This window comes from Zonotrichia leucophrys, chromosome 12 (genome assembly GCF_028769735.1).
Source record: "Zonotrichia leucophrys gambelii isolate GWCS_2022_RI chromosome 12, RI_Zleu_2.0, whole genome shotgun sequence".
Classification (NCBI taxonomy): Eukaryota; Metazoa; Chordata; class Aves; order Passeriformes; family Passerellidae; genus Zonotrichia; species Zonotrichia leucophrys.
In genome coordinates this window covers 654,640-937,770 of record NC_088182.1, presented here as the reverse complement: position 1 = coordinate 937,770, position 283,131 = coordinate 654,640, and the positions used below count along the sequence as shown (strand labels likewise).

Sequence of the window (283,131 nt, the reverse complement as noted above, 5' to 3'; positions counted from 1 at the left end):
ACTGGGGATTGGGGAGCATTTGGATTTGGGAGCATTGGGATTTGGGGGCACTGGGGTCTGTGATAAGGGCACAGCAGCAGGATTACCTTGACCTCAGCATTTGGGCTCTCAGTTAAGCCAGGTGCCCATGCAAAGCAGTCTCTGAGTTATTTCCCTGAGAGACCCCAAATACCAGATAATTCATAACCTATTCCACATTTTCATGCACCTTCAAGCAGGACACAAATATTTCCTTTTGCCTCCACCATTATTGCCACTCAGAGGGCTGCAGGGATACAGAATTATACAACTATTTGCTTCTCCAGTCGAGCTGTGTTTTTGCAGGGTGATTTATGGAGCTGTGACCAGGAGACCTTTCCCTAATAACGGATTTTTCCCAATGAATTTGCATCGTTTTCATAGGTCATACTCCTCACTTCAGTTCCTTTGCCTGCCATTTGCTCTGGCTGTTAAACAGCTTTAAAACTCCAGTGTGATTATTCAGAAATCACTCCATATAAAGCGTGATCTGCCAGGAGGCACCGGGCTCTCCCTCTGCCTCGCTCGAGGAAGGAGAAGCTGCCGAGTTTCAATGAGCACTGGAAAGTTCATTAGGGATAATTGTTGATTAGATAGGGAAGTGAATTATAGAAATGAGATCAGAAACATGTAATTGTCTCCACCGTGGGCAGGATGCTGTGCAGAGGGAGGGATGGGAGCAGGGAGGGATTGCAGCTAATGCAGCCTGACAGACCCTGAACGTTCCCTGCAGCCCAGCATTGCCTGGGCTCAGCTCCTGGCACGGGGAACTGGGCAGAAACTGGGGTGGGAAAGGCACAGAGGGATGGGGAACTGAGATGGGAGAGGCACAGAGTGTGGGGAACACATCCCAGATTGGGGTGGTTTGTGGGAAATGCCTTTATGGAGCAGAAAATTGGAGTTGCCAGTGTCTGTTTTCCTTGGAATAATGAAATGCTAAAATAACACCACCAGTCCTGGCTCCCAGTGTCACTGTTATTTGTTTTGCTTTGAGCACAAATACTGGAGCACAAGATGGCATTTTCTTATCTGAGGGGAGTCCAAGAGTGCAAAAGGGATCTGGGAAGGGATTTGTAAAATTTGAGGTTGGATGGTAATGGATGGAAGAAAAAAAGGACTTTAAAACAAAACTTGCAGGTAGGGGAGAAGGAAAAACCCATTTCTGTGCCTTTATGTAACTGAGCTGCTGAAATGAAGCATTCAGTGAGAAATGATGAGGGATATTGGGAGCTGGAAAAGAGACCAGGTGCTCCAGAGCATGGAAATGGGGAAAGGGAGAGGCCAGCCAGAAAAAGAGTGGAAATATTGAAAAACTGAAGGTGTCAGTGGGGCTGCAGAGTTAACCTTGAGGAGAGAACGTTCTGCTGGAGCTCTGGGCAAGGTTAAACCTGGACATATTTCTCTCCCCTCAAACTCTGCTTTTTCCAAGCCTCATTAACTGTTTTGCTGAACATTACAATCATTTCTCTTCTGCCAGGTTAGACCACATTTTTCAACCTTTTAGGTACAAGACCTTAGAATTATTGATCCAATGAATCATACTGACTGAGGTGCTGGCTGCTGCTGCGAGCTCCTGGAGAACCAGGATGTTGGCTAAATACTGAGCAGATTTCTCTGAAATTCCCTAACTTGGGGGGTGTTTTGCTTTGTGGAAGAGGGAGCAGCATGGGAACATCACCTCTTTAGGGGTCTTAGGGTGCTGTGGGATGGTTGAGGCTTCAAATGATGCCCAAACACCAAATGAAACCCCACTCAGGGATATTTTCTTTGCTGTGGTGAGATCTGTGCACCACTGAGGCATTCTGGGCATGGGGAAATGAAAACCCCACTCAGGGATATTTTCTTTGTTATGGTGATATCTGTGCACCACCGAGGCATTCTGGGCATGGGGATGGTTTTGGGATGTTTTATTTGCCAGCTGGGTGTGCAATGAGCAGGAGCAGGTTTGGCTTTTGGGGTCTGCACCCTCCATGCCAGGGGGGTTTATAAGGATGGAATTGTTCCCTGGCAGGGTGGGCAGCCCTGGCACAGGTGCCCAGAGCAGCTGGGGCTGCCCCTGGATCCCTGGCAGTGCCCAAGGCCAGGCTGGACACTGGGGCTGGGACACCCTGGGACAGTGGGAGGGGTCCCTGCCATGGCAGGGGTGGCACTGGGTGGGATTTAGGGTCATTTCCCACCCAGACCATTCTGGGATTCTAACAATTTCCTTTCTATTGTTTGAGGAGCTGCAGGAATTGCAGCTCTTGGGGAGGAAGAAGTGTGGTGGTGCTCACAGGGGTCCCAGGACGAAGGAAGAGATGAGAATGTTGACTCCATGTTTCAGAAGGATGATTTATTATTTTAGTATGTATATAATATTAAAACTCTACTAAAAGAATAGAAGAAATGATTTTGTGGAGGGATAGAATGTAAGCGAATAAAGATAGTGCAGAAGGTAATCTCACCCCTGAGCAGTTGCAGCTGTACTAATCACCAAAGATTAGGAACAGGCCTGCCCTTAACAGGCCACAGCTGTGCCCAATAAGAAGAGGAGTGTACAAAAGAGGGGGTTAGGTGAGTGAGAAAGAGATGGAGTCTGTTGGCTGTGCTGTGAAGAGAGATGGAGTTTGTTGGCTGTGCTGTGAAGAAGGACTCAGTGCTGTGAGGAGATGCCCATGAGAAATCACTGAGAAGGTATGGAACTTATGTAATGTGATGACAACAGGATTTATTATTTTTTATTGTCATTCTATTTTTTTTCTATCCTTGCAAGCCTTTCATCAGAAGGCTTGCAAGGAATAGAAAAAAAATAGGATGATAATAAAATCTTGTGAAAGGAATGGAATGATAATAAAATCTTGTGACTGACCAGAGAGTCTGAGCCAGCTGACTGTGATTGGCCATTAATTAGAAACAACCACATGAGACCAATCCCAGATGCACCTGTTGCATTCCACAGCAGCAGATAATCATTGTTTACATTTTGTTCCTGAGGCCTCTCAGCTTCTCGGGAGAAAAAATCCTAAGGAAAAGATTTTCATAAAATGTGTGTGTGACAAAGAGGAGCCCCAAGGGCTGGGGGTGCTGCCTGCCCTGCTGGGCTGGAAATGCCCAGGGAGTTCTGCCAGGGGGGAACAGGACAGGGAGAGCCCCAGGCCTGGACATCAGGGTTTTATCTTCCACCCCAGTGTTTGTGTTTGCTTTTCTTTAAAAACCTCCTTAAAAGTACCAGGAAAATCCCACCTGGCATCCCGAGTGCTTCAGCATCAGACAGGAATCTGAGCATCCCCCAAATAATAGAAATGAAATATCCTCTTAATTAGCTGAAACGTGATGGTTTTAAATACCAAATAATGATGCCAATAGATATTGATAAAATCCCATTACTCATGGAGCTTCCTTGTGTGTTTGCAGAAGGAATGCATCATTCATGAGCTTCACACCAAAGGGGGACTGCAGAGCTGCACGTGGATGTTGGGGTGCCCAAAATACAAAATATTCACTGGCAAGGCAGCAGTCCTGGCAGCTCTGAGCTGCTCTCCAGAAGGGCCAGGAGAAATGAGCTGTGGGATTTAATTTTTGATAGAATTTGATAATCAAAGATGGACTTGGGGATTTTGAAGTCTTTTCCAGCCTTAATGATTCTGTAATATTGAACAGAAATTCCCAATTCACTTCTCTGATTTGTAGGAGTAAGGAGATGGAAATAGTTAATAATTTGGAATAAAATTAACTTTCCTTTAGCAAAACAAGCAGCAGCAAAAAGCTGTGGTAATTCTCTTGCAGCTTTCCAAAGCAATTAGGCTGTAATGACTGCTGAAGAGATTTTCATGTTGTTTCAAACACTGGTTGGAACAACTGGAAGCTACAAATTTTTTCTCATTGTGACTTTATTATCTGAAAGGAAATGACTAATTTGGAGTTGGTTATTATTGTTTTATAGCCCATGAAATATAAGTATCTAAGTAAACATTTCCACGAATTTAAATATTTCATACACAGAATGTGAAATACATAAGCCCTCAGCTTCTGAGCCAGATTTTACTGTATTACCGTGATTATATTCATGCCAGAAAATAAATGTTCTCTCTTCTTAGGCCTGTTTTCCACAGTCACTTCTGCCCTGAGGTCAAATGTGTGGCGAGCAGAGGAGAGCAGCACAGAGAATCTGGGAATCACAGAGCTGGGGTTGGGAGGGATGGGAGAGGGGAACTCAAAGGAGGCTTCAGTGGGCGTTAAAGGAGATCTCAGTGGATATTTGAGGAAGTTTCATTGGATGTTAAAGGAGATTTCATTGGATATTTAAGGAAGTTTCATTGGATGTTAAAGGAGATTTCATTGGATATTTAAGGAACTTTCAGTGGATATTAAAGGAATTTTCATTGAATGTGAAAGGAGATTTCATTGGTTATTTGAAGAGGTTCCATGGGATATTAAAGGAGGTCACACTGTATATTAAAGGAGGTTTCATTGGATATCAAAGGAAGTTTCAGTGGATATTTAAGGAGGTTTCAGTGGGTGTTAAAGGAAGTTTCATTGAATATTTGAAGAGGTTTTAGTGGATATTAAAGGAGGTCACACTGTATATTAACGGAGGTTTCATTGGATATTTAAGGAGGTTTCAGTGGGCATTAAAGGCGGTGTCATTGCAGCTCCCACCTCTGCATCCTCTGGCCAGAAGAGGTAAAGCTCCCCCTGAGGTGAAGCTGCTGGGACAGAAAGCTCTGGGCAGGTGCTGTGCAGGTAACACATTTTATAATCCAGCAGTGCTGGTTCCTCCTGGAAAACACCTCCAGAAAACACTAAAACATAAAACATACTAAAACTCATTTCCAGCATCACTCTGGGAACTTCCCATGCCTGGATAGCTGCAGCTCCTCCCTGCCCTGGGCAATGCCAGCTCCAGCTCCTGGTGCCTCTTTCCCCCTGTCCTGATTCTCACTCTTTGCTTTCCCCCTGTCCTGTCTCCCACTCTCTGCTTTCCTCTGTCCTGATTATCACTCTCTGCTTTCTCCTCCTGCCCATCCCAGGTTATTTGCTCTCCTCCCCTGCTCCATCCCAAGCAAAGCAAGGTCCTGACTCCTGATTTCCAGGCTGGGGCACAGAGAATCAGGATTATGATCATTGCTGCCGTTCTGATTTATTCTGTTACCGCGTCTCTTTATAACACACGAGCTTCGTGGTGTGGAACAATGGAGATAAATTTTGGCCCCTTATTTTTTCATAGCCCTTTTCCAGCTGTATATCATCAATTTGCCTCTCATTTAGATACTCACTCCTACTTCAGGAAAAATAAAGAAACCCCAGCAGTGTAGGTAATAAAGGCAGGGAAACAAACTTGGAAGTGCATTTTACAATGGGATTTGATTGTGATAATTTTTCATGTGGTAAAAAAGGAGCATGCTGCCTTTCTCTGGGAACTGTTTGGGTTTATGCTTTGTTGGGAATTTTTTTTTCCATCCTCAGCTTGTAGTCATGTGGAAGAGTTTTTGTGTTTCAAGGGAACAGAGAGGCATCTCTGCATTTATTAGCTGAGTTCATTGAAAAACTGTATTTGATAATTTACTGAGGCTGGAAGCTGCACAGGTAACAGCTGAAACAAGAACTCCAGGCAGTGTGAAGTCACATTTTGTAAGTCTGCAAGTCTGTTGTAAATATCTACAAAAATACTGCAGGTGAATGGCCTGGCTCTCTCTCATTCTTGTGCCACAGAAATTCCCTGGGTCCTTTGGCAGGTTGGGGCTCAGCAGAATCACAGAATGGTTTGGGTTGGAAGGACCTTAAAGCCCATCCCATTCCACCTCCACTGTCCCAGGTGCTCCAGCCCCATTGTCCAGCCTGGCCTTGGGCAGTGCCAGGGATGCAGGGCAGCCCCAGCTGCTCTGGGCACCTGTGCCAGGGAGGGATTCACCCCTAATATCTGACCTAAACCTGCTCTGTTCCCATTGTTGAAGCCATTCCCTTTGTCCTGTCATTCCCTTTCTTGTCAGTAGCCTCTCTGAGCTCTCCTTTCCCAGCCAGTTCACACCAATTTACCACAAAACGCTCTGGATTTCGTGTGCTGGGTGTGATGGGCAGGAATTGAAGATCTCGTGGTGCTGCACCAGCCCTGAGGGATCTGTGGTGCCTCTGGGATGCTGCTCCTCAGCTGCAGTCCTTGGGAGCTGGGCACGATTGTTCCACTCAAACAAAAGGAGCTAATGAAAGGGTTTTAATTTGCTGATCAGCTATTCAGAGGGAGGAAGGGCCCTGCTAGGTGTCCTTGGAGACTGGCAGTGAGTGCTGGGAATACAATATTCACATTTATTTGCTCTCCCCGGCCAGCTCCTGTGCGGGTAATGCTGCTGGAGGTGTCCTCAGGTTCACATTTCCTTGCCTCCACCTCCCATGGCCTTTCCCTGGGCTTTTTGAAGGTTCCAGGGGTGCTGCTGGTGCCCATGTCCCTGCCAGGAGCTCCCTGTGGGGAGATCTGCTGGAAACCCATTCCAAGAACTTTGTTGGAACTTTATTAGAAATTCATTATTCACTAGCCTGCTCTGCCAGCCTGAAAACCTTTCTGTGGCTGTAGCTTTTTAAAAAAAGGATTTGTTTGAAGAGCTGCATTTCTGATGGGAATCCAAATTTCAGGCGTTTATTTGGTAGGACCCTCAAGTGCTCAATGCCCAGCAGTTTTCTGTCAGGGCAGAAAAAACCAGGACAAAAACCCCTTTAGGAGTGGGAGCCTGGGGGCAAATCCTCCTTCCCGCCATGGGGTGAGGATGCCTTGGGTGTGGGGACCACGGGAAGGGACACGAGGAGTGGCTGTGGCTGCCTGAAGATAAGGAGAGGCTGGATGCAGCTCTGAGGTGGATTTCAGTGTGAATTCCAGCAGTAATCAGAGCTGTGTTAGTTAAGAGTGATTAGCTTCACCCACATGCTCATGGCAAAATAAGGAAAGAAGGTTTGGGGAGTAAGACAGAATATATTGAATTTCAGTTCCATGTTGTGTTTAGGAAGGTGAAATATTTTCCACTGCACTTATTTTCTCATCAGAATTATATATGTTTAAAAATTTAAAAAATGAATATGCAAACCAATTTCAGGTAAATTCCCGCCCTCACCTGTCAGGCTTTGAAGGTGATGCCAGAGGAACTGAGAGCTGCACCTTTTGCTGCTGTGATTTCATACCCATGTCAGAGTGCAGCAGAACTGGGCATTAGGACGGGCTGGGTCTTGCTGAGCACTTTCATTTCTGCCATTCCTCCCCCAGTGCCCCTCCTGCAGTGGCACCACATGCCTGCACAGCATCACTGCACCTGAGGAACACAGGTACTACAGGAGAGAAGATATTTTTCTTTGGCTGAAATAGATCCTTAAAAAATATATTCTGAAATAAGTGAGGAGAAAGGAGCCACGGTGCAAGAAAATGTCCACATTGAGGATGCAGATTCTGTTCTGCTTTGTCCCTGTTAAAGCCTGAAGTCCTTGTGCTGCTGTCCATGGTAAATTATGGATCGCCTCTTTTCTGACTCCTTTTATTATTATCTCCTGTTACCTATTCTTCCTTACCCTACTCATCATCTTCCCTCCTCTTCACAGAGTGTTATAAAAGAGAAAATTACCAAGTTGGAGGGTCAGATGAGTAGAAAATGACGAGCTGCTCATTGGTGTGCTCAGCCTTGGCTGTGATTGCATCTGCTGCAGGTGAGGCCAATCATTCTGGGAGCCCTGGAATGGCTGCACGGAGGGAATTAGCTCTGATGGATAGTAAATACTTTGCCAGTCATTTTGACATTATTTTCAAAATTCTGGGTCAATTAATACTCCTTGAATGGATCAGAAAAAGAGCCACAAAGCTCCTGGAGTTGTTTATTTTGTGTCTGTCTCTCTCTCTGTGTGCAGTGGAATACGGAGAGCTGGGTTTTGTTCCTTTTCTTTACCAAGGAAATGAGCTGGGCTGTGTTTCCCCAGTCTGGAGCTGCTGCTGTGCCTGTGGCTCTCCTCCTCCTCTTCCTCCTCAGGGCTGAATTCAGCAGTGCCCCCACTGCAGCCCCAGACCCACAGGGGCACACCCCGGAGCCCTGTGCTCACCTGGAGACTGAAACACCTGAGGGCAGGTGGCTCTGGAGCCCTGTGTGCTGAGCCCAGCGATGCTCCTGAGTCTGTGATTACAGCTTCTCCATGCCCAGGGCTGGGGGCTCTTGCTCCTCTTCCAGCACAGGCACCAACATTCCTGGCTGGGATGTGCAGGGTCTCCTTTCCCTGCCTTCCAGAGATATTCCCTGGCTGGGATGTGAAATGTCTCCTTTGCCTGCGTTTCAGAGACATTCCCTATCTGGAATGTGAAGGGGACCTTTCAGAGATTTTTCCTGTCTGGGATGTGCAGTGTCTCCTTTCCCTCCTATCAGAGATTTTCTCTATCTGGGATGTGGAGTGTCTCCTTTCCCTGCCTATCAGGGATATTCCCTATCTGGGATGTGAAGGGGACCTTTCAGAGATATTCCCTGGCTGAGATGTCCAATGTCTCCTTTCCCTCCTATCAGGGATATTTCCTGTCTGGGACATCAGTTTCCCCTTTCCCTGCCTTCCAGAGAGGCACCAAACATGCAGAAGGATTCTCATTGGGATGTGGAGTGTCTCTTTCCCTGCCTTTCAGAGATTTTCCCTCTCTGGGGTGTGAAATGTCTCCTTTCCCTGCCTTCCAGACACCTTCCCTGTCTGGATGTGAGGTCGTGGGATGGAGGGGGACAACCTTTCAGGAGATTTTTCCCCTAATGCTGGATGGTGGCAGTTTCTCTCCTTTCCCTGCCTTCCAGAGGCCACTCAAATCGGTGCAGGAAATGGTTTCCCATTGGGATGTGCAGTGTCTCCTCTCCTTTCCCTGCCTTCCAGAGGCACCAAACATGCAGAAGGGTTCCCATTGGGATGTGCAGTGTCTCCTCTCCTTTCCCTGCCTTCCAGAGGCACCAAACGTGCAGAAGGGCTCCCATCAGGACACCAGTGGGTGATGGAGGCCAGAGCCCATGGAGGGAGCCCTGGGCTGCACACCTTGAGCTCAGCAGGAGGAGCCAGCCCCAGCCCAGGGCTCCCCAGCACCCAGGCTGCCCTCCTGACCCCCTGTCAGATAACTGAGGGCTCTTTTGGGAGCTGCTGGGTGCTGGTGTGGCAGGCAGACCCTGCTGACTGAAAACTGACTGTGCAGAGGGGCTGGGGCTTGGTTTGACTCTCAATAGCACCAGTGGGCTGTGCCTTTCCTCAGAGCACCAAAGACTGCAAGGGTTAAGGGTGAATGATGTGCTTTTAAAGGGATGTTAACTTGAGATAATGTAACTTCATTGAGAATCCCTGGAATATCCTCTAAATGGATTTTGTGCTCGGGAGCAGTCTGACTGTATCTCATTACAAGTGGATTGCACAGAGAGCTCCTGATCCTCCTGCAGCAGCCCCTGGAGCCTGGCACAGCAGTGCTGCTGCCTGGGCAGCCTCTCCTGGGGCACTGCCATGGACTGGGCACAGCCCAGCCAGAGCCCTGCATGTCCCTGTGGCATCACCCTCTTTCCAGGGCTGGGCACCCCAAAAGCACCCAGAACGTTCTTTCCATGGTGGGTGCCTGAAACCCCTCTGTTTGTGGGGATCATTGGTTGTTGTGTGATTTGTAACCCCCCTGTTTGTGGGGATCATTGGTTGTTGTGTGATTTGTAACCCCCCTGTTTGTGGGGATCATTGGTTGTTGTGTGATTTGTAACTCCCCTGTTTGTGGGGATCATTGGGCTGTTGTGTGATTTGTAACCCCCTGTTTGTGGGGATCATTGGGCTGTTGTGTGATTTGTAACCCCCCTGTTTGTGGGGATCATTGGATTCAAGTGTGATTTGTAACCCCCCTGTTTGTGGGGATCACTGGGTTGTTGTGTGATTTGTAACTCCCCTGTTTGTGGGGATCATTGGGCTGTTGTGTGATTTGGGGTGTAGGGACCCTGAATCCCACCCAGTGCCATCCCTGCCATGGCAGGCACACCTTGCACTGTCCCAGGTGTCACATCCACAGGTCTGTTACATCCCCCCAGGGATGGGGGCTCCTGCATGGCCCTGGGCAGCCCTTTAGGTGCAGAAATGTTCCCAATGTCCAAGCTAAACCTCCCCTGGCACAGCTTAAAGCCATTTCCTCCTTTCCTTGTTCCCTGGAAGAACTGAAGGGGACCTCTGGCTGCACCCTCCTGCCAGGACCTGTGACAGTGAGAGGTGCCTGAGCCTCTCTTCTCCAGGTTAAACACCTCCTGTCCTCCCAGTTTAGTTCTGTTTTGTTCTAACGGGAATTTAAACAAATCTGGGGCTTTTCCATATCTCAGGCTCGAGCTGATCCCTGTTTAGGCTGAGCACAAAACAAATGGAGAGAAGTGACTTCATTACTTGCACTCTGGAAGTGCCTTGACAGCCATTTAGAAAAATCCTTAACACTCACCAGCTTGCCAGGCTGCTGCTGTCCCCCAGGAGCGGGCTGGGGACAGAGCCATCCATCTCCCTGCCCTGAGCCCCAGGCAGCTCTGGGGCTGGCATTGGATTGCTGCAGTCAATGATCCCGGGCTGTCCCTCCCTGCCAGCCTGAGTGCCCAGCAGTGGGGCTGGGGCTGTGTGAGCACTCTGTGCTGCCAGCAGAGTGCAAGCAGCTGATAAAGCCACTGCTGGTTTGCATTTCTTACATCTTTGCTTTCAGGCTGACCTTATTCTCAGTGGGGAATCCGGGCTGGTGCTGCGCGAACAGAAGTAGCAGTAGGTTTAAGCTGTGATTTATTTCGGTCTTTTTGCCTCCTTCAGAGAGAAGTTTGTGTTTATTGTTCATTCATTTCCTGGCTGTTGGCTGGTGCAGGGTCTTGTACAACCATGGGATCCTCCAGCCCTCCAGGGAGTCCCACTTGTGTGGCCCTAAAGAACCACAGGATGGTTTGGGTTGGAAGGACCTTAATATATTGTATATTATAATTTTAAATTTACATACATTTTGTGCTGGCCAATCCCATTTTCCAGCTCAAAGATAACACTGCAAGATGGTTTTGCACCACAATTTGAAGTCCTGGTAATTTTAAACATTTTTGCAACCATGTAGGCTACAGAAAAACAAATGGAGAGGTTTTTGCTGCCTCCCACTCTCTGTGCATGAGAGGTTTGAGTGGGCTCCAGACCCTGGTGCAGTGCTGGTGCCCAGGCTGAGCTCAGGGCTGCTGTCCCTGGTCTGGTCCTGGTGCAGTGCTGGTGCCAGGGCTGCTGTCCCTGCAGCCCCTGGGCTCTGTGGCTCAGGGAGGTGCTGACAGCCTGAATGCCTTCCTGGAAGCTGCTCTTGTGCTGCTCTCACAGACAGGCAGCCCTTGCATGCAGGGAGGTCCCTCACATTTCTATTTACACTTGGGGTGGCAGTGGAATGAATCACCTGTGGCTGCAGGCAGTGCCAGCAGTGAGGGATGCTCTGCGCTGGGCTCCAGCAGCGAGTCCAGGTGAGCTCCCTTGCTCTGATGGAGTTTCTGCCTGCCTGCCTGCAAGCCCAGGCTCCCAGAGGTCCTTTCCAACGTAAATCACTCTGTGATTCTGTGAATTCCACCCTCAGCTCCAGGAAAAGAGGTGATTTCCCCCTCTTGAGCAGCTGTACAAACCAAAGTGTTCAAACCCTGCCTCAGCTGAGACAGCTGGGATGGGGAAGGGGGAGATTGGAGCTGCATCCAGGGATGGGCTGTGAAAAGGGGAGATGGGCTCTGCATCCAGAGGTTGCATCTGCATCCAGAGCTGGGCTCTGCCCCGTTCCAGGAGCATCCCAGTGCTCCCAGTCCCTCCCTCCATGGTGGGGCTGTGCCCTCACTCCTCTTCTGCTGTGCTGTGAACGGATCAAATGGAGGGGTTGTTCTCATGTTAAAGATGGGGTTTCTGTTAGCCTCTGGCTGGTTTGGTTTTGCTTTATTTGCTGGCAGCAAAATCCTCAGCATCCCAAGCCCACCCTGGGGCAGGGCAGAGGGCAGGGGGTGTCCCAGGTTTGGTGAGTGTTCCTTTACCTGGCAGCAAAATCCTCAGCATCCTAAGCCCACCCTGGGGCAGGGCAGAGGGCAGGAGGTGTCCTAGGTTTGGTGGGTGTTCCTTTACCTGGCAGTAAAATCCCTGGGGCAGGGCAGAGGGCAGGAGGTGTCCCAGGTTTGGTGGGTGTTCCTTTACCTGGCAGTAAAATCCCTGGGGCAGGGCAGAGGGCAGGAGGTGTCCAAGGTCTCCTCAGTGTGGAGCACACAGGGCAGCACACACTCTGCCTTTCTGCTGCGAGCTCAAACAAAGGTTAATTGCCAGGTTTTTATGTTTCCCTTTGTAATTAAGTGTTGAGCCGTCGGTGCTTTTCTCTACAACTCCCGACGACTGAAGTTAATCTTTTTTTAATCACTGCAGGAGTGAGCAGGAGCTCCAGGACAGACCATGCACAGAACCCAGGGCTTTTCATCCCCGGGAATGTGTGTGAAGGCAGGAAAAGCTGCAGCAGGGTATTTGGGGGAGATGCATCCTAGAAACAGCAGTTTCTGTTTCGGTTTCCCTGAGATTTGGTTAAAAGTCCTGGGAATGGAAGGTGGTTCCAGCGGGGTCTGTCAGGGGGAAGCAGTGGTTGCAGCCCAAGCTGCTCAGAAATTGTATTGGCAGAGATTTTGGTATTATGACCTGCTCTCTTTTTCACATCTTTATTTTATTAAGAAATTTCCCAATTCATCCTTCATGCAGCAAATCTCAATCAGAGCTACATCAGTGAGAGAAATGGGTTTTTTCAGAGTCTCCAGGCTGCCCCTGCTCTGGGGAGCTGGGTGGGGAAAGCACCAACTCCTCTGAGAGCTGGGGCCAGAGGGGCACAGGGACAGCTCAGCAGCCCCACAGTGCCCAGACAGTGAGCAAACAATTGTCATGACTTCACTGGGGTGCATCACATTGGCTGGCACGGTGAGAACACGCTTTGTTGTGTTAATAAATAACTGTTAAGTTTAAGAAATGAATTCACACAGAAGGATTTATTGTGGTATACAATTAGAGCAAGAAAAATGACAAATTTGTTCCTTAGAGTGCCTTGAAATAATTTCTATCTCATCTGATTAGGAGAAAAGGCTGCTTTGTCTTCTTAAATTATTTTTTCTCTATTTAAATAAATCTGAACTGCTTGCATGCCTGCAAGAATTACAAACGGCTGCTCAGACCTAAATCAAGCGTTCCAGGGTTGCTGCATGAATCTTCCAAGGCAATAAACTTTGGGTACCTCTGACAAGTTTTATGATCCCAGATAGGTGCACTGTGCTAAGGGCCATATTTCACAGCAACGCCTCTGAATAGATCAGATCAGTTTTTATATGCTAATAATTTGTTTTGGTAGTTTAATACCAAGAGCTATAACTCATATCGATGGCTTGCCTTAGACTGTGGGTAATTTGAGGAACAGTTTGGGAAAAACCACTTTAGGAACACTTTCAGGGTTGCACTTTCCCATTGAGCAATTAGGGGAAGAATAAACCAGGCTGGAACTTAAAATTAAAAAAAAAAAATGGAATTGAAGCTCATCAGCTCCAGTTCAGGGTCATTCCCTCTGAAGTTTCCTCTCCCTCTGTCGCTGCATTGGCAGTTGGCTGAGTGTCTGGGTTCTTTTCCATTTCCTCCTGGGCTGGCAAATCAATCTTGTTATTTAGTCACTCTTTTTGCCTAGAACTAAAATCTAAATGGTTTTTTCCTTAAATTCCCCTCCAGCTCCCACTGCCATTGGTGGTGTGTTGCAAACTTTACCTGTTCTGGTCCCTGACGTGCTGTGGGAGCAGCTGAAACTCAATTTAGCTGTAGCACACCAAGCGATGCTGGGGCAGGGCAGGTGCAAAACCAGCTGGGAGCTGTTGGAGGGCAGCCCCTGCCCAAACCCATCTGATCCCTGGGGTTTTTGCCTTCTCAAAGTCTGTAAACACAAAGGGTGCACGTGGAGGGGCTGGGGCAGCAGGGACCCCCATCTCCTCCTGCATTTGTGCAGACTTCATGGGGCTGCTCTGCTTTGGGGTCAATGCTCCAGCCCTGCATTAGGGGCAGGCCATGAAATGGTGTAAATTTGCCATTATTTGGTTTTCTGCAGCTCGATAATTGAAACTAATAGAAGGAAATGGCTAATACTTTCTGGTGGGATGACCTTGGGAGCAGGAGAGCAGCTCCTTGTGTCTTCCTCCAGGGAAGAAAGTTAGAGGAATTACTGCCAAATAATAATAATAGCAGCAGCAGCAGCACGGGCTGTAATTCTCCACTCTCCTGCTCCAGCGACACCTGAGCAGCAGCAGGAGGAAAACAAATCATTTATCAGGGATAATTCCTTGGAGCAGGGCTGGGCAGGAGCGGGCACAGCAATCTGCCTCGTCCCAGCCATTAAGGATCTTGGATGCAATTTTCCCATTTGGGCAATTTGTGCCTGCTCAGGCCCGGTGTGGACTCGTGTGACTCTGCAGGGAAAGGTCCCCATTTCCTTTTGGGGCTCTGAGGTGTGGGATGTGCTCCACCTCCTCTTCCTCCTGGGGACCTGGCCAGTGGCTCCCCCAAATCACCCCCAGCCCCTCTCTGGCCTGATTTCCCTAAAAGCCAGGCTCCTGAGGTACCCACAGAGGTGCTGAGCGTTCTGCAGCTATTTTGGTCTCTGGAAAATCAAGGAGATTTCACAGAGATTTGACAGAGGGAGGGAAAGCTCCGAGATAATGAAATACTGAAACTCTCAGCAAAGTGGGGCTGGTTGGAGGAAAGCGCTGTCCTAAGGCAAAGCAGGAGAGAGCCTGGGCATCAGGAACTGCTGCTGTCCCTCTGAGCCCCTTTCCATGCAGGAGCTCCTGCTGCTGTCCCTGCTGAGCCTGTGTGCAGGGCTGTCCTGCCCTGGGCTGGCCTGGGCTGGATGTCCCCACTTCTCCCCTGTTACTCATCCCAGGACTTCTGTCCCAGTCCATTTCCCCAGCTGGGCGATTGGAATAAATAATTTATTTGGAGGATAAAGCTCCAGGAGCAGGGGAGGTAAATCAGCTGGCACTGAGCTGGTTGTCACCTCCCTCTGCCTCTCCTGAGGAAACACCAGATTCTCACCCTCACCAAGTCCTGTCTGTTAAAGTCTGGAGCTGAGTGATCACATGAAGGAGCGCAGGTCCTGCAAGGATGAAGTAAATGTCTGGAGAAGCCACCTGGTGACCTTTCCCTCCCAGCTTCCCTGGTGAGTCACAGGTTTTATTTTTTGCTAAGTACAAAAGCATTTTCCCTGGCAAACACTCCTTTGCTGAAGGTGAAAATGAATCAAACGAGCCCACAAAGCCCCGAGGGGAGGCTTGGGTCTTTTCACAGCTCTCAGCGTTTATCCCAGCCCAGCTGAGCTCTGGAGGAATGCAGGCATTCCCTGCTCCAGTTCCCCAGGTAATCCCTGCATTAACCATTGCTGGAGTTACAGCAGCGAACTTGGGCAGCATGAGAGAGCACCGTGATCCCTTCAAACCTCAGCTCTGCTGCTGGAGGGCATCTGGTGTTTGACTCTATTTAAAAATTCATCCAGAATTGATATACTGCATTTTTCATTTCAAAAATTGCGATCAGGTAGCAAAGTCTGAGAATTCAGACGAGAGTAATATCTTCCCAACGTTCATTAATCTGAGTCAGTAATGAACTGCAGGTGGAATGGAGGGCTAATTCAGAACAAGTCATTCATTTGGTTATTTTTCTTATCTTCCCTGTTATTAAATATCCATGGACAGCTTAATTGACCTTCCTGAATCTTTCATGTCGCATTGCAAGATGGTGTTGGTAGATGGTCTGCAGGGTGTTGGGGGCCAGTGGCAGCTCCTGAGAGGGCAGTGCAGGGTCCCAGTGTCCAGAGCAGTGTTGGTCACTCATAGCTGTGCTGGTCACTCCCAGCTGCCCTGATTGGTCACTCCCAGCCCTGCCCACAGCCAGGGTCTCTCTGGGATTTCTCCTCCATCCTCCTCCTCAGGCCGTGCCTGGGGGACAGCAGTTCATAGTTTGTCTCTGCTGTCACCTTGACTGTATTTGCAGTTTCTGAGCTCAGTCCCTGTCTGGTTCAAGGCTCCATTCCCCCACTTTCCCTCACCCACTGGGGATGGTTTCCAGCCCCCTGCCCTCCTCCCCTGCCCTCCCTTGGTTCCCTTGTTGTCACTCCCAGCCTCACCAGCACAGAGTGTGTGAAGCAGATGGCATTTCCCAGGCGGGACTTGGTGGGACTGAGCCCAGCAGAAGGATAATTTCCATATTTTGATGGCCACAGCTCTGTGTGCTGTCCCAGAGTGATGGCCTCTCATCCTCAGCTGCCTTCCCCACCTGGAATGCCAGCATTGATTATTTCTGCCCAGGTGTGGGGCTGCTTTGTCTCTCTTCAGTAACAGGTGTTCTTTGAAGGTGATTTCTGCAATGCCAGGACCTTTCTAGATTTCAGTACCGTGCTCTCAGTCCCTGTGCAGTGCCAGCAGCCAATTTCAGCAGCGCTCCCCTCCTCTGTCATGCAAGTCATTAACGAAGAAATTAATAATGCTCAGTTCAAGGTAGGTCTCTCAGCAACTTGATTCATCTCCTCATTTTCAGCAGGGCTGTTTCTGGAGCAGCCTCTGGTCCCTGTCACACAGGCCAGGGTGGCACAGAAGCTGAAACCAAGCTCTGAACCTTCAGTGTCTCATGGGAGGAGATGCACTGGGATGCTGCAGCCCAGCAATGCTGCTGCCACACCTTGGGTGGCTTTTACTTTTATTTAAAGGTTCTTTTTCTGGGAATGGACGTCTTGTGAGCTGGGAGGTAAAGCAATATCCTTCATCCTTCTGGAGAGAGACTGCTAACAATGGGATGGAGTGCCAGGGCAAGGGCACTTCAAAGTGGCAGAAGGAGGTTTGGATTAGAGATAAGGAAGGAATTGTTCCTGGGAGGGTGGGCAGGCCTGGCACAGGTGCCCAGAGCAGCTGTGGTGCCCCTGTATACCAAGGCCAGGTTGGAATTGGGGCTGGGACACCCTGGGGCAGTGGGAGGTGTCCCTGCCATGGCAGGGGAACAGGATGAGCTTTGAGGTCCCTTCCCACCCAACCACTGATGATTCTAAAGAAGTGGTTCCTCTTCCCCCTCTCTCCCTCTCCAGCCTTCCCCAAGAACAGTTAAAACTGTGATCTGGATTCACACAGCCCTTTAAGCATGCAAAGATAAAGTTCATCAGCATAACCAATTTGCAAACATCTAAATTAGCCAGGCACTCTCCCCGTTGCCTTTGTGGGGGATTATAAACTTCCCTCTTTGTTCCAGCATTATTGTGCCGACCATCTGCTCTCAGTTAGCCTTTTCATGAAGATTGAGGCAAGGAAAGCTTATTAAACACTCAACTTCCTTGGTTAATGGCCTTCCCGCTCCTCTTGCAGTTTCCCTTCATTACTGATGCACTTATGGAATGATCTCCTGTTAATTGCCCCCCTCTTTGTCCCTGACCTCTCTGCCCTGGGGAGGAAATCATCTCTGAGGGCTGAGATGCTGTGCCTGAAACTCCTGCATGGGAATCCATGGAGAGCCCAGTGTCCAGCTCCAGTGGCACTGCTGGGCCAGGTCTGCCTGTGCCAGAGCAGGGGTGGCAGGCAGGACCCTCACCCCATCCCAGCTGGGACCCACAGGTGAGAGAAGGGAAGGGAAGTTGTGGAGATTTAGGAATTCTTCCAAGATGCAATTTGTTCCAATTTCATTAACTTCCTTCCCAGGTTCTCCTCTCCTGACTCACCCCGTTCTCGGTGCATCACCTGCTTTATTTCTTAGTTCTTTACAGTTCCCTGGGGATCCCCCCTTCCTGATCCCCACAAATGATTGTTCTCCCTCCCTGATCCTTTTCAAGCAGCTGCCGCAGCAACCTTCACCTCTGGATGTGTGTGACCTCGAAGGCACAAGACAAATCCTCCCCAATTACCCTGGACAGGCTGCAAACCGATTTCCAAACGCTCCCAGCCCCGTGTGCACACCCCAGGGCTTGGAACAGTGCTGGTCCCCAGGCTGTAGATCAGGAGAGGCCCCTGGGCTGGATCTGCTCGTGGCACAGCAATTTGGATAATGAGATGGGGAATATAATAACACAACAGCTCAGCCTTGCAACTTCATTTTTCCTGCTCTCCCACCAGGGACCGAGGCAATGAAGAGAGCTCTGATTTGCAAAGCTGAATAAAACAAAAGCACAGAGGAACCTGGCTGGGCGTGCTGACCTTCTTTTCAGTTTTCAAGCAACTCCAAACTGAGTCTCACTCAGAACTGGCCGTGATCCTTGTTTTCTCATGCAGAGCCATTAACCTCTCACTCACTGAAGCAAGCAAACTGTTATTTGCTGGTATAAAAAACCACCTCTGGCCTCCCTCATTTTCTCCTGAGACATCTGAAAGTGGGTAAGCTTTGGCAGATCCTGATAGCTCCAACCTGCCTGGGTTGCTGGGAGAGAACAGAAATGCACAGGGGGGGGTTGCATAATGCAAAATGGCTGAAATGCAGCAGAAATGGGGAACCTGTGTAAGTCCTTGGGAGCTGGGAACAGGGGTGCTGCTTGCAGGGTGCTGCTTTTTTGGGGGGTGGGTTCTTGGCTTCATCCCAGCCCTCAGGTAACAACGTCTGGAGCAGCTCTGGGCAGTGCTGAGGGGGAAAACGGGGTTGTCATTGCTTCCACTAAACTGAATGGAAATAATTGTCACTGGCAAGCGTTTCCCTGGTGTCAGGCAGTTCCTCACTCCATGTAACCTTCAGACACAGGGTGGGTTTGGGGCTGCCCTGCAGAGCTGGGCTGGGCTCAGCCCTTGTGGGTCCCTTGTGCAGCAGGGCAGGGCAGAGCCCCCATCCTGCAGGCCTTTAAAGCCCTGTGGAGGTGGCACTTGGGGACAGGGGCAGTGGTGGCCCTGGCAGGGCTGGGCTGATGTCTCTGAGGGTTTCTCCAGCCTGAACCTCCTGTGGGGTCTCTCTAGAGCCCCATCCCAAGGGAGAACCATCCCAGTATCCAGATTGGAGCTGTGCAGAGATGGACAGCAGGAAAGGAGCAACCAGGCACCAAAGGTAACACTTCCAGCTGCAGCTGCCATCAGAACTCTTCCCTCCCAGCTCTCAGAGCCACTTGTAGCTTTTCCTTTTCTCTGGCTCTTTCTTTGTTGCTCTTTGGTGGAGGAGCAGAAATGCAAAGCTGGCTCTGGAATGCCAGGTGCAGGCAGAGTGCTCCTGCTCGATGCTGTGGGCATGAGTTTGGATGTGCCAGACTGCTCAGAGGGTGAGAACTGCAGCTGGTGCACAGCAAACTTCTGCCCAGGGGGAGCAGCATTTAGGGGCTCTGAGAGAGAGGAATGCATGGAGAAATCAGGTGGTGTTTTTCAGCAAGTGTTGTTTTTGACAGAGAATTGAAATATTGAGCCAATTAAAATGCCAAGGACTTTTCAAAACATAGACTTAACAGAGAAAATAGGACTTTAGCAGCAGATGATGTAAGCAAATACAGAGTCCTGCTCACTGGCATTAACTAAGAGTGGTTATAAATGAGCAGGGTGTTCTTCCCTTCTTTTCCATTGCTTCAAGCAGCCACTCAATAAAAATGTAACTCCCAGCTCAGTGCTGAAGGGTTTGAGGTCTGTGTGAGCTGTGGAGGGAGCAGCTCAATGCACCAGCTCCTCCTGGTATTCTCTCTGTATAAACTGAACAGCCAAAAGACAGATGGTGGTCTAAAGGTCAGCACAGTAAAACAGCAGGATTTACTGATTCCCCTCAGAGTTTATGATCCGAGGAAGATCTCTTGTTTCAATTGATAAGAGTTCCAAAAGGTGCACTGAGCTTTGGGGATGAGGATCGCTCGGGGTCAGGCTCCATCCTTGAGCTCCAGAGATCACCAACCCAGCCTGGGCTTGTCTGCCACAGCTCAGCCAGGGCCAGGGGGGAAAGGAGTTGTTCTCCTCCCCACAGCGTGTCTCTGGGGTGTTTGCAGGCAGTGCAGCTCCCACCTGCAGCCCAGCTGTGTGGCAATGCCGCCCTGGCTGTGCCAGACACATCCTGTGCCGCACAAACGGCACTGAGCCTCACAGCAGAAATGCTCCTGAGCTCTTTGCCCTTCCCACCCTAGAAACATAAATACCTTGCAGTTATATTAGTTAGTGGATTGTGTTAAATTGTGCTGAGGCATTGCTCAGAGCAGGAGGGAACAACTGTTTGCCGAGTGGTTTGCTCAGCAGTCAGCCAGGCTGGAGCTGCCTGGCTCTGCAGCCACTGTGGCCACCAGGCACACAGAGGTGTTTTCCTCCTGAAGGTCAATTAAAAACCCCTCACCTTTTTTCCAAGTTTTAGTTGTATGTGATATTAGAAAAGCTGAATCATGGTTTAGTTCCAAAGAATCTTATTTAACTTCTTTTGACAGGCACTGTAGGCGTCCTTGCCTCCACTGCTGCAGGCCCTGGGTTTTATCCCGTTGCTGCTGCCCTGTTACAGCCTTGCTCTCCAGGTGCAGGGCTGAAAAGCACAGTGAGCTTTGTTTTCTTGTTTCCCTCGCTGCCAATGTTTGTTCAGAGCTGTTGAGCTACACTTGCTGCGTTTTACCTTGACACTTTCATTTGGAGGCAATCTAATCTGTTCTGACTGCAGATCTGAAAGTGGAAGTCCCAGTGCACGGCAGAAACAAGGCATAAATTTCATCACTCGTGACCCATTATCAGGGTTTTTTTTTAATCTGCCACTTCAGAAAGCGTGTGTTGTTCCACTCCAGGTGCTTTAACAGCTCATTTTCCTTTGGCTGACACTGCTGTGTCACGGTTCATGTCTTTTCTGACATGAAGCTATCAGGTTCCTCCATTTACTCTTCCATTTTATCCCTGCTTACAAATGAGGTTTAGAGAAGCTGAAACCTCTCTGTGGCTGAGGTCTCTCATTTGAGCAGTGCTGCCCTTTGCATTTTATAATTGCTGCTGTACAGCTTCACTTGGAGGGCTGAACATCCTGTAAAATGCTCGGAACAATTACTGCTTTAGATAAATACTAGAAAGCCAAAGCTGTTCCAGATGCATCAGCGAGCCTTTCGTAGATTTATAAATGCCCAAAAAAGGAAAATATTTCAGAATTTCCCAGCGTTCCTGTTTTCCCACAGTGCTCTTTGCCAGATGGGCTTCAAAGCCAGAGCAGAATTTGGCCTGCCCGTGGTTTTTGGGGTGCTCCTGGTGTTTCCAGCGTGGTTCCAGGGCAGAGCCAGGTGCCCAAGGGCCAGGCTGGCATCTCTGCAGGCAGCACAAGAACTGGAGGTGTCACTGTGTGCATTAATATCCCCTCATCCCTGTGCGCAGTCATCTGGTGTTTTTCACCAAGCTCACACAGATTTTATTTTAAAATGTGGCAGGAGCATGTTTTTCTGTGCCTGCAGCCATAAATAGCGCGGGGGGCTGGAGCTGTGCCCCCTCGGTGCCCGCGCGCCGTGCCGGGAGCTGCGGCGCTTTGGCACCTCGCTGGTGGCACCAGGGTGACTCAGCGGGCCGGGCTCCCCTCCCGGGGGAGGTGTTGGGCAGCCCGGCCCACGGGGACAACTGGGACCACTGGCAGGGTGACGTCAGTGCAGGCACAGCCCTGCGCCGGGAAATGTCCCAGCTTTGTGTTTTATCAGTGTGGCCCTGCCTGTGGGAGAGAGGGGTGGATGTGAATGATCAGCTTGGCATGGATGGCACCCAGCAGGGCTGATCTGGGTCCATCAGAGCTGCCCTGGGTCCAGCACAGATGAGCTGGGTCCATGAGAGCTGACGTGGGTTGATCAGGACTGATCTGGGACCATCAGAGCTGACCTGGGTTCCTCAGGGCTGGTCTGGGTCCAGCACAGCTGATTTGGGTCCATCAGGCCTGATCTGAGTCCAGCAGGGCTGAATCTGGGTCCTGCAGGGCTGATGTGGGTCCATCAGAGCTGATCTGGGTCCCTCAGGGCTGATCTGGGCTCTGCAGAGCTGACCTGGGTCCATCAGGGCTGATCTGGGTCTATCACAGCTGAATTGGGTCCATCAGGGCTGGCCTGTGTCCATCAATGGCAATGAGGTGAGCTCATGCTACCATGAATTCTGAATATCCCAGCCATTGTCTCTCTGCTGTTCCCTGTCCCAGCCTGTGAATAATCCCGGTGCTGGCAGTGTTTGATGGCCCTGCGTGCCTGCAGCTGCCTGTGCTCTCAGAGCTGGGAGCCTTTCCCTGGGAATTAGATATCACTGAGATATACAGGTGCTGCTCCAGCCACTCCTGCCTCTGACAGAGGAACAGCAATGTAATGGAGTTTTTCAGTGTTCTATTACAACTCTGCCATATTTTACTTATACAGTACCTACCTGGGGATAATATATTTATTTTATTCTCTGGCAATTCGAAATTGCTGGGGGGAAAAAAGAAAAAGATTTGTTAAAAGCAAAAATGATAAAAATTTGTTATTTCATCCCAGAATCAACAAGGTAACCAATCTGACCTCACATTAGATGTTTCATTTTAGTTGCTAAGTGATTTACTATTTTTTAACATAGCCTAGCATCCAAAATGAAATATTTGACACCAAGTATTTTGATGAGAAAGAAATGTTAGTTAGGCACTAAAAAATTAAGAGAACTCGTGGCAATTGATGGACAGCTGCGCAGGATTTGTCAGCCTGCAGTGGGGTTTTTTCCAAAAGGAGAAGTTTTTTAACAAAGTTTTCCCCAGCTCAAGGTCAGGCCAGCCACACACATATACCATGCTGAGCGTTCAGTCAGACCTGCAGAGATTTATGGGCTTAAGAGAGGAAATTTATCCTCAGTGCCTGCACTCCCTAAAATGTAGTAAATAGTAACCCCTGAGGGGGAGCTGCTGGGGGAAGCTCCAGAGGTGGAGACGTGATTTCCATCCCACCTCCACCCCCAGCCAGAGCTGCTCTTCGTTTCATTTGTCATCAAAACACGGCTGTGTTTCCTTGGGCTTTTTGTGATCACAGAATCCCAGAATAGCTCAGCTCTTTAATTCATCCATCCCACCCTGCATGGCAGGGACACCTTCCCCTGTCCCAGGAGCTCCCATCAATGCCCAGCCTGGCCTTGGCACTGCCAGGACCCAGGGCAGCCCAGCTCCTCTGGGCTCATTGGCTCTCTCTCAGATAGACTTTTCTCCCTTTTTCTCTCTCTGCAGCGGAGCCCTGTCCCCACCACGATGCAGAGAACACCTTTGGGTGCCCTCATCCATCAGGAGAGCTGCCCCAGGTGAAACCAATGCATTTTTGTGGCTGGGAACCCTCACCCAACGTGGCAGGGAGGGATGTCCAGCCCCTGCATGGGATGCTTTGAGAGATCCATCATTAAACTGCATCCAGTTGTGTTTCTCTCACTGCTGGGACATGGTGGCACCTTTAGAGGGAATTACTGTTCAGTGCGTGGGTCTCTTAATCCTTTACATTTCCTTTTAGAGCCATGTTTATCATTTCAAGCCCACCTCTGTGTGCCTTAATCTGAGACTCTCATTTGATTTTATTTTCTATCTGTGATATAAATCTTTGGTCCTTATTTTAGCTTTGTCTGGAATGCAACCACCAAGGAACACGCTAAAGATGTCTCTGGTTTTCCGTCAGGATCAGGATTTTCACAGAATTCAGTGTAAGGTAATGCTTCTCCAGTCTGGTTCTCACATTTTAAGAATAAAAGTCAATGAAATGCCACTACAGATATATTTTTTTGGTGCTGTAAATTGCATTTTGATGAATCTTCACTCTGAACCAGCTCTCCTTCAGCAGTGCCAGCAAGCCTCTCTTGTTGCTTCTAGCGAGAATTGTCATGGTGATGCATTCTGTTGACCACATTTTTGAAACACAGATTGTTTCTAATTTTGTTTCTCCAATTGACTCTGGGTACTGCACCATCCCTGTTTCTGGCCTCACTCTCTGTTCTCTGGAGGGTTTTATCACGACACGCCGTGACAATCCACCCAGGAGATCTGCCCCATTCTGTGAGGGCACTGAGGGGCTGGCAGGGGCTCAGCCTGCACAAAAGGGGGATCAGGGGGACCTTGTGGCTCTGCCCAGCTCCTGCCAGGAGGGGACAGCCAGGGGGGACCTGTTCTGCCAGGGGACAGGAGGGGAGGAATGGACTCAGAATGTTGAGGTGGGACAGCAGCAGGAATTTCCCAATGGAAAGGGTGCTCAGGCCTTGGCACTGCCCAGAGAGCTCTGCAGTGCCCAGCCCTGGGGGTGGCACCTGGAGGTAGCACTCAGAGCAGGGGACAGGGTGGGCATGGGCACAGCTGGCACTGCTGGGCTGGCAGGGCTGTGCCAGCAGAGGGTCCCTGTGAGCCCCCCTGGCTGGAGGTGACTCTGCAGCACTCCAGATGTACTCGAGATGCTGAATTGCCCTCTGAAGGCAGGAGAAGGGCACAGGGCAGGCAGGGAGAGCTGAGAGCAGGGCAGGCCTGAAAGCTCCTCAGGCCTGCTGTGTCCCCGTGGCACAGGCCAGGCCGTGCCCTGAGGAGCTCTCAGCCCTCAGAGAGCCTGGCAAGCCTTAAGTGAGCTGAGAGCTCCACGAAGAAATTAAATTTGGCAGTGAAAGTGCAGTACTTAGGTTGCTCTCAAGTAGTCTTGAGATATAAAAGCGTTTCTGTGGGAGTTCTTGGCTGAGAGCGAGGGCTGGGAGAGCAGTCCAGCAGCCTGGGGAGCGCTGCTGCTTGCTTTGTGCCTTCAGCGTGGTGCCCAGGAGCAAGGGCTGGCCTGGATTTGAGTGGGGGGACTTTGTGTGCATCCAGGCAAGGGCAGGGGCTCTCCTGAGGGGCGGGAAGGGAGCCTGGAGCTGCCCACAGAGCCCTGAATGCTGAGGCAAAGCTGTGCTGAGTCAGCAGCACTGCTGTGGGTGCTTCTGGCTCCCTCCTGCACAGCCCTGAGATCTGGAATGGAGCATCCCATCCTGAGGGCTGGCACTGAGGGCACTGAGCCCTGGCATCTGGGCTGGCCCTGGGGGCACTAGGCCCTGGCATCTGGGCCGGGCTGGGAGGGACCTCAGAGCTCATTCACTGCATCCCTGCCATGGACAGGGACAGCTCAGCAGCTCTTCAAGGAATGGGGAACTCAGATATTCCAGGAATGGATAAATCAGACCCTGCAGGAATGGGGAAATCAGATTAATCCAGGAAGTGGTAAATCAGATCCTGCAAGAATGAGTAGATCAGATCCTCCAGGAATGGGGTAAGTCAGATTCATCCAGGAATGAGGAAATCAGATTCATGCAGGAATGGGGAAATCAGACCTTCCAGGAATGGGTAAGTCAGATCCTCTGAAATGGGGAGATCAGATCCTGCAGGAATGGGTAGATAGATCCTGCAGGCTCCAGGGTAGAGCTGCTGCAGCTCCCTGGGGATGGGAGCAGGGAGCAAGGTGAAATTTGGGCAGTTCCCCATGGCTCTGAACTGCTTCTCACAGCCACGTGCTGTGTCCAGCCACGGACAAGGAAACCCCCGGGACAGCATTTGTGGATGTTGCTGAGAAAAACAGATTTATTTCTGCATAGGGAATGTTATTTCTGCATAGGGATGTTATTTCTGCTCTCCCTTATCTCCACAGGCAAAGCTGTCTGGGTTTTTCAAATAATAAACCCAAGCATGTTTTGCATATTGTATTCCCAAGAATATTGCGTTTCCTTCTGTTGTTCAAGGAATAACAAATTGAATTTGAGGAATGCTGCTGGTTTTGGCACAGTCTCACAGAGAACATTCCAAAGGAAAGGAAATCCTTCAAGGAGAAGTGGAAGAGGATGGAAGCTGCTGGGTCCTTCCTCCCATTCCCACAGCCAGAGTGTCCTTGCTGAGGGACCTGCAGGGGACAAAGCCCAGGGAGTGGGGAAGCTCCACCTGCCCCACAGGTAATGCCAGGCTGGGTGCAAACAGAAATATTTTCTATATAATTTGATGGGAAATCTAAGAACGTGTGGGAGCAAAGGCTTGAAAGATGTCTCAGTGGAAACTCAGCTTGTCCCAAGGCTGAGGAACAAGGTCCCAGGATATGGAGGCAAATGTGTTAGTTTTCAACAAAAAATCTTGGTTTTTTGATGAAATCAACAAATTTCTTGATTTATAAGAGGTGGCAGTTGCCTATAGTTAATACAAACATCACCAAGTTGATTTTTTGAAGTTTTGAGGACATTTTGGCATCAGCTTGGCAGAAATGTAAATGATTCCATTATTAATGCCCAGCCTTGTTTGCCAGCAGAGAGGAGTCTGTGGCCCTGAACTCCTGGAGAGGTGACACCAATTCTGTGCATTTATTGCGGAGGGATAAATTGCAGGATTCACCTCAATGGGAATCCATGGGTTCTGGGGCTGCCTCCCTGTGTTCTCCATCCCAGGGACTGCTGTGCTTTTGTGTCCCCATTCTAGAGGAGCAATAAAAATTCCCAAAGCTCCCGAGGTGCCAGCAGAGTTGGTGCTTTTCTAGATAAATGCTGCCACTAGGTACTGCCTTAAAACCTGGTTTGGGAACATTTGTTGTGATTAAAATAATCCTGAATGACATTTTTTTATATATGGCACTGGTCAAGTTGTGGATGTGACAGCTTTTTTGTAAGAATGGCTTTTAAATTGAAAATATTGAAATATCTGAGCTGTTGAATTATGGTTGTAGTTTTCCACAGCTGGTTTTTGCTCTGATCTCACATTCTGTCCTCACTAAAGGGCTTAAGATATTTTATTTTCTTTTTAAATCTAAGTTGTTTTTGCTGAAGAGCGCATGTTAAATCCAGAGCAGCAATGGGGTGTGGGACCTCTGTTGCTGAGTGTGAGCACCCACACCCCCAAATCCCCAGCCTGGTTTCAGCTCCATTCTTTATTCAGTGCCAGAGCACGTCTGGATTTATGTGAGACCCTTGGAAAAATGGGTTTATAGTGAGCACAACCAGAGACTGGCCTGGAATTGATCCTTTCATCCAGAGCACTCAAACCCAGGCCCCCTCTCTGCCTGTTTGCTCAGGATGGAGGGAACAATCTAAGCAAGCCCAGATTGCCTCAGAACAAATGGCTTTTCTTGTCCAGAGTCCTCCAAACCCCATTTCTGAAGCTGGTTTTTAATTTAGTTTGAAGCTGTTTTCCCAAAAGATGTTTCAGGAAACTCCTGTAGGTATTGACAAAGGAGGATTTTCACAAAGGTGGATTTTCTGTCTGGATTGGATTTTATTGGCTGGCCACAGTTTTCCCTAGAAAACATCCCTCCCTTCTCCCTGCTCCTTGTTCCTGGCCTGGATTTCCTCACCTGCTGAGGAAGGAGTGCATGAAGAAATGTCAATATTTTAACTGTTAAAAGAGAGGAATCTGAGCTTTGCTGGGAGGCATTCAGCACTTGCTGGAGTGTTTTTTATTTGCTGGATGTTTCTATTGCTGTGTAAAGAAACTCCTGTTGGAGAGGTAACTCTGCAGAAGCGTGAGGAGCTAATTCACACAGTGATAACACAGTTATGGAAATGAGGTGGGGAGGGCTCATTTACCTGAAAGATTACTCAGGAACAGCATCAATCACCAGTACTGGATAATGAAACCCTCCTGGAGAGGAGTGCTGTGGCCCCTCATGTCTGAGCACAGAGGAGGGGATTTACCAGCTTCATGGGGGATTTTATACCTGCCATAAATAGATGGCACCAATATTATTTTGCAGTTAGCTTTGCCTTTGTGCAGCATGGGCAATGATTGGGTTTGCTGGCAAAGCTCAGTGCTCTGGAAAGGTCAGGATGACAACAAAAAAAAAACCCCAGAAATGTTGCACTTAATTAAAAATAATATAAAGAGAAGCACTATTTTAATGTTGAACATAATAGGTGTAATATGCAGGAAGTCAATTAGGAGCTCTGAGACTTAAATAGCAGAGAATCCCAGAATGGTTTGGGTGGGAAGGGACCTAAAGGCAGTGCCCAGGGCCAGGGTGGACACTGGGACACCCTGGGACAGTGGGAGGTGTCCCTGCCATGGCAGGGGTGGCACTGGAGGGGATTTAGGGCCCCTGCCCACCCAAACCATCCTGGGATTCTGAGAATCCTTTGTCAGGGACAGAACCATCGAGGGATGGGCAATAGACCCAGGCAGCCCTGTAAGGAATGGGGATGGGCAGCCCCAGCTGAGGCACAGGGGCTTCATGCACTGTCATTAAACATCTGCCCCAGATGTGCTCTGCAGCACATCCTTCCTCCACACTGACACACAGGATTACCTCAGATTGCCTCTGTCTATTAAGCAAATTAAACCCTTTAATTTCATATTGTTACAGCAGAATGATTGGTTTGATCAGTGAACGCTTCCCAGCTGTGGGGAGAAGGAGGTGTGTGATTTTTATTCCACACCAGGCCGTGCTCCCAGGACAGTGTGGGCACTGAGGGGAGGCTCCTCAGGGATGGAGCTCTGGTTTCAGCCCAGCTCTGAGCTCCCTCCCCAGCACTGAGCACTCTCCATGCAGGGAGCTGGGCTGGCTCTGATCCCTCTGCAGACAGCCCGGGCACCAAACAAGGCAGATGATCTAAATTGGAGGTAATAGGTGGGAATGTGGGATGCAAGAGGATTGCAGATGCACCCTGAACCTGCAGGATTAATGAGTTTGTGCATCTGCAGAATGCTGCCTGGCAGAGCTGCTGAGCCCCAGGCAATAACAGGCACAGGTACTCGACCCCTAGGACCCCCTGTAAGGTGGCAGCACGGCCTACAAGAGGGTTAAAAGGTTTATTTGTAGGATGGGGGAATCTTGGCCTGAGATCTGAGAGACTTAGGGAGGCCTGTGACAGCCTTCTCCTTTCTGCACTCTGCACAGAATCCTTGCTGAAGCTGTTAAATCATAGGCAGTCATGCCTTCCTCCTCAGCCCCTTCTTTTAAAGGTAGGTAAAGTTTAATATTTAAACTTTTACCTTGCAAAATTCAGACTTTTTTTATATTTTTTTTTTAGGGCAGGGAACACCAGAATCCCAGAGTGTGGGTGGCCACCAAGCAAACCCAGGCAGCGTCCTGCTGCAACCCCAAATCCCCACGTGCCCCTGCTCTGGTGCCTCCTGCCCTGCCTGGGAGCCTGTCCCTGTGCTGAGGGAGGTGGGGATGGTCCCTCTCAGGTTCCTGCAGCCCTCAGTGACACCTGCCTGCTTCAGCCCGTGATTTATGGCCAGCCCAACAGCACGCCGCTCCCCACGCTGTGCACACACACACACGAGCTAAGAACAGCCATAAAAGCTTCTGAGGCCTCCTAATTTCTCCCCTTTGCATCATCAGTCAGGGAGGCTGCTGGAGACGGGCTGTGCTCACTCAGAGCAGAGCTAATGTGCTCTTTGGTGCTGCTGTTTGCGGAATCTCTGACTTACGGGCAATAAATCCCACGGCTGTGCCTGGCCTGCAGCAAAGGAGAATTTGCCAGCCTGCACATTGCAGGTGGCACTTGATAAATGCAGGAACGCTCCAGAAGTGCTTGGGTGCTGGGCTGGAGGAGAGGAATCCCCAAAAACTGGGATTTTGGGAGTCTATCAAAACAGAGTGAGGAACGCGCTGCTGGCGTGCAGCTCCTGCCAAGTGGAAGCTGAAACCAAACTGGCAGAAACACCAGGGACAATTTTTATTTTCTAAAAAAGCTCCACTCTTTGGGTGTAAAAACCTAGGAAATGCGGTTTTCTCTTGCTGTTTGTGCTCACAGGACCTGCCAGGCTGCTCCTGAACGTGTGTGACACTGTGGCAGCCGTGGGCCAGGTGTGATCCCGAGCTCACCTGGGGCTGGACAGGGCCTCAGGATCTCCTCCCACACCATTCCTCTGGCCTTGGCTGCTCCTGAGTTCTCCCCAGCAGGATTCAACAGCTGTGCAACCTCCCTGGAACTACAGGGCTGGATCCTAAATGTGGGGGAGTCTTTTGGAGAGGGATGGGAGGGCTGGGCACCCCAGCAGGCTGAGGGCTCAGGACATGGAAATGAAGGATTTTCCTCCATTTGTGCCATCCAGGCAGACTCTGGCAGCTCTCAGCATCCCCTCAGAGCAGGGGAGGGTGACAGGGTGTCCTACCCCAGCACAGGATCTTTCTCCTTGTGCAAAATCCAGGAGAATTAACATTAGAACATCGTGCCTGCCACTAAAGGGACACTCATGATACACTCAGTGTTCCTGGAGGTCTCATCTGGGAATAAAAAGTTTAAATTGGCTGATAAATAGTGGTTCATCCTCAAAAAAACCCCAAACAAATCATACTTAATTCAACTCCTGGAATTTTTGGTTAATATCTGACTGCATGGTCTGATCCATCTCCAATTCATCCTCTCTTGTCTGGCTGGTTTTAATAACTGCAACACCCTCAGCTGTTGTTTTGTTTAGGTAATAGAGAACAATTCAGCCTGAAGAAAATTAATTTTCCTATTTCACGTGGTTTTGGGTTTCTTTCTTTTCTTTTTTTTGTTACTTGTATTTTTTAAAATGAATTCTAGAAAATAGCAATGAAAATATGGGAGGGAAGTCTGAAGTAAACATTGATTTTTACAGTGCAATAATTTATGGTACCAACTTAATAAGTGGTGTGACACGAGCAGCTCACCCCCCATTTATCATGCATTGATAGTTTGATTCCAGAACTTTTAACACCACTGCTCACTGTGACATAATAAAGGACCTGCCAACATTCCCATTAGAACCATGAGACTTTAGGAGTTGTGCTTCAGCTATAAATATCAGGGTTTGGAATCTGTGAATTATTTTGCAGAGTAACAGCCTGGAATGACGTGTTCCAGCCACCACAAAGAAATCAGACTTTGACACTTTTGAACTTGAGGAGGACATCTCCTTCCTTCCAAGAAGAAAGGGCTCAGGGATGCTTTTTGTTGTGTCCACCACCAAAAGTTCACCAAGTGGGAGACGGCTTCTGAGCTGAAATAAATCCCTGCAATTCCCCAGATGGCAGGAGGAGCCAGCAGTTCCCATGAGGAGGTTCTGGTGAGGCTGGTTGGAGTGGGGGTGGTGGGCTGCAGGCTCTCCCACCCTGCAGGGGCTGGGCAGGGGCTGTGCCAGGGCCACAGAGAGCAGCAGTGCCCAGCTCTGCGGTGCCCAGCTCCACCCTCCAGGTTTGTTGGTTCAGGAACTCCTAAAAAGAGATATACACAGGAAACAGAACTTGTGGGTAATGGGATAACAATGAAAAATAAGTGAAAATTGGTGAGCTAAATTCTATTGTTCCCCCAGTGTCCAAAGAACTGTAATGAAAAAGGTGTGTGATTATGTTTGCCTTAGCCTGGGTTGTAGGGATTTGATGTGCACTCTGTAAATCATTAAATAATTTTGTTGGGGCATTGGATCTCCATGTTGGGACTTTATTACCACAGATCACTTGGAAACAGGAAAGAGACCTATGGAATTGGAAAACAATTTACAGTTTGTTGTTTTTTTCAGTAACTAGCTCATTTTAAACCCCATTTTTAGCAAGAAATAATGACTTGCTTTATTTAGAGACTATTTTAAATGCTCTCGAGGTATCTACTGAATATCTTGACATCACAGATAAATCAGGAGCAGACTCAAAATTAGCCCTGCTCTGTTCTATATTACAATATGTTCTATATTACATTATCCAGCATTGTCCAGTGCACCCCAGAGATGGGAGGAGAGACAGGGTCTGTTCTCAGAGGTGTTTCTAACACCTGATGTCCTCACCCTGAAATCCTGCCAGGGTTTGTCCCTGAGAGCCGGGGGTGTGTGGGAGGCTCTGAGCAGCCCCTGGGTGTTGGGGTTTTTCTGGGTTGGTGTTCTCAGTGCTTTAGTTACACATCCAGCAGAGAGGTGGGTGCTCATCTGAAGGTTAAGGTAATTAAACTGACCTCATTCCTGTCCAAAATAATCAGGATAAAAGCTGCACTATCCCAAGATGGGCACCAGGGTCTGGCTGTGGGAGCTGCCCTGGGGGATGCTGCTGTGACCTGGGGCTGCTGCAGGGACAGGATTTGCTCTGTTTGCCAGAACCATTGAGCTGCTTCCTTAGCTAATTAAAATATGCATCATTGACAGTTAGATTCATGCCCTCCCAGACTTGGCAGGTCCTCACTGGGATGGATGAGGCCCTTACTGGGATGAACAGGAGCTTTCCATCAAAACCAGCAGCCTCTGGTCCCCCTTTCCTGCCGTGATCCCTCATCTCCTCCAGGCCCTGCTCAGCCCAGAGGACCCCTCAGCCTTTGGGGAGGCAGGAGCTTTGCAGGGCGGGTTTTATCCCTCCCCATGAGCACAGGGATGAGCAGGCACCAAACCCTCCCTGGGGCAGTGCTTGGCTGGGCTGGGGCTTGGCTGCCTGAGCAGTTCTGTTTGCAGATGGAGCCCAGCAGCTCCTGCTTGTGAACAGCTCTGTCGGGCAGGGATTGTGTCTCTGTGATTGCTGCTGCAGAACATGGACAGGGAGATGCTGAGCATGGAGGGACAGCAGCAGGGCAGGGATTGTCCAGCAGGGCAGGGCTGTCCCTGTGTTTGCTGCTGCAGAACATGGGCAGGGAGATGCTGAACACTGAGGCAGAGCAGCAGGACAGGGCAGGGATTCTCTAGCCAGGCAGGGCAGGGTTGTCCCTGTGTTTGCTGCTGCAGAACATGGGCAGGGAGATGCTGAACACAGGGGGCGAGCAGCAGGGCAGGACAAGGATTGTCCCCATGTTTGCTGCTGCGGGAGATGCTGAACACTGAGGCAGAGCAGCAGGGCAGGGCAGGGATTCTCTAGCCAGGCAGGGCAGGGTTGTCCCTGTGTTTGCTGCTGCAGAACATGGGCAGGGAGATGCTGAACACGGAGGGAGAGCAGCAGGGCAGGACAAGGATTGTCCCCGTGTTTGCTGCTGCAGGAGATGCTGAGCACAGAGCAGATCATCCAGGCTGCCCTGCGCACACCAGCCCCTCCTGCAGGCATTAACCCCAGCTCCAGGAATATTTCCTCTCCTCTGGCCTTGGACCTTGTTGTTGAGGAGAAGATATAATAATAATAAAGGAGCATTTGGAGTGATTTGGTTAGAAATCCATCAGACTGTCAGACAGTCTGGTGGCATCAATAATTCCCTATTAAGCCCTCTACACCCATTATGGTTTGTGCTTTTCCTCTTTTTTTTCTCGAAGTTAGTTTCCAGGCAACCAGTAAGAACTGAATTGCATTAAGCTATTAATTCAGCCTTGCACGCCAGCTCCAGCTCCTGCAGCCCAGCTCTTCCTCTCCTGTTCCAGCTTTCCTCAAAACCCCCTTTCATTGGTTTAACCCCCAGCCCAGAGAGCTGGTGTGGAGCTGGCAGGGTTGGCTTTGGTCCTTGTTTGGGTCTCAGCCTGGCTGTGGGGTGGGTTTGAGCAGAGCTCTGAGGAAGGTTGGTGTTGGTCACCAGGAGATGCACAGCGATCCCCTGGTGTGTTCTTCATCCCCACGCCAGAGATGGCCTCAGTAAGGCCTGCATTGAGAAGATTTTTGGGATTTGAGGGTGGGCAGCCCTGGCACAGGTGCCCAGAGCAGCTGTGGCTGCCCCTGGATCCCTGGCAGTGCCCAGGGCCAGGCTGGACAGGCCTGGGACAATGGGAGGTGTCCCTGCCAGGGCAGGGTGGGCTGGGATGAGCAGAGGCTCATTACTGTAATTTGTAATTTGAGCACAGGCAGATGCTGTGTCAGAGATCCCTTCCTTTCAGGGGAACACATGGATTTGGGAAGGTGACTGATTAGTGAGCCCTTGGATGGGCAGTGCCTCCATCAATAAGGGAGCAGTGAGGCACAGCAGTGATGAGCTGGAACACCCCGAGCATGGCAGGGAAAGCTCTGCAGGAGCTGCAAAGGAGTAATTTGGGTGTTGTGCTGCACAGCTAATGGCTGTAGTGCTGGAGAAGGAACTGCACTGGCAGTTGGGAATGAACTCCCCTGCTCCTTCCCTGCCAGCTTTGCTTCCAGGCTCAGCTGAGAGCAAGCTGGAGGAGCGGGACCCAGATCTGGGCTGAAGTGGCAGTTGTGGCTGATAACCACAATTATGGGGTGAGAAATCCAGCCTGCACTGTGCTGTGTCTCAGTACTCAGCAAGGTTACTCACCATTCCCCAGGCTGTGTTACTATTTACAATATATTTTATATGCACCTGTATATAAAAAGGTATATACATATAAAAGACTATAATAACATATAATAATATATAATAATATTATAATATATATTTTATATTATTTATATTATATCTATTATATATATCTATATATTATATTTATCTTTTATATTCTATATTATAATATAATATATATTATAAAAGACTATAATAATATATAATAATATTATATATATAAATAATAATTATATAAATAATATCATAATATAAAACCTGTATATATTGTATATATATATATAGCTGTATATATTATTTTGTTCTATTACTGGGAAAGGTTCATCCCCAGAGGGTGCTGGCACTGCCAGGGATGCCCAGGGTGGAATTTGGGGTGTCTGGGCAGGCCCAGGGCTGGGCTGGGGGACCCTGGTGGGTCCCTCCCATCCCAAAACATCCCATGATATTCACTGAGTCACACCCAGAGATCTCTCCCATGCAGGCACTTGGGTGAGCTCTGTCTCAGGCTGTGAACTGCAGTCAGGGAGTTGTGCAAGTCACTGGAGAAGCTCTGCTGGGGATTTTTGGTGAGGCTGCAATTAGAAAAATCAATCTTAAATGAAAGAATTTGTCTTTATCCACTGCCAAAACCACAACAAAATTATAATGAATAAATGTAATACTCAAAAAAACTGAAAGTGAAGCACAAAAATTAAGCCATTTCAGATCAAGCTGCCATGGCTTTTGTAGAATAGTTGGCTTGGGATAGAATTTTAAAAAGTGATTTGAAAAAAAGTATTAAAAAATAAACTACAGTTTTGAGCTTTTTCCAATTTCTGTCATTAGAGATCTATGACATAAGTCTGAATCACAGAGGTGACAAATCCAGGCCCCAAAAGGAAACCATATCTTCATCAAACTTCACTGGGGAAACAAAATTAATAATGGTCTGCTGATTATCAGCAGGGCTCATCATTAATGCTCTTCTCTGCTGCAGCCATAGGAACGTGGGTAGCTAAGAAGGGGTTTCATGCAAAACTGGTGGCTCAGATTTACTGGGACAATGGCAACCACCAGTTTTACTAATTATAGCCACCAGTTACACCAGTGATAACCACCACTTATAACCACCAGTTATATCAATGATAACCACCAGTTACACCAATTACAACCACCAGTTTTACTAATTATAACCACCAGTTATAATCACCAGCTATAACCACCAGTTTTACCAATTACAGCCACCAGTTTTACCAATGATAACCACCAGTTTTACTCATTATAACCACCAGTTTTACTCATTGTAACCACCCAACCAATTCTGTTTGTCCCTGGGACAGGGGTGTTCCATCCTCAGGGACTGTTCTGGTTCTTCCAGTAGATCCAGAAACCCCCCATGGTCAAGGTGCTGAATCTAATCACACTCTCCACTTCTGGGCCATATTTTATTAAACATTTTCATCACTTTGAGCTGTGCATTCATACCTCCCCAGATTTATATCTGTAATTAGGGGATCGTTATTTACCAGCTGGTAAAAGACACCTTTCAGCAGCATAATTCAAATGTCAGGAGTTACTGCCAGCTCCAGATTAATAGTACAGTTATTTCTTTGGCTACAGGTTAGGAACGTGGCTGCTGTCAGAAACCTTTGGAAACGGTTCAGAAATGCTGGGAAACAACTATTTGTGTTTTTCCAGCTGAAGAAAATCAGTTGTATGTGAAGGAAAGCCATCCTTCTCCCAGATCTAAGTTCAGTAATGAGTTGTTTTTATTTAACAAAGTCCCTAACAGATGGTGTTGCTAAATTTTGAATATTAGGGCTGGTTCTGCAAGAGGCCTCCACACAGGCTGATGGAGCTCAGGGGAGGTTTCACATTTCAGCTCGAGCTCGGGGCTGATCCTGTGGTCACTCCTGGGGCTGGAGCCACCCCTGGGTGACCTCCCTGTGTCTGCACCCAAAGCACTGCCCCTGGAGGGGATTCTGCATGAGAGTGCTCAAAAAATTTATTTATTTATTGTGTGTGCTCTGTAGGGGAATCACAGAGTGGGTTGGGTTGGGTTGGGTTGGGTTGGGTTGGAAGGGGCATTAAAGGCTGCCATGGCAGGGACCCCTCCCACTGCCCCAGGTTCTCCAGCCCCAATGTCCAGCCTGGCCTTGGGCACTGCCAGGATCCAGGGGCAGCCCCAGCTGCTCTGGGAATCCCTTCAGTGGATGATCTTGGAGGATCTCAGCAATTTCTTGGTTATCTGAGATTATTTTCCAGTTGGTTTCTGGAAGGTCTGCGCTCAACACCTCCTGTATGGTCAATTCTCTCATCCCACCAAAAATCCCATTAAATTGGGGAGCTGTGCTTGCCATAAATCAACATTTCCTGGGCAGTAAGAAGCAGACAGTGGTAACCAACATTCTCCTTGTTCCCTAGGGCTGAAATCCTGGAAACAACCAAAGTCTCCCCAAATCCAACAGCATCGGTGTCACCCCTGCATGGCCGCTTCACAGATGTCACCTCTTGGGTCACCTGCCTGTGCTCCAGCAGGAAGATTTGGGCTGATGATGGTGAGACACTTCCCATGGTTCTCCAAACCCAATTCATACCCTTTTTTTCTGGTTGCTACTGCTCAAACTCTTTGTTGTGCTTCTATAAACGCTCTGCTCCTTTTCAAATGGGGGTCAGACATTTGCTTGGTCTCATTCCTGCAAACCCTTCCCTGTGTCAGAGGCATCCCTGGCTTTTGAGTCATTCCAGGCACTCAGAGCTCACCTGGACAAAACCTTCATCACTGAAATTGTTTTCTCCATAAGCAACACAAGATGCTGAGGTTTTTCCATAAGCAACACAAGGTGCTGAGGTTTTTCCATAAACAACACAAGGTGCTGAGGTTTCTCCATAATGGTGAGGTTTTTCTAACGTGGGAATGCAGCTGATGGAAATGAAGGGTGACTGTGCACGTGTAACTCAAGGGAGTAGCTTTGGGGAAACATCAGCCAGGGAAAGGAGGAAAAGAAATTTGAATTCAATTGGATTTTAGTAACTTCAGCTTAGGTTTGAATCATATTTACGTGCTTCTCTCCCTCCCCTCTGTTTGCAAGTTTTATTGCTATGGCTCTGGTGTCTTGGAGCGGTGAGAATTAGTGGGTTTGTTATTGCTGAGAGGGAGGGAGGGAGCTGCAGCAGCAGGGAATGGAATCGTTCCCTGGAGCCCTGCACAGGAAAAGGGTGGAAAACCTGGAGCTGAACCCGGAGCCCAGGAGACACGAATGGCCCCAGAACGGATGCGAGCTGGGCCAGCAGCTGCCAACAGGAAGCTCCAGTGGAGGTTTAGAACTCAATTAGCATGAGGGATGGATGGAAATGGGGACATTTCGGGCAAAATCCTCTCTGCCTCGCACGGGGACCCAGGAGCTTTGCAGCTTTGCTGTTCTTGCTTCCAGCGCTGCCCAAATGTGAGAATTTTGTGCAGTTTCAGAGCCAGGATGAAAGTGAGAAATCATTTAAGAGCCCGAGCTCCAGTGGGAGCATCAGCAGGAGCTGGATTGATGGAAATGCCCCAAATTGAGGGTGGTTTCAGGTGATTGTTTTTATTGTTGGTTGCAAGCTTCTGGTGAAAGCTTTTCTGAGTGGGTATTTTGGGACGAGGCAAAGGCTTCTCACAGGGTGAACCAGAGATGAAATTACAGGTCTTTAACAAGAACTGCACTGCTAAATGAAAAATATGATGTGGCACAGTAAAAATAAGACCATTGTCCTGAAGTCTTTGGCTATGTCCTTTACAGTGTGCTTTGGGGATTAATCAGCAAATGATTGTGTCCCAGCAATTTGGCTCAAGTGGGTTTTTGCTTGTATTGCAGCCTTAGATTGCACGCTCACTGCCAATTAAATAATTTTAAATAATGCAGCTGTTATGGTGTGGCTCTTGGCTGGCCAGGGTTTGCTGTTCCTCCAGCACAGCCACGTTCTCTGGAGGCCTCTGCTCTACAAGAGAGGGTGCAGATTGCTCCTCTCTCTGTCAATCCATGGAATCCAGCCCATTTCCATCTCCCCAGACCCCAGACCCACACTCCCACTGGCTCTGGAGCTCTCCCAGCACACAGGAAAAGGGTGAAAGGACCAGGAGAAGGCTTTGACTAAAGAGAGACCCAATGTGGAGCCTTGGCCACAAGAGGAGCTGGGATGGGTCTGCTTCCCTCAGGAATGTTCTCATTGTCATTTTTTCCTTCAGAATTTTCAGACTGTGTTCACTGAATCACAGAATGATCACAGCTGAAAAAGAACATCAACTCCAACCTTAAATGTTCCTTAGATTTGAACAAATCCACAATTTCATTGGTATAGAGATGGACAATTAATTCCAAAACACTCCAATCTAAAGAATTCCAGCCTAGTTCTGGTGGGGATTAAGCAGAAGTTTCAATTAATTAATGGTTGAAATGCCTAGATAACTTTTGCCTCATAAACACAGAAGAGGACATAAAGTAATGAAGGAAGGGAAGATTCTCCTTCCTGGCAGTGAGGATAAAGGAAATTTGCTGTGTTTCAGGAGGATTGTCAGTGGTTACTTTGATTTCAAACATTAGCTCAGCACATCCCAATCCTGCCCACTCCCAAGCAGGGCTTCAATGGGAGTTGTGATTTATGGGACTGAACCTGAATTCCTGTTTGGAATTCCTGTGTTGGTTGGAAGCACTAAAAGCTCCTGAGGCTCCCCTGTGCCCTCAGCAGTGCTGGGGCTGCCTGGTGTGACCCCTGAGCTGGCGCCTTGGGTGTAAATGGAAAAGTTCCCGAGCAAACACAGGGACACAGGAGGGCTCTCTCCTCCCTAAGTGCTCTCATGGGTTTGCCTGTCTTTTACTTGCTCCTCTCTTCTCCAAAATGCCTTTTTTTTTTGTTTTGTTTTTTCCCTCTCAAAGAGCATGAAAAGGAAAATTGCTAATGAGTCAAACCAGCAGAAAATCCAGGGGATGTCTTGAGGACACGGATTTTCCCCATGGCTGTGGCAGAGCCAGCACTGCCCTGCCCTCATCAGCCACCCCTAATTAAATTAACTGGCTGCAATTAACACACAGCCCAGCACCACTCCTTTAATTCATGCTCTGGTTCTCCAAGCTGAATTGCTTTTAATAAAAACCTTATAAAAAGCAATTTTATTCTTGTCTGCTCACGCCAACCCTGAGCAACCATTGGTGTGTCTGAAATGTTCAGTTTGATTTAGGCAGGGTTGGGCCCTGAGCTGATGGAGGAACCAGAGGGGGAACACAAGACACCTTCCAAACCTGGAGAGAATGCAGAGCACCATCAAGGTGGGGAGTTAAAGAGAAAGGAGAGAAGCTCTCCAAGTTTAATGCAGAAATAAATGATGGGTTTAGCCCTGCTGCATGAACATTGCATTTCCCAGTAGTAAAAGCTTGTTGGTATCTGGGTCAGGAGAAAAAAAAAGCTGCTAAAATTAAGAAACACTTTTAAGTTTTGGGTTATTAGAAGTGAGAGAGGTTCAGTGAGAAACTCTGGATTGTCAGTGGTGCAAATGAGGCTTTCCTGACGGGAGGGTGAGTCTCTGTTTGACTTTTTCCTTAAATATTTGCAGGAAAATTAAGGGCAGCGCTTTGGCTGTGCAAATATTGACCCCAGGTTTTCCTGTGCCATTAGCAGCACCAATATTTGCTGAGCTGAACCTGTGACCCCCAGGGAGAGGGGCCAGGGACCCTCCCCTGCACTGGGGGTCAGGTGGGGAGAGCAGGGGCTCAGCTCTGGCTGCTCTCAGCAGAGTTAAATGGGGAAATTGGTTCATTACGGGCATTTTCTGGTAAAATACAGCAATCCTGGAGGGGGAGATGTGCTTTTCACCCAGGCATCTCCTGCTTGTGGCTTTCTGGCTGACATGGGGCTTGTTCCTTCTGTCTGCCTTTGCTTTGGTGGTGCTTCCAAGGGCTCTGGCTGCTTTTGCTGGCCAGGTCTGGTGCTGTGCCCCTTGCTGGCGTTCCTCAGCTTTATATTTGGAGTTTGATAGCCATGGAAATCTGTGGAAATCCTTGCAAGCCCTTGTTGAAATGACAGGTAATGAATTGTGCCCTGTGGCAAAGCTCAGCATCCCTTGCTGAGGTGCTGCATGTGAGGGACATTGCTCCTCTGAAATTCCAGATCCCTTAGGGATCCCTGCACCTGCATTTGGGGTTGGCTCTGGTTGGTCTGGGAGCTGTAATTTCCCATTAGATCTGCCCACAGCCTACATGAGGCCCTGGCCTGCCTTTTCCAGGAAATCCCATGTTTAACACCTGCTGGAAAGCAGGGACAGCAATACAGAGTGATTTCCAAAATGCATGGACCAGTCCCCTCGGTTTGGAATGGTTCTCTGTGATTTATTAGTCAGAAATTCCATCATATTTTGTGCCATCCTTCACGAATCTCAGCTCCAATTTTTTCCCCTTCTCAGAGCTGTCTTGTGAATAACAAACCCCACATTGTTCTTGTGTGTGTTCTTCTGAATTTATTTCATGTCATCTTACAGGAAAGTTAAAAAAAAGATGCAGCTCCTCTCACTTAGCCCCTTTGGGACAGCAGCCACAGATGAAGAGAGAGCAATCAACGTGTCAGGATAAAATTAGATTGCCAGGGAGCACAGGGTTTGATCCAGTATCTGTATCAGATCTGGGCATCAGCCCTGCCTATCACAATAAATATATACAGAAGCATTTTGACATCATTTTTTCAGGATGGGATGGGTGATGCAGCATGGCACTGCAGGACCCAGCGCTGGCTCCCCCAGGGATGAACCCCAGGATCCAGAGGCTCACCAGGTGAGTGCTGGGAGAGGTGAAGCCAGGGGAAAATTCATTTCATGGAGTATGGCAGGCCATGAAGGAAAGCCATGGTTAAGCACCAGGAAATGGGAATTTTCAGGATTGTCTGGTAGTCAGTGTATCAGAGCAGGAGAATAAAGGTAAAGATCTCTGCCCTGAGCCCACAGCAGCAGAAAGGAGCTGTTAGCAGTACCTGGGGACACCAGGCCGTCGATGGCTTTTGCCTGAGTTTGCTGTTGATGCACACAGGGTAAAGCCTTGCACAGCCCAGGCTTGCTACAACATGAATGAAGAAGGGCATTAAGGGAGTAAATAAAAGAGATGAGGAAAAGATCTCCACTTGTACAAAATGTGCACAGCCATGAAGGGCCCTTAAAGAAAAAAAGTTAAAACTTCATTTACAAAGAGCTCTCCTGACTTGTGTCATAAAATGTTCCAAAACAATCTCATGACTCAATTCCTGCAGCCATTGAAGTAGGAAGAATTACATAAGATCCTTGGAGTTTGCTTTATTTCATGCTTAACTCGTGTTCTCAATGATTCATTATCAGGGTTTGTCAGGGCTAATTAGCAGGGTGCCAGCTGTGGTGGGACTCCTGGCTGGGGACTCCCCTGGGATCATTCCTGGGGATGGGGAGCAGCAGCCAGGGCTCAGAGCCTGGGGCCGGGCTGGCCCAAGAGGGATGAGTTTGGTGCCCAAACACAGGAACTGCAGTTTTCTGTTACAGCAAACAACAAAATCCATCAAGGTGCCAGGATGTTCCTTTTCTCTGCTAAAGTGACCTCTCTTAGTTCAACAAAAAATCATTAAATTCCCAAAAGGACACACTGGAAAGCCAGGAAGGTGTGAGTGTGCAAATGTGTGGTTATGGAAGGTGTCCCTGCCATGGCACAGGGGTTGGGATGCTCTCTGAGGGTCCTTCCACCCCAAACCCCTCTGGGGCTCCTTGGTTCTGGGGCTCCCTGCCCAGGCTTTTCCTGCTGGTTGGTGTGAGATCAGCCCTGGGCTCACACACTGGGAGCAGATTCCAGACAAAGCCTTTCTGATCCAGGCAAAGTCATCCCTCAGAGAGTCCCTGTGCTGTTGTGCACACCCTGCTACTAAAAACAGAGTCAGTGAGAGTAATGAACTTCTGGGCAGCAATGGCAGAATATCAGGGACTCATCTGCAGGATTTGCAGGTGGGTGCTGCCAGTGCTGGGCTCTGCAGGGTGGGTGCTGGACTGGTTCAGGCTGGGTGCTCCCTGCCATGGAGATGTTTGAGCAGTTTCTGGGGCTGGCAGGAGCAGCACACCCCAAGCTTCACAATGGTGAGTGGTGTGTCCATCTCCCCTGAAAGGGACCAAGTGCCCTAACCAGGGGCTGGGACAGATGGCACTGGTTCAAGGTATTTTTCAGAAATGTATAAAGCATTTTCTGCCTGTGTTCTTTGGGGGGGGAAAAAAAATCTATCAAGTATCTTTAAAGTGTTTAAAATTTGGTGAAGCTGCAAAGGACAGAAAAGGGGCGCTGATGGCAGGGAGGGAAAAGCCTCTCAAGAGCATCCTGAGTGATTCCATCAGCTTTAATGCCACTTTGTCCCTTGGAAAAGTCCAGGCAGCACAGCCAGAAGGGGAGGAGGAGACCTGCCTGAGCTGGCTGGGTCCCTTTATTGTCTGACATTACAACACTATTATTATTGGGAGAAAGCTGTCTTATTTAATTATCCTGAATGTGCAATTCCATCATTTCTAATTCAGCAGTGCAGGAAGATGTTCCAAGCATTAAGCGAATCAAAATATTCTTAGTAAATAAGTAACAGAGAATAATAAGTGTTTGGAAAGAAGAAGTTATTGTTCCCTGTGAGTGGCAGCCAGTTTAATGATTTGGCTGAAGTGGCCATCTAATAGAGCTGCCTGCTTGGAAGATTTGTGATCTCCAAGGAGCACTTGGAAGGTGTCTCCTGTGCAATTGATTGATCCATTCCTCGGGAAGGGCTGCATGGCTCTCAGGGCTGGGCAGGGATGGATGGGGCTGCAGGGGGGGAGCTTCCCCTGGCGCTGGGAAATGCCACCAGCCTGCTGTCCCCGAGGCACTGAGCTCCTGCTCTGAAAGGGGAACTGCTGCAGAGTGCAGAATTTTTGGGTGCAAGACCACCCAAAAGCTCCTGGTAGGGGCAGGGCCTTCCTCCCCTGCCCTTCTGCTCCTTCCCTGATCCCTGCTACGGGACACTTTAACCACGTCCTGCACAAAGTCATTGAGATCCACCTTCAGATCTCCAACCCAGGGTGAGCCTGGCACTGCCAGGTCCAGCCTGGATGTCACCAGCTTGGCCTCAGCTCATGGCCAAGGGCTGCTGCTCCTCCTCCTCCTCCTCCTGTTGCTTCCTGGGCAGCGGAGGCACAGGGCCCCTGGGAGATGGGTTATTTTCAGATGGAAGATAACTCAGTGTGTGATGCTCAGGGCCCCTGAGAGCACCCAAGGATGGCTGAGCTTGGCTCTCAGAGCTGTTTGCTTTTCCACAGGGTCACACCAGTGCTGCTGCAGAGAATCAGGCCCAGATAGTTCATTTAGCACAACCTGTTCATTGCAGTTTTGTCCTGGAAACAATCCATAATGTCTTGTAGATTTAATAACTTCATATCTTTTATAAATTACAATCTATTTATAATTTTAATATATTTTAATATTTTATAATTCAATAAGCTACAGTTGTAAAAGTAATGTTTCCCTTACATAAATAAGGATCCAGGGAGGTATCTAAGCGACCATATCCTTGAGGAGAATTTGCTGTCCCCTGTCCTCCCTGGAAACCAGAGCCTCACTGACACCTTCTCTTTGTAAACAGCAGCAACAAAGCCCGAGTTAAGGATCTGAGCTTTCCACTGGCCTCTGCTCCAGAAATCCATTATTTTCTGAGCAGCAGATAAGCAGGAGCTCTGGCTGCCTTCCCGAGCCTGACTTCACCCAACAAATTAATTGCTTGTACCACGTCCATTACAGTTGTCCAGGCTGACCTCTGCCTGCGTGGCAGCCTCTGCCACATCACCAATATTTGAAGGATTGTTTTATTCCTCCTTCCTGCTGGCCCATCGCTCTTTGGGCTGCTTCCACCGGTTGGCTGTGATGAGATTTAGTGTCTGCTCTGCCAGCTGCCCAGAAAAAGGCAATGCTTAATTATACAGCAGCTCTGACAGTGGATCCTCCTGTGCTGGAGATCACACCACACCCTGGAGGGTGCCAGAAACGAGCCCCTTCCTTTCTGGCAAAGTCTTTGCTTATCCAGGAGAAATTTGGCTGAGTCTTATTTGACAGGCAAGGTAAGAAATGGTTTTGAATATTCTGTAAATAACTCATTGTTTTGCATTCTTTTATGGAAGAAGAGAAATTTGATGGACTGTTGGTTTGTCCAGTGTCATTGGAGAGGTGGCACTGTCACCCTCCAATCCACTGTCACTTTTGGAAATCTATAAATGTTAGAGTCACAAAATAAACTTCACTTTTCCTCCACCTTGAGAACAGCGGTGTGTGCTTGTGTTCTTTCATGTCCTATGGTGACAGTGGCCCTCGAGGTGGGCTCAGGGGAGGGGAGGCATCCTTTAGGTGCAGAGGGACAGGGGATGTTGCCCAGCACAGGTGTGACACACTCTCTGCTGGGTTTAGTCAGCGCTGCCTCACCCCAGGTGCTCAGCAAGGCCAAGGAAATCACAGCATGACAGAATCTGTGGGGTGGGAAAGGCCTTTCAGCTCTGAGGCTGGTATTTCTCCCAAGGAAAGCACAGCAGTGAGAGATGCACAGGCTGTTATTATATTTAGTTTCCTGTCTGAGAGGGCCAGATTGGGTGTGGGTAGCTCAGAGCAGAGGGGATGGGGCTCAGGTACAAGGAGAAGGGGAGTTCAGCTCCAAAGGCAGGAAACTGCAAAGTGACAAACAGGGTTTCCAGGAGATGCCCAGCGGTCCTTGTTAGCTCAGCAAGAGTGGGAGAGAGACCGGGCACTCTCATGGATATCAGGAGGATCCAGAGCAGTGATTGCTCTATCAATTTGTGTAATGTAATCAGAATAATCTTTGATGCTTCAGGGCTCCAACCAATAAAATCAGGAGGAGAATAAAGATATCTGCATACTGTAAAACTCTGTCCTTTTCTCCTGGTGCATCTGCTGCATCTTTCAAAATCATGAGGTGACTTCCAGCAAAACAATGGGATTTATTAGAAGAAGTGATTTATTTCCGCATCCTTCTGAACTGAGCACTCGAGGAAAACGTGAGGCTCCAATCACAAGACTCAGAAATAATAAGAATAAGAAGGAGAAGAAGAAGCAAGATTCTGACTGAGGAGCTTTAAGTGAGCAAGAGGTAAACAGGCACCAAAGAGCTCTCCCTGGGTGGAGATGCAAAAGGGGATGGAGCTGGTGGGAACAAGGGAGAACTGGGAAGGAAATTCCATGTGCAGTAGGTGATGTAAGGAGCTGGGATGTGTGTGCAGGTGATGGGGATGGGGATGGGGCTGGTTCAGCTCCAACCCCTGGCAGAGAGGGTGGGAGTCTGACAGCACTACAGAAAATCTCTGAGGAACTGGATGGTCCTTCAGCTCCCTTCCAACCCCACCCATTCTGTTGTTGGCAGTGTAAAGGGAGGCACTTTTCTAAGATGTGTGGGTGATCTGAGGGAGGTGAGACCCTGGCACAGGTGCTCAGAGCAGCTGTGGCTGCCCCTGGATCCCTGGCAGTGCCCAAGGCCAGGCTGGACATTGATGCTGGAGCACCTGGGACAGTGGGAGGTGTCCCTGCCATGGCAGGGGTGGGATGAGACAATCATTAAGGCCCCTCCAATGCAAACCACTCTGTGATCCTGTGACTGGGCAGGTTCCTGCACACGGGTTCTGCTGGTCCAGAGTGTGTTAGAGGCCATGGGATGAACAGCAGCTACCCCTGGTCTGGTATTTATGAAGGAGAGATTAAAGTTTGCCTCCAAAAAATGTGCTTGGTCTGGTGGGAGCATGTGAGAGATGCATTCTGCATTAGCTGCAATTGGGAATGTGCCAGGGCATGGATTTGCTGGTCAGGAGGGAATGGCAACAGGTGGTGGTGTCCCTTTGGGTGTCAGAGTTTTGGAGTAAAGGGAACAAAACCAGGATGTTCCAGCATCCTCGAGATCTGGGCGTGCAGAAGAAAAATGGGTCTGGAGATCTTAAAATAGAACGAGCTCAGCTGCATTTCTTCGGGTTTGGGAGTACGGGGTTACATCCAAACTCCTCCTCCTCCTCACCGCTCCATTGGTACCCACCTCGGCGGGCGGAGGCTCTGGTTCCCATGGCACAACCCGGATCGATGCTCTGGATGCCCTGGGCTGCCCGGGCGCTCCCGCTGTCCCCGGCTGTCCCCGGCGGCACTGCCGGGCCCCGCGAGCGGAGAGCCCGCGGCGCTGCGCTCCCCGCCGGAGAGCGAGGCGGAGGATGAGGCTGCTCCTGCCGCTGCCGCTGCCGCTGCTCCGGCGGGGCCGAGCGAGCATCCCCCGCGCAGCGCCTTTGGCGGGCGCTCCCGAGCCGCGCTGCCCGAGCCCGCTCCGGTTCTGGCTGCGGCCGCGGGGAGCGGGTGCGGGGAGCGGGGAACGGTGAGCGGGTACGGGGAGCTGGAGCGGAGTGCGGGGTGCGGAGCCGCCTCGTTCCTCCGCTTCCCCAGTCGGCAGCGCCGCGGGTCCGGTACAGCCGCCAGCCCCATCCCGGGCAGGGCCGGGACCCCGCGGCTCCATCCCCGTGCCCGTGCCCATTGCGATGCCGTGCCCATGCCGGTGCCCATGCCGGTGCCCGTGCCCATGCTGATGCCCACACTGATTTCACGCCGGTGCCCGTGCCCGCGGCCGGCCGGGGCGGTGCGGCGGGCGCTGCGCAGCGGCGGCGGGCGGGGCGGGGGGCGGGCGGGGGGCGGGCGGCCGGGCCCGTTTAAAGCGGCAGCGGCGCGGCGCGCTCCCAGTGCCGGTGCCGGAGCGCGGCGGGCAGGGCAGGGCAGGGCGGCCGAACCCGCAGCCCTCCCCCGGCCACCCCATCCCGGCCGGCCCGGCCCCCGGGGAGCGCGGGGCAGCGCCCGGGGGCGGCGGCGGCATCACCATGGGCCGGCCGGGCAGGGTGCTGCGGCTGCTGGCGCTGCTGGAGCTGCCCTGCTGCCTGCTGGAGCTGCTGCTCGGGGAGGCGGCCCGCGGGCAGGAGATGTACGCGCCCCACTCCATCCGCCTGGAGGGGGACATCACCCTGGGCGGCCTCTTCCCCGTGCACGCCAAGGGCCCCCCGAGCTCCCCCTGCGGGGACATCAAGAAGGAGAACGGCATCCACAGGCTGGAGGCGATGCTCTACGCCCTGGACCAGATCAACAGCGACCCGGACCTGCTGCCCAACGTCACGCTGGGCGCCCGCATCCTGGACACCTGCTCCCGGGACACCTACGCGCTGGAGCAGTCCCTCACCTTCGTGCAGGCGCTCATCCAGAAGGACACCTCCGACGTGAGGTGCACCAACGGCGAGCCGCCCGTCTTCGTCAAGCCGGAGAAAGTAGTTGGAGTGATCGGGGCGTCGGGAAGTTCCGTGTCCATTATGGTGGCCAACATCCTCCGGCTGTTCCAGGTAGGGCCGTGCCGCGGGGCTCCGCCGCTCCCGGCTCCCCTGTGCCTCTCCAGGTGCTCCATCCGCCTCCCTCCGGAGCAGCTGCTTCCCCTCCCCGCCGCCCTCTCCCTTCTCCACGGTGCGTGGCGCTTTCTGGATTTATCGCCCCATTTGCACGAAGCAATGCCTGAGGGAAAAGAGGAAAGGAAAAAAAAAAAAAAAAGGAAGAAAAGAAGCGCTGGTTGCGCTGGGTTTGCGTTAGCGAGAGCCATGGCTCGGCGGGGATGGATGCGGGCGCACGGATCCCAGCGGGGCACGGCCGGCACCGCTCCCGCACGGAATCGCGGCGGTGCGGGCACGGCCCGGGGGTCGCGGGGGGTCGGGACAGGGCCGGGAGGGGGTCAGGAGGGGCTTTCTCGGCAGAGCCGGGGCTGTGCGGGGCAGCCCCAGCACCCAGCGCCTGCCCGGCTCGGTGCCGGCTCCCTCCCGAGCCCGGAGCGGGGGCAGCGGGGGCGGCTCAGCCCCGGGCTCCGGGGCTCGGGAGGAGCGAGGGATGAGCAGAGCCGGGGGATTACCGAGCGTGTGTGTGTGTGCGTGTGTGTGTGTGCGGGGGAGATGCGCTGCAGCGCTGCCCGCTCTCCCCCTCCTCGCCTCTCCCCCGTTCGCGCTGCCATCGCGCCCGTCTCGCCCCCGGCGCCGCGCCTCGCTGGGTGTCGGGCACGGAGATTTGTCACCCCCGCTCTTCTCCTGCCCCGGGGCCGTGCGGGGCCATCTGGCCGGCTCTGGCAGGGGTTGGATCCCCCGGGATGAGGGGGTGTCCCCCTGGGATGTGGGGGTGTTCCCCTGAGGCTGGGATGTCCCCCCGGGATGAGGGGGTCGGGGATGTCCCCCCGGGATGACGGGGTGTTCCCCCGAGGCTGGGGTGTCCCCCCAGGGCCGGGATGTCCCCCCAGGATGAGGGGGTGTCCCCCTGGGACCGGGGTGTCCCCCCGGGGCCCCGCAGCAGCCGCCGGGCCCCAAGCGAGCGCCGGGTGCTGCTCGGCAGCGATCGCGGGTGCGGTGACAGTGACAGAAGCGCCACCAGATGCATCGTGAGCAGCGGAGTTCTTCGCTCTCTGTCCTACGCCTTCGCATGCGGAAGGTGGTGGAGGGATTTTTTTATTTTTGTGCAGCGGGCGGAGAGATCCCCCGCGTTTCCCAGCTGGAAACTTGTGAGGCTTTCGCGGCAGAGCCGCTCGGTGCTGGAGCAGCCGCCGAGCCTCCCGCTCCCATCTGCTGCCGGTGCCATCCATCCCCGGCCGAGCCCAGCGGGGCGATGCTGCCCTGAGCCGTGCCCGGGCATTCCCCTGGTATATTTATTTCATCATATCACACCCACGAGCCGCTCCTTTGCCGTGCTCGCTCCATCGTGGCGGATGGCAGCGCATGGCTGCAGTTCAGCGCTGGATCCCCGGGTGTGTGTGCCCTCACCGTGCCGTGCCTCCCGCTCCGGCTGCTCCCGCTCCCCTGTGCCCGGATCCACCTGAGCCCGGCTCACGTTGTGCCCGGTTCCCCTGTGCCCGGCTCACGTTGTGCCCCAGCAGGTTCAGCCGCTGCCAGGAGGGTGCAGGAGGCAGCTCTGCCACTCCAGCTCCCATCCCACCGCCAGCCCGGGGCACTCCCCACCGACATCCATTCTGAGGGAAACCGAGGCACCCTTAGGATAATGCCACAATACCTGCAAAGCCTCTGGTGGTACGTTACTTGTCAGAAAATAAGATATTTGGACAGTTTCTCCATGTAGAGATATTTATATAAACTAAATGTTTTAATGTATTGTGACTAAGCCTCTGTTCAAAATTGCAATTTAACCAGATCATCCAGAAAGCAGGAACTGGCCCATGCTGAGGGAATTTACTGAATATCTATTTTACAGCTTGGATGAGCCGCCTTGAAGCAGATCTTTCATGCTGTAAAGCTGTTCCCTGTTGTCCTCTCCTCCTTCAAAACACAATTTAGAACATGCTCAGCCACAGAGAAATAGAAAATAACTATTTTAGGAGGAGAAGTAGACCTGTTCAACAGCTAAGTGTCATTGTGTGTGGGTGGATGAGAAGAAGCTCTAAGTTAGCGGAAAGAAGAAAACCAAGTACCAGTCACAAAAAATCTTGTTAACCTCAGAACTCTCTGAAATTGCTGAGTGTGGCAGCCAGCTTGTTTCTCAGGGGTCACCGTGGGTTTTGCTGCCTGGGGCAGTGGGTGAGGGGAGGGTGGATGGCTCTTGAACACTTGCATGCCCAAACTGGCTTTTCCCTCACATCTGGTAGGTAAAGACTCTGTGGAGGCCCCTGCAAAGGAATCCTAATGGAGTTTGTGCCTCTCTGACAATATCTTGGGAGAGAGGTGTTTGTGCTGTGCCTTGCTGTAGGGAGCAAATGGGTGTAAATCCGTATCTATAGAAATACATAACCCATCCAGAGCACAGCAGGGCTTCCTCAGGCAGCTCCTGCTGCTTCAGGCGCTTCTCCCCAGCAGGGGCCAGGTCCGTGCAGGCTCTTCATCTTCCTCTCTGCATGGGAGGCAGTGCTGGCTGTGCCTGCAGCTCCCTCCCAGCGCAGGGGCTGCGAGCAGCCAAGCCAACAGGTGCAGCAGCAGGAGGGCCGGGGCTGGGCTCCTGGGGCTGCAGCTCATCCCTGCAGTCACTGCTGCAGCCGCTGTGGGGGCTTTGCTGGGGTGGGGAACGATGGGGGGAGCCCATGGCACTGGGGTTTGCTGTGATCTGCCCCTGCCCTGCTCTGCAGCTCTGCCCTCACCCAGCCCTGAGCTGCTCCTCGGGTAAAAGAGCTGGGAATAGCTGGGGTGGGAGGGTTCTCCAGGGATGGGGGCAGGCACAGAGCCCTGCTGCAGCCGCTGTGGGAGCTTTCCTGGGGTGGGGAACGATGGGGGTCTCCATGGCACTGGGGTTTTGCTGTGATCTGCCCTTGCCCTGCTCTGCAGCTCTGCCCTCACCCAGCCCTGAGCTGCTCCTTGGATAAAACAGCTGGGAATAGCTGGGGTGGGAGGGTTCTCCAGGGATGGGGCAGGCACAGGGCGCTGCTGGAAGCCAGCTGAAGGGCTGGTGCTGATGGAGCCAAATGAGACTTTGGGCTGGTCACTGCTCCTGCTGGCTCCCTAGGACGTGTGTCAAAGGCAGGGACTTCTTCCCAACACAATTCTATCAGTGCACACCAGTAAATAGCAGCCCGGTCATAAATTAAATATCCCTCCTAAAAATAACAGCAAAATAATTTGGAAAGCTGCTTCCAAATGCACCAGGGAGTTCAGGCAGGATGCTTTTAGGCTGCTGGTTTTGCTTTGGAGAAAATGCTGCTCCTTTGCAGGGCTGTAGCTTTCCCTACAAATGGAACTCCATGATAAAACCATGGCCAGGGTGCTTCATGGGAGTAGAACCATGCAATATGGGGAATATCAGCACCCTGACTCCTCTTTTAATGCTGCAAGACTTATTTTTGTGCTCCCTACACTTATTTTTGTGCTCCCTGCAGACTTCTCCTGACAGGTTTTAATAATGAGCAAATTACGGCTTCAGGTTTGTGTCCTCGGTGGATGCAATTTGAAAGAGTCAATCAAGAATAATTTTGTTCTTGTCTAAATCCCCGTGGGATTTCATCAGGGGTGGCTCTGGTGGCCCAGAGGGGGCTGTTCCCGAGCCCCTCCAGGGAACTTTGCAGCAGAGTGGGCTAAGGCAGTGCAGGGAGGCTGGGAGTGCAAATTGGAACATCCCTGATCTCCCTGGGGGTGTTGGCTGCCTTTCCTTCCTGCCGAAGGAGGAAGATGACAGTTGCAGTCCTGCCTTCTGCTCCAGACACAGTAATCACAAAAATGAGATTATTTGGAAAGGAAGGGAGCTTAAAAGTGCAGCTCTGAGTTGGATGCTGCTCTTTTCTTGCAAAATGCACACGCTGTTGCCAGGCTCTCTGGGGGAGGCTGTCGGGATAGGGATGGGGATGGGATGGATTGGATTGGGATGGAATGGATTGGGATGGAATGGGGATGGGGTTCAGCTGCTCCAGGGAGCGAGGGGAGCTCTGGAGCCTGTTCCTAATGGGAATGCTCCTCGGGCACAGGGAGGAAGGGCAGGGCTGTGTGAGAATTACAGAGCCATGTGTGATCCCATGGTTCCATCAGAACCCTCAGAAGTGTTTGCTTTCTGATGAGTTCCCCACTGCTGATCTGATCAGTGTCTAGAAACTCCTTGTGATTCCCAGGAAAATGTCTGCAATGGTTGTTCCTCCATCTCAGTTTCTTGCAGGAATGTGGGATCCCATTCCATGGGAGATAATTTCCGTTCCCAGCCCACGTTTGAGCCCCTCCTGCTGCCCTTGCCCTGAGGAGCTGCTGGGGAGGTTCCATTGCTGGAATGTACCTGGGATCCCACTGGGGCTTGGAGGAAAACTCCCACATTTCAGCAGGGTTTTTCCCTGGATGCTTATTTATTAATCCTGACCTGATTGTTGCGTTTTCCTCTCCTCACTTCAAACAGGACAACACTTTTTAGGCAGTGGAGTAATGATTCATTTTAGAGAGGATATTTCAGGAAACTCCACATTTTTTGGTTTCCTACACAGAGAATGCAACAAAAAGCTGAAAATAGGAAACAGCAACCTTTAATTCTTTGCCTCCTCTCAAAAAAGGGGTTTTGTGTTCTTTAATGAGCTTTCATTTCAGCAGCCCCTGAGTATTTGTCCTTGCTGGTAGTGAGGCCCTGACGTGTGTCAGACCCTGACCATGCAGGGCTGTGCCTCAGCTGGGAGGCTGCTCCAGAGAGGTGGGATCTGATTTTTCCTGTATAAACAAAAGGCCAGGAATATCCTCCCTTCAGGAATTCCACATGGGGAGTCACTAATGAGAGGCTGGAGGTGCTGGGAAGGTATTTTTCTGGAACGCTGTGTTTTGGAGGTAAAATTCATTTTCTCGACAAGGCAGAATTCAATTTGAGCAATAATCTTGGCTCTTAATCTGTTTTCAAGTGTCTCTCTCGAGGCAGGAGGGACTGCAAAGGGTCATTTGGAAGGAGAGTGGTTCTGCCAGGAGAGGGATGCTCATCCATGGAGAGGGACAGGGAGGGACATGGGCACAGGATTCAGGGATAACTGGGGCTGGCACAAGGGGTGCAGGAACAGGGAGAGCACATTTCCAGCAAGTTCACTTGTGCAATTCCCAATTTGCTCTTTGAAACAAAGTAAGGTGACCTCTCTGGAATGACAAATGGAGGGATCATTTCAAGGCATTAATTTTTATATAAGAATTATTGATCTGCTTTGGAATCTCATAACAGTAATACTACAAAACTACATGTACTCTGTTCCATATTTTATTCTATTAAATGAGTTTTGCTTGGAGGCATTAAAGCCATCCAGCACAATAGTGTTTCATAAGATCAGATGTTGTTATTTCTATTTATAGTGGTATTCAAATTAATCTCAATGAGTGACAAAGCTGACTGTCCCAGACACTGGACCATGATGAATTTTATCATAATTTTGGGAGATACCAAGCATGTAATGAAGGCTGTTTGGAGAGCATGGAATCCAATACAGCCAGGCCATTAGTGTGGTGAGAGGGTACCCAGGCAGAGAGAGCTAAAGGAGAACAAGGATTTCCAGAGCTTTGCTTTTTCCTGGTGATTCATGAGCTCCTCCCAGGCCCTTCTGCTGAGGCAGTGCAGTGGTTCTGAGCCACCACACTTCAATGGCAATAAAGCCTGCTCCTGTTCCTGGCCTGGGCCATGGACAGGGAAAGGTGGTGGCCCTGTCCCACCCAGGCCACAGCTCCCTCCTGTGCTGCCCTGGCTGCAGCGAGCCCAGCCCTGAGCCTGCAGAGCTCTGCAGCCCTGGCTGCTGCCCCACGAGCAGACACTGACACTTCTTGGGGTGGGCTGGAGCTCCTCAGTGTCCCCAGGGCCACCATGGGCTGGGTGTGCCCTGCTCTTTCAGGGGATGCAGGTGGGTGCTATGGGGCTGTCCCCCTCCATGGGCTGTGTTTGTCTCCTGTTCTTTGGCAGCTCAGGGGATGCTGGGTGGGTGCAGTGGGTGCTCAGGGCTGTCCCCCTCCATGGGCTGTGTGTGCCCTGTTCTTTTAGGGTATGCAGGGTGGGTGCTATGGGGCTGTCCCCCTCCATGGGCTGTGTTTTGGAGCAAAGCCTTTTGCAGCAGAGCGGTGTCAGGTGTAGGATGGAGCACACCTGAGGGCTCCCACCCCTTCAGGGGGCACAAAGTGCCCCTGGCTGACAGAGGGCACCCCAGGCCCCTGTGGTTGTGGGGCTGAGGACAATTTTGCTGTGTCATTTGGGATCTGGAGAGCATTAAGTTGCTGGGTGAGTGCTGGGCATTCTCCTCTCCCTCAGCTGTTGGGTGATGCTGGCTGTGCCTCCCTTCCCAGCCCTTTGAAATGAGCTTGGCAAATGTTCCCCAAGCCCTGGGACGTGCTCCTGGCTGGAGATCACCCCCGGGATCACTGAGGCACTTGGGCTGCCTGGCTCTGGCTGGCACTGGGAAGAGGAGAAGCCTGGAGAGCTCCCCTTGGCAGTGCCCTGTGCTCCTGAGGTGCTGCAGGTCCATGTTTGCACATTCAGGGCACATCCACCAGCTCTATTTTGGGCTGGGTTTTGGGAAAAGGATGGGCTGAGCTGTGGGGGTGGAGGGGAGGGCTTGGAGCAGTCACAGGTCACAAGATTTTGTCCTGATGATGGTTCTGCTCAATGCCTCTGAGCATGGTTGTATATGTGGATAGATAGATAGATAGATAGATAGATAGATAGATAGATAGATAGATAGATAGATAGACAGACAAAAATATCATTGTTGTGCATTCTTACACTGTAAATGTGAGCTGTTTCTTCAAGGTCTTGCTCAGGGCTGTGCTGGGAAGGAGAGGGCTGTGCTGGGTGAGCAGAGGATGGAGCACCTCTGGGTGAGCCCTGGCACCTGTCTGGCATTTTGGTCCTGCCTGTTTCACATTAAGATTATATCAGGGCCCAGAACAATCAATGATGGGTGACAAATAGAGAAAAGATGTGGTTTAGGGATGCTGAGCCACCTGAGAGGCTTCAGCAGCACCAGCACCAGGCTGTGCTGGGGCTTGGCTGCTCCTGGGTGGGGAGAGCAAAGGGAGGAGAGGCTGAAGCTGCTGGGAGCCAGGGAAGAACGTGGGGAGGTTGGTGTTGGCTCTGCAGGGTGAGAGGTGCTGGAGGGGGATGCTGTGCAGGAACAGCTGCCCTCCACTGCAACAGAGCCCCTGCAGCCATGCCAGGGGTGCCAGCAGGGCCAGGAGGGCACAGCCCAGGCAGCTGGCACCCTCCTTAGCCCAGGGCAGTGCCCTGCTGGGCCAATGCCAGCTCACAGGCTGGGCAATCTGGAGCTGCCTTGGTGTGTGATCCTGGAGCTGTGCTGGGTGGGATCCTGGAGCTGTCTGGATGTGATGCTGGATCTGCCCTGCTGGGTGTCAGAGCACAGCCCTTGTCCCCATGGGTGTCCTGGTGTCCTGGCACAGCATTTGCTGCTTTAGAAGCACCTCTGGCTATCCACAGCTTGGTGCTGAAATAATAACACCCAGGTAGATCTCATGGGTGGCTGGAACTGAACCCTGGGGTTTAATGGCAGCTCCCAGAGCACAGACAGCACTGAGTGCCTGGAGTTGTTTCCCATGTGGATCCCACCAAAACCCAGTCTTAATGGATAGGACCAAGGCCAAATTCCATTTAATAAAAAATGGCAGGAATAACTACAAAAATAAAGACAAAGTGTCAGCTCAGATTTGGCAGGAAGTTGTTATTTTTGCAGGAATAAAATTCAGCACTAATAGAGATGGTTTAGTGATTTTTAAAGCAGGTAATTTTGTGGCAGGGCTCGAATGCACAGAAATTATATTGACAATAAAAATTAATTAAATGACTTTTTGTGGGCTTGTAGTTTTTCTATCTGACAGCAGTACAGAAAATCTCCGAGTAACTGGATGACCCTTACGGTCCCTTCCATCCCAACCCCTTCCATGGATGATGACGCAAAGAAAATCATCTTTTTGAGATGTGTCTGCTGTGGCTACATGGAGGATTTGCAAAGGAGGAAGAGATGGTTTGATTCCCCAGCAAACCATAGACAACTGGGATGGACAACTGCGATAGACAACTGGCAGGGGCTGCCCAGGGAGGTCAGCAGTGCCCATCCCTGGAGGTGGCACTGAGTGCTCTGGGCTGGGGCCAAGGTGGGCATTGGGCACAGCTGGCACTGCCTGGGTTGGGAGGGCTGTGCCAGCCTCAGGACCCTGGGACTCTGCACTGGCAGCTCCCTGCCTGTTCCATCTCCCCCAGCAGAATGGTGGTGTCCCAGGTGAAGGGGTTTTGGCCTTCACAGGATTTTGGAAGCTGGCACAAAAGGATGAATTTTCCATCTGCCTGCAGTGCCCAGGGTGGCAGCAGCCCTGAGGGAGTGACAGCTCCTGTTTGGCCAAACTGGAAATGTGGGAATGAGCAATGGCCTGGCGTTTTCCAGCCCCGTGAGGATCCCAGGGCAGCTGCACAAGCCCTTCTGTAACCCACCAGGATCCCCAACGGCTCAGTGTGAAACAGGAGCACAGCAGAGGTAGTGGAGTCCCTGGAAAAGCCACTTTCCTTCTTCAGGAATATTTCCGTGATGTGATAAACTGTGAAGAGCACTAAATCCACGAAGAAATGAAATAAATCCCAAATACAATTTTTCCCACCTGTGAAAAATGTATTTTGCTGGGGAATCGAATTGTTGTTAAAAAATACCTCCCACCCCTGTGCTTATTTCCTCAGGAAGAATCTCCTTGCATTTCAGAAGAGAATGAAATAACTCTGAGCACAGAAGCAGGAATGGGAAGCACAGAATGAGGAATGGGGCTGAGAACTCATCTGTAAAATGTCGTGCCCGAGCCCAGCCCAGCCTGTGCTGCTCCCTGTGGCAGGGGAAGGCTGAGGTGCCTCCTGTGCTGTGCCTGCCATGGCTCTGCTGGCAAACCTGGGCATGGAATAGCCAGGGGTGGTTCTGGGTGTGCTCCTCAGCTGTGCCTGCCATGGCTCTGCTGGCAAACCTGGGCATGGAATAGCCAGGGGTGGTTCTGGGTGTGCTCCTCAGCTGGAGCAGTGAGTCTGCATCATTTTATTTTGTGTTCTATAGTGACAATAAGGCTGGAAAACACCTCCAGGGGGAAGTGCAGCCTTTGGAGTGGACCTGGGGTTCCTCTGAGCCCCAACACAGCAAGGCTGGACTGCAGGAGGAGCTGAGAGGTCCCATTCCTCAGGAAGCAGTAGTGGCAGTTCATTGCAATCCCAGCAGCTGCTGTGTGTCACTGTGTCCAGCAGTGATGGGCAGACTTCAGGCTGTCTTCATTGGTGAACACTGCTTTGCTTTGCCTTTGCTGCTTTCTCACAGGGAATTTTCAGCAATGAAATGTGTGTGCTGTGCTGTGTTGTGTGTGCTTCTCCCTCTTCCCAGAGCAGCTGGGGCTGCCCCTGGATCCCTGGCAGTGCCCAAGGCCAGGCTGGACACTGGGGCTGGAGCACCTGGGACAGTGGGAGGTGTCCCTGCCATGGCAGGGGTGGCTCTGGGTGGGTTTTGGGGTCCCTCCAGCCCAACCATTCCAGAACACCATGGCTCAGGAGGCAGTGGCTCTGTTTCAGAGCTCCTGGTGCCCTGCAGGGAGCCTGGCAGGGCAGTGCCTCAGTGCTGGTGAATTCCCTGGCACGCTGAGCACAGGGAAGGGCCGTGCTCAGGGAAGTGACAGCCTGTCACTGCACTGAACAAAACACTCTCAGGAGCTGGAGCAATTTAAAAATAGCAAGCAGGGAGCAAACGGCCTGGCAGGGAGAGCAGCCCTGGGAGAGCTGGAATTGGCCCTAATGGGCTCAGGCTGTGCTGGGGATGGAGGGCTGAGAGCTGCAGGGGAGCACAGGCACTGCTCCTCCTGGCCCTTGAGCAAAGCTATTTTTGTTCCTCATTTGGACTGAGAAATGCTCAGCCTTGTCTGGGTGCACGAGGGGCTGCTGGGGCTGGGCTGGAGCTGCTTCTCCTGGGGGTGGTGGGGAGCAACAGCAAACCCAGGGCTGCTCTGGGACCTGATTTACATTGCAAAACCCAGCAACTCTGGCAGGCCTGGGTCAGGCAATACCTGATTTCAGAAAGCAGTGCATCACCTGACTGCTGCCTGCAGCAGGTGAGTGCTTGCTATAAGCCCAGGGAAGCAGGGATGTGATTTTAGCTGATTTTTATCCCACTCTGGGGATAAAAGCAGCCCCAGGGACCTGCCAGTGCCCAGGGATGTGTGGCAGATCCACAGAGCAGGGTCTGCTGTGCCTGTGCTCAGCTGTGGGGGAGCTCCTGCAGCCTCAAACTTGGCAGGTTCACGGGCAGAACAGAAAAACAAGGTAAAAAATTATTTTTTTCTGCTTTGCAGGTTATTTTTTCCCCTTCATCTTTCTCCCAGTGCTCACATAAATCAAGCAAAATGTGGTACAACTGGAATCTGTTTTCCTTAACAGTTGGCAAAGTGGTGTCTGTGCTATTGAACCTGAATCCTTTGGCAGATGCCAAACCCACAAAGCCCTTCCCGTTTTATTTTAAAGCCATGCTGCTCATCCTCGTTCCAGGCATCACAGATATAACAGATATATTTGGAATTCATTGTTTGGGGTTTTTTGATCTATAAAATACAGCCTGTCATAGAAATGGGTGTGTAACACAGCAGAGCTTGTGTGGGATGTATAAATCCTTCCCAGTGAGGACTGTGCCAAGGATTTGTCTGGGGATAGATGACCAGGAAGGGTTTGACCTCCACCCTGCCCATGGAGCAGAAAATACACAAATTACTGCAGTGACAGTGCACAAAGGGCTGGGTTTTGCCTGGATTTGCCAGCACAGTGGCAGGCCCTTACCTTGGGGTTTGGCTCGTGCTTTTAGGGACAGACACAAACCTACCTGGGAATAACCAGCCCCGTTTCCTCCCAGAGCCTTGGCAAGGGAAGTTCTGCTGGGCTCTGGCAGTGCCGTGAGCTGTGTCCTGGTGCAGGAGGGAATGATCTCAGGGGCTGATCTCTGGCTGCCAGCCCTACAGGGTCCCAGTCCCACCCAGTGCCCCCAATTTTGGCACTCAGGTGCTGCTGGGATTGCTCAGGTGCACCTTCCCATCGAGGGATGGCACCTGGGAATGCTGCAGGTGAAATGTGGTTTGTGGCCTGGCAGAACAGAGCCTGTGCTGGGGCTGGCCCAGGCAGGACCCAAAGGAGGCAGAGCAGAGCTGTGACAATCCCACACCTGCCCGAGGATCAGAGCTGTCCCTGCAGCACAAAGGGATCCATGGATGTTTAATGTCTGCCTGACGAACCTGATCCAGCAGGAGAGCTCTGCTCTGCTCTGCCCTGCTCTGCTCCACAAACCTCTGCTGGAGCCTCTCAGGCCCAGCTCGCTGCTGGCAGCCTCAGCTGCTGAGCCAAACCCAGCCCAGGGATTTTGGGCATTGCTGGGATGGACCCCAGAGCACACAAATCCATCCTGGTATTATTGGTTTGTCCTTCTGTTACAATGGATTTGTCAGCTTAATGAGCTGGCTTTCCCCCCACTTTGCACTTTATCATTCTGTCTCTCCAGATGGGATTTTAAATTCACACCTTGCTGACAGGAACATGATTCTGGGGCTCAGAGATCACAGCCTGGCTGCTGACTGTGACCAGCAGCACCTCTGAGCTCCTGGGAGACAGCAGCCAAAAGCACAAATAGCAAACAGAGAGAGGAGTGGCACCATGTGCTTGGTTCAAGATGTGATCACACCCTTTGGGCTTCATGAGCTGGCAGTTTTTGTGAAAACATCCCCTGCCCCGATAGAAAAAATACTTAAAAATACAAATTTCTTAAAACCTCGCAGCACAGACCTGCCTCAAAGCCCAAACCACAAACCCATGGTTGAGCAGTTGTTTTAATGAGGGTGGTAACTCCTGGCTGCAGGAGCTGGGATGTTAAAAGTCACACCGATGCAATGGCTACAGCAGCACAGTGGGCTCTGAGATGCTCAGGACATTCCCATGCCTTCCTCCAGCCCAGGAAGGGGCCTCAGCTTGTGACCCATATATTTTATAGGCAATTTTAATATTTCCATTCATTTTGGAGCTTTGAGCAGTGAAAGGCAGGGAGTGCTGAGGGCCCAGGGGTGCAGCAGGGCCAGCTCTGGAGAGGGATCTGCACCCAGAATGACCCAGGAGGTGGCCCTGATGTCCCCTGGGGTGAAACCCAACCTTCCTGCCTCTCCCACATTAATGACTAATTGCCCTAATGAGACACTGCAGTTAAATTGTCTCCTCTCTCCTGCCCTTGATCTCTTTTTAAGCTTTTCTCAAAGTTGATTTTTTTTCCCCATGTGCTGTTCTCACGTGTGGTTCTGTACATGAACAATTGGGACACGACAGTTCTTCTGTATCTTTTCTAAAATGTTCCCTGGGGAATTATGCTTCAACCAGGGAAATTGTATGTTTCATTATCAAAAAGGTTTCAGGCTTTATCACAGTCTTTTTGTAATAGTTGTCATGGAGGTTTTTATTATTATTGTTAAATTGAATAATGGGGAGGAACCTGTTCTCAAGCCTTTGCACAAGAACTAAAATTTAAATCCAGATAAATCTGCTCTGTTTGTAAAAGTGACTTTTTAAGGTTAACTGCATTTAGTTCCAATCATTGGAAGTGCAGCTTTGTTACTTTATCTGAATTAGATAGCGAGGGGTTTTGCAGCTGTAATAAGGGAAGATTGAACTTGACTTTTAAATGCAGATGCAATGGCTGGGAGTTATTTTTCAGGGCCTGATTTCTTGGTAATCACAAGAAACCCTCCATGAGGCCTCACAGCACTGCTCCAGGAGCCCAGCAGGGCTGGAAGTGACAGGGAAAGAGACCTCAGGACCATGGGTTGGATTGGGAGGGACCTTAAATCCCAGCCAGTGCCACCCTGCCATGGCAGGGACACCTCCCACTGTCCCAGGTGCTCCCAGTGCCAGTGTCCTGCCTGGCCTTGGGCACTGCCAGGGATGCAGGGGCAGCCACAGCTGGATTTTGTTCCCAGTAAGCACCAAGAGCTCCCATTGGGGTGGGACTGAGGCATTCCCAGCAGGGCTGGGGCCATCCCTGCCTTGGGACAGCCCTGCCCTGGAGGGGACAGGCTGCTGGTTGTTATTCTGATACCCAGAGCCACCAAAGATCCCTGGGAGCCAGCAGCTCCCGGATTTTGGGGCTGGGATGGAACCTGAATGAGCAATGAGGAGATGAAAACCTGGCTGTGAGCGAGCTCCTGCAGCGGGGAGTCACCGCAGCAAGGAGTGGATGGAGCCTCTTTGAAATGTGGGTCAGATCCAGCAAAGGGGTTTCAAACAGTTTTGTATGAAGGGGAAAAAAAAAAAGGAGAGGAGTAGTTTGAAAATGTCAATAAAATAATAATTCATCTCAGCATATTGAGGCTGTCAGACTTCAGGGAGCTCCCAGTTCAGAGAAAGCATGAAATGCAAATACTTTATGTAATGTTGACTGTGACCAGCGGCCTCATTATGCCTCTGAAATTCATCATTTTTGCCTTCGGATGCTGAAATTTGTTGACAATCAGGAGGAAGAAGAGTCCCCCTGGATTGTTGTGGTGTGGTGCTGTGGGAACTTTCCCTCTAATTATGGCATGAAGGCAAATTGCAGGAGGCTTTTTAAAATAACAAGTGAAGATAGTGACCTTTTTTACAAAGGCTTTGATGAAAGATGTGAAAAAATGGAATTCATTAGAATATTTCTAATTTCCTGACATTCAAATAGGAGAGACTTTCTCAGTGTGCATCTTCTGAAACATTTATCCTTAAATGTCGTTGTTAACAAAGGTCCCTGGACTCTTTGCATGCCAATGAACCCCACAATTGAATTTAGAAATATAAACTCTAAAGGAGGAAAGAATTTCTTTCTGTGTCTACAGTGCTGTCCTACAATTCATTACTGTGGTGTAAATGCCTGAATGAGTTCAGTCTAAAGGTGCATAAATGCATTTCAATGATTTTAAAATTAGGACTATTAAAATAACTGTGCAAATCCCCTAAGAGCATATGGGGGCAAAATTAAATGCAGGGCATATATAAAATACATTAAAAATAAATATATATATATAAATGGATGATTAGATATGATTGCAACATTATCAGGTTTGGGGGTTTATTGAGATCCATAAGGAACCACAAAATAATTCTTGAGGTGTCTTGCAGGCGTGCAGGGGAGGTGAGCAGCAGCATCTGAGGGCTGCTGGTTTGGTGCCAGCTGGGTTGGGTTGTGGTGGTGTTTGGGGGGTTAGTTGGACTGGGAAAGCCCAGCCCCCCCCCACTGATCAGGGGACAATGAACGGTGTTGCCTTTTTGTGTTCCTTTGTTTGGGGACTCCATGGGCCCTCCCTGCGTGCAGAACTCCTGTGAAAGCAGGACAGACCTAGGGGTGGGCAGGATGGGTTATTATGTGCAGGTGGAGCTCAGAGGCAGAGGGACTCAGGGAATCACTCAGGGAATCATTCCAGATTGGGAATCCCTGTGAGGGAGCCACAGGCACCTTCCCCAGCTGGGGGTGTGGGACATGTCCCTGTGCCATATGCACATTCTCTGGAAAAATCCCTTTGCCCAGGGTTTTCTCCTGGGAAGATGAGAAGCCTCAGAGAAAAATGAAAACAATAATTATCTCATTTGCTTCTCCTGTGTTTTGCTGCTTTGGAATGTGTTTGGAAATTGTTTACCCACAGGTGATTGTTTCATTGGATTCTGGTGTGAAATGTTTTCACTCTTTGGTCAATCAGGCTGTGTCAGGACTCTGGAGAGTCACAAGTTTTCATTATTATCTTTTAACCTTCTGTAAGTGTCCTTCCTGTATTCTTTAGCATAGCTTAGTTTAGTATTCTTTAATATAATATAGTATCATAAAATAATAAATCAGCCTTCTGAGAACATGGAGTCAGATTCATCATTCCTTCCTGCCACGGGGCACCCCACAAGTACAACAGGACCTGGGCTTCCAGTGAAATGTCCCAAATGCCACCACGGGAGGGGTTTGGTGCTGCTGCCTTTAGGAAAGGCAAGGAAAGGGAGAGAAGAGGCAGGAGAGCATGGCCATGTGCCCAGTGGCATCCCCTGTGCCCTGGGAGGGAGCAGGAAAAGCAGCTGGGTGGGGAGATGGGGCTGAGTGGGGTCAGCTCCCTGCTGGGTAATCCCCCAATTAGAGGGGGCTAATGAGGGAGGGCATAAATGAGAGAGGAGCAGGGTGGGATGGGGAGTGGTTTAGAGGAAGAGCAGCTCAGGGGAAGGAGCCTTGGTGCAGGTAAGAGTGATTCCAGCTGCTTTGGGGTGGTTGGTGCTGGTGCAAGATGGCTTTTCAATTATTGTAATGTCTGTGCTTTTAGGGTTTGTGCTTTGAATTGAATCTCAGCATGCTGTCTCAAGAAAAAACCCTTTAGCTTTCCTTTCCTGGGGTATTTCAGTGCTTTTACATGGTTCAGAGTTCCCAAGGAATGTTTCTCTCCTGCTGTGGAGTGTCTGAGCCCTGACTTTGTCCCCAGTAATTCCCATCTTCACCCTCTGGCTCCTCACACCCCACAAATCCATTAAACAGCCCCTTGGACTGACAGAAGGAATTTTCAGTCATCTCCTGCTCACTGATGAGAGGCTTTGCCAGGACCTTGCTCTGGGATTTGGGAGCTGAATGGAACTTTTGCCATTAATGAGTGTAAATTTGCAGGAGCAACAGAAACTCAGGTGCTGCTTGTTTTATTAGTGGAGTATGGCGCGTATCACGCACACACTGGAAAAGGTTTTCACTTCAGAGGAGGGAAAGGAGCACTTTGGAGTTCATGCTGTGAATTTTCTACAGAGAATGACTCTAAATGCACATTTTGTAATGCATGACTTTATTTATTTTAAAAAAGGGCTGCATTATTAAATTTGGTTTTGTCTGTGCAAACAAATGTGAATTATTTTGCCAGCTCAAGTGTTTTCTCAGTCACCCATAAATAAGAAAGTGACTTGAAAGTACAATTGATCAGAAATGATGCATTGAGTGTTTTCCTACAAGGAGGGCATTGAGTTGGGAGCTCTGTCATGTTGTGGATTCCTCCCTCACCCACAGAACGCCTTTCTGCTTCACATCTGCATTTCATGACAGTATCTTTGTTTCCCGTGAATGATGTGATAACAGAGATAAAGCTGTGCTGGCTGAGCAAAGGGAGAGCTGGGTTGTTGTGATACAGGGTGGATGTTTGTGCTGAGGGAAGGGGTCAGCAGGGCTGAGGGGGCTGCTGTGCTGGACAGGTCACAAAGCTTTGCAAGGGATTAAAAATGAGCTGGGGTGGTCATGGAGAGGAACAGCTGGGAGATATATATATATATATTTTTATAATCTTGTATATTTTTGTGGAATATATGAGATGAACACCTCCCAGCCCTCCTGAGGGTTTGGTTGGTGCTCTCAGTGAGGACCCTGGGCTGGTGCTGAGCTGCTCCCACCACTCCAAGGGAGGGGCTGGGCTGGATCTGCTGCTCAGTTGCTGCTTGTCCAGGCTGAGAAATGGGATGGATGGATGGGTGGGTTGGTGGGTTCATGCCCAAGGACAGGGGAAGGCAGGGCTGGGCCTCCTTTGGGCCGTTGTCCTCAGAGAGAATTGGATGCAGACTTCATTGAAAACCACTTGTGTTTAAGCAGTGCTGGTGGGTTGCTGTTTCCCAGAATTTGTTTTCTTTCCAAGAATGGTGTGCAGAGAGTGGGCAGGGCCTGGCTGGGCCAGGCTTGGCCTAGCAGGCCTGGCATGGCCCTGTCAGCTCCCGCGGTGCCCAGGCCTGCAGGGTGCCCTCCTGCCCATCCCTGCTGCCTGCCAGGCTGCTGGAAATGCTTCAGCTCCAGCACCCTGGGCAGTGAGTTGCCCCAATATTGCTGTGGATCTGTTCCCCCAGGCACAGCAGCCTCCAGGCAGAGCTGCGCTGCCAAGGCTGCTGGTGCTCTGTGCCCCCGCTGCCATTGTCTGTCCCCGCCTGTGTCTGAGGGGCTGCAGCTGGGACTGGGGTCAGGGGTGCCGCTCTGAGGGGACTGAGAGATGCTGGCAGTGTTGGAGGAATGTGTCCTGTTGGGGAGCCCTGCCAGCTCACCTGGGCTGGGCCAGGTGCCCCCAGGGATGGGTCTGTGTGTGCCCCACATGGGCACCCCAGGTGCAAACACTGAGCAGCCAACAGCCAGATCAGCCCTCATTACAGCAAGCCCTACTTCTGTCCTATTTCTTCCCTGCCTGGAGAATATTAATGTACAAATCAAAGGAATCTACTTAAAAGTGTTTTAAATGAGCAGCCTTGTTAGGGGAAGGGGAGGGAAGGGTTTGTCATTATGCAATACAAAAGATTGAGGTGATCCTGACTCAGAGAAGGGGGGGATAAGGAGGAGAAGGTTGCAGTGATCTCCCCTTTCCTGGAGGAAGAACAAGCCCTTTGGATGGCTGCTCCAGCCCCAGAGCACCTGCACAGCAGGGAAATGGCCCCAGGCTGGCTCTGGGCTGGCACTGGAGGATGTGGTTGCCCATCTCAGCTGGGTTTCAGAATGGTGTGCAGGTGGAGTGGTTATCAGCAGGGGATGGTGAAAAACCTGAGATCATTTGCGGTGAGTCACTGTCCAGGGCTTGCGCTGCTGTGTGGGAAGGTCTCCCAGGCTGGAAGGACCTGTAGCGTCTGATTTACTGATCTGTCTCGCACTGAGGGAGAAGAGAGCTAAAAATGCAATTTCAGTGCTCACATGTGGGTTTATTTCTCAGCTCTCCGTGACTCCTCATGGCAGTTCTGTGCTGGGATGTGATGAGCTCCCTCCCTGCACCCCTTGGGTTTCCATTGCTGTGCCCAGAGGTGCTCCCTCCCTTTGCCATGTTTGTGCCACTTTCCCCCACCCCATCTCCCCTTCAGTCCAGTGCAAGGAGGAGGAATTCCAAAATGTTGCCCCTCAAGGGTCTCTGTTCATCCACTCTGCAGAAGATCTGGCTGATCTTCTAGAGACTTCAGCATTTCTGCCTTCACCATTTTCTCTGTACATGGAGAAGTTCACTGTAAGATCCTTCTAATCTCTCAGGTTTCAGAGCTAATGGCACCAGGCTAAAATTACCCCATTAAATATCAATTAACATAAATCATCACAAGATGCTGCTCAGATTAAATATGCTCCTACTGGGTCTTTCTGTCTGGAAATATAACTGAGTGAAGAAATGTTAAAATGAACTGACTTGGATGCTCCAAGGGGTTTTTTGGGTCTTGGCTGAGTTTGTGACTGTTTGCATTAAAACAAAATAACCCTGCAGTGTTGCATGTTCTTGGGCATGGCTGTGGCCTGTTCCAGGGGATGGGCTCGGACTAAAACACAATTTAAAGGTAATAATTAATCCTGGGTCAGATGATTAAATCACACTGGCTCTTTGTGTAGAACTAGCTGAGGTTTTGTGGAGTTTAGCTCACTCTGGATGTGGATTAAACCTGATCCAGCCTGATCCTGAGTGAGTGCTCATGTAAAAGGCTCAATTGGGGCTGCTTCATTTCTTAATTGACTGAATTAGGATTTGAATTTTTGCCATGTGGGCAAGTCCTGGATGGTTTTGGTGACTCCAGGAGCACAGCAGAAGAATGGCTGTTATGTTTGTGTGTGTGTTTAATTTTGCAAAACAAGGTACACTATCTTAAAATGTGAAAGAAACTCCTGTTAGGAGGTGAAGGAGAGCAATGGAGGGAGAAATTAATGTGGTTTTTTTTCTTCTCTGGTGGCTGCTTCACCCATGCCTGGCAGCAGCAGCAAGGATGAATACATGTCATGTTTTCCAGCTGATTTCTGGGTCACTTCTCCCATGGCTGCTGGAAGTGACTAAGCAGTATTTAATCTGGTTTAACAGATATGCAAAGCAGGGCTGCTGCTCTGCCTGAGCAGGGCTGGGCACACATCCCAGCTTTGCTGGGCTGCTCCTTCTCCACGCGTGTGCCCTGGGAGCCTGGGGCAGCTCGGGGAAAGCAGCTGTGCTGGAACCTGCAGGAACATCCTGTGTGGGGGGCAGAGACTGGGGGTGGTCTGCTCCATAATACTGTCAAAATTTATTGCCATGGTCATGGAATCATGGGGTGGTTTGGGTTGGGAGGACCTGAAATCTCCCCCAGTGCCACCCCTGCCATGGCAGGGACCCCTCCCACTGTCCCAGGCTGCTCCAGCCCCAGTGCCCAACCTGGCCTTGGGCACTGCCAGGGATCCAGGGGCAGCCACAGCTGTGCCAGGGCTTCCCACCCTTACAGGAACAATTCCTGCCCAGTGTCCCATCCATCCCTGCCCTCTGTACCAGTGTCTGTCAGGCTGTTTGGGAGGCCCTGCAGTGCCCTGGGCTCCTGGCACTGCCCAGGCTGGCAGCTGAGGCCCTGCTCACGTACCCTGTGCCTTTTAGGGGTGCTTTGTGTTCCAATAACAACATGCAGCTGCAGTGCAGGGGGGGCTCAGCCACATCTGCACCCCTGGCAGCTGCTCAGCCAGGTGTGCCCATGGCCCCTGCCCAGGCTGGGCACAAAGGCTGCCTGACCCTACTGGCACTGCTCGTGGCTGACTCATCTCTGGGGAACCAGTGCCAGGGGATGGGGAGCCCTGGCAGACCATGGAAACACAAACACAGCTGGGACAGGGTAACCAGTGCCAGTCCCAGGGGATGGGGAGCCCTGGCAGACCATGGAAACACAGCTGGGACAGGATAACCAGTGTCAGGGGATTGTGAGCCCCATCCCATGGCTGGGACAGGATAACCAGTGCCAGTCCCAGGAGATGGTGAGCCCTGTCAGGCCATGGGAACACGGCTGGGACAGGAGCAGGCCATGAGCAGGACCTGCTGCTGTTTGCACCCTGCAGGAGCTCTGTAGCTCTGGGGTACCTCAGCTGAAAGGCACACCTGAGACAAACGTTAGTGAGTGACTAGAAAACAACAGCAATTATCCAAATAAAGGGAGGTACAGGTTGTGTTTATTGTCCATGCATTAATAATGCAGGCTGTGCTTTGCAGAAGATGTGGCTCTGAGGTTCAGGTGGCTCCAGTGGCAGCAGCACAGACTTGGCACTGAGCAGGATGCAGACTCACACTTCAGATGGCAAAAAGGAGGGGACTGGACCTCTGTGGCTGGAAATTTCCTCTGCCTGAGTACTGTGGTCTCTATCTCTGCATTAGTGGCTTGCTGTGACTGTGCACAGCTGCCTTGGGCAGATCTGTCTGGCAGTGAGTAGGAGGTCAGGGCTTCCTCAGCTGGGATCTGTATCACTGCTTGGCTCTGGGCAATGCTGGGACAGGTACAGGGGGGAGATGCTCGTACCAAGGGTTTCTCCTGCCTGCAGCCAGTGAGCTGATAGCAGGCTGATGTGAACACAGGTGAAGGCAGGAAATGTCAGAATGCTCTGCTGCCCTGGGGCTCCTTCCCTGCCTGCCTGCTCCAGTAACACAGCAGGCACACTGGGAGCTGCAGAGCTGCATTTTGGGGATAATTCCTGTTCTCTGGGGCTCTGAGTGAGGCACAGCAGGTTTGGGTTGGAATTAGAGCCCACCAGTGCCACCCTGCCATGGCAAGGACACTTCCTGCTGTCTCGGGCTGCTCCAACCTGGCCTTGGGCACTGCCAGGGATCCAGGGGCAGCCACAGCTGTGCCAGGGCCTGTTCCACTATGAGGCACTTCTAATAGTTGCAGGTAATAAAATACAGGGGAAAAAAGACAGAGCAGGTGAATGAGGAGACATTGGAGCATGAGTCACTTCTCAAGACCTTCAGTCAGAGGGAGGGCCCATCCTGCTTTGAGCAGGTTTGATGAGAGAGAGCTGCTCTCATCTCCATTGATCCTGTGGTGATTGTTCAGGTCATGGATCAGTCATTACAGGCTCTGCCATTTCTGGAGGTGATAATTCAGACAAATGAACTGAACCCTGCTCCCCACTGTGTCAGGCGCAGGTGGGGCCAGGCTGGAGCTGGGAGCTTTGGGAGCAGCTTGCTGTGCAGCTTTGGTGCCTTTGGCTGGGTTTGCACATTGGTTCAGATAAGCTCAGGTCTCACCTGGGGCTTTGGGATGGACGTTTCTGCCTGTCCCTGCTGTGGGAGGGGGCAGTGCAGGGGCAGTGCAGGCCCAGGTGGGCAGGGGGCTCCTGGTGTGATCTCAGCAGTGCCCCAAGGAGCTGCAGCTGCCCAGGGGAGCACTGGGGATGGAGCATTGCTCCTGCTCTCATCCTGGAAAACAAACCTGCTTTATTTTTCCAAGGCAGAACTCTCCACTCAGCTGCTGTTCAGGTCGTTTCACACTCAAACTCCTTTTATTTCAGAGAAGCTGTAACTTTTATGAACTTCTGTGGGTGATGTAGAATATTATCACAGCTCAGTTATTTTCTCTCCTCGGTTACGTGGGAAAGCAGAGTTCAGCTGCTTTGGTGATGCATCCCTGTTATTTTGTGGGTTGGGGTTTTTTTCCTTCCAAATCCCATGAGATTTATGTTAAAAGACTTATTTGGTGAAATGTGCTGCATCACAGGCGTGATGCTCCTCAACAGGTCAGGCTGGCTGAGTGCAATGTCTGCTGGAACTTGGTTCCTTTGCCTGTGAATCTGTCCAGGGGTGTTTTCCTGCCCTGATAGCCATGTGTGGGGCTCAGACCCATAGCTGTGTGGGGCTCATTCCATGGCTGCTGCTGCTCTGGTTTCGTGTGTGAGTGGATTTTGTGGGGTGGATTTCTGGTGCCTGATGCGATGTCACGGAGGCACAACTGGGGCCCTTTGCATCCCAGCTTTCCCTCACATCTGAGCATTCAATTTCACAGCCATGGAAGATTAAGGCTGTCTCAGTAATACCCTTTAATTCTGCCTCATGATCGAGCTCATGCTCTACTGTGATACAGATGCTGACTAATTTGCAATATTGTCTGAAGGAAAGATGAGGCAGAACAGGATCTGCAGGCATTCAGGAGAGTGCACACACTGATTTTATTTTGGTTCCCTCTTTCACAGTGCTGGAGATGACTTAAGAAAAAAACCCCAAAAAACCAAGACGTGTATTTTGCTTGCTGTAAATGTAAATATAAATCCTCATCAGCAACTGTGTAATCCGGCAATGATCTCTCTTAAATTGAAACAAATAATAAATTTTGTGAATAGAGCCGAGGATTGATGGTGTCATCCTTGCAGGCAGTTTAGATGTAAAGAGTTTTATATTGACTATGCAAATCAATGTTGAAATAACACCAGAAGGGAGCCAAAGATAAAAGAGCTGTTAAACCTTCCTGTGAATTCTTGCAAATCAGCTCCTGAGCCTGCAGCAGCTCCTGGTGCTCTCCACCTTGCAGGGCTGGCTCTGCACGGAGCTTTTCCCTCTGCTGGGGCTCCTGGGGAGGCTCTGGAGCAGCTCCACCAGGATGGAATTTAGGTCAGTGTTGTCCTTCATGCAGTGCTTATTTATCCAGCATGTCCTGAAGGGCCTTCCCAGCCCCAGAGCAGAGCCAGGGAGCTCTGATAGCAGCTGTGCTCGTCTGCCAGAGCTGAGCAGCCCCAGCCCTGCCTGCAGCTCAGGGACCCTCTCCTGTCAGCCCCCAGCTCCTGTGCCCAGGAAACACACAGGGCTGCAGTTCAGCTCAGCTTTCCTTCACTGTGTCCCAGAGAGAGGGATCTCCTCATCCCCTGGGTGTGCAAGGAAAGGACCTGGGGGTCCTGGCTGCTGCCAAGTGCAACAGGAGCAGCAGTGCCCTGGCACCCAGGGGCGCATCCCTGTCCTGGGGGATTGGGAGCAGCAGCCAGGGGGGACTGTCCCCTCTGCTCTGCCTCAGTGGCCTCACCCCCAGCCCTCGGGCAGTTTTGTCTAAAAAAAGACATTAAAGCTATTGGAGAGTAGCCAAAGGAAGCCATGGAGATGGGGAGGGGTCTGCAGGGGCCAGAGGAGGACTGGGGCTGGAGACTGAGGAGATTCATGGGGCTGCAGCTCCCATTTCTGCTCTGGGACAGGAGGCAGGGAATGGCTTGGGCTGGGCCAGGGCAGGTCAGGCTGGATTTTGGGGAAGGTTCATCCCCAGAGGGTGCTGGCACTGCCCAGGGATGGTCACAGCCCCAGAGCTCCAGGAGCCTTTATAAAACCCTCGCAGGGATGGCCAGGGTGGGATTTGGGGCTGGGGGATCCCTTTGGGTCCCTTCCCACCAAGGATATTCCGTGGTTCCATGAGGAATTGGTGCAGGCTGTGCCTTGCAGATCCGTGGCTGACTTGGGATCCAGCCCTCGCCTGCTGCATCTGTTCATGTGGCTCAGCATAAAAACCCACTCAGTTCTGTTAAAAACCCTGCCTTTGGTTCAAAAGCAAAGGATACAGCATGAAATGCACACGTGGGCTGGTCCCCTGATGATCCTTCAAGTAAATCAATCTGAAAAATAAGGAACAAAACTTGAAAAGACCCTTAAAGCATCGACATCCCTGAGCACATTCTAATGAGTCCTGAGCACAAACAACGGGAGCCCAGCTCCACCCTCTGCTCTTTCCACAAGAGCAGCAGCATCAATCAGAGCTGGGATTGTCCCTAATTACGGTGCCAGGCTGGTGGCCGCGGTGGCAGCGTGCTCCTGGAGGAGGAGGAGGGTGGGTTTGGGAGCTGCAGCCTCGGGGGTTTGTGTGCCAGGGGCACCTCCCTGCTGTGCTCCCAAACTGCTGGGTCCCAGGCGGGTTAGAGCAGGACAGGGATGGATTTGGGGCCAGGATTTGTCCTTCCCTCCTTTGTAGGGCTGTACCCGAGCCTGCATTGCTGGCAGGAGCATCCTCACCATGAGCTGTTCCTTAGGGTGGTGCTGGAGTGAAATCCAAGGGGAAATGGAAATCCCAGCGCTCCCAGATGGGTTAGAGATGGGTTAGAGCAGGACAGGGATGATTTTTGGCCAGGATTTGTCCTTCCCTTCCTTGCCGGGCTGTCCCTGACCGGCATTGCTGGCAGTGAGCTGTTCTTTGGGGCGGTGCTGGAGTGAAATCCAAGGGGAAATGCTGCAAATCCCAGCGCTCCCGATGCCAGCATGGGGGTTGCTGCCCTCCCAGCGCTGGGGAGGGGTTTGATGCCCAGGAGCACACCTGATTCCAGGTCAGCACCATCAGGGGATGTTTTCTGGGTTCTGCTGGCTGCGGTGCAGTCCGGGGCAGTGGGTAGCAGATCCCAGGGCAATGGTGCAGTCCCCATCCCTGGGGGGATGTCAAAGCCCTCGGGGACATGGGGCAGTGCTGGGGTAATAGTTGTACTCGGTGATCTGGAAGGGCTTTTCTAGCCTCAGAGATTCCATGATGCTGGAATACAAGATGGTTTACCTGTGGTGTAGCAGGAAAGTGTTGTGTGCCAGGAGCACATCTGCCTCCTGCACAGCCCTGGCCCTCCTTGATAAGGAGGCAGGGAAGGGAATTTGCATCCTCTGTGCTGGAGCAGCCTCTGGCTTTGATGAGTTTTGGAATAGCCAAATTCTTGTGGAAGCACTCGGGCAGCCCATGGTGGGAAGGCAGGACTCAAAGCCCTGGGCTGTGTGTGCCAGGCTAGGAAAGGGATGCCCAGGGCACAGGGCTTGGACCCACTGAGCCCCCAGGCCTGGCCCTGGCACCCATCAGCCACTGGCACAGAAGAAATCCCAGAGCAGTTGGCAGGATTATTGGTAGGGTTAGCTGCTGCTGGGAGTAAATAACTTCTGAAATCTGGCCTGATGTTATCAGAGAGGATATTTCACAGGGGTATTTATAGATTCCAGTATTATCTGTCCTCTGCACCCCCTCCCACCGTGAGCCCTGCAGGCAGGAGGAGTAGCAGGCAGGAAATTCCCAGGTAAATGAGGATTTGCTAATGGAGGTGTGGGTTTTCAATCCCGTTTTTTGTGTGGTGGAAATGTGTGGCTAATGCTGGGATTGAAGTGACCCCCAGGGGGAAAAAGCTGATTTTAATGGGACAGAAATTACACGGTGAAACCTTTTCCTTGCCACGTTTCTGCGGTGCCCAGCAGCAGGATTCCTCTCATTTCAGTGCTCGTGGCCCTGCCCTCCTCTTCCTCGTGTGGAGAGCTCTTAACTGAAGCACAAGTGGCAGCACAGGGGTGGGTCACTCTCCCCAGAGTGAATAAATCAGGTGTTAGATCTTTGTTTCTCAGATGTTTTTGCTAAAGGAGCCTAATTAATCAGCCCAGCAGAATGGCTGAAAGGCAATTTCCCAAGCTGGATAACTGAATTTCTGTGGCACAGGCCTCCAAAGGCAAACACTGCCAAAGCTGGTGACTCTAAGTGAGACTGTCACACCAAGCACGGTGATATTTTAGCCTTAGTGCCTCTCCTGCCTGCGGAATAGAGATGCTTGTGCATCCTCATCCATCAGCTGACAGCCTCCTGCTTCCAGAAACGGTGATGATTTGACATCAGACCACTTAAATTTCCTTAGTGGCTGGGCTGCAAGCCTCTCACATTTTTCACCTCTCCTGCATCTTTCTCACTTCTTTTTTCCCTCGGCGAGGCTGATCCTGGATCTCAGTGCAGTGCTAAACGTGCTCCAAGCTGGACATCACATAGGTGAAAACGTGCACTGGTGCTTCCCAAATGGGGTGTGGGATGCAGGAGAGCTGCTGTGCTCAGGGAATGGCTCAGGTCTGGGGGTCTCTGTTCCAGACTGCTCAGGGATTTCCCCATTTCAGCCCCAAAACCTTCTCCCAGAAGGATGGTGTCTGGGAAAAGGCTTTGCTGAGTGGCCCTGTGGCTATGCCCATGAATTGCCCCACACCCAGCATTTCTGGGGCATGTTCTGTAGGCAGCTGCTCCCTCTGGGCTGGGGGAGCTGAGGGAAGGGCTCTGTTTGGGCTCAGATTTTTGCATCAAGCCTTTAGATCTGGGCAGTTTCTGTGCTGTGCCTGTCTGTGTGCCAGCAGCCAGGGGACAGGAGGGGCTGCAGGGCCACCAGACCACCCTGAGAGAGCTGGGGGAGGAGGGCTGGCAATTAAACCCTTACTGGCAGAGGGCTGGGCTGGGGCAACGCTGCATGGCTGTGGGAGACATAAAAGTTAATGGGAAGTAATTTGGCAACTTCATCTGCAGGTTGGCAGGGGCCCAAGTGGATCATAATTGGATTTCAGCGGCTTTTGTGTACTCAGACATTGAGATACCCTGCAGAAAGTCACCCTGGCTGCCAGGGAGGGAGCAGCTCTGGGCTGTGTGGGGCAGTGAGCAGGGGAACGAGGGAGGGCTGGTGCAGTTTGCAGTGCTGTGTGGGTATCAATGCTGCTTTTTGGGGATGTTGGGGTTCCTGCCAGCCCCTGGTGGGCACTGAGCTGTGTGCAGTAGGGTTTGGCAGAGCCCTGGGCTGGTCCCAGAGGCACAGCTTCCTCTGAGCACCGTCCCCATGAAGGCAAAGGTCTGACCCAGCCCTGACCATTCCTGCACAGAACACAAACCAAATCCAGCTCCCAGCCATGTCCAGCCTTGGGAACACTAAACTCTCTCTCAGTGTAATTAAATTCTGAGAGAGCAATTGTTGTGCCCTTTCTTTGAGCTCGAGTCAGCATCCCTGCCCCAGAGCTCGGTGCTGTGCCATGGCTCTGCCTTCCTGGTGCTGTCACATTGTCCCCAGGGATGGGGATTGCCTGGGTCAGGATGTGCTGAGATGTGAACATCACTGTGGTGTCCATCCCTTGTGCTGAGGTGCTTCTCTTGCCTGTTCACAAACACCAGTGTGGGACACTGGCACTGAAGGAAAACACCAATTTTAGATATAATTTTGTCTTTGAAAGTATTTCTCAGGCACTGTTGTAATTAAGGCTCGTCCCAGGTAATTTCAGGAGGTTCTTTACCATGTGTGGGCAGTTTGTGTCTGGATTCCTTTTCCTTGTGCAATTGTTCATTTGAGTGAGTCCTGTGTGTAGCCTGTAGTTAAATAAATGAATGGATGGAGATCCCTGTTCAGCTCCTAACACACTTTGCTGAGTCAGATTTAATGGAGAGCTTGGGAAGGAGCTCCTGAGGGAGGGTGGCTGCCCCTGGGTCCTGGCAGTGCCCAGGGCCAGGCTGGGCACTGGGGCTGGCACAGTGGCACAGGCACACTCCTCACGTTGCTGCAGCCTCCCAGCACAGCACTCCAGACAAATGGCTCAGAGAGGCTCTGGTGCTCCTAATTGTTTATGGGCTGTTTTATGGAGCCCTCTGCCTGCCCAATCTAATGTCATTGGGAGATAAGAAGGAAGGAAATATTAAGAAATAGTCTCTCCCTGCTCCTAATGTGCTTCTCTCTCCCTCCTGATTTCCTTGGCATCAAATTGCCCTTCACCGAGCTGAGTGATGCTGGGTGCTGAGGGAAATGTGGCTGTGGAGAGGGAAAATAAAGTGTCAGGAGTGAAATAGTGCCCTGCTGGTAATGGATTATCTAATTAGTGGGACTGGCTGCAAACCTGCCTGGCTGGGCTGCAGGAGGAGCCTCCCCTCATCACCCTTGTCTCAGATGGAGTTATTGAGTGGAGATCCAGCTGAGCCCTGGTATCAGTGCCAGCACCCTGAGGAGTCTCCCCTCATCACCCTTGTCTCAGATGGAGTTACTGAGTGGAGATACAGCAGGGGCTGAGCCCTGGCACCTGTGCCACCACCCTGGGCACTGGCAGGGCTCAGACTCCCCTTGGCCTTGGGAGGGGAAGTGTGTGCCAGAGTAATTCCTGCAGCTGGTTAATGCCAGGCCCCTCACTGCTGCTGTGTGTGGGTTCCTGCAGCATTGCCCAGGACACAGCTTGCCCCAGCAGCCAGGACCGTGCCAGGCTGCTCAGCCAGGTGCAGTTCCCTTATTTACCAGGGTTCCACCTTCTGGAGCAAGGCAGAGGGACCGTGGCACTGCCTTTCTCAGTGGGCTGGAGATTAAACCTTTCTCTAAGACCTGAGGCAGCTCTTGCAGAATGCAGGGCAGTGAAAAGCTCCCTGTAAGGAGCTTAGGCTGTAATTCCAGCTGGGGGCTGATAAGGGAAGCAGTGATCAAAGCACCACCACTCTTTCAGGCCTGGATTTGCCAAGCTCCTCTGGCACCAGGCACAGCTGCCCCTGTATCTTGTATTTCTGTGCAATGACCAAAAAAAGCAGGATATACCCTTTAATTGTGAAGCTTTATCGCCTCCCACACCATCAGAGGAACTTGAAATTCTAGTGAGGTATTTGTCCATCCCCAAATGGTTTTCCCTGCCCTTTAATGCAGCCACAGCAGCTGTGGTGGCACCCCTGGCACACCGAGGAGGGTGAGTGGGGCTCCAGCACTCCTCTGCCTTGGAGCCAACACAAACCACCCAGCAACTCCTGGGAACTTCTGTAATCCATTTCTCCAGGCCACAGAGGGAGCAAATCATTCAGATTAAACTGTTTCCTTCTCTCTTGCAGTCATTAGTGGCAGTACCACATTCCCAAGGTTAAGCAGAGAAAAAGAAATAAATTTAGTTGTCAGAACTCCTGCAGAGTGAGCGCACTTGGTTTTGCATCTTTTATAGCTCAATCTTGGAATGTCTCTCATTAAGAGAATACTGATCATCCATGTAGGTTGTCATTGCTTTGCTGGCCATAAAGCCTGTGAAAGTTTTGGAGACAGCAATAGAAATGCAGTCTCTGATGTGCCAAAAATAAAGATGTGACAGTGTTTGACATCAGTGTTTGAGGTGTTGGTCCTGCAGCCCCAGCGCTGCTGGGACTCAGCTCTGGCAGGAGCGCAAGTACCCTGGAGTCACAGCAATTTCTGGGAGGAAAAGCAGCCAAGAGCTCTGGTCAGATGTTGCTGCCAATATTATTTTTATAGATGGAGAAAAAAGCAATCCGTTACACTTCCAAACGAGGGGGAAGTCAGGTGGAGCAGGGACAAAGCAGAGCCGCAGCTCTTGCGGGCAGGGTTTGTGAGGAAGGCTGTTTGTGATCCAGAAATCAAAAAGAATGAGGAGCCATCCTTCCTTTGAGCTGAGGAGCTGCATGAGAGTCAATGAGCATCAGAAATCATTGTGCTCTCCCCGCTGCTCTGCCTCCTGGAGCGCTGCTGATGAATGGCAGATTATTTTTTGGCCATCCCCAGTTTCTGGCTCTGTGGAACCCATGCTGATGATGGAGTGTCACATAACTCTGCCCGTGCTGAGCGCTTGAGGCAACAGCTGTAGATTCAGCCCATCCATCACTGCTGGGCTGGGGAGGGCCAGGCACGCTCAGCCAGCAGCTGGGACACCGAGCCCTTCCCCTGCCCCCTCCCTGGGCATGGGGCTCCCATCCCATCCCAGCCCTGCCGCACCAGGGGTGCTGTGCTGGAGGGGTCTGTGCTCTGCCAGCTTTGCTGTGCTGAGAGGGGTTTGTGCTTTGTCAGCTGCTGTGCTTGGAGGGTCCCTCTGGGCACCCCAAGCCAGCCCAGACCAGCAGGGGTGTGTTTGACTTTGGGAGAGTGTCTGTCTGTCTGTCCCTGTCCCCAGCTGTGCTGCTCCCTCCAGTCCTGCACATCCACTGCCACCCTCCCTCCCTGCAGGGCTCTGCAGCCAGGCAGCTTCTGCTGCCCTGTATAGCCTGGCTGCTGTGGCTGGAGGATGGGAATGTTCCCAGCTCTGGTGCTGGTGACTGCTTAAGTCACATTTCCACTCAAACCAGCGCAGCCAGAGAGGTTTTGAGGGCCAGGCTGTGGCTGTGATCCCTCCCACCATGCCAGGAGTCACTCCAGGCTCTCTGAGGAGCAGGTGTGTGCTGCAGTCTCAGCCCAGGGGCTGCAGCTCTCTGCACAGCTTTCCCCTGGGTGCCGAGGTTCTGTGAGGGTGCTGGATGCTGTTCCCTCAGTCTGGGGGAGGCAGTCTGTCCCTGAGTGTCTCCTACCACCGGAGCTCTTTAGTGCTGGCAGAGCACTCGGAGGTGCCTCTGCTGCAGAGACTATTAGATCTGAAATGCATTATTGCTCGCTTCTGTAACCAACACAAATCCAAAGTGCTGCTTTGGCAGGAAGAGCGCTTGGAAATATTAGATTTATTGAGAATTGTGTCCTCCCAGTCAGTCAGTTGTAGCAATGAAGTCTGTTTGCATTATCCTTCCTGCGGGCTGAGTGCTAAATGGGGCTGAGCTGCCTGGAAAAGCAATTCCCTGGTGGAGGAGCCTGAGCCTGCTCTGGGCAGCTCTGAGGAAGGGTTGTTGTTGTTCTTGCTGATGATAAACCAAATTCAGGAGCTCAGTCCAGCACGGCAGTCTTTCTTCCTGTCCTTCCTCTTTCTGCCTTTTCCTTGCTTGCTGTGCCTCCAATCAGCCTCCCTGGATAAATCTGATTTTTCCAAGAGGGAATTACTGTCTCTGCTTAGGGTGGGCAGCCAGGGATGGGAGGTTGGCTCCTACCAGCTGGGTTTGGATCCTGGGAGCAATTTTAACACATGGAGCAATTTTGCTGTGATGCTGCCAGGATTTTGTGAGCAGGATTTAAGACAAGCAATTTTAATTTCAGGCAGGAAGTTTATCATTTCCATACTGTGCTGGAGTTACATCTAAGTGTCGTGGTATCAGATGCACAAAGCACTCGTGTTCTGCATTCATCAGATTTCAGAGCAGACAGCATTCAGACTCTCTGCCTTGGAAAGATCATTTTTGAGAAGAACTTTATTGATTTAGAGTAATGTTACGGAAAAGTGACTCGTCTGTTTCCAGAGTGACTTCCACTCTAACTGACTCCAGCCCTGGGTACTCCACAATCCCTGCTTTTCTCATGGAACAGAGACTGGGAGATCAGGAGTGCTGGGGAGAGAGCTGTGGCTGTGCCGCAGAGCCAGGCGGGTACCAGGGCACGTTCCTAATTCAGTTTTTGTCAATGAGCTGCTCTGGGAGCTGCAGGACAGGGCACAGAGCTGCCATGAGAGCTGCAGGACAGGACAGATGCTGTGGGAGCTGCAGGACAGGACAGGGCAGAGCTCACCCAGCAGAGCTGTTGTGTAACTCGTCCCAGGCTCTGCCGTGTCACCAGTCCATGTGTCAGCTCTGCTCAGTCTCAGGGCTCCTGCTTTCCAGGGGGAATTACCATGCACAGGGCTTTGGCTTCCCTGAAATCCCCTGCCCTGAGCTCCTGGTTCTGTTGGGAATGGGGATGGGGATGGCTGCTCTGTTTCTTGCAGGGTTTCAGGGTGGGCAGCCAGGGGGCTGTGGGAGCAGAGGGGACCTGGCTCAGGCTGTGTTTTGGGCAGCATTGCTCACACACACACATTCCTGGCCGGTTTCACAGGGTGTGAGGGCTGCAGAGCTGCCCCAGGGCTCCCTCAGCCCCTCCTGGCTCCTGTGCAGTGCTGCTTCTCCATGATGCCCAGCTGTGCTGGATCCTCTGAGAGCCTGGGCTGCCCCCAGTGCCCGCAGCTGCAGGTGTCCCCATGTCCCCAGCACCCCAGGGCTGCAGGGAGGGCTGTGGGACCCCAGCTGTGGGCACAAAGCTCCTGTGGAACCGCAGGAGTCACCCCAAACTGTGCCAGTATATTATGGGACAGTCATCCCAGCTCCTCCTGCTGGGGCTGTCAGTGGCTCTCCCGTCAGCTCCTCATGTTCCAGCTCAATTGCTGTCCTATATTTTGGTCTGTGCCTGGTTTGACAGTAAACTCCTCCTCAGGGTGGCCCATGAGTGTAAAGAGCTGTGCTGGAGGCTGGGCTGGCCCTGGGGAGCTCTGCAGTGCCATCCCTGGGGTGGCACTTGGGGCTGGGCACAGAGTGGGCACAGCTGGCACTCCCTGGGCTGGGAGGGCTGTGCCAGCCTCAGGAACCCCCTGGCTCTGTTCTGGGACCCAAAACCCACCGATGGTCACTGTGCTGAGCAGGCAGGCAGGGCTGGAGCAGGGCTTGCCTGGCTCAGGAGCTCCTTGCAGACTCTGGGATTTGTGTGTTTATTGGCTCCAGTGGGAGCAGGGCACACCTGATCTGCTCACGTGTGTTTGGTTCACTGATTCCATCTCCACACCTGGTACAGACCTTCCACCTTGCAGCTCATCCTGCTCTGGCCCTCAGGACTCGCGGCAGCTCCTTCTGCTAAAGTTGTGCTGAAGGAATAAAATGAAATTTACTGCACATTTAATTGGAATTTCACTGCTCCTGTCCACCTGATAATGAACTGGTTTTCAGCACAGGGACAAAGGAAAATTAGCAGAGGTTCCCCTGCAGAAAGCACCTATTGCTGGGGGTAATTACAGGCTGTATATCCAGCTAATGGGGGCTGGGGCTGTGTTGGGGTTCACAGCTTGAGAGAAGTGTTTTGCACACTCAGGGACATTTCTGAGCTCAAAGGCTCCTGGGTTTTAGCCAGACAATCGTGGTCAGTGCCTGGAGGTGCCACGGGCAGCTGTGGGCTGCAAACACTGAGTGCCAGAGGCTGGATGTTCCAGCAACATCAGGAATGAAAACCTGGGGGATATTAATGGGAATCCTGAATTCCCTGTGTGGCAGTGCCAGTGTGTGTCTCTGCAGAAATGACCTGACCATCTCACAGCTTCTGGGGGCTGCATTGTCTTCTTTTCCTGCTGGACATCCTGGCCAGCCCGTGGAATTCCTGTGGTAATTGCACTTGTGTTAAATGGATAGAGCCACCCCAAACCAGAGCCTGGCCAGAGGAGCTCTGAGGCACTTCAGGCCCTGTTCAGAGCTGAGTGTGGGTGTCTGTGCTGGCACTGCTGCACGGGCTGAGTCCACTCCCAGCACCAGAGAGTGGTAACTTCATGTGCTACTGACAACTCAATTATTTGCAACGGTCTCCTGGTTCTGTGAGAGAGATTTTTTGGGCTAAGCTGGTGGCTTTTCATCATCTTTTCTGAAATTCAGATCCTCTCTGGTCACAAAACAAGGACAAGAGTCATTATGATCGAGTCAGGGGTTAGTTTTGTTTATCCTTGTGTGAATTGTATCAGGCAAATGTCTCTTGGGAAGCAGCTGACCAGCAATAACCCAGAGCAGGAGAAAATCTCTTGGGATTATTGTGACAGAGTGGAGGATGTAGGAGCTGGGAAGTGCTTTCCTTCTGTGCCTGGTGCTGAGCCCTTCCCTTGAGGGTCAGCCTGAGCTGGATGAGATGCTCTGTGTGGGTCCTGGGGCTTCCCCAGGGGGATCTTTGTGGGGTCTCAGGGCTGCACGTTGTCCCTGGAGCGTGTGACAGGCACAGAGTGCTCTGAGGCCAGCACAGAGCCCCTGGCACCTGCAGAAGGGGAATTTCTGCCTCTGCCTTGCCCTCCCCATCCCTCTGAGCACAGAGAAATGAGTGTCAGGACAGGGCAGGCTAAAGGAGTGAAATCCCATTTGCTGTGGCAGCTGGGGAGCTGGATGCTGAGTGCTCAGGGTGGCAGAGGGATGAGCTGGGGCAGGCACAGGGCTGGAACTGAGATCGCTCCATCGCAGGCACCGTCTGCAGCCTGACAAATTCCCACCAATCCTGCCCTGTGACTCATCAATTTAAATCAATTTCCACAGGAACATCTATGAGAATTAAAGGATTATAAAAATGAATGAGTAATTTTTCTCCACCTTTTGTTGGTGTGACTGGAAAAGGGGGATGATTTACTCCCTGGCAATCTGTAATTCTGCAGGTTAATAGGCTGGGTGAAATCCTTCACATTTATGACAAGGGATTACAGGACTCTGCAGTGAATTAGCACAAACCCCAAATGAATCTATGGCAGCGCAGATGAGGATTTATAAGGATCTGATCAAGGAATTTTCTGTCGAGCCCTGCAGTGACGCACTTGAGTTTGTGTCTGTTCCCTAAACTTCTGTCTGATGCTGATATCAATGAATTGGCAGTGGTTGTGTTCATGGAAAAGGTGTGGAGATGCTGATACTGGGAATGGGGCAGTGCATTCATAAAAGCAGTGTGTTAATTAGGGCCAGCTTTAATTGCTGCTGTTTGTTGGGCACACTCAGAGCAGACAGAAGTTGGTGGAGGAGGAGCTGGCACCTGAGTTAATTGTGCACCAGGGCAGAGGGAGACATGGGGGATGGCAGGGACACCTCCCACTGTGCTCCAGCCCCAGTGCCCAGCCTGGCCTTGGGCACTGCCAGGGATCCAGGGGCAGCCCCAGCTGCTCTGGGCACCTGTGCCAGGGCTGCCCACCCTCCCTGCCAGGAATCCATCCCCAATATCCCAATGTCTGTTCAGAAATGTGCCTGTGGCTCCTGTGCACGTTGCCTGCAAAGGGTAATTGAATTTTCCAGCTGTAGAACATGGAGGATGGAGAGTCCCTTCATAAAATAACAATGGTTCTGGAAAGCAATTAGAGAATTTGCTGATGTCTTAAACTGCAGAAGCACAATTTAAGATTTTTTTATGAGTGGTAGGAAAAAGGAAAACAGATTAAATTGTACACTGCTCATATTTAATTTGGGACCCTTTAGCTTTAGTTACAATGCACTCAGCTTATTTGGGAGCTCCACTGCCATCTTTGTCATTGGGGGACAGGGATGAGCAGAATGCAGAGAGCTTTCAGTGCTGGGAGGAGTACAGCAAAGGCCACATATCAGCCTTGGTTTTGCTCAGAAATCGTTTGTAACAATTCTCCAGGATGGGACAATGTCCTGAACAGAATTTCAGTGTCTCACACAGGCTTTGGCTTTGTGAGGACCGAGGGAGGAGGTGGTGACATCTTGGGGGTTGAACACAGAGGAGTAAATGCAGGGAGGATTTAAATGCAGGGAAAGTTTAGGGTGGCCAGAGGGGAGGATTTCACCCCTGAGAGGGAGGGGAGGCCCTGGCCTGGGCTCTCAGTGCATTCACACCTGGCTGAGAGCAGGGAGGGCAGGGCAGCACCTGGCTCGTCCCTGCTCTCAGCGCCAGAACAACTTTGTTGTTGGTTTCCTGCCACTTGGTTTGGGGTCTGTGACCTGGTTTGCTTGTCAGCATCTCCAGCCTGGAGCATTCAAGACTCTTCCAAGGGTTTTAGCTGAAATGAAGTCTAAGGCATTTCATCACCTCGGGACTCTCCCAAATTGATAGAGCATCGCTTTGTATCCCGTTGGATGCTCCTGGAGGCTGAGGATGATGCCGAGTGCAGTTAATGCTTTCCCCAGGCCTGGCAGAGAGTGGGCTCCTTATCAGCAGAGAGACCCCGAGGGCTGCAGATGGGCACTGCAGCGGGATGCTCACTTGGGGAGAGCACACAAAGCAGTTCCCTGCACATCCATTGTGAGAGCTGCCATCCATTAGAGGAACGGCAGGTAATAAAGCACCAGCGGTAATCACTGTGTGTAAATTCCCTGCCTTAATTCCAGTGCATAATGGGCAATAGCAGCAGTACCAATTATCCTGTTCTCTCTGTTTGCAGAGGTAGCACTAAAGATAATGTTCCTCATTGCAAGTTCTGTTATCTCGAAAAGGAAACAGTTAATTAACCCCATAAAGCCATTAGTAGATCGTTCTTGGTGCTTAGGAGACATCTGGGCTCTGGGAGAGCCTTGTGGCAGTGAAGGCAGGGAGCTGAGCTCCAGCTTGCTCAGAGGATGGGGATTCGTGAGGGCAAATGGGAAATAATAAATAACGTGCTAATGATCAGTACTAGTGGGGAGGGAGCTCTGGGGAGGTGCAGTTGTGACCAAGGATCTCAAGAAGTGGAATTCATTTTAGTGCTGTGATACTGGATCTGTGCTGTGACACTGGATTTGTGCTGCAGTGTTGCTGGGAAATAGAGAATTTCCGTGGGAGTTGGTGCCCCTTTGGAAAAACATATTCCTCTGACAGGAAAGCATCTTGGAGTCAACACGAATGCTAGCAGCTCTGAGTGCTGGGTGGATTGTCAGCAGTGAGGAGTGGGAAGGCTCCCTGTGCCCAATCACTGCCTGCAGGAAGCATTTTCTGTTCTGGGAGCTGTGATGGTGCATACACAGCTGCTTGGTCTCAAGGGTTAATCCACATCAGCAGCCAGAGAGGATCTGAGGGTTGTTTCTTTTGGGATAAAGCTGCCCAGGAAAGGGCTCTGTCAGGGCAGGGCAGGCTGTGCAGTACCACACACACCTATTATATACAGCTCTGGGCTGCACTCACAGCTCTGCACAGCAATCCCAGCATCCCAGGGTGGGCTGGGCTCCCAGAGAGGTGCCCTGGATTCTCACTGGATCCCCACAAAGGTTGGCCTGGATGATCAGGAGATCTTTCCCACTGAAACCATTCCATGAGAGCGCCCTCAGCCCACGCTGTGATCCCATTAACTTTCTCTCCTTGGGCAGTGAGGCTTTGAGATGTCAATTTGAACTGATTTTTCTTTTCTTTTTATTTTCTAAAGCTGCCATCAGCTATTTATAAATGATTACAGAGATGCTGGAGGAAATTAATCTGCTAACCAGATAAAGAGAGTAATATGTGCCTCATTTACTGCGCTCTTTCCTGGCTTTCTCCAAAATCAATTGGACTCTGCCTACTGATGCCTGCTTAATTCCCAGACATTTCTGAGTGGATCAGATATGTCACTCAGAAGTTATTACAGCCCAGCCAAAAAAAAGATGCAATTTCTCAAGGTTAGATGATCACTAGGGCCTGACTTGCCTGAAACTTTCTGTAGCAGAAAGTGATGTTTTTCTAAGGGATTTGAAAAGTTACTGGGTTTAGTGCATTGTGGGAGAAGCTGTTGGATTTCTGTAGCAATCTGTAAATGAGTCTCCCATCTTGTGTGCAGTGCCTGCTCTCCCAGACATTCCAAACCTGCAGGTTTTTAGGGTAATACACAGAACAGGGTCAGTGTAGGAGGATAGAATATAAGAAAATCGAGATAGAAAGTAATCTCACCCCTAAGGAGCTGCAGCTGGGGCAGTTATCAAAGATTAGGAACAGGCCTGACTTTACCAGGCCACAGCTGTAACCAGTGAGAAGGAGATGCTCTAAAAGAGTGGGGTGGTGTTGAGAAGGGAACTGGAGTCAGTTGGGTGCTGTGTGAAGAAGGAAGAGTCAGAGCTCTGAGGAGCTGCCCATGGGGAACAGCAAGCAGGTATGGAACTTTTGGGGTAAGGAGACAGCAGCATGGAACCCCTGCAATAAGGTGACAACAGTGCAGTGGATTCTGCTTCTCAACTACGTCTCTTTAGATTTTTATGTTGTGCATTTAATTCTGCTGTCCCTGCTTGCGGGTGCCCCTGGAGCCCTCCCAGACTCTGAGCCCCTGTCCTGGGTCACTGCTGCTCTGTCCTTTCCCTGCCATGGGGGATTGAATTCAGTTCAGTGCCACTCACTGCTCCTGGGAGCAGCCCTGACCTGTCTGGGTGGGTTCAATCTTCATTTCCATGGAGAGCAGGGCTCAGAGAGCACGGCTCAGGGCTCCCACATTCACATCCTGAACTGCAGCAAAGCTCACTCTCTGGCCCTGCTCATACCAGCAACAGCCCTGATTTATTTATTCATGCAGTTATTTAGCTCCTTTCCTTTGGCTTCTTGCCTCCCAAGCGCTTCTCAGTGTGGCTGTGACCTGCTCTTGGCCCCCCTCATTTTCCATTTCCCTTTGGTGCCCCAGTTTGGAGTGTCCCCTCCTGTTTTCCTGCTCAGATTGAAGGATGTGCAAATTGAGATCTTCAGGCTCATAAAGCACTATCCCAAATGACTGTTAACCATCCCAAGGCACGAAAACTGTAAAAATCCAGGATTTCCCTGTTCACAGGGAATGGCGGTGGGCTGGGAACCCAGGGGTGCCAGAGGAGGGAGAGGCAGCAATGAGGAGCAGGGAATCACCCCAGGTGAGCACAAACCCTGTGCTGAGCCTGCCCCTCTCCTGCCTGCCCAGGCAGGTGCCAGGAGCAGGGCTGGCACAGGACAGAGCCCACCCAGCTGCCCCAGGGCTGTTCAACTGCTCTTCCCAACAGGGACAGGGAAAAGCTGCAGATGGAGGGAGGAGAGGCTGAGTGTGAGCAGGGAAAGGTTCTGGGGCAGGGATTTGGGGCAGGTGCTACCCCTGGATGGAGGAGGTCCCACCTGGCTCCTCTCTGAGGACAAGGCCCCCCCTGCCAGGAGCTGTGGCTTTTCTTGCTCTCAGAGTCCCTGGAGTCACTGGCTGAGCTGGAGATACCATCACACTTTTATCAGCAATAACAGCATTTATTTATTGAAAAGCTGCCTGCTGTAGCCAGACTGGAGATTTCTGCCACTGCATTGTGGGGGAGTGTTTTCACTTTATTTGGGCTTTAATCTATTAACTTTGGGATGCTGGCCTGCATAGTTCATCCAATTTGTGTTGAAAGAGCCCTTGAAAAATTAAAATAACCCTTAGAAGTGAGAATCACAAGCAGTAGGGGAAAAAAGAGACTCTTACCAAAAAAGAATAACCATCTGGATATTTCTGCTGTACCACCTGTGTGTGATTTGTGTGGCCTGCTCAGTAGAAAAAGACCCTGTTTGTGTCTCTTCCCACTTCAAGATGATGGAAAAAAACCTGTTTACATCCAATGTTTACTTTCCTGCAGAAAGTTTAGAAATAAATGACTATTTTAGTGTTTAGTAGCATGCTCTGTTATGGTCTCAGAGCAGAAATATCCACGCAGGGAAGGAGTTGTGTTGAGCACCTGTTGGAATGTCTCTGATAAGAAAAGCACTGCAGAGACATTTTCCCCTCTCTTTGTTGTAAATCAGGAGGAAGGAACCCAAAGTGTCATTTTTATGGGCCAGGATTCAGGGAAGGGGGCCAGAGGTGATGGGAGCTGTGCTGCTCAAAGGGGGTTTTTGGGGAGCAGGGAATGGCAGCCGGGACCCAGAATGGGGACAGGGACATGGAGCCACCCCAGCTGTGCCACTCCTCATGGGGATCCATGGACATGGATTAACCCTAATGGGGATCATTCCCTTCAGCAGAGACACCATGTGTTCAGTTTGCATGTGCCTTAATGGGAATTGATGATGCTCACTTTGGGTTTAATGGCATTCCTGCAGTCCTGTTGCAATGTAACAGAAAATAATATTTTGTAATTGTGAATCAATCCAGGTAATTCCTATTAATAATTAACACTCCTCTGTCAGATTGTCTAACATCTATAATTTGTGCAGGGGGAAGAGGTGCATCTGGCAGGGAGAGAGGCTGAGCTCTGGGTTTCAGATTTGCTGAGAAAGGAGCAGATTTGGGAGCAGCTCCATGCTCAGGCACTGGCTCTGAGCTGTGTTCCTGGCACTCCTGGAGTTTGATCCCACCTTTTCCCTGGGACAGGTGGTGGAGACGTGCTTCTGGACAAGGAAACCAGGTGTGTTAGAGTGGATGTGCCCTTTCCGGGACGGGTGGTGGAAGCAGGGATGTCCTTCAGGACAAGGACCAGGTGTGTTAGCATGGGATGTGCCCTTTTCTGGGACAGGGATAAAACCAGGTGTGATAGCATGGAATGTGCCCTTTCCTTGGGACAAGGACAAAACCAGGTGTGATAGCATGGGATGTGCCCTGTGGATCAAGGAAAGCCCCTCAGAGCTGCCTGAGCCCAGGGTTCAGCTGGCTTCACATGAGCTGAGTGGGTGGTGGCTCCCAGGGAGCTGTGTCAGTGCCCCTGCCTGTGCCAGCCCCAGCACTGTGCTCCCACTGTCACCCTGAGTTTTTAAGATTTTCTAACCCTTCTGATCTTTACGTTCTTGTAGCGATCTTTCTCACACACTTTATGTATATAACTTATTGGTTTGCGTTCCTTTATGGAGAAGGAAAAACTTGATGGACTGTTGGTTTCTCCAGTGTCATTGGAGAGGTGGCACTGTCACCCTCCAATCCACTGGCACTTTGGGAAATCTATAAATGCTGGAGTCAGAAAATAAACTTCCCATTTTTTTACCTTGCAAGGAGCAGCGAGTCTGTGTCGTGGTGTTGTGTCCTATAGTGACAGACCCACCACCTGTGTGTCCTCTCCAGCCCCATTGCTGGGGCACAGCCTGCATGGCAGGCTCCAGGTAAAGCCCTCAGCCCTGTCTGGGGCAGTGCACAAAGCCCAAGGGAGCCCTGGGATGTGGAACCATGGGAGGAGAGCCCAGCAGTCCATGGATCTGCTCTTCATTTCCCAATTGATGAGCAGTGGTGTTCCCAAAGAGAAGGCAGCCCAGCAGTCCATGGATCTGCTCTTCATTTCCCAATTGATGAGCAGTGGTGTTCCCAAGGGAAGGCAGCACAGCAGTCCATGGATCTGGTTCCTCATTTCCATCCCTGAGCAGTGGTGCTCCCAAGAGAAGGCAGCACAAAATGCATTTCAGCTGATAAGTGGTGGCCCTGCGTTGGGAGAGATTTAATTGAGAAGCCTTTTTGTTCAGGAGCCTTGTACATTAGTGGCATTTAACAGCACAAGCACCCATTTTCCTTTCATTTTCCAGCTACCAATTCAAAATAATTAAAAAATAATTCCCCTGAATGCAACTTTTCTCTGTTTTTACAATGAGATTATTAAGCAGTGTCACTTCAACAGTAGCTCCCTTCCTCATTATTCATTCAGGTCCACAGAAATCCTCCCTTCTTCTTAATTACTCTTTGACATTTGCTCTGCAGAATTTTACAGCTACCAGTGCTGGGTTTTGCTTTTTTTGCCCATTTCCTCCATTAAGCTGAAAGACTGAACTGCTGCTGTCAGAAACTTTCAGTGCTCTTGACTTTAGAGTGGCAAACTCTGAGATGGGGAGAGAGGCTCAGGTCTTGTGTGGCTCCACCTGAGCAGCCCAGGCTGGAGAACTCCTGCAGAAATTGGTTTCCATCCTGGTTCTCCTCAGGGTGAATTGGTTTCTATGCTGGTTCTCCTCAGGGTGAAGTTGGTTCCATCCTGGTTCTTCTCAGGATGAATTGGTTCCATCCTGGTTCTCCTCAGGGTGGAGTTGGTTTCCATCCTGGTTCTCCTCAGGGTGGAGTTGGTTCCATCCTGGTTCTCCTCAGGGTGGAGTTGGTTTCCATGCTGGTTCTCCTCAGGGTGAAGTTGGTTTCCATGCTGGTTCTCCTCAGGGTGGAGTTGGTTTCCATGCTGGTTCTCTCAGTGTGAATTGGTTCCATCCTGGTTCTCCTCAGTGGAAGTTGGTTTCCATGCTGGCTTCTCTCAGTGGGGAGTTGGGTTCCATGCTGGTTCTCCTCAGGGTGAAGTTGGTTTCCATGCTGGTTCTCCTCAGGGTGAAGTTGGTTTCCATGCTGGTTCTCCTCAGGGTGGAGTTGGTTTCCATGCTGGTTCTCCTCAGGGTGAATTGGTTTCCATCCTAGTTCTCCTCAGGGAGAGTTGGTTCCATCCTGGTTCTCCTCAGGGTGGATTGGTTTCCACCCTGGTTCTCCTCAGGATGGAGTTGGTTCCATCCTGATTCTCCTCAGGGTGGAGTTGGTTTCCATGCTGGTTCTCCTCAGGGTGGATTGGTTTCCATCCTGGTTCTCCTCAGGGTGGATTGGTTTCCATGCTGGTTCTCCTCAGGGTGGATTGGTTTCCATCCTCTGGGCTGCTCTGTTCATGGAAGAATTGGGAATCCTGCAGTCCCAGGATGGGTTGGGTTGGGGGGGACCTCAAAGCTCAACTGTCCCAACCCTGCCATGGCAGGGACACCTTTCCCAGGTGGCTCCAAGCCCAATGCCCACCCTGGCCTTGGCCACCTCCAAGAAGGGGCCAGCCCAAGCCTCTCTGTGGTTTTTGGGTATTTAGGTGCCTCTTTGGAACCTGAAGACCACGGAAGTTTTGCTTTGTGTTTTTAAAGCCCTTAAGGTTTCAATTCAAAGGAATTTACCAAGAGCTTTCTGTTGAGCTTGCTGGTGTCAGGGAAGGATTTATGAATTCCAAGTTAAATGTTCCTCCTGCATCCCCAGACAGGTATTTCACATTTCCTCCCATTTCAAGCAGCAAATGGCATTAATTTCATCTCGAGAGCTCAATTTCAGCAGGTACTACTTAGCAGAGTTGGTTGTTTCCAAATAAATAAGGTGCATTATCCGTTTGATCAGCGGGAGGAAGGATGTGATTTTAATCAATGAGATAATTTGAGGTTTCTTGCCCCAGCTGATGGGGATAATTTTGTCAGTCTGAAATGTGTGCCCTGTTTGGAATTGTTTCACCACTTGTTTCTTTCCAAGGCACCCAGACATCACAAGGAACATTTTTGCATGTGTGTGCTTAATATAGTCTGTGTAAGACAGCCTCAAAGTAGGGCAGCATCAAACACTGGGGAGGGTGTGATGAGCCTGCTCCAGACTAGCAGCCCTATAATATCCCTAAAAGCTTATCTGAAACCATAAAATAAACCATTCTGAGGAGAAAACTGACATTCCCTGAAAAACAGAGGGCAGAAAAAGAGAATAATTGAAATGAAAGCGTAACGTCTGCTTTGAAATGTTCACCGCAGTGACAGGAGAGGGAACTTCACAGGGAGATGACTCAGGAGGAGCTTTCAAAGCCTTGGTAGGTGGTGAAGTTCTAAACCCCTTCCCTAGAGGCTGCTGGTGAGTTAGCAGCCCTGGTTTGTGCTGTTGTGCACTGAGTGTGGTTATCTGTGACGTTTTCACCCCACTGATGTTTCCAGGGTAAATGTGGGCAGTGCAGGGCTCTGGGGTCTCTCTGCTCTTCATGCCTCACACACACTCAGGGTGCGTATTGCAGAGCGTTGGAGGTGATTTCTGAGCCCACAGGTTGAGAAAGCTGCACTGCCTCTCCTCTGCTGTCCCCCTGGGTTCTCCCAGAGCAGCTGCAGGAGATGGAGATTCTGGGGCTCTGTGGCCAGTCCAGGTGGCACCTGCTGATCTCAGAGGTCTTTGCCCACCTTGCTGATCCCTTCCCAGCAGTGCAGTGGTGAGGAACCAGAGCTTTGTCTCTTGCCAGGTGTGCCAGTGCACAGAGGACACCCAGAGCCAGGATCCAACATTTCCCTGCAATGGGGGCAGCCCTGCTGAGCTCCTGGCACGGGGCAGGGCCGTCCTGTGCTGTCATCTCCAAACAAATGCGTGCCTTGGGCACCGAGTACAGTGGGAAGCAGCTGCTTTGGTTTCCAGTGAGCTGTTTTCACAGGGGTTTGGAGTTTCCTAGCAGAACACTGCTTAGATGAAAAGTGCCAGTTTTGATACTGTTCTTTCTGAAGGGGGTGCAGGTAAATAAAAAGCTTCATTATCATGTGTAATAGGAGCTGCTCTCCAGGCTGGGCTGAGCTGCAGTGAGTTCCAATCCTGCCAGGTGGGGATGCTCAGGGAGAGTCAGCTCCGTTCGTATTTATAGCAGCATTTTCTGTGCAAGAAAAGTGCAGCGAGGGGTCAGTGAGCCCCAAAGAGCTCCTAATGAGAACAGCCTGACCTGCTTTTTGTGGAATCACACAATCATTAAGGTTGGAAAAGACCTCCAGGATCCAGCCCAACCTTTGTGCAAGGAGAAGGGAAGGAGGAGCAGCATCTGCCCTGCTCTGGGCTGGAAAACAGGAGAGCGGGACAGGGACTGGGGACAGGGATGGAGGGACAGGACAGAATGGCTCCCAGTGCCAGAGGGCAGGGATGGATGGGAGATTGGGAATTGTTGCCTGTCAGGGTGGGCAGCCCTGGCACAGGTGGCTGCCCCTGGATCCCTGGCATGCCAAGGCCAGTGGACCACGGGGCAGGAGGATGGGACAGTGGGAATTGTCCCTGCAGGTGGCAGGCTGGCACAGTGTGGTGGATTCCATGTCCCTGCCAGTGGCCAGGGGTGGCACTGGGTGGGATTTAGGTGTCCCTGCCATGGCAGGGTGGCACTGGATGGGATTCCATGTCCCTGCCATGGCAGGGGTGGCACTGGATGGGATTCCATGTCCCTGCCATGGCAGGGGTGGCACTGGATGGGATTTCACATCCCAAAGCAGCCTGGCACTCCCTGCCTGGGGGCTCAGCAGGGCCCCAGCTCTCCCCAGCCATGGCAGGTCCATCCCACAGCCCTCAGGGGGTGCAGGGGTCCGGGGCAGCAGGAGGAGGTGAGGACACGAGCAGGGGTTGCCCCATAACCGTGGCAGCCCAGAGCCTCCCCCTGTGCTCCCAGGAAAAGGCAGTTAACACAATCACAGATCTGTTATTAGATTCAGCCCCAGTGCCTGTGACTGTGCTGCTCCTACTGGGAGCATGCAGGGGGAGGGAATAAATAAATAGCTAATTTTTTACCCACTTAGCTGCCAGCCCTGGCAATGCCTGCCCAGCGAGACAGGGGAGATTGAAATATATGAACCTGGAGCAGAGCTTCTTTAATATTCCCAGAGCCCAGCTCGGGAGCTCTGCTGCTCCTGGGGTGACAGATCCATCACAGGCAGCAAAATGCAATTTAAATACTCCCGTGGCAGGAAAGTTATACGCTCTGAAACTTCAGTGTTTCTGAGCTACCTTCCCCTAATGGCGTTTTTAGAGCTGTGCAGAATATTTCTGTTATTATCTGGGAGCTGGAGGATGCACAGCAGAGCAAGGTGTGGGGGAGATGCCTCAGAGCAGGGAATTGCTCCCCAAAATGCCTTTCCCTGTGTGCTGGCCCTCCATGTGCAGCCCCTCCTCAGGGATGGATCCCTAAGAGCAGCAGTGCACAGTGCTCTGGTTTTCTCCCATCTGTCACTGGTTGCTGTGGGATTGCAGCAGGAGGAGATGGGAGCACCCAGGGGTGAGCTGGGCCAGGGATGCACAGCCCAGCAAGGGGAAATGCCCCCCTGGCATCTCCTGCAGGAATTGTCTCCCCCTTCCCTCTCATCTGCCACAGCTCCCCAGAGCTGCCTCTGGCCTGCATCCCCGAGCATGTAACCTTTTATTTTCCCTTTAAAATTCAAATTAGTCATTCCTGAGCATCTCGGAGCCGCTGATGACTCACAGCTCCTGCACTGCTCGCAGAGCTGCTCTTGCCAGGCCTGATCTGGGAGATGCAATCTTCCCCACATCATTATCGTGTTAGAGATTTCCCCTCCCTCTGGGAAATGTCATCCTTCTGCAAACCCATCCACTCCTAGCTGAGAGCTGCATCAACCCCATCCAAATGGGCATGGCCAAAAACCTTGGGTGGGTTCTGATTTGGAAATGCAAAAGCCTTGGAGCCATTTATCATCTTTTTTATTGGAAAAAATTCTTGTGGGGCATGAGTGGAGGAGAGGGTGCAGATTGGAGATGTTTTGGTCAGGTATTTCCATATCCCTGTGTCCTGTTTGTCATGGCTGGGATGTTTTCTTGCTCTGGGTAGGATTCACCCCGGGGTTAAAGCTTCCCTTTGGGAGCCTTTCCACGTTGCTATTTTTTCCTTTGCAAGTGTAACTATTGATTTTGGACTGAATAATATTTTTAAAAAGGCTTCGAGGGGCATAATAAACCAGGAAGGAGCTTTGCTGTGATATATCAGGCCATAATCTGTAAATCAATGGAAAACTTTATTTAACGGTCCGAGAACTAAATGAATTCAATGTAATTAGTGCTGCAAGCTGTAAAAGATATTTATGAGAATTAACTTTTAATGTGCATTGCCTGCAGGCCCCATCAAGCTGCTGTGGCCCCTGGTGTCAGTGAGTGCCCAGGGTTCCAGCTGCCCCAGCCCTGGGCTGCTCTCTCAGGGTGATTTCTGCCCCTGCTGTTCTCCAGGCTGGGACAGGCGTTCCCTTCCTGTGGCTCTGCTCTGCTTCTCTTTTATTTTTTATTGTTATTATTTTTTATTGTTATTATTTTTTATTGTTATTATTTTTTATTGTTATTATTTTTTATTGTTATTATTTTTATTGTTATTATTTTTATTGTTATTATTTTTATTGTTATATTTATTGTTATTATTTTTGTTATTTAAAATTTTATTAATTTTAATTTTTATTAATGGTATTTTTATTAATTTTATTTTTATTAATTTTGTTTTTATTTTAATTTTTTGTTTTTATTGTTTTTATTTTAATTTTTATGATATTTATTTTTATTTGATTGTCTCTGCTCCCCCTGATGCTGCTGTTCCCAGCTGGGCAGGCCCTGAGCTTGCCCCCCTTGCCCAGCTGTGCCAGAGCCCCTTCCCCTCAGGACTGCAGTGCCACGTTTGGGCTTTGTCTGTAGGGCTCAGGTGAGGAAAATCCCCAGCACTGCTCAGGGCTCTCAGAGCTGCATCTCTCATCTCTGTGCTTTGCCTCGCATTGCTGCTGGGCTTTCTTTGAGTTTACCAATGAAATATAAATCAAAAGGCTCTTGCTGCGTGAATCCCTTCGAGGGCTGTGCTCCACATTCCTGCTGTCCCTGGGCTGCAGCCCTGGCTCTGGGAGGCAGCTCAGGCTGTGCCCGGCCAGGCTGGTGTCCTGCAGGGGCAGCATCAGATCTGCAGCCTGGGAGGGACAGAGACAGCTCTGCTCCTGGGGTGTGTGAGGGGATGGGGCAGTGTGTGCATTTGGGGCAGTTTGTGCATTTGTAGCCTTTGGGGGCACTTTGTGGCTTTGGGGGCACTTTGTGGCTTTGGAGCAGTTTGTGGCTCTGGGGCACTTTGTGTATTTCCCACGAGCCTGGGGAGCTGCAGATCACAGGCAGATGCAGACCACAGTCCTGGTGCTTGTGGGCAGCAGCAGCTCACTTGCATTTTCTGTACATGGAACCCCTAAAGCTCCATGATGAGCCTCGGCTGGGCACTCCCAGTGCCCTATCCTGAGCCTGGCCATGCCCTGAGCCTGCTCTGGGCTGGCTTTCCCCTCCTCTGCCATGGCAAGGTCTCACCTTTGCCCAGGGGTTTGTGGTGGGTCACCCTGCCCTGGGTGCCCCCGAGGGTGCCTCTGCTGGGTCAGGGGTGCAGCTCATCCTCCTCCTCCTCCCTCCTGTGCCAATGTCCCGGTGCCACCTGCCCTCCCCTGGGACACCCAGAGCCTGGGGAACAGCACTGAAACCTCCCCTCAGCCTGCTCAGCTGTGAACAAGCAGCTTTGATGGCCCTTCCCTCAAAGATACGTTTTGTTTTAAGTGGTGGTTTTGTTTAAAAAATGCAGTTTAGTGATAAGTAAATCGCTCTCGTTCCCTCCTAATGATAGAGTACAGTAATATTGTTAAATTTGCTTTTCCATTTATGCACCATCATTTTGAAATCAGATCTGAAAACATCTTTTACCTTCAAACCTTTATTTTGCCTTCCCTTTGATTCCTGGCTTTTATTATCCATATCATTTAATTACACATAGCAGAACCCCTGGGAAGGAGGGGTTTTACAGCAGCTCTGGCTCGGGCTCCGCTGCAATTGTGCTTTTCTCAAAGCTTCATTCAGCATTTCAGTGCACCAGGGCTGTTCTCACTCCTGCTCAAGTCCCTGCTCTGCTGCAGGTGCAGCTTTTCTGCACGGGATGGATCAGCCCAGTGTGCCTGGGGCTGCCCAGAGTGGGACCAGCCCTCTGTGCCCTCTGGGCACTGCCACGCTGCCCAGTGCCACACCTGCCTTTGCTGGTCACACTCCTGCTCCTGCCTGCGTGTCACCCTGGTTTTTTAAGATTTTCTAAGCCTTCTAATGTTGACATTCTTGTAGTGAACTTTCTCACACACTTTCTGTAAATAACTCATTGTTTTGCATTCCTTTGTAGAAGAAGAGTTGATGGACTGTTGGTTTGTCCAGTGTCATTGGAGAGGTGGCATTGTCACCCTGTCACTTTTAAAAATCTATAAGTGTTAGAGTCAGAAAATAAACTTCCCTCTTCCTTCACCTGGAGAACAGCGGTGTGAGCTTGTGTTCTTTCATGTCCTATAGTGGCAGGTGGGGCTGGGGGCTCTGGAAGAGAAGCAGGAGGCAGAATGAATTGCTGATGTGTTCTTGGCCAGGGGGCTTGGCTCTGTCCTGCCAGGTGAGGGGCTGGCACCTGCCCAGTTGTTGGGAAGGATGAAAGTTTGACAAGAAAGTCTCACAGATATGTGTGTGCTTGGCAGAAAGATTTTTTAAATGTAGAATCTGATGAAGGAATAGAGATGGAAGCAAGTTTTGATACAGAAGAAAAGAATTGCAGAGCCAGTCTCACTGGATAGCCAAGGAGGCAAAGGGCGTGTAAGTTAGAAGGGATTTTATGGCTTAGAGCAAAGGATAAACCAACCCCAAACAAGAAGATATTTTTACCAGCAGAAAGAGAGCACAGGCAAACAAGGCAGCAAATGTGGCAAGCAGGAAAACACCTGGGAAATGTCCCCCTGCCCAGCCTGGATGTCCCAGCTGGCACCAAGTGCTCCCAGCTGAAGCAGTGCTGCCCTGAGGATGCTGTGTGTGAAGGGGGAGCTCCATCCTCCTCAGCACCCGAGGTGCAGCCTGGAACCACCTGCGGGTGAACCCCAGCCTCTGCCTGCTCTGGAGGGAAGTCAGGGCTGGTTTCTGTGTGCAGTTAGGAATCAGCAGCACTGGAGGGCTCAGGTTGGCTCTTTGGCTCAGCTTTGCATTTCAAAGCGGGCAGGATGAGCAGTTGGATTGATATTTATGGCAGCACACAGGAAGGCAGATCAATGCTGCAGCACCCCCTCACCGTGCCCAGGAGCCAGGCTGGAATTACTGATGGAGCTTCCCAGGAATGATGGGCAATAATCGGGGAGATGAAAAGAAAACAGAGAGAGAACAGAGGCAGCTCAGTAAATCTGAGGTGGATCTGCTGAGTAGGCAGTGCTGGTGAGCGTGGAGCTGCAGTCAGTGATGCCTCTGAAAATTAAATATTCCTGGATCTGTGTGCGTGGTGCCATTGGTAATTAAATATTCCTGGATCTCTGTGTGTGGTGCCATTGGTAATTAACCATTGCTGGGTGTCTGTGCATGGGCTGTGCCATTGATAATTAACCATTGCTGGGTGCTTGTGCAGGGGTATTGCCATTGATAATTAGCCATTGCTGGGTGTTTGTGCACAGGTATTGCCATTGGTAATTAACCATTGCTGGGTGTTTGTGCACAGGCTGGCCCATTGATAATTAACCATTGCTGGGTGTTTGTGCACAGGGCCATGGTTAAAGATGGGTCAGTCCAGGAGCTGCTCTGTGTGCTGGTGTTCACAGGGGTACCAGGACCAGGGAAGAGATGAGAATCTTGATTCCATGTTTCAGAAGGCTGATTTGTTATTTTATGATATATATTATAAGAAAATTATATACTAAAACTGTATTCAAGGAATAGAAGAAAGGATTTCATCAGAAGGCTTGCAAGGAATAGAAAAAAATAGAATGATAATAAAATCTTGTGACTCTCAGAGAGTCTGAGCCAGCTGACTGTGATTGGCCATTAATTAGAAACAACCACATGAGACCAATCCCAGATGCACCTGTTGCATTCCACAGCAGCAGATAACCATTGTTTGCATTTTGTTCCTGAGGCCTCTCAGCTTATCATGGGGGAAAAATCCTAAGGAAAGGATTTTCCATAAAAGATGTCTGCAACAGGGCTCTGCCCTGCACTTTGGGGTGCTGGAAACCCCAGAGGGTCCCTGTGACACCCATGGGAGCTGTGCCAGGGTGGGACACCCACTGCTGGGTGTCACCTGGGCCCTCTGGCACCAGCTGTGGTGAAGGAGAAAGCAGCAGAGACACGGAGGGCGATGGTGGCAGTGGAGAACAGAGAGCAGATGGGATTTTGTTTGGAGAGGGAGGAGGAGGATGTGCCATGGATTGGGAATGAGGGATTGGAGCTGCCCAGGAGCAGCTGGTGGCTGTGCCCAGAGCCCAGGGAGCTGTGCCAGTCCCAGCCTGGGTTCTCCATCCTGCAGCAGGGGCTGGGTGCTCCATCCCTCCCCAGCAGGGCAGAAGGTGCAGGAGACATTGTTTAAAGCATCTGCTCCAGTATTTCTGAAGCTGTTGCTGGATTCCTTCCAGATGAATCTGAATTGGAAGGTGTTGCCAGTGCCAGATGGAGCAGGGATATGTAAGGGAGGAGTATGAAAGGCTTGGAATCAAGGCAGTGGCTTTAAAGGCAGCCAGGGAGAGAAGAGCTTAACAGGCCTTGAGGGGCAGGAACCAGAGAGCTGCTCCTTGGTGGGAGAGGGACATGAAAGGAGCTGAGACAGGGGATCAGGCAGCTGCAGGGCAGGGCAGATTCAGGGCTCTTTGGTCTGGATGTGCCTGGGTCACTGCTCTGAGCACTTCAGCTCCATTTCAGCCAATTAGCCCTGCTGCAGCTGTGATGGGCAAGGAGGGTGAGAGCCAAATTCTCCTTCCTGCCCCAGCCCTGGCCTGGGAGGCTCTGCTCCTCATCCTCTCCTTTCCTGCCCCTCCTGCTCGTTCCAAACCATGGAATCCTCCAGGCTGGAGAAGCCCCTGAGATCCAGCCCAGCCATTCCCCACCACTGACCACATCCCCAGGTGCCACATCCTCGTGAGCTTTGTCCTTTTTCAGGGATGGTGATTTCACTTCCCTGGGCAGCTGTGCCAGGACTGGGCAAGCCTTTTGTGAAGGAATGTTTCCTGCTGTGCAGTGTGAACAGCCTGGGGCTGTTCCTTGTGCCCTGTTATCAGTGTGGGGAGCTGGGGCTGCTCCTTGTGCCCTGTTATCAGTGTGGGAGCCTCCATGCCCTGTTCCACTGCTGCTCCTCCCTGGCTGGGCCTGTTGGAGCCCTGGCATTTGGGTACCATACCCTGGGGGAAGGGGAAAGGATCTCATGGTGCTGGGTTGGGACAGGAGGAGCTCAGGCTCTGTGCAGACCATCCCTGTCCTGTCCATGAGTGTGATAAATTGAGGCAGGAAGAGCTCAGGCTCTGTGCAGACCATCCCTGTCCATGAGTGGTGCTGGGTTGGGACAGGAGGAGCTCAGGCTCTGTGCAATCCCTGTCCTGTCCATGCGTGGTGATGAATTGGAACTGTGGGTGCCCATCTGAGGGAGGCACTCAGTGCACATCTCAGCAGAAGCAGGCTCTAATTCCATGTCCACCCTGCAGGAGAGCCATCCATAGCAATTATCCCAAGGAACAATTCCACGAGCCTGTTCCAGTTCCCAGGCAGTGTCCCTTCTGGAAACACAAATCTCCTGAATACACTGGGACTGCTTTTCACCCCCAGAACTGTTATTTGTGAAACTCTTCTTTCTTGGCATTACCAGGGAAATGGTGCTGCTGTCAGAGGCTGCATTTCAGGTTTATTTCTGTTTGTGCAATGTGTAATGCAGTGTCCAGCACTTCCACAGGAGTTTGTCAGCCCCACCACAGGAAGGGATGTGTCATTATTCAGACAATAGCTGTAAGCCATGGCATGGGGCTCGCTGACAGCCAGCAGGAGCTGCTGCACGTCCCCTGTGCTGCTCGGGGGTGCCCCAGGGCCAGCCCAGCCCTGCTCATGGCCAGGTGTGAGTGCCCCGCAGTGCTGCTCTCCGGTGGATGGAGGATGGTGTGACCAGCAGGTGGAAGCAGAGAAAAAACCTCTCCAAGGCTCCGGGGTTTGCAGGCTGCTCCCAGGGAATCAACCTGGTGTTCAAAGCTGGAGATGGAGTCAAATCCTGCAGCATTTCCTGAGCTCTGCATCTGCTCCAGCACAGCCTCATCCGGGTGACTCTGAACGGGGTTTTTACATTTTCCTCTGGCACTGATCATCACCACAGGGCTTTTTGCTTTGTTTGAGTTTTCCCTGCTTCTGTATATCCTAAGCACCAGGAAAACCACTCTGTGCTTGCCCCTGTGTTTGTGCTGTTTGTTTTGTTGTGCTGCTGTTCCTGGAGTGTGAGAGATCTCTGAGCAGCCCCAGGCTTGGTGCAGGGCTCAGTGCTCACTCAGGTCTGGAGGCAGGACAAGGCCAGGTGTGGTTGTTTCAGGAGCCTGGGGTATCACTGAAAGCTGGGTTTTAACAGGCATTTAACTATAAGCTAAAACACAAGTTCCACCCCAGCATGAGGAAGAACTTTCCACGGAGGGGGCAGAGCCCTGGAGCAGCTGCCCAGGGAATTGTGGAGTTTCCCTCTCTGGAGAATCCCAACCCCACCTGGATGTTCTGTGTCACTGCTCCAGGTGACCCTGCTGGGCAGGGGCTGGGCTGGGTGGGCTCCAGAGCTCCTTTCCACCCCCAAATATTCTGGGATTCTGTGATTTGTCTGCTGGAAGGTGCTGTGGCCTTGTCCTGCCCACTGCTCCCACCTTTCCTTTCAATTGGGAAGGAAGAGGGGTCTGCCCCAGCGTGAGGATGGGAGGGCTGGCAGAGGCTGTGCTTGGGGTGGCTTTGGGGTGTGCTCATGGTGTCTGGCCATGGCTCTGGTGGCCTTTGGGGTGTGCTCATGGTGTGTGGTCAGCCAGAAGGGGAATCCAGCTCTGTGACCATCACATGCATTGGTTTCCTTGGCTGGGAGCTCAGCTCTGGCTGGGATGTGGATGTGCAGTGCTGGGTAATTCACTCAAGGTACACACCAAGCTCTGGTCATGTTCAGGAGCAGAAATGGTGTTCTACCCTTGTTCTGAATCAGAGTAACTCAATCATTTATCTGAATGCACATAGTGGTTCTTTTTTCCTCAGGAAAAGGTTTCATTTCTTTGTCATTGCAGAGTTTTTAGTTTTATCATTTCCAAGTGTTGGCTGTGTTTGCAGAGGGGTAAAAAAGCATTGCAAAAGAAATAAATACCAAAATGTAATGCTTTATGCATAATAAAAGTGCATTTAAGCTCTAACATGTCATATAATCATTCAGCCATGCCACAGAATGATGGATTCCTGAGCACAGACACTTCAGAGAGGAGTATCAATGTGAAATCTGGAATGAAGATCCCAAAGCAGGAGCCAGCTCATTGGTTTAATGGCTCTTTCTGTTTCTCTGTGTTCAGAGCTGCACGCTTGGGAGTTCAGGGGATCACAAACCTCCCTGGGCTCGGGCTCTGCTGAAGGAAACTCCCTGTGGATTTTCCAGCAGGATATTTATACCAGGAGGGAAAGGCTGCTTTTGTTCTTAAAATATTTACAGATTTCTGTGATTTTCTACAGGGGGAAAATTAACCTTGTTAGTGTCAGCTGAGGCGTGGTGGAGCTCTCCAGCAGTTGCTCTCACTCCCTTATTAGGGAGATCTTCTATCAGCCCGGCTTTATGGCTTGTAATGGAGCTGCTGGAACAGCAGTAATTGGGCAAATTAGTTTGGACGGTGGCATTAATATTCATGCATCCCTGCAACAGCTCCCTGCTAATTAGTGTCTCTTCCTGCTCGATTGTGGTGGCAGAATGGCATGGGATGAATCTCTGGGGTTACCTGTGCTCAGAGTGGCAGCAGTGAGCTGCAGGATGCTGGAGCTGCAGGATGCTGGGGCTGTGTCACTCCTAGGAGGAGCTGCCTGGGCTGTGTCAGCTGCTGTGGGGCTGTGGAGACCCAAACCCAGCTGGGGCTGGCAGAGTCAACTCTTCCAGCTCGATGATGGGATGGGATGAATCTCTGGGGCTACCTGTGCTCAGTGAGAGCTGCAGGCTGCTGGGGCTGTGCCGCTCCTGCAGATCTGAGGACCATTTGTCTCCTTGGTGCTGAGCACCCCTCTGGGGATGGAGGATGGGTTTGCCATTCCCCGTGCCTGGGGTCCCAGCAGAGCCCCCTGCCCTGGCTCTCCCCGTGTGCAGGGGATGGGAAAATGCAGCAGCGTTGCAGTGGCTGCTCCTGAGCGGGGATGTCTGCACTAATTCATTGATCCAGGCTCTCTGTAGGGCTGCTCTCAGTTCACAGAGCTCCTTCCTTTGTCTCCTGTCCCACCTGTGCAGCCTGGGGAGCCACCCCCAGGGATGTGGGAGCACCCACTGGTGCTGGCACCCCACACCAGCACAGAGAACCCTCCTAAATTCCTTTGCACCCCCTTGGCAGGAAGGGAGGCAAAGTGCTCAGCTCAGCCGCTTTCCCAAACAAAGGAATAAATAAAATAAAGCCATAAGTGCTCCCAGCATTTCTCTGCAAAGCTTGGGAGGAAGAACTAACGAGAAAATGCTATTAGTTCTATTTTTAAAGAGTTGAGAGCTCTGCGATGCCATGGTGATGATGGAACTGGTGTAAGCACCTGGCTGATAAAGATCTCCTGCATGTCTGGGCTAATGCAGATGGACCGGGGCACTGGGGAAGTGCAGAGGATTCTGTTTATCAGCTTCCCTGGCAGCTCTGTTATCAAACACGGTGGTTCCCAAGCTGTCAGAACTGATGGTAACATTTCTAGAGTTTCTGCCTGGGGAAAAGTCTGCAGGGAGGCAAATCCCACAAGTGATGTGGGGGACTGGGAGTGGGGCAGGGACCTGGCCAGGTGTGCAGCCAGGTGTGTGCCACCTGTGCCCCTCTGGGGGTGTGCTGCCTGTGCCCACAGGTGTCACCCCTCCCCAAGGGGCACCTGGAGCAGGTGCTGCGGCAGTGGAGAGGGCTCAGAGCCCCATGAGCAGCTGGGTGAGGATGTTTGGGGGATGTTTGGGGCCCAGGGAGGTGGCAGCGCCCTGGCCATGGGACAGAGCTGCTGTGGCACTGTCTGTGCCAGGCAGGGACAGTCTGTCCTGCTCTCGGTGTGCCACCAATACTCAGCAGCCTCGGGACCCTCCCCAGCCCTGTTTGGGAGCGGGGGCAGCCGGGGAAAAGAGAGAGGCTGGAGGCACTCGGCTGTGACCACATAATGACTCTGTATACAAATTAGATGGATTCACAGCGTGCTTATCTAAATGAGGTTGCCATTTTACAATGCTAATTTTCCTGTTGGTTGCATGTGATACCGGAGCACGGCTGGTTTCAAAAACCCCATTGCAGGGCCGTGCAGGCTGCGGGCCTGGGCAGAGCAGAGCTTGGCAAGGGTGCGGGTTTTGGGCAGGATGTGCAGGTTTTGGGCAGGATGCGGGGCCGGACAGAATGAAGGTTTTGGGCAGGATGCGGGGTTTTGGGCAGGGTGCGGGGCCGGACAGAATGAAGGTTTTGGGCAGGATGCGGGGCTCTCACAGCCCGGAGCTCCGAGGCCGGCGGGCAGAGCTCCGCTGCAGTAATTAGCAGCCGCTCTGCAGATCTTGATGAACAATGCACAGGGGGTTTGTTCCTTTGCGCCGTGCTTCTGCCCTCCAGAGGGATAAATAACTGCAGGGAAGGGAATTGCAGGGAGATGGGATGAAGGAGGAGGAAACAAAGGCGGTGTGCGCGTTCCTGAGGCTGGGATGTGAGGGGCAGCGAGGGATGGGAGAGCCGAGGGCACGGGTGGCGTTCCCAAAGCACCCCAGCATCCATGGGACGCTGCCGTGCCTCGGAGCAGGAGGTGCAGGAGACTTTGGAGGAATGTCTGGGGTTCCGTTTGTCACTCGGGGCTGATGCCAGCTGAGCACAGGGAAATGAGACAGCCCAGCTCACCTGGGAAAGCAACAGCGGCGTTTGGCATTCCTGGGGCTGCTGCTTCCCTTTGGATTCACCACATATTTCCATTCTCCATCCCCCTTCTCCTGTTGCTGTCCTCTCCCCCTTATCTGTTTGTGATAAACAGAGATGCAGGAGTGATTGCAGGGCCGTTCATCCCCCGCTCCCCCGGCTGTGTTTGCAGCAGCCAGCACAGGATGCCCCGCACAGGCTGCTCTGTCCTGGGAGCAGAACACCGGGTCTCACACCATCCCTGCTCACTGCAGCCAGCACAGGCTGCTCTGTCCTAGGAGCAGAACACGGGTCTCACACCATCCCTGCTCACTGCAGCCAGCACAGGCTGCTCTGTCCTAGGAGCAGAACACGGGTCTCACACCATCCCTGCTCACTGCAGCCTCTGCTGGCTCTGCTCCATCCTCCTGTGGCCCCTGAGGGGAGCAGCTTGTTCAGCACCTCGCAGGATCAATCCCTCGGGAATCCTGAGCGCTGCCAGCACCAGCAGCCTTTTCGCAGAGCATCCTGAAACACTCGGTGCTTTCCAGAAATGGCTCTGCACCTTTCATCCTCAGGGCTTGCCAGGGTCACAGGGATCGCTTTCATCTTCCCAAAGCTCCCTGCCCTGTGCAGGGATCAGCTGGAGAGCCCTGCTCGGAGCTGCCAAGGAAATGCTGGGCACTGGGGCATGGAAAGGAGGGCAGGGAAATAAATCCTGGGCAGTGGGACAGGGGAAGGAACAGCAGGGAAATCCTGGGCACTGGGACAGGCAGGGAGGGAAGGGCAGGGAAATGCTGGGCACTGGGGCAGGGAAATAAATCCTGGGCACTGGGGCAGGGGAAGGAACAGCAGGGAAATCCTGGGCACTGGGACAGGCAGGGAGGGAAGGGCAGGGAAATGCTGGGCACTAGGGCAGGGAAATAAATCCTGGGCACTGGGGCAGGGAAGGAGCAGCAGGGAAATCCTGGGCATTCACTTTTTTCATGCAGAAAAGCCAATTCTTTATTCCCATGGTTCACATCTCTAGGAAATATCAGAAGGCACTGTGTTAAACCTAACTGGTCAGCAGTTCAGTGAAACTCAGTCCCTTGCTTGGGACGGGCTACTGAACATATCTATCAAATTTTCTCTCTCTAGATGTGTTGACATATTTTCTTCACTGATTCTTACGGAACAGATTTCTTGTTTTTACAGCTGTAGACTGTTTTTCTCTACAAGAATAATTTGTTATGTTATTCTACTAGTTTTTCCTTATGAGAAATTACAAGCCTGTTGGTAATTCAGCAGAGCAAGGCCTGCTTTTATTAGGCCTTTATTTTATAATATCTTTACCTGTATGTAACAGGAGTCATGGGAAGGAAGGGCAGGGAAATCCAAGAGCCCTTTATTTTGGTATCTCAGAGCTTGAAGCCAATTTTAGGTGCTGCCTGGGGCCCATCCAGTGTCACACAGCCCAGCTCCAGGTTTGTTTGTTGGTGTGGTTTAGGATCAGTTTTCTCTGTTGGTGTGGTTTAGGATCAGTTTTGTGTTTGTTGGTGTGGTTTAGGATCAGGTTTGTGTTTGTTGCTGTGGTTTAGGATCAGATTTGTGTTTGTTGGTGTGGTTTAGGATCAGGTTTGTGTTTGTTGGTGTGGTTTAGGATCAGGTTTGTGTTTGTTGGTGTGGTTTAGGATCAGGTTTGTGTTTGTTGGTGTGGTTTAGGATCAGTTTTGTTGTGTTTGGATAGTGGTGTGTGTTTAGGATCAGTGTTTTTGGGTGTTTAGGTGGTGTGTGGTGTTAGGATCAGTTTGTGTTTGTGGGTGTGGTTTAGGATCAGGTTTGTGTTTGTGGCTGTGGTTTAGGTCAGTTTGTGTTGCCTGTGGTTAGGATGAGTTTTTTCTTTACACAGTTGTGTTGGCTGGGTGGTGGGTTTGGTTGTTGATGGTATTCAGATTGGAACCTTTGTTGGGTGCATGTGTTTGTATTTCTAAGGAAGCCCCTATTTTTAAGGCAGCTTTCCCTGCAGGTTCCTGTTCCCCAGTGCTGGCTCTGGGCTGCCCCAGGCAGGGCAAGGAGCTGCTCTGGGTGGTTTCCATCAGGGTGCTGCAAGGCTGAGCTGTTAGAAACCTTTATAAAAATAACAGCATTTCTGTATCTGGCTGTTCCTGCATGAGTCCAATAGCATGGCCCTTAGAAAGTAATTTGGATTAATTAGAATGTCCGGGCACTTTTGCGATAAAGACATGCAGAGTAATTATCCAGTGTCCAGAATAATCTATTGAGCTTGTGAAGTTTAAGTCTGAAAATTATTCTCCCCTAAGTATTCGTCTTTCTCACTGTATTTCTGTTATTAAATTTGTTTTCCCACAAGTTAGATAAGAAGAAATGTAATTATTTAGCTGGCAAGCTCAATGTCGAGGTGAAGACAACCAGTGAAGGTAAAAGTGTGATTGCCTTGTGGTTTTCCCTGTAATAATGCAGAAATATTTAGATATCTGTGGAATTACATGGTGATGATGCACTTTGTGAAAGGCCAGAGATGAAATATAAGGGAATAAAAGGTATAGATATTCACTGGAAGTCCATTATACCCTATAACTCTTGGATATGTAGTGGGAGAAATGTCAAATGCAGATTTCTCCCATAATTACAACCCATTCTCGCTCACATCGCTCTCACTGCATTTTCTCACTCTCCTTTATACCCAGGCTGTGTCCTGAAGGACCTTGTTCTGTTCCTGATGCTCAGAGGACACAACAGGCCTTTTCACTTGTGATAATGTTTATTTTGGATTAAAGAAAATATGAAATCAAAGGCAGGCTAAATATAATCCCTCAGTGTCCCTGGTGGAGCCGTCCCAGGCCCGGGTCAGCCGTGCCTCCCACACTTCTGAAGGAATTTTAAATGCCTGGGACTCGAGGAGGAGATGGCTGAGATGGCTGACCTTGCAGATGATGGAACAGTTTGTCCTCTCTGAGCCCCTCCTGGCTGCTGCTGCCGCTCCTCGGTGCAGGGGAGCCCTGGAGGGGCTGGGAATGGGATGGAGAATCCCTGAGGAGCTGGGCAGGGGCTGCAGAATCCCTGAGGAGCTGGAAGGGGCTGCAGAATCCCTGAGGACTGAAGGCTGGAGATCCGAGGAGCTGGCAGGGCTGCAGAATCCCTGAGGAGCTGGGCAGGGGCTGCAGATCCCTGAGGAGGGCAGGCCAGAATCGCTGAGGGGCTGGGCAGGGGCTCACCTGAGCAAAGGGGGCTCAGGGGCCCCGTGGCTCTGCACAGCTCCTGCCAGGAGGGCACAGCGGGGGATTTGGGATCTGACCCCAGGAACAGGGACAGGAGCAGAGGGAACAGCTCAGGCTGAGATGGGCAGGCTCAGGGGACAATTTGGGGACAGCTCTGTGCCCCCTGTCCCACCTTGGCTCTGTGCAGGTGCCCTGGCACAGCTCTGTGCCCCCTGTGCCCACCTTGGCTTTGTGCAGGTGCCCTGGGACAGCTCTGTGCCCCCTGTGCCCACCTTGGCTCCGTGCAGGTGCCCTGCAGCGAGTGGGGCTGCCAGGAGCCCTTGGGTGGGGGATGTCTCTCCCTGGTGTCCCTGGGGCACGGCAGCAAGGGTGCTGTGCCCACCAGGGCAGGTTTGTGCCTCTGCTCATGGATTTGGATCCATTTTCCAGCCTGGCTTGGTCAGCTCCAGCTGGAGTTAGGTGAGCACATCTCACCCTGGGCTTTGGCTGTGGCTGTGGGGACACCTCGGGGGAGGAGGAGGAGGAGGAGGATGAAGCTGTTGGGGCTCACAGGTGTGGGTGAGCAGGGCTGCAGGGAGGTCAGGCAGCAGCTCACACATATTCTGTATAATTCCCAGCTCTGCTCTTGCCTCCAGCTCTTCACAAAGTGCCACTCCAAACCAACAGTTTAAGCTCAAGCAGAACGGTTCACTCAGCCACAGTGTGGGCACATTAAAACCCGGGGGTTTTTATTATTTGACACATTTTTAAATTCAGAAATACTTTCAATATTGCACGGAGGGAAATGAGCTCCAGAAGGCCTGTTTAAAACATCATTTACTGCTTGAAAGGCAGCTGCTTCCCTTGGGGTGTCAGAGATCCGGGGGGCTGGAGAGATCCCATTGTCTGAGGCCACTCTGACATTTGAATGAGAACAGGCTCCTATTTCTGCAGTAGCTGCTCACTGGAAATTGTTCACAGAACTTGGGTTTGCTCACCGTGCTGCTGAGCTGCCTGCCCAAAGTTTAACTGCACACTGAAATTAGAAATGACCCCTCAATGCAGGTAAATTTGTACTGCCAGATTTTGGATGTGTTACTGTGTCAGGGCACCAGGGCCAGAGCTTTATTCTCCTTGGCTGTCAGACTCTTGGCTATATTGAAAATTCAGGAATAAATACTCCAATCCCAGCCTCACTTTCCAGGACAGGAGCGTGGATGCTCTCCTGGGAATGCAATTATTGTATTATACAGTAATGAGCCGTGCTCACAGCCCAGCCACAGCTCCCACTCAGCCCAATAACTCACAGGATGAGAGCTTCCCCTTGTTCCACAGTGCAGTTGGGCTGGCTCTGTGTGTCTGTGTGAGGATTGCTTTCACAGAACTCTGCCACAGGAACGGGTTCTGCCTCAGCCTGGCTGCTGAATGAGTCGTTACTGCTGTTGTCTTCATCGGGCTACTTTCAAAATCAATGAGATTTATGCTTGCAGATTAAAAACCTTTTAAAATATGCACAGACAATATAAGGTTCAATTATCTGTTTGGGATGAATGGAGCAGTGTGTACACATAAATAAAACATAAAAGCTGCTTCGCTCTGTTTATATTCTGCTCCTGATTTATTTTCAGAAGAGCTGGAATCGGTGAGTCCGTGTTTGGATGTGGGAGCTCCATCCCTGCAGGGATGTGAGTGCTGGGTGTCCGTGCATCCCTCTGGCTCCCCAGCTCCTGGGATGCAGGCAGGGATGGGGAATGGTGCGCGGGGAAGGAGATAAAACCAAATCACCCTGAGCGTCTGCCCAGCACTCTGGATTAAAGAAAATATGAAATCAAATTTGGGTGGTGACAGGAACCCTTCTGAGAATGCCCTGACTGCTGTAAATCTGAGCACCAGAGGAATGGGAATAATTTTTGGCATTTTTAAGACCTTGCAGGGTGTGTTCAGGGCATGGGAAAGGCACACAAGCCCTTCCTCTCCCTCCATTGTGCACAGAACAGACACAGAATGGTTTGGGCTGGAAGGGACCTTAAATCCCATCCATTTCTCACCAAGCTGAATATTTCACGTTAAAATATTAAATGGGGAAGTGTCATACTTGCCCCTGTGCCTTTGCCTTCAGTGCCAATAATCCCTGAGGTGCAGGAGATAAATTTCCCTCTTTGGGGTGGGAGAGGTGTTTGTGCAGGAGATCACAAGATCCCTCCAAGAAGGGTGGCTGCAGATAAAGGGCATAGAAATAGTAATTAACAATTATAAATTAGATTTTTGCCCAATATTATTGAATATTGGGCAAAAATCTAATTTATAATTGAAACACAGTGCAGATAAACCAAGAGAAATTAAAATGGGAGTCATAGAAATACCAGTTAATTTTATTTCTGAGAAGTGCTCACTCAGGATCTTCATGATTACATAAACACAGCTTTATTCACAGGGAGGAATTTGCACACCCAAATTAGGCAAGTGTGTATCTAAAACTCTTTTTCCATGTCAGTAGGATGGAAAGTAAAGCATTTCAGTAAATAATTCATGCCCAGGAAAGCATAAATGGCTGAGTCCCCATCCCCAGTATGTGAGCATGTTGAGACAGGGGCGATGTCCTTGTTTATTCAAGGACAGTTTTATCTCCAGCTTTACAAGGGTAAGGTGTTTATTTTTGTGCTGTGACTCATTTTCATTACAATTTTGCGTCTCCTGGTTTCAAGGCAGGTTCTTCCAGTCCAAGGTTCTTTTAGCATTAAAAGCTGAGAAATCCCCCCCTGTTTTTCTATAAAAATCCAATCTGTGCCATGAGCTCCTCCCTGTCACGAGCAGACCTTGGTCCAGGCACAGGTCATCAGGATGAAATGCAGGATATCTCACATTTATGGACACCTCTCACTGTACTGGGTGTTTATGATCCTTTCTTCTACTTTCTGAGCTGATGAAGTGCTCCCATGAGCCATGTGGACAGTACTAATTGCTGTAATTGCTGTCCCTTAATTGCTGCAATGATTTGTTTCAGGAGTGCTTTCTCACTCTGGGGAAGGGAGCAGGAAGGACCCTGTGGGTGCAGAGAAGGCTCCCAGTGGCCAGTGCCACTCAGGATGGCTTTTCACGGATTTTCATGGCAGTTGTGGTGGGGATGGGATGGGTCTGTGTGCCTGGAAATGGGCTCTTTTCAGGCTTGAAATTAATTAAACTGAAATGTGTTCAATTAGAAAGGCAGTTGTTTGAGAAAGCCAAAGTAGCTTTGGAAGTGTTTGTTCCAGTGACGGGCTCCATCCACAATAACAATGGTAATGAGGAGTTTTTAAAAGGGGATTTTAGAAGGCGTTGCACCATGGCAGCTTTATGCTGGCCCTGGCCAAGGAGGGGGAGATGGAGCTCAGGGGGCTCACCCCACCCAGCTGGGAGGGCTGGTGCAAGGAGCCCCTGCAGGTGGAACCAAAATTCAGGGGCAGGAGTCACTGCTGGGTTTATTTCTTTGTGTTCCCTCCATTGCTCAGAAATATTTGCTGTTGCTCCTGAAAGGGATTTATTTACATGAAAACTTTCCTAATTGCCCTCCCTCCCTTTCTCTCTGGCTGGGGCAGCCCCTGGGGAAATGCTGAGCTCCATCCACTGGAGAGCAGCAGGAGGATCTGCTCCTGTTACCTTTGCAAGCTCCGACCTTATTCAGTGTTTTGGGTGAAATTTCCACAGAATCACAGCATTTTTTGGGCTCCAGGGAGCCTAAAGCTCTGCTCAGCCCCCTGCCAAGGGCAGGGAATAATTCCCGTGGGTATCTGGATTTCTAGAGCTGCCTGCCAGGTTTCCTTCCTGCTCAGAAGGCAAAGGGGGAATGAGAAGGGTCTGGAGGGGTTTTGCCCAGAGGAAATAACCAGGGAGAAACTTGAGTGAGCTGAGCTCCAGGCAGGGGAATCAGCTCTCTGCAGGATGCTGGGGCTCTCTGTCCTGCACTTTGGGATGGGATGGGGCACAGGAGGAGCTGTGCTGACTGAGGATTAAACCCTGACCTGATGCATTTCTAAATGAATGCATTTAAAAACCCAAGCCCTGAACAGCACCCAGGCCGTGCCTCACCCATCAGCTCACACAGAGCTCTGCAGCTGGGAGCAGGCTCCAGGCAGCTCCGGGGTGTGAATTTGGGTGGTTTGGGGGGATTTGCAGTGTTTGCAGCCCGACTCTGCCCTGCCACACGTGGTGGGCTCAGGAGGCTCTGCCAGAGCAGCTGAGCTCTCCCCATTGCCAGGAAACCAGAATCAATAAAACTTCCTGGGAAACTGAAAGTAGAAATGCAGCAAACTGTGAGCCTCATCTTGCCCTGCTAGCAGCTCATTAATGTCTCAGCAGGGGCACTCCTGCATTATCTTAATTGCTCAGGTCCTCAGGGAAATTGCCTTTCTGAAGCTCCTGGCTGCTGTCAGTGCCTGAGGTGGGTCAGGTGCACCTTCCTCATCATCTTTAATGAGTGGCTCAGCACAGCAGCAATAGCTGATGGTGTTTGGGGTGTTTGCAGCACAGCAGCAATAACTGATGGTGATTGGGGTGTTTGCAGCACAGCAGCAGTAGCTGTTGGTGTTTGGGGTGTTTGCAGCACAGCAGCAATGGCTGTCGGTGTTTGGGGTGTCTGCAGCTGGGGCTGACTCTGGGGCAGAGGCCAGGCTTTGGCAGTCCTGCAGCCCAGGGAGGGCTCTGTGTGCTCTGGCACTGGGGTTTGTGTTCCAGGTGAGCAACTCAAACGTTCTGACATTTTTCTTGGAAAAAAAGGGTTCGTTGAGCAGGGAGAGGAGGAGGAGGATATGGGGCTGCATAATAACACCCAGTGAGTCTGGAAGGGAAACTGGAACAGGGAATTTGTGCTTCAGTGAGGTTTCTTCTGAGCTGTTTCGGTCTGTGTTTCACTGGGGTTTGCTCTGAGGTGACCTGTTCCAGGTTGTATTTTAGTGGGGTATTTCACTGCTCTGCAGTGACCTGTTCCAGGTTCTTTTTAGTGGGGTTTGCTCTGCAGTGAGCAGTTCCATTCTGTATTTCAGTGGGTTTTTCCCTGAGCAGTTCCATTCTGTATTTCAGTGGGTTTTTTCCTGAGCAGTTCCATTCTGTATTTCAGTGGGTTTTTCCCTGAGCAGTTCCATTCTGTATTTCAGTGGGTTTTCCCTGAGCAGTTCCATTCTGTATTTCAGTGGGTTTTTCCCTGAGCAGTTCCATCCTGTATTTCAGTGGGTTTTTCCCTGAGCAGTTCCATTCTGTATTTCAGTGGGTTTTTCCCTGAGCAGTTCCATTCTGTATTTCAGTGGGTTTTTCCCTGAGCAGTTCCATTCTGTATTTCAGTGGGTTTCTCTGAGCTGTCCCAGTCTGTGTTTCGCTGGGTTTTTCCCTGAGCTGTCCCAGGCTGCTGCTGGGCTGGCTGCTGTGGCAGGAGAGGCTGAGGATGCTCCTGTTTGCCTGGGGTGTTTGTGCTGCTCCTGCTGCAGCTGCTCTCCTGCAGGAGCCTGAGCAAGACAACAGGAGTGACCCAGAGACAGCTCTTCATTAGCAGGAGAAAATGAAATAAATGAAGAATAATGGTCAACGTTAGAAATAAATTAACATCAATTAATCACTGACTAAGACAGTGTTCCCAGCATTAATCATTCCCCCTTGCTGCCAGCAGAGCATCAGCCAGGCTCACACATGTGGAACCCTGCATGGTGTGTGCAGAGGGAATGTGAAGGAACAGAAATCCTGCTTCTTCCAACTCCAGTTCTGAGTTGATGATAAAGAACAGACTTTACCAAAATGGGAGAAAAATAAAATGGTGAAGAGACAGAAAATGTTTACCTGGAATACTGAAAAACCCTGAACAGAGCATTCTGATTTCAAAGTCTGATTTAAAGGATTTAAAGCTCTGGCTGTGCCTTGCCCTGCCTGGAGCAGGGACCCTGCCCAGCTGCCCGTGGGTCTCTCTGAGCTGGACAATCAATTTTTATTTTCAAGGGCATTTCAGTGCTGGCAGGAGCTGGGGGTGCTGTGTGGAGCTCCCAGATGGGCAGCAGTTGGATTTCAGCTGGTTTTTACCTGGTGGGTGCCCAGTTTGGCCACGGGGATGCTGCTGGTGTGCATGGGAAGCTGGGCAGGGGCAGGAGGTGCCTTTTGCAGGTGTCTGAATGGGCTCTGCCCCTCTGTTTGCAGTTTTGTGGTTTGCAGTCCCTGGCACACACACTGAAGGACTCTCTTTCTGTGTTTGAACAGAACAGGAGAATTCTACTTGGCACATTTCTATAACTTCATGTTGCTTTTAGATATCCTGTTAGAAACACTGGTAAAACACCTCATATCTGCTTTTTATACTCCCAGTGATTGAAGCAGCCAGCAGCAGTTAATATTTTATGAACAGTGGAAAAAGATTTAAAATCCAAAAGGTCTCCTTAGGAACATAAGCAATGCAGCAGATTCTGTAGAAGCTCTGCTTGTTGTGGAAGTGCAGAATGTGTTCCTTTTGATTTTGGGTTGGAAAAGCAGTTGTTGGCAAGGTGGAGTACAAAGAGGTGCCATGGATAAAACCTGATATTTCAGCCTCCCTTTTATGCTGATTGCAGAAAGCAGCCCTTGCTCTCTGTGGGCCAGAGGTGCTGAGCCCTTGCAGGGCTCGTCCTGGGGCAGTACAGATCAGATTTGTTCTTCTGAGGAGGCAGGAGCTGGTAAATACCTGTAGGTGATAAACACTGTGCAGTGGTGGTGAATACCTGTAGGTGATCAATACTGTGAAGTGCTGGTAAATACCCATGGGGTGATAAATACTGTGAAGTGCTGGTAAATACCCATAGGGTGATAAACACTGTGCAGTGATGGTGAATACCTGTAGGTGATAAATACTGTGCAGTGCTGGTAAATACCCATAGGGTGATAAATAAACTGGCAGCAGCTGGTTCCCAGCTTTATCTGGGTAACTGGGAGCAGTTGGTTCCCAGTTTTATTGGGATAACTGGGAGCTTTATTTGGCCAACTGGAAGCAGTTGGTTCCCAGTTTTTCTGGGTAACTGGAGCCAGCGAAGGGTTGCTCCTGTCCCTGTACCTCATAGGGGAACGTGGTGCAGAACACAGCAAAGCCAAAGCTCAGCTGAAGCCAGGAGCTTTAGCTGCTGCTGCAAGAAGTGCCATGAGTCTGTGAATGTGTGTATTTATCAGAAATTGTTTCTTTCTACAGATCCCACAAATCAGTTATGCCTCAACTGCCCCCGAGTTGAGCGATGACAGGCGCTATGATTTCTTCTCACGGGTGGTTCCTCCAGATTCCTTCCAAGCACAAGCAATGGTGGACATTGTGAAAGCTTTGGGATGGAATTATGTGTCCACTTTGGCATCTGAAGGGAATTATGGAGAAAAAGGAGTGGAGTCCTTCATGCAAATTTCCAGAGAGGCAGGTAGGCCGTGCTGCTCAGCAAGCCATCCGTGTCGTGTTGTGCTCAATGTCATCCTGTGTTCCCAGAGCTCACCTTTGGTCCTAAAGCTGCTCAGCTCTCTGCATTGCTCTGCCACGGCTCCTGGGTGTTGTCATTCCTAAACTGCTCGTGGAGGGTCAGAGAGGGGGAGCCCTCAGTGGGTTTCAGTCATTTCTGGGGGATTTAGAGATCCTGAGTTGTGCCTGGCTCCTGCTGCTGCCCTGGCTGAGCTGTCCTGTGTGGGCATGGGCACAGGGCAGGTTTGGGAAGGCTGAGCTGCTGTGTGTGTCTCCATGGGCTGGAGCTGTGCTGTGGGCTGCTTCCAGCCTGGCTGGTGCCACCGTGGGTGCCCAGCTCTCCATGCCAGCCTGGTCTGAGCTTGGGTTTGCTTTGGCATTGCCCTGCCCAGCTCAGTGCAGGGAGCTCAGAACCTTCCCCTGGAGGCTCAGGGGCTGCTGTGTGGGGTGAGCCATGCCAGGCCTGGGTGTGAGCCCTTGGCCAGCTGGTTGGCAATCCAGACTTGTGAGGGTTTGGGAGCTGCAGTGTTTGCAGCTGATCCCTGTGCTGGGGAGGAGAAACAGCAGAGGATGGGATTCATTGCTGGTGATGAATGCAAGGGCTCTGCAGGTAGAACCATCAGCAGGGGCAGGGCAGGCTCTGCTGTGCTCCCCGAGTGGGACTCCCAGGTGTCCCAGCCTGGCACTGCCTCAATGAAAGCAGCTCGGTGCCCAGCTCAGTGCCCAGGCAGGGCAGGAGCTGCTCTGCCCAGGCTGGTCCATAGCACTGGCTCTGTCTGCAGGGACAGCCCCCAAACTGTCCCAAACTGCCCCAAACTGATGGATCCCTGCTGGCAGCACCTGCCAGGGAACAGGCAGAGAAAGTCACTGGGCTTAAAGGAAGGGGCCTGGGAGAGGGGGAGCTGGAATTGTTTCCTTATGCTGGTGTCACAGGAGGAACCCACATTTGCATAAATTCTTCTGTTCCTACAAATGCATATTTATGTGGTATTAAAGCAAATGGGTTTGGATTTAATACAGCAGGAAGTGACAAATGCCAGTGCTCATTGGAATTTAAAATTGGCTTTATTTGCAAATATCCACTGTTGCAATCCCATGCCCAAAATGTGTTCCCTGTGTGAAGGGCAGGCTCTGGCTGCAGAGCAGGGTCCCAGTGTCTGGACCTGGTGCAGAATGACATTTATTCCATGAGCTGCCCATGCAGCCAGCACCAAACTGAGCCCCTCAGACAGAGCAGCGCCTGCAGTGCCTGCTCCCCTCAGCTCTGAGAGTGCAGGGGATGGAGGTGATGCTGGGGATGAAGGCTCTGACAGGGATGCTGCCTAAAGCTCCTCCTCGGAGCCAGGATGGGATAATCTGATCCCTGGCTGCTGCTCAGCTCCCTGTGCCACACTCACACAGCTCAGGGGAAGCTCTGACAGGGTTTAATTCCTGGGGCCTCGGGTGCCCCAGGGGAGCCTCAGGGTGGGTATTGGTGAAAACTCTGTAAAGAACAGGCTGGGCAGGCTGGCAGGGACTGCCTGGGGCAGTGACAGTGACGGGCACCAGCCCTGGGAAGGGCCAGGAAAGGGCTGGGAATGGCACCTGGGTGTGACCGTGTTCACAGGGGTCTCAGGTTGAGGGAAGAGACGAGGCTCTGACTCCATGTTTCAGAAGGCTGATTTATTATTTTATTATATATATTATATTAAAACTATACTAAAATAATAGAAGAAAGGATTTCTTCAAAAGACTGGCTAAGAATAGAAAAAGAATGATAACAAAAGTTTGTGTCTCAGACTCTGTCCAAGCCAGCTGACTGTGATTGGCCATTAATTAGAAAGAACCACATGGGACCAATCCCAGATGCACCTGTTGCATTCCACAGCAGCAGATAACCATTGTTTGCATTTTGTTCCTGAGGCCTCTCAGCTTCTCAGGAGGAAAAATCCTAAGGAAAGGATTTTCCATAAAAAGATGTCTACAACACCCAGGGGCAGAGCTGGGCAGGGGATTGGGCAGGGATGGGCAGCCCTGTGCAGAGATGGCAGCACGGTCCCTCCTGGCTCTCCCTGTGCTCCCTTAGGAGCAGGCAGATCAGAGCGAGCCCAAAGCTGAGCCAGGCCAGAGGGAGCAGGGCTGGCAGCTCCCAGAGCTCCCTGCCATCTCCAGGCCCTGTCCCTTGGCACAAGGGCAGCTCTGCTCCATAGGCACCAGCACATTTCCTGGCTCTGCCTGCAGTCTGTAGCAGGTTAATTATCCTAAACACAGAGTTTCATCCAAACTCGTGTCTGATCAGCTGGGATCGTAGGGAATCTGAGGATCAGTGGAAAGTGCTTCCCCTGCTCAGTTTTCAAATATGCTTTGGCACATAAAGACTTTGCTTGATCCTCTGAGTTAATAATTCTTCACAAAGTGACTTTTATTATGAGCACTTCAAGCGAGTTTGAATATGTCATTGTGGCAGGAGATGAAGATTTGAAACATGCTCTGCAGTCTGTGGGATTAATAAATTAGGGGAATGGTCTAATTATGGGAAATCTAAAGGACAATTTCAGATTATTAATGAAACTACTGAATACTTGAATTTCAAAGATTAATTCATCTTTGATTTTTTTTTTAAAGATTAATCTGTACCAGAAGGTTAATTGCTATCTGTAAGAAATATATATATTGAAGTCGTTAGCAAAAGACCACTTGAATGCCTCCTAACAGATAAATGAAAGATCTGGAGTGCATTTATGAACGCTCTGCTCTCCCCAAACGGCCCATTGGCACAGCTCAGTGGGGTTCTGCTGCTCTGCACTGCAGGATGAGCGTCCCTCCTTGTCCTGCTGTGCTGGCCTGGGCAGGGCTGGGAAGGGATGGGGAGAGCTGGGGAGGATGAGGAGGAGCTGGGAGGATGGGGTGAATTGTTGGATGTTGGGCTGAGCAGTTGGGGCTGCCCCAAGGAGCAGTGAGGATGAGGTGAGCTGGGGGAGGATGAGGAGGAGCAGGGAGGATGGGCTGAGCTGTTGGATGTTGGGCTGAGCTGTTGGTGCTGCCCCAGAGCAGCACAGTGAGGATGAGGAGGAGCAGTGGGGATTTGATGAGCTGTTGGACGTTGGGCTGAGCTGTTGGATGTTGGGTGAGCTGTTGGATGTTGGGTGAGCTGTTGGATGTTGGGTGAGCTGTTGGATGTTGGGCTGAGCTGCTGGTGCTGCCCCAGAGCAGCACAGTGAGGATGAGGAGGAGCAGTGGGGATTTGATGAGCTGTTGGATGTTGTTGGGCTGAGCTCCTGTGCTGCCCCAGAGCACCAGGCTGGGCTCAGCTCTCCCCCTGCAGCCCCTTGGGCAGCCAGGCAGGCTCACCCAGCCCTGGGCTCAGCTTTGGGGCTGAGCAGCAGAGCCAGGCTCTGGCTGAGGGCTGGGCTCCTTGCAGGGTCACAGAGCCCGGGTGTTGGTGGGTGTGAGGGCGCACAGGGGGGGCTTTGGGGAGGTTTTCAGACCCCTCCTGGGGCTCAGTGAGCTCCCCTGTCCTTGGATGTGTTCAGTCACTCTGCTGTGATGGGAGTAGCCTTTCCTCACTCTCCTGGGATCCTGCTTTCTGGATCAAATACACAAAAACAAATGGATAAAGCACTCAGAAAATCGAGTCATTTATATCCAAGCACTTCAAGTGTTTTCCATTTTTCTTCCCACTTTTCCCAAGCACCCAGGCACGTGTCCTTTCAGTGTGCACTGATGTTAAATAACAACATTATGAAATCTATTGTTCTCCCTCCTGTTGTCACATAACAAATGTTTTGGCATTTCAGAACAAACAGCCAGGAAGGATGGCTGTCTGAGTTTGTAGTGGCTGCAGTTCTGTGCCCAGCCTGGCAGGGTTAATGAGGTTTCCTGTTAATTGTGCTGGGCTGGGAGGAGATGCCCTGGCCTTGATCCTCAGGAGCGTTGGGGTTGCAGTGAGAGCAATTCCTGGAGGAACTTCTGAGAGCAGGAGAGCAAAACCTGTCCCTGGGAGTGCTCAGAGCTCTTTGGGACCTGTGAGCAGGGCAGAGGAGGGGCTGAGCTCCCTGAGGGGCTGCCTGGAGCTCAGAGCTCCTCCTGTGCCTGCCTGGGGTGCTGCAGTGGTTTCCCATCCCAAACCCCTGTGGCTGCAGGGCTGTTCCCTCCTGGGCCTGCCAGGGGTCCTGAGGGGCTGCTCTGCTCCCTGCCAGCACAGGGGGGATGAATCCCAGCTCCCTTTGCAAACATCCCTTTCTCTTGGACTGCACAGGCTGAGTCGGCACCAAACACAAGCACACTGGTAAAGAGCTTGAGTTAAAACCAAATCCAGCCCTTGGTTCCTGGTGACAGAGGTATTTCCTTCCCTTTAACCAAATGCAGTCATTGGCTGCCAAGGGATAGAGGTATTTCCTTCCCTTTAACCAAATCCAGCCCTTGGTGCCTGGTGATAGAGGTATTTCCTTCCCTTGGTAAAAACATCTTGTTTGAGGTGGGTTTATCCTTTGCTCTAAGCCGTAAAAACCCCTTATAACCAACAGACCCTTTGCCTCCTTGGTTATCCAGTGAGACTGGCTCAGCAATTCTTTTCTTCTGTATCAAAACTTTCTTCCATCTCTATTCCTTCATCAGATTCTACATTCAAAAATCTTTCTGCCAAGCACACACATATCTGTGAGACTTTCTTGTCAAACTTTCATCCTTCCCAACAACTGGGCATCAGGGGGCTGTGAGGACATGGACACGCAGTTTGGTACTGGGAATTAGGGGAGATGGGGAGGAAATGGACACACAGTTTGGTACTGGGCATTAGGGAGCTTGAGGAAAAGATGGCCTTGAATCTTGGGGAGGAGAAGGGGAAAGGAGAGCTTGGGGTTAGAGAACAATAAGAGGAACAAGTCTGGGGAAAGAGCAAGGGAGGAACGGGGCTGAGGAGAGGGAGGATGAAAAGCTGCAGAACAAAGGTGACACCAGCGGATGGGGTTGCAGAGATTGAGCCATGGCTGGGAAAAGTGTCTCCAGGAGTAAGGAAGCTTTGCCAGAGAGTGAGTGGGCTGGAAAATCACATTTGTTTGATCACAAAAAAAACCTGATTTCAGGAGCAGAATTGATTTGATTGTGCAGATTTAAAACTTCTGGAAGATAAGGCAGGAATCCTTCCCAGAGTGTCTGTTTTGTGCTGGGGCAGGGAAAGCAGCCTGCCTGGAGGTTTGGTGTGAGCCCTGCTCCTCATTGCTCCTCATGGCTCTGCCCAGGGTCCCTCAGTGTCCTGCTGCTCTGGAGCAGGCAGGGACCAGCCCAGTGCTCCCCAGACGTGGGTTTGCCCATTTATCATTATTTCCAGAGCCTGCCTTCCTGCAGGCTGCCAGGCTGGGCTCCTGCTGCAGCAGCACCCAGGGGCTGGGGCTGGCTGAGCTCTGAGCCCAAACCCAGCAGCGTTCTGCTTAAAACCTGAAGGATTTCACTGAAATGCTCGTGTTTAAGAGCAGGGTGCAGATGTAGAGCAGCAGGGAGCTTTGTTTGACAGCTCTTCACTGGCGTTTCATTGCTGTTTGTGTATTTCTTTTAAAGCCAATTTTATGTCCAGGCAAAAGCAAGTCTAGACAGATTGTCTAAAAACTTTTATTGGCTAATTAAGATTATACTGCTGGTATATCACTGCTGGATAGCAGGGACTCTGCTTAAGGAATGGCCTCTATTTTTCACAGTCTGTGCCTTTTGCCAAGTTTTCCTTTGTGCCTTGGAAGGGCTTTTTTCATATCTGTTTCAGTGTCCAAAGCAAATGCCACTTGGAGTCTCATGTTTGAGCACCTGAGCCTGGATCAGGGAACCAGAGCCCCTCGGTTTTGTGCCACAGCCCTGAGCACTGGTGGCTCTGTGCAGGCAGGGGATCCCTGCCAGAGCTGGGGCTCAGCCCTGGCCTGGGTGTCTGAGCCAGGTGGGACAGGGTGGCCCTGGGAGTCCCATCCCTCTGGCTGTCAGTGGCATTGATCTGATGGTATTTATTAACCTGTGGTTGCTCAGGTTCCTGAGCCCTGATCTGCATCCCCAGTCACACACCCAGCCTGTCCCTGGTCCCAGTTCTGCATCCCCAGTCACACACTCAGCCTGTCCCTGGTTCCTGATCCTAGAGCTGCATCCACAGGAGCAGAGCTCTGTCCCAGAGCTGGTTCCACAGGAACCCAGCCTGTCCCTGATCCCAGTTCTGCATCCCCAGTCACACACTCAGCCTGTCCCTGGTGCCAGTTCTGCATCCCCAGTCACACACTCAGCCTGTCCCTGGTCCCAGTTCTGCATCCCCAATCACACACTCAGCCTGTCCCTGGTTCCTGATCCTAGAGCTGCATCCACAGGAGCAGAGCTCTGTCCCAGAGCTGGTTCCACAGGAACCCAGCCTGTCCCTGATCCCAGTTCTGCACCCTCCGTCACACACCCAGCCTGTCCCTGATTCCTGGTCCCAGTTTTACAACCACAGTCACACACCCAGCCTGTCCCTGTTCCCAGTCCTGCCCCCACACCCAGCCTGTCCCTGTCCCCGTTCCCAGCCCCATCCATGCCTGCCATCAGCACCGAGCTCCCTCCCTGTCTGCAGCCACTCTCTGCTTTCCTCAGCAATCTCAGCAGCCTCCCCAGCATGAAAAGCAAAGCGTTTTCTTTTTATGGCTCCTCAGCTCGAGCAGGTCTCAAAGCGAACCTGTGCAGTTTTGTCAGCTTCAGAAGCCTTTCTGTGAGCAGAATGCTATTGATTAAACTCTAACAGCATCTTTCACTCAGAAAGGAGCCGGGAATCACAGACATCAGAGATGGCAGAGATCTCATTTGGATGTCATTAGCGCTGAGCTGCTTTTCTGTTCAGCAGGTGAATGTGCACAGGTGTGCCAGCAGCTGCCTCTGAGTGAGCATTTCCCTGCAGCCACAGAGGGCTGGGGATGCCTGAGAGCTGCTGTGCAGCCCTGTGCTCTGCTCACTCGTGCAGGAACTGATCCCAGCCCCAGCAGCTCTCCCTGTGTCCCACCCAGCCAGGCCACGGGGATTGTGCTGCTCGTGGGGGCAAATCCAGGGGGAAAATCCTCCCCCAGCTCAGCTCTGCCTCCTGGGCCGGGCAGGGGCTGAGGTGGGGGCTGAGCTGCCCCAGGGCAGGGGGTGTCTGGGGGTCCCTACAATGGATTTGGGGCTCCCCACCATGGATTTGGGGCTCCCCAAAATGGATTTGGGGCTGCCTGGGGGTCCCTACAATGGATTTGGGGCTGCCTGGGGGTCCCTACAATGGATTTGGGGCGTCCTGGGGCTCCCCACCATGGATTTGGGCCTCCCCACCAAGGATTTGTGACTGCCTGGATCCCCCACAATGGATTTGTGACTGCCTGGGGCTCCCCACAATGGATTTGGGGGTGCCTGGGGGTCCCTACAATGGATTTGGGGCTCCCCACCATGGATTTGGGGCTGCCTGGGGTTCCCAACACAGATTTGAGGCTGTCTGGGCCTCCCCACCAAGGATTTGTGACTGCCTGGATCCCCCACAATGGATTTGTGACTGCCTGGGGCTCCCCACAATGGATTTGGGGCTCCTGACAATTGTTTTAGGGCTCCCTGGAGCCCCCACAGTGGAATGGGGGCTGTCTGGGGCTCCCCACAATGTTTTTAGGGCTCCCCACAATGGCTTTAGGGCTGCCTGGGGCTCCCCAGCTGTTTAATGGCTTTTTCCTTTGCTGTGTGTCAGTCGTGGTTTGCCCTTGCAGGGCACTGGGTGCAAACCCAAATTTCCCCACAGGGTCTGGTGTTTGAGGTGGGTCCTGGGGGGTGTCAGGCTGGCTGTGGATGCCTTGTCACATAATTTCTGGAATTGTTGCTGAAGAGGAGGAGGAGGAAGGGGGGAATTGCTGCACAGTGGTGCTTGTCTCCTGTCAGTGTGTGCAGAGGAGCTGGAATTGCTCAGCCCTGGACAGAGCCAGGCTGTGCTGGAGGTGTGTGATGCTCCCCAGGGACAGCAGAGTGTTCAGAGAGCACGTTGCACTGAAACTTGATTACAGACAGCAGCTCAGTAGTTCTGATAAAATCATTAATCTAATTCTTGTCTAATTTTTCCATTCTTCATTCACCATTACAACCATCCCACATTGCTTTCAGGCTGCTGTTGAGGCTGTGGAGGCTGATTAAATTGCAAAGCAGACTTTTAAATGAAAGGATCCATATCTGGCTGCGCTCATTATCAGCTCCAAGAAATGAAATGTGCCCTCAGTGATTGACTGTGCAGCACAGCCAGCAGGCCCTGGCAGACAAAGGGCAGGTGAGGAGGGGCAGAGCCCAGAGGTGTGCCATGTTCACAGGGTCCCAGGTGAGGGAAGGGATGAGGATCTGACTCCATGTTTCAGAAGGCTGATTTAGTATTTTATCATATATATTACATTAAAACTGTACAAAAGGAATAAAAGAAAAGGTTTCATCTGAAGGCTAGCTAAGAATAGAAAGGAAAGAATGATAACAAAAGCTTGTAGCTTGGGCCCTGTGTCTGAGCCAGCTGACTGTGATTGGCCATTAATTAGAAACAACCACGAGACCAATCCCAGATGCACCTGTTGCATTCCACAGCAGCAGATAATCAATGTTCCTGAGGCCTCTCAGCTTCTCAGGAGGAAAAATCCTAATGAAAGAGAAATCTCCTATTTTCCATAAAAGATGTCTGCTGCAGGTGGCAGAGGGGTCACTGAGCCCTGGCTGCAGCTGTGCAGGGCTGTTGGCACCCAGGGCTGTGCCAGGGCTGCTGTGCAATGCCCCCAGGCTGGCTGAGCCCACAAGCTCACAGAGCTTTTCCAGCAGCCACATCATCACCTGTGGTGCCCAGTTTGCCAGGGGCTCTGGTTCTGGGGCAGCCCCAGCCCAGAATTCACATTTCTGTCACTGCTTGGGGGGTTCAGCAGCCTCTGCCCTTGCAGCCCAAGGGAAACACTGGAAGTTGTTTTCTGGCCCAGGAACTTTCAGGCTCGTGCTTTAATTGTGCTCTGGGTTGGTGAAGTCTGCAGAAAAGCCTTTCAAGGGCAATGCTGAGTTCTCTCCTTGCATGAGTGATCCACAAGACAAGCTCCTTTCCACTTCCTTGCTTTCTGCTTTTCTCTTTTCATGAGATTTGGGGAGGTTTTGAATTAGCAGAAAAGAAAAAGGGTGGAGAGTGGTTTGGCACATGTACAGTCACTGATGGACAGAGACAGCTCTGCCATAACAGCATCCAATAATGATCTGAATAAAGAAAAGGTAATTAAATCCACACACTCCTAAAACTTTATTTTCACATATGTCTGAAAAGTTGTGAATGCCTCCTGGAGTCAAACTGGCACTAAAGATGTTTCCAGCAGTATTTGAAATAGAAAATGCAAACCACAGCTCTTACCTGTGTTTCTTAACATGTAATTGTTATTTATTCTGCACATATAGAGATGTATAACTCGGTAGCTTTACATAATCATCTTCTGGCTGGTGTTAATTGAATTAGTCATGCTCTTGGAATGCTAAAAAGATTTGCCTGTGGGAATTTCTCTTCAGTTGTGAGTCAACAGTCAATTCTCTGGATTTTGTTTTAGTCAGTGGCTCTTTATTAGAATAAACAAGATTACTGGCAGGGAAATGTTCTGTGTGCTGGCTTTGAAGGGAGGAGGGGGAGTGCCCAGGTGAGGATGGAGGTGAGCAGGGCTGGGGCACAGGGATGGTTCCTGTGGGGCTGGGGAGGATGATGATGGCCCTTGGGAGGATAATTGTTGCTTTGGTTTTTTAAGATTTTCTAAGCCTTCTGCTGTTGACACTCATGTAGCGAACTTTCTCACACATTTTCTGTAAAAAACTCATTGTTTTGCATCCTTTTATGGAGGAGGAGAGAGTTGATGGACTGTTGGTGTGTCCAGTGTCGTTGGAGAGGTGGCACTGTCACCCTCCAATCCACTGCCACTTTTGGAAATCTATAAATGTTGGAGTCAGAAATAAACTTCTCTTTTTCTTTACTTTGAGAGCAGTGGTGTGAGCCTGTGTTCTTTTGTGTGTTACAGCAACAGATGATGATGTCCCTGGGGAGGATGATGATGATGATGATGTTCCTGGGGAGGATGCTGCAGGATGAAGCTGGGAAATGCCAGTTTGACCAAGGGAGCTCTGGGGCACTGTGGGCAGCTTTTGTACCTTTTCAGGCCAGGTGTGACTCAGCCAAACCACCCAAGGGGATTTATTTGTGGCCTGCTGGTTTCAGGCTGTGTGCAGGCGCTGCTGGATCCCAGGGAGAGGAGAGTGAGAATGAGATCCCAGAAAGGAAAACAAGCTCTGTCTGGGCAGGGTTGATTCAGGACAGTTAAAGGATACAGAATAATAGGAAAAAGGGATGCAGCTGCCATCCTATCTCCCCATGCTGGGTTCTTCTGCTAAGCTGGTGTCCATGGGCAGGAGAGAGGCAGAAATTCCAGTCCCAGGCCAGCTCTGGGTTCTGCAGCTCCCTGGTGCCATCTGAGTGTAGAGCAGCAGGATTTATGCCTTGGTGTGAAATAATCAGACCCTTTTGCGTTGCTGGGCCCTTCTGTTGAGAAATGAACAGATCTGTGAGTTTGCCTGGCGAATTGGACGAGCCTGGGACGTTTGTTCCAATTTGGTTTTTATAGCTCTGGAGGGACACGGTGACCAAGCAAGGCACAGACATTTCCATTTATGTTCTCCAAAAATAGTGGGAGGCAGCATGTGCTTCTGTACCAGAGGGATTATGTAGGTCAGCCTGCTTCTGAACCTGTTATTAAAAGTGACATGGCCAAAGAAAAATCAACAGAAAATACAAGGAGCTTTGAGTGAGAGCATCACGGGTCCCCAGTGTGTGTTCCATCCCCAGAGGGTTCCAGTGCTCACACTGTGCTTTCCTCACCCCTCCTGAACACCCTCCACCAAATGGGGCTGCTGAAAACCCCAGCTGCCATTCACCTGAAACAAAGAGATGTGGGAAAGTGGCATGAAAATGGATAACTGCCATAATGCCCGTCATTTGCGGGAAATTCAGTGTGATTTTTGTGAATTATCTTTCATTTTCCTCGATGGCTGGGCTTGGAAGACCTCTGCAGCCTTTGGAAAATGTTCTGCCTTTTCTGAGAGCACTCAGGAGCTTGGAGGGGTGGTGGGGCTGTGGGAGCCCTGGCAGCAGGGTCGGGCTGGGGATGCAGGGCTGGGATCAGGGCAGGGGTGTGGAGGTGTTTGCAGGGGTCCCAGGATGAGGGAAGAGATGAGAATCTTGACTCCGTGTTTCAGAAGGCTGATTTATTATTTTATATTTTATGATATATATTATATTAAAAGAAAATGATATATTAGAACTATACTAAAAGAATAGAAGAAAGGATTTCATCAGAAGGCTGGCAAGGAATAGAAAGGAATTGGAATGATGACAAAAGCTTGTGACGCTGAGAGTCTGAGCCAGCTGACTGTGATTGTCCATTAATTAGAAACAACCACATGGACCAATCACAGATGCACCTGTTGCATTCCACTGCAGCAGATAACCATTGTTTTTCTTTTCCTCTGAGGCTTCTCAGGAGAAAAATCCTGGCAAAAGGGATTTTTCATAAAATATCATGGCGATACAGGGGTGAGCGCAGGGATGAAGGCAGAGCAGCTCCTCTCATCTGGGACCACTCGTGGGCAAAGGGGGCTGCTTGGATGGGCAGCTAGAGCAGCATAGAAACCATTCAGGAATTGTCAGGACCTGCTGGAGTTTGGAGCTGTAATTCCATGATTTCCAAGCTCATGAGGCACTGTTGGTGTCCCCAGCTCTCTGAGGAACAGCAGCCTCTGCTCTGGGCCAGCCCCAGGTGCCACAGAGGAATGGCACCATCCAGCCCCAAATTCCACAAGGGATGGCACCATGCAGCCCCTCCCTGCCCCACTGAGAGATTAATTAGTGTCACACACATCCACACCTTAACGAGCCAATTCTGGCCACTTCCCTCTCCATCATGTTGGGTTTTCCCCCCCAGATTTCTCTCTCCTGATTTTGTGTTGCTCATCCTAATTTGCCATGGAAACAGGAGAGCTCTGCATTTTATTTCCAGCACATCTTCTGTCCAGACAGGGTAGAACTGGCTGCACCAACCACCACTTTTCAGATGATTGGAGATCCTTGATATGAAATTACGGGTGTTTTGCTATTTAAGTTTGAGTTCTGTTTCTGTCAAATGAAGGGAGAGAGAGCCAGAGAGAAAATTTGTCTGCAGCCAAGATGAAATCCTCCCTGAAATGAGGAGCACAAGTGGCACCTGCAGTAAAATCTCTGGGACTGAACCCATCCAAGCCCTCCAGGGGCAGGGGCTGACCCTGGGAGTCATTTCCAGCTGTTAGCAGCTGGGTAATTGCACTGCACTCCTGTTCCAGCTGGCAGGCAAAAATCCAGACACAGCCACTAGAATGTGGAAGTGACTGCCACCAGGTTCAACCTTTTCACCTTGGACAACCTCATGATAAATTGAAAGTGATTCAGGACTTCTCAGGCTCTGAGCTGGAGCCTAAAAAGGGTTTGCTTTTTACTTACTCTAATGGATTTGCCTCTTTTTTTTTTAAATCTATTTTAAAGCTTTTACATTTTTTCCCAAGGAAATAATTTCTGCTGGTGCAGGGACATGGCAAACACTGTGTAGCAGCCAGGTCAGGCATGGCAACAAGGAGCAAACCCCTGGCACAGAGAGGTGCAGGTGGGCTCCAGGAGGGTTTGTGGGGTTGGGAAGTGGTTTTGTTGGACATCCATCCATCCTTCCATCCTTCCATCCTTCCATCCACTCATTATAGGGGAATAGACTATAAGAAAATAAAGATAGTGTAGAAAGTAATCTCACTCCTAAAGAGCTGCAGCTGGGGCAGTTATCAAAGATTAGGGACAGACCTGACTTTAACAGGGCACAGCTGTACCCAATGAGAAGAAGATGCTATAAAGAGTAGGTTGGCTGATTGAGAAGGGAACTGGAGTCAGTGGCTGCTTTGTGAAGGAGAAACAGTCAGAGCTCTGAGGAGCTGCCCACCAGAAGCACCAAGCAGGTATGCCTGTTTTCTCCTCCCTGGTTTAGTTTTTCTCTCTAAAGCAGAGTGGAAAAAATAACTAGTTTTTCTCTCTAGTTATTTTTTCCACTCTGCTTTAGTTTTTCTCTCCAGTTAGTCTTTCCTCTCTGGTTTCCTTTCTGTCCCTCCCCAGTTTCAGCAGCAATCCCAAGCAGTGCCTCACTGTGTGACCCTGCAGGTTTGAAGCACACACTCCATCCCTGCTCTGGGCTCTGGCTGTCCAGGGGAATCTCAGCCCACCCCCAAGGCAGAGCTGGGGCAGGGGTTGCTGTGCCCATAGAGGTGTGAGGGCATTGCCAGGGCAGCATTTCAGCACCCCTGGGCAGGCATGGCATGGCATGGGCTGTGCTCAAGGAGGTGTTCTCTCTCCTTTGATCCTCCCTCTCCTGAATTTCCCCTGGGTTTTGTGCCTCCTGTCTCTGTGCAGAGCAGCCACTGCCCCTGGGAGGGCTCAGCCCTGAGTGCCCCAGCCCTGCTCCCCTCTCCCAGCACCTGCCCCAGGTGGCCCTGTCTGGTGGAGCAGGGGCTGGTTCTGTGCCTGCTGCTCCGTGAGAGCCGATGGCCCTGCGCTGTCTCTGCCCCTGCCTCTAGACATTTAATGTGCAAGTGCAGCTCTCTGCTCTGTTTTAGGTGTTAGTGGTGCCTTCAGCTGTGGCAGGGGAAGCACACAACCCTGAACTCCATGTTTTGGTAGGTAAAAAGTGCTTCCATTTCTCTTTCTACCATTGCTGAAATGCTTTGATTTCTTTTTGGAGAAGAATCCCTGGGTTTTCACATGCTGGAGCTCAGACTGCAGCAAGCTGTGCATCTCCAAGCTGGTGTGTTGGCTGGCTGCTCAATTAGTAGGAAAGTTCCGTGCTAGTAATTAACAGGGATCTACCCAAAAAAGAGATGTCTCCTTGGCAATGCAACTTTTCTGGGGAAAAATAAAAAATATTGCATGAGAGGCTGAGGGAACTGCTCCAGATTTGCTTCCAGGATCTGTAAATCAGGCAGAGGATTTACATGTTCTGCTGTTTCAGCTGGAATTCGCCTCCTCCATCAGATTATTTTAGCATTTTGTGGATAGCACTAATTAAAATTTATCATCAAAGTAGCTGTAGTTTTAATAGGACTCTTCCCAGTGCTGGAGGAATCCAGTTTACATTTAAAATCTTGACTGAGGGAGCAGGGCTCCTCCAGTCTTTGAAAACAGAAAATCAGGATTCTCCATGAGTGCTGTGCTGTGCTCTGGCCATTCCAGGGGTGCTGCAGCTGTGGGGTGGCCCCAGGGGCACCCAGTGCCTGCCCCACACATCCTGGGTGGGTCTGGGGCAGCCCTGGGGCTCCAGCCTGGATTTTTGTGGGTGGCAGTTCCCATTCTGGGGCATTTCAAACACGAGCAGCTCAGGGGCTCTGTGGTGTTCCCAGGGTTTAATGAATACTGGGTTCGTGATGTCCATTGTGTGTTCCAAGGACTCTCCAGGTGACAGAAACCAACAGCTTGCTGGGGTTTTTTTGCATTTTCTGTGTTTGCAGAGTGGAGGAATTTGGGGAGCTGTGCTGCCCTGTGCCATGGGGCTCTCACCTCACGCTGGCAGAGCTCCTTCCCTCTCCCTGCCTTTGGGAAGGGGCAAAACCCAGCTCCTGACCTTCCTTCCCTGCTCCTTTATCCTCAGCCCTGCTCCTCCCCAGGTGTCACCTCCTGTCCCCTCCCACCTCCCCAGGTGCCACCTTCCATCCCATCTGCACACCTCTACCTCCCCTGGTGCCACCTTCCATCCCATCTCCCTCCTCCATCTCCAGCCCCAGCTGGCAGCAGCAGCAGCTCCTCCATTCCCATTATTTGAATATTTGAATATTTGCAGTGTCTGGCTGCTGCTGGTTATCGCCGTGTCCCGGGAGATGGCAGGAGAGGCTGTGTGGGAGGGTGTTTAAAAGCTTATCTTTAAAGCCATGATGTTTTGTGATTTAAGAATTAAGTGTGGATTAACAAATGGAGCAGTGACTCTGTCTGGGGAATGGGGATTGGAGAGGGAAGAGCGTGACTCCACAAATGGCTCCGTCCCATCCAGGGCAGCTCTGGGCTGTGCAGGGGCTGCCCCCAGCTCTGGCAGCTGTGCAGGCACCTTAATTAAAAACATTTATTTCTCCAAAATGAGGAGTCTGCACAACAACTGAAGGCCAGTGGATTAAACAAGGCTCGCTGGAATCCTGTGGATATTCTGCTTTTATTTTCCATAAAATATGTCTGTGACACCCATCTGGGTTTGAGAGCCCTGTGGATGTGGCTCCTGGGGACAGGGCAGTGCTGGCCTGGGCTGAGAAGGGTTAATGAATGCTGGGTTTGTGATGTCCATGGTGAGTCCTAAGGACTCTGCAGGTGACAGTCTGGAGGGGATTTTGCATTTTCTGTGTTTGCAGAGTGGAGGAGTTTGGGGAGCTGTGCTGCCCTGAGCCTCCCCAGCTGGATCCTGATCCTGGAGGGCTTTTCCAGATGGATCCTGATCCCACAGGGCTTTTCCAGCCCAAACCATTCCCTGATCCTGGGGTTAACAGAGTTCCCATCCAGCCATGGTTTGCCAGAGCTCTGTGGGTGTCCCAGCCCTGGGATGAGCTGCTCTGTGTGTAAGCTCTGAAAAAAAGAATTATAAATAAAAAATTCCATGTTTCCTGATAAGATAGAGGTGGTAGCAAAGCAGCTCTTCCTCAGTGCAGGTTCCCTGGGTATGCAGGCTTGGAATGCCGGGGAGGAGCTGAATCAGGGGTGCCTGAGCTGTCTCTTCACTCTCTGTTTTGGAATCAATCTCATCAGGTTCTTTTCAATATGCCATAATATTGGGAGAAATGATTAATGCAAACCTTGGGAACTGAGATGGAGCTTTGAAATTAATTTCAAATATTAAAAGTGTTAATCAAAGTGTTAATTTCCCTCACTGCCATTGCAGTAGTTTTTGCAAAGTAAAGATAACTTTGGTCATCTTTTCCGACCACAGAATGAATTAAAGATAAAGGAAGTGGATGTTTTATGTGAAATAGCAGTTAACATCTGTTTCCTCAGAAGTTACATTGGTTTAATTACTTTTCATTTGTGTAACACTCAGAACATCGTTTAAATTCCTCCATACAAGTCAAACTCTTATTAAGGGAAATGTGTTGGCCCTTGTCCGTGTTCCAGGAGGAGCTGCAGCTCCTCCCAGCCCCAGGGATGTGGGAAATGCCCTGGGGCAATGCACACTGCAGGGGCACAGAGTGACATTTCATCTGCAAATAGCAGAGGGAAATTCAGTTAAATTGGGACTGACATGAGGAGTGCCCCACAATAAGGGAAAGGGGCACATTCAGCATTATTAATTCTTCCTTATCCTGTCTTTGGCCTCTTTGGTCTTGTGAATCCCAGATTTCCTGGTTTTTTTCTGATTTTTCCTGATAATTTTCTGATTATCTTGCCCTATCAAGATTCTGCAAAAACCCCCTTCTTTGTGGCATAGAAATTATAGATAGATAGATAGATAGGAGGCCATGACCTCCTTTCTGGCGCATTAATTTTTTGATTCTCCAAAGTTCTTGCTGTAAAGTGAATTTCCTGGGGTTTATTCTGGGTGTGGCACAGTGCAGCTCCTCCTGTCCCAGGTCTGGGTGCCCAGTTCATGCAATCAGGGCTGCAGCACCAGGGAAATGGAGGCTTTAAAGGCTGATGGGGTTTTTGGGAGCTTTTAGGGCCCTGTGGGGTTCCCTGGAGGGATGGTTCCTGCAGCAATCCCTGCTCAGTTAAACTCTCTGGGCACTCTGGATATTATTGGCAGATATTTCACATATTGGCAGATATTTCACAGGTCCCTCGAGTCCAGCCCCAATGATCTGCAATCCCTGTCTGTGATGGGCTGTCCTTCTGTGGAAGGCAGCCAGTGAAGGGCTCTGTGCTGGGTCACTCAGGAATATCCACATTCCATCTCTCCTGGGGGAGAACTGAGCACGTGAACAGGGGCTGGGAGAGACCCCAGAGCCCCCCAGTGCCACCCTGGCATGGCAGAGACCCCTTCACTGTGCCAGGCTGCTCTGAGCCCCCCCAGTGCCACCCTGGCATGGCAGGGGCCCCTTCACTGTGCCAGGCTGCTCTGAGCCCCCCCAGGTCCCTGTCCCAGCCCCTGTGCCCAGGTGAGTCCCAGGTGGGTGCTGGTGCCTGCTGGGATCCCACAGGAGATGTTCCATCAGGTAAGGCACTGCTGGGGTCACTCCTGGCCTGCCTTCCCACAGCTTGCTCCTGTCTCCTTTTCCAGCCTCTGTGGCAGAGCTCCATGGGGTGGAGAGGCTCAGGGCTGGGCTGGGCTGTGCCAGGCTGCAGGAGTGGTTTTATTGAGCTGTATTGCATTTTTAGTGCTCATTTGAGAGAGGGCCATTAAGGCTCAGCGAGTACATTAAGAACATTACTCCAGTGTGAAGGAGATGGGGATTATGAGAAGGACTAGCAAAGACCAAGGAGTTACAGAGCTCTGGTTCTATTTTCCATTTCCCTGTGTGAGGGCTGGGGACACAGCCTGTTCCAGCATTCCCAGCTTTGCTGAATGAGCCCATTTGGGGTCCCAGGAGAGCGGGGGTCACTGTGGGAGCTCCCAGCAGTGACCCTGGGTGTGAGTCTGGAGGGAAATGTGCTGCAGCAAGGGAGGAGTGACCCAAAACCCAGGAGGGACCCCCCAAACCTGGTCTGGTACTGCAGGGATCCCAGGGTGGGGTGGTCACAGAAAGCTCCAGCTCTCAGCCCTATCTGGATCTTCGCTCTGTGGCCTCGTTCCCTGATCTGTGGCAGAGCCTTTGTGAGCCTGGCTCTGGGCTCCTGGAGGAATTTTGTCATGCTGTCAGTGCTGCTCTCTTCTTGGGTGGAAAAACGAGGAAACATGCTTCCTTCCAAAATTGTCTATCAAAGAGGCTTCTGCTCGCTGCCCTCCCACGGAGCTGTCTCACAGGTCCTGGCTGCTCTGTGCATTTGTCACTCTCTGAAGAGGTGACAAGCCTCTGCCTGCCCTGACACCAGCAGCCACAGCAGAGCCATTATCTGGGAGCAGCTGAAATGCCACGTTCCCTCCCTGAGAAAAAAGGGACTGGGGAGCTGGGAATGCTCCAACCTGGAGCTAGAAAAGCTCCATCATGACGGACCATTCTGTGCTCACAGGCTGGAAGGATTCATTATCCAGAGGTGGCATCCTTACTGCTGGGGGGAGGACAAATATCCTGCAGGAGCAGCCCAGCACTGAGGAGCTTCTGATCCCCAGCAGCTCCTGATCTTGATCCCCAACATCTTCTGATTCTCCCGATACCCAGCATTCTCTGATCCCCAGCAGCTCCTGTGTCTGAACTGGGCTCTCTCTCTGCTCCTGGTTGCTGGAAGCAGTGAAGGACAGGGCTCACACATAAATGCAGGTGTGCAGCTCAGGAGCTCCCTGTCCTGGGCCTTCCAGACAAAACAGGGGATGGTTCATCAGGGAATGGTTCCTCCATTGAGGGGTTTGTTCTTGGCTCCCTGCGCTCCCATCTCCTTCCAAGGGGTCCCATTTCCTTGTCAGGGGGATCCCAGAGCCCTCCTGAGCAGGGCTCTGCCCAGGCCAGTCCTGGGATCACTCCTGACACAGAGCTCACCAACAAAAGGCATTTCAATGTTCTATTTTCTATTGCTTTTTCCTGCCTGGCTGCACTCTGTGGCTCCAATGCACCTTTGCAGCAGATTTTAGGAAGCCAAAAGCTCCTAAATCCCTCCTGCAGCTGAGCCTGCTCTCACCCGAGGCTCCCAGGCACAGGCAGCTCCTTCTCCTTCCACTCTGTCTCACAAACAGAGCTTTCCTACATCTCTCAAAGTCATCTTACACCGCTCTTGTGATTTAATTTAGTGTTCCCAAGGAGAGTCTTAATTTTTTGTATATTACTGGAGTTTAACTGCCATAATAAAGGACAATTTTGAGGTGATAAAACACACCAGGAATGTCATTAAATATGCAGCAAAGGTCTGACACAATGGAATTAAGCATTAATGAATAACATGCTAGAAATATTAGTCTTCCATATTAGTTTAGGTGTTCTGTTGTTGGGTTGTGATGAGGGCTAATGGGAAAAAAATGAAACAATAAACAAAATTAGTGAAAATGAAATTTCCAAGTGATTCAGTAGCTTCTTCATGTGCAGAAAGTTTCTAAGTTAAAGCTGTTGGGTATCCACGGGGATCCTTTTCCTTGGATAAATTGTTGTCATTCCATGTGTTAATGTAATTTCATTATTGGTGCACTTTCCATTTTTACAATTGAATTACCATGCTATGGAGATGTAATTTAAAGCCGAGCCCATCTGCAGATCAGGGCAGTTGTAAACTTCTTTTAGTGCCACAAGCAAGGACTTGGTGGCTCCTGGCAGGAGGGTGAGCATTCCTGGGGAGCAGGAATTCATTGTTCTAGGAGGGAACAAGCAGCCAATGCAGAGCTCATCAGGACTCTGGTTTAGGACAGAGCTGCCGTTTCTGGATCTCTCTGCCAGCCCTGTTTTAACTCGGAGTTCCTTTTCCTTGAGGCTCCTGCACGTTGTGAGCTGATTTGGCCTCTCTGTGCATTATTTCCCCTGCAGGGTGGTGCTCCATGGCCAGGGTGTTCCATTTCCCAGAGCTCTGGGTTTGGGTGGCAGCAGAATGACCCAGCCCCTCCCAGCTCCCTCTGAGCCTGCCTTGCTCTGCTTTCACTGCGGGACATCAATCTATAAAATCAATTTGTAAAATCAATTTATTGCCATTTCTGGAGGGGCAGGAGCTTTTCCGTCCCTCAGCTCATTCCCACAGACTGGAATTGCTTTGGGGTGCTGTAAATGGCAAACTCACCATGCTGCTCAGTGTGTCAGGATTTCCATCCTTGGCTCTGGAGGCTTTGGTGGGTTTGCCATGCTGTGAATGCTGCTCAGTGTGTCAGGATTTCCATCCTTTGCCTTTGGAGGGTTGGGTGGGTTTCCGTGCTGTGATGTGTCATGTACAGATTTCCTCCTTGCCTTGAGGAGGTTTGGGGGGTTGTGTTCAGGTGTTTTGTACACCTTTCCGCGAGGAGTTTGGGGCAGCCGCAGCTGCATCTCAGGACTATAAAATGGTATTTTGTCGTTCTGGCTCTTTGGGATGTGATTGTGCTTTGTCAGGGAGCTCTCCTCAGTTGTGCTGCCCAGGTTTTCCCAAGGGAGGATCCTGACTTCTTTACACTCTGTTTTCAGCATTACTGTACAGGTTTCTCACCTGCAGAATACAGGAGGTTTACAAGTCAAATCCACTGCAGCTCATAAATTGGATATGCAGAGAATGGCAGGAAATGCCAGAATGAGCAGTGGGACAGAAAATGTGTCGAAATGGGAAAAACCTCCTGTGTGCTTTGGGGTTTATTTCAGTTTTCCCCCAGTTAATTCCCCTCCTTTGGCTCCCCCAAACTCCAGTTAAAGTGTTTGACTGATTTATTTCCCCTTGTATCAGGGGGTCTTGCCTGTTGGAGCATCCTGGGGCCACCTGGCAGGGTCTGTGAGGGATCAGAGCTCTCCTGCACTTGGAGACTTTTCATTTGTATTGTTTTAATTTTTATTTACTTTACAGAGTCTTAGTACCATCTGTACTAAACCTGAGCTCTTCTCACCCCTCCCAACACAGCATGGTTAAAATCTCCATTTTGGGGTATAAAATCTCCATTTTGGGCTGGTTCCTGTGCTGGTTGCAGTGAGGAGCTGTGCCAGGGGCTTTCCTGTTGTTCCCAGAGCTCTGATAAACACCCCAGAGGCAGCTCCTGGCAGCTGCTAATTTTAAAGGAACAAATTAATCAAATTAATTGAGAGTTCCTTTTAATAATCATCAGCACCAACATAGCTTTGTGACGTGATGTTTTCAGCGCTGCCAAAAGCGATTCTCCCCAAAAGGGGATCTCTGCAGATAAATCAGCTGAAAAAGTGCTCAATTGTCTCTTTTGCTACCTGATAATCCAATTAAGTGGCGATAAGGAAAACAGCTCGTGCAGCATTCCAGGGCAGCAGAATAGTGTGGTGAGTGTTGTGCAGAGCCCAAACAGCAGCCAGCTGTGGGTATCCATGGATACTGGAGCAGCACTGCACTGGTTGTTAGCTCTGGGATCCCAAACCTGGGCTGCTGGGTGTCTGCACAGAGCCTGGGGCTCTGCCTGCCAGGGCACAGCTCAGGGCTGGCAGGAGCTGTGGGAATCCACAGAATCAGAGGGTTTGGGAAAGCTGCAACAGGCAGGCCCCAGAGACAGCAGAACTGTGAGCAGAGCTAAGCAGCAGCCATGAGGTTGGTCAGCAGAAAAGGTATTTAAACTGTAGAAAGGCAAGGACAAATGGAACAATGGTCTGTGCATTAACGCTTGTCTAGAATAACTCCCTAAGCTACAGAAAAGTTTATCTAGCAAGATATTAGGAAGTTCTAAGCTTAATAATGGAGCTGTGTGCGTTGTGTTTTAAGGCTTACAAGCAGGTATTGTGTTTGAAATAAGCAAGCATTGTTTAACCAAAAGTACTTGTGCTTATAGTGGTTGGATAGAGCTACTGTCAATACAGAATATATACTACACAGATATAAATACTGTCAATGGGCTTTTGCTTTGTGGCATTGGTCAAAAACCTTATAAAGTGAGTTGTGACATTGAGTTCTGTGTCTGCTGCCTGGGATGTGAGCTGGTGTCATCTTCCCATTGCCATAACCATGGAATGAGGCTGATGCTGGAAAATCCAACAGCTCAAGGCAGTTCCCAGCAGTCCTGGCCTGTTTGGGATTTGTACAGAGACCCTGGCTGGTGATAGGAGCAGCCAGGGCCGGGCTCAGGGATGGCAGGGGCAGCCAGGGCAGGGCTCAGGGCACAGCTCAGGCTCTGCTGTGTCCACAGCCCCTGTGCTCCCTGCTGGTTTGGGTTCTGGCAGCCCCCTGATCTCTGTGCCAAGCTCTGACACAGCACTGGCATCCCCAGAGGGCTCAGGCCATGGATCTCACTCTGGGCAGGGATGGGTGGGTGACCCACTCTGGGTAGGTGGGCCCTGACTGTCTGGGGTGGATGGACCCTTCATCCCAGCAGCCTGAATGTTGGTGGGTTCATGGTGTGGGACGCACAAATCCCATCCATAATGGTTTGGGTTGGGAGGCACCTTAAGGATCTTCTTGTCCCACACTTCCTGCCGTGGTGGGCTTCTCCCAGCCCTGTCCAGCCTGTCCTGGCACACCCTCAGGGGCAGCCCCAGCTGCTCTGGATGTGTCAGAGCAGCCCCAGCTCGCTCCTGGGGTGTCTCTGGCTCCCAGCTCTCCTCCCTTGCCAGGCACTTTGTGCAGCCTGGAGCATTTGTCACTTCTCCGGGCCACCAGGGGTAATGAATCACTGCAGAGATCCTGTGACAGGATCCTGAATTTGCAGCTTTCATGTTTTTCCCACCTAATTCCCTCGGAGGTTTTTCCCTTGGAAGTGCTGTGAATTAAGCTGACACTCTCAATAACTGTGCACATGTTTCCTGTTGTGCTGGAATGTGGGATGAGGATGTGGAAGCTGAACTTACTCCCCTGTGCCTTTTGGACAGCAGGCACCCAATTCCCCGGGCACCCTGCTTGCCAAGGGGTGACACAGGGCACACTGGTGTTTGCCGTTTATCCCTATTCCTCCTGCCATTTATCCCAAATTCCCCTGAGCAGGGCTGGTGCCAAGGCCAGCAGGGCCCCATGGCATCTGCTCCTTTTGGGAAAGCTCAAACTGTGTGATCCCTGCCAAGTGGGACAATTTGGGAGAGCTGGACAGCACTGCTCGTGCCCTTGGGTTCATTCTGTCTCATTCTCGCTGGGGAAAGCAGAGCATGTAAAACTGGTCAGGTTCTGAACTCGCTGGCACTGAGACTTTCAGTCTTCATTTAAAATGAGTTTATTTTTAAAGCTCAGCGGTGTTTGCTTTTAAAGGGGAAAAGAAAGGTTGCACAAAGTCCAGGTTGTGATAATTGCAAAACAAAATGTTTTATGTGAGTCAGAGTAAAACTTGGGGGTTTTTATTCTCCTTTATTCTCTTCCAGCCTTTCCTGTTCACTGTTTCCCTCCTCCCCATGGAACAATGGTTTTGTTCCAGTGAGCCTTTGGAGCAGCTGGCCCGGCAGAGCTCCTTTGCCTTCAGGCAGCTGCAGCTCAGCTTCTCTCTCACAAACCAGGGAAAACAAGGCTGGCCTGCCTTGTGAGGGGCTCAGGGACGGCACAGGAGCTGGGTTTCACATTTCCAAGCAGCAGTTTGCTTTTCCCTGCTTCTCTCTGGGTCTGCTTTGCCCTGGGATGAGGAGGATGCTCCAGGTCTTGAGCCTCCTCCTCCTCCGGGTCCTTCACCCTCCAACTCCTTCTCCAGTGCTTCAATTACAGGACTTTTAAAGCTGGGTTCTAAAGCCTATCTGTGAATCTCCCCCTTGTCCTGCTGCCTTTTAATTAACTCATCTCCACTGCTGGTTTTTATTAAGAGCTCTGGTACGTTATTAATTAACGCTCTGTGCACTGTGGTGAGCAGGTTGGTATCAAAGATGCTGTAAAAGATGAAAGTGATTACTGCTGAGAAACAAAGTAATTAAGGCAAAAGTTGTGTTTTCATCTGCCAGCAACAACCAGAATGTCAGTGGAGATGGGGAATGGGATTTTTAAGTTTTTAACTTTTTTTTAAACAGACTAGACAGCTGTAGTACAGGAACTGTGCTAAAAGTGGGCATTTTTGGTCTGGCTGACGGTACCTGTGGCTGTGCTGATGCTCTTTGCTGTGTTCTCTGGGTGTTTGAGAAATCTCTCTCACAGACTTTGAGGTTTCACTGCTTGTGTCTGTCCATCTGTTTGGGGGTGGGCCCTTGAAGGAATAGAGATTTTCCTGCACAGTGTGGGCTTTGCCAGTATCTCAGCTTTGGCTGTTCCCATTCCATGTAAGTGATTGCAGTGGAAGCATTTTCCCCCAGTAGCCCTCAAGGTGCAAAATCAAAAAGAATCTCAGCCCTTCACTGAGATAAACCTGCCCAGTACTGTCAGCACCTTCTGCCTCTCAGCCCGTTGTTTTGGGGTTTATTCATCAGTTCAGGCTCGTTCAGCTTGCTGTTGTCTCCTGTTTTAATTCCTTTTCGTCCTTCCACTGCCCATTTCTTTGCTTGTTTTGCTGTTCTGCAGTGGGTTGGGCACAGTCTGTGTAACCCCTGAGCCCCCAGCCGTGCAGGCAGTGCTGTCAGAGCAGGAATTGCGTGGATCCCTCTGGATCTGACCCTGGGTGCTGGAAGGGCAGTGATCCCTGGGGGAGCTCCTCCCTCCCAGGCTCCCTTTGGGCCGTGCCTTCCCCACTGCTGGGCTCTGTGACAGTTCCCTGTCCCCCCCTGAGGGTCCCTTTGTGCTCTGCCCTGGCACAGGTGGGCTCTGCATCGCCCAGTCCCTGAAGATCCCCCAGGAGCGCAAGGACAAGAGCATTGACTTCGACCGCATCATCCGGCAGCTGCTGGAGACGCCCAACGCCAGGGCCATCGTCATCTTCGCCCACGACGAGGACATCAGGTGAGCCTGGACCCTTCCTGGGCCAGGGAATGGTCTGTGCTGGGAATCACATTGGATCTGGGGAGCTGGGAATGGGGGGAGCACCAGGCACTGCTGCCATGTGGGATATGGGGAGCTGGAAATGGGGGGAAACACCGAACGCCAGGGCCATTGTCATCTTCACCAAGACGAGGACATCAGGTGAGCCTGGGCCAGGGAAAGGTCTGTGCTGGGAATCACAGGGGATATGGGCAGCTGGGAATGGGGGGAGCACCAGGCACTGCTGCAATGTTGGATATGGGCAGCTGGGAATGGGGAGAGAACCAGGCACTGCTGCTTCTGGCTCATGGGTGCCCGAAATGGGAACCAGGACCTGGGAGCTTTTCCTGGAGCTTTTCCAAGCTCCTGTTGGGTGGCAGAGCTGACCTTTCCTCTCAGAGGAATTGCAACCACGCCCCCCTCTGCAGGCTCGTTCTACTTGGTGTAATTCATTAATTCAGTCTGGTTTATGGCAAATGAAAGTTAATAGTGATAAAGTGACTTGGATGCTCAAGGTTAAACCACATGGAATGGGCTCATAAAATAACACAAAGAATGTTTTCTATTTCATTATTCGCTTGCGTATTCTGGGTCCAGAATTTGAAATTGGCTTAAAATTGTGGTGGAATTATCAGTTGCTGAGAGGCCTGGTCCCACAAAACGAGACAAAAAGAATTCTGGGAAAAGTTTCAGTAAAGTCAATGGGGAAACTCTAAGTTTTAGTAGAATCAATAATTCAGTTGTGGGATCTTGGGTGATTTTAAAGAGAATGGATCATGGGACGGTTTGGGTTGGGAAGGACCTTTGGAGATCACCCAGTCCCATCCTTCCCTGGGATCAGAGCCCTGGTGATACCGAGTGTCCCAAAGCCCTGAGCTCTGCTGGGGTCAGGAATGTGCTGCTCCTCCTCATCACAGCCCAGTCAGGCTGGAGGAGACCCCTGAGGCCAAGGGGGGCAGCCCCTGTGCCAGTGCCATTCCCTGTGCCAGTGTCACCCCCGTGCCAGTACTGCCCCTGTGCCAGTGCCACCCCATTCCCTGGAGCATCCCCTATGTCAGTGCCACCCCGATGCCAACGCCCATTCCCTGTAGCATCCTCTGTGCCAGTGCCACCCCATTCCCTGGAGCAGCCCCTGTGCCAGTACCACCCCTGTGCCAGTGGGACCCCGTTCCTTGGAGCCCCATGGCAGTGCCCCTGATGCCAACCCCCCATTCCCTGTAGCATCCCCTATGTCAGTGCCCCCGATGCCAACGCCCCGTTCCCTGGAGCATCCCCCGTCAGTGCCCCCGGTGCCAACCCCGCTCTCTCCGCAGGCAGATCCTGGCAGCAGCCAAGAGGGCAGACCAGGTGGGCCATTTCCTGTGGGTGGGCTCCGACACCTGGGGCTCCAAGGTGAGCCCGCTGCTGCAGCAGGAGGACGTGGCCGAGGGAGCCATCACCATCCTGCCCAAGAGAGCCACCATCGAGGGTAAGAGACCTTTCCTACTGAACAACTAAAACTTCATTCTTCCATCACTGGTTTCCGTTTAAACTCAGCTTAACTTATATTTCAGATCAAGCACTATGTTTATCCATATTGCTGTGTGCTTCAGAAATAGCCACATCTGTACAGATGTGTGTGTATAGTGAATTTTGGGAAGCTGGTTTTGCTGAACCCCTTTCTTTCTCAGCTTCCCTTTGTGCTCCCCAGTGTTTGTAATCTGATCTCACCTCAGTTTGTTAATCCTGCTGTGCTAAAGATGCTTCAGCATCCACATGGCTTCCTCTGGGCGAGGTTGGTCAGGGTCTGTGTTCTCTGGAAGAAAAGTTATTTCCAGGGGAGGCACTGAGAAACCCAACTGCTCTGCTGGCCCAGTCCTCCAACACACTGCCCACATTAAAATGGGTTCTGGTGCCTCCACTCCCTGGAAAACCAAACATTTGCATTTTTCCTGCGCCTGCTCTCCCTGCTCATCAGTTATTCCTCTCAGGTAGATCATCTGCTTCATTCTTTTACATTTTTAGCCCCCCGAGGCACTCTTGGATGTTATTTCTCCGTAAATACAGAAAGTTGACAGACAATGAAGTGGTTTGTTTCTGAAAAGCAGGATATTTTAATAAGCTTTTCCCACTGTCTGTATTCATCCCTGAGGGTTTCTGACACAGAACCCAAAATTCTGTCAACAGTACACAGAAACAAAAACTTCCCACGTTTGTTTGTTTTAAAATATTTTCCTTTTATGTTACGCATTAAACCCCTGATGGGAAGCACGAGGGGGTTTTGGAGGCAGTGAGTGAGGATGGCAGAGTGGGAGAGTTCAGGTGTACAAAGTCAGTTGAATTGGAGGTATGAATATCTGTGTATTTGGTGTACCTGCAAAAATATTGTGGAGCCTGCAAAAACATTTATGGAGCCTGCAAATATCTCCTGGTTCGGTGGGGAAGTGCCTGGGTGCATTTTGCACGTGGGCTAGGGGATTGCTGTGGTGCCTAAAGTGCATTTTGCCTACAAATGTGTGTGCCTGAGGTGTCCTTCAGGACAGACACAGCTTGGGGTCTGTGTGTTCCAGAAGGGCTGGGCAGGGTGAGGGGTCCCTGTGAGAGTGGGAGCTGTGCTGGGCACACTGAGGGGTCCCCTGGGCAGGGTGAGGTGTCCCTGGGCAGAGCAGGGGGCTCAGGCTGCTCCTGCCCATGCAGGGGCTCAGGCTGCTCCTGCCCTCCCCAGCCCCATCCAGCTGTCCCCAATGCCATCTGCATGTGCCATCTGCTCCTGCTGCCAGGGCCTGGGGGGCTCAGAGCTCATCCCAGCACTGCTGGAGGCTGTTCTGGTTCCCTTTCTGGCCTTTGAGTTTCATTTGGCCACAGGGCCTCACGCAGCTCATAAACTCAAACACTCACTGCACAGAAAAAAATGCATTTTTTAAATTGTTCCCCACCCCCAGCAGTGAGTTCAAGCCAAAATCCAGGTGTGACGTGCAGGTGTGCTGTGCTTTTACAGCTCTGCACACAGGTTCCAGCTGGTGCTCCTGCTTTCCTGCCACTGGGATGTCCCAGCCTGTCACTCCAGAGGGGCCCCAAGTGTTTGGTATTTGTAGGATCAGGCCCCAGATCCACAGTTATTTGTCTTGGTACTTGATGTCACTCTTGGGACAGAATTTCCTTTGCCACGGTCCCACGGGGGGGATTTAGGAAATCATTAGATGAACTGAATTCATTCATCTTAAGTCAGTCTTAATATAGCCTGATTGTGTTTGATGTAATTATGCTGAAAGGATGAAGTTGCATTTTATTTGCATAATTGCAGTAGACAGTGAGCCAGAGGAGTGCACATGAAAGAGGAATCAGGTGGGGAACAACTCCAGAGCCAGCCCAGCCAGGTACAGGGAACTGGAGAGGCTTGAGAGGCTTTCAGAGGAGAAAGAGGAGATTGCATTTATTTATATATTTGTTTGTTTGATTGTTCAGCAGCTGTGAACAGCTGTGGCAGCAGGATGATTCTCTGATGCTGGACCCTGCTCCTTGGTGCTCTGAGTGGGTCCTCCTGACCCCAGAGGAGATTCCTGTAGGGGGACAGAATATAAGAAAATAAAGATAGTGTAGAGAGTAATCTCACCCCTGAGGAGCTGCAGCTGGGGCAGTTATCAAAGATTAGGGACAGACCTGACTTTAACAGGGCACAGCTGTACCCAGTGAGAAGGAGATGCTATAAAAGAGTGGGGTGGTGTTGAGAAGGGAACTGGAGTCAGTGGCTGCTTTGTGAAGGAGAAACAGTCAGAGCTCTGAGGAGATGCCCATGAGAAACACCAGGAAGGTATGGAACCTTTGTGAAACCATGGAACACCTGGGATAAGGCGACAACAGATTCCCCAGCCTCACCCTGAGTCCCAGAAGTTGTTTTAAGCTCATCTGGGAGGGATGTGCTCACCTCCTCCCCTCTCTGGTCCCTGCCCTTTGCTGGGCAGGGGTTTTGTGGGGCTGGGCAGGGTTTTTGTGGGGCTGGTGGGGGTTTGTGGGGCTGGGCAGTCCCAGCAGGGCTGCACTGGGCCCTGCAGAGCTCTGGGTTCCTCTCCTGTTTTCCCCTGCCCTCCCTCAGCAGTGAGTGTGCTCTGGCTGCATGGACTGCAGCCCCAGGGAGGGGAGCAGCTGGATAAGAGGGTAGGACAGAGATTTGAGCTGAATTATTTACAAAGTCTGGCAAAAGCTTTGCTGATGTGGAGAAAAGCAGTCTTTGCTGTCTGAGCTCAGAACTGCTGTAACTGAGCACTGGGATTCAGATGGATTTCACATTAATGGTTCATTCCAGAGCCTGGGGATGGGGCTGGAGTTTGGGAAGCTCTGGGCAAGCAGGCTGAGGGATAGCTCAGATCCAGCACAGGGATGAGCCTGTATATTTAAAAATTCAAAACTGCAAACCAACAAAACTGTCCCAGGAATTCTCAGTTGTTTGTCTTCCAAAGAGATTTGAATCCCATTTTGTTTTCATTTCCACCAAGAGCTGCTTTGCTCCTTTTTTATTTGGGCGGTATGAACTTGGAAAAAGCAATGAAAGAGTGGTGACTTAAGCAAAACTGAGAATGAAATTCTCTCCTTGTTTATGGCTCTGAAGTGTTTTACTCTCACAGCCCCTGAGTGCCAGAGGAAGGAGCTCAGGGTTCATTTTTCCCTGGAATATTCCCTGGGAATGATGTGCTGCCCTCAGCCCTTCCTGCCTCTCCTCATGGGAGCAGGAGGCCAGAGTTTATTGCATAATAATACTTGTAAAAACTTCCCTTTGCGTTCCTTCTGTTTGTTTACAGCCTGGTGCAGGCTCTTTTCCAGCTCCCTGTTGTTCTGCAGCTCTTTCTGTGTCCCTGGGGCGTGAGCCGTGTGCTGGGAGAGGAGCTGGGCTGGAAGGATGTGGCTGCAGGGGCTGTGCTGGGGAGGATGCTGGAATTGCTGTGAATAATGATGAGGCCTAATTAGGGCCCGTGGTGTGGTGCCCCAGTGCCCATGGCACCGGCATGGCACAGGAGCAGCCCCAGCTCCTCTGTGGCTGGGCAGGGGTGACACTGGGCTGGTGCCACAGTGCCACCTCCCTGGGCTCTCAGTGCTGGTGCCCTCTCCAGTTTCCTTCCTGTGCCACCTCCCCAGGCTCCCTGAGCTCTCAGTGCTCATTCCCTCTCCAGTTCCTTCCTCTGCCCCCAGTGCCATCTCCCTGAGCTTTCAGTGCTCATTCCCTCTCCAGTTTCCTTCCTCTGCCCCCAGTGCCACCTCCTTGAGCTGTCAGTGCTGATTTTTTCTCCAGTTCCTTCCTCTGGGTGCCCCCAGTGCCCCCCTGTGCCAGGAGCCCTCAGTCCCCTCGCTGGGTCACAGAGGATGGAGCCCAGATGTGGAGCAGAAATCCTTCTCATCCTCCTTTCCACCTTTGGTTTCCTGCTTCTCTGTTTAGTTACTGCTTCCCAGAGCGTGAATTTCCAAAGGAGAACATTCCAGATCCAATGGGATGAGTTGGTTTTTGGGGGCTTTGGGCAGGTTTATTGCCCCAAAGCCAGGAGGAGGTGAAGCCGCCAGAGCTGGGGCTGCTCTGCTGCCATGGGGGCCTTATGCAGAGCTTTGGGCTCTGGCACAGCAGCTTTCAGGGACACAGCCCTGCCTCTGGGGTTTGTCTTTGCCACCCTTGCAAAGCTTGCACTGAGCACCTCACTCACCCAAGCACAAATGATTCAGTCCAACACTGCAGTGATTTCGTTTCATGGGATCCAGTTGGTTTGCTTACCTAAAATTCTGAAATCCAAACACACCTGAACTGTCTTTGACCTCCCTGGAATTTCAATGATATTTTTAGTTGTGGCAGTCATTTGAAATGCTGATGTGTCAGTCCCAAAGAGGGAATACTTGTCTCGAGTATTGCCACTTGAAATTTTGGGAAGCCACACAGATGTTCATCTCCTCATTATGGAAATAATGTATTTGGTTAATGTGTTGGTGTGAAGAGAGGGGAATACAAATTATCTTGCAACTTGAGGGGTTTGGTTCAGTTTTCAGTGAGTTGAGGTTGCTCAGTGGGGAGAGAAAGCTCTGGGGAGATCTCAGAGATCCTGACCTGAAAGGGGTTGCAGGAGGGCTGGGGAGGGATTTTCTACAGGAACAGGGGGGACTGGACAAGGGAATGAGGAGGGGAGGTTCAGATGGGATTTTGGGAATGAGGAATTGTTCCTGGCAAGGTGGGCAGCCCTGGCACAGCTGTGGCTGCCCCCGGATCCCTGGCAGTGCCCAAGGCCAGGCTGGACACTGGGGTTGGAGCTCCTGGGACAGTGGGAGGGGTCCCTGCCATGGCTGGGGTGGCACTGGGTGGGATTTGGGGTCCCTTCCCATTTTATTGTAACTCTTTATTATGAGTGTAACTCTGGAGGTTCAGTGCAGCCAGGCTGGGCAGAGCAGCCCCTTGCATTTGCATTTTATCTTAATTCTGTATTGCAATTTTAACCTGTTGAGCGTCCCCAGGAGCTGCTGCAATCTCTGCATCCCAGCAGAGAGGGATCTCTGTATTTTCACCCTGATTTAAATTATGCAGTGAGTGACTGCAGTTTAGCTGCTTTTAAGGAGAGGCTCAAGCGTTTTGTCAGTGGCTGCTGAGCAGGGGGAAAAGCACTCTCATGTTCTGCATTTTGACCTCCTGCATCTCAGCTTTTGCTGCTCTGCATTATTAAAATGGAACAGGCCATCTGTGGAGCAGCTGCTGCTGAAAGACTGGGGAGCTGGAGCTTGGGAAACCGGTGGGAAGGAACATCCAGTGGGTTGGGAGGGACCCCAAATCCCACCCAGGGCCACCCTGCCAGGGCAGGGACACCTCCCACTGTCCCAAGCTGATATGCAGCCTGGCCTTGGGCACTGCCAGGGGTCCAGGGCAGCCACAGCTGCTCTGTTATTTGCTCAACAGCTTTCAGCTCATCTTCAGCTGTGAGGAAAAGGGGTTTTTCACAGATAAATGTCCTGGCAAAACAAATTGCCCATTTCCAGCAAGAGGGCAGCTGGAAAGGAAGAATTCCTGGCAGGGTTCTGCTCCAGGAGGTGTTGCTAGAGCTGCCTGGGAATGGAAATGCAGAGACAAACCCAGGGCTTGTGCTGCTGGTGTTGTGCACACGGGAGCTCCCAGGGAATGAGAGGTGCCTGAGGGCTGTGGGATGCAGAATAAGGAGCAATAACAGCCTGGTGTGTGAGCCTTTCCCTGCCAGGGCTGCCCAGCCAGCACTGGCTGAGATCTCACCTCAGCTGGGTCCTGTTGTACTGTGGGAATGAGGGCACAGCCAAAATCAATCTGTCTGTCTGTCTGTCTAATTTACCTATCCATTTATCATCTATCTATTTATCTCTCTGTATCTCTCTGTATCTCTCTGTATCTCTCTGTAATCTGTCTATCCATCTATCTAATCTCTCTCTCTATCTATCTCTCTATTTCCCCATCAGAACAGCCCAAAATCCCACGTCTGCCCTGAGTGGAACTCCCTCTGTACCTGATTTATGTCACGGATATAAAAGTCAGATGCGGCACCACCTGAAATACCCCTTTGCACAGTTACAGTCTGCAATTATTGAAAAAGAAAACAGCTGCAAAGCACTTTCATGGCGTGATGGAAGTTAATGAAATCATTTCTTTTATGGCCTTTTTACTGAGCAAGAAGGTTAAAATAATATCTGTAGACTGTCACACCTCACAGTGTGTGGCTGGGCAGCAGCAGAAAATCTGCAGAGAGACTTGCTGTCCTAAAATTGATGCTGTCATTCCCCACCTAATGCTTTTATCCCAGATGTAATGCCAGTAAATGACACTGCTTTGGGTTAAATGCTAGGGAAATTGGAAAAGTGTTTGAGTAGCTGCTTTCAGCTCATTTGGCATCAATAATTATAGCAGGTGATGATTTACTGTGTGGGTAAATAACTGGCTGTCAGTAGTGTGGACATCCTTGGGACTAAATAGAGGAGTAAAAATATCACAAAGTGATCCCATCCCTGCTCCAGTGAAATTGGGTCAATATGTTGGATTTGCTCTCACCTGGGCTGCCAATGAGAGCACTCGAGGCACATGGCAAATGCACCGGGTCAATAATTTTGTGGTTTAATTAGGCTTAATGATTTTCCTTATTAAATAAGCCCTGAGGCCCTGACGCCCCTTGTGACACGTGGAGGGGATGGTTTGTGGTTTGTGCTGGTGCAGTGGCCGAGCAGGGTTTATTTCCTGGCTCTGCTGAGCATCCCTGCTGGTGCTGTCCCTGACCTGGACTCAGGCTTTGGGATCCTGTCCCTGTCCCTCACCTGGATGTCCCCAGCTCCTCCCAGGCTTTGGGATCCTGTCCCTGTCCCCCCTTCAGCTCCCCCTTTTTCCCCTCTGTCTCATCACAATGTGGTCCATGTACGTACTTATCCCGTGGGGGAAAATAAATGAACCCTTTAGGTAGTATCATCTTTCTATGTGTAAAAATAATGATTTAATCAAATCACAGTGATTTGAAGTAATAAGAGATTCATTGTAATTTGGAAAATCTCATAAAGGAACTATTTATATCTCTTAGAGGTATTTGCTGAAAAAGTGATTTGCTGAAGTATGAAATATGGGGAGCGTTGGGGAATCGCTAAATCTTGTCACAGCAGTGCAGTGCCTGGTCACGAGCAGGGCTGAGAAGTGATGATTCCTGCTCTTGCATTTCAGCATTCAGTGGGTTTTGTTGGGTCGTGGAACCCCAGAGCCCCTGAGCCCAGCAGGCTCAGCTCTGTGTGGGTGAGCTCCCTGTGTGTTTCAGGTCAGAAAGGTGAAGCACAGCCCCAGGTGTGTGGTTAGAACGTTTGCCTTGTTCACCTGAGCGTTTTTGGGTCAGGCTCGTTCCAAACAAGGCTCTGAAATGAGAGAAGCATTTGAGATTCCCACTGGCACAGGTGGACCTGCAGGACCAGCCCTGTGGGACGTTTGGGGACAGTCCTGGCTGCTGAAATCACCCCTGGCAGTGTCCCAGGGAAGGGCTGGAGCAACCTGGGCAGGGGAAGGTGTCCCTGCCATGGCAGGGTGGGATTTAGGGTGGGATTTAGGCTCCTTCCAGCCCAAACCACCCCAAATTCCTGCTCCCAGGCTGGGAAGGAGGGCAGGGTCTGGGGGTTCTCCAGGACCTTGGCTCCAGGAGCAGCATTCCCAGGAATGGAATGCACTGCAGGAGAGGGGCTGCACAGGGCTTTGTCCAGGAGTGCCCAGGGCTTTGTCCAGGGCTTTGTCCAGCCCTGAACCCTCCCACTGTCACCCCCCCCCACTTGTCCCAGTCAATAGGAGAGAATGGTAAAAAATGTTCCCTTTTTAATAGGGATCCATATTCCCGCCTGTGAATGCAGAGGGATCATTAAAGCAATCAATGGGAATGTTATTATTTGTTATTAAATCTGTAAAGGTTCAGAGTAATTCATATGGAATTCTATTACAGTTTTATCAGGACTCATTGATTTTGCATTATTAAGTTATAGAGCACTTTCCCCAGAGGTCAGTGAGTTTGGCACGTGGGGAGGGTTTATTGCTGCTCTTTCCCTGCCATATGGACATTGTACATCTCAGGACTGGATATCCCCTTTGAAATGCTCTTTTAATCAGGAGCAAAACCAAAATACACAGGTAGAAGTTTTGGTTGTGTGTCCCTAAAATCTGGATTCTGACATATCCATGAGAATGTTTTCCTTGGGGAATTTAATCCTATAAATGGTAATCACAGAATCACAGAAAGGTTTGGGCAGAGAAACAGTGCTGGCACAGAAATGTTCCTAAATGACTCATTTGTTATCAGTTAGCTCCAGCAGGTGTCCCGGGAGTTTTAACCCATTATTTACTCAATCTGTGGCAGGCCCAGGTGAGGTCTCTGCCTCAGGACAAGCAGAGCAGGGAGGGTTGGGGTCTCTGCCACCCCAGGGTCTCTTTTCCTGCACTTTGGTCCATTTAATTGTGAGAAGGTTTCACCCCAAGCTGCAGTCCCCCCTGAAGGGCTGGGCAGTGGTGTGGAGCTCAGAGTGCCCCCAGGTACTCACAGAGCTGCAGCCCAGCCCTGAGGGTTCTCCCAGCCCAGTTTGTGGTTTCCTTGCCTTTCCCAGGGGCTGCTTCAGGCTGGGGCTGTGCTCTGGCCTTGGCACCCTCCTGCTCTCTCCTGCCTTGGGTTTAACAAACGGCATGGTGGCTGCAGGCGGGATGTGAGTGAGCTTCCAGCCTGTCTCTGGGAGGGCTCAGGGCTGCTGTTTGTTCCTGGCTGCTCTTTGGGTGCCTGGGCTGTCCCTGGGGCTGGGCAGTGTGCAGAGCAGCAGCCTCAGCCCTGGCAGAGCCCAGCCTGGAGCTGGGTCAGTGGCACAGGGAGAACAGGCATTGACCCCGTTCCCATCTCCTCTCCAGTTTGCAAACAGCTGCCTTTGTGCTATTTTTACCCTGCTGGAAGGGCTGCCGTGCTCGTTCCCCGTGCCAGATGGGTTTCCTGAGCCTCAGCTCCATCCTGTGCTGTGCCAGCCCCTGTGGCTCTCCATCCCCAGCAGGGAAACCCTTGGCTGCAGGGCCAGGGAGGTTCCCCTGTCCATGGGAGGTGCACCTGCAGCCCTTCCTCGCTGCAGAGCCCTGGATGGGGCTGGGGCTGTGAGAGCTCATTGCTCCCATCCTTGCCCCCTCCTCTGCAGTGCCAGAGCAGCTGCAGTGCCCAAACATCCTGTGAGATGCCCTCCCCAGTGGGACTGCACCTGTAGGATGGCAGATCATTCACCCCAGAGCTCCTCTGGGCGCAGCCAGCATTCTCATCCTCCCCACCCCTGCTCTGCCTCATCCTGTTTCAGATTTGGGTATTTGAACTCCTCCACAACTCCCTTAGTAAAGGAGAAGCTCCTGTTGTGCTGGGGTGCCCTGGGGAGCAGGCACAGCTCTGCTCTGCCCACTGCAGCCACAGGCAGGTGAGCCCAGCACAGGTGAGATGTGAGGTGTGCCCTGGTGGGGCTGGCACAGAGCTCCAGAGGGACAGCTGGCCCTGGGAGGGCACTGCAGGGAACCAGCAGGGTTGAGGTGCCAGGAGCAGGGAAAGGGGGGCCAGGAGCAGGGTCAGTGCCAGGCTGCAGCTCCCCAGAGCAGCCAGGCCCCAGGGTCTGTGCCAGGCTGCAGCCAGGCCCCAGTGTGTGTGCCAGACACAGCTACCATGCCCCAGTGTGTGTGCCAGGCTCCCAGGGCACAGCAGCCATGCCCCAGTGTGTGTGCCAGGCTCCCAGGGCACAGCAGCCATGCCCCAGCCCTGCCCTCTCCCCCTGCAGGCTTTGACACCTACTTCACCTCTCGCACCCTGGAGAACAACAGGAGGAACGTGTGGTTTGCAGAGTACTGGGAGGAGAACTTCAACTGCAAGCTGACCATCACTGGCTCCAAGAAGGAGGAGTCGGACAGGAAATGCACAGGTAAGGAATGAACCCATCCCCTCCTCCTGCCCTGGGAACGGGGCACCAGCAGGGCTTTGGTTTGAGTGAGGGGCGGCTGGAGGGATTGGTTTGTTTGTTTGTTTTAGGTGGAGGATGGAACAATTTAGGAAGTGTGAGCAGGGTGTGCTGGCACGGAGCACCAGGGAGGGTATCTGCAGAGCCCTGTGTGTCTGTGCAGGCTGGGCTGTCCCTGTCCCCAGCAGGGCCCTGTGATGCTGCTGGGGTGCACGAACGAACCCTGAGATGTTTCTGCCAGCTGCCGAATTGCACCTTGTGCAAGTAAGAGCTGCCTGCTTGATACCGTGAGCGCTGCACAATCTTTAAATTAAATCTCTTGTTAATGATGACTATCACCAGGCTCTCAGCAGCACCATTGTGCCAGACCCTTTGAAGATGTGTTTAATTCTTCAGGAGCTGAAGCAGGCTCTGAACTCATCTCGCGCGAGCGCCGATGGAGTGGGATTTTGATGTCTGCCTGTGTGAATTATATGCCATAAAAATCGTCCTAGAGATACTATTTATTCCTCCTAACACGTCCCCTCTGTTGTGTGGTGATAACAATGAGAGCAGGGGGATCAGCTGAAGGAGAGGCGCTGGGAACAGGCACGTCTCGAGATGAAGGAGGGAGACCAGCAGCTCTCAAACCTGCATCTCACTGCTGGCATCTGAAAGAGATGGAACAAGTGGGATTCTTCTCTCTGTTCTCAGCACTCTGCTTTGGAGCTGTTTCCCTGCCTTTGTTGCAGCTGTTCTGCTGTGAGGATGTGCCTGAAGCCGGCCCCTGCTCCGTCTCTCAGGAATCAGGATGAGGAGCACTCCAGCCTCGAGTGGGAAGGGGGGTTAAACTGCTTCTCATCCCCTTCAAATACATCCTTTGGAGGCAAAAAATGCTCGTGTCAACACACTGCCTTTGTGTTCCATCTTCTCCTGGCATCCCAAGGTACTCACTGCAAACCCATGGGACAGAAGTGTGTTCTGAAATCACGCTGTGCTCGAGTGTCCCAGCTGCTCCACTGGCACACAACCATGCTGCTGTGGGCTCCTGCACATCCCCGGGTTAAAAACCAACAGAAAAGAACCTTCTTCTCAAAGGGGAGCAGAAATGGTGCAGATCTCAGAGATGATCAGAAATGGCGCAGCTCTCAAAGAGGAGCAGAACTGGTGCAGTTCTCAAAGATCAGAACTGGTGCAGTTCTCAATGAGGAGCAGAAATGGTGCAGTTTTCAAAGAAGATCAGAAATGGTGCAGTTGTCAATGATCAGAAATGGTGCTGGGGTTTGTTTTTACTTCCCATGGTTTTGCTCTGGCAGCACAGAGGGGCTCGTGGCTGGCCCCATGTTTTAGGCTGGTTCTCCAGCCCTCACTCCATGGACCCCAGGATGCCCAGACAGGGGCTGGGGGGTCTCTCGTGCCCCTTCCCCAGAGGCACCCACAGCGCTGCTCCTGCTGCTTCCATCTGGAGCAACTCGGTGCCTTCTGGGAGCTTCCTTCTCCTGCAGAGTAATTAATAATTGAATTTCTGTACTCCCATCACACAGGAGCTGCTCCTGGAGCCTGGGGTAAAACCTTCTGCCTGACTTCTTCAGCTCAGCCTCCGAGGGGGAAATATTCTCCACAATAATGTTGAAGTTGGAATTAAAATTGTGCCCATCACGTTTGGTTTATTCCTGCCTGCAAATGGACTCTGGGCCTGATTTGCTGCTCACTGCAACAGGGTGACACAAACTGGAGGGAACACTCTTCAGCCAGGCCTATTGATCTGGATATTTGCTGGTTTTTTTGAAGTCTGAACAATATTTGGTCCATAACATTTCATAACCATAACATTTACTCTGCAGGTTCTTTGCTGCTTCAGACGAGGGTTCAATTTCTAATTGCAGTGGAATCTCTTTAGGAGGCACCTCAGGCTATGTTTTGGTGAAGGACAGCACACTCCCAGCTGTAAATTCAGACATGTTTGGGGTGAGCAGTTACATTTGGCTCCACATCTGGAGTTACTGTGCACAGCTGATGTTTAATACCCAGCTGAGTGGCTGTTCCAGCACAGGGAAGCATCCTTGTTCTTGGAAATTCTACTGAGATTTAAAAACCTTTACTGTTTTCATGTTTGGACACCGTTACATTGCTCTGGGTTTTTCCAGGTGTGTTTTGCTTGGGTTCCTCTCCAAGATCTCTCCACTGCTGCAGGTTTTCCCCCTGCTGTGTGTGTGCCCAGTCGTGCTTCTGGAACTTGCTGTGGTTTATCAGTGCTGGTTGTGTGCAGCATTTCAATGCCAGATCCCCTCCCCTGGCATCCCTTCCTGCTGCATTGCTCATTTGGTTACAGAGCTGAAACCACTTAAAAGCATTTTCCTTGTCAGGGCTTGAAATCCTGATAAGTTCTGTAATCAATGAGAGGAGTGAATAATGAAAAGGATCCTGCCTGGAACCTCACCAGCTGGAAACTCACTTGTTAGCAGGATTTCAGGGCTTCCAGAGGAGCTGAGATGTAAAACTGGGGGTTTTGGTAGAGAGTGCCTCAACCATCATGGAATCCTGGAATGGTTTGGGTTGGAAGGGCCTTAAATCCCACCCAGTGCCATGGCAGGGACCCCTCCCACTGTCCCAGGTGCTCCAAACCCCGTCCAGCCTGGCCTTGGGCACTGCCAGGGATCCAGGGGACAGTTTCAGGGGAAAGGTGACAGTGACAGGAGCATCCCGAGGTGCCGTTAATTGCCCGTTAATTACCCGCTAATTGCCAGCGCATTCCTCAGTTCTCCGAGGCCCCGTCGGTGGCTTCTCTGAAGGGACCCTCTGTCCCTGAGTGTCGCCGTGTCCCCGCAGGGCAGGAGCGCATCGGGAAGGACTCGCACTACGAGCAGGAGGGGAAGGTGCAGTTCGTGATCGACGCCGTGTACGCCATGGCCCACGCCCTGCACCACATGAACCGCGACCTGTGCGCCGACAGCGCCGGGCTGTGCCCCGAGATGGAGCACGCCGGGGGCAAGCGGCTGCTCAAGTACATCCGCAGCGTCAACTTCAACGGTGAGACACGGCCCGGAACCTGCTGACACCCCTGCCACCTACTGACACCCCTCTGTCACCTACTGATATCCCTCGGTCCCCTACTGCCACCCCTCGGTCACCTACTGACCCCTCCCCGTTACCTACTGACATCCTTGCTCACCTACTGACTCCCCACTGTCCCCTACTGACCACTCCTGTCACCTACTGCCATCCCTTGGTCACCTACTGATATCCCCCGGTCCCCTATTGACACCCCCGGGTGACCTACTGACACTGCCCTGTCACCTGCTGATATCCCTCGGTCCCCTACTGACCCCCTCCCCATCACCTGCTGACCACTCCTGTCACCTACTGACCACCTTCATCACCTACTGACACCCCCCTGTCCCCTACTGACCCCACTGTCACCTACTGCCTTCCCTTGGTCACCTCCTGGCCCCCTCTGTCCCCTGCTGACCCCCCTCCATGGGGCTGGGGCTGGGCAGGGGTTGCTCTGGCTGCAGATCCTGCTCCCTGGTGCTCCAGGGGATTTTCCTGGGTGCCAAGGTGGGGCAGGGGGAGCTCTGTGCTGCTGTGTGTGACAGGAACAGCCTGGCCTGTTGTGCTGCTGCTCCGTGTCCCCAGCCCCAGAGCTGGCCATCCTCCTGCTGGGGAGCAGCTCTGCTGGTCCTGAGCTGGGACCCCCCTGCTGGCCCTGCTTTGGGGGGTCCTTGCCCTCCTTGCAGAGGTGCTGCCATCAATGCAGCCAGGCTGTGATGGAGAGGCTGGATGTGAGTGAGGAGCTCAGTGTGCATTTTGCAATCATGGTTGCCTGGAGGACAAAAGGCCCAAAATATGGAAGATGTTAAACCTCAAGTGCTCAGCCAGTGAAATTGTGGAAGTTGTGAAGTGCAGCTGCGTTTTTGCCAGTGCAAAGCTGAGGGTGCTGTGCATGGGAGCCCCTCGGGTGCCCAAATTGCCATGGATGTGCCCTGGGTACAAACTCCTGGCTGGTGACACCTGTGTCACTCCTGGCCTCCTCTCCATCATTCATTCCTCCCCTTGCAGTGATTAAGAGATGGAAGCCCTGCAACTTCAGTCAGGTTGTGTCTGGGTTTGAGGGCTTCCTGCAGGTGTCAGTGCCCTGTGTCTGCGTGGGGAGAAGCAGCTCCTTTGTTGGGAGCTGAATTAAATTGTCACTGCTCTGCATGAGCAAGGAGCTGCAGCCTGGAGACTGACACAGGTTCTGAACTGCTCAGTGGGCTCAGCAGAACCTGGGAAATCTTAACAGGAAGAAAATAAATCCTAAATGATCAAACACCGGTTAAATAACAACATGTTTTAATGACTGGAAGATCAAGGGTTATTTCTGAAATGCCTGTTTCCTCTCTGCCATGAGGTTTTCATACATCACTTTTAATTAATTTCATTATTTCGTGCAAGGAGCCTGAGCTGAGGCTGGATGGCTGCAGTGATGCAAAGCAGGACTGACAGACCCTGCAGACAGGTGGCACAGAGAGGGCTCCAGAGCCTCGCCCAGAGGTTAAGGAGGGCTGGCCCTGCAGAGCAGAGCCCTGGCTGGAGCCCAATTACTGCAGCTTCAAAGGGAGCAGAGGGACGCTCGTGCCTGCCCCGGGGTTAGCAGTGCTTGCCTCTCCAGCTGCTGCATGGATCCCACCTCCCCTGGGGCTGAGCGATTCCAGCACAGACTGTGAGCAGAGTGTGCTCCTGCCTGCCCTGTTCTGAGCCATGGTGAGCTGGGACTGTGCCTGTGGGGTCCCTGCAAGCTCCCAGCCCTGCTGGGACTGTGCCTGTGGGGTCCCTGCAGGCCCCCAGCCCATGGTGCTGTGCCTGTGGGGTCTCTGCAGGGACCAGCCCTGCTGGGACTGTGCCTGTGGGGTCCCTGCAGGGACCAGCCCTGCTGGGACTGTGCCTGTGGGGTCCCTGCAGGCCCCCAGCCCATGGTGCTGTGCCCCCCTGCTGCCCCCACGGCCATCCCAGGTCCCTTTCAGTGCCTTTGCTGGGGTTTGGGGTGCCTGTGGTGTGTGCTTGGCTGTGTCCCCCGAGGGTTTGTCCCTGCACTGGCTTTGGGGTGGCTGTGACAGTGGGGTCCATCCTCTGTCTGCCTCCCGACCAGCAGCCCTGCACCTTCCTGCGTGTGTCTGTTGCATTTTGGGAGCTCACCTGAGGTGTCCCTTTCTTGTCAGCTCTGACAAAGCTGAGCCTAACTCACCCTAAGCAGCCCTAAGAGTGGTGATCAGCCAAATCCCACTGAGCACTTTGCTGCCTTTCCTGAGGAGCCAAGGAATTACAGCCATTGCTGATTGACTCTGAGTGTTTCCACTCTGATGTATTCTGGCTGCATGAATCTGTAATGACAATTAAATATCTGCCTGGTGCTCACAAGGAACCAGCCAGGAGAGATTTCAGTGGGAGATTTTCTGTACCAGCCTTTGAACTGAATTTGTATCTGATCTCAGAGGATTGTAGGAGAGACAGGAAACAATTTACCAGGGCTGGAATGGAGACTATGCTAATTCACTCCTTCAAATCTTTTTTTCACTCCCCGGAATTCAATGAAGAATGGGAATCATGAAGAAAACGATAATCTTAAAGTTCAGTGCTACAACAGGAGAGATTTTTCATTGCTTTAGGGAAAAAAAGTTAGGAGGAGGAAGCTTTGAATATAGATATGCTGGAGGATTGTCATAATCTTCAATCTTGACACAATATTACTCTACCCCACCGCAGCCTATTTTAATATGTCTGGAAATAAATGTCACCCTGGAAGGTGCTGCTGGAGCTGTGAGGAAATGAGGCAGCGCTTTGGTTCTCCTCCTGGGAGGGTTCCCAGCAGGGCTGGGCTGATTAAATGCAGGTGTTTGTCCTGCTGAGACTCACCTGGGGCTCAGGTGTCAGGGCAGCTCCAGGCTTGGCCAGCACAGGAAGGGTTGGGGCTCTTGTCCTGCACTTGCCTGTGTTTGTCACTGGAGTGACTGGTATTATTTACCATTTAATAAAAGGTATTATTTACCATTTACATGGTAAATAAAGTTAATTCAGGGTCCTGCTCTGGGTCTGCCCAGGACACTCCTGTGGGAGTGCTACAGAGCCTGGAGAAGGGAGTGCATAAGGAATGCTCTTCCCAGGTAAGGGAGTGCACAAGGAATGCTCTTCTCAGATCAGGGAGTGCACCAGGAGTGCTGTTCCCAAGGCTGCTCTGTCCTCTCCCACCCCCATGACAGGAATGGACACTGTGGAGGAGGATGCTCATGGTTTGTATTTCTGGATGCATTCAAGACTCACCAGACTTGGGCTGGCTTCTGTCAGCAGAACCTCTCAGGAGCAGATGGGCCATTTTCTGGAGGGGGAAAGCAGCATTTAGAGGCTGCATTCACAGGAGTGGTTTCACTGGAGAACTCCTTGAGGACAGGGAGATGGGAGGCAGGAAGAAAAGCCTCCTGCTATTTCTGGCCTTGGGCAGAGCAGGGTGAGGCAGGGCTCACCTGGCCTTGCTGTGTTTGTTACAGGCAGCAGTGCAGGGCAGGGATGGTGGCTCTGTGGGACAGAGCTGGGTGGTGGCAGTGTCCCCTTTGGATGGCTGTGGGATGGTGGCCTTGGCCTGGGACGTGTTTCCAGTGTGAAAGCTCAAAGACTGGTAAAGCTTTGGTGCTGGGTGGTTGGATTTTGTCTGGTTTCCTTCCCCAGGCAGTGCTGGCACTCCAGTGATGTTCAACAAGAACGGAGACGCCCCGGGGCGCTACGACATCTTCCAGTTCCACAGCAGCAACACCAGCACGCCCGGCTACCGCCTGGTGGGGCAGTGGACAGACGACCTGCAGCTCAACGTGAGTCCCCTGCTCCTTGGCCATGGGCTCTGTAACCAGCTGGGACCTTGGCTATGGGCTCTATAACCAGCAGGGACCTTGGCTATGGGCTCTATAACCAGCAGGGACCTTTGCTGTGGGCTCTATAACCAGCAGGGACCTTGGCTATGGGCTCTATAACCAGCAGGGACCTTTGCTATGGGCTCTATAACCAGCAGGGACCTTGGCTATGGGCTCTATAACCAGCTGGACTTGGCTATGGCTCTATACCAGCTGGGACTTTGCTATGGCTCTATAACCAGCAGGGACCTTGGCTATGGGCTCTATAACCAGCAGGGACCTTTGCTGTGGGCTCTATAACCCTGGGACCTTGCTATGGCACCAAACCAGCAGGACTTTGTCTGGGCTCTATAACCACAGGACCTTTGCTATTGGCTCTATAGCCATCAGGACCCTTTGCTGTGGCTCTATAACCAGCAGGGACCTTTGCTGTGGGCTCTATAACCAGCAGGGACCTTGGCTATGTCCTCACAGCCCCACACTGCAGGTTCTGCAGAGTCTCCCTCTCCCCATCCTGCAGCTTCTCCCTGTACCCAGAGAGCCAGAGCTCCTCAGACTGACACAGACACAAGGTGCTCATGTAAATTTTATTGCTGCTGCATGGCTGCAGTCCCCAGGTGCCAGCTTGGGAAATGAAGCTGTGGTTTGTTGTAGTTTGAAACCACTGAGCTTTCACTTGCAGATGCTTTTTGGTTTTCCTTGTCTTTGGAAGGCTGGAATGAAATGTGTTTGCAGTGAGTCACTTTTCCAGTGGTGTTTTTAACCCTGTGGATGAGGTGAGCATCCCTTTGTGGGATGATGCCTGAAGGAAAGCTGGCACGTAGGAGCAGGTGCTGAATGCACTTTGATGTTTCCCAGAAAATCCCCAGGGCTGGTGGGTGGGAGAGCTGGAGACCGTGTCAGCCTCATCCCCCGAGCCTGGCCTGTGCCCTGGCTGGGTGCAGGGTCCCTGCTTGGCTTTGGGCACTTGCTGGCTCCTAGGGCAGGGTTCAGCTTTACTTTGTGCCTGGCCTGTGCCCTGGCTGGGTGCAGGGTCCCTGCTTGGCTTTGGGCACTTTGCCTGAGTTCTTGGTGTGCTGGGGCTCCTTCTGCGCCCCTGCTGCCACATCTCCTCTGCAAGGGGGACAGGACGGGCTGTGGGACACGGCACAGCCCTGACACCCCTCCAGAGGTGGCCAGGACACACTGGGGCGACACAGGAGGTGACACAGGAGGGGGGACCCCAGGGTGCCCCAGGGGTGCTCCCAGCCCGGACTCTCTCTGGACCCGGTGTCACACTTGGGGCTGGCCCTGTGACCTGTGGGGACACCTGAGCTGCCCCAGCCCTTTGTGCCTGGGCTGCCCACAGGGTCACAGCCACCCCCTGGCGTGGAACCAAAGCCCCCACACTTCCTATTTTTAATGTTTCCATGGTTTTTGTTAAACCAAGTAATTAATGTGGGTCACTGAGGGCCCACTCTTGGAGGCTGACCACACACAATATTTCACTCTCCTTGAATTTTGGCCCATTTTTATTTTCTGTGTTTGATTTGCTCTTTCAGTGCTTTTCAACTTTTGATGTTCTATATAAGGAAACCTATATTAACTTGCAATTTACAGTTCTTTTAGCAAAAAATATTAATATTTTATTAAGCAAGTCCTCCTTTATGTAAACTGCACATCCTGATTCATTAAAATTTAAAGCTAAATTAATGGAGCTTGATTTGTATTCCTGTTGTTGTGTTAAATGTTTCCATAAAAAGATCTCTTTCCTCACCCTCGTAGCCTCATGGCCACAGGGTCACATCAGCAGCTGAGATTCTCTCACTAGCTTCCCTTCTAATCACTCAAGTGTCCCAGTTTCCCACACAAATATATATCTAAGACAGTCCCTTTTGTATTATTGGATTATTTCTTACAATAATAAGGACAATTGTGGAGTCTAGAGAAGCCAAGGATTCCTGGAAATAACCAAAATAAATTCTATTAAATACATCCCAGGGAAAGCTACCAGAGGATGTGATTTGTCCTCAGTAATTATTGTGGCAATAACTCTTCAGGGGCTGTTTCCCAGTTCTATTTTCAAATACAACACCAGAGGGGAGAGCCAGGGTGTTTGGTGCAGGTTGCAGGGGGCAGCTCTGCCCTGGTGCTTTGTGTCCCTGGGGCTTTGTCCCTCCTGGGTGTCTGCATGCCCTGGGCATGGGGAAAGCTCTGCACACCCCACAGGTAAGGAAGGACCCTGCACATCCAGGGGGCAGGAGCTGCAGGACACCAGCTCGGTGAGTAAAGGTTTTCTTCTTCCTCATCATCCTCATTCCAGGAAGGAACAGAAATGTTTCACTGTGGGATTGCTCTGCAGGCTCCTGTGGGTGCCCTCAACAAGGTCATCTTCCCATTCATGGAACTTTATTCTCTGGCGTAATCTGGAGAGTGGAACCAGATATTTCCATGTCAGATTGCAGAGTAACAACACTCTCTTGTGCTTGTGTTGGCAGACAGACTGAGGAGAGCTTTAGCAAGTTCTTGGGACTCCCCAAATCTGCTCTTTCTTGTTGTTGATGAACCTGGCTGTATTAATTACCTGGGGCTGTCTGTATCTCAGGCCAGATAACAGAACATTTGATGACTTTTCACTGCAGCAAACCTGGGACACAGCAGTTGATGTGAGGGCGGAGCAATCACCCCTTTTCCTCTGCCTGCTTGGCAGCAGCCAGCCCAGCAGAGCTGTGCCCAGCACCCAGGGCACGGTTCAGTGGCAGCTTTGGCTGTGTTTCAGTGTCCATGCAAGGATAAAATGAGCAGATGTCTGATTTCACTGGCCTTGGCCAGGGCTCCATGCAGAGCCATGGCAGTGCTCTGCTCTCCCTGCAGCAGGGCTGTGATGCTGAGGTGTGCCCCCCCATCTCCCACCATTGGGGGCCAGGTAAGGCCAGGTGCCACCCCTCTCCTTGCTGAGGGCTGTGCCAAGCTCTGCCAGCCCCTGTCACTGCTGCAGGCAGGTTTGGAGTGCAGTGTTGGTAGCTGACACCCTCCTGCCCTGGATTCAGGCTCAGAGCCTGGCCAGCTCCATCCCTGCTGCAGCACAGCTCCCGTGGGAGGCAGAGACTCACCTGGTGCACTTGGGCTGGAGAGACAGAGATCCCCTGGCCACAGGAGAGCTGGGCTTTAAGCCAGGCCTGGCTCTGGGAGGCTGCACTCCCTGCCCAGGGCAGCTCCAGCCTCTCCAGAGCTGCTTGGACTGGCTGGAGCTTTGCTGTTTGAAATGCAGAGGTGCTGCTGGTGGAGGGGAGCCAGTGTGCCCTGGGGAGGATGAGGAGTTGGGTTTGGGCTGGTTTGCTTTTCCAGTGGCTCGTTTCAGTTTGTTGTTAGCCTGGGTTTTCCTTTGTGTCTGAGGCTTGTGTGGTTCCAGCAGCAGCAGGCAATGGGAGCTTGGCTGAAGGCAGCGTGGCCAGGGGACAGGTCCTGCCTCCATGGGGAGCTCCTTGTGCTTCTCTGTGGCTCTCAGACAAGGAATGAGCTCCTCCATGCCTTCCCTGTCCCATCTCAGTTCGGGAGGTGTCCTTGCTGTGTGAGCTGTTTGGACAAGGGGCACTGGAGGTGTGTGAGGAGCTGCCTGAGCAGCTCCCATCCATTGCTGGCTCCAAAAATGCAGCTTCTCCTGCTTGGAGGTGCCTGACACAAATACAAACACATCTCTCCTGGAGGAACTGGTGTGCCTGAAGGAGGAGGAAATGGATGGCTCCTAGAGGAAGCACAGCTTCTCCTGGGAAATTTGGGGATATTGCTTCTCTTCCTGCAGGTACAGTTAACTCAGCAGCTCCCAGGTTTATTATGTTTTCCCATCCCATTCCCTGTGCAAGGATCCCAGAACTGCCAAAATCAATAGGTGAAGGAAACATTTCCTGTGAAATTGTTGAACCTGCTCTTTCCAGGTGTTGGCCTTGTGCTGGAGCTGCAGAGACCTGGCTGGGCTGCTGCCCATGGACATGAGCTGCTCCTGGGGCCCGTGGGGTGCAGGGATCACCCATCCCTGGGCTGCTGGGACCCTGCCCATGGGCTGGAGGTGCTGGGAGATGGATGGGATTGATGATGATCAGTGTGGTTCCATGGGCACAGCTGTTCATGGGCCTGCTCTCCTCCTCAACCCCTCAGGATGTGGTGTGGGCCCCTGGATAACTCCCTGCCCCTGGATAACTCCCTGTTCCCTGGGCAGGCAGCTGGGAGCTGCTCTTTGCCATGGGGAGCAGAGTGTGAGATAAAGCCCTGCTTGGAATCAGGAGCATCATTGTTCCTGTCCGGGACACTGACACAGGATGGAGATTCCACCCTGCAGGCCTTTTTTACCCACAAACAGAAGCACATTGAGCAACTCTGTAATCCTCTGTGCAATTTATGTGAAACCTGCTCACTTCAACACCTCCTGAATCTGTTTGGGCTCAGGCTAATCAATTTACATGCCATAAACATCTCTGTTAGGGAGTTTGGAAATAAATGTTATGAATAGTGAGCTGGTGAAGAGAGTAATTAACTGTCTAACCTGCTGGCAAGGGACCTGGCTGTACCTGCCTTTTTCTGATGAAATATTCGAATTGGAATTGCATCCAAGCACCTCTCCAGTGCTGTTTGTTGCTGAGGAATATTCTGCCAACAGATGGTATTTGTCTAAAATAACACCTTCAAATTGATTTCTGTTCCTTGTTTTCTTGGGTTTTTGCTGGGTTTTGGGTTTTTCCTTTGGAGCAGAATGTGTTCAGGGTAGATGGAGTTTCTGGTTTTGGCACTGTTAGGGACACTCTGTGTGTCCTGCTGCCTGCTCCTGTCCCTGTGGGTGTCACCTCGGTCACTGGTGGCACAGGTGGCAGTGCCACTCCCTGTGGGTGTGTGCAGTGCAGTGGAGGGGATCATTTCCCAGCACTGATGCTGCTCATGCCCAGTCCCTGCAGAGGGATGTGCAGCTGTGGCACAGCCCTGGCCAGGCTGGGGCTGTCTGAGCCCAGGCTCTGTGACCCAGGGAGGGGCTGAGGGTGCCCCCATCCCTGGAACTGCCCCCAGTGCCCCCATGCCCAGCTGGCAGCAGCCCTGCCTTGTACTGCAGGAGTGGGTGTTGTTTGTTTGGTTCCCTGGTTAAATTCTGCAATCTCTCATTGCTCGTGTCAGCCCTGAGCAGCACAAACACCTTTAATGATCTCAACTTGCAGCATGAAGTGGAAGGGGACTTTTCAAACTACTGGCCTGCAGAATGGCCATGTGCTGGTTGCTCCTGCTCCAGAGGGGAGTGAGGCTGAAACAACCAGGTCCTGCATGAGCTGGGGCTGAGCTGGAATGGGGAGTGAGGCTGAAACCCCCAGTCCTGCACAGCAGTGTGAGAGTGCTTTCTGTCTGGGAGGGGTGTCAGCAGTGTGGGGTCTGTGTCTGCAGAGGCCTGTATGGGGTCTGTGTCTGCAGAAGACAGGGCACTCCAGGCACCCGTTCTGTTCCCTTCTTCAGGGTCTCCTTTCCCACCTCCCCTTGCTGGTCACCCTGGGAGGAGGTGGCAGCTGAACATCCCCGTCCCTGTGAGTGCTGAGAGCCTGGCACTGCCTGCCAGCCCTGGGGCACTCAGCAGGGCTGCAGGGACTGCGGCTGCCCCAGGTTCCAGTGGCACATCAGGGGCTGGCACCTGCCGGCGGTGCCAAGAGCCTGGTGACAATTACAGCAGCCAAACCTTGCTGCTTTGTCTCCATTTGTGTTGATCAAATCTGCAAGCAAACTCCTTTAATAAACTGCATGAGCAGCTCTGGGAGCTCTTGGCTTCGAGCTGCTTCTGTAGATCCCCAACATGACCCAGCTGTGTTTGCAAAATGAAATTCTGGTCCCACACGGATGCCAGTGCCGAGGGTGGTGGAGCAGAAATGATGACAGATGTGTCAGATTGTGCCTGTTTGCTTCAGGGAGCAGAGAGAAATCCCACAAAGCTGATTGAGAGCTCTGCTCACATCAGCCCATGTGAGCAGCCCTCGGAGTTGCAGTGTTTGAGCAGGGCACAGAGTTCCTGACAGGCCACATGTGTGGAGTGGGTCAGAAATAATCCATTAAATGTCCTTGAGCACTGATTTCTGCAGCAGGACTGCAATATCAGAGGTGTGATGTGGAATTCAGAGTGTCCCCAGCTAATTGTTCACAGGATGGACAATAATGGCTGGACATTGGGGCTGGGAGCACCTGGGACAGTGGGAGGTGTCCCTGCCATGCCAGGGTGGCACTGGGTGGGCTTTGATGTCCAAACCAGTTTGGGATTCTGGGATAATTCAGATTTTCCTTCGTTCTAAGCCACTTTAGGATAAAAAGTTGTCTTGGATTAGCTCTGCTTTCAGAAGATAGTTTTGCCCTAACCTATCCATTTAAAGAGACAAGGGCTGTGTGTTATAAATACACATTTGGAAGCACATGCTCTTTTTTCAATTAAGAAAATATTATGCAGGGGCTGCAGGATGAATAGTGAAGATGCATGGTCCACCCCCTTCCATTAGTGAGAAGACAACACAAAGCTGTAGGCAGATATAACAGCATTAAAATAATTAATTTTCCATTTTATTGTGCGTCAACAGAAATGCATAATAATAAGCATTTTTGCAAAAACTGTGGATTAAGCATTTTTCCCTCCATCAGTGGTGTGCTGGCAATGTCCTTGCTTTAATGTAGAACAAATGGCCCTTGGATCTCATTAAAGATGGTGCTCTGAGAGTTCTCAGTGCTGCTGGGGCAGGGCTGCTGGAAAAAGGTGACAAAAGACAAAGGAGAAGTAGAAATCAAAGGGAAATAAAGAGGGTTGAGAATTGATTCTTGAGGGAACCCCAAAGAGGAGGTGGGAGAGAGCTCTGCCCCTTCTGGGGTGACAGAGCAGTGCTGGGGTGGCTTTGGGAGGAGCAGGGAGCACCCAGGGGCTGGGCTGGGACTGTGCTGGGGACCCCATGAGGGGCTGGGATAATGGGGTGGGATGGAATGGGATCCATGGGATAATGGGATAGGATAATGGGGTGGGATGGAATGGGATCCATGGGATAATGGGATAGGATTTAGGGATAGGGTAATGGGATTGGGATCCATGGGATGGTGGGATGGGATAATGGGATGGGATGGAAAGGGCTGGAATGATGGGATGGCATGGCATGGGATAATGGGATGGGATTGAGGGGATGGGATTATGGGATATTGGGATGGGATGATGGGATGGCGTGGCATGGGATAATGGGAAGGGATGGGATGGGATAATGGGATGAGATGGAGCACTGTGAGTTCCCACTGCAGCTGGAGCAGCTCTGCATCCTCTCTGGCTTATCACCACTGTTATCTCTTCAGGGATTTCAGTTGATATTTTGCAGAAGACTCTGCCGAGGATGTGTTATTGACATATTCTTAGCTTAAAACCATTATCACGGTAAATCCCTGGATTTAGAAGCTAATTACAAGACATTAATAGCTGAGCCTGAAGAGCTAAGTCATGCAAATATTGCTGTCTGCAAAGTGGAATATACACAAATGTCTGAAGTGCTGAGTTAGGAGCTGCAGTCTGGAGGTGGCAATAAATCTGAGCCCAGTCCTCGCCGCTGGCTGCTGTGTGTCCCTGAAATTAATGGCACCATCATTATGAAAGTGGGATCAGGGAACGTGGCTATTTTCTTCCCTGAGTCGGTTAATTACCACTAATGTAATTATTTTTGTACTGATTTTTATTTTAATCAAACATTGCACGAAACAATTAAGTTCAGAACAAATGGCTTATTATGGAAATGTTTGTGGCGGAGGGAAGCAAAGCAGCAATGTTTGAATTATCCCCAGATATTGAGTTACTTTATTCATTAACGTGAACAATTACATTAGGCCTTATGAGACAGACTAAGCATTTCTTGTTAATGTTTGTTCTATAGTGAACATAATGAGAATGTATATTGGGAGTGGATGCAGTCCTTCTTGCTGGAGGCATTCAGGAGCTGGGGATGGGTGGGAGCAGGGAGAGCATCCTCCCTTCCCAGGGATGCAGGGATCCAATCCCTCTTTTCAGGAGCAGACCTCTAGAATATCTCTCATTGAGGGATTATTTTTATTTTTACAGCGTTCACAGAAAGACTCTTGGTACTCCAGTGTGAGCAGAGTGTGACAACTTCAGGGTTTGTGTTTTCACAAATGTAAAAGGAAGATGATACAGGATCTATTTTGATTTAAATTAGGAAAGTGCAAGTTAATTCTTCAATTTAAGACTTGCCCATTCAAGTCTTCCTGTCTGTATGAATAATGAAGGCAGCTGATTCAAGAAACTCATCTGAGAACTTTGACTGCTTGTAGGGAAAATCATGGAGCTTGTCAGCACTTAAGTGACCTAAGGAAAAATAGCTGAAATGTTGTTTTTTTTAATGACACTCACATCTATCCCAGGGGATTAGGGGATTTTGTGTTTGGAAAGGACACACACACAGAGCAGCTGCTGGGCTGGTACCTGGTGCTGGGAATGCCAGGCCCTTCCAGGCTTCCAGTCTGGGGCTCCAGTGCTAAACCTTCCTTGTTCTTGGGGGCTGGGGAGTGGCTTTAGTCAGGCACAGTTTGAAATGATTTGTGAGTCCAGTTTTCCACAGTCCTTGGGAGCCTTTGTTGCCTGCCTTGGGGTTTAGGACTCTCCAGACTGCAGAGTAAGTGAGACTTTCCATGTATTTAATGTAATCATTTATCATTTGCATTCCCAGAAGCACATGTGGTATTTCAAAAGCTGAATGTGACTTTGAAATGAAATATTATCTAATTATTGCTTTTTTCAGTGATGACCATTTTCTTTGTCCTTCATATTTCTCACCTGGCTTGTGTAGCAGAGCCTCCCCCATTCTCACTGACCCATGCCCTATAGAAACACATTCCCACCTCATTTCACACCTTCCCCTGGTCAGTAGCAGTTCCAGGAGGGGAGATCTCTGCTCTGTCTCGGTAAGAAGCCCCAAGGTTTGTGGGAAGCAGCCTTGCAAGTCTAAGTCCTGCCTTCCCTCGAGGTTTGCAGTGTTGTTAATAATTCTCATATAATTCTCATGTGGTTTATCTGGGCTTGGATATCACTCCATCAGACTCAACGAGAAACAGAAATGAGAAATGGAGGCAGTGAGCACAGTTAGGGCTCACACAGAGGCACCAGGGTGTGGTTCTGGGACTCTACCCATGAGAATTTTATCCACTTGGGGTTTGTGTGTTGGGGCTCCCCTGAGTCCCCTTCCTTCCTAGCTCACGTCTGTGGCTGCCAGCCCTAGCCCTAACCCTGACCCTGTGTGTGTCCCTGTCCCACAAATTGAGGAGATGCAGTGGGGTGTGTGCTGTGTGTATGAAGCCAGGCCTAACCCTGACCCTGTTTGTCCCATCCCACAGATTGAGGAGATGCAGTGGGGTGTGTGCTGTGTGTATGCAGCCAGCCCTAAGCCAGGCCTAACCCTGACCCTGTTTGTCCCATCCCACAGATTGAGGAGATGCAGTGGGGCGGGGGCGTGCGCGCCGTGCCCCCCTCGGTGTGCAGCCAGCCGTGCCGGCCGGGCGAGAGGAAGAAGATGGTGAAGGGCATGCCGTGCTGCTGGCACTGCGAGCTGTGTGACGGGTACCAGTACCAGGCCGACGAGGTCACCTGCCTGCTGTGCTCCTACAACGAGCGGCCCAACGAGAACCGCACCGGCTGCCGCTCCATCCCCATCATCAAGCTGGAGTGGCACTCGCCCTGGGCCGTCATCCCCGTCTTCCTGGCCATGCTGGGCATCGTGGCCACCATCTTCGTGGTGGCCACCTTCATCCGCTACAACGACACGCCGATCGTGCGCGCCTCGGGCCGCGAGCTCAGCTACGTGCTGCTGACGGGCATCTTCCTGTGCTACATCATCACCTTCCTGATGATCGCCAAGCCCGACGTGGCCGTCTGCTCCTTCCGCAGGATCTTCCTGGGGCTGGGCATGTGCATCAGCTACGCGGCGCTGCTCACCAAGACCAACCGCATCTACCGCATCTTCGAGCAGGGCAAGAAGTCGGTGACGGCGCCGCGGCTGATCAGCCCCACCTCGCAGCTGGCCATCGCCTCCAGCCTCATCTCCGTCCAGCTCCTGGGCGTCTTCATCTGGTTCGCGGTGGACCCGCCCAACATCATCGTGGATTACGATGAGCAGAAAACTATGAACCCCGAGCAGGCGCGAGGAGTGCTCAAGTGTGACATTACGGATCTACAAATCATTTGTTCCTTGGGCTATAGCATTCTGCTCATGGTGACGTGCACTGTGTATGCCATCAAGACTCGGGGGGTCCCGGAGAATTTTAATGAAGCCAAACCCATTGGATTCACTATGTACACTACCTGTATAGTATGGCTTGCCTTCATTCCAATATTTTTTGGCACTGCCCAGTCAGCAGAAAAGGTAGGTGAGAGTGCCCAGGATCCGCTGTGCTTGCAGCCACGTGCTGGTGCTCAGCTTTCCGTGGATTTCCAGCTGAGCTCTCCAGCCGCTCGTTCCTGACTCAGGGCAAGCTGTGGCACTGTTTTCCTTCCCCGTTTAGCTGGTGGGCCATTCATTTAAAGAACTGGCAAATGATCAATAGCAATCACGTTAGCCATTAGTTTTATTGTTGCATCTATTTCAATTGTTTCTTTACAGGAGGATAAGTGGGAATTAGCTGTCATATTACCCACAAAGAGGCATCTCCTAACTAAATCACTTTGAATACAAGATGTAAGTGGGAGAACTGTCAAAAAAATACCCAGGTGGGCTCCTGTGCCTCTGGAGCTGAGGGCAGTGTGGAGTGTGATGAGTGCTCTGCTCACAAACAGCCCCAGGACACATTTACACCACGGTGTAAAGGTCTGTCCTGAGCTCCAGGGGCTGGGCCCAGCAGCTCCAGCTGATGCTCCATGATGCAGATTCACCTGGAGAAGAGCTGTCATTTCAGAGGGATTTGGCACCCTGTTTCAGAGCTGATGCGGGATCAGTCTGTAGTGTTTACCCCTCCACCCCAGCCCAGCCTGTGTCCCTGTCCCCGTGTCCCCACAGGGCTGTGCAGCTCCTGGGCTCTGTGACCAGGCTCGGTGCCCACCTCCTGCCCCTGGGGCTGTCCCCTCCTGCCCTGCCCTGCCCAGGGCTGTTCTGCAGGAGCTTTGCTGCTTTTCCTCCTTTTCTGGCACTCCTTTTGGGTGGGGGTGCAGGGATTGTGCTTTTTGGTGCTTGCCACTGATTTCCTGTCAGATATTCCCTCTGGAAAATATCGTGCCTTAGCTGAGGCATGCACGTCTGCTGAAATGGAAATTGCACCTGCTGGAAAGTCTCATGCAGCACGATCTCTTCAGCTGAGCAATGGGGTTATATATAACACTGGGGTTCCAGGGGATGGATTTATTTTATTCTATCGATAAATACAAGCATAATGTTGTTGGGTGGAAGGCATATTGTAAACACCTGCCTTGTTCAGGGCAGAGAATAACACCTCCAACAACAAAAAACCAAACCCTAGCAAAGTGCTTCAGGTAATTCATAAAAGGTGCATAATTCAAGCAGGAGCTGCTGCAGCAGGTGGAGGGAGGCCAGAAATCTGAGATTCTCCAGGATGGAGATGAGCCATGAGGAGCAGGAGAGGTGGCACGTGGTAAAAGCAGATATCAGACATTTTTACAGCTTGAGTTCACTCACCCTGTTTCTCTGTCCACATCAGAAATGGAGAGAAGGTGTGGCTGGTTGTGATTTATGGCTCAGCTCTGATTTATGGGCTGTGTTATCCTGTACTGTGTATCCTGCTCTCCCTGCCTGGGCACTGTGCAGCTCTGGGCTGTGTTATCCTGTATGGATTGTGTATCCTGAAAATGCTGTGCCAGCTGTGAGGCAGGGCTTGTGCTGTCCCTGCTCAGACAGGTCCTTCCTTTAGAGTGTACTTGATGGAAAGCCACTGTGGCTTTCAGCTGAAGGAGGGGAGATTTAGACTGGGTATCTGGAAGGAATTCCACCCTGTGAGGGTGGGGAGGCACAGGGTGCCCAGGGAAGCTGAATATTCCCCCATAATCTCATTTTCTCAGATTATGTCATTGTTATGTTTTCATGTTTCGTAGATGTTCTGCTGCCTCAGAGCTCTGATTGCTTTTATTTAGTAATTGTGCTGGGATTAAACAAATGCATTGCTGAATGTTTACAAGCCAGTGAGAACTGTCAGAGTGCTCCTGAAGTACATCCTGCCAGTGGGGCTCTTCTCCTGAATGATCTTCAGGGCTTTTATCAAGTTCAAAAAGTTCTAGCTGTGCCTCTGAGTGAGGGGTGACTGCTGTTCAGCCACTGTGGTTGTCCTGCCTGGGAGCTTTGTTCATCCTGCAGTGATGAGAAATGGGGAAAAGGTGAAATGGGGAAAAGAGCTGTCACCTTCCATCAGCTTCTTTCTGCATAACTTTCACATGTAAACTGTTGGGGGTTTTTGCGGGGTTTGTAGGTGTTGTAATGAAATTTGAGGTGCCTAATCCCATCAGCTCTTCCACCTTCCTTCGTGTTTCTCTATTTTTTTCAGTGCCCCTTTTATTCAAATCAATAAGCAGGGCAAGTCAGGCATATTTGGCAGCAACACTTTTACTTATTGTGTTGAGTGTTCCATAAATACTATAATTTGAAGACACATGCAAAACGGGTCCTTGTTCAGATTAAATAATGTCACATTAGCACAGGAGCACTTCAGTCTCTGTTCTATTTTTTGGTGGAACTAAGTTACCCTTCAATTCTGTGTAACACAAATACCAATTAGCCAGGTAGGACACACGTTTATTTTCTCCCTTGGGAAGGCTTGGGCTGACAGTTGCCATAGCAACCCTGCATGTGTAGATTTGGGAGTTAGAAGGAATTTAATGCAAGATTTGTTGGAGTTTCACGCTGTGGGATGGTGGAGGAACCCAGGCTCTGAGGCTCCCAGGGAATGTGCCTGGCTCTGCCATGGTTTGGGGCTCTCCCAGGGACAGCTTTTGTGCATTGCAGCTTTTGTTTCAATCTTTTTATCGTTTTTGTTTAAAGGAGGATTCTGACAGCAGGAATTCCTCATTGATGCACTTTCACTTCATTATCTGCCTGTTCAGATGCTGAAGTGCTTAATTCCATCCAGCCTGGGCTGTGTCCCTGAGAGCAGCCTGGAGTTTGGGGATCTGGCACTGGAGCTGTCCTGAGTGAAGCCTGAACTGAGGAGCAGCTTCAGCTCAGGCAGCTCTGACCTCCACGAGCTCTGGAGAGCCTCAAAGCACAGGGTACTCCAGAAAATCCACTTCTGTGAGTACTGGAGCTCCACCTTTAATTGAGGAGAAATTAGGTGTTCTCTGAAACCTAGGGGTGAAATACTCAGTGGAATTTTTGGAAGGCTGATGACCTTCACTACAAAGGTGATCCTGGCCTATGTTTTTATCAGGTTATACAACAACACTGCTGAAAAATCTATAAAAACCCTTGTGAAAACCTTTGAGTGTCTGTGGGGTTTCAGTTCTAATTTCTGCAGAACTGAACAAAAACTTCAAGCACAGCTCCTGGGTAAAGGTCTCAGTGAGATTTCCTTTGTTACCTCCTGCACTCATTGGCCTGGTTCTGGAGTTGGCACTGGGGTTTGGGAAAGTTCTGGAGTTGGCACTGGAGTTTGGGAAGTCTGGAGTTGGCACTGGAGTTTGGGAAGGTTCTGGAGTTGCCACTGGAGTTTGGGAAGGTTCTGGAGTTGGCACTGGAGTTTGGGAAGTCTGGGGTTGGCACTGGAGTTTGGGAAGGTTCTGGAGTTGGCACTGGAGTTTGGGAAGGTTCTGGAGCTGGCACTGGGGTTTGGGAAGGTTCTGAAGCTGGCACTGGGGTTTGGGAAGGTTCTGGAGTTGGCACTGAGTTTGGGGAAGGTTCTGGGGCTGGCACTGGAGCTGGGTGTGCCAGGGATGGCTGGGGAAGGAGCCTCTGCTCCTCACTTGGTGTCCTGGAAAAGCAAAGACATTTGGGCATAAATAAATTACCCAGAGTGCTGTAACCCCCAGCAGGGCTCTCTGGAAGGGGTTCCTGCCTCTGCTGGCTCCTGGCACGGATTGCCCCAGCACTGCCAGGCAAAGGGAGCCTGCAGGGCCGCTGAGGATGCAGCTCTGCTCTGTGTGCAGCCAGGGCAGGCACTGAGAGGCAGGGAGGAGCACACGTGCACACCCAGAGTGAAACAGGCGCTGATTGCAGTGATTAGATGCTCCTCAGAAGACCATAAATTAACGGTGATTATGATTCTTGGAAGAACAGAAGCAGAAGGTGCAGTAACGTGGCTCTGCTTTATCACATTTGCTGCATTGTAATGCTCCTTTAATGTTAATATGTACTTTTGTAGTAAAACCTAATTGCAAACACTGAGCAGGAGGAGCCCAGGGCCACAATCGCGTTCCACATAATTACCTGGCAGGGGGGGCTCCCCCAGCCAGCAGTGCCACCAGCACAGCAGGTGGGGCTGGCACAGGGCTCTGCAGGGAGGGCAGAGCTGGTGATGAACCCCAGCCCGTGGGCTGAAATGTTTGGGTTTTGGAGAGCTCTCTGTGCCAGGGAGATCAGGACCATGCTGGGTTTGCTGTGCAGGAATGGCAGAGCTGGCAGGGTCGATGAGCCCCCAACCCAAAGGGTGAAATGTTTTGGTTTTGGAGAGCTCTCTGTGCCAGGGAGCAGCAGGACCACGCTGGGTTTGCTGCTCTCTCACAGGGGACACGGGCTCAGTTAAGCAGAAGTGGCTTCATCCCTGTCCCCAGGGGCTGCTGTGTCACCAGGGACCCTTTGAAGCCTCTGAGTGGCTGCTTTGATGTCTGATGTTGGCACTGAGGGATCTCTTTGCTGTGATAATTCCAGCCTTTTCCATTCCCAGCTGTGCTGAGGAGACAGAAAAGGGAAATTATTTGGAAGATGGGAACATAAATGGAGCCCAGAAGGGAGAGGGCATCGCAGAGGTGGAAATCAGAGAATATCCTGAGCTACAGGGATCATCCAGTCCCACTCCTGGCCCTGCCCAGACACCCCAAATCCCACCCTGGCATCCCTGGCAGGGCTGTCCAAAGGCTCCTGGAGCTCTGGGGCTGTGCCCATCCCTGGGCAGTGCCAGCACCCTCTGGGGATGAGCTTTGCCAAAACCCAGCCTGGGGCTCCCTCCGAGGCACTGGGGCAGCCCTGGCAGCTGCACCAGCTCCTCCCCGGGTTTCTCCGTCTCCACTGTGACCATTCAGCACCAGCCCCAGGTGTGGGCAGGCTCTGTGTGACTGCAGCAGCAGATTTGGGAACGTTTTGGTGCCTTTCCACCTGTGAGCCCGGCTGTGGCACAGGCACTGGCCCGTGGCTCTTGGCTGCCCCTGCCCTGTGTCACCCTTTATGTCACACAGGAGAAGTGGGGAAGGAAGGTCCCTTTTCCCCTGGAATTTCGGGTGCATGTTTAACTGCCTCTGGCTAAAAAGCAACACGATTTTTAAAGGGAAAACGTGTAGGTGTTTAATGCATAGTGTTGACACGTACTTTTTTTGTTCTTCTTTTTTTTTTTTTTTGGAAAACGTCGCATTGCCAGGACGGTTTTGCATCTGAAAAGCCAACCCTGCTCGGGCCCTGGCAGACCTATCAACAGTTCTTATCTGCAGCACGAGCTGACAGCCCCTCACCGGGAAATAATTGCAGCTCCGTGGAGTCCAGGGCAGTAATTACTGTGTTGGTGAAACTTTTCCCTGTGCTTGCCTTGTGATATCTCTGAATGTCAAACCCAGTGGGCATCATTTCCCTGCACAGACTCTGCCCCACTGCTGGGCAGGGCTGGGGGTTTCCAGCTGGCTGAGTGGCTGAGGCAGCCCAGGAAAGCTCAGCCTTGCCAAGCCCTGTGCTGGCATTAACGCTGGGCAGGGTGGGCTGAGGCAGGCACCAATGGGAGCTGTGGCTGTGGGGTTATGGAACAGCTCCTCAAAGTCAGTCAGGAAGGAATCAACCACAGAATAAGCAGCTCCAGGCAGGGGAGGGTCAGTTTGCTTGGGTTCTGTTGGTAGTACCAGTTTCTGATCCTGTATTCCCACAGGAATGGTGAATCCACCCTTGGGTGCCCAGAGCCAGTGGGAGTGGGGCACCTCAGGAGGTGATGGACGTGGTGCTGCTGTGGGTTCATGGTGGCATTTGGTGATCCCAGGGGGACTCTGTCATTTCAATGAGTATTTTGCATCCCCTGTGTGTGCAGGGTTAAGGTAAGTGGTGCTTCCCCAAGGCACTGACCCATCCCTGCAGCCCTGATCCCCTTCCATGTGCATGTTTGAGGAGAGCCCCTTTTGGGGGCTCAGGAAGTGCTGTGGGTCACAGCCAGAGCACAGGGGCTCTGCTGGGGCTGGGGATGGAGCTCCTGCTGCAGAAATCCTCAGCTCCCTTTGCTGCTGCTTGGTTTGGAGTGAGCTCCTCACCCTGCAGGGCATCCCAGGGCACACAGAGCCAGCCCAGCCCCGATCTGAGAGAGCAGAGCTCAGCCAGGCTCTGCCCCTGTGTTGAACAAACACAATCTGCTGTTTGGAGGCAGAAATAATGGCTGCTGATTCTGAGCTCATCAGCAGCAGAGCCTGGAGGGCCCCTTCAGTACAATGGCAGTTATGCAGATGGTTCTCATTTCCTCGCTGAAGGTGGATGCTGGAGTCAGGGTTTGCTTTCATCGGGGCTTTCAGCAGCAGGAATTGGTCCTTGAGCACTCCTGGCAGCTCCTGTGAGTGGGTGATGAGAGCAAAGGGCCCCAGATGGAGCAGCCCTGCAGAAGGAGCATCCCTCATGGCTGGAGTGGAGCTTCCCTTCTGTTTGCTTTAGAATAAACAGGAACAAAAGGAAAAACAAGGAGAACTGCCAGGGGAGGAGCAGGAAGGGCCAGGGGAAGTGGAAGTCTTGTTTGGCATGGGTGACACAGAGAGTGAGTGACATCCCAGGGCACTGCCAGGGCACCATCCTGCCCAAACCACTGTGGGTGAAAAGAGCATTCAGCCCTGGAGTCAGCTATGCATGGAATGAGTGGGAAGGGACCCCAAATCCCACCCAGTGCCACCCCTGCCATGGCAGGGACCCCTCCCACTGTCCCAGGGTGCACCAGCCCCAGTGTCCAGCCTGGCCTTGGGCAGTGCCAGGGATCCAGGGGCAGCCCCAGCTGCTCTGGGCACCTGTGCCAGGGCCTGACCACCCTGGCAGGAGCAATTCCTTCCTGGTATCTAAACCTGCCCTCTTTCAGCCTGTTCTCCAAAATGAGTAACACCCCCCGAGCTGCAGGCACTGGAAAGGGAATCCCCTCTCCACAGAGCAGGGCCTCTGTGGATCCTGGAGAGCTGCTCTGACACCAGCATCAGCTCCTCTGAGCTCAGCACAGCTGGGCACAGCTGCCTTTGCCGGGGAGAACAGAGCTGCTCTGCAGGGACCATCTTCAGTGCAGCAGGGCCAGCCCAAGGCAGAGCAAAAGGTAGGACTCTCTGTACATAAGAGAGCAAAAGGTAGGACTTTGTACGTAAGAGATGGGCACAAAAATATTGACTGGCAGGATTTATTTGTTGTTCTAAGTGGCTTAAGCAGGCATGTAATAATAATAAAAATAGAAACCATCACGCTCACTCATAGAAATTGCCTCATGTTTTGTCTTTGAGGCATAAGCTTAGCAGAAGGTTAAAGAGAAACAACAGTGGATTTTTGTAGACTAAAGCAAAAAATTTGCGTCCCAACCCTACCATGTCCAAAGTGATTTGGGGGGTGTTTTTATTTCTGCAATAGCAGCTTTTCTTGCACTGTTAATTGCTCATTAAACACCATCCATTCAGTCTTTAGCTGCCTCTGCCTCAGCAGGGAAAGCTGAGCCTTAGCCCTGCCCAGGCTGAGCCTCATGGTTTCAGCAGTGACAAATAATGTGTGTGTTGTAAATTGAATAACTCGAGTGTTCACAAGCTCCACGTTGGCCTTACCTCTAGAGACACTTATTTAAGAGAGGGAGTAGGAGGACAAAACAAGCGAGGAACAATATGCTCTCATCTTCCTCTTGTTCCTCTGATTTACATCTCCGGCATCAGAGCAGCCTGTAATGCTTAATGGAGATAATTAAATATCATTTGGAGACAAGATAGCTCTTTTTAGTGGGAGCAGCTCCTGCTGCACCTCGGAGCTGGCAGCAGTAATTCACAGGGAGCTGCACGGGAGAGGCAGGGGAGGCTCAGCAGACTCTCCTGGGTGGCAGGAAGGGAAAGCAAAGGAAATCAATTCCTTTAGCCAAGGTGCTTAAACGTGATTAGAGCTGAAGAAAGTCTTGTGAAAACTGGTATTAGGGAGTAGTTAAGATTTATTCTGGTGCCTTAATTGGAGGACCAAGGAAGTCAAGTGATTTGATTCTGCAGAAGTTGAGAATCAATGTTGTTTTAGCAGGTTTTATTGACTGGAAGATGAACTCTGATAATGACTGCAGATAAGCAAGGGAGGTCAGGCCTGCAGATGTCCCTGGTGGTGCAGAAGGGATGAGCCCTGTCTGGGCTGGGTCTGATGGGACTGAGCCAGCCTTTCCTGGGGCACAGCACAGCCCAGCGGGTCTGGGGCTTGGGGGCTGTCTGGAACCCAGCCCGGGGTCCTGGGCTTGGGAGGTGATGCCCAAAACAGCAGCGACCAGGTCAGGTCCCACAATAGCATGGGCTGGGTCAGGTCCCAAAGAGTCAGGTCCCAAAACAGCATGGACCAAGTCAGGTCCCAAAACAGCAGGGACTGGGTCTGGTGCCAAAGCAGCATTGACCAAGTCAGGTCCCTGCAAAGCAGCTTGGCCTGGCCCAGCCTAGCTTGGCTTGGAGCAGAATTCAGCTTGATGCTCTCTGTCCTGGCCTAGCTCAGCCCAGGCCAGCTCAGAGTAGAACCCAGCTCAATCCTCTCTGTCCCCTCATTGGCAGCAGGTACTGTTTGTCCCCAATCCCGTTTGTGTTCTCAGGCTCCTGTGGGGCTGCAGCTGCTGCAGCTGTGCCATGCAATAGGGCACCAAACAGCTCTGGGGAGCTTTCACAGCGCTCAAGGCACCAATAGCCAGGCTCTGCTTTTTTATCCTGTTCAGACCCATTAATCAGTTACAGATCCACATTCGTGTCTGCAGCTTCTCTGTCAGGCCAAGGAGGCGTTAAACACGTGAGGTGGTTTGGGTGTAAAACTCGGGTTTTTTGCCCCAGATTGCTCAGTCTGAGCACCCCAAATGCTCTGAAGGATTCGCAGGGAATTGCGCTGGTGTCTGGGGGTCTGACTGACTGAGTGTGAGAGGGAATTTTGGAGTTAACTTGGAGCTGGGGATGGAGTGGGAGCTGCGGTGGCACTGTGCAGGATGGGATGGGATCACCTCTCAGGTCTGGGCATTGCTGGAATTGTGGCACTGTGCAGGATGGGATGGGATCACCTCTCAGGTTTGGATATAGCTGGAATTGTCACAGCAGCGCTGATCTGCGATGCAGGTTTGCTTTATTCCTGCAATAAAAGGCAGCGTTAGATAATTAAGAGAGAAGCGCTTCCCTGATGCTCCGGGCTGATGCACGCGGGTGCCTCCCGAAGATCCGGGGGATCGTGGAACGGCTGGAATTTGGCAGCTCCTGAAACGCCAGACTTTGGTAATTAAATCTCATTGAAATGAGCACCTAAATGATGTTGTATTCGGTGGGATTACCCATCGCAGTTTGGCATGACAATAACGCCCGTGTGCGTGTCACAGCCCCAGCACTGCGCGCAGCAGAGCCGGGCTAGCAGTGATGATGATGATGATGATGCACCGGGCAGTTGCCATGGCAACGCTGTTCTAATTGTGACACATCAGCAGCAACAAGAATCGGCTGGCTCCAGTCACGGAGTTAATTAAATGCAAACTGGCACGGCTCTGGGGGAATGCTGGGCAGGAGGAGGAGGAGGAGGAGGAACGCCTCCGGTGCCGGGGACAATCCCAGCCCCTGCCCTGCCCCGGGCTCTCCTGCCCGGAGCTCTGCCGTGGGATGAGCGGTGAGGAGGGGCCGGGGGAGCCCCTGGGGCTGGCACAGAGCTGGGGAGAGGAGCACAGAGCCTCCGAAGGGCATTTTCAGCCAGGGAGATGCTGCTGGTTGCTGGCACAGCTTCAGGGGAGCTTTGGGGATCTTGGTTCTTGCAGGGCTGTCTGAGCAGCCCTGTGTGGGTCCAGCCTGTGTGGGGCTCCAGCTGCTGCCCACACCCCGATCCTTTTTATCGTTTTGACGTTTAAATTGCTGTTCTTTATTACAAGGAATTATTTTCCTTGTGCCAGGGTTTAAACTCCCACCGATGGCTGGTCAGGAGGAAAGGCTTTGCTGCCTTACCCAGGAATCTTCCATTCCTTCAGCAGCTCGACCACACTCCCTGCTCACTGTCACCTTTCAGACAATGAAATCATTTTCAGGGAATGGTTTGAGTTGAGAGGGACCTTAAATCCCACCCAGTGCCATGGCAGGGACACCTCCCACTGTCCCAGGCTGCTCCAATGCCCAGCCTGGCCTTGGGCACTGCCAGGGATCCAGGGGCAGCCACAGCTGCTCTGGGCATGCTAATAAATGAATTAATTAATAACAAGAATAATTTAATTGCTGACTGCTCTGGTTCCCCAGCACACTCCGCAGTCCATACCCAGCACTGTGGGGCCTCAGGACATGTCCAGTCATAACGAGTTTTCTCTAAGTAGCCAAAGCAATTTGTAAATGCTCTGCTTTAACTAATAATTACATTAGCATTTCAAAAGTCACTGAAGAAATGGCTGGCTTCATATATGTATATTTGTCATGTTCTTTACTGCCAGTGCTCTGCTGCAAGGGCTTTAAAGAGCAGTAATAATGTGGGATTATCCTTTCCCTCTCCCCCTCCTGCACTGGCACTGCCTTACACTTCAATTCCCCTGAAGGTCTGCAAGCAGAATTAGATCTCACTTTGTATGCAAATCCGTGGAGTGGACTCTCAGTGTGGGGCTGGGTCAGACCTCAGTGACACTGAAGGATTGCAGGTGGCTTGGGGCATTTGTGGCACTGGGGGAGCTGAGGTGACCCAGGCAGGGCTGGGCCATGGGCACCCAGGGGCACTGGCTGGGCAGGGAATGGTTTGTGGGGCTGGTTTGAGGTCCTGCACGCTGGCTGGGCTGGGAGTACACTGGGAACACTGGGCTGCCTCAGTACAGAGGGCAGTGGTGTGGTGCCAGCCCTCCCTGAGGTGGCACTCGGGGCTGTGGTCTGGGGGACAAGCAGGGAGCAGCCAAGGGCTGATCTTGGAGGGCTTTGCCCAGCTCAGGGACTGTGTGACCAGCAGCCCCCAGGGCAGGGCTCCTTCCCTCAGTCTGCTCTCAGGGAGCCATAAAGGAGGGACACAGGCTGTGCATGAAGTGCCTGCTCCCTGAATGGGCACCCTGGAGTGCCCAAACCAAGAGGAAATTGGGTGCGTTCTGCAGAAACCGTGCCCAGCTGGTGCCAGCAGGGCCTGCCCAGGGCTGTGTGCATGGGCAGGGTCACTGCAGCCCCCAGGGTCACTGCTCACATCCAGGGGCTGTGAGTGGCCAAGCTGTGGGGTCACAGTGAACATCTGGCTCCCAGCTGTGCAGGGAAATGAGTTTTGTTCTCCTGGGAAGGCCAGAGGGTTTCATTTTGGATGGGGAATGTTTGGGCTGAGATTTTGTGAGCCTGGTGTGTGGGTCATGGAGCACGTTCAGTGGCTGAAGCAAGTGGAGGCAAAGGGAATTTATTAAGTGGAGTGTCTCAGGAAAAGAGCAGCTTGATCTCAGGGAAAGCCTTCCAAGTGGGCCAGACTGGCTGGATGTAAATCAAACATTCATATGGCTGGGTCAGGGCAGGCAGAGTTGGAGTGAGAGGACAGAAAAAGGTGTTGGAGCTTGCTCTGTGAGATGAACCTCCTGTGGGATCTCTGCTCTCGTTAGGGCAGGGCCTGGGCTGGAGCAGCTGGGGGTTCATCCTGGCAGGAGTGCAGCTGGATGGCTCAGGAGAGCCCGAGAGGGATGGGCACTGGGTTACAGCTCAGTTACAGCCCAGTCAGGGCAGGAGGAGCCCTGTGCTGGGGCTGCCTTGCACTGCTGGCCTGGTCAGCCCCTCTTCTGAGGCTGCCTTGAGGCTTCACTTGCTCCTTTTGCTTTGTTTTCTCAGTATTAGCTTGCTGTGTGTGACTGGGGGACTCTTAGCAGTGCTTGTTGTATTTATTCTGGATTATGGGTTTCATTTTGCAAGGCCTGAGCACCTGAGGTGAGAGGGCTGCTGGCTGTCCTGGCGTGTGGCTGTGTGATGTCCTGGGCAGTGGAACAGAACTGCAGCCCCAGGCTGGTACAGAGCCCGAGGGGGAGAGGAGCACCTGGGCACCTGTGCCCGTCCTGCCAGGCTGTGAGTGGTGCTGGCAGTGCTCTGCAGTGCTGGCACGGCAGGGCTGCACTCACAGCTCCCATTGCCATGGCAACCTGGCCACATCGAGAGCTGCTGTGCCTGTGCCGGCCTGGCCCTGAGCCCCCTGAGCCTGCCCGGCCCTGAGCCCCCTGAGCCCCCTGTGCCTGCCCGGCCCTGAGCCCCCTGTGCCTGCCCGGCCCTGAGCCCCCTGTGCCTGCCCGGCCCTGAGCCCCCTGAGCCTGCCCAGCCCTGAGCCCACCTGCCCACACCCTGGGGCTGCAGGAGCTCCTGCTGCTGCCTCCCATCCTGCTGCTGCTCATGGGAGGAGTGCCTGTGCTCCAGGTGCTCCCTGCCCTGCCTTCCCCCTGCAGCTTCCTCAGGGCTCCGTGCAGAGGGAGGCAGAGCAGGGTCTGATCCCTGCTGGGGATCCCAGGAGCTGTGCATCTCTGGAGTTTACAGGAACCATGGATCCCTGCAGCTCACAGGAGCTGTGCCCCTAAAGGCAATATTTGATCCTGGAATGTTTCTGGGCTGTTGAGGGCCCAGCCAGGACTCTCTGCTGTGCTGCATGGCCGTGGGCAATCTCATGGAATGCTCCACAACCTTCCACAGCTCCTCTCTGAAACTGGGCATGGGGGTTTGGCATCTGCAGGTGTTGGTGACTGCAGGGTTGGAGAAACCTGCTCTGGTGGGGACATCATGTGTCCCTTGGGGACATTGTGTGCCTTTGGGGACATTGTGTGTTTCTGGTGACATTGTGTGTCCCTTGGGGACACTGTGTACCCCTGGTGACATTGTGTGTCCCTTGGGGACACTGTGTACCCCTGGGGACATTGTTTGTCCTTTGGGCACCTTATGTACCTTCTTGGTGACATTGTGTGCCCCTAGAGACATTGTGTGTCCCTGGGGGCACCATGTGTTCTTGGTGACATTGTGTGCCCCTTGGGACATCATGTGCCCCAGTGCCAGCCCTGTGCCAGCCCCAGCCCTGTGCAGTGCCCACCACCCTGCAGAGACCCAGCCCTGGGGTCTGACGTTATTTCCCTCAAAATCTCGAGCTGAGGGTTGCAGGGTTGGGGTTTTTTTTCTCCTTTTACATTGAATTATTCAATAGCTGAAGTGAGTAAAATTAAAGATTTCTAGACTGGTGACGTTTGGAATGTAAGAAGGATAGCAAAATCTGTTTCATTTGAACTCTAATCTCTGGTCATGTATAAAATGAATAAAATGCAATAAGTGTGGAGAAATATGATTTACAACAGCAGCCAGAGTCTGGCTCTGAATGCCCAAAAATGCCAAGATTGTGTGTCAGTCAATTTAGCAGTGCAGTGGCGAGGGGAGCAATGAAATGAAGGCTTGCTCTTTTTGCTCTTTTTTCCTTTTTTTTTTTTTTTGTTTTTTGTTTTTTTGGAAGAAGTGACAGATGAAGAATTATTTCTAGCTCAAAAAAGCCAAGTGCTCAGCCCATGAGAGAGGGAAAAGCCATTATTGTAATAATAGAAGTGGAGGATGTGCATTACTCCTGCTGCACTTTGTGTTTGTCTCCTTTAGTGATGTGTAACTTATTTTAGAGCTATGATCACAAACAGGAATGCCAAGCAAGAGACGTTAGACAGTTCTGAGGACTGATAATGGCATTTCTGGAGCTCTTCCCTCTGGCTGAGCCTGAAATCCAGCCAAGCCCTGGCTGAAGTCCCTGGGTGAGCCAGCAGGGGTGGGAGGTGTCAGGACCCTCCTGCAGGGGAGCAGCCCCTGGCTGGGTCCTTCATCCACTGCAGTGTGTCCATCCCTGGGGACATGTGGGCAGCAGGGACGGAGCACCAGGAGAGGGGCCTGCCGCTGTGGCTGTCCCTCTGCTGTCACCAGCCAGGCCAGGGATCACAGCCCATGGATCCCATGGATCCCATCCCATTATCCCATCCCAACTCATTATCCCATCCCATAGATCCCATCCCATGGATCCCTTATCCCATCCCATGGATCCCATTATCCTATCCCATGGATCCTATCCCATGGATCCCATCCCATTATCCCATCCCATCCCATCATCCCATCCCATGCCATCCCATGGATCCCATCCCATTATCCCATCCCTCAGTGGGATCCTCACCCAGCAGGGCAGAGCTCAGTGCCAGGGGCACAGAGCAGCAGCAGCAGGAGGGACCAGGGGGAGCAGAAGCTCTCCTGCCCAGGGCTGGGGGTGCACAGAGCTCACTGCAAACCCCCCTGCCCTTGCAGGGTCACTTCTCCTGCACATCCTTGACTCTTTTGTGCAAGGACAGGGAGGCACCAGCTCCCAACCCCTTCAATCCCCTGTTGGCCTCAGAGCTTTCCTTGGTGATGACTCCCAGGTGACCCCAGGCAGCTCCTGGGCCCCTTTGCTGTCTCTGAGCCTGCCTCAGAAAGCCAAGGCAGCTCTTTCTGCAGCATTGGAGGAGTGTGCTCAGCACTGTGTGTGTGACTTGTGGGGCTGCCTCTGACACTGCTTCAGTTCTCTCTCAGCCATCAGATGCAGCCTGAAAGCAGCACTTGCTGTTTTCCATTGCTGCTCTGTCCAATTATCTGGCTAATTTAATTTCCTTCCAGATAAGCTGTTAGAGTTTCTCTCGCAGGCTGGAGGGACAAAATTCCTCCTCTCTGCATCTGCATCAGCACCCTCAGAGCAATTCAGCATTTGCTATTTTGAATTATCACACACGTTATGGATATAACCCATAAACGTTTATTTTTGGTGCATGCAAATTTCTTGCATAAGGAGGTTCCTAATATAAGGGAACAAGCTGTATAAAACACTTAGCTGGAATAACCGAGAAATTTAAAATACAGACATTCACTTCAGCTCTCCTCCACACGATTGTGTGAACCACAAGCTGACACACTGGATGTGCTGGGTGCTCTGGGGACGTGGGAATGGATGGTGGCTCTGACAAGGTGACATCAGGAGCAGCAGGTTCAGCCTGCAGGCACTGGGAACTGGGAATTTGTCCTGTTAGTCCTGCTCACTCCGTGCTGGCTGCCTCTGCGTGTGGCCCTGCAGGGGAGCCTCGCTGGGAATGTGAGTGAGGATTCCTGTGTGTGGCTGAGCCTCCTGCTGCCAGGAACTGCTGGGACAGGATCCCTGCATCCCTGCAACCTGGCATCCCTGCATCCCTGCTGCAGGTGCTGCCACAGGGGCTGGGACACAACTCTGCCTTCAGCAAGTTGGACTTTTAGGTGCATCTGTTGGAGGAATTTTCATTTTGTTGGCATAAATTGTTATTGGGAATGAGGAATTGTTCCCTGTGAGAGCAGGCAGGCCCTGGCACAGGTGCTCAGGGCAGCTGTGGCTGCCCCTGGATCCCTGGCAGTGCCCAAGGCCAGGCTGGACACCCTGGAACAGTGGGAGGTGTCCCTGCCATGGCAGGGGTGGCACTGGGTGGGATTTAGGGTCTCTTCCCCCACACCACTCTGGGATTCTGGACATGCAGCCCATTCCCTGAGCCACCCCACAGGGGCTCTCTGTGCCTGCCTTGCTATTTCTGCTCTGATGCCTGTGATCAGCACAACTCCTGTGATTTCTGTGTAGATCAGATTTGTTCATAGACCTTGACACTTGCACAACTTCCTTCATGCAGAAAAGCCAGTTCTTTATTCACATAGCTAGTTTTTATTCACATGGCCAGTTCTTTATTCACATGGCCAGTTCCTTATTCACGTAGCTCATTCTTACGGGAAATATCAGAAGGCACCTGTGTTAAACCTATCTGGTTAACAATACACTGAAACTCACTGAGGGTCAGTAAATGGCCTTTGTTGGTCAGTAAATGGCCTTTGTGCCTGCCCACCAAATCCTTCTATTTCTGGATGGTTTACATATTGTGTTCACTGATTGCCATGGGACAGATTTTTGTTTTTTACAGGTGCAAATGGTTCTCTTACCAGAAGGGTTTGTGCTGTAGCTGCTTTCATTCTGGTTTAGTTGTGCTAGCTGCTTTCATTCTGGTTTAGTTGTGCTAGCTGCTTTCATTCTGGTTTATGGTTCTAGCTGCTTTCATTCTGGTTTGTGCTGTAGCTGCTTTCATTCTGGCTGCTGGTTTGATAGAGCACCAGGGCCCAAACCACATATTATAATGTCTCTCCCTGCATGCCCCAGGTGCTGGCACAGGCAGGTGGGTCTGGGGTCCCCAGGGAGGGCACAGGGCTCCTGCAGGAGGGCCAGGGCCCTCTCCCACCCCCTGCACCCCCAAATCCCCCAGGGCACGTTTCCATTTGGGTCCTTTCACCTCCCATGGTTTTGCAAACACACGGCGCAGGGGAAGCTAATTTTAATTTTTATTAAAAAGTGTTTCTCATTCTTATATTTGCACAACATAATGTAGAGAATGAGATAGAATCTTCAGATGACCTGGAAAAGCCTTCTGGGAGATTTATAAACCGTCTACTTCAGCTGTAAGAACATTTGTTTTAATTCCCATATAAAAGTGAGATAAATTGGCTTGTAATAGCACGAGTCCAAAAATATCTCAAGTTACCACTTTATTTCCATATTGCAACATAACACAATTCAGTGCATAATTAGAAAGCTGAATTAGGGAAGAGGAGCAGTTGCTCCTGATTAGACTGAAGGCAAAGCTTTAGCCTGCTAAAAGGGTTCTGACTCCTAAAGGGACTTTTCAAAGCTCCACAGCTCTGAGTTAAGTTGTTCTATAAACTGGATCAGTTCTTCTGGCCCAGCAGCTGGAAATCTCTCCTGGGTTGGCAAAGACAGAGGCCTGATCCTGCAGGGCTCTGCTTCCCAGAGAAATCACCGTTCATGCAGAATTAGCCAGTGATGTATTTTGTTCTATAAAAATTGCCCGTTATTAGATGTGTGTATTCCAGACCAGTCCAATTTTCTCTCAAGGTTTGGAAGGCAATTTTTGTGATTTGCATGAATAAAGCAAGAATCTGGAAAACATAAAAATCTAAAATTCAAATGGAAATCACTTATGTAAAAGCCGTGATAAAATCTAGGTGCTTTTGCATGTGAATGATGTCCTCGGGGTTGGGTTTTCTCCAGTGCCTGCTTCAAAGTCGCTGCATTTGCAATGCAGTGTGTGGAGTTAAGATTTGTCAGAAGTCAGAGTCTGCTGGAGAGAGATTTGGGTGAGGGTGACCCTTCAGAGGGTTTGTCCTTCTGTCAGAGCAGATGTGGCTCCAAACCCTGCAGGAGAGTGGTTCTGGGGGACCAACACCAGATTGCTTTAGAAAGCCTGGATTTCCTCTGGCAACGTTTCCAGTCATGTCAGGGACCCCAAATCCCACCCAGTGCCAGCCTGCCATGGCAGGGACCCCAAATCCCACCCAGTGCCGCCCCTGCCATGGCAGGGACACCTCCCACTGTCCCAAGGTGTCCCAATGTCCAGCTTGGCCTTGGGCACTGCCAGGGATCCAGGGGCAGCCCTAGCTGCTCTGGGCACCTGTGCAGGGAATAATTCCCAATTCCCAGTATCCCATCCATCCCTGCCCTCTGGCAGTGGGAGCCATTCCCTGTGCTGTCCCTCCATCCCAGGTAAATGTTCTCTCTCTCTCTGAACTTTCTTGTAGCTCCTTCAGGCCCTGCAAGGCCACAGCTCTGTCACCCCAGAGCCTTCTCCCCTCCAGGCTGGATAAGCTCCATCCCAGTTCTCATTCATGTCGAGTCTGAGTATCTCTCACTAAATCTGCATCTTAATTTCTTAATTTAATCTCGGGTTTGGGAGCTGCCAGGTTCAGCAGGCAGCTGTAAAAGGCACGCATGAGTTATTAGAGTCCCATTGTCAGTTAAATCTGATCCTTTGTACTTTAAGTCACCCATTTGCATTCATCTAAAATGCTTCCCTAGAATTTATCAGAAGAAGTGAAATAAGAAATGAAATAGTTTCACGTAAACTGCATTTTTATGTCTGACTGGTAAAACCACAAAGCAGAGATAAAACACATAAAACTGAGGCTCTGCATAATAAGCATATCTATTAGTTTCCCTTATCTTTAGGCTGCTCCCATTTGTCATGAGAAGCTTTGTGTGTCACTCATCCCTCCTTGTTCTACAAACGCTCTTTTCTGCCTCCCTTTTATCTCCCATCAGCGTCTGCAAGGTGGGAGCTCTGGAGGTGCTGCCAGAGACCCCTTTGATTAAATAATCATCTCACCTTCAACCCCTGCCCAGCAGGAGAAACCAAACCCAGCTCCTGAGCTGCTGCTGCTCAGGATGGAGGGGAAGGTTTGGACCCAAGGCTGAGGCAGCTCCAGTCAGACCAATTCCCCACTGGGGCACAGCAGCTGCTGCAGGGTGCCCTAATTACATAAATCGCAATTAAACTGTGGGACCTTGCTGTGGGAACTGTGCTAAGGCCCCTGGAAGTCTCGGGCACTGAAGCTGTTGGTGGATCAGGCAGGGCATTTGTGTGGGACATCATGGTGGCTGCAGGGCAGAGGTCTCAGCTCCCTCATCTGCATTGCAGACTGGTTAAAAATCGTGTTAAATGGATGTGTGTGTGAACTGCTGTGGCCTGGCTAGGCCTGTGGTGTGTAACATGCAAAGTTGTTAAAAATTCCTTTACAACTGCTGTTTGTGTGTGAGGTGCTGCAGGCTGGCCAGGCCCTATGTGTAATGTGTGCAAATTTGTTAGAAATGACTTTACAGTGGGTATTTATGCTTGAACTGCTGCAGGCTGGCCCAGTCCTATGTGTAACACATGCAGACTGGTTAAAAATTACTTTTCTTTGGTATTTATGTTTGAACTGCTGCAGCCCACACCCATGGTGTGTAACTCATGCAGACAGGTTGAAATCCCTTTCCAGCAGGTACTTATTTGTGTGTGAAGTGCTGCAGCTCCCATCCTGGTGTGTAACACATGGAAACTGGTTCTAATCCCTTTCCAGCGGTTATTTATCTGTGTGTGAGGCACTGCAGCCCTGCCCTGTGGTGTAACACCCAGACAGGTTACAATCCCTTTCCAGGGGTATTGCTGTGTGGGGGGGTGCTGCAGCGCCACTCACGGTGTGTGACATCTAGAAAGATTACAATCCCTTTCCAGCAGGTATTTTATGCCTGGTATTTCATGTGTGAGCGGCCCCAGGCTGGTGACCCCGCGCGTAACCCGTCTCTGTTGTCCGCAGCTCTACATCCAAACCACCACGCTCACCATCTCCATGAACCTGAGCGCGTCGGTGGCGCTGGGGATGCTCTACATGCCCAAGGTTTACATCATCATCTTCCACCCGGAGCTGAACGTGCAGAAGCGCAAGCGCAGCTTCAAGGCGGTGGTGACGGCGGCCACCATGTCCTCGCGCCTGTCGCACAAGCCCAGCGACCGCCCCAACGGCGAGGCCAAGACGGAGCTCTGCGAGAACGTGGACCCCAACAGTGAGTACGGGGCTCTGCAGCGCTCCGGGGCTGCTCCTGCTTTGCTCCATCGTGGTGTTTGCAGCTCTGGGCTGGTGGTGGAACTCTCTGCTTTTGGCTCTTGGCGGTGCCGTTTGGTGGTGGAGCCTCAGTAGGGGTTGGGAGCTGTGAGTGACTCGTGGTCCCCTGCTTTCCCTCTGAGAGGGAGGGAACAGCACACCCTGGGCACAGAACCCTGCACATCCCTGGGCACAGAACCCTGCACATCCCCTGAGTACAGAACCCTGGGCACAGAACCCTGCACATCTCCAGGCACAGAACCATGGGCACAGAACCCTGCACATCCCCTGAGTACAGAACCCTGCACATCCCCGGGCACAGAACCCTGGACACAGAACCCTGCACATCCCCAGGCACAGAACCCTGCACATCCCCAGGCACAGAACCCTGCACATCCCCAGGCACAGAACCCTGGACACAGAACCCTGCACATCCCCTGAGTACAGAACCCTGCACATCCCCAGGCACAGAACCCTGCATATCCCCTGGGCACAGAACCCTGCACATCCCCAGGCACAGAACCATGGCACAGAACCCTGCACATCCCAGGCACAGAACCTTGGCACAGAACCCTGCACATCCCCGGGCACAGAACCCTGGGCACAGAACCCTGCATATCCCTGGGCACAGAACCCTGCACATCCCCGGGCACAGAACCCTGGGCACAGAACCCTGCACATCCCCAGGCACAGAACCCTGGGCACAGAACCCTGCACATCCCCAGGCACAGAACCCTGCAGCCCGGGTCCAGCTGGCCCTGGCAAGCACCAAATTCATCAATAACTCTGCTAACACCAGTTTTCACCCTGGTTCTTGCAAAGTTGCTTTGCAAAAATCTCACGGTCCCTGAAGATTCCCATTTAGGGATTTTATCTGGTCTTAATGCAAATCTTGCCACCGATTTAAAGGGAAAATAGATGGCAAAGACACTTCTAGTTTCCTTAATGTGCATAGCAGAGGATAGCACAGCACGAAATTACAGACTGAGGCCATCAAATTTGATTTGCATTTGAATCTGGAAGGAGCTGAGGAAGGAGACAGCTGCACAGCTCTGAGCACGCTGCAAAGGTTTGGGCACGTCTGCAGTTCTTGTGCAAAGCCAGCTCTGAATGTGGAGAAATGCCCTTTCCCTGCCCGTGCTCCACTGATCTGTTTGCTGCTGGAATTCCTGCCACTTCTTGTCCTGTCAGTGCTGCTGGGATTCCTGCCTCACTGGTGCTGGGATTCCTGCTTTATTAATGCTGTTGGAATTCCTGCCTCTAATGCTGCTGGGATTCCTGCCTCTAATGCTGCTGGGATTCCTGCCTCTAGTGCTGCTGGAATTCCTGCTTTATTAATGCTGTTGGAATTCCTGCCTCACTGGTGCTGGAATTCCTGCCCCTAATGCTGCTGGAATTCCTGCCTCTAATGCTGCTGGAATTCCTGCCCCATTAATGCTGCTGGAATTCCTGCCTGGAGCAGCAGCTCTGCTGTCAAAGCAGAGTGGGAGCAGGCAGCACATCCCTGACACTGCATTTTCCTCCCCCTGCTCACCCCTGCAGGATTTACCCCTGATGTCTGATCATGCAGGTGCACAAAATCCATTCCTGCTGGGAAAACCAAATTCATCCTTGGAAGCTGCACTGGGATTCAGAACCATGGACAGAGCCAGGGACAGAACGATGGACAGAGCCATGGAACGGCTCTCACAAATTAAGGACTTGCAGCTGGAGAGAGCCCCGAGTGCAGGAGGAAATAAATGGAATTCCTGCCCTGGGCTGTTCCCCAGTGTCACTCAGGGCCCTCTGCCAAGGCAGATTTCAGGAAGGGAAGGCAGGAAAAGAGAATTTGAAATCCAGCTGGGCCAGGGCAGGGGATTGTGTTGCTGGTGCACTTCACTAACCACTCTTTGGATCAACTAAGCTGAAATTAAACACCACAAACCCCAAATGTAAGAATTTCATGCCAAAACTTGGCCAAAGAGAAAGCCACCCAAGCTGTGATGCTGGAATGTTCCCTGTGGGAGCCCAGCCTGGGGACATCCCCCCCAGGGTCCCCTCCTGCTCTCATCCTCCTGTGCTGCATCTTATTGCTGCTTTCAGACTTCTGAGAACATTCTCCCCTCCTACCAAAGAGCAGCCAGATTTTACTTTGGGAAGGAAATATTTTTACTATAAATAAAAACTGCTCACCTAAGCCCCGTGTTTCTGGTCAAACACCCATTTTTAGTCCAGGGCTGTAGACCAGAACATGTTTTCAAGAGGCACAAGGGGCAGAGGCCCCTGGCTTGCCCAGATGTGCCACCTTTGCCTCGAGCCTTCACTGAGTGGGACTTTGAAGCTCATGAATGTGTTTGTTAGGAAATGTGGCATCTCTGACTTTCTGCTTTATGAGCTTTTCCTTCTTTATTATCACTTGTGAAATAATTATTTTAAAAACATTTTCATTATTTATGTGGAATTCCATCTGTTCATAGTCTCAGCTGCACCAGCACTGCTCGTTCATTCCCCAGGTCTGTGTGTTCATAACAATTATTAGAAAATCAAATGATATAAACTTCTGCTGTACTTCAAAGTTTTGGGGTGCCTTAGTGCCAGTGTAACTGCTGCAGTTCCTGTGCTGTGGCATTGATTGGGTTAATGATCAGCCCCCTGATCAGGCAGTGTTCAGGAATGTGTATAACAGTAGTTCACCTGAACTCAGTTTCGGTTTTTGAAGTTTGAGTAGTCTGTTCAATAAAAGTCATTTACAGTTCCATTTTTAGGTGGAAAAAAATGAAAATTGTATTAGTGAATTTTAAAAACAGTCATAACATCCAAGCAAAACTCCTCAAACTTAATTTTCAGTGAAATTTTGGGTATGGTGTCCATACATAAAAATGGGTTTGATGTTTTTATAGCAATTCTACTTTAAAAAATATTTTATACTGTGAATGGGGAAATTTCCTGAGTTTTACCAATCAGAAAATAGGAAATGTGAATTACAAATTGCCCTGGATGCATTTTGGAGCAATTTAAAAAAAAAATCTCAAATATCTTCTCTTAAAACCAAAGGATGTTTTTCCAGTATTTCTTTGTGAAATTCAGGGTTTGGTTGTTGGAGCCATGCAAGGCTCTGGAGCTCAGGGGGCAGAGCAGGGAAGTTCCTGGAGAGGATCAGAGTTAGCAGTGCCCAGAGCGAGCTGAGTGCTGGCCTGGCTCAGCCGTGGGCTCTGCGAGTACAGTGGGGTTTGCACTTTGATTTTCTGCTCTTTCTTGTGGGGCTGCTGCTGCTGCTTGCTCAGCTGCTGGGTGCTGCAGGTGCCATTTCTGCTGGGAGGTGTTCCATGAGTGTTCCCCTGTCCCAGCCCAGGGAGCACCAGCACAGGACCCACAGACCTCCAAACAAACTCTGGAAATGTGGGGCTGACCCTACCCCCAAACCCTGGAAATGTGGGGCTGACCCTACCTCCACACCCTGGAAATGTGGGGCTGAGCCCACATTTATGGCCTGTCCTGCTCACAGGCCACAGTCAAAGCACAAGCAAAATGTGGATGGTTTTACAGAGAAATAGCCTTGAAAAAATCTTCAGGTTTTAGCAGATCTTTAGAAGACCAGAGCAGCTGGGGCTGCCCTGGATCCCTGGCAGTGCCCAAGGCCAGGCTGGACACTGGGACAGTGGGAGGTGTCCCTGCCATGGCAGGGGTGGCACTGGGTGGGATTTGGGGTCCCTCCCGGCCCAGACCCCTCTGTGGCAGTGGGCTGAAGGTGTCCCTGTCAGGCTGAAGCTCTGTGAACTCCTGAGTGCTGCCCAGGAGCAGGGGATGCTCATCCTGTGGAACCTCCGCACACAGCTCAGGGGCAGCCTGCTGGGACTGAGGCTCACAGAAAGGTGTGCTCAGCACCTGGAGAGGGTCTGGAGTGGGCCCAGAGGGAGGCACTGATTGATTATTGATTGAGAGAGAAGCCCTGGCAGTGCAGTGACCTCATGTCCCTGCCATGCCAGGGGAGGGGGCTGGCTGTGTGAGATTGCCTGGGATCCCTGGGAGAGCCACACCTCTCCTGCTGAACTGGGTGTGTTAGGGCCAAGCCTTCCAATCCATTTAGGAGAAGTCTCCTAATCACTCCTGTTTGCCATCTGGCAGTGCCTGCTGTCCCTCACTGCACAGCTTTCTCTGCTGGGGCACCTTTGGGCTCAGCAGCTCCCAGCCCTGGGATGAGCTTGCTGTGCTCCTGTGTGGCGTTGCTGGAATTTCACACTTTGGGAAGGTGTTTCTGGTGGGGCCTGAGGTGGAGCACATGGAGGGCCCTGCTGGGCTGTCTGCTCCAGTTTCTGCTGCAGGAGCAGTGTCAGACTGGGACAGAACCCATGCTTAGCTTCTGCTGAGGTTTACATGTAATTACTGCTGCCCCCTTGCTGAGGAAAGCACTCATATGGCTCTTGGTGATGCTGAGGAGGGACAGGGGGTCTGAAACAGCAGCCAAAATATGCCAGGTTGGTTCAGGGGAGAGGAAGGAAAATCAGCTCAGCCAGCCCTGCTCTCCTGAGAGAGCTGCTCCCCTGGTTGGAAGTACCTGAGCCACCTGGCCTGGCTGCTCTGGGGCTGCCAGGGCTGATTTCTGGGCTGATTCCTGAGCTGATTCCTGAGCTGATTCCTGTGCTGCCAGGGCTGATTCCTGGGCTGATTCCTGAGCTGATTCCTGAGCTGATTCCTGTGCTGCCAGGGCTGATTCCTGTGCTGCCAGGGCTGATTGATATCTGTGCTGATTCCTGTGCTGATTCCTGGGGTGATTCCTGTGCTGATTGCTGTGCTGCCAGGGCTGATTTCCATGCTGCCAGAGCTGATTCCTGGGCTGATTTCCATGCTGCCAGGGCTGATTCCTGTGCTGATTTCTGTGCTAATTTCCATGCTGCCAGGGCTGATTGATTCCTGGGCTGATTTCCATGTTGCCAGAGCTGATTCCTGTGCTGATCCCTGTGCTGATTCCCCCAGACCCCAGTGGGAGGCAGAGGAGTGCCAGGGCTCATGGCAGGGCAGGCTGGGAGCGTTCCTTGTGCCCAGACCCATCCTACATTCAATGTATTTACTTTCCCTGTAGACTCCATACCACCAGTAAGAAAGAGTGTTCAAAAGTCTGTTACTTGGTACACTCTCCCACCTACTGTATAGCTTTTGCCTGCTTTCCAAAAAGGTAAGGAAAACCGAGCTTTTCTTACTTTATTCTCAAATGATGGTGGTGATTATGATTATTGTGACTATTTTTATGATATACATAATTATATGAGAAATGTTCATTAGTGCAGCTGTGTTAAAAGATATCTAACTTAAAAATTGTTCACAAACCTGTTACCAAAAGCTTTCATGGGGGGGTTTGCCTGAAAGGGGAGACCCTGATGTGAGTCTGAGAGCTCTCCTCCTGCCCACCACTGGAGCTGGACCCCGATAAAGCCTTTGAGGATGGAATATTTGTATAAAATTGAACAAACAAATGATCAAAAGTGAATTCTGGCACCCAGACCCGACAGCTCAGGCAGTGTTTTCTGAGTCCTCCCCAGCACCAAAGCTGTACATGGCCCCCAAAGATGGAAAATCTGCTTTTCCCCAGGGCAGCCAAGTGGCACTGACTGGGTGGAACCACGAGTGAGCAATTTTTGAGGGCTGGCTTTTGCTGCTGTTGTGGCTGCCTCGTGGTGATCTGGTGATGTGTGAGCTCCTGTGGCATTTGTGACTGCAGCAGCCAGGAATTCCTGCTTTCCCAAGGACACAGAGGGATCAGGAAGCCTTTGATAGTGCACAGAAATGATTGCCAAGCATTAATAAGTGTTTCTCACAGTTCCCTGTGTGCTCAGGGGCTTTGGCCAGGTACAAAAGCCTGTACCTGACCTGGTTCCTGTGCTGCTGTGCGCTGAGGGCTGGGAAAATCACTGTATTCAGCCTTCAGAGTGTTTAGCGTGGCCCTAATAGGTGAGAACTCCTATCAGCAAAGGTTGGAATGCTGCTCGAATTGAGTCTCTGAGTCACAGGAAAAGAAATTACCAATATCTCTGGCTGGTGTAAATTGCCCAGCTCCAGCATCAATTCAGTCCTCCCGAGAGAGCCCAAATTGGTTTGGATTGTGTTTGAATCAGGGCCATTATGGCAGCTCCCAGCTCAGGAGGGGAGGCTGAAGCTCTCATGAACCCCGGGCTGACCCGGAGCATCCCAGGCTGGGCTGGGCTGGGGACATGGGACAAAGCACCAGGGGGACAAGGGGCCACTCAAAGCATTCCTGAAAATGAAAGAGGAGAAGGAAAGGGCAGCTCTGTGGAGATGAGATTGCTAAAGGAAGGAGATGAGAAAGAGAGAGATGGAAGACACCTAAATCTCAGGAGAAATTGATTTTTTAAAGAAAACTTTTTTTTTGTGCCATTTAAAAAAATAATTAGGAGCTCACGCAGATTCTAAAATTAATTTATTTCTGTGTACTAGTGGGAATAATGTAAGGAATTGCTGTCTGCAAAGGCACACAAATAACTCTGTCATCCCGGTCCTGTAAAAAGCAGTTGGCCACTCAGGTTCTTTAAGCAGATTTTAAAACTTGGTCCAGAAAAGCTTTGAAAATGCTTTTCATCCCAAACCAGGGCTGCTCTGGGCTTGTGCTGGTCCTGCCAGTGCTCCTGTGCTCCAGGCTGTGTTCCATCCCAGCACTGCTGCTCCAGCTCCTGCAGCCCTGGCTGCTGCTTTGATCTGTTCTCCCAGGAATACAGAACAACAAGCAGCATGAAACAATGCAGTGTATTAAAAACAAAGCTGGGCCAGCAGCAAACATCAGCCTGCTTGTAAATTGACACTTGTTCTGCTGGTAAGGTGTTTGTAGTAGGAACGAGCAGAGCTGAGCCCTGACGTGACTGTATCAATTTCTGCTTGTGATGCACAGGGAGATGGCTTTGAAAGGCTCTAAATTGTTTCCTGGGAGTGACAAATAGGGCTTCTCTGCTCCCGAGGCTGATGGAAATACCAGGCTTGGAAAACACGGGTAGGTGTGTGAGGGAAGGAATTGTCCATCAGTGAGCAAGGCAAGGAGGCAGCTGAGGCTTCTGCAGAGCTGCTGGGGCTGCACGAGTGCCTGCAGGAGTCCCTGCAGCATCTGGCACTCCCCCTGGGCTGGGACTGGGGCTGCACGAGTGCCTGCAGGAGTGCCTGCAGCACCTGGCACCCACCCTGGGCTGGGACTGGGGCTGCCAGGGCTCAGGAGCAGCTCCATGCCCTGGCCTTGGCAGGGTGGCAGAGCCTCGGGCTCCGCATTCCCCTGGGCTCCTGCAGGGGTGTGCATGGCCGGGGATGTGCTGATGGACCCCAACACTGCAGGATGTGCATGCCAGTGGCTGTGCCAGGGTCTGGAGATGGACACAGGCACCAGGCAGTGCTGGTTGATGCCAGGGTCTGGGGATAGACATGGACACCATGGAGGGCTGATTGATGCCAGGGTCTGGGAAGGCTGGATGGACATTGACACTATGGAGTGCTGATTGATTCCAGGGTTTGAGTACATGGACATGGACACCAGGCAGTGCTGGTTGATTCCAGGGTTCAGGGGGGCTGCACACAGACACCATGGAGTGCTGATTCCCGTGGCACTGGGAGCCAGGGCACTGCCAGGGCTGGCACAGCCCGTGCAGCACCACTGTGCAGTCCCTGCCTGCCGTGGGCACAGCTGCCTTGAGGAGAAGGGCAGTTTCTGGGTTCCAGTAAGGAACTGATGTGAGAGGAGTCCTGACCTGGCCTCAGGCTGGCCTGGGCTGCTGTTGGAAGGGGGAAATGGTTCAGGTGCCCCTCAATTCCGTGCCTGTTCTCCTCCTGCTCCCAGCCCAGGGTGCCCCAGGCCAGGAGCAGCCCGTGCCAACACCTGGGCACAGGCAGGTGGCCCTGGGCACAGTCAGCTCTTTGCAGGCTCTGGGTCTGAGCTGTGAGATGTTCTGTAGCTCATCAGCCTCCAGTGTGTGCTATGGAATAATTATTTGCTGGATTGAAGTGTCATTTTTGTTTTAAATCTGGCCAGTTTCAGCCTGAGAAAATACTCCATGTTTAACCTCACTTGAGGGATTTTCTGTTCAGTGGAGGCTGCTAAGAAATGAGAATTTACACTCAAAATTGATAACTGAAAGGCTTTGACAGCACTTCACTGCATCTATTTGCTTCTGGAACGGCTGACTGGAAAACTACCCATCCCCAATTCCTTCTAATGGTGATGTGCTTATTTTAAAAGTATTGCACAGAGGTGCATCCTGCCCTTGGGCACTGCCAGGGATGCAGGGGCAGCCCCTGCTGTGCCAGGGCTGCCCACCCTGCCAGGAACAATTCCCAATATCCCATCCAGCCCTGCCCTCTGGCAGTGGGAGCCATTCCCTGGCTCCTGTCCCTCCATCCTTGTCCCCAGTCCCTCTCCAGCTCTCCTGGAGCCCCTGCAGGGGCTCTGAGCTCTCCCTGGAGCCTTCTCCCCTCCAGGTGAGCCCCCCCAGGTGTCCCAGCCTGGCTCAGAGGGGCTCCAGCCCCAGAGAGAACATTCCCTCCTGTCTGAGCATTTGGGGATCATGTTACTTTCTGTTTTACATCTAAAAATAATTACTTCGATATAATTGCCAGCTCCCATATTAATTATCTGCAGACTGTCTCACACCTCTCATGACTGTACACAATACAAGATTGTAATGTGCAGGGAAGTGTCAGACTGTTTCCATTTTTAAAAATTGAAATTCTGAGGGCACTTAAAGCATCACCTTCGAGTCTGATGTGTGAATAAAAACACACTCATGGCTAGAAGTGCCTGGGATATTAAAAGCTGTGTAGTAGATGGATGTCTGGGAGCACAAATTAGGATTAGTTAGTGTCTAAGTATTCATTGTTCATTCCACATTTTCTGTCTTGTGTGCTCTTTTTCCCTGGTATATCCTGGTGAGGAGTGAGCAGATACAGCTGTACCTCACAGACAGTCCCTCTCACTGCTTTGCTTAACAAACTCAGCAGCTCTGAGTTCTCCCTTTGACTAATTTATCACTCCTTACACCCTCTGAGGGAGGATCTGTCACATCTATAAATTGTAATATCAGGGAGAAGACAGCTTTTGGCTCTCCTGTGTCCCACAGATGTGGAATGGCTCCCTTGCTCCCAGGCAGGGCAGATGTCAGGGCTCAGCCCTGCTGCAGGGCTCCCTCCCATCCCTCCTGCTGCAGGAAAGGAGCTGGAGATCAGCAGATCAGAGTGCACAGCCTGCCCTCCATCCCCTGAGCCCCTGCAATCACTGAGCCCGGGCTCTGGGAGCAGCTCCCAGCTGCAGAACCAGAGGCTGGAAGGGCCATGGTTTTCATAGACCTAATGAAAACTGAGCAAGTGAGTTCAAAAAGGAAACTCTAATAGTGATGGGGTAAAAGGAAAAACAAACCTCAAGCAATATTACAGCAAAATTAATTTCTCAAATACACAAATCCAGGCAGTTTTTGGTGGACATGATTGCAAGTATGGAGAAAACTGCTCAGGTTGTGTCAGAACAGCAAAAATCTCCGTTTCTGCCTCGTTGTGTGCCTTTGGTGAATCTCAAACCCTGCTGTGTTTGTCACCTTGTGGAAGCAAACAGGAAACCCCAGCAGCTCTGGGGAGGGTGGGAGCAAACAGAGAAGGGGGCACAGCCCAGCCCTGGTGTCCCTGCAGGGATCACTGCAGTGAGGCAGGGGTTGGTCTGTGCTCTCACTGAGTGCAAACAGACTGCAAACAGAATATACTTGTGCAGGACCTGGGTTGGTTTGGCTTTTGAGGGCCAGCAAGCAGCAGCAAATTCAAGCAAACACCCAGAAATTGGGGTTTCTGGGTGCTCCTGTCTGCCAGCACTGCTGTCACACCCAGCACCTCTGGAGAACATCACAGGGGCTGTTTGTCCTTCCTGGCCCCAGGGGAGGAAATGTGGCACTGCTGTCACACCCAGCACCTCTGGAGAACATCACAGGGGCTGTTTGTCCTTCCTGGCCCCAGGGGAGGAAATGTGGCATCTCCCAGAGAGCTGTGCCATTCATTAGAGGACAGCATCCTTTGACCCTCCAGAGAGGTGTTGCCTTTGGGCTGAGGTTCTTTGGGCTCTGACAGCAGGGAGCAAAGGCAGGAGGTTCCTTTCCAGCCGGGGAAAAATGAAGGAACAGGAAGGGAGCAGGTTAAACACGTGTAATGCCCATGAAGCACAGCATGGGCACAGGGAGGAGGGGAGGAAGGCAGCCCAGCCCGGGTGTGGGGTTTGGCTGAGCTCCCCTCAGTGACCCAGAGCTCTGGCTCTCAGCTGGGAGCAGTCTGGCACTGCCTGCACCGAGGTGCCTGTTCCTGCTGCTCCGGGGAAAGAGAAACAGCAAAGATAAAGTTGCCATAGTTACACCACTTGTCACAATGCTTATCATGTCCCTGGGATAAAGAGCCCTGCATTAAATCTGGGCTCTTATTAATATCAGCTGTTAAACATTTCCAGGGTCTTTGAAATCAAGACTTTCTGCTAAAAAATTAAATGTTGATTGCAGCAAAATGGGGCAGTTTAACAGTGCAGCTCAGAGTGTAATTGTGTCAGACACTGTGTAACAGAGTTGTACACCAGGAATACATTTTCCACTGAATTGAGTCTCTTGCACCTCACGAACATCCTTGATTTTCCTGTTAAGATGTTTGTTACTTGCAACCCTTTGCCAAGGAGCTGGAGCAGGCCAGCTGGCAGGGAGGGAGAGGAGTTCCTGGGGTGAGTAAGAAAATATTGCTGTGTGATTGCTGTGTAACCATGGCAGGGCTGGGAGAGCTGGAGAGAGGCTTCAGGGTGACCTGGTTGTGGCCTCTGGAGCCTGGAGGGGCTGGCAGGAAAGGGGGAAAGGGAATATTGTGAGCTGGGATATTGGGGAGGAATTGTGAGCTGGGATAATAAGGAGGAATTGCTCCCTGCGAGGGGATGATGCCCACAGCAGCTCCCAGGATGGCAGAGAAGTTAAGGAGATGTGCTGGAGCAGGTGACAGCAGTGCTGGGAGGGCAGGGCAGCCAGGGAGCCCTGGCTGTGCCCAGGGTTGGGGACAAGGCACTGGGGACACGCTGGGAGCAGGTCAGCAGCACAGTCAGGAGGCAGAGGTGAATTGTTTTCCATCAGCTCTGACTCCAGCCCTCCTTGGGGATGTTTCAGCCATCACTCAGGTCATCATTTTAATTATGTTTCATGCAAACTGTTTTCACACTTGGCTCTAACAGCTCTCTGCAGAGCCTGGCTTTCCAGGTAAGATAACCAAAGTGCTGTTAATGACTTTGTTTTAAGCAGGTGAAAATAATTTGCTTCCATTTGTTATCTTTGCAGTCCACAGCACTCACACAGCAGCAGTAGAAATGGAGTTGGAATTAGCAGGTTTTCTGTACCGCTGGCTCCAATTAAGGAATATGAGTTGGGTTTGTTTCTTCCCTGCCATAATCTCATAAACATTTGGAAACACATTTCCTAAGCTCCTGAGCACCTTTGCAGCTCCACGTGACCTGGTGCAGGTGAGGCTCTGGGGCTGGATTGGTGTGAGGGTTGTGCAGTGGCTCCTTTGGCCCCTGGCTCCATCCCCACGTCCTCCTCCTCCTCTCAGAGCAGGATTTCTGTCCCCCATCCCTGTGGGACACAAGCACAGCCCTGCCTGTGCCCCCTGCAGTCCTTCAGGGCTGGAGGTGTTGATCAGCCTTCCTGCTGCCCATCCCCTGATCCTGGTGGGGCAGACGCTCTCAGCTTCCCCTGGCACACAGGTTCTTATCTGCAAAGCAGACAAGGAGGAGATGGGGAGAGATGCAGCCAACAGGAGATAGATAGGGAGACAGCCAAAGGTGCCTGAGATGGATGTTCCTCAGCAGTGCTGTGCTTCATTGATTTTATTTGGAAGGGTACAACTAATCCTTCTCTATCAGTTTTATTTCCTGACTCAAAATCTCAATCCCGTAGTTCTGTTTCTGGCACAACCCTGCAGATTTTCCAGGCCATGAACAGCCTGGCTCTGTTCTGTGACTCAAAGTCCCGTTTGTGCTGGTGGCCAGGTGGGGAGGTTCATCTCTGGATTCAGCTCCTGAGCTCTCCCCTGGTAACCCCTTGAGGCCGAGGGGTGGCTGGAGGAGCTGAGCCCTGATCCCTGAGGCCAGGAGCTAAAGCACGGTCTGTCACCACATCCCTGCAGATCATCCCTGCCGTCAGCAGGAGCAGCCCATCGAGGCTGGCAGAGGAACCAGCCCAGCAGAGGTGGACAATGAGCTGTGTTTGTGTGCCCAGAGCTGGCACTGCCCTCTGGCCAGGGACAAACAGAGCACTCCACAGCTGGTGTGTGGGATATCCCAGAGTGAGCCCATCCCTGGTGACAGCCCCTGGGAATTGATGCAGGCACACATCTGTCCTTCACCTATCACATCTGTCCTTCACCTATCCTTGGAGCAGAGTTTAGCCCTTGCCACAGGGCTGTCTCCTGCCAGAGGAGATTGGTGACATTCCTCAGGGATGTGTTTTGCCCAGGAAGGACAGCTGCCCCCAGGTTTGAGCATTGTGGCACCTGAGCATTGTGTCACCTAAGCCTGTCCTGGGGCTGGCACATCCAGCCCTGTCCAGCTCATCCCCATCTGCCACCTGAGTGGTTGTGTCCCAGAAAATCTGCCACCAGGAAACAGCAGGGATGGTTTCAGCACCCTGCCCTGCCTGGGGCTGTGTCCCAGAAAATCTGCCACCAGGAAACAGCAGGGATGGTTTCAGCACCCTGCCCTGCCTGTTTCTGTCTGGGATGTGCTGAGGAATCTCCCACACCTGGAATGTCACTGCTGTTCCTGGCTGTGCTGCTGCACCTGCAGTGGTAGGGGAGCCTGACAGCTGAGGACAGAATTTCTAGGAGAAGCAGCAATTGGGGAGGAACACACTTTTTCTAATGTTCTGATTGTTATTTAATGTACTTGCATTCTGTCACTCAAACAGGGCATTCCACTGCTCCTGTGTGTCAGAGCCACAGGGCCAGGCTGGAGGGACCCAGCAGCACAGGCAGTGCAATGCTCTGTGCAGTGCAGCCACTGAGAGACTGAGAAGGTGCCAGAACACTGTGGCAGCACAACAAGAGAGATGTCAAAATGTGAAAGAACAATCCATTTACATTTAGATACCAAATTTAAAATTATTTTCTCCAAGCTTCATTCCATTTGTTGGGCTTTGGGCAAGCATGTAGAATCATTTAGGCCTGTTGCTTTCATCTGGCTCTCATCTAAATTCCCCAATTTGAAGGCAGCAGAGCATGGGGAGAGCTCTGTCTTTCTGGCAGAGATCGAGGGAAAGCCACGCAGCTCCATTTTGCTTTTAGATGGACTAGGAGTAGGATTTAATAATCAGCCTCTGCTCTGCCTGCCACAAATGATATGGGCTGCTAAGCCAGAATTAAGGAAATGAAAGAGAGGAGCTGAGCATTATCTGCCCCAGTGACTGCAGAGGAATCAGAGCAGGAGTTCCAGGCTCGGAGCCATCCCCATGTCCGTCCCTGCTCGGAGCTGGGAATGCTGAGATGATGTTTCATGTGTTTGATAGCTCGAGATGCCTGCGGGCTGCAATAAAATTCATTTCTTGCACTGTAAATCTTTGCTCTTTAAGCATGGAAGAGGTTACAAATGTGCATAAAATTGAAGTGCAAGTGATTACATCTCGCTCTGAGTCAGTATTGACAGCTCTGCCTGGCTCTGGGGTGCTGTGGGAGCTCCTTTCTTTGTGACCTGTGCCCAAGATAATGAAAACCAGTCAAGTGATGAAACTCATAAGTCCAAAGAGGATTTTTGCTTCTGTGTGTTTGTTTTTGATGTGTTGCTGGCACGGAGATGCAGCTGTTACTCACTTCTGGAAGGGTGTGGGCTCTCAGTGCCCCCACTGCAGGAAAGGAATGAATCCCTGTGCTCTCAGGAGCATATTGTTGGGTTTCATGTGCTGCTCTCAGGAGCGTGTTTGCTCTCAGCTGCAGCTCTGGTGGCTGTGCTGGTGTTGGCTGAAGGTCGGACTCGCTGATCTCGGGGCTTTTCCATCCCCTGTGCCTCTATGGGCTCACCTGTGCCTGGCTGTGCTCACCTGTGTCCCTCAGCTCCCTCCTGCTCGTTCCTTCCATTGGCACTGTCACTCTTCACCGCTAATTAGCGGGAAATTAGCAGAAAAGGGCGCTGCTCTCTAACCGTGACAGGAAACCTCTTCTTTAGGTGCTTAAGGCCCTTTTGAAGGGTTTCCCTTTTCCCCAAGGCAGTGACACGGTGCCAGTGTCCCCGAGCAGCGTTATTCGCACACGGGCAGGCAGCAGCCGGGATCTCTCCTTCCTCACCGCTTTGGGCACCTGAACCCGAGGCTTAGCCCGGCTGATACCCTGGGCATTCCCAGGGTTATCCCGGCTGATGCCCTGGGCATTCCCAGGGTTATCCCGGCTGATACCCTGGGCATTCCCAGGGTTATCCCGGCTGATGCCCTGGGCATTCACCGGGTTATCCCGGCTGATGCCCTGGGCATTCCCAGGGTTAGCCCGGCTGATGCCCTGGGCATTCCCAGGATGTCCCGGCAGCGCAGGTGCTGCTCTCGGCTCCTTGCAGCACACCCAGAGCAGCGGCCAGCCAGGCTGCCGTCATTCCGTGGCTATCAATTAATGAATGAATTAATTAATGAACATGTGGATGCTGTTCGCGAGAGGCCAATCTGTGCTCGCTGTCGGAGCCGTCACCCTTTAGCAGAACAGCGGCGGAGCGGTGAGATCCGTATCTGTCCCGTGTAAGGAGCAGGCGATGCTGCATTAAAGCGTGGCAGCGCCGATGGTTCATTAGCGTCCCCCATTTTCATGTAAATTAATTTCTTTGAGGAAAATCAAATCCATACCTGTGCTAATTGCGGTGATAATGATGAGCTGTGACTCAGGAGGATTCATTACCGAGGCAGACTGTGTCTCCTGAGCTGGCCAGGCCTGGGATGTGTCTGAAGTTGCACTGAGCTGCGGATTGCTGGAGTTAGTGCAGGAGCAGAGAGGGGAAATGCAGCAGAGCCACCAGGGACATGATCCCCACTGGCCCAACAGCCTTTAAACGAGGAAGGTTGTCTTTCCTCTCTGAAAATAACCCCGAGGCTTTTATTGATCATTTTATCTGAATTATGGATGATGCTTTTGTTTATCCCGGTGAGGCAGGGCCGTGCCAAGGCCTGTGTCACTGTCTCAGAGCCCATCCAGGCACCCACAGCGTTCCTTGGCTCCATCCCTCTGGCACCGGGGGTTCCTGGTCCTGTTGGGAGTGAGGAAGGAGTGCAGGGGCTGAACTGGTGAGAAAATTCACCCGCAGAAGGACTGGTTTTGCTGGGAGCCCCAGTAATGCCCGGGGGCACTGGAGGGGTGGCATGATCTGAACTCGCAGTGGGAGCATCTAAATCTGTCATAGAAACGCTGCTGCTCCTTGAAATTGGAGCATGTAATGGGTAAAGCTGAAGTGCATCACAAAATAATACATGGAATTACTTTGCAACCTGTTCCATAATGACATTTTTTTCCCAGGCTCATTTTACCCTTCTTCAGCGTTTAATAGCGTTCCCCAGTTTATTGGGTATTTGTAGTGTAGCCTTGAAGGATAATGAGTTTTATCCTGGCAGGTGTTGGACACCTTCGTGTGCAGGAGAAGTTAATGGGAGCTGAAGATGATCAGCCCTCTGTGGGATCAGTCCTTGATTGAACAGACAGCACTGACTCCTGTCTGGGGCACGAGGGAAGAGCTGAATCAGGGTTGCAGGATAATATTGCCAAGGGCTGCAGCTCCACGTGAGGTGCCTACATGTCCATCTTGGGAATAGCTGGGACTAAAATCCTGTCTTTGTCAGTGAGCACCAAGGGAAATACTGATACTGGGCTGCACCCTGTGCACTGTACTCACAATACTCTGAATTGCTCGGGCATGAGAGTTTCTGAAAAGCCAGCAGGGATGTCTGGCTCCTGCCTGGGGGACATCCCTGGGGGACACCACAGCCTGGCTGGGGAGCACAGGGAGCTGTGTCTGGTCTCCGAGGGCTCAGGGGAGCTTGGGGGGCTGGCAGAGATGCAGGGGATGCTCAGGGGATGTTCAGGGGCCGGCAGAGATGCAGGGGATGCTCAGGGGCTGGCAGAGGTGCAGGGCAGGCACTCAGAGCCCTGTGGGAACCATGTCCTGTTTGGATCTGGTTTTGCAGAGGGGCTGAGAGGAGCCCCAGGAGACCCAAACCCAATGAAGTTTGACAAGCACATTTGCAGAACAAATCCAATTTTTGTTCTCGCCTCTCCTTCCACAGTGTCTCCTAAATCTTCCTGAGAAAGTTCTAAAACTAAACACAACACATTAAAAACATCATCCAAAGTGTGAGTGGAGTCTGCCCCAGCTTAGCAGGCTGGAAATACTCAGCAAACTGCTTAAGTTATGCCAAATTCTCCCAAAGACTGTGGGGTTTAGACTTCAGTTGTTTAGCAAACTGGGAAAACTGGAAATCTAGGCTTTCTTTTTGGTCTCTGTGGAGTTTAGGCTGGATATCAGGGAAAAGTTCATCCCCAGAGGGTGCTGGGCAGAGCTGCCAGAGCTCCAGGAGCTGCCAGGGATGCCAGGGTGGGATTTGGGGTGTCTGTGCAGGGCCAGGGGCTGGGCAATCCCTTTGGGTCCCTTCCAGCTCAGGATATTCCACAATTCTGTGTCCTGGATCTGTCAGTGTTGCCAGGGTACTGCAGAACAGTTTGCTTTGTGTTCAGCTGCAGTTAAATATTTGCAGTTTTTCCTGACAGGAGCGTGTGGCTGTGCTCATAACCTTCTGACTGGTCTGATTTCCTTCTGTTTGCAAACAGATTGGATTTGAAGGTCATAATTAGGAAACCTTCATCCCCATATTGAAAAATTCTCAGAAGTCATAAAAGTTGAATAAGAATCAACTTTATCCATGAAAAAAGCCAAGTTTAGCCCACGAGATTTAAGAAGTCGGAGGAAATGTCACTGTTTTTGTAAAAAAGAAATCTTAATAGGATCTGGTTATGGTGCCTCAGCAGCACAGTCACCCAGACTGCGGGAGCCTGACAAAATCAATCCCTGCTAATTCTGTTTATTGCTGGAGCTGAAGCTCGGGCTGGCCTGGGAGCTGCCTGCCTGAGTCCTGTGGGTGGGAGTGGGGGGTTGGGAGCCACCGGCTGTCCCCATCCTGGTGTGTCCCCATTCCTGGTGTGTCCCCATTCCTGGTGTGTCCCCATTGCTGGTGTGTCCCCATTCCCAGCACATCCCTATCCTGGGCAGGTCCCCTTTTCTGATGTGTCTCCATTCCCAGCACATCCCCATTCCTGGTGTGTCTCCATTCCCAGCACATCCCCATCCCAGGCACATCCCCATCCCGGTGCCCCCCGAGCAGTGCCAGCCCCACTGAGGGCTCGGCCGCAGGCTCTGACCCCTGTCTGCTTCTCTTGCAGGCCCTGCTGCAAAAAAGAAGTACGTGAGCTACAACAACCTGGTGATCTAGGCCAGCTGCCATGGGGCACGGGCCACCAGCCCACCCGCCTGGCTGAGCTCCCCACACGGGCTCCGGGGAACCGGGCACGGGGGAGGCGAGAGGAGCCCGGCTCCAGGCCGCTCCCGGCATCTCCTCCATCGCTGCCGGCTCTGCACGGCGCTGGCCTGGCCTCAGGGCTCAGGGCTGCCGTGGCCTTGGGGACACCGTGGCCTTGGGGCCTCTCCAGCCTTGGGACCACCATGGCCTTGGGGCCTCTCCAGCCTTGGGACCGCTGTGGCCATGGGAACACCATGGCCTTGGGGCCTCTCCAGCCTTGAAGCCACCATGGCCTTGAGGCTGTTCTGGCCTTGGGATCACTGTGGCCTTGGGGCCTCTCCAGCCTTGGGACCGCTGTGGCCTTGGGGCTGCCATGGCCTTGGGGCTCCTCTGTTCTTAGGGCTGCCGTGGCCTTGGGGCCTCTCCGGCCGTGGATCCGCTGTGGCCTCAGGGCCGCCGTGGCCTCAGGGCCGCCATGGCCGCGCCTCAGGAGCAGCTCCCTGGGCCGGCTGCGCTCGGCTGCTCTGGACTCTAAGGGGCTAATTCTGTCTTTCTATGTACTTCCAGACTGCAAGTTTTTGAACTCTCTGTACAGTTTGTGAGGATTTTTTGCATATTGCCATCCATGTTGTTCCGAGGTCACTATTTGTTTTTTGGATGCACAGTTTCCTTGAGGCCCTGTGCTCTCGGCACCTCTCAAACCAACTGACCACTGAGGATCTGAGACCTGTGTACATGACTTGTATTATTATTCTTGTATCACTGCAATCCATATACCTTATTTTTTTTAACTAAACAAACAAACAAAACAAAAAAAGAATTTAAAGACCAAAAACTGTGCTGGCGAAGTTTGTCCCCCCCTTCACACCTCCGACGGGCTGCAGAGGAAGCAGGAAGGATTTTTGCTGAGTTTTAGTAGAGGTCTTGATCTTTGGAATGCATGCCAGTAATGTATTTTATGGTACATGTTAATAATTTATGTTTGATATTTGTATTTGTGTTCTACTTTGTTCTTTTCTTTAAGGTATATGACTATTTTGCAATAATTTCGATGATTCTTAGGATATTTGGAGGAAAGAATATGGCTTTTACATGTCTTGAGGTTTTTCTTTGTTGATGCCCAACCATGATTGACCAGTGTGATAAGGACTTACAGAAGCATGTATGTTTTCTACTGTTTGTAATAAGTAATTTCGTTAATCTTGCTGCTTATGTGCCAATTTAGTGAAACCGATCTTTGCCGCAACCTCCTCCCTCCCTTTCCATTCTCTCGATCCTGTGATATTATCCAAGAATGTATCAATAAAGGATTTTGGTTAACTTTTTTTTATTTACTCCAATAAATATATTTTTTCAGTTGTTCCCTCCCCCTTCCCCCTTGTGACTTAACATTTATTTCATGGCCTTGTCAGACATGCAGAAACCCAGCACAGAGAGGCTTGTGCATGAGGAGCAGGTCTGCAGAAAGTCCCGGGGGAGCTGGCAGCTGATTGCAGGGGGAAAAGGGCTTGGAAGGGGCTTTTAAAGGTCTGTCCCAACCCCAAAAGCGAAGCTGGAGTGCCAGGGTGCCAACCCCCTGTCAGTGTCTGATATCTGCAAAGCTGCTGAGGCTCCTTTGAAGGACACCGCGTTCAGCAGCACACCAGACAGTAATTAGGTGAGCAGTTAATCAGAGTCAATCTGCCAGGCACAGCCTGGGTGAGCTGGGGCAGGAGAAGGGAGAAGCTGAGGCAGAGGTGAGAGGAAGCTCATTCCCTTTGCAGCACAGCACCTGCAGCACCTTCGGCATGGCAGCCACGGCTCGGCTGCGCTGATGGAGCCTGGGGAAGGTGTTTAGCCTCCCATTTTCTGCAGACAACTTGATCACTTATCCTGATGAAGTTAATCAGCATCAGGAGAGCTGTGACAGCTGCGACAGGGCGCAGGGAGATGAAGAGCTGGGTGTCACAGCCTGCCTGCTCTGCACGGCCATGGCCTGGGGACGTTCTGCACCTCCAATGAACTGCAGCTGACTCCAGATGGAACTCCACCAGGTAAAGGCTTTCTTAGCAACAAACTGATCACCAGCCAGCCAATAATGAAGGCAGAGGTGCTGCAGCGTTTTCCTGTTCCCATAAACACAAGGACAGAGCCAGTGTTGGGCTAAATAACTACGTTGCCATCAAACAAATGTTTCTTGCTCAAAGGCTGTCTTTTTTTTTTTCTGAATGGGAAAAAATGGTTTGTTGGTTTGTTTTTCACTTTATTTTGGTGAAGGGTGGGACTGAGGTGGAAAGAGGGAATGGTGCTGCTCAGAGGGGGTGATGGGGAATGAGGGACCCCGGGTGCATTAATGGCTCACTCGGAGCTGTACTCCACAGCCATAAATCTCTTGTTGTGTGTATGTGCACACACATGACCACTCTGTGTTACATACACGTGTCCTGGGCACGTTGGGAGCCCAGGTAAAGTCCCCACTTTTTAGGGAAATCCTCCCGTTCAATCATGAGGGGCAGAAGGGGCCCCCCAGCTTCCTAAACTCCTCAGAGAGGAGTTGGGATGCAGCTGGACCCAAGCTCGTCTTCACTCCCCCTTGGGATATTTAACTTTGGGATTGATGAGTAAGGCTGGCTTCAGCATTGACCCCATTCATCCAGCACTGACTGCTTTGCAGACAGGGCCTTACTGGAGTCGTTTTATCCCATTCCAGGCAGAGCATCCTGCTACAGCACACACAAACAGAACTGATAATCACCACATAATCCTGTCAGTTGTATTAAAATTTAAAAAAAAATAATATGAACACATTAGGAATTGTTTTTATCACCTCCACCCCTCTTTCTATGCATTAGACTCTGAAGCAAGTCCCTGAGCCCAGCAAGGCTCTGGTTTAAGAGCTGACACAAGGTGAAGATGTTGCACTCTGCACTGTGGATCAATTTTTATTTTTATTTCACAAACTGCACCACACTATTACACCCACACAGCTCCTTTTCAAACACACAACCACGGGCCTTTAACTCCATTTAGAGTATTTTATTTTACAATTGGCTGCACTTAGCATCAGTGCAGTGTTACCATTGTTTCCATAACAGCTTCATCTCATTCCCCTCTGAGTGCACACTGGTGTCATGATACTGGTTTGGTCTTGCAGGGTTTCTGTACTGGTTTGGTCCCTGCAGTTTCTGTACTAGTTTGGTTCTTGCAGTTTCTATATTGGTTTGTCTCTACAGTTTCTGTACTGGTTTTGGTCCTTGCAGAGATTCTGTACTGGTTTGGTTCTTGCAGTTTCTGTACTGGTTTGGTTCTTGCAGTTTCTGTACTGGTTTGTCCCTGCAGTTTCTGTACTGGTTTTGGTCCTTGCAGAGTTTCTGTACTGGTTTGGTTCTTGCAGTTTCTGTACTGGTTTGGTTCTTGCAGTTTCTGTACTGGTTTGTCCCTGCAGTTTCTGTACTGGTTTTGGTCCTTGCAGAGTTTCTGTACTGGTTTGTCCCTGCAGTGACTCCTGGGATATTATTGGACACCTCCATGGATATCAGCCCCAGGTGACAGGGGTGACTCCTGGGATGCTGTGAGGCTGCAGCATCCCCTGCCCTCGGGCTGTGCTGTAGGACCCAGCTGCAGACAGGAAATGTTCCCTTCCCATGGTGAGGAACTGATGAACGTGCTGTGAAAAACGCCCCTGTGATCCTGAAAGGAGAAAATTCCCCAAGAATGGCAGTGATTTTTTTTGTTGCCGTTTATTATTGAGACTGAATTACACCAAATTGTTTTGGTATGTAAATGCCAAGTTTATTGTTCATTAAAATCATTGCGGAGTTAAGCTTTCTGGGCATGTTGTATGATAGATAATGACAATTATTTAGCCCGAGTCAGAGCTTAGTCTTAATTTGTGACATTAATTGCCTTTATATATAATTAAATGCACTATAATGCTCCCATATGCAGAATCTGTGCATCCATGAAAGTGCTAATCAAACATATTTATTAATTTCTGAGAGAGCTTTTTGTCAGGCTTTGATACAGTTGAGTGGTTTTTGGTAAATAACATTTTTTAAGATGTTTAGCAAAATATTTTGATAATTGCTTTTTGTGCTAGCGGCATAATTAATATCATTTCTAATAGATTAATAAGAGCTGAGGGGTGAGGTGCTGCCTCCATCCAGCTTTGCCTCTGGCTCCCGTGGAGTCAGAATTCCACCAGCAGCCCTCAGTGTCCCAGGCCTTTCCCAAAAGGGAAATGGGGAGCGTGTTGGGGGTGGCTGAATGCAGGTGACAAACCTGGAGTCCCGCGAGGGCTGGGCTGTGCCCTCTGGCCTTGGTTCTACTTGGGAGCAAATGGATTGGAACTTCGCACATCTGGGGCTGCCACTTCCATTCCCTGCTCCACTGGGAGGCTGCCAATCACCAGAGCTGCCAATCACCTGCCAATCACCTGCCAATCATCACTCAGTGTGTGTGAGAAGGGTTATGGGGCAGGGGGAACCTGGCCCTGCCTTTGCAGGGTCGTTTCTGTCCCCTGAGAGCTCCAGGGGGAGCAGCCTTGGCTATTTGCTCTCCTTGATGCAGCCACAATTATTTAGTATTAATAAACAGTAATTGTAACAATGATTCAATTTTAGCAATTAAATGTTATCATTAAATTATAATTTAGAAATTAAATTAGTATTTAATTTTAACGATTATTTTGTGTATATAAAAATTTATTCTCTGAAAATTGGCCAAGCACTGCAACAGGGAAGTGATGGCATCCCCATCCCTGGAAGAGTTCAACAAATGAGATGTGGCATTTGCGATATGGCTGATGGACATGGTGGTTGAAAGTTTGACTTGATGATCTTGGGAGCCTTTTTCCAACCCACACATTTCTTTCCAGCAAATTTTATTTTCAGTAAATTCTGTTATTTTATTTTATACCACCCCAGAAGGAAGAATACTCCTTTTATTTTATTTTTCCCCCCATAGGAATGATCTCAGCTTTATTTTTCCTCCAGTTTTTGGTGCTGAGGATCTGCCTGGTGCCTTGGGGTGGCACTGGGCAGACCCTCACCCTTTCCCCCAGCCAGGCCCTGGCTGTGCCCAGGCAATGCCAAAGCCTCTGCTCTGACCCCAGGAAGGTTCCAGCAGCCCAGAGCCGTGCACAGCCCCAAACCACAATGTCAGGATGTCCTTCCTTCCCACCTGCCAAAAGAACTCCCAGCCAGAGGCTTTGTGTGGGTTTATCTCGGGCTTATTGTCCCTGCAGCAGATTTATTAAATCCAGCAATGACAGCAGCTCTTTCTCCCAGTCACAAGCTTTTATCTTGTTGTTCAGAGTTGGAACCAGCCCCTCACACAACAATGGGCATCACACACATTCCAGTGAGCCCCTCGAGGCAGAACCTCAGCTAATCTGTGATGAATGCATCTCAATCTCTGCTCTTTAATTTATAAAAATCACTGTCTCCCGCTGTATTGAACCATGAGATCAGTGAACCGTGCTCTTAACTTTCTGGTTGGTGTAATCCTGTATCTGCTCTCTCACATGTGCCTTTTACATAAAATAAAATCAAATAAAAGTTATATGGGAAGAGGTGTGTAACCTCGGGTTTTTAGGCAGTTTCCTTCAGCCATGTGAGTTTCTGGGTTTGTTTGCTTTACTTTCCTTCAATATTTACACGAGGAAGTTTCAATTGCTTTGCTTTACTTAAACATTGAAGCCCTTGTGTGCTTTACTGGCATAAATATTTGTTTTATTTAAAATCTACTTAGCTGAAAGATCAACAACAGAGGAAGAAACCAGAAATTACACTGGAATTTAAGAGGAAGAACAGCAATTAACTCTGCCAAGGTGTTAACCTTTTTAAAATGCTGCTTTTGATGAGTGATGCACGAGCATGTATGAATTGTTCAAAAGTCATTTTCTCCTATCCATTTTCCCCTTCCCTTTTCTCTTTTCCCCTCCATGACCCCTCTCCATCCCCACTGCTCCTGCCCTGCCAGGGACCCTGTGCTGAGCCTTTTCTCTCCAATAAAGGCACCTGGGGCCAGGCTGGGCTCCCCCTGCCCCTGCACACTGTCCCCACCAGGCACAAGCCACATTTTAATTCCTGACACCTGCACAGAGTTTAGGCACTGGGATTCTTTCTCCCAGCAGGAGTTGCAGCCATATTTTATTATTATTATTCCAAATATTCAATTATTGCAAATATTCAATTTATTATTCCAAATATTCAGTTATTGCAAGCATTCCAAATTACCCCTGAGAGCAGCAGAAGGGGTTTCAGAGCCCAAGGAGGGCACTGCCAGCCCTGCTCAAGCACACAATTGATGCCAACCTGCAGCAGCTCCTCAAAGCCCTTCTGGGCCTCCAGCCTCAAACAGAAATTAGCAGGTGGGTGTTCTTGTATTCTTTCCCTTCTGTCACAATGATGGATTTTTCACTTTCAAGATAAGACAGAGCCTGATAGAGCCAAATATTGACAGAGGAGATCAAGAGCCTGTTATGATAATGGCCATAATGAAATGCTGTTTATAAAAGGATACTGGGAATACAGAACTTTCCCTCCTGTGGAACATTGATCCCCTCAAGAGGAATAAAATGAGCTTTCTTCTGCCTGCTGCACTGTACCTGTGCTTTATACCTGCAGCAGAAACACCTTTTAAGAACAAAGATCTCCAATTTTGTCACCTGCTGCCTCAGTGCTGCTTGGCTCCAAGTTCAGAAATGGGCAAACACAAAACTTCTGGGGAATTGCAGTGCTGGCAGCCCTGGGCTGGCAGCCCTGGAGCCCAGCAGTGAGTGCCAGGGCTCTGGGCAGAGCTGTCCCACACAGCTCCTGCATGGAAAACGGTTAGATATAAAATACAAACATATATGGTTATAAATGGCTGTATAAAATATAAAACAGCACCAGAACTGCCTGCTAACTTCAGAGAAAGAGCCTGCCAGGCTCTGTCAGATGAAACTCCATCATCTCAGACCTCCCTGGAGTTTTCCTGTGTAATCTATCACTACAATGAAATTATATCAGTTACCATAGAAACATCTTGACCAATAGCCTGGTTTTTTTCCCCAGGAAGTGAAATATTGTTCCATTCACACCCAGAGCTGCCCCTGTGCCAGGGCTGGTTTGGGTGAGCTCATGTTCTGCTCACTCACCCACCTGGCAAAAGGCAGAATTTTCAGTTTCCTCCCATTTCCTGTTAGGCCATTATTGCTGCTGCTCCTTTTCCTTATTTCTTTTTGAGTAAACTGCTGAGTGACACAGAGCTGCTCAGAGGAGCAGCAAGGAATGGTTGGAACACACACCAATATCCCATGTAGGGCTCCCCATTCCCTTGGGAATTGTCTGGTCTCAGGATCCTTCTCACATTTTATAGCAAAGAAATCCCATCCAACAGCAGGGCTGCTCCTGGGAGGAGGAGGAAGAGGAGGAGGAGGAAGGGAATATCTCCCCTCAGGCTGGAATCGGGGAAGGAACCGCCGGGAATGGATCCCTGGGGCCGGAGGGACGAGGTCTGAGCCCGGGGCTCCTCCAGGGAATCCAGCACCACAATGTCTGGGGGAAGCTGAACCACACCAAGACACTCCCTTCCCCTTTTTGGGCCATCCTGGGGTCCCTCAGCTTGTGGCAATAACGTTTCAGTGTGGACACTCCTTTATTTACACCCTGCATCCCAGGCTGTCCCGCTGGAATTCCCAGAGCCGCTCCATGGACACTGCCTGGGACCCTCCTCGTGTACTTGAGCACGTTTTTCATCTCCCACAGCTGCTCAGATTCCTGCTGTGACTGCAGGCATAAATCCTCCTCATTCACCCAGCCCAGCTCGCAGACATATGTTATTGCAGGAGGCTGAGTTTTTATATACTTGTATTTTTTATGTCCCAAACAGTACAAAACTTCTGTCTGCAATCCAAACAAAGCCTGTTCTCAACCCTTTTTTGCTTAGAGATTGTATTTCAACAGCTTGCTTAAAATTAAAACCTAAAGGAAGAATCATAAGACGCTTGATTTATTATTAATCATGGGGGAAGATAAATGTTTTCAATCTCTTTATGTCTACAAAGCACTGCAGATCCCACTAGGAACTTGGATGGCTCAGGCAGCTTCCTGGCATTTTAATCTTCAATGTAAATTCATTCCCAAAAAAAAAAAGAAGAAAGAAAAAAACACCCAAAAAATCCCCCAAACAAACCAACAAAAAACCCCTAAACAAACCAACAGAGCCTTCTCCCCTGGCTCCTGGGAAGGAGAGAGTTAACTCCCCTTGGGTTTCAGTTGTCCTGTTCTCCATGGGTGTGCCCTGTTTACTGCCCAACCTGCAGCACTCACAGGCTGGATTATTTTAATTTCCCCAGAGCTGTTTATTTGTCCATTAGGTGAGACATTATGGCCATTATTGGGCTGATGCTGCACCAGAAATTCCTTTTTACTGAGTAGCACTAAAACTTTTCCACATGAACTACACCTTCCCTGTATCAAGCATGTATTCCACAATACTTAAAGTATTATTAAGTGCATTTATTTTCAAATACACACTGAGACAGGTGCTGGACAAGGCCCTGTTGGAAAGCAGGGCACACAGGATAGGTGTAGCCCCCACTGCCAAGGCTGATGGACCTTACAGATCCCAAACCGAGGTCACACCTCTGAGATTGTGCTCCAGCACAGCACAGGCAATTAAAACTCGGCCAACGTGTTTGATTTTCAATATCTCATTTAAATCTTGTAACCAATTCAATTAGTGACCTTGGAAAAGTTTTCTAAAATTTAGTGCTGCTTCACTGCAATGCTTTTTATGCCTTTTCCTTCTGCACAGCCTTTCTTCTTCCTTTGAATCCAGGCAATATTAAGGAAATATTATCTTTGTAAAAGCAGGTGATGTTGATGATTTTATTGATTTCAGATAGCTGCCACTTCAAGACAAATTTCCACTTCAGTCTGGAGGCGCAGAACAAAGATTTCCAATGTTCTCAATTATTCAGCACAGCCCTTCCTTCCTCCTGGGGGGTGAGAGGTGTCTGTGGGGAGGAGCAGGGGGTGCCCAGGGACTGACCCACCCTCAGAAACGAGGGATGTGGAGCAGGAGCAGGTGGGAGCCGAGCCCACGGACACAGCAGAACTGGGGAATTGCAGAATTAATGGATTTCACTTCTTCTTCAGCCTCAATCCTGCCCAGCCTTTCACTGCCACCATCCCAAGCAGCCTCCAGAACAAACAGCATTGGCTTTGAGATCTGATTTGGGTTATCTGTCCCCAAAATCCAAAATCCCAAGTACACAAAATCCACAAAGCATCTGCTCCGTGCTGGGTGCCCTGGGGTGCCTGAGACCCTACACCTGCTGCACGTCAGGGTGCAGCTGGTTACACTGGGAATTCTGACCCCCAAATCATTAAAAATCCCCTTTTTAAAGAGATCCATCCTTCAGCACTGCAGTGCTGAGACACTTCCCGATCTGAAAGCACTTAATGAGATAATTTGCAGGGAGCTTTAACGAGTTCCAGCCATCTCTTGGCTCCATCCCACCACGGCGGTGCTGACTCCCTGCAGCCACTTTCACAGGTACAATTTGGTCCTAGAAATTGGGTAGTTTTTTTAAAAGCACTGCAGTCTAAATCATGTCATATTCTCAGTGAAACATTCGGAGAGTAAATGTAGAGTCCTGGAGAGAAAAATGTTACTCACGATTTTCACATAATGGAGCTGCAGCATAAAAACGCCCTGGGCTGAGTAATTGTGAAAATGGAGCCAAAAATAAAACCCTGAATTTTTTCCCAAAGTGAATTTCAGGCTCCCATATCCATGGCAAGAATAAAAGTTTAATTTCCATCAATATAAAAGGATTAGAGCTTAGATTTGCATGGATTGTCACAGTGCTTGGCTGCAGCGGCCCCAGCTCCTGGCTCAGGCCTGGTGGAGGTTGGCCCACACAGTCAGCTACACAGCAGGAAATGGCAACAGCTAAAAGCCCATCTTTTTTTCATGTGTTTTGTCCTCTCTGATGTCCGTGTTTAGGTAGAAGTTACATGTCCATTAAAGGATTTAATTGCTCCTTTTTGCCAGGGCCCTGCCAGGGCTGTATCCAAGAGCAGAGCCATGGCCCAGGGCTGCCCGGCTGGCACAGGGCTCACCCTCCTGAGCCTGAGCACAACAGAAACCAGAGAAAGCTTTAGGAGATCCCAGCACAAATTATCAAACACAGAATCAGTGTCACAACCTGACAGGGCATTTGCCACCAGATCTGTCCCCACACCCCCACAGCCTGCAGGCCCAGCCATCGCAGAGCTTTGCTGAACATCATCAGCTGTGTGTGTAAATCCGAAATTATTTCAGCTGGAAAAGCCCTCCAGACCTCCACATCCAGGCTGTGCCTGATCCCACCTTGTCCCCAGCCCAGAGCTCTGAGTGCCACCTCCAGGAATTCCCTGAGCACCTCCAGGAATGGGCACTCCAAACGCCCCTGGCAGCCCCTGCCAAGGCCTCACCACCCTTTCCATGGGGACCATTTCCTCTCATCCTGTCCCTGTTCCCTGGGGGAAGAGGCCAATCCCACCCTGCAGGTTCCCTGCTTTGGCACAGGTGTCTGGGTAAGGAACCTTGGGCGATCCTTTTTCCTCTTTTCCTCCTTTGCTTCCTAAGCAAAAGCAGCTCACACAAACCAGGAAGAGCTTTTGCCACGTTTCAAGCAAGAGCAGAGACTCCAAGCTCAAATTGCTCTAATAATTTATTCTGGTCTTGAAATCCCCGGGGTTATTTCACAGAAAATGTATTTTAAGTTGTTTGGCTCCAAAATGACAAGATAACAGACGATACATATTCATTTGCTGCCCCGAGATGGTGATGAGATGTTACAAAATAAAGCAGCAGATCCTCCCTCCCCCAAACAGTGACTTGTGGCTTTATCTCCCCACCAGCACCCGAATTGTGCTGCCATTTATCTCGAGGGGGTGTTTGTGGAAGGGATTGTTTGCAGCTGGAGCTACAAGGCATGAAACAAACTGATAATGGAACTTTCTTCTGAAGCTCATTCTTTCGCGGTGGCATTTTTCTTTTTTCCTTTATGAGCTTCATGACAGGCAGCAGTAATTTCCTCTCTGTATTTTAGCACAAACAACAGATTAGTGTCACACTGTTTGCTGGGAGCCTTTGCTCGCTGCTTGCATGAGCACTTGTTGGTGTTTGGCGCGTTCCAAATAAATCATGTGGTCATTCATGAAGATAAAGAGCAGAAGCATCTCCCTGGCACGGCAGGGCAGGCTCAGCACAGCTCCTCCTCCTCCTCCTGCTCCTGCTCTGCACAGGCAGAGCTGAGGAATGGCACTGGCACAATGGCAATGGGAGTCATAGAAAACACAGGCCAGGACTTTGTCTTCTCTAAGGACACAGCCCAGCCCTGGGCCCTGCAAACACCCACAGCCCAAAGGCAACAAAAATGTAACACAAATTAACTGCATCCATCACAAAGGGTGAATTATTTATCTGGAGAGCGTGTAGAACACATCATAAAACCTCACAGGAAAAATTACTTTAATTTTTGCCCTTCTTCACACAATAATTAATTATTTTTTTCATACTTTTAGTAATATCACAGTGAGAAGCCAGGAGGAAACATTGCATGGCAGTTCCTCCTGCTTCTCTGATGTATTTCTTCAAGGCAGAGCTTTCTATTATTCCACCCTTCCTCCACCACTGAGAAATCAACCTCCTGTTCTGTTTTCTCCAGTGCTTCCAAAGCAAATGCTCCTCACCCATGTTTGGGCTCCATCCCTTGCCCCCAGCCTCTGCAGGCTTTGTCTCCTCACCATGAGCTGGTCCTGCTGTGATAGATCTGGAAATCAGAGAATTTCCAAAGCACAGCCAGCCCCAGGCTGCCCCAGCCCCACCATGGCACAGCCTGGCACAGGATGGAGCAGCTGCCAATGGAGCAGCCCTGGCTTGGACCCCCCCATTCCAGACAAAACCCTGCAAATGCCACAGGCAGTGATTTGGAAAAAAAATAGAGTAAAACTCTACCCAAAGACCACCATGAAAAATTATCACCACCTCACACAAACTTCCCATTTTAAAAATAAAGTACCACAAAATTTGCTTTCAAAGTAGATAAACCAAGAAGAAACATTTATACTTTTCTTCTGTGTTGAGATAAGTGACAGAAGTTGAGTTAAAAAAAATTAAAAACTGACTCCAGGAACTTCCAGGACACCAGCCCGGAACCCCAGGAACCACCAGGTACCTCCCGCCCCTCAGGTGCCCCCAGATACCCTCAAGCACTCAGCTTGTCCTGACTGAGATCCCTCACCCAGGCACTCAGCAGCCATATCCGCGCCCAGGGCTCTCCTGTCACCATCCAGTGTTTCCAGCACCATACATCGGTCTGCCTTTGATCAAAACAGATCCCCTACATGAAACTTAGCTTTTTATATAAAAAGGTTTTATAACTATCAATTACAGACCAAGAAAATTACTACAGAGTGGAAAATTACTATTGGGTAATAAAAATAATCTGATTAATTGCTCTCTGATCACTGTATACAAAGATCAGGATATGAAAATTGCATTTTATTGAGTTTATTCCTTCTAGATTCCCACATAAAAGTTGGGTTTATCTTTTAATTGATCGACAGTGCATTTACATATAAATCTGAAATTTTGGGTGTGGGAAGATGGCTTTAAATGAGCAGCAGAGGACATCCAGCAAGTGAGGAAAAGGCTCAAAAACATTTCAAAGTTACCCTTAAGGAATGCTGGTGGCTCTGCACTGGGATCTGTTGCCATTTATCCTCTAATTAATCAGGCTTTTGTCTTAATTTCTGTAATTGCTTCACAATTTTGTGAGAAATCAAAGTATTAGTTAAAAAATATTGCTGGTGACAGGGACTGCAGCCTTGTGCTGCCTCCTCAGAGGGCCTGTCCCAAAAGGAGATAAAACCCATTAGAAAGGGCACAGGGAGCACCTGCCCAGGCTGAAAAAGGCGTTTCCCAAATGGAAATAAAATCCACAAAAAGGGACAGGGAGCAGCTGCCCAGGTGCCAAAGGCACTCCATGGCCAGGCCCCTGTGTGCCACCTGCAGTGCCACCCAGACTGAGTACCAGGTAATGCTGCAGAAATGTTTAATTCATGACCCCCTGCACGCTGGCACCTGCTTTTCTTTGGGCACTTATTTAACACGGGTTTAATTTACTTATTTGAGAGCACCAAGATATTTCCTAATTACCTGAAGTGCTTAAACGATTCCACCATTAATAATTCCTTTATTTTCAGCTGCGAGGGCTCAGCTGCTGCCAGAGCAGCCCCCTCAGGCTGGGCCTCCCTCCCAGGGCAGAGGCACAGAGAAATTCTGGATATTGCCTGGGCTGCCCCCTCTCCCACCCAGGACATTTTCCTGCAGATGACTTTGCTCTGCTTGGCTTCTTAGGAGGATACAAATAATCCTGTCAGGCCTCTCTGTTCTACTCCATTTACCAGCTTTACTCTGAGCATTTCTTCTATAAATGTGGGGTAGAAAATTACCTCTGTGGGGTACAAATTACTTTCAGCTCAGGCTTTTCCCAGAGGAACATTTTTTGAACAAAGAAGGAAGAATATTTGGAATTATTTTCTAGTGCATCCAGTTGTGACCTCACAAATCTGAGCAGGTATAAATAAATATTTGTCATTCCATCCCCTGGATCCCTGGCAGTGCCCAGGGCCAGGCTGGACATTGGGGCTGGAGCACCTGGGAAGATGGGAGGTGTCCCTGCCATGGCAGGGGTGGCACTGGGTGGGATTTAAGGTCCTTTCCAACCCAAACCATTCCACAAAATCAACTAAAATGTCTGCACAATCCAACCAATCTCAAGGTATTACTGTGAAAACACAACATATTCATTTGAAATGTAAATAAAAGGAAAACTGAGGTTGGGGAAAAAATGGAAGAAGAAATGAGAGGCAGGGAGTGCCAGCAGCTGTGTTCAGCTGGACACATCCAGAGGCCTGGCCATGGACATGTCCCTTCCTGAAGGGATGGGATGCTCAGATACCTTCAGAAGAAGATAAAGAGATAAGGTTGAACATCATTCGCTGCAGAGCCTGGCAGGTGCTGAGTGCACAGAAAGGAGGGAGCGCCCATGTCCCCACGCTGCCAAGGGCACCAGGATGCTCCAAGTGCCAACCTTCCTTTGAGTGCACAGAAAGGAGGGAGCGCCCATGTCCCCACGCTGCCAAGGGCACCAGGATGCCCCAGGTGCCAACCTTCCTTTGAGTGCACAGAAAGGAGGGAGCGCCCAGGTCCCCACCCTGCCAAGGGCACCAGGATGCCCTGGTGCCAACCTTCCTTTGCCCAGGCACCCTGTGCAGCCCAGCTGTGCCTGCCTGCTGCCCCTGGGCACCTCCTGCTCCCTCCTGCCGTGGTTATTCTCACTTAGGCTCGACAAGCTCCGTGCCTGGACAGAAATGGTTTGGTAATTGGCCTTATAAATGGCAAGGACTCAATGCACTCTCACTCTCATCTCTCCCAGCAACTTAATAACTGCAGATTATGGATGATCAGATCCACCTGGAGATTGCAAGTGCAGTTTCTGTCATTAGAATCAGGCACAGAGCATTATTTAATAACTGCCTGCTCCCTGCCCTGCAGCTGGGCTCTGCAGAGAGCAGGAGTGCTGTGCCCTTCCCAGAGCCATGCATTTCTGCACCATGGATCTCTCATTTGGAAGCAAAGCCCAGGCCAGCCCAGGAGAGCAGCCCTGAGGGAATGCTGAGCCCAGCACCAGGCGGTTTCCTTTAGCCAAGGTTTCAGAGCAGGAGGATGTTCAGGTGGGACCCATGTCCCTGCCAGCCCTGCTGGGAGTGAAGCCACTCCTCTGCTGGAGAGGAACAAGAGCTGTCAGTGATTCTTTGGGTAAAGGGGAAAAAAGATAAGCCAAATATGCCAATTTATGCGTGGAAAGGTCAGAATTTAAGAATTCTCACTTCTTACACTGCTACATATCTTAAAATGGAATAAATTTTAAGAGCACCATAAAACTATATTCTTCATCCCATTTCCCATGTAACTGGTGCTCCCTCTCTGCCTGCATAAAGACAAGCCTCCAGCTCTTTTATTAATATCCATGAGCATAATTTAATGGCTGATCCAGCACTGGAGACACACATTTCATATTTAACAGAAAGGCTGATTTGGAAGGAGCCTGGAAGAGCTGTAATGAACAGACTGGTTGCTCAGTCTGCTCAGATCAATACAACATCATTTACTTATTGCCACTTATTGGCCAAGTCATTTTTTGTCATCTTGGTACTTGTGTGTAGCAACCAGAAAAGTGGCAGACAAAAGGACTTAAAATTAATTATGTTCATGTGGCTTCAATTCATGTAAAAGCCTAAAGCCCCCTCTGCAATAGAGATCAAACAGTTCTCTTTATTTCCCTGCAAACACACAATACTGAAATAGCACAGAGCACTCCTAAAGAGCAGGCCAAAACTGCTTTGTGCACAGGGCCCTGCAAACAGGCAATAAAAGGAGATGTCTTTATCAACTGCAGCACTGAGCTGAACCTTGGAAAGGAATAAACACCACAAAGACAACAGTGCACGCAGCAGGGGCTGCCACTGCTGCGGGGGCCATGGGAGGCTCCAGCCAGCACTGGGGAAGATAAAGCTTGGAGGGCCTTTCTGGAGAACACCTTTTATGTGCTCCCTGCCCTGGGCCCAGCTCTCTTTCCAGCTCATTCCAGCTGGCTCTGCCTCATGTGTTATTCATGCACCTCAGGATTGCCAAAGTGAGCACGTTGCCCGAGCTGCCAGAGCGCATTATGGTAACATCACATTTGAAGGCTCTTATTTCCCCCTATATCCAATTATTTTTCCTCCTAGGTTCCAGAATCAAAAACATGTGAGGGAAAACACCTACTGAAAGTTCAGGGTGCAGGGCTGTGTGTGAGCCAGGAGTGCTGCCAGCCCCTGATCCCATCAGGAGGGGTGGTGCAGAATATGGATCGTGGAATAGGGATCATGGAATAGGGAACATTCATGGAATGGGATCATGGAATAGGGAACATGGAATGGGGAGCATGGCCAGGCTCTGCTGCCCCTCCTCACCAGCCTGGCTCCACAGCCAGTCCTGCCCTTCCCTCTGAGCACAGGAGGAATTTTAACCCATGCAGGCTGTGGTGTGCTCAGTGCCTGGTGGTTCTGTGTGCTGTGGGACACTGTGAAATGTCACAATTACAGATTTGTGAAATGTCACAATTACACAGATTTCCTTGTGGCCAGCTCACCCCAAGTGCCACACTGTGCCTGCCCTGGCTTTGCTTCTCTCTGCCCCTCTCCCAGCTCCTCAGAACTCCTTCCACCAGCTCCCCTCACAGGTGGGTTGGTTTCATTTCAGGAACATGGAAAATCCCAGGATAACGCACAGCCCCATGGATTCACCCGTGGGACACAAACCTGCCCATCCATGGGGCAGCCCCAGCCTCTGAGAGCCCAGAGGGATTTCATGGATCCCCCTGGTGCTGCCTCTCCAAAGGGCCCCACAGCCAGAGGTCTGGGCTCCCTCTCCCCTTGCACAGGCACGTGGAATTCAGAACATGCCCTGGTACCTCTTTCCTCCAGAGATGGAGATGTTTGCTCTGAGAAACCCTCAGATCCCCTACCAGCAGCAATAAATATGATTTTGCATCCCATTTCCTGAGGGAAAAACACATCAGCTCACACTGCCTGAGCCATTTGAAATGTTCCTCCTTGCAAGTGAAACCTGAATCCCCACACATCAGACTCCAGTCAGGTTTCACTCCCCACCTATTCCAATCCTACGACTCATTATTTGTGGAGATAGACAAATAGATGCAGCACGTGAATGTTCTCCCCACTGCTGCTTAATGGTATTTTTTCTTCCTTTTTAAAATAAACAAATACATAAATAAAGCAGATCCTCAGACTGCCTCTACTGCAGAGGCAGCTCAGAGCACAGATCCAGCTCCTCATCTGTTTTCTCTGACCTTAGTCAACACTGCCAATAAATCAGTCTCCCCCCACTCCCAAAAAATAAAAAGCCTGTAAAGTTGTGCGCTTCTCCTTCCCTTTTCACCTCCACCTGGTGTTCAGCACAGAGATTCCCACCTCTAAGTGATTATTTTTCCTCCTTCCACCCAGCTCTGTGCTCCAGCAGGTCTCTGCTGCAGACAGGGGCAGACTCTGGCTCTGCTGTCCCTGCTCCTTTCCAGACACACAAACAGAGCTCAGACACTGCTCTGCCCCCAAACAGAGCTCAGAGACTCTGCTCTGTCCAACAGAGAGCTCAGACACTGCTCTACCCCCAAACAGAGCTCAGAGACTCTGCTCTGTTCAACAGAGAGCTCAGACACTCTGTTCTGCCCCTGGCACCCAGAGCAGCCCATTCTCCCTGCCCCTGGCACCCAGAGAAGCCCATTCTCCCTGTCCTGGCCCCCCAGTTTGCAGAGCCCCTCATTTCCAGCTCTGTGCCCTGCAGCAGCTCCCTGGCAGGAGCACAGCAGGGCACAGCAGCTCTGCTCCCCTCCTGCCAGGGATGTGCCAGCCCCACTGCTCTCCCCTCACTGGGCATGGAGGGCTGGAGGCTGAAATAAAAAATCAAAGAGAACAGAGCTGCTCCATGAGTGCTGAGGAGCTGCACACAGCCATAGTGCTACCCTGCACTATTAAGAAAATAAATCTTCAGGAATCAAAGGCCCCAAACAAACAGATTTATTCACGTCTCTAGGCCCACTTCTTTCCCTTCCTCAGAGTTAAAAAAAACCCCAAAACCTAAGCCTTTCATGAAAAGCTTTTAAAAATCCATCCTGAGATTGGCTATTCTGCATTTCATGCAATATATATGGGCTTGGGAAATTTTACAGAACAAAATGATTACCCTAAATTATTGATCAAAGGCAGCAAGTGTATAGAGTGGCCTGAAGAACGCACAGGCTGCTCAGAGGAGAGAGCCCTGGTGGTGACAGCACTGACAGAGGCATGGATCACACTGAGGGCTCATGCTCACTACATCATCTTACTGCACAGCAAATATGACAGCCAGCTTTTCATTCTGATGCAAAGTTTGTAATGTTGCCTCAGAAGTGAACAGAGGGGCATCAGTTTAGGGACAGGAAAAGAAGATGTGGATACACTCAGTGTAAATACACCCATCCCAGGCAGCAGTCACACACCACCACACGTGTTCAGGGCCCTCAGTGACCTCCCAGCAGTTAAAGTTCCTCACATCTCTCACAGGGCAGGGAGGGACAAAACAGAAGTGATGGAACAAACCAGCAGAGCTGGCAGCCAGCTGGGCACACACATTCCAGGGGTGGCAGAGCCAAACCTGGGCAGGAGCTTTCCAGAGCTTTCTTCAGACAGTCTGCAACAAGAGAAAAACTTTCCCCTAAACGGAGGCAGGTTCAGCAATGCCCTCCCACAGGAGCAAAGCATTTCAGCAGCCCTAGGAAAGCCAGACTCCTGCCCAGCTGTGGCTGGTAAAACACAAACAGCTGGGCACAGGAGAGACCCCTGAGAGCCAGGCTGGCAGCACTTACCTCTGACAACTGGGACAGCACTGAGAGGCCTTGCCCACCCTCACTGACATCCTGCAGCACCCCCTCCCTGAGGCACACCCTGGCTCTAGCAGCAGCAGCTGATTGCTGCTCATCCCAACGAGTCCAGCTGTGGGTGAGGAGCACGTGCAGCAGGGCCCTCATTAGAGCTGAGCCCGGGTAATTAGTGGCACCAGAGATGCTCATTCCATGGCTAGAAATGAGTTTACCACAGGGAGTCCAGCAGCATCTGATTTCCAGGGTAATTAAAGGATGTGGTGCTTGGGGACATGGCTTGGTGGCAGTGCCAGGTTTGTGGTTGGATTGGGTGATCTCGAGGATCTTTTCCAACCTTCAGGGTTCCATTCTATTTATTTTCCAGTCTATTTATTTTCAAAACAGGCATCTGCAAAGGCAGGAATTTCCATCATTTCATGGCATTTTGTTTTTGCTCCTTATTGAAACACGGGATTACCTTCAGACCATGCAGAACAGGAGTGTGTGTACCTACAGGTGATGCAGGCCATTCAGGTGTGCTGTGTGTACCTGCAGACCATGAGGTGTGTGCAGGGGTGTGTGTGTGTGTGTACCTGCAGACCATGCAGAACAGGTGTGTGTGTACCTACAGACCATGAGGAGTGCTGTGTGTACCTGCAGACGATGCATCACAGGTGTGTGTGTGTGTGTACTGCAGCCCATGCAGAACAGGTGTGTGTGTGTGTGTGTGTGTACCTGCAGACCATGAGGTGTGTGCAGGTGTGTGTGTGTGTGTACCTGCAGACCATGCAGAACAGGTGTGTGTGTGTGTGTACCTGCAGACCATGCAGAACAGGAGTGCTGAGCAGCACAGCCCCAGCTCCCAGCCCTGCAGTGCCAGGCCAGTGCTCACTCCCATTCCCTGCTTTTCTCTCCACTCTAATAACCCATCCAGAGCCGTGTGTGAGAGGTGTCAGCAGGAGGTGTCACAGCACACCAGGAGCAGCAGAGCTGGAAGAAAACTGCATTTCTGATGGAAAAAATGCTCCATCTTCCCACTCTCCCACAGATACAGATAATAACCTTCATCCAGCCTGAAAGCTGAAACCACAGTGTGTGATTTACAGTGCTCAGAGAGTGGAACCAGGGGTGAAACTCCAGCCTGGCACTTACCCTGGCCAGGGCTGTGCTCAGAGGACGAGAAGATGAACAAGTCAATTACAGAATGTCCTGCTCCTCATCTCCCCAAGTAATTGAAGATTCGGTATAATTTTTATGGAGTTGTTTTTAATTGGTGCCATTTGCTGCAGTGAATGAGGTGCAGCATTGTCCCTGTGTGATGGATGTCTCTCTGCAAATTGGAACCAAAACGTGCAAAACATTCTGGCCACTGCCACGGCAAAGCAGCCCCAGCCACAGAAATGCAATTCATTGCCTGCCCTTGAAATATTAGGGTACTAATCTATTTATTTGGCTGTTAGTGATGGTCTCCATCAAGGTCAGGAGAAATTGCTCAATTAATAAACTCCTGCTTGCTGCCAGCACAGCAAAGCTCTCCCTGGAGCAGGGTGAGGCCCTGGCACGGGCAGGGCAGCTGGGTTTGTGCAGAGAGACCACAAACCCTTTTCTGGGGCAGAGTTTGGGGTTTGGGGCTCCCCTGTACCCCTGGCAGCTGGATTTGTGCAGAGGGACCACAGGGGGACCATGAGCAGGGGGACCACGAGCCTGCTCAGGAGCCCTTCCCACTGAGGCAGAGCAGCCCTGGCTGCTGCTGGAGCATCCCCTGGCCCTGGTACCACAGCACAGCCCCACGGGCCAGGCTGCCCATCCCCAGCTGCTCAGGGGCAGCAGCCAGAGCATCCCTGCACACCATGAAATGTGCCAGGTACAGAGGGTTTAATCATCCCCACTCGCTCTCAGTAAATGTGAGTTATTGCAGCGGGGTGTGCCTGCTCCTGCAGGGCCCTTGGGGCTCTCCCACCCAGCAGCTCTGAGGCCTCTGTGCAGTTCTCCCCAGATTAATTAAGGTCTGGATTCAAGATTTTTGTCAATGTCTTGGCAAAGGTTTATGGAGGTCCTTAAGGTTAATTTATAATCCCCTCAAGAATAAGTAAATATTTAAACTTCCCCCAGTGGTGTAATTGAATGTTTTAATTCATGCTGGTACACCGAGTCAGGCAAATGCTTCTATGGCTGGAGATATTTATTAAATAAATGAAAATAAGAAATCACCCCTGTCACTTTGCTGGATTTGGAGCAAAGTGCAGCTCCTGACAGCCCTGGCCCCACATCCCACCTGCTCAGCAAAGGGCCAGGTGAGTGTGGGTCTTTAATTTTCATTTTAGCCCAATGCCCAGGTGCCAACAGGCAGTGAGGGAGCAGCACTGCCCAAGGCCTGGGGCTGGCTGATGAGGGGCTCTCCTTGGCACAGCTGCAGGGTCCTGTGCCCTCCCTGGCTGGCACAGCCCCATCCCCACAGGGACACAGGGACAGGCATCCCCTGGCAGCCTGAGGGACTCTCCCCTCCTTGGGCACGGCAGGGGATATCACTGCTCATGGTGTGGGGTTGATTGTGGTGAGAAGTGGCAGGAAATCTTTCCATGGCAGATTAATAAACGCCGTGGGTTTGTGCAGTGACAGCTGTGCCTGCACAGGATCGATGAATGTCAGGGGTTTGGGAGGATGGGGAGGAGGGACTCACTGACCTGCCTGCCACACCAGGGCTTCCCTGGTCCCCACTGACCTGCCAGCCTGGGGCTCCTTGGTCACTGTTGAGCTGCCACACCAGGGGTTCCTTGGTCACTGCTGAAATGACAAACCAGGGCTTGCTTGGTCACTGCTGAGCTGCCACACTGGGGTGGTTCCTTGGTCACCACTAAAATGACAAACCAGAGACTCTTTGGTCACCGCTGAGCTGCCACACCATGGGTTCCTTGGTCACAATTTAAATGCCAAACCAGGGGTTCCCTGGTCACCACTGCCCTGCCACTCTGGGGGCTCCTTGCTGGGCACGCAGCACACAGAGCCCAGCAGCCAGGCTGGCAGCTGCCAGGCACAGCAGCCCTGCAGCTCCCCCGGATGCCCACCCCAGAGCAGGGCTGTGCGTGCTGTGCCTGCAGGAGCTCTCCTCTCCTCCCAGGAACCCTGGTGCCCAGGCAGGGCCTCAGACAGCTGAGAGCTCCCTGATGTCTCAATCAGGGCAATTATCTAATTGAGCCACTGGGGAGGCTGGGAGGGAGCGCAGGGGAGGGGAGGGAGGAATAAATCACTGAGCACAGTGAACCATCTGAGCCTGTGACAAACGGCACAGACTGAGCCTGCTGCTCCCCTGGACTGCAGGAAAAGCAGCTCTTCTCCTCTGAGCAGTGTTCTCCAGGAGAACATGGGGTCAGGCAAGCACCTGCTGGCCAAGGCCACCTGCCAGGGCTGCAGGGACAGTGTCAGGATCTTGGATTGAACATGGGCTGAGTTTTTGTTCCCATTTAGTGCACCCCACACACAGGGCATCCCTTGAAGCTATCCCTGCTAAGCTCTGGCATCCCAGGCAGCTGCATGGAGTTGGCACTTCCTGGGTGGGAATTGCTTCCTTGGGCTGGAGGAGCCAAAGCCAGCTGGGCTCTGAGGTGCCAGCCCTGCTCCAGGGAAGGGTCCCCAGCCCCTCCTGCCCCTGGCAGAGCCTCCTGCTCCAGGTGGGATGGGAGGCAGGGCAGTGAGCGAGCCCTGGCTGGGTGGCAGCGCCAGCAGTGATGTCCCCAGGGCTGGAACGTGCCATTGGCAGAGCTGCCAGCCCAGCCAGCTCCTCCCTGCAGGGAGAGCAGGATTTGCCCCTCAGGCTCCAGATGGCTCAGGATGCAGCCCCTGCTTTCCCTGCCTGCCTCCCTGGGCTGGGCAGGATCAGGGGCTGCAGGGCCCTGCCCAGCTCCCTGGCATGAGGGGACACACAGCACCTGGGTCCCAACCCCAGAGACAGCCCCAGCGCTGCCAGGGCTCAGCACCACCCCCAGAGGAACAGAGCCAGGGACAGCCAAAGCTCTCTGTGCCTGTAATGCATTTCCATTACAGCATTAAGGATCTTTCTGACCCAAATACACGTCCTGAGAACACAAATAACTGTAAGGAATGCAGCGTTTAATCTGCCTGGATTCAGTCCCCAGAAAGATAAAATCTATTACACGTGTTATCCCCTGCCCTGCCTGTTAACCCTGCAGGGGCTGGTGCTGAAACACATCTGTAACTGCAGTCCCTGGGGGCTGCCAGGCCCCAAATGCTCCTGCTGGGCACTGGGGGCACTGCTGGGCAGTGCTGGGCTGTCTCAGGGAGCTGTGCTGCCAGCTGGGCTCACAGGGGACACTGCACTCATTCCTGGCTCTGTGCCTGAGGGAGCCACCTCAGCAGCATCCCTTGGCCTGCACGGGGCTGGGGAGAGCACAGGGTTAGGGCACAAGAGGGGCACGAGCTGCAGAGCTGACAGAGGATGAGGAAACACGAGCTGAGGTGCAGCTGGGGCAGGAGCACAGCCTGGCTGAGGCCTGAGCAAAGGCAGAAACTCAGCACAGCCCCAGAGAGGTTTGGGCTGGAAGGGACCTCGGGGTCCCTCAGGGCCCCACCCAGGGCAGGGACCTGCCCTCCCCTCCCAGCTCACACATTCAGTGACAGCCTGTTCCAGGCCAGGGTTAACTCTAGCAAATTAATTTTAACTGCAATTCAAAGAAAGAAAACCCACTTGAACATTTCTAATCAACAGGCATCTAATGAGGCCTGTTAGCTCCTGGAGTCTGAACACAGTGGGGAAATTTCCAAGATAATTTACTTCATTAATATTCAGCTAGAAGTGGATCATTCAATACTTTCCATGGTGGCATTGAGATAAAATACATCAAAAAAATTTTCTATTTGACATGGACTTCAAGTTTCATAAGTTTTTTTCTATCTTAGGAAAAAAAAAAAAAAACCACTTCAGAGTGAAACAAAACATTACCGCTCAGATCAGCCAAAATGAGTTCTGGGACTCTCTGAACCAGCAGTGCCCATGTAGGAGCACAGCAGAGCCAGGCAGGAGAATCACAGGAATCCCCTGCTCAGGGCCCATGAATGCTGCTGCTGTGTACAATTCTTGATACAAGAAATGTCAACAGCCCTTGAGAAGCTGTCAGCCTTTTTCTAGAACAACAGAACAGCTTTATTGTAGCAGCTCTCAGCCTCCAGCCCAGGCTGGGCTGGATTGCTTGGTCACAAAGGAAATTAAAAACCCAGTCAGAGCTGGATGAGAGAGCTCCAGAGTGAGCAATGTGTGAGTCCTGAGCAATAAAGGGATGAGCAGGGAGGAGAGTGAGACCTGGCTGTGAGCCCTGAGGAACCCAGAGCCTTGTGTGCAGTGCCAGTCCTGCCTGCTCCTGTCAGCAAGGGGACATTGTCCTGTCACTGCCCGTGTCCCCTAGGGAGGGGACATTGTCCTATCACTGACCAGTGTTCCCTGGGCAGGGACATTGTCCTGTCACTGCCCGTGTCCCCTAGGGAGGGGACATTGTCCTATCACTGCCCGTGTGCCCTGGGCAGGGACATTGTCCTATCACTGACCTGTGTCCCCTGGGCAGGGACATTGTCCTGTCACTGACCTGTGTCCCCTGGGCAGGGACATTGTCCTGTCACTGCCTGTGTCCCCTGGGGAAAGGACACTGGCCCTGTCACTGGCACTGCCCGTGTCCCCTGGGCAGGGACATTGCCCCTGTCACTGCCCGTGTCCCCAGGATCTCAGCTCACTGTCCCTTGCAGACAGAGCCCCCCAGGTGCCAGGATGGCAGTGCCACAGGGACATGTCCCTGGCTCCTAGGAAGCAACAGGACTTTCCCCATGGGGACACCTGGGCTTGCACAGGACACAAGGAGGTGACTGAGAAGTCCCTCCTGGCAGGAACAGTTTGTGTTCCCATCAGCATCCTCCTGTTCCTCCTCCTTTCTATCCCCATCCAAGGTGCTGTTCCAAACAGCCCATGGAATGGGCTCCCCACAGATTCCATCAGAGCACACTCCAAACGCAGCACCAGGAGTGAGGGGAAGCTGAAATCACCAATATTTGAAGGACCATTTTCTGAAGAGCTCTGTGTGGCAGGGGAGGGGAGGCTGCAAAAGGCACCAGCTGCTCCTTGGGCTCTTCTCTGTCCTGTGTGCTGCAGCCAAGGTTTATTTACCGGCAAGGTGAAAGAATTCAGGGGGATTTGGTCAGCACAGGTGTAGGTACAGGGTACACACAGAAAGCACAGCTGCACACAGCATGTATCCATCAAACACAGATACACAAACTCCTGTCTCCACACCTCATCTTAATTTTCCAAGACTGCTCTGCTGAAATGCTGTAAAACTCAATTTTGAGCTCACAAGATGCTTGTTAGTGCCTGTCTCTATGTGACTCGAGGGGACCAAAGTTTGATTTTTTAAGGGAGTTTCTTTCCAATCAGGAGACTGAATGTGCTCATGAACAGACTCCAAATGCAGACCAGATCCTATTGCTCTCCATCCTATCCCAGTGATGAGCCCTGATCCCAAAGGGGTGTTTGCACATCAGGGAGATCAGATAGTGGCCAACATGGAATTGCTTCTATTTTACTGCTGCTGTTGGTGTAATGTTCCTGTGCTGCAGGCACAGGGAACCAGCAGCTCCATCCCTCATCTCTGCTGGGCTCCTTCTGCTCCTGCTCCTGTCCCACCAAACTGCTCAGCCCAGGGCTCACACTGTGACCCCTGCATCTGCCTCCTCTGCAAACTGCCCAGCACCTCTGCCCCAGCTTTTCTCTACTGGGGCAGCAAAAGGGACCCAAAATGAAACCTTTGGGTCAATATTGTCCCACCTTGGAGCAGGCAGCACCACCAGCTCCTCCCCACACCACACACGCCACTACCTCCACTACTGAAAATACAGGGGGAAGGAGGATTCAAGTTTCATATTGTTAATGGATTAATTAAATTACATTCTTGTGATTCAAAGGCACTTAGGTTAATTTAAGAACATATATTTTACCCCAAACTCACTTAACTGCCTTGTAATTTTTTGCTGTTTCCTCTTCCATTATTGCTGATTAACAAGATCCTTGGGAATAAATAGAAGTGCTCTCTCTGCTGTAATTAGCCTGTCTGTCCCTCTGATTAGCTAATTCCTGCTTTGTGGCAGGGAATCTGGAGATCCTAAACACTCTGCTCTGCCATCACCATTCCAGCCAGAGAGCAAATGGAAGTTTTCTGAGGAAGAAAGGCCATGGCCCTGCTTTAATAGATGTTTGGGAAGGCACCAAGGTCCAGCCTGGCATCACTGGAACAAATGGATTTCAGTGCTCTGAGCCAGCACAGGCCAGGCAGGAAGAACAGGGGACACAGGGGAAATTGCTCAGCCACAGCTCAGCAGAGCTGGGATGGAATCAGGCCAGAGCCCTGCCCCAGGAGCAGAGCTGGGACACCCCCTCTGTGCCCACCCTGGGACACCCTGGGGACACATTGGGACACCCCCTCTGTGCCCACCCCTCTGTGCCCACCCCACGGGGTGTGTGTGACCCCCAGGGCTGCAGGGACACAGAAATGCAGCAGCTGCAGAGTCTGAGCCAGCCCAGGATGAGGCCATCAGACCCCAGGCTCAGATGGTTCATCCCAAGATGCTTCTGTCCCAAACAGAGGGCATTTTGTCAGGACATCCAAAAAGGAAAAGCTTTTTCTGGGCTTCAGTTGCTTGTGCATTTATAGAGCTGAGCACAGGGCTTTAAAAAATATTAGAGTTTTTGAAAGGATTATTTTTCCCAGCTGTCATTAGAGTAAAAGAGTTATTTACCAATTTTTAGAGAGTCCTAAACAGTATCATCTCACATTTTGAAAGGTTGGAGTTATTTAAATGTATTAATACAGCACTGAGAGACAAGAATTATTCAGAGGTCAGGAGGAAGCATTTGGGGTCACGGTGTTTTCGTGCCAAATAGAATTTTTCCTGAGCCACAATGACCCCGTGCAGTCCCTTTGTCACCTGGGCATTCACAGAATGATTTCCTGAGCAGGGGAAATCGATTCTTGAAGGTAAACTTGCATTGGCAGTAGGTAAGAGCCTGAGTGACCCCTGCCCTGCTGCATCTCCCATTTCCATGGCAGAGCAGCGCTCAGAGGTGGCACAGCAGCCTGGGGGTCTGGGGGCTTTCAGCACCAGGGTTTGCACGGTGCCCTGTCCCTGCTCAAGGGGCATTGGAGAACATGGAAGGGGCAAAGAAGGAAAATTCTATTAAGTCTGAAAGGGAGAGGGAGATTCTCCTGGTCAAGGAATTGATCTCCCTGTCTGTCTGGGCAAAACACCCTCGGGGATTTTGGGAGAGTTCTGCTGGGTGTGAGCAGGGCCAAGGCAGCCAAAGCAGGAGCCCCATCCCTGGGTGCCCTGGCTGCAGTGGGACCCCCAGTGGCACCTTGGGAAGGACACCAACAGTGCAGGGACCCAGCTGGATGTCACCCACCCCAACAGGGCAGGGACCCAGCTGGATGTCACCCACCCAACAGTGCAGGGACCCAGCTGGATGTCACCACCCCACCTGCAGGGACCCATCCCTGTCCCCCCACCTGCCCCAGCCCCATAGCAAACCCCCCTGGGAGCACAGACCCTGCACCAGGGAGGCTCAGAAGGTTTAAATGCCCCCTGCCCTTGCTGGGGAAGGACCCAGAGCAGCTTTCCCCACCCAGGAGGGGCTGGATCACAGACCTGAGCAGCAGCAAACAAATGCAGATGCACTGGACTAAATAAAACTTTGCTTGTGATCTCCATGTCAACAAATTAGACAACTGTGTTGGCAGCTTGGCAGGCTCCTCTTGTTTGCATTGGTAAATCAAGCTCCTAGTCCTTGCAGCTGTGCAAGAATTTCCAATTTTTTTTAATTTTTAAATTTTTTTTTTTTTTTTTTTTTTTTTTTTGGGGGGGGGCTTGTTTTGGTTTGGTGTTTTTGTTTTGGTTTTGTTGTTGTTTTTGCTGGCATCATTCCAGAAAGCTGACTATATGGGGGTCTGCCCTTGTGTCCAAACCCTGGTTAACTCTGATTGTCAGAGAATAAACAGTGACTGGCAGCCCTGGGCTGGTTAAAGGCACCTGCCAGCACTTCACAGGAACAGAGAGGGGCCCATTCCCTGCTCCCGGTGTCCCACGGGGTCCAGGGGGAACAGATCGGGGGTTCATGTGGGAAGGGGGACCCTAAAAAAGGGAATGGCCCTGGGGTTGATGTGGGAATGGGATCCCAGGAAAGGGAACCCAGGGAGGAGCCCCTGCACAGGGCAGTCAGGCAGAACAATCTGAGGCTTCCCCTTTGCTCCTGGCAGCACAGCCCCGTGTGTTTGAATTCAAGCTAAACACCTGAGTAGTTTGTAGGCCCTAACTCTGATCTGTTCCCAGGGGTGCAGGAAGGGCCCTGAGCAGCATCCCCACCCCAGCCTGTGCTTGGAGGAGGAGGGGGCAGCTCTGCAGAGCATCCCTGCACAGGGCAGCCAAAGCCTCCCATTGCTGCACCCCCAGCTGCTGCCAGCCCCGAGGGACCGGGCAGCTGGGGATGGATTTTATCCGGGGATTGATCATGGGGGTTTAAAGGGCAGTGCCCATCTCGAGGTGCAGCTCAGGGCAGGGCTGGGTTCAGCAATTTTTGGTTTTGTTGAGCAATAATTCCAATTACCCTGCTGGGACCTTGCAGGGATCTGTGAGTGCTCCCCAGGAGCTGAGCTGGGCAGTAAAGGGAGCCCTGAGACCAAAACTGCTCTCTGAGGGATGGAGCTCTCAGGTGTTTGTGACAGTGGGTTTGCCAGCCCTGCTTTCCTGCACAGCCTGGCACTGCCACCCTGCCGCTGTCCTGCCACTGTCCTGCCACTGTCCCTCAGTGCCACCCACCCAGCAGTTCAGCAGCTCAGCCTGGCACTGCCACCTCTCCTGAATGGCCCATTAGCCCACAGCAGCTTCCCACAAACACTCATCCCCTCCAAGGCTCACCTCATAAACCTTTACGGTGCCTTTTTCCTTATGATGATCCAGCACAAACACGATTTAATGGGGCTGCAGGAAAACAAGCTCAGCCACAGACAGCAGGCAGTGATTGCAGCCCCCCTCTCATGGCTTTTTGTGTCCTGCTGCTCTCCCTCTCTGCTGTGGTTTCTCTCTGCTCGTGCTGTCACTGGGTTATTACTGCTCTCCATTACAGCCTGAAGGTCTTTTGTGGTTACACTTTAAAGGTGGCTTTGTGGCTTTCTTTCCTTGCTTGTGAATTTGATTCAACTTTGCTCTGGGTTGCTGTTATACCTGCTCCACCACTGCACCCAATCTGGGAAAAGCAGCCGTGTCCAAAGGAAATGCTGAGACAACCACACAAACAATTCCCTCGAGATGTGCCTTTTCATCCCTAATCTGAATTTGGCTCAGTTTGCAGAGCAGGAATCCCACAGGTTATTGATCAGGGACAGCTCCTGGCTGTTCCCCACAGCCAAAGCCATCACACATCCCAGCAGCCTGGCCTGGGGTCCCAGCCTGGGGTCCCCCTGCTCTCCCTCCCTCCCTGTGAGCAGGGCACAGCCACACCACCACAAAGAGCAATATTGACTCCTTTAATTACATTTACCACCCTTATTACTCACTGCTATGAGGCAGCCTGGGCTGAGCCACAGCCACAGCCACGAAAAATCAGCAGCTGCACAAACATGGAACAAAATAAGCAAATAAGCAAATAATTCATAACCTAAGCAAAGACTTCACGGGGCTTGTTTGCTCTCACAAATGCAAACACACACAAATACGTTTAAACAAAGAGATTCTGCCAAGATTTTGTGTGGGAAATTTGTCCTGGCTGGGGTGATCTGGGGTTTGGTGGCCCCACACTGAGCACCAGAGCCAGGAGGGGATGCCCCAAACACCCCAAACATGACCAGCACAGAGGGCACTCCTGGGAGGTGCCATTCCTCAGTGCCACCCTCACCTCTGGCACTGTCACCCATTACTGGGCTGCCACCAGCTGGGTGCAGCTGGTTCTGACCCGTGTCTGAGCTGGTTCTGATCCTCACCCATGCTGGAGCTGGTTCTGATCCGTGCTGGAGCTGGTTCTGACCCATAACATTGCCCAGGGAGGTTTGGGCTCTTTAGCAGCATCTAGAAAAAGGTTTAAAACAAAATATGTCAATGACATAAAAAAAACCAAAAGTCCAGTCAAAGTCTGGGCATTGCAGTTGACTTGAGCCCCTTTAGAGCCAGCCAGAGCAGAGCTGGGGTGGGAGAGCTCTCCACATCCCAGTGGGAGCCCTGGCAGGGTGGGCTGTGCCATAATGAGTCCCTGCAGTGACCCTGGTGTGTCAGTGTTTCTACAAACACCCAGGGAAGTGCAGAGCCAGCCCAGAGATCGGAGCCAGCAGTGAACAAAGTTTGGCACAAATGATGCAGCTGCTGATGAATTAACTGTGGGACAGTCTCTGGAAGGACCTCAAAATAACTCATGCGTTGAGAGCCTCTATAAATCCTGCTAGTGGGGTGTCCTTGGTGAGCAATTAGATGAGTAAGTGCTGTTTGTTCGGGGAGATTCTCTTTTGAAGATGTTCTGCTGGCAGGTAAAGATGGAGTGGCCAAACCAAACCAAGGAAAGCTCTGCCAGAGCCCGGTTTGTAACTCAAATTAGGTTCATTGTCGGATCTCAATATCTCAGTCCTGAGATGCTGAGCCTCCGAGACCAGCTTAGGGGCCTCGGGACTCCTGGAATGTTGCCAGAAGTGTCTGGTAGCTGGACTTTAACCCTACACAGGAGACGACAAGGATGAGGGCTTCACAGGGCCTCACCGGGGTGAAGGGTGGAAAGATTAGTTAATTAGAGGGTGAGACACAAGGTTTAAGATTTATGTACAGGGGGTTTAGAGGAGTAAGATGGAGGAATTGGGGTGTGTCCTGTCCTCCTCCTTCTTCCTCCTCTCCTCCATCTTCTTTGGCCACGGTGGCACCTTTCTATTGGTTATTACTAAGAGTACACCGAGTTATAACAATAGATGGCATTGGGGAAAAATGATAAATATTGCATACGTAGCAAAGGGTATAAAGATAGGTGCCTGCCCCGGAGGGAGACGGAGTGTGCCCATGGCTGACTGCTGTGCGGATCTCTGTTGGGCTGAAAGAACATCTTTTAGATAAACAATTAATAAACATAAAACCAGAAAGAAGAACTGAAGCCTCTTCTCGTCCTTGAACACGCGGGTGCCTCCGGGCCGCCTCCGGGCTCTCCAGGCCCCTCAAACAGCCGAGATAAACCTGACAGTTCATGAGTGTTATCAATTTTCCCTCTCTTTACTGAAAATCAAGGATTCTTTCACTTTCAGATCTTTAAATCATGTGCAAAGGTGCGACAGGATTTAGTGTTTGCAAAGGTGGCATTTTCCTCTGGCCTGTTACAGAAACAAAGGAGCCCAACAACATTCATTGCATGGCTTCTCACACACAGATGATAGAGCACTGCTGATGCCTGAACGCCTGACTTATTTGCCAATTTATTATTCATTTACTTCCAGATTCTAATGTCTAATTTATTCTCTAATGTATCAATTTCTCCCCCGATTTATCCTCTGTCATCCACTCTGGAATTTAAACACAAACAAGTAAATAACCCCCCGTTCTGTGTGGCAGGTGTGCAGTGAGCCATCATCGTTTGGCACAGCCAGAGCAGGATGCAGAACAGAGGAGGAGGAGGAGGGACGGATTTCTGTGCAGAGCCCAGTGCTCCACCAGGCGTGCAGGAGAGGGACAGAGCACAGAGAAAGGCTGCAGGTACAGCTGGGCATGCAGGGCAGCCCTCAGTGCCCATCCTGGGCATGCAGGGCAGCGCTCAGTGCCCATCCATCCATCTGGGCATGCAGGGCAGCCCTCAGTGCCCATCCTGGGCAAGCAGGGCAGCGCTCAGTGCCCATCCTGGGCATGCAGGGCAGCGCTCAGTGCCCATCCATCTGGGCATGCAGGGCAGCGCTCAGTGCCCATCCTGGGCATGCAGGGCAGCACTCAGTGCCCATCCATCCACCTGGGCATGCAGGGCAGCACTCAGTGCCATCCACCCAGAGCTCAGAGTCCCAGAGCTCAGATGGATCCCATGCCAGGAGCCTGCCTGCCTGCAGGGATGCAGGGGGAGCAGCCTCCTCCCCAGCCGTGCTGCACAGCAGCTGGGATTTCATTCTCTGGGCATTGGCAGTCTGGGCACAGGCAGCCAGAGCTGCAGTCACACAGACAGACAATTCCTGCTTCAGAACCAGATGGAGGAAGGCAGGGAAGCTGCTGCAGCCTCGGGAGTCACGCTCTGCGTTTGCTCCTTTTTCCCCAGCTGTGAAACACAGAATTAATGCTGCCCATCTTCACCTCCCCAGGCTTGGCCATCTTCACCTCCCCAGGCATGGCCATGGCAGGGATTTTCTAAAAAAGGCAAAAACCATCTTGGCTGCATCTGTGTTCTCCTGTCCCTTCCATTACACCCCACTGGGAACAGCCTCTGGGGGCTCCTGCTCTGATAAAACCTGAGCTGGAGCCTGTGCTGGGCACAGCTCCTGTCCCTGTCCCTGTGGCACCACTGCCCTGCCAGATCCCACAGCAGCTCCTGTCCCCATGGAACCATCCCATGCTGGATGTGCTGGGAGCTGCAGGGGCACCCCACATCCCGCTGATCCCCCTGGGCCTGGGGACAGCCCCGAGCTGGGATCCAACACCTGGGATCCAGCCCTGGGATCCAACACCTGGGATCCCCCTCCATCCCAGGCTGCTCCCAGCCCCAGTGCCCAGCCTGCCTCAGACCCTTGCAGGGACCAGGGGCAGCCCCAGCTGCTCTGGGCACCGGTGCCAGGGCTGCCCACGCTCAGTTCTCCCCATATCTGACCCCAATCACCCCTCTCAGCATTCCTTGTGCCAGACACTCCTTTCACTTGTCCATTTCCATCCCACATGGTGCCACCTCCACCCCTTGCCAAGTGCTGACAGCTCAGGGACAGGACAGGCACAGACACTTGGGGTTTCTCCTATCGGCTTCATGGAATTATTTCTGCTTTTCTCGCCCATTTTTAGAAAAGAGATAGATTAATTCCCATAAAAACATTTCAGTTATTATTCCCAGGGTATTGTTTGCTTTCCCCTTTCTTTCTTTTTGTACTTTCAGTAGCAGTGAAAAAGGGATGAAGAAGAATAAATGACATTATCAGCCATTTTGAGAACAAAACTGAAAGTTTTCAAAAGTCTCTTTATAGTGTTCATTACTTCCATGACATCAAAGTGGTTTTCTCTTGAGTAAGCAGTTGACTTTTAAACCATGGGACAGATGAAGAAAGCAAATTTCACAGGAAATAATGATAATTTAAAAGTAATTTTTCCAAGTGAAAGTATTTAAAAATGAAATCCATAAAAATAAATCTAAGCACTTCTAAGCTTAACCTAAGATGATTTAAAAGACACAAATGAGGGATGTTCTTACTGCCAGCAAGGGATGGAGGTCACACTGGAAGCTTCCTTCTGTCTTCCCCATTTCTGTACTGGGACATTTCTCACAGCCCCTGTCAGATTTTAAATGAAGTGCAGGTCTGGAGGAATTGGGAACCACCCTCGGGATGCTCAAGCACAGCTGCCCACACCCTCTGCCAGCTGCTGCCAATGACACTTTGGTCAGGCTGGATTTTGGGACAGGTTCATGCCCAGAGGGTGCTGGCACTGCCCAGGGAATGGAACACCACCCTGAAGCTGCCAGAGCTCCAGCAGCTGCCAGGGATGCCCAGGGTGGGATTTGGGGTGTCTGGGCAGGGCCAGGGCTGGGATGGGGGATCCTGGTGGGTCCCTCCCAACCTGGGCTATTCCATGAGCCCATAGAATGTTTTCAATCCCAATTGCTGGCCTGAAGTGCTTTCAGGAAGGCTTGAGAGGGAGGGAGGCAGCACAGCCCAGCCCAGCTCCTGCCCCATTCCCAGCCCCATTTCCAGCCCAGCCTGCCCTGTTTTCCCCAGGTAACCCAAACCTTGCTGTTGATTTACTGAGGTGCAGTCCAGCACATGGCAGGAGCCTCGCCAGAGCAGAAGAGGATGAGGTCCCCACGTGTGGGGCTGGGTGTCCCCACAGGGACAGACAGACAGACGTCCTGCTGGACAGGGCTGGTCCTGCTGGGCCCCCTGGCTGAGGCAGCACTTGCTTCCTGCCAAACACACAAAGAAATCTCGCAGCTTCAGTGTTTCAATCAAATAAATCGTTCCATTCCACATGAGATGCCTTTCCCCCCATTCATCCTCGGGTCAGTGAACTGTCACCCTGCTACAACCCACGAGGCAGCATTCAGGAAGAGAGGCACCACTCCAGAGCAGCAGGGCCAGGAGCTCCCTGCTGCAAATGTCAGCACTCGGGATGGAACGAGCTTTAAGAGTTCTCCCCTTCACCCTTCTGAGCAAAATCCCATTTTCCATGTGTTTCATGGATTGCCAGGTGTCATCTGCCCCTCTCCCTCGCTGGCAGAGGAAGGGGAGCTGGGCATCAGGCAGGGGAAGGAGGAGTGCTCTGAGCAGGGAGGGCTGGTGTGCCCCAGGTGTGCCCTGGCTCTGCCCCAGGTGTGCCCTGCTGTGCCCAGCTGTGCCCCAGGTGTGCCCAGCTGTGCCCTGGCTGTGCACTGCCCTCAGATCAGGGCATCATCTACACCTGAAACCTCATTTTTTGGTGAGAAGGGCTGCTCTGGAGCCATGGGGTTCTGCAGCTGGGTGTTCCCCACTTCTGCCACAATTATTAAGGTATCTCTTTTTCCAGATCCTGCCCCAAACTCTATTATTGAAGTGCCAAACTTCATCTGGTTTACTCCAAACTCAGTTTAACCCTATGAATTCAGTGCCAGTGAGAACTGCACTTAGCAACTCCAAATCCAGCTCCTGCCATCACCTCCCCAGCCAGGCTCCATCCAGAGTGCAATGAGGGAAAAATGGAATTCCTGCTGACTTTGACGCTCTGCACCCAGGGATGGGCACTGGGCACCCTCTGCACCCAGGGATGGGCACTGGGCACCGTCTCCAGCCCGGGCTGGCTCTCTCCAAGGCATTACAGAGAACAGCTCCTCTCCTTCCCCCTCTGCTGGCGCACTCGCAGCCGCTGCAGTCCCCAGACAGCAGCGCAGCCGCTCAGGTTCCCATCCCGAGTTACACACAGCCCGTTTCTCTCCAAATCCTGCACAAATCCCCCAAAACCCAAAGGGAACCTCCCAGACTTGGGCAATCTGCTGCTCCTGCCTCTCACGTTTTCATCACTTTCCTTCCCTCCCTTCAAAGCCTCAAGTGCTTCGTTTGCTGAGATAAAGAGCAATGTACATGAGAGAGATGAAGCAAAAAAAGCACCTCACAATTAAATATTTAAATAGGCGTTTTGAAAGGATTTTAAATTAATATTGACAATAGTATGCACCGAGGGGCTCAGGCTGAACAATACCCAGCACTTTGTCTGCTAAAGAACGAAGTGTAAAAATAAAACCCCCTGCAATATTTGGTCCCAGCATCCCTTTTGGCTCTCATGGGGCAGACATCCTGGAATTGCTGTGCACAGCAGCCCTACACCCCCATATTACACCAAGCTCACCAAGCTTTGCTGATTTTGGGGTCTCCAGGGTGTCCTGTGCCCAGCACAGCCCAGTTCAGCACCCTGGGACCCTCTGGGGCACTGTGGGACTGGGGCACCCCAATGGCACCAGCTCACCCCCACAGCTGAGCCAGGCCCACTCTGGCTAAGAAAACTCTGTTCATTACACTTGGCTTAAACCCACTTATTTATAATTAAGTTACTGATCCGTGCGTTGGTGTAAAACGACTCTACAACATAAGTGCAGCAATAACCCAGAACTAAATCTTTAAATAACAATTGTCAAGTGAGAAGATATATATAGAATATATCAAAACTAATAGCGTTCATCCATCTTTCAAAACAAGTTAAATGTGCCTGTTTCTTCTGGAAAATCTGTGTTTGCTCATTGAACATTTTATTTTCATTACATTTGAACCTTTCAGCAGAAATAAAATACACAATCAGAGTAGGATGGTTGTTTTGATTGGTTTGCAGGCATTTCTGCATTAGAAGAAAAGGAAACGCATTAAGATTCCCAGAGCCATTTGCGCTGGTGACCACTGGGAAGAACAACATAAACAGGGAAACTGTAATCGGGGATGACAGCTCCAGCACAGATCTCATTAACCAGAGGGAGCAGAGCAGGCTGCTGAGGAAAGGAGTCCCAGCATTCGGGGCATTCCTGGGGATTTGGGCACAGAACTCAAATACTGCAGGGAGCAGCTGCTGCCACAGGAGGGGAACTGGGACATCCTCAGTGTGGGACTCCCTCCAACACCTGAAACCAAAGCAGTCCTCTGGGCAGGGGCTATTGAAACCAAAACCCTGCTCTGGGCAGGCCTGTCATGGGCAGGGGCTGCTGGAACCAAAACCCTCCTGAGCAGGCCTGTCATGGGCTGGCACTGAAACCAAAACCCTGCTCTGGGCAGGGGCTGCTGGAACCAAAACCCTGCTCTGGGCAGGCCTCTCATGGGCAGGGGCTGCTTGTCCTCAGAGCCATCAGGAAAGAGCCAAACACCCCTGAGCTGGCCCTCACAGCTCAGCAGAGCTGACACCCAGGGGATTTGGGCACCTCTCTGGTTCTGCACCCACAGACACCCTCAGTGCCACAGACCCTGAGCACTCAAACCGAACACAACAATGACAACCCAAGCTCTGGAAGGAATGAATTCCTTTAAAATACAGGAACACATCTGAAGGTGACCATTCCTGGGCACTGCACAACTGCTCATGCCACCCCTGGGACCCATTTTGAATAAACAGCTCAGTGACTCACCTGTCTGGGGAACAGCAGAAACCCCTGCTCACCACTGGCACCAGGAGACGTGGAAAGGAAACAGATTTTGTAGTTTGTCCATGAGGAATTCCACAGGAAGCTGAGCTGGTTTTGCCAGTGCTTACTGCACTCTGCATGGCATCAGCTTCCAGCTCCTACATTATGCACCCAGCTCTGGGGCTAGACAGGAACTCAGAGACTCAAAGCCATGAGAATTTGAAGAAGTGTTGCTCCTAAAGCAATTAATTATCTTAAATACTTCCAAGCCTTTGTGAACAGCTGTAACCTCATAAAGAACCCATCATCCTCAAGTTCCTCAACCCACTGTATCTTCACATTCATTGCTGACACTACTGAATTTCCTTTTGGATCCTTTAAAGGCATCTCATTTATCTTTATTGGATTTCCTTTCACTTGGGTTTAAAGTTAAGCCATGCAGGAGAAGTTAAGCTTTAGCAGAGGAGCAGTAATCAGTGCATAAAGTCTGAATCCTAACGAAGGGTGTCCCAACTTGCTGAAAATGCAGAATATTGTGCACAATGCTGCTCTTAGGGGCTGTGTGTGTGCTGCCACAGGTGCCAGGGCTGGGAAAGGCTCCCTGCATTTCAGGAAGCTGACTCTGGAACCCCTGGAGTTACTGAGCTGTGCCACAGCCCCAGGACTCACACACACACACACACCAAGGATAAAATCAGAACAGCAGGAGAGCATCAGAAGTGATCCCTGGCAGGAGGAGGCAGAGGTGAGGGCTGGGAGAGCAAACACGCAAGGATAGACTGGTTTGAGGTGGGAGGGACATTAAACATCATCCCCTGCCACGGGCAGGGACACATCCCACCACCGCAGGCTGCTCCAAGCCCTTGGCCCTGGCATTGAGCCTCACTGGGCACATGGACACAGGGCCTGGGATCACTCTGGGGCTACCAAGCTCAGCACAGACTCCAAGAGAAGCAGATAAAATCAAATACACTAAAAAGCAAAGCCATTCCTCACCATCACTCCTCTCTTGTGCCTTTCCCCAGTCCTGCCACCTCTGTATGATTTTGGACACGACCCCACAGTGAGCTTCACCTCCCCTTTGCCTCACCTCACAGCTCACCCAAGATCTCTGCAGAGGTGGCCACAAACACTGCACCAGCCAAGTGCAGGAAGCAGATTTATCAAACTCCCTGAGCCCCAGGGAAACCCTGCTTGAGTAACAGGAACTGACTGGCCCAGGGAGCTCAGCACAGGTAAAATAACCAGAGCTGGCAGTGCTAAAGCAGGGAGCAGCACAGCTCAGCTCAGGAGCAGCCCCAGGTGTGCAGGGCAGTGCATCCCAGGGGATTTGGGACCTGGCCATGTCTGCAGGGCAGTGCATCCCAGGGTCTGCACCTGGCCATGTCTGCAGGGCAGTGCATCCCAGGCTCTGGGACCTGGCCTTGTCTGCAGGGCAGTGCATCCCAGGGTATTTGGGACCAGCCCCATGTCTGCAGGGCTCTGGGACCTGGCCATGGCCTGCGTTGCTCTGGCAGGAGCTGCAGCTCCTGGGGCTGCCAGAGCAGATCCATCACAGCTCCAGGCGGGAGCTCCCCTCAGTCCCTGCTGGGCTGTGGCAGGCTGCACAATTGAACGCAGCCAATTAGGAAATATGGATGCTCCAGGTACCTCGTGCTGTTTACCTAAAGTTGATTAAAGGCTGGAGCAAATAACTCCTCCATCATCTGTCCCAAGGGTGCCGATACAGACACTGCCAAATGTTTGGGTTTACTTCTAGCACTGCATTAAAGCAGCTCAGCTCATAAATGGCACTTTGAGGAATAGGGGCTCAGCTGCAGGGCTTTGAATCTTCCCTGATATACTGACATTATTTGAAGTTTATCTTTATTGAGCTTCGAGTGTGATATGGTAAAAGGAAAAAAAAACAGTAAAACTTCCATGAAATGAGTTACAGATGCAGCTGCTTTAACAGAGATTGCAAAATCATGCAGTTATTCCACATGCTGCTGCTTGGAGTGTGCTTCACCCCGCACTACAGCACTCCAAGGAACAAAGGAAATGGAGCAAAATTCAGATGAAAACATCCCCAAAGGAGACATGTCGTCATCCTGTGCCACAGCTCCTGTTTGGAGGCTCTCCACCATGACTCACACGTTTCAGCAGCTCTTTTGAGGCCCTTACAGTCAGTTCTGAATTCTCCTAATCTCAGTGGTTCCTGTAAATCAGAGTGGCTGGAATAACTTCCCTGGAATTACAGGGTAGCTGCACAGCAGACTGCAGTGAGGGCCTGGTGCAGGTTCCTTTGCCAATTATTTGTCTAATCCACCTGTGATCCGTCTGCGAGCACAAATCCATCCCCTACTACACACACCTGCAATTTCTTATCACTGACACTGGACTTTGTTGCCACAGTTTCAATTTACACTTCAATATCACAAGAAAGAGATGGAGAATGTCTCTTTCCCTGACCAGCATCTCAATGCTCTGGATTACAAAACTGTCTGCCCAGAACTGAAAAACTCACTTATGTTGCCCTGGTTTCCTGTAGAAAGGAAAGGATATTTTGAATCACTGATCATTCCTGGAAGTGCAAAAAGAAATAAAAAAAATTTAAACCATGACTAAAATAAATGTCAGCACACTGATGAATCAAAAAGTTCAAATGTCTGGTTTGAGATAAATAGACATATATATCTTCTTCTCTTGGCAGTGTTCAATCTTACACCTATCAATGTGATAGATACTAAAGGTTTTCAGAAGAAAATGGCAATTAAAAAAATTCTGAAGAAGCCATCAATAAATCAAGCAAAATAATACAGTTTTAAAGCCTCCATCTGCTGTATAGCTCACAATTAATGTGTTTCTCAAATCGTGCTGGGATTACATTTATATTTCTATTGAAAAAGTCTTGTGCAAAAATGTCCTCCAGTCCCAAACTGAAATATTAGAGCCAGTGCTAACAACTTCTCCTCCAATCCTAATTTCTAACATCTTCCTTGAAATTCATTTTCATTTCCTGATTTCCTTAGGAATTTCCCTGCTGGGGAAATGAAGCAGAGCAGTAAAGCCCCTTGAGCAGTGGAATGCAGCCAGGCCAGGGGGCAAACACAGGTACAGAGCTCTGGCCACCCCAAGTTAATCTGGGTTTCCACACCACCATTTCAGCTCTCTGGGGGAAATAATCAAGGGAAATCTGTTTAAAGTCCTGCACTTTGATTTTATCTAGGAATACAGATAATCAATCCCCGGGCTGAAAGCTGTGGATTACAGAATGGAGCAGAGCAAATGGGAATTTTATTGGCTCAGAAATAAACACGAAGGGGCCAGGGCAGAGATGACCTTGTGGTGGATGGATGGCAGCAGGGGAGGAAAGGCTGCCAGCCCTGCTCCTTAATCACCCAGGGCACCTTCCCAAGGAGGAATCCCAGCTCCCAAAAGGCCACCCAGCCCCGGGGGATGAGCTGAGCATGTGCTTCAGCTTTGGAGAGACTCTCAGGACGTGGTGGGATCTTGGGCAGTCCTTGGGGAGCTGCCTCTGCTGACCCTGCTGGGTCCCTGCCAGCTCAGGAGATTCTGAGGTCCTGGCAGGTGAGTGGGGAGCCTGGTTTCCACTGCCCAGCCAGGCTCTGCACCTGATTCCCTGCTCCCTCTCCAAGGCTGCTGGTCCCAGCAGCTCCTGCAGCCACAGGCACCAGAGGAACCAGCCCATCATCCCACCTGTGCTCCCAAATCCCCCCAGTTCCTACAGCCACAGGCGCCCAGAGGAACCAGCGGGTCCTGCAGAGCCCCAGATCCACCTGAGCTCCCAAACCCCACTGCACACACACTTCAGCAGGCGAGAAACTGTTTGTGGACTTCAGTACTCAAATCTGTCCAGCACTAAAAAAGGCTTTTGAAAATCTCTCCCCTCCTCAAAAAATTTCTAAGCCCCATTGGGCTTTTTTGTGAAATAGCTTTTTCCTCCCTTTTCAGTAACACAATATGTTATTCAAGAGCCAGAGAGTTGTCAGTTTTTATGTTATGATAATCTTCTCAAGCATCCAGTTCTATTCTGCTTCTTCCCTTCATGCTGTCACTCACATTCCAGCCTGTCACAAAAGAAAATGGCTGAATACATTAATTACAACTTGTTAGACCTCCATATAGTTAATGCTATTGAGAAAATCAAATCACTTGGAAAATAGCTAAAGAGAAACAGTTGCTGGTATTGCAGAATCTTTATGTGTCGCACTTCAAAGCTGGAGCTTTGCAAGACAACAAAAATGATTATTATAGAGAATGAGAAAATCAAATACAACTTGATCCTCTACCCCTGGAATGTTTTCTGAATGCATTACAATATATATTTTCTATCCTGGCAAGAGCAGTCGAACACTTTTCACATATTACCTTCTTTTATGGACTAATTACAAACACCAGTTTGGAAATTACAGTATAAAAACTTTCTGAAGCCAGAAGAGACCCAAGTCCCCACTCACACAAACATCCCTGATGACAGTGAGGGCTGCAGGAAAGTGAATAAAAGGGAGTTCTGTCAGGTCTGCCACCTGCTCCACAAGGAGCAGGAACAGAACAATGAGCTGGAGCAGAGGGCTGGACCTTCCCTGCAATGGGAACCATGGGCACAGCAGAGACACAACTGCCCCAGGGCTGGAGTCTCTGCACAACAAATGAACCCAAAACCCCCCAGAAGGCCTTGGCCAGGTCTGTGGCACACAGGGGGAAGCTCTGGGATCTCTGGGGAGAAGGGGCAATGGGAACTGCACAAAGGTGCCAGGGACCCCAGGCCAGGGCTCTGGGCAGCAGCAGCAGGGATCAGCCAGGGAAAGGTCTCTCCCTGAGGGGTGCCCCAGCTCCCCCAGCCCCAAACTGCTCTGGGTGTTCTGGGCTGGACAATCAGAGGCAATTGGCACCAAACCATGGCCCAATTTAACCAAGGAAAGGTCCCTCCCTGAGTCCTGCCCCAGCTCCCCCAGCCCCAAACTGCTCTGGGCTGGGCAGTCAGAGGCAATTGGCACCAAACCATGGCCCAATTTGCCCGAGCAGATGTCAAATGGCCATTAGCATCACAATGATTAGTAAACTGAAATTACATCTTATGGGTTTCGTGCCTTAGATCAAGCATTAACCTGCCTTAATTAAATTGCATCTCAGTAATTGATTTCACTGGGCTGAACTGTAAGTAACGAATTGCAGAGGATGTGGGGCTTTATCTGCAGAGACAGCATCAATCAGCCTTCCCACACTGTGTTACCCCGTGTCTCCATCCCTTGCAGGGGCTCGTCCCTCGCTGCCTTCACCTGCACACAGCTCTCTGCCCTTACACCCATGGGATCCCTGCTGCTGTTCTGCTCCAGCAGGGGATGCAGAGCTGGGGATTGCAGGGGAGGCAGCTCTGGTCTGATCTGAGCTCTGTGTGGAGCCTTTCCATGTGCACAACCACAGTATTTGCTCCACTGCCCCAGGCAGCGACTGGGTGTGCACAATGGGATGGGACTGGGGCAGTGAGGCAGCCAGGGCTCAGCAATCCTTACCCAGGCTGGGTATCCCAGCCCCTCCTGCACTGTGCATCAGCTGCTTAACCAGAATAACAGCACAGCTGCAGCAGTTCCACTGCCTCTGCCTGCACTGCTCAATGACATCAAATACACTGGGTGGGACAAATCCCGATCCATTCCCTGCCCAGTGCACACCCAGGCTCTTCCCTGAGGGAGGCACTGGCAGAGGGTCCTGGTGCCAATTACAGCCTTCAAAATGAGGGTGATGAGCAAAGCCAGGGGCTGGGGGCTCGGGGGCAAGGAGGAAGGACAGGCAGCACCAGCTGCCCCAGCCCAGCCCAGAGCTGACCCATAGAGCCCAGCCCTGAGCCCCAGCCCAGCCCCTGCTGTGGCACTGCAGGAGTCCCAGCTGATGCCAAAGGAATCCAGAGGAGCTGGCAGTGCCAGGCCAGCTCAAGGCACCTCACAACAAGAGGCTGAAAAGCTGCCTGTAGCCCATTGTTGTGCTGCCTGCCTTGGTGCTGGCAGCTGGCAGGAGGGTCTGGGGTACCCCCTCACACACAGAGCCCCCTCCCCAGCCCCCAGGGCACTGCCAGAGCTCCCAGGGCAGCTCAGGATGGGCTGTGGGGAAGCTGTGCACAGCAAACAGTCCCTGCTGGGAGGGCTGTGCTGCTGCAAATGTCACACCCCACGTTTGGCATGCAGCACTGTCCCTGGGTGCTTCTGATGCAGGAATTTCTGCAATGAGCAGGGCCAGGCAGCCCCACAGAGCTCCCCCAGCCTCTGTGATAACCCAGGCACGCTCTGACTGCATCCATCTAGAATGTGAGCTTAGAACAACACACTAATTATTCATGGGCTATTAGTGCTCCTTTTCCCTGCAGCACAAGGCACAGAGAAAGCCTCAGAATCCCATTTTTCTTCACTTGCAAAAAGCAGGAGCAGAATGTAGCAAATGACTCCGAACAGCAGCTCTGAGGAAGAGCCAGCACAAACAAAAGCCCATTGCAGACCCCAGGAGCAGCAGAGCCACCCCTGCCCCTGGTGCTGAGTGAGGAGAGCACGGCCACCTCCATTCCCTTTTCCCCTAAATGATCTCCATCCTGCTGGGTGTGCTCCTGAGCTCACCCTGAGCTGCTCAGGGTCCATTTGCAGCAGCTGAGCATCACAGCACCCCGAGCATCACAGCCAGGAGGGGACAAAGCCCGGGAGCAGCAAGGGCAGGGCAGAGCCTGCCAAGGAGGGGCTGCAGGGGTCCCAGCACCACAAACAGAGCCTGGCACCGAGCCCTGCTGCTGGATTCTCCCACTCTGCTGCTTCCTGGGCTCCACAGCAGCGTTTGGGCTCAGTCCCATCAGTTCCCATTGATGGGGTTTGTCAGTGGCTGTTTCAAGCATGTTTTAACTCCTCCCAGTCATGCAGTGCAGCCCAGAGACTGGTGTGTTCTCTCTTTTCAGGTGGATTTACATCCCCAGCTCCCAAGGAACCTGGAGCCTTCTGGGACTGACTGCTCTCCTGGTGGCACACACTAGTGAACAGACTACATTAAATTCTATTAACAGTCATTTCTTCTGAGATACCCCAATAAAACACACACTGCTCATGGTTGCCAGGTGCTGTCACCAGGGCTGGGCCAGCAGCCCCTGTCACCTGTGCAGGGGAAGGAGAGCAGGGATGGACAGAGAGCAGGAGGATGGACAGGGCAAGGAAACTCAGCCACCACGGAGGAGGTAAAACATCCCTGCCTGTGCCTGCTGCCACCACTCCATGCCTCAGCTCGATCAAAGCCTGCAGACACCTGGCAGGTGACACCTCTCCTGACTCCTTGAAAATCAGTGTCTGTGCAAAGATGCAGCTGGGCCCCAGCACAGGAGATTTGCAAGATAAAAGGCGAGCACAGATGCACAGAAAAGCACCGACAGCCGCGGAGGAGGCTGGGGGAGGAGGCAGAGCTGTGCTGCACAGCTCCTGCAGGCAGGGGCTGGGGTACCCCAGAGCCCCCCAAAACCTCCCTGGGCCTGCCACACATCCACCCAACCTCTCCTTGGACCACCAGGCCTGTCCAGCCAAGGAAAGCTGCCCTTGTGCAGCTGCTCACAGATTAATTGATTAATTGCTGCACAGAAGCACCCCTTCCTGCAGCTGAACGAGCTCGAGGAGCATCTCAGCCAACAAGAGATGAGGGTGGATTGAGTATAAAATCCCTTTGGGTCAGGGCATGTTCTCCATCAGAGCTCCAGCAGAAGGCTCAAAGGGCAGGAGAGTCCCTGGGGAGCTGCCTGGGGCAGGATCAACCCTGCTGACACGTCTGGGATTAGACAGGGCAGGATCCAGGGCAGGGCTTGGATGTGAGTGGAGCCCCAGGTGGGCTCAGCTGTGCCCACACTCAGTGGGATCTGGCTGTGAATGGAGCCCCAGGTGGGCACAGAGCCCCAGGTGGGCACAGCAGTGCCCACACTCAGTGGGATCTGGCTGTGAATGGAGCCCCAGGTGGGCTCAGCAGTGCCCACACTCACTGGGCTCTGGCTCCTGCACTGCTGCTGTGCAGGGACAGCAGGCAGCTGAGGGACAGTGTTTAAAATGCCTTTGCAGGGATCTTAAGTCATAAATCAAAGCTGCTTTTGTTTATATCTTCACATCAATCATTCACAATGGGGGAGTTACCTGCTATTATACATGCAGATGTGGGGGACTGAGAGCATCAAAAAATGAAACCTGCACCAATTAAAGACTTTGATTGGGAGAGTTTGCATCACTTGTTCGCTTTTAATTAGGAATCAAGGCTGTTAATGTGTAACATCCTGTTGCTCTCCCTCCACAGAATAACAAACACTCTCCTTGCTGTGACTGAGCAGGAGGAACACGCTGTACACCAGAGCTGGTGATCCAAACTGAAATCTGAGGTTCCTGCTCCCACCCATTTTCCATCATCCTTTATTCAAACTCCCACTGCAATCAATAATTGGTTTCACTGAAGGATGAAAGGAAACTGATAGTGCTGATATCACCCATTCATGGCTTTTCCCTCACCTCAGCAGATCTCATGGAATTTCACCATCTGCCCACTCCTGTGCCAGGGCTCCTGCAGCAGCTTAAGCAGACAGGAGGAGCACACAGCACACCAAAACACCCCAGTACAACACAACTCCAGCCCTGCTCTGATGGCTCTGAAGCTCCAGGGCATCACCTGCAGGGTCTGTGCCCATCTCCAAGGGGTGCCCACCCCGGGCTTCCCTGCTGCACCATCCTTGGCCCTCCTCAGAGGGGCACTGCCAGTCTGTGCCAATCTGCCACTCCCTTCAGACTGACAAAAACCTGCCAGCACAGTTACCAGGATTATGTCACCAGAACAGGGAGATTTGCTTGTACGAACACAAAGAGAAACTCTAGTGTAAAAATGAAAGAATACAGAAAGGTCATCTGGTCTGTGTAAAGCTGAATTTCTTTTCAGCACCCAGCACAACAAACAAGTCATGACTCCAACGCACAGGGACATTATCACCTGCAAACCACTCTGCACTCCAACATAATTCTTCATCTGGGATATTGGATGTTTTTAATTAGCTCTTCTCTGTTTCTAAAGAGAAATTCCTACCACAAGTAAAAATCTCTGTAATCACTGGCAAGTTAAAGAAAGGTAGAAAATAACTCATTGGGAGGTTTTTCTTTTTCTTTAGTCATTAGATGATTGAGATGATAGAAGAAGGAAGAATCTGACAGATTAAACATTTCTTGAGGAGACATGTCAGCTTCAATAATTTCAAAGCATTAGAACTGTCAAGCTTTCAAAATAGAAAAGACTGTATCTATAGAAAACAAGGTTCTCCTAATTGGCATGCGTGGAAACCAAATTGGGGCTAAAGCTCCACAGTTAAAGGCTTTTGCTGATTGCAGATGTGTGCAAGCAGCTCCAGCTGTGGAGTGGCTGTGCCCTGGGAGATGGTCAGTTCTGTTCCTGGGCTGACAGACATCCAGCAGGACAGCTGGACATCAGCCTGGCCTGGGGAATGGTCAGTTCTGTTCCTGGGCTGGACAGACACCCAGCAGGACAGCTGGACATCAGCCTAGCCTGGGGAATGGTCAGTTCTGTTCCTGGGCTGGACAGACACCAGCAGGACAGCTGGACATCAGCCTGGCCTGGGGAATGGTCAGTTCTGTTCCTGGGCTGGACAGACACCAGCAGGACAGCTGGACATCAGCCTAGCCTGGGGAATGGTCAGTTCTGTTCCTGGGCTGACAGACATCCAGCAGGACAGCTGGACATCAGCCTGGCCTGGGGAATGGTCAGTTCTGTTCCTGGGCTGGACAGACACCCAGCAGGACAGCTGGACATCAGCCTGGCTCTGCTTTACCTGCCCCTGCACCCCACACCAGCTCTGCTGCTCCCTGCAGACCCCAAACCCAGCCTGAGGAAACAAATCCTGCCTGGAGCATCCACAGCCATTTCTCTGTAAAATGGGGATTGGGTGAAGGGGCTGAGAAGGGAAATTGGTGACAATGCCCTTAGCCAAAAGGTTCTGGTCAAACCAAAATGCATTTTTTCCAAGGGTACAGAGAGGAGATCCCAGTTTGGCTGCAAACACCCAGCCCTGCTGAGACAGAGGTGTAACATCTGCATTGAGCAGTGCCCAGGGTGCAGCTGTGTGCCAGCCCAGGGCAGAGCCAGGGCTGCAGCCCTGAATGCAGAGCCCCCTCCCAGGCAGGGTCTGAGCCCAGAACTCCATCCCAAGGGGAGAGGCAGGGCTCTATCCATGAATCCCTGCTGTCCCCAGGCTCAGAGCCCCCTCCCAGGCAGGGTCTGAGCCCAGAACTCCATCCCAGCTCTGCCCCCAGGCTCAGGGAGCCCAGCAGAGCCCAGAGCTGCACAAACACACACAGGTAAACACACAGGACCCCCTTGGCTCTGAAATAAAGGCACAGCTGAGTTACAGGAAGCCCAGGTGCCTTTCTCTGAGGTGCTGTCTGCCCAGGCCAGCCCAGGGATTTCATTTGTCATCTCTGCACTTGCCAAACCTGACTTTCATGGAGAAGAACCTTCCACAATGCATGTCAACCTTTATTAATCTGATTTCTCCTTCCTCTCCAAAGACATTTAATGGTTTAGTAATGATCAATATTCTTGCTCTGATGATAAACAGAGACAAATGAGCCTGTGCAGCCTGGCTGGGATTTGTAATTACCACCTCTGTGGGCATCCAGTTCCAGCTGCTGGGAGGGTGACAGAGCTGCATTTGCAGAGGGCACTCAGCCTGCAGCTGCCACGGGCTCATTCTGCACCACATCCAGCCCAGCCAGAGGGGGAATATTGGACAGAATCCCTGAGATCCCTGCTCAGGAGCTCCTGGGGGACAGCTCAGAGCCCCAGCAGCTGCCACCTCACCCAGACACAGGAGCTCCTGTGCCAGGGTGGCTCTGGGACAGGGTGGGAGGTTACTGAGCACCAGAGCAGGGCAGGCCCTGGCACAGCAGGGATGGCCCCAGGGCACAGCAGTGTGCCCGTGTTCACAGGGGTCTCAGGATGAAGGACGAGATGAGGATCTCACTCCATGTTTCAGAAGGCTTGATTTATTATTTTATAACACTAAAACTATACTAAAAGAATAGAAGAAAGGATTTCCTCAGAAGGCTACCTAAGAATAGAAAAAGAATGATAACAAAGGCAGCTGTCTCAGATTCTGTTTGAGCCAGCTGACTGTGATTGGCCATTAATTAGAAACAAGCACATGAGACCAATCCCAGATGCACCTGTTGCATCCCACAGCAGCAGATAACCATTGTTTGCATTTTGTTCCTGAGGCCTCTCAGCTTCTCAGGAGGAAAGATCCTAGGGAAAGGATTTTCCATAAACGATGTGTGTGACAGAGCAGGGCTGCTGCTGGGGGTTTGCTCCATTTCCAGCCCTCCCTGGCCATGCACACACCTGAGCTGGGCCCTGCCTGCCCTGGGAGGTGACAAACACTGCAGCCCTGCCATGGCTCAGCTCTGGGGCTCCTCCAACCCAAACCATTCCTCGATTCCATGAACAGAACAAGGCTGGGATGGGGGAGAGGGAGGGACCTCAAGGGAAACAGGCAGAGCTGTGGCTGCAGGGGTCTGGGGGAGCTGAGCCCCAGGGATGCTCTCCCTGCTCCCCCCCAGCACAGCAGCTGCCGTGGCAGGAGCAGGAGGTGCAGTGGGTGCACAGGTGGGACATGCAGGGCCCTGCCCTTGCCCAGCACACCCAAACAAACCAGCACAGGAAACTCTCATTCCTGAGGCCACTGCGCCCCCATCAGAGATGAAAACTCCCTCTCATTTCCCCCGGCTGGGGACTTCAAGGGAGAACCTTTGCTGCTGTGTACACCAGTGCACATGGGCTGAATTCCTGCCCTCAGCCATTTGTGCTGCTCCCTTCAGCAGAATCCAGCAGCCAAGACAATCCAGGTTATTGCAGCCCAACACTGAGGCATCACTGAGGTTTATTTCAGCTACTGTGCCTCCAACCACTCAAGTTTTAAGCATCATTGTATTCTCATTATAATGTTAAAACAAAGAGGAGATTGTGATGCCTTTGATCTTGTTTAGGAGTGATCAAAATTCACTGTTATTGTTATAAAGAAGAAAACATCTGTATTAGCAGATTTTCACTGAAATTATTCTGATTCTTTATGTATGCATACCAGAGTGCCAACTTCAAAGGAATTTCACAAACCTGCAGCAGCTAAAGATGCAGACTCAGATTTTTCTTTCATATTATAAACCAAGCAGGACAGATAAAAGCTTTCCTAACCTTGGGGTGCTCTTCCCCACAGTGCCAAGGGCTCCCTGACACACATAAGGGAGCCCCATCCAGCTCACCCAGAGCAAACACGAGTTGATGCTTTTCTCCCAGATCACATAAAATAATCTGAAATACACGAAAAGCCCTTGTTTGGAGTCTGAGCTTAAACATCTCAGAATTTTTGAACAGTGGCAGAGAAAAAGTGTGCAAGCCTGATCCTTGCCCAATGCCCAACGTTGCCTGGGCTGGCCAAGGTAAGGTTAAGCTCCAAAGGGCTCCCAGGGAGCTTCTGACACCCCTGCACACACACACAAACCCCTCCTGTCCCCTCCTGCACACCCCAAACCCTCCTGTCCATTTCCCAAACCCTCCTGTCCATTCTGTGTCCAGCCTGTGCACTGGATGTTTTCAGCCCAAACTGGGATCTCCCTCCCTGTACCCTTGGAAACAATGAATTTTAGCAATGGTTTGACCAGTACCTTTTGGCTAAGAGCACACCCCAAACCCTCCTGTCCATTTCCCAAACCCTCCTGTCCCTCCAGCTGAGCCTCATTCTGAGCTCTTTGTTCCTGCTAACACACACGTTGCACCTCAGCCCTGGTAAATCAAGACCTGCTCAAAAATTCAATGTTTCCAAGTCAATGCGGTGCATTTCCCGAGGAAAAATGAAGAGATTCATTTTAAGCAATTATTCAATTAACAATTGTTATGTGTACAAGAGAAGCTGATTTATGGGCAGCTGTTCACAGAGGCAACTGCTTTAATTGGCCGGTGTGCTCCTGGCTACTCCCCAGCCTTGGCTGTTTAATTAATGTTAAACAGCTCAATACCCATTTAACCTACCAGCATATGGAGAATTTAACTAACCCTGCACAGGGAGGAGAGCTCCTTCCATTTCTGGTTGTACTCTAATAACATAAAAGTGGCTGAGGTGCAAACCCACGAGGTGAAATGGACTCAACACCAAGAATGCACCCAGGTTTTCAAAAATACAATTTGCTTTCACAAATTCTGTCCAACCTCCTACAACTGAGCCCTTATTCCTACAGATTCCAGAAGTGAGAAAGGGGGGAGGTTAAGAGAACAAAACCAGCAAAAATGGACATCAGGGAGGTTCAGAGAATAAAGCCAGCACAAGTATGACAAGATGAGGCCTCCTGCACAGCCCCCCAAAAGCAGAGCCCAGGCCCAGTGCAGGCACAGCACTGACCCAGGAGGGCCCTGTGTGCTGCTGCTGGCACAAACAAAGCCTTCTGAAGTCCTGCTGCAGAGGAGAACAATTAATTCTGGCTCCATTTCTGCAATTTACCATTTTTACAAGGTCAGTGGGTGTAAATACCTCCCCACACAAATCAAGGCACAAGTTGGAATGTCAGCACTCCTTCAAGGCCAGAGGGGGGTCCCCACTGGTCTCTTCCATCTCCTCAATCCATTGGGACCCTTTTGAACCCAACTCCTGTTTGAAATTCAAAGTTCACAGAGCAGTGTTTAATAATCCCACAAAGCATTTTGTTTCAACTGAGAACAAAGGTTTCAGAGGTGCTTTCATTTGCTAGGAATAAATTCTTAATGGCAAATTTCTTAAGTAAATAGCATCCTAACTAATATTCTTAGTAAGTGAAAATTAAACCTGACACAGCTCAAATACTCTGGTTTTAAATGCACCCATTTCTAAACCTCCCAAAAAGGAACCTTCTGTTTGCATTTGTGAATGATTTGTGTCCAGGGTATGATTAACTATGAGGGGATTTATTGACTCTGGGCTCTGTGTGACAGACTCCAAACTCACAGAGTGTCTGGGTCACACAGCCAAGACATAAATAAAGCAAATTTGTCTGCTGCCAGTGGAGCCACGAGAGCCCAGGTGCTGCTGCAGGGCAGGAGGATAAGCCATCAGGGCAGGGCAGGACTGTGAGGGAAATTTGATCCTTCTCTCCATGCAGAGCACAAGGATAACCCATCAGGGTAGGGCAGGTCTGGAGGGGAGGTTTGATCTCTCTCCCAGCTCTCTGAAGAGCCAAGTGCTGCTGAGAGGAGAGGAGAGGAGCTGGCTTGGAAGTGCCAAGGAAGGGGCATTGCTTGGCCCTGGCACCCAGGATCCCCTGGCACAGCTGGGCTGGGAGGGGAGAACCACCAGGTGCTCCTACACAGCACAGGCAGGAGCTGGACTCTGAGCAGTACCTGTGAGAATTAACAGATAACACCAATATTCCAGATACTCAGGGGCAGCACCCACCATCCAGGGGTCCCTGCAATGCCCTGCAGAGTGGGCAGAGCATGGCCAGAGCCCTGCAGCCCCCCAAGAGCCTGGGTGCCCCCCAGGTGTGGGTATGAAGGGCAGTGGCCAGGCTGCAGCCCCTGGAGCAGCCACAAGGCAAGCAGGGCTCATAAGGGCAGGTAACAGCAGCGCTGCTGAGGAGCTGCAGAGGAGGCTGCCAGGGCCCCAGAGCTGGGCCTGAGCGTGTCCCTGTGCCCCTCCAGAGCAAGGAGCTCCTCAGCTCTCCTGGCACTGACAGAGCAGAGCTGAACACAGGCAGCGACTCCTGAGCCAGAGCCGAGCGCAGCAGCACAAACAGAGATCTGCTGGCAAAGCTCTGTGCTTATTTATGTGCCCAAGTGATGCAAGAACCCTCATTTGCAGCTCAAATGGGCAAACAGGGCAGAGCTGAGCAGTAACACGGCACAGAGGGATCATCAAGGCTCTGCTCCTGTGATCTCTGATAAACTCAGCCATTAGAAACCTTCCAGCCCAGCGCTTCTGTGTGCAGCAGCACAGTGAGCACTGAAACACAGATTGCAAGGGAAATACTCTGTGTCAGACTCCTTTCTCTTTCAAACACAGACATCTTTGCAGATACACAGAATGATGCTTTTGCTTGGCCTAGAAATGACCCCAGCTCAGGGGGTCCAAAACCAAACCTCAATGAAACAGAATTGGCTTTACTGCAGGGTGAAAGAATGCAAAGAGGTTTGAATTCAGCTTCATTTGAACACCCCCTGCTGAACTGTCCTCTCCAGCAGCTGAAGCAAAAGCCTGTTTGTGTCACCTTAGCAACCATCCCACAGGCACCAAGCCACTGGGGCTCCTCATGGCACACTGGGAGCAGCAGCAGCATCAGAGATCCCAGAGCTCCCGGGATGGGGAAGAATCCCTTCAGATGGGAGCACAGGGACAACCAGTGACCCATGGCAGCCCTGGGTGCTGCCCCAGGGAGGCCCTGGCACTGCAGCACAGAGCATGAGGTGCCTGTGTGCCTTGAAAGGGACAGAGCTGTCACCTCAGGCCACCTCACCCTGGCACCCTGGGCTGGCACCTCTGAGCTCCAGGGACACCCAGGGCACCTCATCCTCACCCTGCCAGGTCACTGGGTGCCCCCAGAGCACAGGGGGTGGTGGTGCTGTCCCAGCCTGTTCCTGGGCTGGCACAGCTGGGATTTGGGCACCGCCAGCTGGGCTCAGTGCCACCTGCAGCTGGAACTGGGGGTACCCAGGGCCCACCTGGCAATGCCAACCACAGCAACTTGGCTTCACACCCTCTGCCTACAAAACACCCCAAATGCAACCAGAAGGGGGGCAGGCAGGGTTTGGCTGTCCCACCCACACTTTGATGGAGTGAAAATGGAAGAATTACGTGAGCTAAATGACAAGAAGTGATTTTTCCCTATGTCTATAAAGTTTGTGTCACACTCGACGGCTTCTATGAACAAAAAAATGTTCATAACATTGTGAGCCCGAGAAAAAATTTCCTTTTAGCTATTTGCAAATGAGGTCAATTTCTTTCTCAGGTGGCTTTTGACAGGTTAATATTCATGCTCAGCCTATGTGAGAGCTGGGGATGTATGGCTTGTCAGGAGCCCTGACACCCCAGGTTTCTCACAGCCAGGCTGGAGCACCTGGGCAGGCACCTCCTTCCTCCTCCTCCTCCCCAGCACAGCTCACACTCTCAGGTGTGTGCACACACCCAGCACACTCCCAGCACAGCTCCCACCTCCCTGCTGCCCCAGAGCCCCCAGGAGCTGCAGGGAGCAGCTCTGCCCTGCCTCGTGCTGCTGAGCAGGCACCAACCCTGAATAAATCACAGAGGGACAGAGCAAACGGAGCAGCTGCTGCATTTTTAAACATCCCATAACCCCAAATAAATATTTCAGTTAACAAGTGTCTGATAATGAAGAGGAGCTGTTTGTTAGGGAATATGTCTCTATTTTTAAAGGTTACCATTTATAATTGTTTAGCTTTGTGCTTCCCTCACTGCTCCCAAGCAATTTGTGCTGAAAAACAGGGATTTTCAAACTGCTCCTTTCAGCTACAAAACAATTTCCTGTTCCACAATGTTTGGGTGCAGCTCCCTTATTTCCTTCTTCCCACATCACAATTTTCATTTGCCTTGAAAACCAGAGACAAAGTCACTTCCCCATTTATCCTGCACACATCTCAGTTTGACTTTGCAGAGCCTCATCCTCCGGCAGCTCCTTTTGGGGTGAGCAGAGCAAACTCCTCCTGCCCTTCCCAGTGCAGGGGAGCAGAGCTCAGTGGGCATGGACAGGGCAAGGAGAGGTCCTGTCCTTCAGGAGAGGCAGTGAGGGTGCCAGGGATGTTCAGAGCAGTAAATCCTCCCAGGGCAAGGGCTGGGAATGCCCAGCTTGCTCTGAGGAACCCTCCTTAAATCAGAATCCAGCCTCACAATTTCTGCCCACTACAAGAAAACACATTCAGAAAATGATGGCTATTATTGTAGCACCAGGAAACCCAATAAAAATGCATAAATCCTCTATTACTGTACACCTTTATATTCTTATTAAATATTCTCCCTGGTTTATAGGACATTATTTTATATTGAAACATAAAGGAGGAGTTTGTTCAGCCCCCAGGGATGTGAAACCCGGGCAGGCTCTGAGAGGGGAAGTGTTTCAGTGCAAAGCAGAGCAAACCCTGGGGAGAGGAGCTGCACACACACCCAAGGCTCCCTGACTGCACAGCAGCAGCCACAGCAGGGAGCTGTGCCAGGGGCATGGGCAGACCTGGGCAGAGGAAGGACAGACCCCAGCAAGGACAGACAGACCCCTGTCCCACAACACAGGTCTGACCCCCCCAATTGCACTCAGGCAATTCAAAGTAAATGGATCAATGGGAGACAAAGTGTGCCACCAACAAAGCAAATCCTTAATTATTCAGACACCATTGGTTTTGCTCTAATGAAATCAACAGCTCAATAATGAGCTCCTGGAAGTCTGCAGCAGGCCCAAGCTCCCCCAGTTTGCCTCCAGCCCCAGGTTCCATTTGTATTTCCATTCGATTGCTCCTGCTCTGACACACTCACATCTTCCTGCAGATCCATAAACATGCAGAGCCCTTTAGGAGAAAAATACCACACTTGCAAAGACAGGCTGCAGTGAGTTACACAAAGAAACTCGGGTAGAAAAAGCTCCCAAAAACTAAACATGTGCTTGTTTTCTAGCAGCTCATTGCAGAACCCACGGGAAGGACAGAGCAAGGTCAGCATGGCATCAGGGAACTGTGGTGAGGGCTGGAACCCTGGGCTGCAGCTGGCACAGGGTGGGCACAGAGACCCCAGCCCCTGCCCAGGATGGGGCATGGAAAATGACAGCCCTGCACAAAGCACCTCCAGAGCAGGGAATGCTCACACAGAGAGCTGCAGGTGCTCCTGCAGCACTCAGCATTTCATACACCCAGCACAGAGCCAAACCAGCTCTGGGATCTCCACGGCTACGAGGCCACAGAATCATGGAACTCAAAACCAAACCAATTCCAACATCTCAGTGACACAGGCAGGAGAGAACAGACAAACATCTTCCATTCACTCACTCAGACCATTGTTTTCCATCCGCAAAGATCCAAAGGTTTTTGTGACCAAGCCAAGCAACGTTCAGACAGCTCCCCTGTCCTCCTCAAGGTCTGAATAAGCTCACTCCTTCAACCCAAAGGTAATTCCAGTGTTTACAGCTCCAATTAATCTGCAGAGAGCTGACAGAGTTAATAACATCTCAGCTGGCAGAAGGCAAGGAAGCAAACAGGAGCTGAAAGGCAGAGTTGTTTGTGTCACCAGCCTTGCCCCGGGGGTTCAGAGCCTTGTTCTTGTTTGGGGGGTCTGGAGCAGCCCCCACCCAGCCCTGCCCTCAGCAGGGCCCTGTCCCACCAGGCCAGCAGGACCAGCCTCAGCAGAACAGAGCGCTGAGCCCTCACCGAGGGCATTCCCTGCACTCCCCAATCCCCAGTTACCCACACTGAGTTACAGCTGCACACCTGCCCAAACACTGATAGAGCCTCATCCAGGGCACTGTTTATTCTCCTTGTAGCAGGGAGATCCTTTTGAAACACATTTAGAACATCAAACAAAGCACAGGCAACAGAAAAAACAGACCGATCACCAGAGGAAGCACCAAAATCATCCCCAGCTACCTGCTGCCCAAAGCTTCCACAGCAGTGATAGAAAGGTGACTAGAATTAGAGAATTACAGAAAGTTTGGGGTTGGAAGGCGTGCTGAAGCCCACCCAGGGACCCCTCCCACTGTCCCAGGCTGCTCCAAGCCTGGCCCTGGACACTCCAGGGACCCAGGGGCTGCCCCAGCTGCTCTGGGCAACCCAAATTAAATTAAACCTGCAGGTTTTGCTGCTTCAAGAGACAAAATGGGGGGAAATTATACTCAATTTGGACTTCATTGTTCTCCTCAAGCACTCTACAAGATAAATTTAGATTTATTTTTGGAACAATTATGTATGATGCCAAGGTTCATTGAGGCAAATGCACTGGCAGTGGGATCTGTGTTATGCCCTGTCCCAGCCTCCACCAGCTCCACCACTGTCAGAGCCAGTTGTGGCTCCATGAAGTGAAACTAATGCATCCAAACGTGCTGCCATATTGTGTTAACAGACCTGAAGTTCAGTGCATCCCATTCCATCACATTTAAACTGATTTCATAGCGTGCAACACAATGAGACAAATGAGTAAACAAAGGATAACCAGCCCAGGGCTGAGGGTGCAGTCGGTAAACAGAGAATAACCAGCCCATGGCTGATGGTTCAATCAGTAAACAGAGAATAACCAGCCCATTGCAGTCAGTAAACAGAGGACAACCAACCCATGGCTGATGGTTCAGTCAGTCTGCAAACTGAGGCCATGGTACAGGGAAGCAAACACTCCCATCTCTGCTGCTCACCTGTGCTCCTGGCCAAGGAACAGCCCCACAATTTGCATTTCTCTTGACTTTCTAAGTATAGAAATATATTCTATATTTCTATAGTTCCGTATTCTTATAGAAGCCCACTAAGGCAAGCAGAATCACTTCCCACAGCACAGACAGGGGGTTAAGTGACAAGAAAAACCCAAAGGTACATCCAAAGCCAAACAAAAACCCTTCCTTAACACTTCTCCAGCTCTGGCCAAGCCTTCACCCACAGGACAATCCTGTGTCAAGTCTCCATACTGCACAAATCCCACACTGCAGCAGGAAAGGATTGGCTCCAAACTTTGAGAAGAGCAAGGATTCTCCTCAAATTGAAGCAATTTCAGTGCAGATCCTCTGGCAGAGGGAGGAGAAGCTCTCACAGCCCCAGCACATGCAGCCTCTGGGGTGAGGGAGGGACAGACCCCACCAGCTTTGGCATCTCCCTCACCCCGTGCCAAACTGGGCTTGAAACTGAAATACCAACACCCAGTGGGTCAGAAACGACAGGGAGAGAATGGGGACACAGCTGGGCAAGGCCTGGCACTGCTGGGAAGCCACCAGAGAGCTGCAAACAGGGCAGCTCTGCAGCCTGGGGACATTGGGGACACCCTGGGACAGCTCTGACCAAACCCAGGCCCAGACTGGAGCCCCTGGCCTGACCAGCTCTGGGAAGGAGAACAGCAAGGGTTTCAAAGCCAAAAGGGGCTCTAGACAAGCTCAGTCCCACTGGTCCTTCTCCATCTGGGCTGGAGCCTCAGCCTATAATCAGCACCTTTAAAATTCAATTAGAAGCCCAGATAAAGCTGTAAGATAAGGACAGGCACACTCAGAGCCAGAGTCTCTTCTGTTTGCCTTGTTCCAGCCCAGTTTGGTCACTCTGGAGTCAGGCCACTCACATGATTTAAATCTTCAGGCTTTGAAGCCTTTATGTCACACAGAACAACTCAGAGTGGGAGCTGTGGCAGTTTGCAATTATCTGTCGGCTTTCTCTCACAGATAATTATACGAGATTGTCTCTTACAGTTGAAGGAATTAACACAACTTCCTTCATCCCTTACCATCACTGACACTGAGGTCTCACCCTGGTGGCCAAGGGGAGGCAGAGGAAATCAAAAGGATCATTTTATCTCCAAAAGCCCTGCAAAACCCCACAACTGCTGTTCCTTCCTCAGAGCTCTCCTGCCTGCTCTGGTCCCAGGCCAAGACAGCAATTAACTGCACACTGCTGCTTAAAAGCTTGGGAATAACCAGACTGAAATGAAACCAAGCTACCAATCTAGCAGGTATAAAAGCAGAATTACAGCTTGGGCACAGCCACATCTCCTCCCAGGGCACAGAAAGGGAGGTTTGTCTCCTACAGATCAAATAGCCTCAAACTCAAGAGAAGTTTGAATGAAAAGAGAGTGGAGAGGATTTTTTAATTTTTGTTATTGTGGAAGCAGTTTTTTCAGTCTTATTTGCAATGCCAGGTTAACCCACAAGTCAGAGCTTTCTGTGCAAGGCTCCTGAACATTGCCTGGTCTGCATGGAGGGGCCATCAAATGAGGAAAGGATATTAGGGGACTCTGTCTGCTGTTTTATTAGCTGTTCTGAGGCAGACACGATGATCTGAGGCTGCAAGATTTATCCAGACAGTGTGTTTTATTAGATCAGCTGCTGGAACCTGGGGGAAAACAAGCAGGACGAGCTCTCAGACACAGCAGCCAGAGACTGCTGTCCCTGTTCCAGCAGTCAGTGCCATTAAATATATTGCCTCTTCCTAGAAGCCTCCCCCTGTCATTCCACTCATTGGCAACACAAAAACTTCCCGTGACTCCTGCTTTTGTTTTTAATAATATTTCCCATTTCTGAGGAGCAGCTCAGGCACACAGAGCCCAGTGCTCGGGAGGTTCTGGGGCTCCCCAGGGTCCCCAGTGCCAGCAGGAGGAGGGCACAGGGCTGCCCCCAGGGCCCCGAGTGCCACAGCCCCATCTGTGCCCCACAAAAACGAGCACAGACCCCCTGATTTCAGCACTGAGGTCTCTCCCTCAGCCCCTGCATCATCTCTGCTCTGCTCCTGCTGCCCCTGAGTGCTGCCAGGGCACTTGAGGGCACCCACCTGCCCTGGCAGGGGATGTGTCTGTGCCAGGCTCACTCCTGCAGCCCCTGGTGCCCTTGAGGCAGGTTTAATCTGTCTCTGTGCACCCAGTTTGAGCCCCACTGCTGCCTTTTTGCAGCCTGTCCTAAAAAAGTCAGCCAGATATCTTTCCCTTCACTCACAGCCTATTGAGTGACCTTGGCAATGGTCTAATCTCTCTTGGCAGATTCAAGATAGAGAAAACAAGCAATGGAGACAGACCTGCTGGGCTCTGCTATTGATCAGCCCCTTGAGTGAAAGCTCATTATGAGCAGCAGGAACGAGTTCTCCTGCAGAGCAGCAGCCAGGGAGGAGATGAGAGGCTCAGATGATGAAGGGGTGGTTGGGCTTTGCCTTTGGGCTGGGGAGGCACAGTGTGGGAAGGGAAAAGGGCAGGGGGAGAAAGAGACAGCAGACAACAGCACGTCCACTGGGGCTGTGCATCAGGGACTCCGTGTGAAGTGAACTGTAAGCTTATTCATCAAAAAACCCAAAACATTTGTGTTCAGATTAGCAGGGTTACACTGTCAAGCTTTACAACAAAAAAGGCCAAGCCCTTAAGAAAATGCTGAGGTTCAGCAGGTCCAGGAACACACACAAATCCATAATGAGCCATTTGGAGTGCTGCTGCTGCTGCTGCCCTGGGAGCTCAGGAGGAGCATCAGCAGCACAGAGCTGTTATAGCAGCCACACACAGGCAGGCAGGGAGCTGGCACTGCTCTCCCTGGCAGGCAGGGTGGAACAGAGTGCACAGCCCTGCCCTGGCTCCCCAGGGCTGCTCTCACTGCAGGGCATTGTGCTGAGCTGGCCTGCAGCACTGGAACCTGCTGCAGCTCCTGCAGCCACCCCGGGGCACTGCCACAGCCAGCCTGGGCACTGCTGGCACTGCCCGTGCAGCCCCCCTGGGCTGGGGGCACCCCCGCTATCCCACCCCTGTTATCCCATTATCCCCAGGGGACAGACAGGACCCTGCCTCACGGGGCTGTGGGGTCACAGACTCAGGCGTCCTTCCTTCAATCCCTCAGCCAAGGGAAGAAAATAAAAAGGCAAAACAACACCTCAAGATAAAAACTAGGCAGTGCGAGAATCCAAAGGAGAAGAACCATGAAGCACAGCTCTGGGGAGAATGCTGAGGGAGGCAGGAATCGCAAACAGACCATGCACAGGCTGTGCCAGCCCCCCACAGGATCCCCAGCCCTGGAGCAGGGGTAACTCACAGGAGGACCCCAAAGCCCCCTGGCTGTGGCACCGGGGACACTCCAATGGTGAACATTTAATGGTGACCACGGTGGTGGGTTGGGGGCTGCACCTGCTGGTCACAAAGGTCCTTTCCACCTCACCAGTTCTGCCCTCAGCTGATTTCCTGGAGAGGTTTGAGCCACCTCTGTTTGCTCAGGAGCACTCTGCATAAGGACAAAAGCAGTGGGGAAATGCTGCAGTGTGGGAGGACTGGAGAAAGCAATTGTGATGTGCCTAAAAGCCTCAAAAGCTTTCCTCCAAAGCAAAGTGTTAATATTTTTCATAAAATATTTATAAAGTGGTACATGATATTTATAAAAGAACATCAGCATATTTTTATAGGGAACTTGGAAGCTCTCAATACTGCATTTAGCAGAAAAAGAGAAGCTCTCTTTTAGAGTACTTTGCATCCTTTTGCATAATTTCTTTGACACCTTGGGTTTTTATTAAACTTTATAGGATGATTCCAAGAAGTTGCCCAGTGGTGATAAAGCTATACCTGATTTGAAAAGCCCTTTTCAGAACAGAGAACAGAGCTCTATAAGAACACATCTCTTCTTATAAAACTCCTAGAAAGGGCTCCAATATTTTTTCCTCACAAATTTCACCAGGAGCATTCACAATTTCATCCAGCAGCTAAAGCCTGTGCAGTGAATCCCAGAATAACCAGTTCAAAGGGGCAGCACTGGCAGGACAATCCCACAGTCCAGGGTCAGCATTGATGCCAATTGCTGCCCATTTGATGCCAATTGCTGGGGTGGGCTCTGAGTCCCTTCCAACCAAAACCACTCCATGATCCCATGGCAATCCTCACCCCTGTTGGCACTGTCATGGGTTATTGACCAAAAACGTCTCTATTCTGCTTGGATTGGCCCAGGGAAAGCAGCCCAGCCCCTCAGTCCTTCCCAGCCTGAAGGAAAACACACTGCCCACAAAGGAAAATCTCTATTTCCTCCTGCAATCGTGGATTTTCTGCTAAATAACAGAAAAGGTCAGCATTAAAACTCCAGCGGTGCTTCTGTGGGTTACCCATGGCCAGTGGATAAAGCCATATTTCTGCAGCACATTAGTGTTATTGGATTGCTAAATCACATTTCAGTAGCTGACAAAACGTACAGACCAAAAAATCCAATATCAGTAACAACAGAAATATTGAATGGATTCAGGTAAAACAAGCCAGCACCACAGAACATTTTATTTAAACAGAGCACATGTACAAGAAGCACTCTGGATACTCATTAACTGTGACTGGGATTGAAAACCCCAACATGAAATCACTTCCTACAAGGATTTCAGCTGGACTTATATGCACAAATTGTCCTAGGATCATAAAAAATTAATTTAAAATACTCCCCCAGTCCATCCCACTGGCACAAAGCAGGATCAACCATAGAGGTGTGCCAGCACAACCTGTTCTGTCCCCAAAAACCCATGGAGAGGGAGGTGTAGGGATCCTACAAAACCCAGTGACTGTTTATTGCACTGTGTTATTTATTTACTGAACTCCCCTCCCACTTACAGAGTTTTTGTTATTTGCTGGTACAAACCTCCCCTTGCAACAGATGCTTTTGTTCTGTTCTCTTCCCAGGGCACAGAACACATTTTCATCACCACCCCTGTTGCCCACCAATCTGCACCCAAACAGGGCACACAATGAGGGGCTGATTTAAATGCTGCATGTGCCAGATGTAACAGCAGCTGTAAAGGCTGAGGGACCAGGCTGGGCGACGCTTTAGGGGCAGTGTATATAATTCCTGAGTGTTTGGAGGCAGCAGGAGCCCTGGGATCAATGTGGGTAACAGTGAGTGTTCCCACCCTGGGCTGCCTCCTTTAAACTCCCTGCTCTCTGTGCTGCTGCAGTGGAGCACAGGGAAAAAATGCAGCTGTGATAATCTAGGCAACCTTTGCAGTGATGCCCCCTTCCTGAGTGAGACCTCAGGTTTCACTTAGAGCCCTGGTCCTACAAAGAATTTGCTTGCTATTGTTTCTGGAAGGGCCTCAGCAGCAAACCCTCACCATCATCGCTGCAATAGCCAGAGTTCCCTGCCAGCCCCACTCTGCAGAGAATTCCCTGTACTGACTCAAAGCGCTGCCTGGCTCAGGTAAGGCAGGGGGAGATGCTCAGCATTGGCACAGGGAGGGTGACCAGGTGCCAGGACATCCCCTCTGCTGAGACAAGGCTGGTTCTGAGGAGAACAGAGGGATTAGGGGAGGAAAAACCCAATTACAAACAGATATGGGGCAGCTGCCATCCCAGCAATGTGCCTGAGCACCTGGGGCTCCTGCCCTGCCCTGGCAGGGCCCTGGGGCTGCTGAAATGCCATCAAAGTGTAACCAAACAGAGATTTGTGAGCAATCCCAAGGGTGCCCTGTGCCCTCCCAGGCCGAGGGCAGCCGGAGAGGAGAGCCTGCAATAAAAAGCATTTTTAAATGCTAATGCAGCCTGCACAAAGGTGGAGTGGGAAAGGCAATAAAGGTGGTTTGGAGGGGTTTGAACAAAGAATTACAGCTCACTCAAACCAACTCAATCTACCCATAAATACAACTAACACTGTTTGAATGCTGTGTGTTACTGCAGGATAACAGTGACTGCAGAGGAGACAAAAATGATCAACCAGGCTGAGGGCATGGACCCTCCAAGTACCCCCTGCTTTCTGAAACACATCATTCAGCTTTCAGCCTCAGCAGCAGGGCAGGCTGTTTAAGCCCAGGATAACACACAAGGAGGTGCAGTGCATCCCTGGCCTGTCCTGGGGAGCTCCTCCATTCCCTGCATGACAATTCCCACAAGCAATGCTGCTCTCACATCAGCTTTACTGAGCCTGCCATCCCCAGCCCTGCGGACCCCACAGCTCAAGTGGAGGTGACCCCAAGCTAAGTGGTGCAACCCTAAATTGCTTTTTCCTGCCCAAGGGGGCCCAGCCAGGCTGCAGAGCTGCACTCCAACCTGTGCCACAGCTCCAAGGCTTCACTCACACAAAAATCCATATTTCGTTTCAGAAAAAAACGTACTCTGCACAGAAAATGTGCAGCTGACCATTAATAATTGTGTTGTGGCAAATTTGTGTGGTCACAAACAGCGAGGTGGTGCCAAAGCTGTAGGTGAGAGACCAGGAGGAGGAACAGCAGCACCAGGAGGAGCAGGGAGCTTCTGGCAGGTATTTTCAGGTATTTCCCCTCTGCACAGGCACACACATGGCCAGGCAGGGCCAGCAGATTCCTCCAGTGCCACTGCCACGAGCCCGTGTTGGCAGAGAAATGATTAAATGGAGGGCAGTGATTATTTCTCCATCTCACAGCAATACTGGAGGCACTTAATTTGATACAGTCCCAGCTAATAAACAGAAAACAGATGAGATAATTTATCTCTATTTACTAGAAATTCCACAGGGAAAAGAAAACCCTGTCAAATCTGTTTGTGCCTACAATATTGCATGGAAGCCTCTGGTAACTACTCTGCACACTGATACTGAGGCAGAAGAAAATTCATTCATATTTTGGCTTCTAAAAGCAACACAAAATGTTCCCTTTCCCTTCTGCTGTGTTTCCCTCATTAGACATCACAAAACAGCACTCCCTGCAGAGGCTGGCGTGGCCCTGATGGTGCCAGGCCACCCCCATGTGCACCCCAAATGCCTCAGCTGAGCAAAAATCCCTTCTGGGCAGGGTTTGGGGAAACAACCAGCACTAGCATCCCCCAAAAAGGGAAGTTCTCAGCAGGTATGACACAACCATGGGGTATTTTGGCATTAGTGCTGCAACAATGCATCATCAGTGTAAAAACTGCAGACCAAGGAAAATGGGCTGTGAGTTCTTCATCAGGGCAGGTCACTTTTCAAATGCACCACAAACACTGTTAGTCTTCATTTCAACAATCCAGCTTAACCTTTTGGAAATGTTACTGCTAATAAACATAAGGGAACGATACAGAAACTTTCCTTTGCTTGCAGTTTCTGTGCCTGCCCTTGCAGCCTCTCCCTCTCAGCTCCCCTTGTTTTCAGCATTGCTGATCAATGTTCCAGCTCCCCTTGTCCCTGCCCAGGGTGTCAGCTGCAGTGTTTCTGCTCCTTTCACACACGTTGGTTCTGCTCCTTTCACCCCCTTCCTTGTACAGCTCATTTTGTTTGGTATTCTCTCAGTGCTAAAGGTTTAAAACTGATGCTGAGCCCCAAAATCCCAGAATGGCAGAGTTTTCTCTTTCAAAGCTCAGTTTGCATCTCTGATCAAAGGCAGTGGGAAGCACCTTGCAGTCCAGCCCAAGCGTTTCTGTCAGGCTTCCTCCTGCTGTGAAAGCCACCATGTGAGAAACTGCTCCTTCAAACCCCCATGTGCACGGCAGTTGCATTTGATTCATTATGCTTAATAAGGAAATTGATGTAACATCATTAAACAGGGCAATTAACTGTCCAAATGATGCAATTACATATGTACCCTAAGTACATGAAGAGCCTGGTAATTGCCTGAACATTAATTCAAATTATTCAAGAAAATTGTATTTAAAAATACAGATGCTTAGTCTGGGAAAATAATGTCAGGAATGCCAAGGCAAAGAGAAGGGAAATCCTGCAGACACTGGGCAGGCCCCAGCACAGAGGGTCCCACACAGCAGCAGCTCCTCCCTAGGAGGGACAGGAGCCTCTCCACAGCAGCACAAAGTTGATTTTCAGGCAGCAGACTGCACCGATTAAATTTTAAAGCCATTCCTTGCTAAATCTTTTACTATTGCTACAAAGGCACACACCTGCACTATCCCCCTCTGGGACAGAAAATAAACCCCAGCTATTATTTATATAAACCTGGATCACATTTTCTGCCTCTGTTGAGGCTGAGACCTCCAAAGAATGGCTGTATTTAAGGTGAAATTATGCTTAAACAAACAGTGTCTATGGGAGATCACACAGCCTTGGAAATAAAGCACTTTTAAAAATTATTTATTTATTATTTGTTATCCTACATGAACCACAGCAAGGCCAGGAAAAAACACTTGCAATTTTCCATCAGTCCAAAACCACATGAAATGTCACAGCCTCAAAGCAGGCTCACCTGTGTCAGGAAAACTCAGCTGAATCTTCAGCAGAATGAGACTGAAATTCTGCAAGTGGCTGTGGCAAGCACCCATTCCTTACCCTGCTGGAGCAGCAGCGTTTGGATCACATTTTTCCAAGCAAATACAAAAGGTGAGACCCCTTACTGGTGCTTTAAGAAGTTCTGTACCCATTAACTTTTTTTAAATCTTTTTTCTTGCAGCATTTGGGGCCACCCTTCAGGTTTGGGAGGTGTTCACAGCTTGCTGCTCCAGATGGTTCCTGGTGATGAATTTGGGCTCCCAGCACATGAAATGCTGCCCAGGGCGTGCAGGGGCCATAACAGCTGTGCAGCCCTGGAGTCCAGCTCAGAGCCAGCTGGGGATGCACCGGGATCTTTGCATCAGAGCAATAAAAACCTGGCCTGGCTTTCACAGGGTACCCAGCACAGAGCCCTGAGCTAAACCACAGCAGCCAGCCCTGGTCCCACACCCTTCCCCTGATGGCTGCCAAACTCCTCCTCCTCCTCACAGCTTCAAATGCAATTTTCAGCTGCATCCCTGCCTGGGGCACCAGAGCTTCATCTCCTCCAGGGCCCCTCAGATCACTATTGCTGAATACTCAATTTTCCTGCAATCATCTAGGTGTTGTAACCTTCGCTGCAGTGTTGTTCTTGCCTCTCTGCTGGGGCTCGTCTCCATTCTCTGCAGCACAGTCCTTCCTGTCTTCTCAGGGACTCCTCTTGGGCTCTCAACCCACCCCTATTTATTTCAGTTACCTTCACAAGCTACAGCTGCTGCCCAACTAAGGACCCTGCAGCTGCAGCTCGTTTGGAGCAACTCAGACCCACACAGGTCTTACAATACAACATATATTCAGGCCCCCACATTTCCCCCCTTTTCTTTTAACAATTATACAATCACAATACACATACAGTTCCAGCTCTCAGGCTGCCACAGCTCTCGGCTGTCTTAGATACACACATAGAATATATACATATCCCTATACAGTCCCAGCTCTCGGCTGTCTTAGATACACACATAGAATATATACATATCCCTATACAGTCCCAGCTCTCAGGCTGCCACAGCTCTCGGCTGTCTTTAAATGTTCCAAGGCTCTTTTCTTTAAAGGCCATATTCTTCCAGCTTTCTGCTGCTACAGCACCTTAATTCAAAGGCCATATTATATTCTACAGTCCCAGCTCTCAGGCTGCCACAGCTCTCAGCTGTCCTATCTTCTATAGTCCCAGCTCTCTGGCTGATATTCCAAAGTCCCAGCTCTCAGGCTGCCACAGCTCTCGGCTGTCCGGGGGATTCCATACCTTCTTTCAATGTTTGGTTGTGTGTTCTTCATCACGTCGGGGTCACCAGTTGTTGTAATCTTCGCTGCAGTGTTGTTCTCGCTCTCTCTGCTGGAGCTCTTCTCCATTCTCTGCAGCACAGTCCTTCCTGTCTTCTCAGGGGCTCCTCTTGGGCTCTCAACCCACCCCTATTTATCTCAGTTACCTTCACGAGCTACAGCTGCTGCCCAACTAAGGACCCTGCAGCTGCAGCTCGTTTGGAGCAACTCAGACCCACACAGGTCTTACAATACAACATATATTCAGGCCCCCACATCTAGGGATTAATAAACCTACATTTAACACACAAGTGAAAAGTTCTGTATAAGGTTCTTCCACAAAAAATAAAAACCCAGAGATGTTGCTCTAATAAGTGTTATGAAAATATGAAACCCTCAAAATAATTATTGCAAATAATCTGTAATTAATAGCTCTTGAAAAGAAACCCACTTTTTCAAAAAATGGACTGTGTGGCATACATAAATCATGTTGCCACTAAGAAAAATAATTTGCTTCTGAAGTGACATTTGTCAACTAAATGAATGAGTACTTTGACATTTATAGAAACTGTGACACTGCTAAAGCTATACAGTACTGCTTAATGTTATTTTCCTTTTATATAAAGAGAGTCACAATTTGAGCATAAAAATTGCTCTTATTAGGCAGAGAATGTCAAGTCTCATTGCTAAATTTACTGTAGTGATTCAGCATGAACACAAGCATTGCCCTTTTGGCTTTCAGCAGCTCTGCTCAAGTGCCCATTCATTACCCACATTAACTCCACCGCAGTGCCATCACCAGGGCCAGCCAGGGGAATCTCAGCTGAGCCAGAGGTTGCTGCCAGTGTGGATCCCAGCTCCCACAGACCATGCCCAGGGAGGCTGAGGGGCTGGGGCAGCAGCACAGCCCTGGCACAGCCAGCAGGACACCATGCTGAGCCCAGCGTGCCCACCCTGCTGTAACCCAGCGTGCCCAGCCTGTGCTGAGCCCAGCCCGTGCTGAGCCCTGTGCCCGGCTGGCTGAGCCCAGCGGGCGCCAGGTAGCAGCCCAGCTCAGAGCTGCACCTGGAGCCTGTGCCTTCCCTGCTCAGCCGCCCAGTGACCAGCTGATGTACCAGAGCTGTGCAGCCCAGGCCTGGCCCTCTGCAGATCCCGCAGGGAGCCAGGTGCTGGCAGCTCCAGCTCTGAGGACCTGCAGAACCTGGATGGGCCTGGATCTCCTCCTGCCCAGGATCCTGGCCCAGGGAACTGCAGGGAATGAACTCAGGATGCTGTGCAGCTCCTGAGGCTCTGGATCTCCTCTGCCGATCCTGCGACTCAGGATGGTGCCTGGGCCTCTGCGGATCCCTGCAGGGAACTCAGGATGCTGTGCAGCTCCTGGATCTCCTCTCTGCCCGGGAAACCTGGCCCAGGGAACTGCAGGGAATGAACTCAGGATGCTGTGAAACTGCTGAGGGCCTGGAGCTCCTCCTGCCCAGCACAGGAAGGACCAGGGTCCCTGCAGGAAACTCAGATGCTGGACACTGCTCCTGCCTGATTCCTCCGGCCCAGGGTCCCTGCAGGAGCTCTCTCAGGATGCTGTACATCTGGAGGCCTGATCTGCTCCTGCCCAGAACTGGCCAGGGTCCCTGCAGGAGCTCTCTCAGGATGCTGTACAGTTTCTGGGGGCCTGGATCTGCTCTGTGCCCAGGAATCTGGGCCAGGGTCCCTGCAGGGAATGAACTCCGGATACTGTGCAGCTCCTGGAGCCCCTCCTGCCCAGGACAGGCTGGGGGAGCTGGGCTGTTCACAAACTCAGCCTGGAGAATCCACAGAGCTCCCAAAGCCCAGAGACCCCGGCAGGGCAGGGCAGGGGGTCCTGCTGAGCTGGGCACAGCCAGAGAGAGCAGAGAGAGCAGATCCTGGTCTGGGAGGGACCAAGAGCAGAAAGGATGACAAGGGGCATCATCCACCAAAGGGAAACCAAAGGACAAAGGCAGCCCTGGATCCCCACCAGCCCAACCCAAGGTTTATCAGCAGATTCTCCCACCACAGCACAGTCTCAGCTCTGGAGGACAGCCTGCAACAACTCAACACCACTCACAGCCACAAACCCTTCCCTAAATGTTCAAACAAATTAGGAGCACACACAAACCAAGGCCCATTTAGAGACCAAATCAAAGCAATCCATTTCTCCAGATGCTCTACTGGTTGCTCCAGCTGTAATGGCACTCTTATAAGGAACTGTAATAAAGAAGACAAAACGCTCATGCAATCCAGCAGGAACAGAGCCAAACAGCCATTAATATTGTTCTCCCAAAGAAAAATGGCTCACTGAATAGCCTGAAAGGACACCTGACATGCATCTCTCCCTTCTTCCACAAAATATAACCATACATAAAACTGATATGATTACTTGCTAAATCTAATAAGTTTCTTTTTCTTTGATGGTTGTTTGCTCCTTAATGTGCTTTAAATGCATAATAAAAATATAATGAAAAACATACATTTATTCTATGTGGCAGCTACTGCATATTCCATAAAAAAGTAATCTTATAAAGTTTAATTTTACAGTGTTTCTTAAATCTATTTCTACTTATTCACTATATGCTGAAGGTATCCGTGAAGGAATTTAATACTGAACATAACCCTTTTCTTCACTGATATTAATGCCAAATTTTCTTTTTACAGTCATTGTCTCGTCCCTTCTGTAAGCCTAGAAAAGGAAAAGCAAATGGATTTAATGTTTCCAAAGAGTCTCATTAAAATGTAAAGTCCAAATATCCACATAATTTTTTCCCCGATTGCTTTAGGGCTGTTGTGGGATTTTTCCTGTCTGGGCATTTGTCTTCCATAACATTTTAATTTCCTTGAGAAAACTCTGGACTGAGCTTATCTCCTTGCCACTGGTGATATCAGAGCATCTGCTTTGCATTAAAGGAATGCAAATTTGAGCACAGCTGAATTAAAGACCACTTGCTTTTCAGAAGGCATTTGTCAGGAGAAGCACCAGCAAATAAAAAACCTATTGACAGGAAACCCTGTGCAAACCTTTAGGCCAAGGCACTCCAGAAAAACCTCGTGGGACAGTCTCCCTCCTGGGTTCCCTCTGCAGCAGAATTTACTGCCAAAAATCAGATTTGCAGCCAATAATCAATCCCTTCTAAGAGTACTCCTACATTGCACACGCTTGGCTTTCATGGCCTGGCAGTAATGTAGAGCAGAGAAAAGCCAGCTCGGGGATGGTGGGCACGGGGAGCTGCCAGCACAAAGCCCAAAGCTCAGCCCCTGACAGGAGACAGGGCACTGCTGTCCCACCGTGGCCCTACAAACACCATTCCTGCCCAGGGAGAGCCCCAGGGACCCCTTTGGGGTCACCCTGCATGGAATCACCCCCAGGGATTGGAGCTTTTCCTGAGCCAGGATTGAGTTCCCTTCCTTGCACCTCTTTGTGCACTGACACTCTCACTGTGCCATGTGCTTCTCTCATGTTCACCCTTAAACACAAAACACCAGAGCCACTTGCTCATCTGAGCAATATTGACATGTTGAATTTGCTCAAACAACAAGGATCAATAGCACACAGAACTCCAGAGACCTGCCAGGACATGGAAAAATATAATAAAGATCAAGGTGACAGCAGGTTTTAATTACATGAGAGGAGAGAAGAAGGTGTGTTCTGCAAGGTCTCTGCAATCTGAAACTATAATCAAAATGTCATCAGCCTGCCTCTCGTATTTGCAATCTCTTAGGAAAATGACTAAAATGGTGTAACATTTTCAGATTAATTTTGATGCCTCCATCAGAAAGGCTGACATTTGGCTAATGTCAGACATCACCTACACTGTCATTTGATTTCTCTGTTCCCCCTCGGGTGTCACTTCACTAATGACCTAGAAGTGGCAATGAAACAGTGAGCAGACCCAAGACAGAGCTGTGGAAAATGCACAATATCTGCTCTGACATTCCCGTGCTGCTCATGGAAACACTCACAAACTGCTGTTTGCCAAGCCACGTGGCACAGGTGTTTAAAAACCATGTGTAAGCATCTCGTCATTTATCAAAATTAACAATGAATTCATTTGCTTCAGCACTTCAGGAATTCACATCAGGACACAAAATATCTGAGGAACACAGGAACAACACACCAAGCCTCCCAAGCTCACAGCTACATCACAGCCTGCACTGCAGGAGCAGCTTTTGCCCTTCCTTTCACATGGAACACTGTGTAAATCCTAACCTTTCTGTGCTCAGCCTGCACCCTCCTGGTATGTCATTATCCTTTCCTTCCTTTACATCTCCCAGGAGTCTGAGATCAAATAACATACATAAAAAAAAAAATAAAATTACATTTTCTCTGTCTCCTCCCATGAAAATCCCTGTAGCACCCATCACAGCACAGGAGGAGAGGCTAACTCAGCACAGTGCAAGAGCAAGGGATGATTTAAACCCCTTATAGGGAAACCCCATGGAACAGGCAGGTGGTGGCACTGCAGCCAGGGACACACAGCTGAGGAGGAGCCCAGGGATGGAGAGGCAGGGCTGGGGTTTCTACAGGAGGCTGGAATGCTGCAGCACTCCTCTGGGACATCCACATGCACTACAGCTGCAGCTGCAAACACAGCCCTGCCCACCTGCTCTTTATCAGGGTTTTAAATTCACCACATTTCTTGCCATCAGTAAAGAAGATTATTGCACTGCAATTTTAAAGCAAAATGTGGCTGCCTTATAACAATGTGATCTTAAGCATTTTCCAATTACTTCTCCCTGGGGCCTTTCAAGCACTGGGAATGAGAACTCTGATATCTGTGACTCTTTCCCAATTCTTGATCTTTTTCTGAGGCTTTTCTACAGGCCAGGATAACAGCAGGGAAGAAATTGCTGCTTGCCAAGGTCCTCATTCACATCACACAGCAACTTGCCTTTGTCCTCTCCTTTCTAGGTGGGAGCAGAGATTAAACTTCCAAATTACTGATTCCTTCTTGCAGAATTGAGCCTGTGGAAAGATTTGCCCAAGTTGGTCTTACCTTCCAAAAGCCTTCCAGGGCAGTTAATTCAGGAGTTCTCAGAGTGCTCTGGCCCCTGCAGAGCCTCTGGGGCAAAAGGTGACCCCAGGCAGGGCAGGGCAGGGTTGCAGTTGCCCCCAGAGCCCCAGACCCTGCAGGAGGGCAGGGGCAGCTCCCAGGAGAGGAGGGGTAGCCCCAGGCTGGGTTTTGTCCACCCAGGCTGCCAGCACAGCTGAGGGCAATCCCACCGAGCAGGTCCAGCTGAGGGCAATGCCACCAAGCAGGTCCAGCTGGGGACAATCCAGGACTGCCCTGCAGGAGCAGCACAGGTGCAGCAGGGAGGGCAAACAAGGCACTGGGGTAACTCAGACCCGGTGGTGTGGAGGGATGACAGATGTTGTCTGAAACTGGGGCTATACCTTTAAAATACAATAAAAAAGCCATTCTTCTTGTGAGTCTGAAAATTAAAAAAGGAGAGCAATGCTGCAAGTCCAATTTGCTAATGGATAGCACGCAGTTCTTCTGCACAGAACAATCTGAAGCTGTGTTATCCAAAGCCAAAAGGTTATCAAAGCCAAGATTTGTTAACAGCACTGAGAAGTCTAAAGATTAGGAACTCCTGATTAGCGCAGGAGCCATGGCAATGTCTGTACAAGAGCAGCAGTTGTGCCTCCTGCTGGGGAGGGAGCGTTTGCTCCTGCATTGGAGCGCAGTCAGTCCTGGGCAGAGCTGGGAGTGGGCTCACACGGAGGGGCTGGGACAGTGTGGGGGTTGTCCCTCCATGCGTGGGGGATGTCCCTTCGTTTCTGGGGGCTGTCCCCACACTGTGTGATGGGAGCAGGGTCCTGCTCCTGGGGACATGAGCCCTGCCCTGCTGGCTCCAGAGGTGCAGGGGGAAAAGAGCACAGCCCTGTGCTGAGCTCCTCTTTCTAGTCATGAGAACATCTTTATTACATAGTGAAGTCTTTTCACAGAAAAAAAAATAAAAAGAAGAGTAAAATATCTCAGTATATTTTTATTGAGTCAGGAAACCTGCAGTAGATAAAGGAATCAGTCATGTTCTTCACCTTTGAAGGGGAGGAAGAAAATTCCCTTCATGATGCCCACCAGGTTTGCTGCATGGGCATCATTACCATGGCAGATTCCAGGTTCCAGACAGACAGACAGATCTGCTTCTCCCAGCAGAGTCCCCAGCATTATTGCTCCTGTAATTGCAACAGAGTGGGGACTTGATCTTTAATATGAAGGTGAAAGAAGCTTATATTTTAAAAATTAAATGTTGTAGTTGGAGCAAACAGAAAATCTTCTGGGGAAGGGATAATGTGTGCATGAAATGTCTGCATGCATGATGCATAAAGGCCATCCCTGCCCTCCTGGGCTCCTCTCCCCAGAACAAGCTCTCAGCCTGTTCTCCTGGCTGGGTGTGCATTCCCAGCCCTCAGGGTCTCAGTCCCTGCCCACAGAGTCCCCACCACAGGAAGGGCAGATCCTCCAGGAGAGGGGAGTTGTGTAACTGAATATCCATCATGAATTGAGCTGTGGCACCGCAACCAGCCTGTGTGGAGCACGGGCCGGGGCTGGGCTGGGCAGGGAGAGCAGGGGATGGCTGGGGCTGCCCTCAGCTGGGGTGAAACGGGCTCAGAACAGGCAGGGAATGCTACCTGGGCACTGCTTCATGGATCTTTGGGCATCCAGATCTCACTGGCATCCGTAAAATTTCCCCATGCTCAGGTGTCCCTGGGGCATCAGAGGGATCTCTGGGGAAGGAGATTGAAATACTCCCTGCCAGGGTCCAGCAAACAGCAGCAGATCCTGGGGCAGCCAGGGATGAGCTGCAGATCCACACCAGCCCAGGAGAGCTCATCATCCACAAGGTCAAGCACAGCTGGTACATTTTAAACAGGAAGGGAGATAAAACGTGAGGCTTTATTTGAATGCAAACACAGGAGGAACCAACAGCTACTGAATTTCAACAGGATTCAAGTGGCTGCAGCCTTTAGAGTCCTTCCAAAGCCTTGGGAATAACTATCCCCCAAAGTGTGCTCTCTCACAAGTAACGTGCCTGAATAAATTCCTTTAAATCAGCCCTGCCCAGCCCTGCCCAGCCCTGTTCAGCCCTGTTCATCCCTGTTCATCCCTGATCAGCCCAGCTCTGCTGGCAGAGCACTTCAGAGCACAGCCCAGTGTGCAGCTACACGGTGCTGTAATATGCAGCAGTACAACACTATCCCATGGACATTTTCTTTGAGCCTCCCATGATGTTTCTCTTCCTTATTCCTCACAGCTGAACCAGCTCAGGGTATACGTGCTATTTTAAGACCCTCACAGAAGGTGGATAAGGGCAAGTGTAAGAGAAAAAGAAGGGTTAAAATTACAAAACAACCCCAAATATATCTCCAGGATCTCTGTCCCTCCAATCTGAAAGCACAGTTAATACTTGGGAAGCAGGGCAATCTCTGGGCAGCAGTTCCCTGGCCCTGGGCCCTCTCTGAGCTGCGCCCCATCCCTGTGTGCCAGCAGATCCCTGCCCTGCCCCGGAGCACTGGATCCAACCTGAGACCAAACATCACCACATCCTTTGGTAACCAGCAGGATTTTTGAGCAGAGTTTAATCCTTTAGGTGATCCCAACAGGAACTGGGCTGAGTTCTGTGCTGCTGTGCTGCTCCCTCTGAGCTCAGGCTCTGACTCTCCAGCTGCTGCTGCTGTGGTTTGCAGAACAAGTGTGGCAATGCCTCCCAGGAGAGCCCCTGGCAAAGGCCCTGCAGCAGAACAGCAGAACGAGGTGTCTGAGCCCTGACAACACAGAGGAGCAGCATGTGCTGCTCCCCAGGGCAGAGCTGGGGGATTCACAGGCTCTGAGATGCAAAAGGACACGGGGAGGATGACTTTCATTTTGGCTCAAAGGCAGCAGCAGCAGCACAGGCGCCTCCATTGAAGCAGCTCCTGCCCTCAGCACATTCCCTGCATGGCCTCGGGCACATTAAAGCAGCCAGGGAGGGAAAAGGGCCAGGAAAGCCAAATTCGTTGGGCTGGCTGTCTGCAGGGATCCAGCATCGCTGCCTGGGCTGCTCAGCAATCCGAGGAATTGTGCAGCTGATGGGGACGGTGTCACTGCAGGGCACAGCTGCCAGCCCCGGCTGGCCCTGCTGTCCATCCCCATGATGGAGCTGCCTTGGCAAGCACGGGGCTCACTCTGGGCCCCAGGGACACTCTCAGCCAGGGGCTGCCGGGTTTGAGGCTGTTTCTCAAAGCTGTGAATCATTCAGGCAGGAAGGAGGGGTTTGCACCCACCTTAACTGTGCCTTCTGTGAAGCAGCAGCAGTAAAACAGGCACAAACAGAAACTTGGCAGCTCTAGGAAACTTTGCCAGCCTTTTCTTCATTATTTCCATTTTCTGCCAGTTTTGCTTACATAATTCCTATTCTGTCCTGCCTCTCAGCATCAAGCTCCCTTTCCTCCCCCTCCCACCCCTTCCTAGACAGCTCTGTGCCTCTCATCCTCCACTCCTTTCATGCACCCTGTGACTGGCAGCACTGAGCACTCTGCGAGTTCCCTCAAAGGCTGCAGAGAGTTCTGTGCTTCTGGCACAACTTTGTGTTCTTCTGCCTTTGTGGTACCCAAAAGAGCTGGGAGGTTCAGCTTTCAGCTTCCAAGGAAGCATCCAAGCATTGTCAAACACCTGAGCTGTGAGCGCCTCACACCACAGGGACAGAACAATTTATATCAACATTTCTGTTCCTGGGGCTCTGTGAACAGACTGTGCAGGGCTGGGAGCTGTCCTCTGCTGCCACTCATCAGGTTACCAAATCTCTTCAGGTTCACTCAGATGATGAGGCCTTGTCAAGGCTATGTAGCCTTGTAACACTTACCTGGGATTTCCAGGTGTGTCACAGAACCTGGGACAGTGTTTGTGACCAAAACCCTGGCACAGTGTTTGTGAGCAGAACCAGAACCCTGGGACAGTGTTTATTTGTGGCCAGGCTGTGTGTCAAGCCCAGCCTCATTCCCTGTGTGCCAGGCAGATATCTGAGCAGGTCTGAACTTGGTCTCCACAAGAGGTGCTGAGAAAAACGATCATAATTCATTTCTCTTTTCTTTTCAAAGGACCAAAAGTAAACAAAGGGCTTGGTTCAGCTCTGGGGGACAAATCAGTCCAGTGGCTTTAGGGTAGAGCAGATCTGGAATGGGATTTGTAAAGTGCCCTGGACCAGCTGTTATTTTGTTTTGGCTCCAAAAGCCTCTGCAGGGCATTATCTGCACAGTCCCCTGGGATGCTGAGAGTGAGAGATACTGAACAAGCCCTGACATTCATTACCCTGCTGCTGCCAGGGGAACTTGTGCTGTCTCCCGTTAGCATTATGGCTTTTAACAGAGGATTTACATTTAAAAACAAATGGGTTTGCTTTCGGTGCTGGGAAATACAGAACAATAAGGGACTGAGAGGGGGCTGAGCTGTTCCCCGGCCCTGCCCGTGGGCAGGCAGGGTTTGTGCATCCCAGTCTGTCCCTGGCAGCGCTGCCTTTCAGCCAAGGGGGTGTCCATCCAGCGAGGCATGAGGCTTTGTTCATAGATACTCCATTCACCCTGGCTTTCATCACCGGCCCTACAGATCCACAGGGTTTAAAATGTATGTCAGTGAGCACTAGAGGCACTCTGCAGCGTGCAGCAACAGGCAAATCTCCTAAAACTCCTTTACAGCCTCCTCGGCCCATTACAGACCGGTAGTATTCCCACATATCCAGCCTATCTTCCGAACTCTGAACATGCCCTGAAATCAGCATTTCTGCCCTACAATTGGCATTTCTGCCCTGAAATGGGCATCTCTGCCCTGCAATCCGCGTTTCTGCCCTTCAATCCGCGTTTCTGCCCTGCAATCCGCATCTCTGCCCTGCAATCGGCGTTCCTGCCCTGCAATCCGCGTTTCTGCCCTGCAATCCCCATTTCTGCCCTGCAATCCCCATTTCTGCCCTGCAATCCCCATTCCTGCCCTGCAATCCGCGTTTCTGCCCTGCAATCCCCATTCCTGCCCTGCAATCCCCGTTCCTGCCCTGCAATCCCCATTCCTGCCCTGCAATCCGCGTTCCTGCCCTGCAATCCACGTTTCTGCCCTGCAATCCCCGTTCCTGCCCTGCAATCCGCGTTTCTGCCCTGCAATCCCCATTCCTGCCCTGCAATCCCCGTTCCTGCCCTGCAATCCCCGTTCCTGCCCTGCAATCCCCGTTCCTGCCCGGCAATCCCCGTTCCTGCCCTGCAATCCGCGTTTCTGCCCTGCAATCCCTATTCCTGCCCTGCAATCCGCGTTTCTGCCCTGCAATCCCCGTTCCTGCCCTGCAATCCCCGTTCCTGCCCTGCAATCCCCATTCCTGCCCTGCAATCCCCATTCCTGCCCTGCAATCCCCGTTCCTGCCCTGCAATCGGCGCTGCTGGCGCTGCGGGCGGTGGCGCCGGGAGCGGCCGGAGCGAGCGAAGGTTTTGTCACACAGTGCCACCCGGTGGGGCCTGCGGGGCTCGGTGTGCCGGGACAGGCGGGGACAGGCTGGGGACAGCGATGGGGACACGGCACCGCCGCTGTCCTGACGCGCAGGGACCCGGCCAGCCCCGGGAGCGGCTCAGGAACAGCGGGAACTCCAGCCCTGAAGCGAGCCCAGCTCCCGAACACCGGGAATTCCAGCGATGGAGACACTGGAGGGATCTGGGCTCTGCAGGACTCCCTCAGTGTTAGCGTGGCAAAAATGCTCCTCATTGCAAAGGAGGCACGATGGCAGCACGGAGAATATTGGGGAAATTCGGCCCGGCAGGTGCAGGAGAGAGAGAGAGAGAAATAATGCACAGGGCACCCACGGGCATTCACAGCTCAGCTGGGGTCTCTGGTTAAAATACAGCATTTCCTGTATTAAATTCTGGTTAAATTCCAGCATTTCCGGGGCTGCTCTCAGAAAACAAAAAACCCCAAAACCCAAAAGCCAAGGGCTCCTTGTGGGTGTCTGTCCCACCCCACACAGGTCCCTGCTCCTGCAGCACACACTGGAGCCAAGCCTCACTGAGCTCCAGCGTCTCCCTGATTTTGTTCCATTTTCTTTTCAGTGGAACTCGAGGCTTCTCTGGAGTAGGGTCTGCACAGCAATGGATTGATTCTCTCAGTTTCCTTCAGTGATACCTTCAGTTTCTTCTGCCACACGAAATAAAAGGGAAATTCTCATCTCAAATGTAAGTTAAGAGACAGGACTTTCTCACATACCTTCCTAGGAGTTGCCTGGAAAACTGTGCTTCAGTGCTAAAGGTCTGTGTGGAGTCTGCACGTTCCAGTGGAGCAATAGAGAGATTTAGACTCAGGCAATTTAGTTTAAAATTTTGAATATCTGTTGTTAGAAATGTTTGTGTACTCTAAGAGGAAGTAAGTGGTAAGTACAAAAAAACCCAACAAAAACCAAAACCCTAATTGTACAAAGATTTTAAGATATTTCAATGATTAAAATGCTGCATTTTGTGTCTGTGCAAGGAGCAGGGCCGTGCTGTGAGCAGCCACACAAGGAGGTGAAACACCTCAGCCCCCAGGCTGTAAATCAACCCCTAATTGTGGTTAAGACTATGGAGGGAGTTTATGTAGAGATTAGTTTAGGTTTAATTCTCTGGGAGTTCTCTCATTGATTTAAAAAGGACTCAGGTCATTGCTCCAGGGTTTCCTCCATGCAACATCCGTGATCACAGCTGGATAAAGAATAAAGAATTAATTTAGATAATGCCTAAGAGGAGGCCTTGAAATGTGAGCAGCAAATAAGAACCAACAGAGTCTGTCCTCAAGGTCCCCATTATTAGCATTTAACATGTAGTGAGAATAAATAAATACAAATGTGACATAAACAAGTCCTGCCTGTGAGGGGCTGCAGTCTGACAGGGAGAGCAATGAAGAACACAAAGCCAAAAAATCCTCATTCAGCTGTGCTGGGCCTTGGCCCAGGGCATTCCAGAGCCTGGGGGAGGCAGGGAGCATCCTCAGGGACCTCCTGCTCCGTGACAGCCATTCCCAAATGCCAATTCCCAATTCCCAAATGCCAAACCCCAAATGCCAAACCCCAAACCCCAATTCCCAAACACCAATTCCCAAACCCCAAACCCTGCCCGTGGTGTGAGGGCAGAGCCCGAGCCCAGCAGCCCCAGCAGGAGCAGCCTCTCAGCTCCCTCCTGCCCCTGATGTGTCTCACAGTGCTCAGAACCGCTCAGGGAGAGAATGCCTCATGTCCAGGGTAAATTATTAATGGATAAATTCAATAGAGTTTAATAAAAGATCAGATGAACTGTGCTCAGGTGTTCCAAGCGCAGCTGCCATCTCCCCACGAGTCTGTCTGGCTCTTTATCCCCCCTGTAGATTTGTAGTTACACACCTGAACCATCCACCTCCCTTTGCTCCTGCCTGGACAGCAGTGCCTGAGGCAGGCACAGCTCTGGGGACAGCCCTGCTGGGCTCTGGCCCTGCTTTCACACTGGACTCTTCTCTAGGAACGGGATGTGCAGGCTGCAGCATCAGAGCGGGGTTCACGTTCCTCAATGAAGTGACACAGAGATGTTACAACCAGACTGTTAATTTGCAGTGAAAGGGCAAAAAAGCCACAAATCCCAGAATGGCTGAAGCCACATTTTGTTACCTTTCCACGTGGCAAATAATAACAGGAGTAAATGGGCTTGCTGTTCAAAGAAACACAGGTAAAATTTCAGTGTCAGTATCTTCCTTCCTTCCTTCCTTCCTTCCTTCCTTCCTTCCTTCCTTCCTTCCTTCCTTCCGCCACTTCCGCCACTTCCGCCACTTCCTTCCTTCCGCCACTTCCTTCCTTCCGCCACTTCCTTCCTTCCGCCACTTCCTTCCTTCCTTCCTTCCTTCCTTCCTTCCTTCCTTCCTTCCTTCCTTCCTTCCTTCCTTCCTTCCTTCCGCCACTTCCGCCACTTCCGCCACTTCCGCCACTTCCGCCACTTCCGCCACTTCCGCCACTTCCTTCCTTCCTTCCGCCACTTCCGCCACTTCCGCCACTTCCGCCACTTCCGCCACTTCCTTCCTTCCGCCACTTCCTTCCTTCCTTCCGCCACTTCCGCCACTTCCGCCACTTCCTTCCTTCCTTCCTTCCTTCCTTCCTTCCTTCCTTCCTTCCTTCCTTCCTCCCTCCATCCCTCCCTCCCTTAAGTGTTTCAAGCTCTAAATTTGTTCAGCAACTAGGAGAATATTTGTAAAGCCTGTTTAACATTTCCAGATGTTAATTGGTGGCAGAACAGCTTGCCTCTCCTTTCCCAGCAGAGCCTGGTGCTCTGTCTGACACTGCCAGTGCCATCAGAGGGAGGCAGGCACTGCCTGGGGATGCTGCACCTGCCCCTCCCAGCCCAGGGAGCTCCTGCAGGAGCAATTTCCCTCCTCTGTGCAGCTGCAGCTGTACTTTGCATGTGCCACTGTGCTGAGAAGCTTTCCCTTCCCAAATGCTTTATGTTTCGCTGCAAAATCCAAAACGAACTTCTAATTCCAGAGACAAGGGTTTTTTTTAATAACTCCGTGTTCTTGATCAGGGATTATTGATTCTGATTTTGAACCAAAAAAAAAAAGTGAAGAAGGTTCAATACAGAAGCTGCTCATTAACTCTGTGTTTAACACAGAGAGGGCAACGTCTCTGACAGCACAGCTGAAAACATCAATGCAGGCAAGTTTTAATGAGAAATCAGAGATAAAGTTTAAAAGCATTTAGCTGTGAGTCTGCTAAGAGATAACGTGCAGCCCTGAACGTTCCTGGGGAACAGAGGCGGGAGGAGGAGCCTTCCCCGGCTGCATCTGGGGTGGATTTGTCCAAGGGGATCCTGCAGGCTGAGCAGGAGCTGCCCAGAGCTGGACACAGCAACAGCACCAGAGTCACACAGGGAGAGAGGGAAACCCTCACAGAGAGCCAGACATGGAGCCCCAACATCCTCAGTTGCTTTCACCCCTGCTCAGGGGTGTTTGATGCCCAGTGCTCATGAATATTTACCAATTTACTTGGACATTCCATTGTAAATCAATTTTTACCAGGAGGGGAATATTTTCATAAACCCTATTTCAGATTGCAGATGTGAGTGCTCATGCTGGAAGCCTCATTAGGAGCATTACCAGTAATATGCCATTAATGTGTCCAACAAAAAGAAATTAATTCTGAAGATGAACTACAAATGAACTTCAGATCAAGAATTGTCTGCCAGAATTACTTTGTGATGAACTGAATAGTGAATACTGGCAATTTGTGACAAGAAAATGAGGCAGGATGTATTGAATAAATTTCTCACGGGTTTGCTGTAGGGGTGGTCGAGATGTTGCTGGGCTGAGGCTGGAGCTGGGCTCTGCACAGGAATAAACTCCCTGCTTCCATATCCCCACCTGGCATTTCCAGTGATCATGGAACCAGAGAATGGCTAAATCCACCCAGTGCCACCCCTGCCATGGCAGGGATCCTAAATCCCAC

At 51.1% G+C, this 283,131-nt stretch overlaps 1 protein-coding gene and 3 long non-coding RNA genes across 10 annotated transcripts; 3 read left to right on the top strand and 1 right to left on the bottom strand.

Annotated features, from left to right (window-relative positions):
• Positions 1-4,647: 4,647 nt before the first annotated feature.
• Positions 4,648-7,748, top strand: LOC135453084 (uncharacterized). The gene is made up of 3 exons (XR_010441768.1): positions 4,648-4,740; positions 7,247-7,478; positions 7,576-7,748. It is a non-coding gene; the product is annotated as an uncharacterized LOC135453084 (long non-coding RNA).
• A 39,006-nt stretch (positions 7,749-46,754) lies between these two features.
• GRM7 (glutamate metabotropic receptor 7) lies at positions 46,755-204,556 on the top strand. Of its 4 annotated transcripts, XR_010441855.1 has the most exons (12): positions 46,755-47,394; positions 112,881-113,097; positions 137,538-137,679; positions 139,011-139,165; positions 148,960-149,100; positions 151,945-152,145; positions 155,815-155,954; positions 165,446-166,381; positions 185,452-185,698; positions 190,796-190,888; positions 197,040-197,221; positions 203,155-204,556. XR_010441855.1 is itself a non-coding variant. In XM_064724457.1 (11 exons), exons 1-10 carry the CDS (start codon positions 46,885-46,887, stop codon positions 190,864-190,866), a joined length of 2,760 nt encoding a protein of 919 aa, XP_064580527.1. In that variant the 5' UTR covers positions 46,755-46,884; the 3' UTR covers positions 190,867-190,888; positions 203,155-204,556. The 4 variants fall into 4 exon arrangements, 3 of the variants coding, with proteins under 3 accessions (XP_064580527.1, XP_064580528.1, XP_064580529.1); XM_064724457.1 differs by lacking the exon at positions 197,040-197,221; XM_064724458.1 differs by lacking the exons at positions 190,796-190,888; positions 197,040-197,221 and having other exon boundaries at positions 46,756-47,394.
• Positions 125,940-133,006, top strand: LOC135453422 (uncharacterized). Of its 2 annotated transcripts, none has more exons than XR_010441857.1 (3): positions 125,940-126,137; positions 126,789-126,848; positions 132,744-133,006. It is a non-coding gene; the product is annotated as an uncharacterized LOC135453422 (long non-coding RNA). The 2 variants fall into 2 exon arrangements; XR_010441856.1 differs by lacking the exon at positions 132,744-133,006 and adding an exon at positions 131,308-131,978.
• Positions 204,557-222,873: 18,317 nt separating the features above from the next.
• On the bottom strand, positions 222,874-273,845 carry LOC135453236 (uncharacterized). Of its 3 annotated transcripts, XR_010441802.1 has the most exons (6): positions 273,684-273,823; positions 236,690-236,863; positions 236,156-236,234; positions 232,740-232,824; positions 224,438-224,569; positions 222,874-223,045 (listed from the first exon to the last, which is right to left on the bottom strand). It is a non-coding gene; the product is annotated as an uncharacterized LOC135453236 (long non-coding RNA). The 3 variants fall into 3 exon arrangements; XR_010441803.1 differs by lacking the exon at positions 236,156-236,234; XR_010441801.1 differs by lacking the exons at positions 236,156-236,234; positions 236,690-236,863 and having other exon boundaries at positions 273,684-273,845.
• Between the last annotated feature and the right edge of the window lie 9,286 nt (positions 273,846-283,131).

Bases quoted from the DNA above. Each gene is read 5' to 3' on its own strand.
- GRM7 (XM_064724457.1), top strand. From the start codon at position 46,885: ATGGGCCGGCCGGGCAGGGTGCTGCGGCTGCTGGCGCTGCTGGAGCTG. The intron at 149,101-151,944 runs GTAAGGAATGAA...GTGTCCCCGCAG, and splicing joins GTCGGACAGGAAATGCACAG to GGCAGGAGCGCATCGGGAAG. The intron at 166,382-185,451 runs GTAGGTGAGAGT...TGTTGTCCGCAG, and splicing joins CTGCCCAGTCAGCAGAAAAG to CTCTACATCCAAACCACCAC.